This window comes from Plectropomus leopardus, chromosome 20 (assembly GCF_008729295.1).
Source record: "Plectropomus leopardus isolate mb chromosome 20, YSFRI_Pleo_2.0, whole genome shotgun sequence".
NCBI lineage: Eukaryota > Metazoa > Chordata > Actinopteri > Perciformes > Serranidae > Plectropomus > Plectropomus leopardus.
Genome location: NC_056482.1, coordinates 16754350 through 16963996, shown reverse-complemented (window position 1 = coordinate 16963996; position 209647 = coordinate 16754350). Strand labels below are relative to the sequence as shown.

Genomic DNA, 209647 nt, shown 5'->3' with positions numbered 1-209647 from the left:
AACTGCTGAGGCAGCAGTAGGCCAGCAGCTCCTGTGTTCAGCGCTGTTAAACTGCTGTTTCTCTCAATGGAGTCTGGCTGCGAAGAAAGCGAAAAAACAACTTAATTTTCTGTTGGAAATCACCGTCTGACATTAAGGTAAAGCATTGAAAATACTCTCAATATAGTGTACATTGACTGTTTTCTTTAGGTGGCTAAAATGCATTTTGTTGCTGGCCCCCATCCACAGCAGGAGTTTGCCACTTTCTATGTTGGACTCCAGCCTACCTCGCAAAACTGCAGGTGTGCCGACTGGCACCTGTTGTTTTTAATACATTATCAATGGATAAATAGGACATACAACTCCACTTCAAAAATTCTTAACTATCCCTTTAAGGGATGAGGAAGAAATGTATGCATACACAGAGAATTTGAGTTTAATGATTTCTTTACTGGCTTGTACACAAACGTACAAAAATAATACAGCACTCATCTCCACATGACGTCACGTCATCATCACAGTGTTACAAACGTTCAAAAAATAAAAGAATACAAACAAAATCAAACATGATGGAACATCTGCATCACTGTTTCCTCTTGCTTGAAATGAAGCAAGACCAGAAACACAACTTGGTCCAAAGAAGTCGGCACTTTTTTTCTCTTTTTAATTAAAAAAAAAAAAATCATCTCACTCATGTACACCAATCCGGCGGCTGGCTCCTTACATCATAAATGTTATGACCCTGGTAAGCCAAACAACCACACAACCGTGCAATTTTTTTAATCATGTTACAATGATCTTACCATCAAATGTATTATTCCCCTTTCAATAAAAACAGGAAGACAGCACTTCAGAAAAGAAAGTGCCCCAAGATATCATCATCATCATCAGCGTCGATATATATATCCATATGTATATATACATACACCCAATCACAGAGATACACGCATCTTTGTTAAAAAAAACATCATGTTTTTTCCACAAAGTAACACACACATTAGGACATCACCTGGAGCATATATTTATACAATAGTATTTTGCTGTGTTTGTTTTTTTCTATTCAGAAAAAAAAATAAAATGTTGACACATAAAAGCCAACTTTTCAACAACAGTCATCAGTGCAATATTCAAAAAAAAAAAAAAAGAAAAAAAAAGAGAAATAAAACATCAAGTTTAAGACAAGCGATGCATATTTAATTTGTGGCCTGATACCAATCTTGATGTACTGAATCTATCGCTTCTTGTAATTGTTCCAGGTTTTCAAATGGGAAGATCTTAAAAAACAGCAACACAGGGGCCCCTCATGAGAAGCACACAATCACACAAACACACTTTAAAAAAAAAGCACACTCTCTTTCTTTCAGCAGCTTCTCGTGAGGTGAACCTGTGACGCCTCTATACAACTGTTTGAGCAGTAGGCTTAAAAAGAAAAAAAAACAACATTAACAACAAAAAAAGAAACATACAAGCAGCATTGATACAAATGTTAGGGTGCCATGACTTTCAAAATGCAGCAGGCAAGTTTATGAAACCAATTTTTCCTTTTTTTTCTGTGACATCCTGAAATAGTCATGTGTTGTTAAAAGTCTTCATCGTCCAACAGTATTAGGGTCCTGCTCAGTAGTAGTAACTATTCCAAAGCCTTGGCTCCTGCAGTTACCCCGTACAAACACTGGGGGCGCACAAGGCTCCGCATTTTTGTGCAATAAAACTCCCTGCATTAAAAGTCATGCGATGCAATTCCTTTTGTTTTTGTATGACTGGAAACAAAGATGAAGACAGAGAGAGAAAAAGATTTATAGGGAAACAATGGCAGTGTGTGTGAGAGAGAACCACAGACTCCCTTGCAGAAAAACGATGCATTGCTTGACAGGTTTGGTTGTAGTGTAAAATAAACTGTCCCGACTGAGGATGCATTGCATCTTCTGAAGTCCATCTGTCTTGTTAGGCTACAAAATAAAACATACTGGCATGCAGGCGATCACAAAGTGTGAATCTCCTCTAAACAACGTGGCAGAGTGGTGAGAGACTTGAGAATACTTTATAGTCGAGGTAGCTGGCAAAAGGCAACCAAACAAAGTCCTTTTAATGGGAAAGGAGGGTGATGGGGGGAGGGGGGGGGTCCTCTTGAGGGCTTTAACAGAGGGGTTTCTGGGTAGATGAGGGGGGGAGTGGCAGGTCTACCTCCACACGGGACAGATTATACTACGAGTCTGAAGCAGCTTGAGTCACCCTACTTATATAGATTTTATTTTAAGAAGAACCACAACATATTCAAAATCTTCTCAATGTACCTTCATAAATAAAAAAAAACCCAGCCTGCTTTCACAGTGATGACTAGGATGTTAATAAAATACTGAAAGGAGATTATAAAGTGAATTCCAAATTTTTTTGATACAAAGCGAAAGCAGCGGTTTTTTTCTTAATAATAACACAATGACCATCGGCAAAGTGGTCTCAAACTGGCCTGAAAAAAGTTGGACGCCAGCATTGGCAAGATCTGCATGGAGAGCAGCTCTCTTTAAAAAACAAAAAGTAAAGCTATTGTGTACAGTACTTCACAACAATGATGGAGCCACTTGTTGCTACATAATGATTACACATCTGAAAGCGTGTTGGATAGCCATAATGCCGCTCTTTGAGTAAAAAAAAATCATAAAGAAAACAGACCTCTGGTAGCCAACAGAGGGCAACCCTTCTTCTCTTGTTCATGTGTCTTCCCTTTCAGATATTCCAGCATGCAGCCATCAAGTGCCGTATTTCATATAAAATAACTTAAAAGGGTTTTACAAGTGAACAATGAGGAGCACACTGTAGAAATCTGACATGTTGATCTTACTTAAAATAAACTTGAAAAGGTTAATATAACTATCTTCATTTGTGTTTATTTTTTCATATCTAATTGTTAAGGTTTACTTAATATTTTGTGGTGTGTACTTAATTTTGTGAAGTTGTAGCAACTTAAACATGGCAACTTCAATTACCTAGTTGTTTCTAAGTGTTAGCAGCTTCAGTGAACCAAGTTGGTCTGACTTAACTTGATCATCTCAAAGAGGATGATGAAATTAGGAGATCTGCCAATTCTGCTTTGTTACCATTTTTACGAATATACAAACATGACTAGTTTGCATCGAGCAGAATATAGAAGTTAAGCACAGAAAACTTGGTATACTGAAGTTGCTAAAACGTGCAAAAATCAATTTAATTAAGCTTATCATTTCAAGTCACAACTTAACAGAATAAGTAAGTTTAAATACATTTTGATTGAACTTAACAAATAGATATAAAATAAGCACAAAATAAGATGAATAGTTATATTTACTTACATTTTTCATGGCAATCGGTTTCCTAAATTCTTTAAATTAAAGTCAACATGTCAGGTTTTGCAGTGCAACAGCCCCCCTCCACAAAGAAACTATTCAACTGGGGATGGGAGGTCGTGGATAGAGAATAAAAAAACTGGGCCATCTGCACTCTGGAGTCCAAACACACACAGACACTGGCTTCTTTTATAGTGGAGATCTAGTATACACATTCAAGAGGAAAGCTTTAGTACCAACAAACTCACCGAGATGGCGTTGTTAAAGATTGAAGCGCTGTGTGTGAAGCTCGGGAGTGCAGAGAGGACCCCGTTTGGTTTACACTGAGGGAAGATTACTGTGCAGGTCTATTTTTTTCTGTTTTTCAAAAATTTAATTTGGCACAACTATGATAATGGCAGTTTTTTCGCTTTGACAAGAGCCTGGCTTTCCCGTGTGTTGCAGTTTTCCACTTGTTGTTTTCTGACTTTTTTTTTTTTTTTTTTTTTACCTGACAGCAGAGACAGATCACCGGGCGCCAGAGGAGTACTTGGCCTTGGTGATGAGGTATAGCACAATGTCTTGGTGGCCCCCGAAGGCGGCGATGTGTAAAGCGCTCCACCCTTCCCTGTTGGCCAGCCGGATATCTGCACCAAACTTCACCAGCAGTTTTACCAGCTCCAGGTTGCCGTCTATGACAGACTGGTGCAGCGCCGTCTGTCCTTCTGGCCCGAAGGAATTGACGTTGAACTCGCAGTTTGTCATGTTCTGCAGCAAAGAGTGCAGCTCCTTGGTGTTGCCCTTCTTCACCGCCTCCTGGAAAACCCTCTGCGGCGCGGAGCAAGTCGACACATCCGCCTGGCTCATGGTTGCAGCTCGCTGAGGGTGGGGAACCAGTAATCCTGCCTGGGCGCTAAAGCTGATAATAATCGTCTTCTCCCTGTTGAGCGTCTCTGGTCTGGTGACAATGCCACAGTTACACTGGATTATAACCAGTTATTAAGGCACTTTGAAGTACTAGAAGAGAAAAAAGATCACTGGATATATCCCAAAAAGGACAAGAGAGGAAATAACACACTTGGTGTGCAAAAAAATGTTAATATTTGAGAGATCCTAAAATCCCTAAAACATAAGGGGAAGCGATCCAGGAGTCTGTAGACGTGTAGTCCCCCCTCTGTAGCAGCAGCAGGTAGCCTATAGCAGGGGATGGAGACGAGACACCTCCGACTTCACTCGGGGAAATTGGAAGTATGACCACTATCTCCACAGGGCAGCCTCCGCAGGTTTTCCTTAAACCTGGTTCCTGGCTACACGTCCCTCGCTGCTCATGTGGCCAGGGTGTCTAAGAAAGACAAAAAGGACAAGAAAAGTCCGCATGAATCCCGACAGACTGCCCCACATTCCGGCACATCCAAGCGTGAGAGCGGAGACCTCCGTGCGCACACGTTTTACGCACGGACACGCTCGCTTGAATTTGCCACGGAATATGTGCGGAAATGAGATCCGCTGCAGATTTTGGGACTTACCTGTGACAGATGGACGGGTCCGTAGCGACGAAAAACGATACAAATCCACCGTGTGGCCCGGTCTGTGTCCTCCGCGCGGTCCGTGTGAGTTTCTGCCCTGCGCTGCGCTCTGAGGGAATATTTTACGCGTCCTTTATTTGCATGACAATGCCATCCCAAAGAATCAACTGTGGAGGAATGGGCGGAAACCCGGGGAGGTTATAGGCTGTCGGCTCGGTTAGGGGGAGGGATCAGGGGACCCTGTGAATCTGCAGGGAGGAGGCGTGGTCTTCCGAGGAGGGAGCCAAATGTTGCTGCAGAAAATATTAAACAAGCCGCCCGCAGCAATATGATGGGGAGCTCCATATATCCGATCTCCTGCAGCCGACCCCAGGAAGCGGACTGAAAGCCAGAGGCATGGTGCTGCCAGAGCTGTGAAGCGCTGAGAGAGCAGACATGATGCAAAGGATCATCCTCTGGATTAACAGCGACAGGAACTTGGAGGAAAAAGTCAATCAAGCTTCTCCACGTCTCCTGAAATCGATGCAAATTGCGACTATAAAGCATCGGAGAGGATTTAGTCATGAAAAGTAACTGAAAATGAAATAAAAATAACCATTTTATTTAAACATATTCAAACTATACCATATGCCACATGAGATTCCCACACTGCCACATTTCTTGTTCTTTAAAAAAACAAACAAAAAAAACATGATTTTTTTAAAAAAAAAAAATCTTTTATCTACCTCTGTATGTTATTTTACATCAAATGCATTTTTTAATGTTACATTATAGATTATACCATATAACTACTGTGTCTGATGGATTTGTTTTTGTGGTACCGTGAGCCTTGTTTTGAAAATAATAAAAATATGTTTTAAAAAAGATTCAAATACGACCTTATGCCTATGCACTGTTTAATTTTTGACTCTCATAACCGGTGAAAAGGGTGAAACACAGTCCTTCCTCTTCTTCGCTTGCTAAGACTGAGATAAGATTTCACGTCCTAAAAGAGAAGAAAAAGTAATCATTGGCTTGCGGACTGCACCTGGAGATGTCTTGTTTTACGTATTTGGACTGTATTAACGTCATTTTATGCTAAAGTGGGGCAGAAAAAGAAGCTGCCAATGACACAGAGGCGAGAGTGTAGTTTACATCTATATGCCACAACTTTCTCTGCAGCGTCAGCCTGAGACAAATGTCAGTCAAAATTTGAATGATTTGTGCAAAAGTATGAGATAAAAATGAGCACAAAGCTGACTCAAGCCTGTGCGTAAAAGCCACTTCCGACCCAGAGGATTTTGGCACGTAAAGTTACAATTAAGAGTATAATTCTCCAAATTGTTGAGGCTCAAGGAAGACATATAAATGTAGTTTTAGGTGGTTGTAAGAGGTGTGCGTCCCCCCTAGATTACCTCCGAACCAAATGGTAGAGACAGTAAATCCCAAACCATGTAAAAACACCCCTGAGGAGGAGATTATAGGAGGCTGCTTGAATCATAAACTGCGGATATATTCCAGTTGTTTTAGACTGCGGGACTTCGAATAACAAAAGCCCCTGCGCTACTTCCTTTTTGCAAGTGAAAAGAGGTGACGCTGTGCGCAGATTGACACGCCGCTCAGCCCCCACCACCACCGTGGGAACTGGGTGCCTGTGTGTGTATGTGAGTGTGTGTGTGTGTGTGTGTGACAGAGATAGAGTGAGAACGACACAGTGAAGGTGCTGATAGATATTGATAGACAGAAACAGACAGAGAGCGCATGTGAAAGCGACGGAGCTGGATAGATGAGAAGAGAGAGAGAGAACCGCACCAGGTTACATGCAGCTTCTCTCGGGTCGTTTGCTCCATTTGGCGGCCCCAAACTTCATCTCATATGCAACACTTTATAAACCGCTCTCCGCTCTGATGGTTTGGTGGTTTTCACACTGTCCTCGTTTTCCCACACTCTGAACTGTACATTTGGCGCACGTCTGTGGCCCAGTGCGAGCATGCATCTGTGCGTCAGCGTGGGAGAGACAGCAGCACAGATCCAACACAGAAAGGTCACAAACGGTTTTATTCTAAAGAAATCTGTAACTATGACTGAAAACATATCTGCAGGAATATTTCGAAAGGTTAATTATTTCCTATATACACATTTTGAGTGCATTATGGAGTATGTTCGTTAAAGTGATACTCAACTGACAGGCTGCGGGCTAAATCTGGCCCCTGATAGGGTGCTTGGTGGGTCCCCAACCATTTTCTAATTCACAATTAAAAAATGATTCAAACTGGGAATTGTTTTTGTACTTTAAGTCTATATATAAGGTGTCAAAGTGCACCAAACAGCATAAAAATAGAGCTAGTTTATTGAAAAGGTGCCAGTGGAGGATGCCTTGCAGCCTGGACAAAGGTCCTGGCTAACCCCCAAAGTCCTACAATCCTAGAATTGTCCTAAAATCCTTGAAATGTCCTAAAATCGTAGAAATGCCCTAACATTCTAGAACGTCCTAAACTCCTGGAAACATTTGTGATGTCCTAAAATCCTGATAAAATCCTAGAAATGTCCTAAAATCTTGTATGGTGTTACTGTGACTGGCCCCTGGCCCCCATTCATTTTTGCAAAAGTGGCCCCCAAGCAAAGCAAGTTAAGTGTCCCTGTTTTTTTGACTTTGACTTTCAGGTGTCCATTTAAGTCATGAATGGTGACACCTGAAACATGTAAACAGGTTATCCACAGCTCAAAGAACTGCACAAGCTTGTTTATTAAACCACAGATATAAATGTATGCTTCAAGTGACGTTACCACGACAACTAACTTGGAACTACTACAAAAACTTCAAAAAAGGATAAAAAATACAGTTCTGTCTCTTGAGCTTATGGGAGCTTCAGGGGGTCCCCAGAAAAGTGGGTTACTGTTTATTTTCACTATTTAATAACATTAATGAATACATTAAACCATTAAAAGTAATTAGCCCAATGTGAGTTAAAGTCATAACATTTATCGCCTCAAAAGTAGTTGACAACAGTAGACTTCTGGTCCAAATCATATCTTAACAAGTACATTTTTTTAAATAACAGGAAACCCTAAGGTGCATTATCGAGGTCACAAAGGCGAAAAATGATCCAGTTTTGTAAAGTATGTAAGTAGTTTCGGGATAGAAGGTGTTGAAAGGAAAAAGAGACTGATACGTTTGCCTTCATTTTTTAATGTTCAGTCATTTTATCTTATAAATATTTTTTTTTATGATCTGTCCTCCTTTTGTTTATGAATTGACTCCTGGCTGTCCGTCATTTTGGAAAAAGTGGGCCGTGGGCAAAGCAGTTGATATAAATAAGATTGACTTGGTGAGTGAACTGGTATAGTGTTGTAGCTATGTTTATGTTTAAGTCAACATACATGCCTGGTGTCCCGGTATACTATAGAAATTAATCAAACACCTGACACCCAATCAGAAACAAGTATTTCTGTTGTATAGATGTTCGTCATACTTTGACTTTAGGACTTAATGTTGGACAATACCCCAAACAGTTTGTGGGATGATTCATCTGTTTTGGACACTTTTGTGTTCATTCGCAGGTGACTGTGTGACTGCTTGTGCTGTTTGTTCCTCTGTGACAAGTGGCCCACAGCTGCAAATGCTCAAAAACAAAGACTGCGTCTCTGACTCATTCCTAGAAATGTGGTGAATACCTAACTCAGACCTTTTAATGTAAGCTACGGCAACAGATGTGTCTCTCTACACGTTCATGATATGCATTCACTTGCATGGGCATACCGGAGTTTGCAGCTTAAAAAGCTCACAGTGTATTAGTCACTTCTTCACATCTGATTTTGGTATTTTTAGGATCATTAAAACTTTTCATTGCGTTTGTTACATATACGTTTTTTTTCCTCGGGGTTACTGAATGGTGCAGAACATCTTCTGGAAAATCAGGAACATCTGTCCGCTATCAGAGCTTTTGGCTGCAGTGCGTCTGGACACTTGGAAAACATTTGCACAGACCGCAGGAGCCAAACGTTTCTGCGATTGGATGAGTTTCTCCCCCAAACTCTGTGGCATTTGCTCTCCTCTCTCTGCCCCCCCACCACCACTTCACTCCTGAGTCTCTCTGGGTAATGTGTGTCTGGGACGCAGCCAAACCCAGATACTATCATGAGGCTGTTGTGTTACTTCAAGCAGTGCTGACATACTTTAAACTATTATTTTATCATTTAAAAATCTGACAGCCTGCCATAAACAATAAAAAAGGGATACACATTTGGCTTGCTTTGGGGGCCACTTTTCCAAAAATGACAGGAAGCCAGGGGCCAGTAACAGCAGCGCCACACGTTTCTAAGACTTTAGGACATTTCTAAGATTTTAGCATGTCTCTTGGATTTTAGGTCATTTCTAGGATTTGTGCACATCCCTGGGATTTTAGGAAATTTCTAGGACTTTAGCATGTTTCTAGGATTTCAGAGCATTTTGGCCAGGACCCCTGTGTGGGCTGCAGGGGATCTTCCACTCTCTTTTATGTTGTCTCATGCTTTACAGCACCTTATGTTTAATTTTCTTCTTAAAAGCTTAAGCCATAATTTGCATTAATCGACCCTTTAATGAGGACAGTCAGGTTTTGTGGAGTCAGCTGAGGCCAATTATCCTCAAACTGGTCATACAAAGATAATACAAGTCTATTCTGGTCCTGTTTTGCAGCCATATCTCTGTTCTATTGCTGTATGTTGATAAACAAGGCGTGTTTTTGTTCTAGAGAGAACCCAGAGTCGTGCAGGGTTGCATGGATGTCTTGCGCCGGAGAGATCGGTGCGCTGTGCCGAGTTTTGGCGCCGAGAGCCGGGGCAACCGGGGCAGCCGGGGCCAGACAAGACGGGAGGAGCCTCTGTTGCGCACATGCACACCTCTTAAGAGAAGAGTCCAGGTCGGAAAAATCACGAATAGTTATATACAAGAAAGAAATGGTGTCGTATAAAAATGTCGTTTTTTTAATAATTACATTTTCGCGATGTTGCGTTTGTAAATTTATGCCAAAGGGCATGTTGCACGAGAGAGAGAGAGAGAGAGTGAGAGACGATGACGTGTTACCGGGAGGGAGGACCCTCTGAATCCAATTCATTCCGGGTACCACGTGTCCTCAGAGCGTGGGAAAGAGGCGAGCTTTTCTTCCCAGCAAAGAAAGAGCAAGGATCAAATAACACGGTGCTGCAGCAGAAAGCTCGCGCTCTGCGCACAGAGGCAGGGGCTGCGACCACCCGGACAAGGACGGGACAAGACTCACAGAAAGGGGCTTATTTCGGAGCTAGGGTGTCGACTTCATTAATGGCAATAAAATTATTTGAGGGTAGATTAATGTTACTGTAGTTATTATACAGTCTGCTTAAAAAAGCGCAAGGCAATGTGTCAATATTTTATATTCCTGGATTTGATAAGAAATTTCCAACAACAGGCATGTTGTTCAACCCCAATTTTAAGGAAAGAGATTTCTTCCTCCCTTATAATGTAGCCTAATGTCCCGCTGATAAGGATCAGGCCAGTCTCTCCTCTGTGGATGATCTCAACGGCCATCTCCTGCTGGCAAGATCACTCATGCACCCAGTTTGTCATTAACCCTTTTCCACAGCGTAAAGTCTAATACTGAGAGTGTTGGAAACCTGTTCCCCTTATCTTAATGCTCGAATGAATGAGGGATATATTAATTGAATGACATTTGCAAGGTTGTAGGATTTGTTTACACACATATTAAACAGGTGGTTTGGGGGTCTTCTGCCAAAACACTGAGCACCAAACATGACATTTTCTGCTTTCTGGTGATTTTTTTTTCATCAGAAAGTAAATGTTTTTACATTTGTAAAATTTGAAGTTCTCTGCAACTTTCATATTTTTATTGCTGGATTCAAATGCACATGTGTGAATTATCTATGTCTGTAATTAAATGGGTCCAGATATTTTTTTTATAATGACTGTAAGTGTGACTGTAATCAAAGTCAGGTGTTTGGTATTTTTTGGTATTCTGTGCCCTGTTAGAAAGTAGTAGGCTACAAAGGTTGGTGAAGTATCAAATATTACAAAGCTTTAAATTCACAATGTAATTATGCTAAAAGTCTTAAACTAAAACATCTAAAGCTTAGAAAAACAGAATACTCTGCTGGTTTGGTGTGTCTGCACCTTTGTTGGTTCTCAAGCAAAGAACCAGAAGCGATAAAAACCAACTTTTGAGTCGCCTCTCGTCACCAAAAAGTTGCTACAAAGGCTACAGCCAACCGTCAATGTATGTTACATGGCTGCATGAAAGGAAATATCCCTCCATACCAGGAAGTGGCGGTAGTCTGTATTAATCATTAAAAAAGAGAAACACGATGGATTCAAGATGCTACTTTGCCAGTCTGCGCATGAGCAACACAACCCACTGTTGACGGAACAAAGGATATTTATCATGTGCCTGCAGAAGCACAAAACAAACAAACCCATAAACAATTATGACAATTTTCTGCTTAAGAACTCAATGGCTAAAGAAATAGTCCTACCTAATATAAAAGTTTGTTTCAATCCCAATTTAATTGTTTCCATTTCCTTTTCTTCATTTACCGTCAGGCTCAGCTAGCTCTCACACCAATTCAATGTGCTGAATCTGCCGGGAAAAAAATAAAAAAAAGTCGTCCAGATCCGACTAGTGCCAACAGTGCGCACCACAAAAACTGGGGCTTCACACACTCATCGACAGCTGTCGTTCAGTGTCGGCCTGGTGTGTCAGGGCACTAAATCATGTCTCAGACAGTAATCCAGTGATGTTCTATGAATGAGACAGTTTCCTCCTGTAGCTTGACATTAGATTTACCTTCAACATGTGACCAGGCTGTGATGCTGCTCATCCAGCAGCACTCACAAAAATGGACAGTAAATTTCACATTCAATGCCACAGATACTCAATACTGTAACATTGTGCTTCAGAGACGACAATACTTCTAATGTCCTCACTGCATTATTAATGGTGTGACATTATTTAGTGAAACAAGAAGCCCAACACCTTCACACTGTAATGCGCCCAAGGTTATGCAACTGGTAAATGGTCTTAGATTACTTACATGTGACCTGCTGTGATGTTGAAAAATATCCACTTCTTCCAAATGAGTTTGGAAAGGAAGAACATTTGGTTAGATAACACCTCATTCCAGAGTAATTTCTGTTTCCACTGCTTGTAGTAATAAAGATCGGGCAGCGGCAAACTGACAGCTTGTGAACGCAGTTTTCCAAGTATTTCAGCTGTCACACATTAAACACTTTACGTCTGTAAACTCTATTCATAATATGATAATCAGGTTATAGAGTGCATGTTCTGGAGAAATGCTTTCACCTTAAATGTCCTGAGGAAATGTTATTTATTATCCAGAGTCACTACTAAATCATCCTGAGGTTCAAATCTTTGACTTTTGTGCAGCCGCTGTGACTCAAACACACTGAAAACACATTTACCTCAGTGATCCACGGTATGACCTGTCTCTGGCTTGTTCTATGCAAGTTGAGCGATCAATTAAATAAAGCGCACATGTGGCTGTGGTTAGGCTTTCTTAACATTTTACGAGTGTAAAAAGATTGTAACTTCTAATGTCTCAACAAAATGCATACTACGCACTTATCCAGAACATTTTTAATTGCAGAATTTTCCATCTTAGATCTCTGAAAGCACTTTGCTGCATTTTCTGGAATCACACAAATCCAATGTTAGGTTTTTGAACAAAGGAGAGTTAGAAGCAGGTTTCCCACAGTCATGAAAAAACCTGGATAAGGCATGGAACTTCACAATCACATTTTCCAGGACTGGAAAAAACAAGGAATAAGTAAAAATCATTAAAAATTTGGGAAAAGTCCTAGAATTACTAACTTTTGAAACCCAAGCAAATTGGCTTGATTACTTTCGTAAATGGGAAGAAAGCAAAGAGCAATTTGTGAGGAGGAATTAGCTAAAAAAGCAAAGAATTAGTAAAAAGTAAAAGCTTACCTGAAAATGAGTTAAGACAAAGTAAAGTAAAACCCCCCAAACCCCAAAAAATTACCTGAAAAATAATAATTCTGTAAAATAATCTTATATATATATATATATATATATATATATATATATATATATATATATATATATATATATAATTCTGATAGTTATAAATTTAGATACATAAGCATTTCCCCAGCTTTGATAAAAAAAATTCTAAATCTACAAATTTCCTGCAGTTTGTGGGACATTTCTTTGACATTCCTCTAAAAATAGGTTCAAATGCAGCACAAGAAAATCAATGTTGATCCAGGTTTCAAATGGTTAAAAATGTATTGAAAGTTTTATAAAAGTCATGGAATTTTTTTGTGTTTAATAAAATTGTTACAGTAATCTTGTATGGATACTGTACCATAACGGAAAATTTATTTTCTGAAGCTGTCAATGTAACAGCTCTATTGTGCGTCAACATTTTGTTTACCATCATGTACGTTCATTCATTTTCTCCCTTCATATGTGCCAACTAGCTGAAATTATGTCGGAATTTGATATGTTTGAAAATTGCGGGACAAGGAATAAATTATCATGGGATCTTAAAAACGAATGGAAACGGTTTGAATTTTAGTCCATGACAATCTGCGGGAACCCCGTAGAAGGTAGGAGAGAATATGAAGGGATTCGGGTGGTGTGTGTGTTGGGTTACTTGGTGACCCGTCTGCTCTTCAGCCTCGGGGCAGGAAACCCCCACACTGTTAGTGTTACACCTGACAGGCATCAGTGAAGCTTAGATGATCTCATCAATCTGTCCACTCTTAGCTCTTAACCATCTGTTCTGCAAATTCAGAAACATATTAAAAATACCTGAACACTGACAGAGACAACTGTGATTTCTCCGATTAACAAATGAAATGAGTTGCACTTTATTAACACATATTCAGCTTCAAGCTAAATAATTAAACATTGTACAAATGCAAACCCAGAGAATGAAAATATACAGTACCAGAGACTGATATCAACACCAAATAATGAAGTCCTGTCACCATTTGACTAACTTTTTTTTCTGTTGAATGGAGAAAAAAGTGGAAATAAACAGGTTTTTAACTTGAACTTATTATTGTGAAGTAAATGTGCTATCGAATAATGGCACCATCAGTGTTAAGATTCCTATAAGCCACTCTTTCATTATGCAATTTTGTCTGTCACACGATAAAATCTCCCAGGAAAATGAAGGCTCGATTTGGATAAAGTGCATTCACCATTGCAAAAACAAAACAGAAAGAGGACAGTGCTTTTGTTTCTGTGGTAGCTATTGGTAGCTGTCCCTGTTACCAAAGAGTGTCAGTGTAAGTTCCTTGCAGTAATTCCCAGTAGTGGAAACTGCGGACAGTGGAACAGCCAAACTATCTGTGGATATTGTGTCAGTTGCTTGGCTCAGAGGAAAACAGAAAGTGATCTAGGTGTCTTTGCGACAGCAGCGCCCACAATTGTACCACATGGAAACGCAGGAGGGAGGGCTGGGATGATTGTATAGACCAGCATGAATGTTAGTTTATCGTGGCTGTATTCAGGAAACCTTGGTTTCATTTTTGTACAGTGGGTATAAGCAGAGACGCGTCATCCATTTTTACATACAGTGACTGGTTTCCACTTAAACGTGGCACTTTATAGATTGATGATATAAATTCTTAGTGAAGAAATGAGGAATTGAGGAACAATTCAAATGATCTTAATAAGATCCAGCCTACAAATCACCATAAATGTGATATAACAGTGAAAACAATCAACAACAAAAACTGACCAAGTCAAAACATGATCATCGTGTGACCTGTCTTTGGGTCAGTGTGTTTTAAACTCTTATAAACAAAATGGATTTAAAACTGTCAAAACTATATGCACCTAAAAAGAACTTGTGATTTTACATCATCCTTTCTGGTATAACTTTCAAATTTTATTTCCAGATGGTGAACAGGACCTCTCAGCACAGTTGGTTGATTTAGGTTTAAAAACAATAAAAAATAAACATCATAGAGGGCCAGTGGGATTACCGTTTACTTAGCACCTAATTTTTATCTAAACGATTTGTTAATTGAAAATGAATTTCTTCTATCATCAATTAGAAAATATAAAAATAAAACTCATATATGAGCCAATTTAATTGGATTTTATGACAGCCGGGTTCTAAATGTTTCAAAAAATTTTACGATGTTTGAGGAACCATTAAACTAGCTCTACATCCGTCAGTTCTGCTGTGCTGCCGAAGCCGAATCAGTGTTCTCGTCTGTTATGTGTAAGACGTCCTGAAACATAGAGAGGACGCGGCCAAAGTGGGAGCCTTCCCAGAACACCTTGCCACATCTGGTGCAGACATAGAAGAGTGGTATCCTCGGCAGGAGGGCAGGGGGCACAGTGTGGAGCTGTACGGGTGCACCCCCGGGAAAGGTCAGGGTGTCGGGGTCCAGCCCTGAGAGGGGGGCCCACTGACACTGAACATACCTGGGGATTTCAGGGGTCACACTGGAGGTCAGAATGTCACCGAGCTTCTCCTCTTCCTGTTGCTGTGCGTGGTCAGTGATGTCCTGGTCCTGCAGGAATCCTACAAACAGAACACCAACATTTAATGAGTTTATTTTGGTATTCCGATATTTGTCGAAATCACAAAGTCTGCCACGATACGATTTTGATTCATTTCAATTTATGGGCCTGCCATCAATATAAAACAATATCATCTCATTTAAAACTATCTGTTACAGAAGAAGCTGCCACCCGTTTCTATTTTGTATTTGGCCATAAAAGATTAAAACATCACATAAATAATTATAAATAATTGTAACCGATTAATTGCAGTAAAGTTTACATTAAATTGACTCCACCAAACAACACATGGGATAAGTTAACCTTCAGCCCCCCCTAAAACTTCAGGGCTAACTGGCTTAAAGCTCTGAAGGCAAACTTTTCCGAAAAATAAAAAGGAAAAAAATGGCTCGCACACCGCAAGTTATCACTTATTTAATGCACCAAATGAAAAGCACAAACGCTCTTGATTAGACTTCATCAGACTGATGAAGACTAATGAAGAGCGTTTGGGGGGGGGGTGGGGGGGTGGGGTGGTGACACAAAGCAAGGGGCCACAGACCGAACTCATTGTCTCCTCATTGTCTTTCTCTGGCTTCTTGCCGTTTTCCGCCTGCTGCTGTTTGATGGTGACACAGAATTTCAAAATAAAGGTGCATCCTAAATATGATAATATGGATCTGTGTTTAGACTTTGCATCGATCAAACTGCATCGTAAATTATTGAATTGATATAACGATCCAGATCGAAGGATCATTACACCCCTTGTAGCCATAGCATGTTGTAAAATTCGCTAAAAGAAGCAAAGATGTGAGATGAAATGACATGTTGTGGTAAGGAGTCCACTAACCGTGAACCCTCTTGATTTTGTTTGGTTTGACTGACCTTTCTGTTGAAGCATCCTGACCATGTCATTTCTGGGCACTGCCACGTACTGATCACAGTTACAAGCCTGGACACAGATAAAAACAGTCATTATCAGCAGGGTTAAAAGATGTGTTTTTAAGAGCTTTTACTCATCACAAATGAAGAGGAGAAAAATACGAGGAAGAAGAAATATGTCACAAATATTGCAACTTAGTGAGATACAGATTAGTGGACGGGCGTAACTGACATTTTGGGCAAAAATGAATTATAGATACTGTATGTCAAATGAAATTTCTTGATGAACTCTTTCTACTGCCAAAAGGGTACTTGTGAATTAAACCTAATCTAGAGTTATTAATCACAGACCAAAAAGTTTACACTGCACACACTGAACTGTTTGTGGCCAAAAGGGATGCAAGTGTTCTTTCTCACATTTTTTTTTCCAATAAAAGGGAGAAGTTTTCATACTAAATATTAAAATCAATAAAGTCCACCCCCTGGTTCTCACCCCTTATTATGTTCCCAACTATACACAAACCAAGTGTATGACACAGGGGTAAAGAGCACAAGTTTAACAGGCAAGCCTGCGTCCGGAGCTATAGATACTGTAAAGGCTGAAGTGAAACAAACAAGTTATACAACGTGCTGTCTGACAAAGTGTGTGTAACGTTTCCAAATGGCTACACCCTGAAGGTTAAGTGAAAATCCTGCCGTCATAGAGCGGCAAAATTTGAGATAAAATCACTGAAATTGGGAAAACTGCGCACAGTTTTAGCTAATCTTTCCTCAAAGGCATTTATGGTGTTGCACTTGTACATGTACATACAAAAAGTGACACAATTAGTTTTGTAAAGTGAGCATGTCCAGTGCTGCTGGACAAGAAGTGAGTGACAAAACCCCGCCCACATGTGAGAGTACTGTCTGCAGTGGAGACACTTCACAGTCTAGGGTCTAGGTACCTTTTTGTAGGTGTTACTTTTGGTGCCACAGAGACTATACCAAAAACCTTTGATTAAATGCAGCTAAATGACTGAAACACAGGCGAAATGAGGCGATGCAACAGTACAGTTGGTTTGGTGTGTTTGGGTCTTTAGGGCATGAAAACCTTGACCCATTCACACCAATGGCAAACAGCCATTTTCCCTGAGTGGTTACTTTGGTGTTAAAGAGGCTAAGTGCTAAGGAAGATCATATCAGTGTGTGTGTGTGTGTGTGTGTGTGTGTGTGTGTGTGTGTGTAGACACAGCATTTACGCCTCAGTAACGTTCGCATGTCCATGCTGTCCCAGCTCTCATGGTAAAGGTCTCCCTGGTGGGACATTAGTGACCCCTTGTTTGCCGGCCCCTACCATGCACGCACACACACACACATGCATGCACACACACACACACACACACTCGTCTGTAAGCCGTCCTGACAACATGTCAGTGCTAAAAGCCTTGTCAACACACCTGAGCTCCACCCAGCAAACAGCATTCCACTTAGAGGTGGGCTGTAAATCAAACCTCGCTCACAGACCGCACAAGGCAAGATCCACTACTGGCTCACTTTTAAAGTTTTTCTCTCTTTATCCAGCAAAAGTTTAATGACTGAAAATCATGGGCACATCAATGTGTGTGAGCGTGTGCACATGCAGAGCTGTTTGCCTCTGCGGTAACTGAGGTCAGGACAGGAGAAAGTGGCTAGACAGTGGAGGTGTGGGAACAGCAGAGGTGTCATCTCCTGTCTTGTCTGTGGGAATGAAGCTCATCTCTCCCTCAGTACACTCTGTATTCTCCTCTTTGTATTCTGTCTTACACACACACACACACACACACACACACACACACACACACACACACACAGAATTTACCATACAGACAAAACACTTCACAATTCGCACAGGCACATAGACCACATGCATACAAGTGCTCGCAGCGCATACACATGGCTCACACATACGAGTGTGGCGGCAGCCAGGAAAACAGACCCAGCTATTTGCTCAGCTCAAAGTTTCCCAGAGTAGAGCAAGCCAGAACCTGCTCTGAACTCTCAAGGCTAAGCCACGGACAGGCAGGCACACACACACACCGTCTCACACACACGCAACCTGGATGGAAGTAATTCTATTGATAATTAATCAAAACACAAATGCATGGATCCCACTTAGATCTATTAGACAACTAAATAAAGCAAAGACACTATGAAGGAGGTGAGGTTATGTAAATTTAGAAAGTAACATCATGACAATGATGCATTTTCAACAATATATTTTTGAGTGATCAGTGCTTTATAGTGCATTAATGGTTCTCATGGACACAAAAAAATAGCTTGGTCAAAGCGCTATGGTCTTGCGGTACATTATATTTTAATCAACGCAGATTGTAGCTCTGTGCCGTCACTTAAGATTCGAGTCCAGGTTGAACCGGCTGATTTGTTTGACATCTCTGTTTTTGGCTTGCTGTAGTACATGAAGACTTGATTTTTCCACAGCACCACTTAATTGAAGCTCTTAGGCACGCAGTTGTCACAGAGAGCCTGAGAAGGTGCCTTCTCCGCAACCCCTGCATGTCTAGCGACACAGAAAGCATCAGACTGACAGTGTTGTCAAACCAATCACAGTTTGGCATGTTTGCACAGGCAAAATATCATGTTTGTGATCATCGAAAAGCACGACATGTGGCTTTAGTCTGTTTAGGTCAGATGGACTTTTTGAAGTTCTTAGAGAAAGGATGCATGTAACCGGTCCACACTGCCAGATTATTGATGGTGGTTTAAACATGTGTCTTTCAGGTGCATGTCTTATTTTACCACTACTTCCCATGGCATTGTTTTTTCCTCACAGTTTGACAGCATTTACAAGCAAATTATATTTCAAATCTGGCTTTAAAATCCTGCCCTGACCTTTAACCCCATCGAGCTTTTCTTTTCCTCTTTTTTGCTGTTTATTCTTGTGTTTACCACCTCTGTTCTTTAAGCTTAAGTGTCATGTGTTTTTTTCTCTTTTTTCTTCTCATTACTACTGGAATTTATTTATTTATTCATCATTATTATTATTATTATTATTATCACCTAATTTCCTAAATTGTATTCCATTAGTGTGAAATGACACATGTCTATGTGGATGCAGCAGAGAACATATAAAAAAAAAGGAAAAAACTGTGGGCAAGATTGTGAATGTGATTCACAATTCTTGCAAGTTAAGGCCACAGAAGGACGCTGAGCTCAAAAAGCCTCAGAAAATGAAATCAGCCAAAAAAAAAAAGTTTTTTTTTCTTATTTTTATTCAAACTTTTAGGCAGTTGCTACATTACTCCGTCTTTTGTTCTGTGTTTTTCAGGGAACCTCCTGCATTCTCACACTCCGTGTGGCCGCGCCAGAGAAAGAATGCTCCTTGCCGTGACAACAAAGGCTATCTAAAGTGTGATACTGTGTTTCAAAGGATGGGAGGTAGTGGAAAAAAAAAGAGAAAGGGGGACAACGGAGAGGAGGTAGGAAAGAGAGGGAGGGGGGTGGGAGATTTTTCCCTAACGTTCTCAAACACACACACACCGCACTGGCTCTGTATGCAACTCCCATGGGAAAATCCTAGACCAATCTCAAAAGGCGGTGCTTTTAGGGCCGATGTAGGTCACATGATCAGAGCAACCAATCGGGCACTAGTGATTTGATTCGAATTGTGGTAAGTCAGGTAAGGGGCAGCGTGGGAATGGGAAAGAAGAAGAGGCGACATGGGAGGAAGAACTACACCATCGTTTCCCTTTGAAAATGTTTTCTTTTCCTTCTTAATGTGAATTTGGAGGCCAAGTTAAGGTTAAAATTATATAATTCCACTGTTCAAGGTTGCTGTGGTCTAAAACATATACACAGCATGTAAGAAAAGGACATATTTTTTCTAGAAACTACATAGTATCCCGTCCAAGGAAACAAATAACACCAGAAATTCATTGTTTGCTCCCATCGTCCCATGTCTGGGACATTCTGCCATACTGGGTTCCCTGTCATTCTGCTGGGCAGATATAAAATGTTCTTGCCACTGTGAAATGATTAGTAGGATGGTACGCTGAACTGGAAAAAGCAGCCTCACACTTCTGTAAAAATGATGAGTAAGGAGAGGCAAAACATTGACCTTTTTCACGGCTTTCCCACAGAGTCCCGAGGTCACTCTAGGTGATTTGGAAACCTTCCAACAGCGATCGACAATCTCACACAAGCGTTTTTACTGACGGATGCAAACTGTGGAAAAGTGACCCGCTTTAATTTTGTTTGGCTGCGCAGAAGGAAGGAGAAAGTGTGGAAAAGAGTGGAAACATCTTGCTTCATTTAGCACTCTTCCCCTGAAAAAGCTGACATCATTTCAGTGTTAATCATTAAATCATCTCTGAGAGTGGAATAAAGCCTGACTACCAGTCATCAGTCTTCAACAGAATACCAGTGACCAAAGAGGTGAGAATGAGTCACAAAATCCTCTTTACTGATAATACAGTTACTGGTAGACATGAATATGTTGGTTTTAAAATAAGGAAATCTTGTGGTTCAGCAGCCACAACGTCCCACTACGGGTTTGAACCAGGACTAAAATGTTTTGCTCTATAGGCCTATAGACATTTTCTGGTCAGCTGGTTGGTTAATGCGCTCTTGTCAGACCAAATTCTCAGTGGTCAGAAAACTGCTGGTTTTACTTCAGGGCTCCTATAGCTGAAGGCAAGTGGGATTTAAGACTTTTTAAGACTCTTTTTTAAAACCACTCGCAATTAAATTTAAGACCAGTTTGCCAAAAAACTAAAATTGAAGAAAAACAAAAAACATTGATGTGCAGAATTTTACCTAAAAATGTAATGTAAAACAAAACATGACTTTATGGTGATGTTAACATGAGACACATTCGGTAAATTATCATTTTCAATTTACCAAAATTTTTTAGAATACAATTGTTTGCAGGAGAAATTTGCCATTTTCACAGCTATATGAATGGATATTAGTGAGGGAACTATGACATATTATGTATATAATATATAATAAAAAGGCTAAAGTTATTTGTCTTAAGATGTTTCTCATGCAAAATAAAGTCATATTTAAAGGTTATTTCTTTGTTTCCCTGGCACAAATTGGGAATAAATAAGAACAAAACAAAATAAACAACAACAAAACATTTGTATTGGCTATTAGCCAAATTGTTATTTTTAACATAGGTATAGGTACTGGCAATTTCAAAATCAGTTAATTCCTCATTAACACCAATTAAAAGAAAGAACCAAGCATCTCTACAGCAAGGTGTAAACTTTATTGTAACTCTTTTACCATATCATTTTTATTCTTGTTAGGCATTTGCATTTCTCCAGTTTTGTTCATCCTTTTAAAATAAATTCTTCCTGTATACTGTATCTAAACACCTGGGGTAGGGGTCATCTTTCTGCTGCAGCATGAGCGTGAGGGAAATACTGTGCTGACCTATTAAATGTACTTTCCCACAGTATCCTGAGGGTATCTGGCCAGTGTCTCAGCCCGACAGTCTGAGGTAATTACCAGCTCTGTTAACTAACCATTACCACCTGACAGCAACCTGAACTTGGACCACAGTGGAGCCTGTCAGGGCTTGACATCACACACACCTTCCTCTGACTCACTTCACTCACACACACACACACACACACACACACACACACACACACACACACACACACACACACACAAACATACACACTCGTGCATACTTCACAGGCATGCAGAAGATGTAAAAACTCATATGCAACTCTCTCACACGCACGCACACCCTTCCCTGACTCACGTTGCACCCACTCATTTCACCTGCAAGTCACACCGTTTCCTTACTGATTTTCCCAGGGATGCACCCAGTCGTGTTACATGGAATATAACTGTGAAAGCCACCTGTTCATTTTATTTTGTGCATACACACTGCATATGTCAACAATATGGACACTGGCACGCATATAGACTGAATTACAAATCCAGGGTTTGTTTTTAAATCACCCCAAACAGATGTGCTATGGTTTCTGTGTCGGGCTGCTTTATTATTTCAACACTGCTCCTTGTGCTCTACTTAGTCAATTCTCCGAGGGTTGAGGGGCTGCACCCCCGTCTGCCAACATCTATTTCTTATTGGCAATAAAGTCTGTGAATAAAATCCTTGAGCTGTAGTTTATGACTTTTCCTCTTTGAACAAGCAGGTTTACAGTTTAAATCTATTTTCACCTTTTATTCTAAAAATCAAGAAAGCTGTTTATGCTTTAACTCTTCCCACTTAAATTATTCACCCTAAATATATGAAATACAGCATCTGCTTGCTGACAATCATTGAATTGGTTGCCAAAGCTTTTTTCTTAGACATTATAGTGATGTAAAGTGATTTAGTTCATTAAGTTAAGTTTTGTATTTAACTGACTGCAAAAAAACCCAAAGTGTCATGATATTCTAGTTATGACAATATAAAGCAGGCTGTTACTTTATTTCCAAATGTGACTGTTTCAACAAGGTAATTTTTTAAATGGACCTGTTCAAATTCAAAATATACAGTTTATAAGCACAGCAGACTGTTTGAAGGCTTAACTGTTCGTTCTGCTGGGTCTAAAAGTTTGCATTCACTTGCAGCAGCTACTCCTCTCATCCATAGATCTGATCTGATCAGATCAGATGTGAAAGGATCAGCAGATCAATTATCCACAACGTGAGTCACAAACTGCTGCTGAGGAAACACAGAACTCAAAAGCCTCCCAATTTAGAGAGGGGACAGCATGATACAAAGGGACACACACACATTTACACACCAAAGCACCTGAGAAGCAGTGTGTAAGTAATTTGGGTTCTACAATGTAGATGGGAGAATAACAAACAAAGACAAGGCTATTTGTCAACTTTGTACAAAGCAGCTGTATTACTCTACAATGACGACAAGTCTGCCGCCTCACTTGCTAACGTTAACTTGCCCCCTAAATTAAGCAGTTGATTCGCCACAGATGAGCAGTGCAACAGCAAGGGTACTACCTCGTCCAACTGCCTACTCTTCACCACACAGCCTCAGCAGGCACATTGCCAGAAGCTTGTAAAAATGCCATCACTTCCTAGATAGCAAGATTTATATGCGTGGATATGTTTCGGAAGAGGGGTTTCAGGATCTCATGATATAAAATTACAAGTCGCAACACAATTTCAAAACGCATAGTGAAACTGTATGACAACCCAAACATAAACACTATACCGCAGGATAAGGTACCCGCTGTTACCACAGATTGATGGACATCGCTGGCCACACATGCTTATGAGACAGTCACAGCTACTGTATTTCAGAGTCATGGGAACTTGACAGTTACAGCATGTTCAGAGGAAGCTACACAGCTGTCCATATTGCACTCGGCACTGGCAGCATGCTGGATGAATTCTGCATCTCCTGTAAAGCAGTTGGAGCTGTCGCCATAAACACTGCTCTGAACTATGTGAATGCCATACACATGAAATAACTAGTAAAGTTAATGTACAACCCCAATTCCAAAAGAGTCGGGACATTGTGTAAATCATAAATGAAAACAGAATGCAATTACCCTTTTTTAACCTGAATACAGCACAAAGTAAGGTGCAAGGTAAAGTGCAAACTTGCACATCTGCGAAGGCGCCATGAATGCTGAATGGTACACAGGTTTTGGAGAAACATGTGCCATCCAGATGACATCTCTGTCAGAGATGTCCTTCTTTATATCAGCAAGACAATGAATTACATTCTGTACAAGTTACAACAGGGTGAGTTCATAGTTAAAGAGTGTGGGTACTAGACAGGTCTGCCTGTAGTCCAGACCTGTCTACCATTGAAAGTGTGCGTCACGTTATGAAGATCAAAATACGACAACAGAAAACCCAGACAGTTGAACAAGTGAAGTTGTGTATCAACTAAGAATGGAAAATCTTGATTTTTGGCAAAAATTAAGTTATGGTAGGTGAGATTAAATGTTAAATGTTTTATATTAATTGTTTCATTCTTACCATACGATTAATATTAAACACAGGGAGTTATAACCGGTCATTAGCAGCAACACAAGATGAGGCACAACCATGACTTCATGCAGAGAAACTTTTCTAATTTTATGCACTGCTAGTTTAATCCCGCTCCATCAGTCTGTTTAACTCTTACTCAATCCCTTTATGTTTCTTTCTCTTGTCAACTTTGTTTTTCACTTTCGACCGTTTCTCACCCTCCACTTGGCCTCAACATTTCTGCCTTTTCTCCCCTCCCTCAGTCCCTCTCTATTGGAGCTCACTAAAAGGGGTAATGAAGAAGATAATAGTCTAGAGTCTAGCAGATAACAGTCTAGCCGTCACAAAAAAGCACTAATACTTTCCCTTGGCTTGGCACAGTCAGTTCATTCTGTTTTTTAGCCACTCAACCTTCAACCTTAACCTCTATCTCTCCCTCTCTCCAACCGAACCTATGTCTTCTCTCTTGTTCTGTGTCTTGCTTGAAGCTCCGTCTACCCCCTTCCAGGGCTCCCTTCAATCTCCCTCTCTCCTTCTCACTAGTTGTCTCTCACCTCTAACCTCTTTCTTTCTCTACATCTCCAAGTACTCTTTTTTTCTCTCTCTTCAGACGCCACATAGCTGGGGCCAGTCTGAGCCAAACAGCTGAGGAAAACAACGCACTGAAAAGGTCCGCTGACAATGCTGCTCACTGGGCAGTGGGTTTTTGAAGAGGGATAAAAACAGCTCATCTCAAAAACATAAAAAGCTGGATTAAACTGCCGACCAGCCTCTATTGATGTGTTGCTTTTCTTGGATTATGGGTTAAAATTAAAACAGCCAGACTAAACACTCTGAGTCGGAGGGGCAATGCAATAGGTGGCACATGACATTCAACACTTGGCCTACTGTGCTTTTCAATTGTAGCAGCTAATTCCCATGTCAGTGTTGGGCTGGGTCATAAATGAAAAATGCTCTGTGCTTCAGACAGAGATAATCGGCCAAGGATGAAACAGTTAGTTTAATAATTGATTTGAAAATTAGTCTGGAAACTTTTTTTTTTTATTAAACATGCATTAAAGGAATCTGTAATAATTTTAGTTACCAATTAATCATTTTTTTTGTCATTTATTAAGCAAAAATGCCAAAGGTTTCCTAGATGCACGGTAGCTCCTCAGTTGTGTGGATCAGCTATTTTTCTTTGTTCAGAACATAAAATTTGGGTGTCAGTCAATACAGTTCTTAAGTTTGTTGAGGTAATGATTGCTTGATTATTCCAGATAGATTAATAATAACAATATTCGTTGGTAGCAGGCCTAACTACTTAAAACTTGCCAACAATCCTTGAAGTCTTTATGGATCCTAGATGTGTTGATTATACTATTAATGTACAAGCCAAAGAGAAACTCTTTGAAAAAGTTAAAAAAAATAAAATAAAATCACATCCGCTTATGTAGTAATGCAAATGTCTAAAAATCCATCCTCATAACATGACTTAGCTAAACAGTTCACTTCATTTGTCTAGACAGCAATACATCATTTTTTAAAAGCAACCAATTGTATAGACAATTTTTGAAGGCAGGAACTAAAGCTAAAAACATGCTGAAAAGTGCTGCTTTTGCTTAAGATACGGCACCCATATACACAGTGTAAAGCCTAACTTTATCCACAAGCTGAAGACTATCAACCCCAACGTATGAGCTACCAAGCTGTAAGCATTTTGCTGAAGTTGCCCTGCCTCATCTGTACAAATGTACACATGAGAAGATTGCTAGAGACCTGGAGGGGATGTCGTTTTATTCCACTACAACAGACCTACGGTTCAGTAATTTGAACACAATGAATAAAATTATTTGTGAACATGGAACTAATGTTGAACAACATTTGCAATTCATTTTCAAAACTCTACTGTTTCAACTGCAAAACTGTACAAATCCTAAATGCTTGTCTGTAGATACATACGTGAAAAAAAACAGTACTCTAAATTGTTCTCATAACCAGCTGATTATGTTTAGACTGAGAGAAAGCCCTGGCATCCCTAACTGCCTGTTTTCATTTGGACAACAAGATTGTTAAGGAGACAAATGGTGGGTTTTGTGGAGCTGTCATATGTGCTATGAAGACAACTGGTTCTCTCAACCATAACACATCCATGCAATAGTCAGTTAACATTTGATTTTTAAGCCAGACATGCTGCTTGACATGATTCCCCACCGTTTGCCCATGCATTGTGATGTTTCCACGCGCTCACACACTAAAACTAACTACATACGCTAATCTTCTTTTGCCCTCACTGCACCCATTCAACCTGATATTATTACGACACCCCGAGCTTTCCTTGACATGCGCTAACAGTTCTCAAACTGTCACTACACCCACACACATCAAACTGAAATTCCACCCACTCAAACTGAAGCCATCGACCTGAACTACACTTGCACACACACATGCTCAGACAGACAGCCCCGTCATGGGAGAGCCACCGGCAGATTCCTTTGCTCAACATTTATCGCTGCTGGCGCATATTTCACCTGCCAGCCCCCCTCGTCACCCCTTCTCTCACTTTCTTTTTTTTTCTCATCTCTTCCTGATGTAAAGGCACGCAGGGAATGTTATTGTAATGCAGAGTGAATCATCCAGGACTGTAAATATTGACGGTGGTGGCTGCCACTGCTGGTCTGGTCTGTTCTCTCAAGAGCTCTGTGAGGAAACAACTCTCTCACATAGCGTTTTGACAAAGAGTCAGCATCTGGGTTGGGTACCAAAAAATCATTTTACATTTTGGTCGGCTTTCTAATTGACTGACTGGCATGGGGCTGGTTCATTTTCTATATCTCTTATTTAAATGGCACTCAAGCAAGATCCCAAGCATATGGTATCTAATTTTCGTAATCTGAAGAGTAAGCGTGCAGACTAAATCTGGGCTCGGACGATAGGAGTTTTAACCCTTTGTAACCTGGATTGATATCAGCTTTCTTTTGCTGTGTTCAGACGCCTCTTATAAGTATTAAAATCTTTAAACTCTGAGAAAATGTGTTGGATTTCTTTAGAAAACATGGGGGAAAAAAGACAATGAGCAACTTGACACAAAATATCTGGAAAATAGCAAGAAATTAGTAGCTTCAGAAATTTACTTTTAAAAAGCAAGGGAAAATGTCCCAAAAAACTACAGTTACTATTACCATAATTACATATTTAAATTTATATAAAATAATTATTACTATTTTTAAGCACCTTTTTCCCAGGTCATTTTCTTGTTTTTTTGGTTAACTTTTCTTCATTCCTTTTTCCCACGGTCTTTTTATTGTTCTAATTTTACGTCATTTTCTTGTTGTTGTTTTTTGCCCTTTTAACATATTGGGTCATTTCTTCTCATATTGCTCATTGTCTTCTTCCCTGTTTTTATTTTTTGTTTTTGTTTTGTTTTTAAAGAAATCCAGTTAATTTGCAACCCTAATTTTCAAACCTGAACACATCTGTTAATGGAGTATACACAGAACTGCATCAGACTATATCCACCAGCCACTATGTCCTCTACCAGCCTGAGTTTAGATTAAACCAACTGTTGGAGAGTGACATATTTAAGTTACCAAATAAAGATCAAGGAGGCCAATCACATGCAAACCCAGAGGCCAGAGTCTACATTATGACTCATATTTTATCTCTGCTTTTGTTTATTGCTATTCCTTGTTTCTATTGCTGCTCTGCATGTTATGCTTAGTGTGTGTTGTTGCTTCATGCTGCTTGCATGACTATTTGTGCTATGAAGCTATATGTTATTGATTCATGTTGCATGCATGGCTGTGTTGTGCTAAAACACTATTTGTTGTTGCTGTGCTATTGTTTTGTACTGTTGCTCTGCTGTTTCTTGTTGCTTCGCATGGCTTGCTATCTGTCTTGGGAGTTCATGTTTGTTGTAGCTGTTGCTGTCTTTTTGGTATCATGCTATTGTCATGTGAATTTTGTCATTTAACAGGTTTCCAAACATCTTGCCAAAGTACTACAGTTGAAAATTAGCCTGCTGGCCAACACTGATACATTTACAGAAATGTAAATTAACGTTTATTCCTTCTAAGTAAAATAAATGAAATGTGATGCCAACCGAGACAGCTTCATTCGCTAAATCAGTGGTTCTCAACTGGTGGGTCGCCACCCAAAAGTAGGTGTTCTGTGCCAATGTGTTGTTTACATTTTCTGAAATAAAATCGAATATGTGGTAATTTATCTAATGTGTAGGCCTTGAAGTAATGACTAAGGGGAAATATGGACCCTGCGGCTGGACCAGTTTGGAACCACCGTGCTAAATGAAGACCATGAGCTGCGGCTTGGAGATATGTAAACTTTGAGGAGACCTTTTAGCTCACAGTATTTAGTTATTTAGAAACATAACCTTAACTTCCATTCTCACAGTTCTGAATTCTATTATCATGGTCATTACTAAGTAAAAAAATGCTCATCTGTTCGACATTGCTAATATGTCTTTCTTCAATATACTTAAGGCCATCAAGAGTTTAAAGTAAGCATGAAATTCCCATGTTCCAAATTCCCAAGTTAGTGAGGACGAGTGACGTAAAACTCTACAACTAACTCGCACCGCAAACCCACCATGTTAAGTTTGGCTCAGTACCTCAACTGATCAATAAATGGACTCAAAAAGAAAACACACGTTCGTGCAAACCAAGAAGCCGGCGTGTATCTCAGAAAGAAAGGATCGTAAGCTGCTTTAGGATGTGATTTTAGAGGGACGACAAATGACCAACTCGTCCACGAGACAATGGAGAGAGATGCTGAGTGAGATAGTAACATCATTACTGCTTCAAACCACTGCTGAGTTTGTGAACCTACAGACAGACACACCCACACACACATCTATGTCTGTCTCAGAGTCGTCACATAAATCACCAGGACTCACACACAACTCAGAGTGGACGGGCTATGGGAGGGTGAGATAAAGGCAAATAAAAGAGGAAAAGGGCTCGGGGTTAAGTGGCAATAATGATGCGGAATAAGACATCAGTGTGTGTGTGTGTGTGTTCAAACTCACATCAAAGTGTCTCTGGGAGCCTTGTTCATGTCAACAGGAGACACGGGAGAGGAACCCAGCATTAGAAACACAGAGAGGTGAAAAAAGAAAAAAAGGGGGGGGGGGGGAGGGGTTGTGGGGGCAAAAAGGAAGCAGAGTACATGATAGTGAACAAAGGCTGAAGGGAAAAAGAGGACTGAGGTTGGAGTAGGGTAAGGGAGGGTTAAGGAGAAGTGGGTCGGAGGTGAGAGGTTGGGGTACTGGGGCAGAGGAGGGGAGGGGAGGGGAAGGGGACTCGCGGTAAAGGGGTTCACCTCCAGCATGAATGCAATGAGGTAAACCCAAAAATAAAGGACGATGGAGAGAGTTCCTGTGTCATACACCCTCTTTAATTCCACCCTTCCTTCCCTCCCTCCCCTCCTCTGCCCTCTCTTCCCTCCCTCCGCCGCTGCTCCCTCTCTGCGACCGGCCCCAGCAAATTCCCTAGGGCCAGGGGCAGTCCCCTTTCAGTCTCCAGTGACACAGTAATTAGAAGTGTGGGAACTGAATCCGTCCCTCTTTCGGAGCCCCGCACTCCCACCCGCACCCCTCCCTCCATTGCTCCCTCCTTTCGCTGGCCCTCGCCCCCCCTTTATCAGGTCCCGGCTCCTACCCTTCCTCTTTACTTCCTTTGCCACCTCTCTTTCTGCACCTCACATCCCAGGAAGTTGCATTTACCCCCCGAAATAGATATATGTTGATATCCGAGGCTGATAGATAAAAAACAAAGTATCATGCATCATCCACATATACCATAATGGATGCCTTTAAACACTGCGCTGTGCAAACGTCTTCGGCCACCTTGAACTTTGTTATTTTATCAAGGTTACAATGATTACATGTATTTATTTCTCTTCACTAATACACAACCAGAAGATACAGGAAATATGTATACAATTTAAAAAACGCAAACATTTTAGAATAAAACAACTTTAACAGGTTAAAGTTGCAAGTACTTAGTGTGACCTTCCTTTCCGCTAAGCATGTCTTGAACTCTCTATATAGAAAATGAGATTTATAATAGTAGTCTTCTGGTATATTTACACCAGGTCGCATTCAAGACATGTCCAAAGCTTAATACTGAGTGTTTGAGCTACCTTTTGCTATGCGTGTTTGATGACACTAAATACTGATTTCAGTCTGAAGAAACTTGTCTGTTCTGACTTTATTGGTGTTTCATTAAATTGTACATGTTGTCAGTATTTTTTGTTAGTATCTTAATAAAGATACTCAAAATTAAATATAAATCTATCCTCACCACAACTTTGGTAAAACAACAAATCTATGGTGGCCTAAGACTTTTGCACAGTACAAAGTTGTTGTTTTTTTTAAAAAAATTGGGGATCCTAGGGATAATAAAGATACAAATTTCACATACAGCAGATTCAATTAAAAATCTAATGAGATCCGATATTGGCTTAATCCTCATGGGCCACCTGTGACGTTCATGGGAGCTACATATCACACACACTCACACACATCCACACTCAACCCGTACCCTTCATTCACCCCCCAAATCCACCCCACCTCACCCCCGCCTCCTCTACAGCCACAGAGTCCCCTATCTCTTCGAACAGAGCAACGCTGTCTCTCCCACTCTCTGTCAAGCCCACCACCACCACCCCAACCCCCCCATTCGCTATCTCCGCCGCGATAACCATGGGAACAGCAGCACTGTGGGAACGGGCCACCAGTTGACCAAAATAGACAGCAGGAAAATGGAGGGAAAGAAAGAAAGGGCTCCCTGCATCCAAGGAGGCCTGTGTGTGTGTGTGTGTGTGTGTGTGTGTGTGTGTGTGTGTAGGAGGTCCATGGGATCATCCAGACAGACAGGTACTCAGGCACTCCGGTCACCTCTGGTTTCCAACAAAGGGGACGCCTGGTGGCTTGAGTCGCTACCTTAATTCATTAATGGATATGCTGCTTTGGTTCGAGACGGTGGGACATACTGAAAGCGCTCCTTCTCACACACATACACACACTTTAAACTACGGTTACAAGATAGCAGCGTACCACGCAAAAAGGCTACACCCTTAACCACAAACACCCACACCCTAACAGCACACTAATACAACACCATCGCACACCCAGGCACACCCGCAGCCATGCACCTCTAAAAGCACACGTGCAAACACAAGCTTTCAGTTTAAAAGTTTACATAAGTAAGGAGTGAGATGACTGGAATGATCGGCATTTTAAAAGTGATGTAAGGACAACATTAATCCAATACCAGGCTGAAGCATTTGCAAGCTGAAATCAGTGGAAATAGCAGAAATCAAGCACTAAAATACTCTTTAATGATGATAAATCTCGACTGTGATATGTCTAAATATTATATTTGCTTTTAGCCTTGTCTTTTAATCATAGAGTGCATTTACATGCACACGAATAACTTGTTTATGATCAGGTTTTTAGTGTATCCTGTTAATGTGTTTGAGCATGTAAACACAATATTCCATTTATGAGAAACCCACAATTGCCAGCTTGAGTAAAATGAAAGAAACCAAGATATATATGAGTAAAATGAATAATCCAATTTCTCTGTTTCTCTTATTATTTTTTTCATCTAATTATATGTATTTAAAGTTTTGTGTGCACTAGAGCCTTACAGGGCTCTTGATCGTGGGAATAGATAGTAGGCAGGGTCCAATATTAACACCTGCTAGGCGCCAAATGTGGGCCAATTTTTTGTTTGGCGAGTTAATCTCAGAGGGTATCAGCCACACTGAGAGGTAAACGTTTGTACCAGACGTTACTGCTATCAATCACTACATTTACCTTATGCAATATTTTGCCCTTATTATTAACTAATGAAGATTAATTTTCCACTAATATTCCCATTTACATGCAGCCATAAATAGTCTCACTGATGTGATGATATATATCACTTTAGAATATAAAAAAATGGGAACAGCTGGTGCTTCCTTGCATTATGATCAGATTATTTAAATTTTCTACCGCAAATGTAGTGTGATGTTTACACATTTTCAAAAACCTCTTCGTCTTTACTAATGTTTAAAAGTAGGTTAATAAGGTCATTAAGGTAATAATGTTATATGTTGATACTAAAACTATCAGCGAAATATTCAATAACAATTAGGGCTGTCAGCGTTAATGCATGAATCCCAATGTTAATTTTTTAAAATCCTGTCACAGAAACACACACAGCAGATGGGATTTTTCAAACTGACTATCTCGAGCGCTACTAGTTACATGTTTCAGTTTCTCACGCAAGGTATCAGCTGATTTGCAAAACTATCACTTGCTACCCGACTGTAAAGGAGAGGGTAACTGTGGTAGGAAGTAATGGGTCTGTTAAGGAGACTCGCGTTGACAACAACCATTTAGCATCTGATTATGCTTGATTCCTTATAACAACACGAACTTCTGTAGATACTAGGACTAAAAAAAGTACCATCGCTGATCTATGAATCAAATCTGTTCATACTTATTGTTGGTTTGGTATGTTTATATTTGGTGCATGAGCGATGCTGCTGGTCTCCAGAGAGTACACACAAGAAGACATGCATGCAAACACATTTCTCAGACTTCATGGCTTTAGTTAAAATGCTGGGCTGCAGTTCCTATGAGAAACATCAGACACTGGTTTTCCTTGGCCTGAAAGAGGAGGAGGAGGAAATGAGGAAAAGACGCAAGTTGCGCATCATCATAACTATTTTTTTTTTACCTACTGCGGGTCTAATTTTCCATCCCATTTATATCCTGTGTGTCTCTCAGTAGCTTAGAAGTCCAAAAAGTCTTGGCTTCCACTGTTATTTGATCTCCTTTCCCTCTGTGGTATTTATCACTTATCTCTTCTCTGTAATCTCTCTGTGCTCTTTTCTCTTCTGATTTCTATCAATCTACTCTCGATCTATCCACATGGCCCCCTTTTGCTCTTCCAGGCCTTTCCCAGGCCAAACAGCCTGACCTCTCCAGCCTTCTACCTCTTTGCTCCCTGAGGGGGGGGGGTCTGCCTGTGACCATTCCCACCCCGAAAGGACTTTCACTTTAATCTGACTCTGAGTAACAGAGGAGAAAGAGAGAACAAAACAGAGAAAATTTGTGTGAATGTGTGTGTGTGTGTGTGTGTGTGTGTGTATGTGCCTGCCAAGCCTGCAGCTCCCAAAGCAAACAGACGTCTAACCTCCTGATAGCATCACATCACGCAAACTGCAGGCTTTGGGAAGAACCACGGCAAGACTTAGTTTTCAGGCTCAGCTGGCCTCACATTCCCACACATGCACGCACAAGCAGTGCAACATGACACGAACGCAGGTCAGACATTTAAAGAATGTGCACAGAGACCTGAGAAACACTCAGAACATAAACTGCGAAAAACACAGTTGCAAAGATGACGTACAGTTTTACACATCAGAGATAAGCAGCAATATATCACAGAAGCATCAGCTATGAAACACAACACACACACACACACACACACACACACACACACACACACACACACACACACACACACAAAGTACAGTGGTTGAGTTGAGTTTACAAACCACAGACTATGCGGGGGGTTACCATCTATTATCTCCGTCTCCATGAGGTTTAAATTTAATTGTTGACACAACTCGTTCTCGGAAACGGCGCACACACACACACACACACACACTAACACTAACACACAGCGTGCACTCACACAGGGGTGATGAAAAAAATAAACTTAGCCCACAATGGATAGGGTTATTGTTGTAAAGCTACACAGGTCAGAGGTTCCCAGCCATGCTATGTTTCTATTCCATCTGTTGCGTTGACTGCACATGACACTGAAGGTGTAAATCAGCTCTTGATCGACGCTGGAATAAAAACCTACAGGACCAGGGACCAGCATCTGAGCTGTTTTTTGAGCTGTATATGTCTTGCTAGTTCTGTCTCCTTAAAATTACATTGATACACATCTAATCTGAAACAGCAAATATGCCTAAAGGGAAACATAGTGACGAGCAAATTACGTTTCCTATCAACATAATTTTGCAAATTAATGCATCTGGCAGGTTGCAAATGTGTTGATACTAAATGTATCAGCAAAATATTCACTTATATTAATAATACTAATATTCAACACAACTATCACTGTCAGCGTTAATGCATGAATCCCAATGTTAATTTTTCAAAATTCTGTTAATTGCCGGGCGACATTTCTGTCTTTAAAAGGCTGTACAGGGCTGAGTTTCACAGCTACAGTGATGATATCACCTAAAACTAGAAGATCTCAGGAATCCAGTGAATCAATGTCATGCTAGCTTGTCAGAAAGAACTAAATAATTTTTTTTACCTGTAAGAAAAACTGTCTCTGAACATAATCCAGGCAGCGATTATGTGCCACAACAACATAATAAAGAAAGCAGCTTCGTAACATACAAATACAATTTCTAGGAGACGGGGTTAGACTTGCAAACGCTATAAGATTCTAGAGAAACTAGGAATAATTTAGCATCTACCTTTTTACTGCAGCAGAATTCTGTACAAGATCTTTTTTTTCCTAAATCTTAATAGTCCCAAAACTCTATAAACAGGAGACAGGAAGACACATACAACCACAGAATTTCAATACCCCTACTCTTGTGACTCTAAGCACACAGACAACAGACCACACACATTCATCAGGCAGAGAGGCAGCAATCATGAGCTGAAAGGTAGCTAAAATTATGCCGTTAATAACCTAACATTAGCAAAACACAGCGGGGAAGGATAACATGATTTGCCTCCTAGAATTCCTCCGTGCCATAGGGGGATGTTGTTATTGTAAGCACAAACCTGCAGAGGACGAGGTATCTTTTCTTCTCAAACATTGTCTTTGCAACTGTATAATGTCTACCAGAGCTTAAACTGGTGTCTTACACATGTGAAAATATGCCACCATGTATCTTCAGCAACAATAAACTTTTAGTTTGGCAGTTTGGTCATGCAGTTTAACTGAATCTACAAACTTTAAATCTGCTAGAATGACAACAACAGGGTAATAAGCAGTCTTGAATCAATCAGTAAACAGAAAACTGTCTCCATGTTCGCCTGTTAAGTTGTTTGCCTCCAGACAAAAACTGATGTAACCCTCATATTCTTGGCTTAAACCTACAATCAAGTTATTCTCTCTCCTGGAAGTCACAGCAATCAGCTCACAGTACAAAAACAACAACCTTCAAATAGAAGGTAAAAAAAAAATTGGGTTTCTGCCAAAAGGACTCATTTGTAATATCACATGTGAGCAAGCATTGCTGCCTCCGAAGCATGGATGCATGTGGAGGAGTTCCTGCTAAAGTGGGCCCTTGTGCCACAGGGTTGTGATAATAACGACCCCGAACCTCTCAGCTTTTTCTCACTGGCAGGTATTAGCACGGCTGACAAGAGTTCTTCATCATCCCGGTTGTGCGCAGCACAGGGCTGACTGAGTTTGGAGGGTTTGCTGTGTTGCACTGCGTGTTGAGTGTGGGAGAATGATCTATGATTCACTAAGCTGCAAAGACCGAAGATCACATTTCACTATCGCAAGGGAAACCATTATACCATGACCACAGACACAAAGACAGTCATACCAGCAGTATCTGGGAGAGGAAAACACGAATGCTGGGCCGAGTTCTCACAACATTTTTCTGAAGTTACCTACTTGATTTCCGTTTCATTGGTGGAAGCAAAAATTGTGGGTAACCTTTAAGTAGATACTTGCATGGGTGCACACGCTTTAGCGGTCTCATCAAATTACTCATCAAATTGTTCACGGATATTTCTTTCTTTTGATTACTTTCAAAAACATGGGCAAGAACAAGTCAACAAGACATGGTCCAAAAATAGCAAGAAATTAGTGAAAAGTTACAAGAAAATTACCTGAAAATAGCCCAAAAGATTTTCAAATCATTCCTTTTCACTCTACTATTTTTTTTTGCAGTTTGCACAACATTTCTCGCAAGTTGCTTATTATGTTTTTCCCCGTGTTTTTGGAACACAGAGCACAACCCCACCCCACAATTTTCTCGGGTTTCAGAGGTTTAATTTTCTAGTGAAAGTGAAAGATGTCTTAAAGCAGCTGATGCAACTGATGTTACTCCATGTGTATGTAGTATTTCACTGCTGGTAAGATGGACTTTTAATAAATCTAGGCTGTCTGTGTTGTACAAAGAGGGAAATACTTCTGAAATTGGTGCTACATGACCAGAGAAAACAGAGAAAAAGGAAGCTTTTGCTCAAGAGGTAGAAAACCTACAACTACCAGAATGCACTGCACTGTAACAGACCAATAAATGCTCCTGCTGGTGGGTGACGTAATGCAAACTCATACGTGTGAAACAACGGTGGCTGCGGGAAAGGAACGATCTCGTATTTCAGTTTAAGGGTAAGTTAAAACATGTTTCTGAAAACAACTGGGGTGAGAGGTATGCGACACGGTAACAGAATCTTAGTTAATATTTGACAGCACTGCTTGTTTTTTCCGTATGATCTCAGTTTTCACCGTGCAGGAAGCAGTTTCTATTTACAATTCAGCAATTCTTGTTCACGAACTCACTATTACAGCTAAACACTGCACTAAAATGAGAAAAATAGGCAGTGCAGTAACAAAATCTTAATTTATATTCAATTTATATTTAGTTCCTTAGTTGTACTGTTTAAGTTTTACTGTTTCGGGCAATACTAAAAGGCGGAAGTACAGCTTATAGTTCGAACAACAGCCCCAAGAGCCAGTGAAGCTCGACGGGAAGTGTTTCGCATCATTTTGCATCATCCAGCGGATATCTAGGCACTGGTTAGCTGGAGTGAGGTTTACCGCAGTTCATCTACACATACTGCCCACACTGTTTTGATGGTAAGCTGGTTGATAGTATCCCTTTATGTGTATCTTACTTTACTTATATACTTAAAACATGCACGCATTACTCAACAAAGTAAACAGTAATGTATTTTCAACAGCATCATGCCTGTTTTCTGCGTGGTGCTGCTGACAATTGCTGACCCAAGCTCTGTTATTAAACCGCAAAGAATTCTGCTTCCCTCTGGAGACTATTTAGATGCAGAGGGCAATCACTTACAGCAGCGCAGTCTGGCTGAGCGGCTACTGTACTCCGAAAAACATGAGAAACTTCCTCTTTCTCTGTGTATGTTTGAAAGGAAGGCATCAGTAAGTGGTTCCCTCTCCCTGAGCGGCAGGGGAAAGTAGACCCTCTCGAGTGCCTCTCGGCTTCCCCACCTCCCCCATGAGCCAATAACGCAGTCAGACAGACAGACACACACACATTCATGCTCCCCGCACATGCACACACACACGCACACACACACACACACACACACACTCAGACACACAGTGTGGTTTCTCCTCTGGAGGGGAACATAAACAGGGCTGTCTGTCTGCGAGCGGAGAGCTAGTTCTCATGACATCACCACCCAGCAGGAATGCTCTGCTCTGCCCCGTCAAAACCCCTCCACCGGCCAGCGACTCGCACACACACACACACAGAAACACATGTTGAATGATTTATGCACGTCCACATTTTCACAGGGAAGTGCACCACATACACAGCACGCACAAAAATGGCATTTTGAGCTATTTTCTCTCCTCTGGACTTTTTACTTTGCAACCGTTTTTAATTTGTCCCTGCATACAGACATCCTCTTTCTCTGCATATCATCTCTTATCTTTATCACCTCATTCTTCGCCTATAATTTCTCATCTTCTCTGTATAGGTTTTGCCCCTGCTGTTCACACTGTCAGACCACACACAGACCACAGAAACGGAGAGCAAGCATGAGAGATAAATGAGAAAGTATAACCATAAAAACAATAGGGTTGCCAAAAAAAAAGAAAAAAAATCTGTACTAATCAATACTAAAAATTAGTGTTGGGTACGATACTCATTTGCAGCATTGTGCATAACAACAGAGCCTTTTCATTGACACACAACTACACACAAATCACTGCTGCAGACCGGCAGGCACACAGCCGCTCCGCGACACTGTCAGATGTAAACACAGTTCGTTGGTATTAAACATTTATCATAAACGTTACTCTGGCTAGCAGCACATATTAACATTAGCAATTTTATTATTATTAGCCATTAGCCCACAGCCGCATTATCCGGCTGTTATGCTATCGTTAAGCTGGCGGCCAACAGCTAATAATAAAATGGCTAACAGTAATGTGTGAGCTAGGCAGCCAGCGTTAACAGAAAATATAATGCCAGGTCACCAGGAGCACAGAAAATAAACAGGCTTATGCATGCCATTGTTACTGTTTTTTTTTGCAGTGCCTCAGACAACCTAAAAATATTGTTGTCACTGATATCTTACAGTAAGCTTTCATTTTTGTTTTTTTTTGCACTACATGAGGCAAATTAAAAGTTTTGCTGCAACTGATATTGTTGTTTATGTTGTTTTTATCTTAATTAAATATATCTTTATGCCCCTTGTTTGTATCTATTTTTTTTCTCTGTGGTATCGTAAATAGTATTGAGTATTTTTCTGGGTATTGGACAACCTTAAAAAATAAAAATAAATACAGCAATGCAACAGAAAGCCAAACAGTCCAATTGAAGAGTTGGAATAAATTAAACAAGAGAGAATATATGTAGAGAAGAAAGCTATAACACCAATGAGAAACTGTGTGTGTGTGTGTGTGTGTGTGTGTGTGTGTCTGAGTGGGTGTGGGGGACATGGGAAATTACGCACTACTTCATTGTATTGGTGTTTGGAGGAAAAGCCCTATTGAAGCTCTCCCTCCTTCCTTCTCACCTCTCTTCCTCCCTCTCTGACTCTCTCCTCCCTTTTCCATCCCTCCATCACTTCCTGCCTCATCTTTCTCTTCCTTGCCACCCTCCCCTAATCTCCCCTTCCTATTTTCTCCCTCTTATTCCACCTTCTTGCCCCTATATCGCTCTCTCCATCTAAACATCTCAACCTGTCACTGTAATGTTTTCTCACAATTTCTCTCCCGTTCTCTTTTTCCTCTTCACGGTTTCTCTCAGGCTTTTGGGGAAAGCAGGGGCAGGAAGCAGCTTGGCTCTCAGACAATGGAACACATCAAAAAGCAGCACCAGCCTCACCAACTTCACACACACACACACACACACACACACACACACACACACACACACACACACACACACACACACACACACACACACACACACACAGAGAGCGAGACAAAGGGCAGGACATTCCAGCTGCCGGCTGCACCGGATTCCTCGCCTTGGCTAATCTGAAACGGAGGAGAGTGAGACTGGGAGTGGAGCGGAGCAGGGAGGCAGGGTGAGAACAGTGGGGTGAGGGAGAGCAGGGGAGATGGAGAGACACGGAGAGGGCCAAGGAGAGGGTGAGAAGGAGAAACAGATACAGGCAGAGAGAGAGAAATGTTGCGGGGGCAAAATAGGGGAAACTGGAAGAGGGGGGGATTAGAGAAGGTGAAGCATGGCTGAAAAGGTATTTGTGAAAAGAAAAATTTAGTGTTTTAACACTGTTACTGTAGAATTCAAGTGTGCATACAATTATGTCCTCATGTTGTCTAAGAAGCTGTATTTTAAGTGTAGTATGCAAAAAAAAAAAAACGATGACATGCATACGATCTACTCAGAGTTAAAACAGCACGACATGAAGAAAATATGTGATATACACAAAAGTTGTTGAATATTGCAATAACGATATTATTTGGAATGATAAAACAAATATTAAAGTGTGCTCAGTTCTGCCTGTCTGATGCCTTCAGTATTATAGTGTCAGAAATATCAGTGAATCGATATATATTGATTCCAAATATCTGCAAGTTTCAATACTTATTTTCTGCAGTATCAATACACCAGTACGAGCTGTGCTTTGTCCTCCTGAGAGACCCTCTCCTTGTCCACCTTGTCATTTAAACAGCAGACAGACAAACAAGTTAAGAGGTTGTCTGAACATTTGGACTGTTGCGACAAACATGGGCGGATAAACAGACAGACCCTAAGTTCCTCAGACTCTCTGTGTGAGCCTTTACTTTTTGTTTCAACATACAGACTGCACATCACAGGTGCTTGCATTGGCCTTTATTCCCATCTCTGGTTTATGATCAGCAACTAATTAACTAAATTATACCCTTAAGTGGAGCTCAGAAAGATATGTCAATGAAAACACCTGTGATCAGCTGTGCGTGCAGACAAAATAAACCATTACAGTGAAAGTGGGAAGCGGCAGAAAGCTGGCGTCAAATTATTACTGCTTGAATGTTTCCAAGATCTATAATTAACTGTCCTAAAAAAACAAACCACCTAACACACATATATCTGCCCCTCTGAGAGAAACCCTGTGGTGTCTGAGTAACTGTAAATTCACACGCAAGCATGCAAACAGATACACGCACACACATGCAGATACATATCATGCATGCACCCGCACACACAGGTGTCATTGCATTGCTATGCTATCCTGGGGCCAACTAGACTGTGGGAAAAAAAGAGCAGGCGTGATTTCTTAAAGACCAGATGCTCGGTGAGTGATGGCTCATCTTCTTCCTTATCTATTCGTTTGTGTGTGTGTGTGTGTGTGTGTGTGTGTGTGTGTGTATCTACTATTGTGTCTGCTCAGGCAGCCATGCCATGAGAATCAACTTAAAAGTGAGTCAGGGACACAAAGACACGTCTTGCAGGTTACAAGCTGCCCATTTTTCTTTGGGATTTTTACACCACTTCCAAAAAAAAAAACAAACCTCAGCCTACCTCTCACATTGTCAACGTTAAATTGTCACAGTGGACTGAGTATATGTTGCTGTCGACTGCAGCTCAATATATATATATATATATCTAGGCGCTTCTTCATCATTAAAATATATGTAATCTTCAGCATTTCACATTCTCAATAAATGCTTTTTTCAACACAATTATGGTCAGAATAAGGTCAGAATAAGGGGTGTGTGTGATTAGTCTTCTAGTTGATTAAAAGTTTCTATCCTTGCCAGTCTGCACCAGAAATAAGAGTAAGTTGAACTTATTACTTTGTTACCCAAAGGAAACACAAACATTTTCTTAAGATTTAATTGCAAAAAGAATATAACATTATTCGTTAAGTGTTGTTATGTTAGTGAGTTGTCGTCATGTTTTCTAGGATAATGTGCACTGTTTACAATGCATGGTGCAACACATTTCAGCAGCATTTAAGATTCGATTTGATTTCGAAAAAAAAAATGTGATTAACCACTTCAACTGGTTCATAACAGTTGTGATATTTTTGGAACAGTGTTTAAACTTATGCTCTATTTTGACAGTTTCCTTGGTGTTTTCTTTCTTTTAGACAAGCCAACTTTCAGACTACATTTAGTTTTTGCAAACATTGTTTTCAATAAATGTGTTAACTTTTTTTCAGTGAATGTTTTGTAGGATAATGTGCAATTTATTTTGCACGGTGCAAAGTGCCACACATTTCAGTGGCATTCAAAGTACAAAATTCAGTTACTGAAAAACTTATTGATGATTTTAAATTGCTATTATAATACACACAATATTTTTTTCTAACAATTTTGAACATTATTGATCAAATTGTGCTAAATGTTAATTGTTTTCTGAGTGTTTCCTTACTTTAAGAAAAAATGTCATGGAAATTAGAAGCTAGGAACATCCCTAATTTTTACCCAGACTTAAGGTTGCAATGGTATAAGTTTTTTACAGTACGATTACCATCTCACAATTTTTTTGTTAAACAAATGCTATATATGCTTTATATTAATCTTTTAAAATTGAAGTTTGTGTGAAAAGTCTGAAAAGTAGTTGATGGGGAGAGGAAATGTGCACACAGGTGAGATTCTCTTACCGGTTGCATATTGTTGTCAATATCATAAATATGGTTTCTGGTATGATAACCATTAATATTCATTCCCAGGTATATCTTGAAGCAGCATTACATAGCAACTCAAGCCAGGCCTATTATACATTTTTTTCCCGATTATTATACATCAACACGGTACATATAATAATAAACATGACTTATATTTACCCTTGCACTCAGTGTTAGTTTTTCCCCTTTCATTGACTTATTAATAATTAAAGTCTATTTCAGTGAAGCACACAGGATGACTTCCATATTTCTGATGAACAGTCACTCAATGAGTCAACGTCTCATTCCAGTAAAGAAGTCATCTCCACAGAAAACGTTACACCCCTGAGCAACAAAGTGAAAGCTTAATATTTGTGGTCATGTCTTACTTGCTCGCTCATTCATAAAACTCACACGCTGAGTGACACAACAATCACAATGGCCTTTCCAGATTTGGCTCCCCTACAGACAGACAGACAGACAGAAGCAGCGACTGCACGTCGCCCTCGAGACAAAAAACAGACAAAGGAGACGGACAAACAGGCTGCCCATCATAACTGCACCCACTGACTGTCCACATGTGTGTGTACGCCAGAAAAATGCATTGTTATGGTGACCTGTGTATATGTATGAGCAACACTTTCTCCCTGTATGTGTGTGTGTGTGTTCGCTTTTAGCACTTTCTCAAACTGTGTGTGTGCAACAGGAGACGCGAAGCCCTCGCCACACACAGTGGGAAATATTTGGGATGGTTTCCCTCGGAATGTCTTGGCGTGCCTATGGAATGCCCCCCTCCCCACTGCCTCCTCCCCTTTCTCCCTGTCGTTCCCCTCTCGTCTCCGGAGAGGGGAGGGAGAGTGGGAAAACGGCGGGCCGCACAAATTTGAACCCTGTTGTCACCATGCACAAAGACGGGACATGAATGTAGACACACACTTGGAGTTTGAACAGGTTTGTGAGAATGTGTGGTTGGGTTTGTGTGTGACCAAAGCGTGACTCTGTGTGTATTTGAGATTATCTACGAACGCCGTGTGCATGTGCGATATAGTCAAGTATGAATTACAGTTTGAGAATATAGAGTTTTCTGCATTAAACACATACATAAATCCTGATGCCGACTACTTCACTCACATGCACAAATATGCACACATGCACACGCAGCCAGTGAAGGGTAACTTTAAACGTGTCTCAACCTCTCACATTCCTCCTGTTTCTCAGCCCGCGGCCCTCTTTGTAGATCAAAGGACAGACAAGTCTTTCTATCGCCTCACCCTCCTCCACCCCTCCTTTTCCTTCAATGCCACCTTTCTCAGACACTCTCTCTTCCTCTCGCTCTTCCTTGCTCAACAAACACACACTTGCGCACACACACACACTGATAATTTCTCACTCAATCTCTCTGTAATTCGGAGTTATTTTTGTCTCTCTCCATAACTGACTGCTGTTTTCTCGTCTGCTTTCCATTTCTCCGTCTTGTCTTTTTTACCTCCCTGCCGTCACCTCTGTTCTCACTTCTCTCCCTCCCTCCCCTTTTCCTCTCCCTCACCCCACATCTCTCCCACCCCTCCCTCTCACAGTGTGGCGGTTCCTGTTGCTCTTGTTTTCACTTCCCCAGTAGTCTGGTGCGTGGGAACCAGCGTTTCTGCTGCAATAGTGTCTGCGATTGACTGAGTCTCTTCGCTCCTAGCTGTTGTGTGTGCGTGTGTAAAGGTGCTGAAGTGACTGTGTGTGTGTGTGTATGATGGTGTCTCTGCGTGTTTATCAGTTGGGGTTTTTGAGGGTGTATGATTATCACTGTGTATGTGTGAGTGTGTCTATCTCTCAGGATATCTCTGCTATCTCAACATGTCTATAAAAGGCCAGTGTGGGACATCTGATGGAACTGCACAGCCCAGCGGAAGTGTGTGTGTTTGTGTGTATGTGTGGAAAGTATAGAGGCAACAGGCATTAGTGTTAGGGATAGGATGTAGCTGAATAAGGAAACTGTAATGGACCAATAGCCAACTCCACCCTCCAACCCAACCCCTTGCTGGAATCCACAGATATGAAATTTAAGGACAACAGACAAAGTTAAATAAAGTGACACGTGTCAGCATCATGACACAGTAAAATGGATCTTTCTTGATATATTTTGGAGGTATTTTGGTCTGGTTTACAAACTCAATTTTTGAATAATCTATCAAAAATGTTCATCATTTCAAAAGAAACATATTATTTTTAAATCCAAAACAGTATATTTGTTCCAAAACAATCAATATCTAAACAAGATAAGTGATAAAGCTAAGTTCTTCTGAGCTAAAATAGTATGTTAGTCATGTGAAACCATTTTATTTGAACTAAAATGGTTTTACATGATATTGGCTTTTGGAGGAACCAAACAGAGTTGCTATCTATCATCTGAAAATGTTATAGACGTGGCTACAATCCAGAAACTGACATACAGAATATGGATAAAATAAAAACATATTTTGCGTAATTGGTTTAAAGCTTTCTCAATTTTCTAGTATAATATGGCACAGACAAGGGCTGGCACAACATCAGATTTCCCACTACACAATTGATGCTATCAGTTAAATAAATCTTTTACTTAGTTTATTATGTGTTTTTTCTCTTTTTTGGCAACTGAATTACACTACAATTTTCCATGACCGTGCATAGATCTCACCATAAACAGGCAAATCACTGTGTGTTACAAACTGTAACAAAAACCCAGTTGAGATGCATTTTACCAATCCTATTAAAACCTATATATATATATATAATATATATATATATATATATATATATATATATAATATATATATATATATATATATATATATATATATTATATATATATATATAAAAACACAACCTAAATCGAAATGCTACATTCTGTCCTAATTCTTTGCATGCTCAAACATATACACGGGACGCTCTAAAAACAGGTTATTCATATCCATGTGAATGCACTCATGATGATACGCCTATAGCAGATAAATCCAACCAACACCATAAACCGAAAATTAAACACTGATTGAATCATAAAAAATGCAGTGTTTCTTTTTTTTTTTATCACTTTAATGTCCATAAGTATAAAGACTGGGACACACTTACACATGGGGACTTTCTCCATTTCCCTGTCCCTTTTGGGGTCTCAACAGTGGACACAAATTCCTAAGCCTCTAAAATCTCTGTTGGGCCTATTGATACACAGAGACAAACATTAACCCTTTCCCTGCACAATCATCACACACACACACACACGGACACAAGACTGTGGTTAATCTCTTCTTCTGTTTTTGTGTTTTTTTTACCTCTCTTTCCTCATGACATTCATCAGCGGTGTATGAGCATCAGGGAGAAACACAGGGAGACAAAGGGAGAGAAACTAACCCATCCATTGATAATCAGAGAGCTTTACAATCAGATAACAAAGGGGTTAACTTCGCCTGGGTGGGCCATGGAGCGGCCCCCAGGGTGAAACTCTCCTTAAAACACACACACACACACACACACACACAGACACACACACACACACACACACACACACACACAAAATCAACTAAATTTATTATGGACTGCATACTGTATTTTTTTTTTTTTAAAGATGCTTGAGAACTGAGAATTTATGGTCAGAGTTCCCATACATTTTCATTGACAAATTTAAAAACTTTTCCATGACTTTTCAAAGACCTATATAAAAAAACCAAAACAAATCTTGTCTCACTTGCCAGGCCTTTTTCATACATATCAGATTCAAACACTACTGAAATTTAATCTCAGCTAGCCTGCAGACACAAAGGGTGCGGCTACAGAACACAGGGAGAAAATGAAAAAAACGTATGGTCTATTCACGAAAGATTTCACAGAACAATTTCATTATACACAACAAAAGTCAGTGCCTTTTCCAAAACTTTCAATGATTTTTTTCCTCACTTCATGACTTTGCAGGCCTGGAAAATGCGATCGTAAAATTCTTTTCCAGGTTTTTCATGACCATGTTATCACAGATTAACTGAAAAGGCAAAGGTAGGTGCTTTTCACTTAGCTGTCAATACCATGTTTTCTTTTTAAAACACATTTTAAATTATGGGAAAGGTAGTTATGACCTGGTTGAGGTTGTAGAAGATAACCCATATGTGCAGACAAAAGTTTTCTCTGGTTTGGTTACTGGTAGTGTGTAACACTAAAGTCACATTTGGCCTTTCTTTAAGTGGCATCAGGGGTGACCAATAAACCAGAATAGTAGGTGGATGACCATTTGGCCGCACTGTGTGTGTGTGTGTGTGTGTGTGTGAGTATTTGCGTCATCATCGTATCATCAAGACAGGAGGTAGCATCAAGGTGGTCCAGGTATTTTACAACTTTTGTCTGAGACAAATGCACCCAGTGGTGTATCTTGACACATTTGGGGCCTCCTACCAGGAGCAAGCAAGAACACCCAAGTTTAGAAACTGTCCTGCATAGATACCCCTCCCAATCACAACCACTACCACAGACAACACAAACACAGCCGTCAGAGCAAACTCAGGTTTCCCTAAACAGCCACCCATGGAGATATCTACAGGTCAGGTACCGTAAATCCGACAATGATTGGTAGAAACACATTGGCTTACAGACATCTTTTGTTTGTTTTGTCGAGGCCCCACAAACACAATGAAATAGGTATTAGAATAATGCAATGCACTGCACCTAAGAGTGTATCTGTATGCTGGAAAGAAGATACTAAAAGGCTTAACTTGACTCCATTCAGGTTTCTCACTGGTTAAATATGAGCAATACCTTGTTTAACACTTTCCACTGAATGATATTCCCCTCATTCTTTAATTTCACAGCCTCCCAGCTATCCCTCCTTTTTCCAACCACTCGTATAAGTCCAGGCTGTGGTGGCAGCAGGCAAAAACGGGTTTTCATCTTACAGTAGCATTTTAAAATAAAAATGATCTTCAAATGCACAAACATTTCAGCAACAAACAATCTCCATCCATCCTAGCACACCTGATTTTCAATTAAAAAAGAAAGAAAGAAATACACACCCTGTCTCTGTTTTGGCAAAGCTTCCCACACCTTCAACCTTTTTTTTAGAGCAATAGTAAGCCGTTGCTTTGGCTCGCCCAGGGCGATTGGCTCCCTGAGTGTTGTTGTTGCCCGCAGCATATCTTAACACTTTTTCGTGCTCAATCTATCATAGTTCACTCGCTTGCTGTATGTTTGGAAGAGGTGCTATCCATCTCCAGATGAAGCCATGGAAATGGGAAAGGAGTAATCACACAAGAAGGATGATATCACAAAAGGTTGTAGACCTTGCTATAATGCTTTGGCTTGACATGTTGCAACTCACATCACTCTGTAAGAAAGCTAACATGCATCATTGTTTTCAGAAGTCTGTTTATATCTATCCAAACTTAAACAGGACTGCAGTTTTTAAACTAGAACAGAGACAGCAGTGTTTTTAAAGGCCTCTGTTTTGGGGGTTTGGACACGACGGAGCAGTGTGGACGCTAGGCATAAATGTAATTAATGTGTTTAACAACAAAAACATATTTGTATGGATGTAGCCTCAGTGTCTCCAGGGTCTGTACGTGCCAATAATACCTCACAACCTAAACTGGCCTTCAAACTGAAGGTGCATCAGCTCAACTTCAAGCTCCTCTCTCAGTCTTTCAGTTAAGATGAGCCTAATTTGGCTGCTTGTATGTGAAATCTTATTGTTTTCTTTCACCACAATAATCCACTAAAACACATTTCTTGCATTTTCTCACAAGAGTTTTTTTAAGACCCTCTTCTTTATTTCCTCTTATATATTTAATTCTTCCCCTTTCTGTAAGTATTACAGAGAACACCACAGCCACCACAGTCTTTGTTGAATTCGGGAACTTGACCAGCTCATCTGTGTTATAAAACCAGAGAAATATTGCCTGTGTATTTATATTGCTGGTACTTCTCCCTGATTAAGGAACTCAAGCTTTTTCCTCTTTCCCATTGAGAACTACTGTGTATGAAAGCATCAGCTGGAAACAAAAAATACTGTCAGTGGTACGTAAACTGTTGGAAGTAGTCTGTAATTGTATGCATACACAGTTTTGTTTAAGACCTCTGCTAGTGAGCTTATGACTCTCTGTGCTCGCTGTTTCACCATGTTTATGTATTAATCACTAGTAGAGCGACACAAAACTCAGTCAATGCTGAAGTTTATACCGTTAATTTAAAAAATACATTCAGAGCCAGCGTAAATTTCCTTACCTGGCAGCGGCTGAATATATCACCACGAGTGAGCTGGACATTGAAGTGTCTGAGGACTTTAACAGCCTGGTCTCTGGCTTTTTCTGAACAGTCAAGGGACAGACAGCGACCCTCGCTGACCTGGGACCGCAACTATGAGTGGAGACATGAAACAACAAGTGTATACAAGCAAACAAGGAGCGAGCGAGCAAGCAAGCAAGCACACACACACACACACACACACACAAGTGCATGCAAACAAACACAAAAACTGAAACTCATAAGTTTACAGATTTGTTCATGGTTAGTTAGTACTTACACTTTGGAACGGCTGTCCACATGTGAGTATGACCCGGCCTTCAGCTTGTGCCAACTGACACAACAAATACACATCAGATCAAAAAAAGTCAGTAATGTTATTATTGGTCATGTACAATATTTAAAACTGTGATACTCCACTTAAGACCACTGTTAGATTGCTGGGTGGCCCACCGACTGTTTTCTAATTCACAATGAAAATAAACTGATTCACACAGAGAATTTTTAAAATATCTTGTATGTAAATAAGGTGCCAGAGTGCATAAGAGAGCATGAAAATAGAGACTGATTACAAAAAAAGGTCGCAGGGGAAGATCTCCCAAATCAGCAATAGCGGTCCAGGCTAAGCCCTGAATGTTCCTAAATAGTAGAAACTGCCCTGCGTACAGCAAATACCAAAAGGTTATAATATATACTCATCATTTTTATTATTGTTTGTTTACTTAAGCTACATTTGGTGACTTTTATTAAAAAAACAAGTGTCATATTTGCTGTCACTATATTGTGATAAAAGTATATGACGGATCATTTAGTTAGAAATTAGTTCTGCCAGCACTGTGTTCATAGACAAACAAAAATCTCTAAATTTGGAGAGAGGACAGAGAATGATGAATAAAACATTTTTTTAGTTATCTTTTCTAAAAGTAATTAATTGTAGCTTTAACTGGCCCCTGACCTCTTGTCATGCAAGAGTGGCTCCTGGGCAAAGCTGAGTAACCCTCTGTTTTAAATTTTAGACTCTTTTCTGTAGAGTTCTTCTTGTATGTGTTTACTGTGTGTATGTATATATGTGTCTTCAGTTAACTAACCTTTGCTGCTACTCTGTGATCATCAGTGTTCTCCAACATGACCACATCCACTCCTAAACAGCGCAGGTACCTCCCGAGTCCCTGCAGCATGTTGTCACACACCACCCGCAACTGCTGGGGGGGCAGAGGGGGGTTGTCTTCTGAGGGCTTCTCGCCACACAGGAGGCTTTTCTCAGATTCGGAGCGAGGGGGACTGACCCTTTGAGCCCCCTGACATTCCTAAAAGGACAGAGACAATAATGTGATACTTAACTGATCCCCACAGGGGGATTTTCTTTTCACTTGCATCGCAGTGCAGGGAGGTCATAGCACAGGGTGAGCCATACAACTGCACCCCTGGAGCTGATAGGAACTGCTGAAGTGTCTTGGTCAAACACACATTGTCATTCCTTGCAGGCTGGATGCTCAAACCCAGTTTTTTTCTGTATTTACTGTGTCACAATGAAGCTCTAAGAATTGTCTCAGGTATTAACACAGTAGTTACTAAAAGTAAAAATGGGTTGGATTTAAGTCATTGCAGTCTATGAAGTTAAGCAGAAATAACCCTGCTATTGTTTTGTTGACTAACTGTTTAAAACATGCGCACAAAAGTACTTTTACCCTTTGAAACATGAGCAAATTATCTTAATTTCTTCCAAAAACATGGTAGGAAGGACATGAGAAAATTAACAACAAATGACCTACAATTTAGTAACAAATTAGTAAAAAGCTACAAGAAAATGACCTGAAAATTAGCAAAATAGGACAGTAAAAACCAAAAATATAACCTAAAAAAAATTTCAGGTTGTTTTCTTGTCGCCCTTTAAAAGCTTTGTACCATTTGCTCAATGCCTTTTCCCATGTTTTTGTAGAGATTTGAACTTTTTTCGCTCAGGTTTCAAAGTTTTAAATACTCGTTGAAGGCATCTGAATGCAGCATAATAAAAACTGATATCCATCCTTGTTTCAGAAGGTTAACTTGCAGTTAAATAGCTTTTACTAAAAAGAACTATTTTGATACCAACACCCTCCTGAAGTTACCAGCTTATTTTTCCTCAAGTTCCTTGTTTATTTGTAACAGCGTCCCAGTGAAGTGCAGAGAAATGTTTGCAGACAAACAAATTGCACTCATTCAGAGTCAATGTGCATATGTTAAGGTCAGGGTTAAGAGCAGGTCGAGTAGTTAATGGACTCTGGCTTCCACAATCTCATTAATACAAATTTCCCTTCTTTATTCCAACTATCCTCAGTCCTCAGAGGAATCATTTATCTTCACATTTTAGACCTCAAGGCATTTGGTATTCATAAAAACCTTGTAAAAATTACTAAACACTATCAATAAGAGCAACTGCTGCAGAGACAGTAATTCACCTCTTTGCCAAGGGGCTGTTTGATTTGCTTGGCCTGGTTCTCCTTCTGCTTCTCGTCCCCACTCTTCTCTGACCGGCCTGACGAGACGCTGCGCAGGTCAGCTGGTAGCCCGAAGTGAGCTGGGTTGCTGGAGAGGACAGAGTACACATCCAGCAAACAGTAGGCATCTGCCACTAGATGAGTTTAACAAACATCAGAGAGAGAGAGAGGGGAGATAAATGTATTGCTTTGCAGTTCGTCAGGGGATAACAAAATAATCAGTGATATTCTATGGAGGAACGAACAGCAGCCATCTGTCTCTCTGTCACTGTCTGTGTGTGCATGCACAATACCTTACCTGCATATCTAATTTGGCTGATGCGCAGTGGCCGTTTCTCCCAGTTGGACATCTGCTCGGTCTTGTCTAGGGGCCTTCCAAGAACCTGTTGTGCCAGCAGACTGAAGCCTTTCTCTGCAGAGTCCTCTCCTACCAGCACCTCTTTAGGTCCGTTTTGAGTCCTGTGGACCTTTTGACGCTGGATCTGTAAAAAGCATGATAGACGTTACAGTGACAATTAAATGGTATGGTCCTTCTGTTGAATGTTGCACCCCCTAAGACCTGTTTCAATGGTTGCAATAAGCATCTTTATTAATTTCAAATCGCAATGCAATTTAAATAGTCCCTACGATTTAATGTCCTGCAACAACATCCTCAATCAACTGGACATTCCTTACTAATTTAAAAAACATCCTGCAACATGCAGCCGACTCCCACAGATGGTAAAGCAACCTCATCACTTACAGACCCATGTTGCCATTATAATTTATTAAAATAACTTAACACAAGTACTTAAATATGAAGGTGCTGAAAATGTCCATTTCTAAATGTGCAGCAAATCAATCTGAATTTAGTAAAACATTAGGGGTTTACAAAGGGAATGCCACGTACTTATGCTATGCTACAAACGCCAGCTGCGTGACAAAGTGCTGAGCATCTTTTCTGCACTCTATTCTTTTTTTTGAGCCTTGAGAGTTAATTCAATTCAATTCAAAAACACTTTATTCGTCCCCGAGGGACAATTGGTAAGGCACGCAGAGCAGGAAAAAAAAAAAAAAAAGTTCAACTTTGGGGAAAACACTGTACACATGCTACAGGTGGGCATCACCAGAGGACCAATGATAGGACATAATCATGATACTTAAGTCATGGTACAATGTTACTGCGAATTTGAACGTTTTGCCATATATGTAACATATATTGCAATATGTTGTATATTTATTTTATTTTCAACTGTAAATTATGTCCCCAAAGGAAACTTTATCAAAATTGAATGTGTGGTGTCCGTGTATTGCTAAAATATTGCCATCCAAATATCGCGATACTATACTATTCTCCTCCAATCACAGTGGATGGACAAAAACAAATAAACCCAACGTGAGACATCTCACACGTACAAATGTTGAACAGCAACACTGGAGGAAAAATGCCGATATACTGTACATATTAATGTTACCTCTCACTAACCCACACGGATCGGTTTGTCCACCTACTCTCTTTACGCGCCTCAGCCTTCCCTTCATCCAGAGCAAGTACTCTACCTTGTGGTGACATTTTTACTTCTGCAGATATTGTGTATCATAGCAACCAACAAATTGTCCCAGCTGAAAATGCATTTCCTGAGGAGCGTCTGGCGTTTTTATCTGGGAAAAAATGCTTCTGTGGACATGGGATGTTTTATTCCTACTAATTTAAGAAGCATGATGCTCTAATAGCATCTTTTCTATTGTCACCATAAAAGCAACTGCAGAAGTAAATTTAGAAGTAGTTTGTACGAAGTTATGTGAATGCCAGGATAATGTTACCTTTTGGTGTATATTAAGAAGATCAAGCATTCCCTCAATCTGGAGTGGCTCCTCTGAAAGCTGGTGCCAGGTGGCCAAGAGGCACTTGAGATCCCCTGACATACCATAACCTGAATGGAGAAATGTAACAGACCAATAGATTAACAGAAATGCCATTTCTGATTTAACCCGAAATTGATTTAACTGTTGTTGAATCTGTTTCTTACCCAGTTTAAGGATGTTTCTTTCAGAGAATAAGGCCCTGATGAAACTAATAGTGTCTGGGTGTTGACAAAAGCCATTAGCACAAAGGTCTAATAGGAAAACCTGGTCCGAAACTGCAAGCTGTATCAGGGCAACTCTCTGGGTTATGATACAGCCAAAAGTGGGTTGCCACTCCATGTCAACTCCTACTATAGCACCTTCCTAAGAGAGGATAAAACGATGACGATTCAAAACAAATTCACAAAACAAATTTGTACAACCCATTGCCTATTCATTAGATACAGGGATTTTTACCAAATGCTTATTTAGAGACACAAAATATTTTTTTTAATCAAGCATGTGTTTCTCTGTACCTTCAGCACAATGTTTCGACATCTCTGAAGAGCTTCCAGTGAGTCCACAAAATGAACCTTGTCTTTGGTGAGAGGCACCTGGTAGAACTTCTGACAGTGAGACTGAGACAGTATCCACTCCTCAGTTTGTGCTGAACCACATGCACCTATCTGTCTGAGCAGAGGCGACAAATGTGTGTATTTTTGCGGGTGTGCACATTAAAAGGAGAGAAAAAAGAAAAAGAAAAACATCATCAGTCAACGCAGAATAAGAGTGGACAGATAACATAAAGGGAAAGATAACAGAGTGACATGCAATGTGTAAGAAGGGACTTTAGTGAACAAAACTTTTGCTCTGGCTTGCACTTCAGGGATAAAAACTCAGAGGCTGCAACTATTCTCTCTTTATATACAACAAGGACAGCCTGTGGATAACTAAAGTTACACAATAGGACAAGTTTAACCATATTTTGGCCAACTCACTGTAAATGAGGGGGTAGACTCTGCTGTTTATCCCATACCCCGCAGGGTAGTCGATCCCTGGGGAGGTTGTATCTCAGTGACCACTGAGAGGCTTTCTGAAGACCACAGTACTTCACCAACATCTCCACCAACTGGATCTGCAGCTCAAGGTCATCTGCCACCACGTACTATACACACATACATAATACACGTATGCACTTAAAAAAATAACACATCTTAATATCTTGATGACACTAATACAGTATATACAGTACAATATTTTTCTATACACCTTAATATGCATACACACCTGTACATGGTCATTCCAGTTCTCCTCTGTCATGCTTTTCTGAAAGAAATTGCGAAATGCAAATATAATATACAGAATAAATATAATTAATTATTAAATAGTTTTGTCACTGGGTAATCTGTCTGCCTTTTCCATATTTGTTGTTGTAATTAAAAATACATTTGCAAACAAACCACCAAAATTGCCACTGTTCTCCCAAGCAGTCTTTCATCTTTAGTATACTGGCTAAGTATTAGGCTCCTTTTAGGCTGCAGGCAATTCAGATTTGTTCCTCAAATTATATTTTTAATACAGAATATGTGCACTAATATTTGCATGTGATCAGATTGGATTTATGAGTCCAGACATCACCAACCTATCTGCGTGTGTTGCTGTGGTGACAACGTAGGCATTGGTAACTACAAAGCTATGCTGTTCATCTTTTTGCCATCTAAAAAAAAATTATGCCTCCAAGTCATGATGCAGAAGCCTCCCCCCAAAAGTGCTCCACTCAGCACTTCTGTTGCTGTTTTTTTGGGTTTTTTTTTTTTGCTGTCAACACTTTCTAAAAATGCCAAAAAGCAGATTTTGGCTGGTAGTCTGAACAAGTCAGTTTCCACCACAGTACTTGCTCCAGGTTTGATGGTAAGAAAGACATTAAACTGCATTCTTTGACTCTTGTGATTGTGTCTGTAATATTACCGAAAAAGTCAGGCAAATAAATACTGAATTAAAATAACTTATTTTTCTATGGCAACTACAAATCTGAGCCAAAAAGTAATTCTTTAGAAAACCTCTAATGCTGCTATCTGCTCATGTTTTCAGGAACTGAATCTATTCTTTTCACTGTAAAAATCAATCGAGATTCCACTGAGATTATTTTTTTTAACCTTTTATTGGCTAAAAAAGCAGAATTATGACTTTTGATCAGTGATTTAAGTTGACCTGTGTAAATAAAATGGAAACATGAGATCCAAGCAGAAAATTTTAACAATTTGAATAAATACTTCTTAGACGCAAGAGGCTTACATGCTTCTGCTCCCTTTATTTTGTATTTATTGAAATTGCATTACCTAATAAAATAAATAACTCTAGTGTTGCTTTACTGTTTTAAAAACACTGCATTTATCACAGTATCAAAATTCAAACAAAGCTAATTCAATTTTTAAATGATTTTGTGCTTAAATAACTTGAGCAAAAACCCATGGGCTGTTAATATTTCATAGCAGAGGATATGAGCCAGCTAGACTTGTCTTAACCCTTAGAGATTGAAGAAATATTTCTGAGAAAGTCCTCCATTTCTTTTCATATGCATATCCCCACACCATAAGTCCCCACTCCCTTACATTTTGTAATAGCCAGAAAATTCCTCCAAAGGAATTAGAGGCTTTCAAATCACGCACTGCCTTTAAAGTTAAGAGTAAAACCTTGAAATTAAATTAAAAAGGCATACAGGTGTAGTGTAAAAAAACATGTTACTTAGCAAATTTTCTTTCAACTAAAGGCAGTGTTACTGACCAAAAACTAATGATAAAGAGGGTGTGAAAGGTATATTTTTAGGCACCAAACAAAAATAATCTCAATCTCAAAAGAATTACAGGGTTCCTACACTTTTCCCAAAGACAAAATCAAGACCTTTTCAAGTATTTTCAAGGTGCATTTTTAAGTTTTACCTTACAGCTGTGGTAAATAAACATCTTAAATAAAAGGTAATGACCAGCACATCTACATAAACACTATGCCACTTTGCACACAGTAGTATATTGTGTTTTTTATTCTGCCTAAATTGTTGTATTCGTTTTTTTTAGGAGCCCATGTTGAATGTTTATTGCTTGAGTTTATTTTGCAAATATGTTGAGTCACATCTCAGACAATTTTCTCTCACAATAAACAATTAAGTTTTCTGAATCTCCTCGATTACCCGGTATATATTTATGTTATGATATCTAAACTTACCTCCACAAATCTCTTGTACATGAGGAAACGTAAAGAGTCCAATCTCCTCTTGTGAAGAGCATTGGGACACAGTCCTGAGTCAAAAAGATGAGATGACAATTATTTCTACCTCAGGGTATTCACCCATACATAAACAACCACACATGTGCCAAGACACACACCTTGGTCGATGTTGAATTTCTCCATGAGTCTGAAGACATGTTTGGTGAGTATCTTGGGCTGGATCTGGCTCATGCACTGTTTGGTGAGAGAGAAGCGAGGGAACTGCCTGTGGAGACACACACATGCAGCCACAACCATCACACAGCAGCAGTCTACACACATACTCTACAGACTCTTCCCCAAGGATTTTTTTCCAGTAGCAGTGCACTGTAAATGTTCCCATAAAACTATGGTGAACTACTGATATGTCGCTACTATATTTACTTCAACAGTATATTACTGTTAAATTTGAACAGTATTCTACAGTAGAATGTAAGGTTTACGGTGTCCGTCCTTTGTGTTAAAATGAAAAATGCTGCATAATGCCGTAAAATCATAATGCAGCAAGCTGTTAATGCTAACTTTTGTTTTGGCTACAAAAAGCATCAAGATTTACTTTGTTTTACTGTATTGTATATGTAGCTCTTCGTAAATTTAAATTAATTGTCAAGCTAAATCCCATTAGATAAAATTTACTATAAAATGAGAGGACTTTTTAAAAATATGCCGACCACGTCTGTGGAAAGATGGGCAGCTTTAGGTACTACTGATTGATAATGTGTGTTATCATGCATTTGCCAATGGTGACCATGTATGTTATTGTGTAGATCTCCAGTGCAAATATGACACACTTCATGTGATCAAAATGTCAATCAAATCGTATAAATCTTTGAAAACTGTGGGGTTTTTTTTGGTTATTTTTCCTTCTTTCTCTTTCTTTTTATTATTATTTTTTTGAATATGTTTATTTTGTTTCTCAAAATATGGGTTTTAAATTATTATTGTTATTGTTATTTTACTTATTATTTTATTTCATTTTTTTTTTTTTTTTTTTTTTAGATTTTTTAGAAGTTTTTTATGCCTATATTTTGATAGGATAGCTTGACCATGAAAGGGGGAGAGAGAGGGGTTGACATGCAGCGGAAGGCTGCAGGTTGGAATCGAACCCGTGACCGCTGCGGCGAGGTCACAGCTTCTGCATATAGGGCGCCTGCTCCACCAGATGAGCTACTGGGCCTAATTTTATCGTATTGGTACAGCAATTTGTTACAGTGAGCTGCAACTCACTGCCGCTGCTGAACCCAAATAGGGGAAACACTGCTGTGGGTTTCGATATGTTCACACATGTTTAATACCTGCTTATCTCGTCCACACTGAAGCTGGAATGGCACCACGAGTCTAACAGTGTGACCAGTTGTTGTTCTAGATGGCTGTGGCCTGTGACGAAGGACTCTGCCAATGGCAACCTATTTTGCAAAATAAGTGGTATGCACATCTGTGGAAGAATTTTGGAAGCTGGTTAGAGATTTTAGTGAGGCCACTTTGAAAAGTTCAGATCTACTACATCTTGAGTAAAATACTGCTGAAAATGTTTTGTCTTACCTCCTCCATATTAAGTTCTTTCTGTAACTTCAGCTTTATGCTGAGCACTGCTGCCTGTGAAAACACGGAGGTGTAATTCAATGTCAAAATCTTTTGTGCAAAATCTTTCTGGCATAAAAAGTAATGTTAACATTGAATGAGGAACTCGCCTCTTTGTAGCAGTGAAGAGCCTGCAACCTCACAATGTAGAGTTGGAGTGTGGCTGGATCCACGGAGCTCAGTTGGTAGATGTTTATGAGACCGTCTACGAAGCTGGGCTGGGTATCTGTTAGTAGGCTCAGAGCCCGCCGCTGAAGCGCTGTTGCTTGCTGCTCTGAGAGTGAGCTCAGGGTCACCTGATGGAGTGACACAAATGATGAAATAAAAGACATTATTTTATTTTGTTCTATACTGAGACTGAAAAAAAAAGAAGAATAGAAAAACAGAAGAGCCCAGAACACGAAGCAGTAATTGCTGCTGATAGTCACTCACTAGGGCGCAGAGTCGCTCACCTGGTAGAGCAGGTGCCCCAAGTACAAAAGCTATGTCGTTACCACAGCAGCCGCGCATTTTCTTCCAACCCACAGCCCTTTGCTGCATGTCATCCCCTCTCTTTGCCCCTCGCACGCTATACCTGTCCTATCACAATAAAGGCAAAAAAGCCCATAAAATAATCTTTTAAAAAACAGAAAAAAAAGTAACTCACAAGACAATATTGGGAATAATATTGTTGGAACTAACCTTGCTGTTGTAAAGGAAGTCAGGGCTCCTACAGCTAAATGCTAGTTAGATTTAAGACTTTATCAAACTTTTTAAAGCCGATCTGAATGAAATCTAAGTCCAATTTTTATAATAACAAAACAGGAAAAAAACAAACAAACATACAAAGACATCAATGGCCTGGGCTTAGGGACAATTTTGCACACATTTATGGTAACATAAAACATGATTTTTTTTTCAAGTGAAAAAGTTAGATAGATGATCTACTTTAAATGTTGAACAAAAATAATAAATTATGTCAGTCAAATCAGATATGGCCGTTAAATACAAATATATGACAATTCATTTTGTTTTTTCATGTGAAGTTTTACAGTGTAAACAGGGCTCAGCAGGATGTTAAGTGTGACAATGGCAATCATGTGATGTAGTAAACAAGCTAACCGCACTAACAACAGATCGCAAATGCACAAGTTTTCTGCTGACGCTAGATATCAAACAAAAGCCTGAGACTGCATCATTTTATGTTGCTGTGAGCCGTAAATTCACCACTTCAAAGCAGAAGAGAGAAGATCATTTATCTCACAGCCTTACAGTGCAGAGTCTCTCTTCCTCTGTCAAGAGCACTCACTCCGCAGCAAAATCTGGGGACCAAATTGTCTGACTACCAAGAAGCCAGTCAGATAACTGGGACTAGATAGGGCCATTTTCATTATTGTATTGGCCACTGTAGTTCTCAGTCCCTCTGCAAGGAGAGCACGGGAAAATACAGATTTTTTTTAAAAGTGAAACTGCTTTATTCATTGTTTTACCAGTTTAAATCACCAAGTACAGTATTTTAAGAAAAGAAGAGACCTCTGCATTTAATTCAGCTCATGGTAACAACCTCCTAAACAATGAACATGGAGGAAATTCTAACCGGGAGAAGTTTCAGCTGGTTGCAATCTTCAATTGCCACCGCTAAATCCCCCTAAATCTTACAAAATGACCTTTAAAGCTAATTATTGAATATGCACACAAAAATGGATATGCTCCTTTAGGCATTTATTTAAAAAGATACAATCAGGTGGCACCAGAGGAAAATTTCCCTAAACATGACGCACATCTGGATTTGTGCTAATTTGCTAAGCAGGTTGGACCTTTACTATAAAAGTGCTTTAGTGTCCACAAGTGAAACTGATAGGACTGCAACAAGTACATTTCTTTAGTTTGATAAGACAGTTTGATAAATCTCGTCTACCTGAGGATGTTCCTTTATCCATGTCTGGAATTCCATGAGGATGTGTTGACTGAGGGTGTGGCTCCGACCCTTCTGTTTGCCTGGACAACCCTCCAGGATTGTTAGTAAAGCCTCCAGAGGTTCAGACAGCTTTGAAAATCCCTGGAGGGCAGCCAAACGTAGCTGTGGGGGGAGAAAAGGGGGAGGATGGTGTGAGTTAAAACAAAAATGGTAGAGGTGAAGGTAAATGTATAAAACATTGCATCTTAAATGTCTTTTTTTAAATCTTGTTTTCAGGTGGATTCATTCTAATCTGAATCTCTAATCCTATGTGCATAGGGTTCAGATTTCAGAAGCTAGAAGTAAATGTTTTTTTGTGTATGAAAACTGAAGATCTGTTCTTTATCTATATATATATTCACTGTTTTTATATTCAAAACAACATTTTCTGGAGGTCACAACAGTCTACTATCTATCTGTATCCGTCACTGTTTTATCTACAGACTAAGCAGCTGTAGGCTTTTGGTTGTATAAAAGTTTTTAGATTGAGTGTTAGATTTAGATTGAGTGTTACAATTTACAGTTACTCTGATTTGACAAAAAGAAATTATCGGTAATCGGTATCTTATCAGCCATGAAAAGCTGGAAATTATTGGTTATCGGTATTGGTTCAAATAATCATTATCGTGCATCACTAATTACTAGTAAATGAGTCAAAATTGGGCAAATGAGGCAAGTTAATTTTTAGAATGGCTGAAACACAGTCACCGGTGAAGACAAACAGCTCACTTCCCTGCACCAATAGGACACAGAGGCTTGCGACACATTTTAGGTCTCTGACTCTGGCATTAGAAACTTCCTACACAAGAAAATAATATCTGTGTGAGAATGGTTTGCGCTGTGTCTTAATTTGCAAAACAGATGTCATCCACTCAATATCCTCCTCACACAGATCTCAAGTTCATTCAGTGCAACGCAAATTCCTTCCTTCCTACTGACAGACACTCTGGTTTCCTCATTAACTAACACACACACACACACACACACACACACACACACACACACACACACACTGGTGAGCTTCATTTAAACATGCCAGTGTTGAAGCTCGCTCTCTCTCTCTCTCTCAGTTCCTTCCTGTGCAAGTGCTTCTTGCAGACACACAAAGACTCCATCTCTCTACCTATGTAAACACACACACTCAATATTGCATGTGTGGAACTGACACATGCTGTGAAAGTGACGCTCACCGTCTGCAGATCTTTCCAGTTCCATAGTTCGAAGAGTTGGTCTCTCAGCACGGCAGGGTCAAGACCTGGGGGGATCACACACACGCATAGATGAGGTGGGGTTTCACTCTGACCTTTGACCTCTATCAACCTGCCAAGGAATCAAACCTATCAGCCTTTATAGATATGTTTTTTTTTACCATGAGACACCTGGCGGCTTTCTATTCAGGTCTTTGGGCCCTTAAAAAGTTTTGATTTGGGAAAATTTAACTCTTTCAAGATACAAATAAATATAATTCTCAAGGCCATAATTCATTAAAACTCATTTAATTTTAATACTGAGGTGTCTGATGACATGCTTTCTTTTGTCTTACTAGAATTACCCGATTGGACAATTGTTGTTTATCAACTCTAAAGAACAATTTGGCCTCGCTATAAAGGCCATTACTTTGCAATGCAAATATAGGTTTGCAATGCTTTTTTTGCACCAATTTCACTGAATTACCTAACAACACAATGTGCATATTTGTAGTTTATTTAAAGCGGGAAAATAGATTCCAGAGGACATGTGCATACTTTAAACCACATTTATAGAGGTAGTAGCACATTGCAATAGATATTTCCTACCTGACAGAATGGGGCTACTCTAGTTTAAATAAATAGTTCTGACTTTTTAAAGTGGGGTTAAATGGGACACTTATCCAAAATTAGTGTATTACATACAGTAGATGTCAGTCAGCATGCTCCAAGTTTGGAGAGGCAAGTTGGAGTTTGACACAGAAGCTAAGAAATATACTGCTGGAGGGGGCCAACAGCAAAACGTAGCAACCTTAAAAAGGTCCCGCCTAAAAAAATCAATATCAGTTCAAGTGTACGCTACATAGAGAGCATTTTCACAGCTTTACCTTTCCTCCGGAAAGCTCATTTTAACAACTTCAGTTACAAATCTATGCTATCTACAAAGCCACCAAACTCTAGATCTAACTTTAGATCAGTTAGTTTGTTTGTGTTAACGTGACTTTGGTGAATCTGAAATAACACTTCTAAATGCCAAAGTCAAACAATATTACAAACTAGCTAACTGACTGAGGCAGCTGTAGTCCAGCAGCTCCTGTGTTCAGTGAATTTAAATCATTTCTTTTCTCAATGAAGTTTGGCTTTGAAGACAGTGATATGATGGTTTCATTTTTCCATTGGAAATTACTGTCTGACATTAAGGTAAAGAAGAGAAAGCACCGTCAACAAAGCGTACACTTAAATGGATGTTGATTTTTTTTTAGGTGACTAAAATATATTTTGCTACTCACCCCTTCCAAGTAGTAGATGGCTTAGTTTCTGTGTTGGACTCCAGCCAGCTTCTTCAAACTGGGGATGTGTCGACTAACATCCATTTGTATTAAACTGTCTATGGACAAGTACAACCCCACTTCAAAATTTTGGAGCTATCCCTTTTAACATGTTTTGATAGATCGTCCTACCTGATAGAATGGCTCTACTCAAGCAGTCCATTCTGACAGATCTATCTTTACTGATAAACACCAGACGTTTAAAAAAAAGGTAAAGTCTGTCTTGAAATACCTTGTTTTGCGTCCAACCTAAATCTTAGTTTATAGGTAATGTGATATACTGGAAATATTGTCAGTTAAAACAGGCATAGCAGAGCAGCCATAACATCGGATTAACAGCTGAGACTGGTTGGACAGTCGAGGAACCAGACATTAGCTCTGCATTCCATCTGAATCTGCAGCCAAAATACTCTAGAGGAGACTCTCGGGGAACATTTTTTGGAAGGTCATGGTGAGTAAAAGAGCCTAGAAACAGGAGATGTAAGCATGCACGTACGTTTTGAGTCTATCTGCCAGTGCATGTGTTACACTTAGACGTCCAAAACTGCTCTGTCGCTCATGCTGCTTTAGCATACCTGCCCCCCTGCCTCCTTCCCAGGGCTAGTTTTCCTGTTCTCCTATCCCTCCCTGCAGCAGCCTCTCTCGATTTTGTCTCGGATTTCCCCAGGAAAGGGCTATGTGGTGGTCATGGTGTAAAAAATACAACCTTCCTGATGCATAGCCTGGGAAAGCAGACCATAAGGCCTCTCCCCCTCACTGTGTTGGCCTCTTTCTTCACTTGCATCTCTCCTGGTCTGACATTTCTGTCCCCTTTACATTTCTCTGGTCTTTGTCATTATAAAACAGAACCAAACAAAAAACAGAATCATTTTCCACAGTTTCTTTGTTCTAAGTTTTTACAAAATACCAGTCACGTCATGCTTTTTGCATCTTTTGGTCCATTCAGATTAAATCATCACTTTTCAAAATATACAATATATGATTTTTGTAAATGCATTTTGTACCTTCCAAACGATCTTTTTGTTCTATTTTCACTTGATATGAAAATCTATTTCCAGTTACTTGGAAGTTTCTTGAGAGGTTGTTATCCATCTTAATGACTATAATATCTGCTTTTTCCTCTGTAAAAGATACTAAAATGTTACGTTAGCAAATCTTTTTGAAATGGGTGCTACATAAGCAAATAAAACAGAGAAAAATTACGATTTCGCTCAAGAGGTAGAAAACGTACAATTGCCAAAATGCACTTCAATATACCAGACCAATAAATGATGCTGCAAACAGCAGCCGACTGGTAACAAATTATCTCATAAGTAAGCTAAAACATGTTTCCTAAAACATATGAGGCGATAAATAGGCAACACAGTGCCAGAACCATGTGCTGCGTTCAAATACAACTCATGAGCTCGTAGTTCCGACACGGGAAGGTGTGAACACAACATTCAACTAGTTAAAGTCATGAGAGCACTGCTGCTGTTACAGTGAAACAAGGCACTATGTTTCTGAAAACATTTTAGGAGAGAAATCTATATCTAGGCACTGGTTAGATGGCTAGAAGTTTACCACAGTTCATCACACACACTACCCAAATAATTATGATAAAAAGGTGGTTGAAAATCAGCAAAGCATCCCTTGGATTGATCATCAATTAATCGTGATCATCTCTAGGCTACAGAAAAGTAGACTGAATATGTCATGAATGGGCTTAGAAGAGCAAAAACACTGAATGGTCCACTAAAAGGTTCCTTAATTTAAAACATTTTAGCATGCTTCTTTTGCTGTTATCCACCCCACTCCAGCCCATTCATCCCACTGACGAACACACATACGTGCACGGGGACACACACAGACACTAACAGCACAGCCCACTTCACTTCAGTCTCACTGCTGGTGTAAGGAGAGGTGAGCAGAGGAGAGGAATGTGGAGTATGTAGCTTCTTCAGAGTCTTGGCTACCGGATCAACGACAGGGCTGGAGGCTCCCCATTCATTGCAACATAATGACTTCCATCACCACACACAAATACACAGACACACATACAGTACATGCACTCATTCACCTTCGGAAGGGTGATTTTTCCCTTTATTTTTTTGACACAAGATAATTTGAAACATGAGAAAACACTGTGTTTACACTAAGTGGATTTTAAAGTAATAAGACACCATCTAACCTCCCACTCTCACAAAACAATAAAGTCACACTTAAATTTCAGTAAAATTAGAACAAGATTAAATCTACAGGCAGGTCTAACTGCCTGTTGCCAGGCAGCTGCCAAAACAAAGGAAACACAAAGATCAAGTGTCTAAATGGAGTATTTGGTGACACTACAGCCACCAGAACAGCTTCAGTGTGACTTGGCAGAGGTTGTGCAAGTGGCTCAAATCCACTGGAAGGATGCCACAACATTCTTCTACAAGTACTGCTCCCCTTTTGTATTTTGTTGTGGGAGCTGGAAAAACGTTTCAACAGGTGCTATGACAGAATCTCGAAAATGAGGAGAGTGCAAGCACTTGCAGATTTTGATGCTTGTTCAGTGAGTGTTTGCATGTTAAATACCTCTTCAGGATTTACAACAACTTGGATTCTGTCCAAATGTGGACTGACATCTACAGACTCCACAAGGAAAAAACAGACTGATGATTCCAATGTCACTGGATGCCCCATGAATTCAAACTATTGCTGCTATGAAGCATGTGTAAACACAGCTACAAATCAGAAATGAGTCAATGTTACTAACTACCAGGGCTGGGCGATATGGCCTATAAATAATATTGATTTTTTATTTTTATTTTTTTAAGAATCTCCTCTTTACTACCTTAGAAGACTTAAATATTAGACTATTAAATAAAATACTATTATGAAACATTTAAATAAAGAACTGTTGTGTAAAGTTAAATACACTACTGTTACAATGAAGTTAATAGGGAGCATTGCTATAATTAAGTTAAATAAAGAACTGTTGTGATAAAGTTGAATAAACTACTGTTATAATGAAACACCTAAAAGTGAACCCTCTGGTGCTTTTACTCTGAAGCTCTGACTCCTTTTGGTCCAGAGGTGTTAATGTTTTTGCTATGAAATTAAAGCTTCCTGTCAGCAGTTAAAGTTTGCAGTTACTGAAGAGTTACACCAGTTCTCCTGTTGAAATATAAATAATATTTATCAGTCACGTTTGGGGCTCCAGGGTTTCAAAATTTCAATAAATGGTCGTGGATTTGGAGCCCATACAAACGCTTCACCTGCTCACTCACTTACAACCAGGAGAGGGTGGTCTGAATGGGCGAGAGATTGTGTGTGACACACCCTTTTTTCTGCTGACGGCTTAAGAAAACAAAAACAAATTTATACTCAATGTTTGCCATATAGTCATTTTATAAATCCCACGTGGAACAAAAAATTGAGAGGAACTGAAGGGAAAAAAAGCAACCAACATCACGTACTTCGGATTAGCCCAAATATTTATTGTAACATAAAACATGATTCTTTGGTGGCATTAATGCAAGAAGCATTGTTTTGTTTTTTTGTTTTTTTTTTTTGGTTACCCATTATTATAAGATTCTGCCATGCAAAGTCAGGGAGAAAAACAATTAATAAAATCCCACATCTTTTCAATACTACTAGTTTCGAAGTATTGATTTAAAACCTTTTAACACCAATTAGGGCCTTGCTTTTAGATTTATGAATTCAATGCCTTTAAACACGTTTAAGAATCTTCGGTAACCCTGATGTGTAAATTAACTTTGTAGTCTGTATATCCATCATCACTCTACATTTTACCCTCGTGTGTAGCTTTTACACTAAATATAAAAAAAACAAACTGTGTGTTGTAAAACTGTGATACATACCCACTGCCCCTGGAGTAGTATGGATCATTTCAGTGCTGCTGTCAGTCTGTTGAGGAAGGCACATAAACAGCACAGTGTTATAAATAAGACCACCACAATTACGCAGACATATACATACAACATGAAAGAAAATATGATTTTATTTGCTATAGCCACCATTCAGTGTGTCACCTTGTACATCATGTCCTAAAATAACACTTTACCCCTCCACTTTTTAAAAATGGTATGTACCTCTATTTTTTATTAAATGTGTATTTTTGTACAGTATATTGATCTTTTATTTATTATATGTTATTCTATTTCAGCTTGTACTTACCCTTATAATTATAATGCTTGAATCTAAACTTGAATTTCCCCTCTGAGGATCAATAAAGGATTATCTTATCTTATCTTATCCTATATATAACATGCGGTAAGGCAACTGCATTTAGCCAGTAGGCCAGGATACAATACCAAATGTAAAACTTGTCTCTTCTCTACTGCATCTGCAGTGTCTTGAAAAAAAAACTGAAGCAAAACTCACACCAAACAAAAAGTGATAAAATGGCACACATAAAGCAGTTAAAAACACAGATATCAAGGGAAACTGTGCAGCAACTGATGACAATGAACTAGTTTTGCTGCAGAGATGCAGAGCGAAAGAGAGGGAGACCTGTGGGAACAGCAGCCTGAGAAAGGGCAAGCTGCCAGCTGGCCATGAGACTTGATTTCAGGCTAAGGATGTTTTTTTAGGCCTGAAGTCTGGTTGTTTTTCTGTCTCAATGTGCAGGCTTTAGAGGCCGGCTTTAGCATGCACCACTATCCGGGCAACAGCACTTTTTCAGGGGTTGGAAGAGAAGTAAACGCCTGTCGCCAGCTTTTTTGTTATCTTCTATCCCCACCTAGTGGCAATAAACACACCCCACCTCCTCAGTGCTTGATTTGACACTTACCGTTAGCAAACATTAGCTTGTCTGGCAGACTATTCAAGCACAGTTTCTAATCACATCCGTGTGCGCGATAATTTCATAATTCATGTAATGTTGTGTAATTAATGTTTATGATATAAGAGCTAAAATGTTCGTGGTTTGCCGGTGACGTTACAGGTTAGCTGGCGACTCACTTTAAGCTAGCTCAACCCTTAATGCTAGGTTGTCACTTTGCTCCCCAGTTCACAGAAGACTCGACTTTACAGTGTGTTGACAATCGAAATATATTTATTAGGTTCGTGTAACGTTACTTTATCGACGCGAGGAGACTCACCATGCACTATTTTCTTCCAGTTGATACCAGCAGGCACACAACAGTAACGTTACCTAGCTAGTTAAGTTTGTGTCGCTCACTGGACCTGTTTGTTGTGTGCTAAGTTTGTCCTGAGGAGCACGTTGCAGGCAGCCCTTGTCCTAACACTGTACACAAATCCATGTGTTCGCCGAGATTTTATCTCAGATTTATGGACCGTGACTCTGTAAATTGTGTCATACCGCGAAATGTAAACAAAAATATTGACTGGCAGATATCTGACTATGGAGTTTATCGGAGGACTATACACACAAAGTAGGTAGGGCTGCCTGCACTGCTAAACTTGGGGGGAAAATAACACACTCATCAGCTCTTGATCTACTGTTTGGTGTTCTGTGGAGGCTGTCATGTAGGCTCAAAGTGCACTACTGCCACCCTCTGCTGTGTTTTTCCTGCATGTTTAGTGATTTTTTTCCCCCACATAATACGAATAGAATATAGACAATAGGGGGTTTATAAGTATTCGACTGTTGTATTAATACTATCACTTCAGTGAAGGATTCTTCAATCACTTATATCAGAGAAAAAGTGTGATTTGCTGGGTTTTCCCCTCGTTTATGTAGATAAGCAGGTTCGTCTTGCTTCATAATTAAGTCTCGTGTTTCCCTACATGCAGCGAAGTAAACCATAACTAGACACAAAACTAACTTTTTCATGATGGTTTATTTGAAAACAACGATTCTTTGATTTCAGACATTTATGGGCTTCTCATTTTTGGTCCCCTTTTGCTTTTGGGGTTTGATGGATTAACTCCCTGAAATGCAAATAAGGAACAGAGGGCAGAGACAAGGGGGGGCATATGCACATATAACAAATATAACATGTCTGCATTATTATTACACAACTGTTCAATCTTTGGCATGTTTTTATTCAAGAACTTTCTTTTAACATGTTCTTCAATAGTGCAGAAAACAGCAGCAAATTAGTGCAAACAATAGTATTGTCATTTACCAGAGAGAGAGAACTGTAGCAGCAGCAGTAATGCAGAGCTGCACGTTTTTTTTTAACTTACTTTTTTTTTAATTTTACACATACAAACATACATACATACACACATAAATTTAACAAACACCAAGGAGATGTATATTATATAAAATTCCACTTGCTAGAGATCCTTACAACTGAAAGTCTTTTCTTTTCCTTACAGAGTACGTGTACTTTACAAAATAAAACAACTGCACATATTACAGATACTTTTCGTGTAAGAAAAACAATACAACGTACGATTACTTTACAAGTGTGAAAAACAAAGCTCTTATGAGAGAAAATGAATAAGTAAATAAAAATAATAATAAAAAGGAAAAATGCGAAAAAAAAAATTATTTATGTATTCTAATTTGATTTATTTTATTTTAGTTCATTGAATTTATTACTTAAAACATGACTGGACTGATACATTTACACTGTAGCCTATTCAAATTATATATGAAATTAAGGGGGGGGAGAAAAAAAAAGCTGCACGGTTTCATTCTGATAGAAAACAAATCATTTATTTTCCAAAATGCGGAACAGTATGCATTCGAAACGGGAAACGTGTACTTGTTCTTAAATATGGGACGATATGGGACGGCAACGCTAGTTTACAATGACGGTCCCTGTGATAGGCTGTTTCTCATGTCTCTTGCAGAGCCCTTTACTATTCTAGAGCGTGCCGCCGGCGCCTAGCAACGGTTACTACGCTACGGGCAGAGTTTTTTCCCCCAGAATCTATTGCTCTGACGTCACGTTCAAGAATGCGTTTTATGACGTAAGATTCTAAAATGTGCCTTTAATGACATTAAAGGCACATTTTAGAATCATGCGTTTTATGACGTACGATTCTAAAATGTGCCTTTAACGACATCGAAACAAGCACTCTTGATTTTAGATCAGCAATCATAGGAGTCAGACTCACAACACTGGTGGTTTGCTAGCATCCACAGTTAGATACGTTTCAGGGAGTCACATTAAAATCAAAATCAAAACTTGTAAAAGCTAAAATGAGAAGGAAAGCAACACCGAAAAAACGCTCTCTCAAGGGCGCGATTGAAAATGATAACGGCAGCATGGAGGTTGAAAAAAATACAGACATGAAACCAATCAAACAAATATTAAAACCAGATGAAAAAACTCAGACTGGAAAAGGCCTTGGAAAAGCAGCAGCCAGGCGTATGGGCCAGTTGCTGAAACGGGTCTTCAAAAAACAGGAAGAGTCCAAAATAAAGGGTAATGTCTCTCTGCCAAAAACTCCCATACGCTTTTTCAAGCATCAAATTAATACAATGGCTGAGAAGACACCCCAGACAAATAAAAAGACTCCCACAGGTAACATCTCCCAGCTCATCCTCGATGTGGTTTCCCAGTGGAAACACCAAAGAGGTATTTCCATGGCAGAGCTCAAGCAGATGCTGGCTGCTCGAGGCTATGATGTTCCAAAGAACAACAAGCGGGTGGCCATGGCAACTCAAAGGTTGATAAACAGTGATACACTTACACTGACAACCAGGAGTGCCACATACAAACTCAACCCAAAAAAACTGACCAATACAAAGCGAGTTAGGTTAGACAAAGTGCCTTCCCCAAAATCAAAAGGAGACCTGCAGCTGAGCAAAACAGCCAGCAAATCTTCTAAAGTAGCAGAAAAGCCACAGAGACCAGCCAGGGTTCATAAACCAAAAGGTAGAATTAGCCAGGTAGCTAAATCACAAAAACAGACAGACAAAACTTGTAAGCCGGCCAAGAGAGGTAAACAAGCAACTAAATCCCAGAAATTAACAGCCAAGACTAATAAACCGGCCATTAAATCACAAAAACAAATAGTTAAGGCTTGTAAACCCGTGGCCAAATCACGAAAACCAGCAGATAAGACAAGTAAAACCATAGCCAAATCGCAAAAGCCAAGACGAAAGACCCCTAAAACTAGCAAAAAAACACATAAGCCAAGGCGTAAGACCCCCAAAACGAGCAGAAAACCACATAAGCCTGCAGGAAAGAAACGCAAACCTGCAAAGATCCAAGCAGCACGGTTTCGAAGGGCACAGAGGAAGCATCGGAAGACCCAGAGGCGTCAGCCAAAGCAAAACAAACATCGATATAAATATTCACAGAAAAGACAGCGACCAAGACGTAGGCAAAGATCAAAAACATGGCAACGCCCTGTTGCCAGGAGAAGGGTTTACTACTATTAGTAGACGGGCAGTAATTAAGCCTAATGTTTGCTCGTTCCGATAGTCGTGATGCTTTGGAATCTGCCTTTTCTGAGTGTGTGAACCCCAGATGAATTTAGGCAATCCCCACACATTCGGCATTGCATTTTCCTCCAATCACTGCAACTTTATCAGAACTTGGAAACATTTCAGCTTTCAGACAGAGAGGGGGATCGATGTTTAAAGGTAGATGTTATAAATTCATGTTGAAGGAAAAAAAATGTAAGTGTGTGCTTTTTTTTCCTTTAACATGAATTCAGTAGAGTTCAAGTCCTGCCTCCCATCCAGGTGACCTAGATGGGGCAAGACTTAAGCTCTCTGGACCACCTTAGCTGTCAGTAATGCAACTTTACAGGTGAGGGTGTGATTTTATTTTTAGTTCTTTAGTTTTGTCTACTTAGGTCGTTGAGGTTTTCCCCGGGTGCTCCGGTTCGCCTGCTTTCTTGAAACCATGCAGCAAAAGCTAATTGGTTTCATGCTAAACAAAAAAAAAACCAATAATATTTGGGTTGTTGGGGTTGTCTGCATGATATTCATGATGAAGGAAAGAAACGTCTGGGGTGTTTGTTTTCCTTCATCATGAATGCAATGGAGAGTTCAAGTCCTGCATCCCATCCAGGTGACCTAGATGGGACAGGACTTGGGCTCTCCAGGACCACCTTAATGGTCAGTCATGCAACTTTACAGGTGAGGGTTTGATTTTACAGTCTTGAGCCGTTGTGAGTTTGTGTTGTCGACTTACGTCGTTGAGGTTTTCCCCGGGTGCTCCGGTTCGCCTGCTTTCTTGAAACCATGCAGCAAAATCTAATTGGTTTCATGTTAAACAAACAAATATACATGTTTGTGTTATTGGGGTTGTCAGTGTAATATTCATGTTGAAGGAAAGAAATGTCTGGGGTGTCTGTTTTCCTTCATCATGAATGCAATGGAGAGTTCAAGTCCTGCTTCCCAGCCAGGTGACCTAGATGGGTCAGGACTTAAGCTCTCCAGGACCACCTTTGTGGTCAGCACTGCAATCTCACAGGTTAGTGTTTAATTTTATGGTTGGTTGGTAGGTTGGGTTGTGGGGATTTCGTTAGGTTCTCCTGCTGCCCCGCGTTCTTCAAACGATGTAGCAAAAGCTAATATATTTTGTGTTGAACAATTAATAAGAAAATTTAAATAAAATGAGAATAATAATAATACTAATCAGCAGTTTAAAAAATATGGTTAAAATAGCAATGGCAACAGTAACGAATAAATGGTTGGTCACTGTGCTATATATTTATGTGGGCCAGTAAGCAAGTACATCAGTAGAAGCTACTGGGTATCTTATAAACACAAATAATAAATAACAATAACAAAACACATAAAATGCCAAAACTTGTTTTATTTTTGATCTAACATGACATCACATATTCTGTGGTTGCTTAGATAAAAATCACTTCTTTATGTCCACTTTATGTGATGCTGGTTCATACTGCATCTCTGAGTTGAGTTTAGATGAGCGGTGATGTTTCCTGATCTTAGCTTGCCCTCAGGAGCTCTCCCTCTGCAAAAAATACATGAAATGTTTTATCACATGTAGGTGGAGGGTTGGTGTGTTTTTCCAGTGTGATTTATATCGATTTTATATAGCACCTTTAAAAAACAGAGCCTACAAAGTGCTTTGACAAACAAGGCAAAGCAGATGCTAAAAGGGTTTCTTGCCGAGGCATCATAACATGAAGAGCCAAACAATAATGCTGATCAAAGGCCGGACAAAATTTTAAGTAGAATTAAACAAGAGAAAGAATCGCAATACAAAAATAACAATAACAATGCATACTAACAAGGGTAAATGCAATTAATAGAATAAAAGCAGTAAACATGGAATTAATATTGCTAATAACAGAATTTAACATGATCAAGACAGAGTGAAAGAATAAATTAAAAGATGAAAGATAATCAAAATAGATTAATTGAAATTGACATCACATTCAAGCAAGTCTATAAAAACAGGTTCTAAGGGGTGATTTAAAAGAGGTCAATGATTCTGCCAGCCTTATGTCCTTGGGCAGGTCGTTCCAAAGCTGAGGGACCCTGACGGCAAAAGCACGGTCAACTTTAGTTTTAAGCCTCCACTTTGGAATGGCCAGAAGGGCCCCCACCTGTGGACCTAAGGCGAACTGGCTCATATGAGGTCAACATTTCTGTTATGTAGCTTGGGGCCAGACCCAAATGAGCTTTGAAAGTGTGTATAAAACTGTTTCAAAAACCTCTTTAAGAAAGGCTACATGTGGTTGATTTCATGTGGAAATTATTTCAGATTTAAAGTATGAATGAAACTGGTTTTAAATTGCAAACAGTTACTAAAAATGTCCCTACTGGCATGTAAACCTTGCTTTTAACAAACTTTATCATCTTACCTTCATTCATCATCCCACAATACTCTTCACACTCGGCTTTGCTGTAGAACTTGTTGGCATTGCCCTGGCAGTAGCCATGTTTGTAGGGCATGCAAAGACCAACACTGGAGTCAAAGGCCCAGATGGGTGGCTGGCCTGTGCAGGGTTGGGCCACCATGGGCAGACGGCACACAGCTGGGTAGGGAGAACAGATTATGATATTTTCCTGTATTTCGAAGAGAGTTATTTCTTATTTTTCACAGCTTACAACCAAGAAAAAAAAATGAATAACTAAACAAAATATTGCACTGACATAGTAAACTACCAATGGGCAAACACAGTGAGGCTGGACATATAGTGCAACCAACCCGTATAGAGACATTACATTTCATATTTCAGTCCTCACCCTCAGTGCGGCATCTCTGCAGACACTCTCTCTCATTTTCAAAATTGTTCTGGTTGCCCAAACACCCTCCATATTTGAAGAGCTCACAGCTCATTGAGGAGGAGTTGTAGTAGTAACGCTGGTGCATCCCAAAACATGGTCCTGTTTCTGGTGCTGCTTTACAAGCCTCTGTGGAGAGAACACACATCCATTTTAATGAATGTGCTATGATGTCTAAACGTCTAAACGTGTTTGACTAAAGCTGATCACCTACCAGTTCCATTGAAAAGAGGTGTATCATCACCAGAACCCTCAACATCTGCAGGAGCCAAAGAAGGCACCACGCTTCTCCTCAGCCGCTGTATCACAGACTCCATTAGAGATACAAGGACATCTGAACCCCAAATATTCCACTTAAATGTCGTATTAATCTGTTTCATAATCAGTAATAACTATACAAACTATACAAATACTATGGAAATTCACAGGTGTCCCCTTTACATACCCACTTAATGATAGTAGTCCTGTGCAGTTTCCCTAAAAACCACAAATATATCTGCATACACAGGTGTCAGCATTTTCCAGAACAGAAGCGCTTGCCATCCAGTCATCAAAAAATGCAATTCAAAAGTTTTTGATACCAAATCACAGTTTTTTGTATAGTGTTCCTCAAAGTCATGGTTAGATTTTGGAGGTATTTCAGAATTTTTATTGCAATTGTCAAGGGTCAAAAATAATAATAAATAAATTAATAAATACTTAAGTTAAGCACCAAAACTGTGCAACAGACAGTATTGAGTGAAAAAAATTCTGTGACAACTTATGAGACATAATTGCGCATTAACCCCATCATAATGTTCTCTAAACTTTTAAAGTTTGAATAGGCTTCCAACCAAAACACAAGGTTTGTTACTTACACAAAAATGAAATAAAGTGAAATTGTACTGCATTTGTTGAAAAGTGTTTAAATGAAAATAATCCACATGTACATGATAAAACAGCTGAAGTCATATTAATTAATTAAATATATTTTTGATTACCTGAGGTTCAGGCTGAGCTGACGGCTCTACCACAACTTCTCCAGGAACACAGTCGCCTGCAAAGATTTTAAATAAAATCATATAATTTGGACACCCATGCACTTTAAAGCAAAACGGCGTGCGCTTTGAATAATGTATATTGTGCTCATGTTTTATGTTTGCATGCTGCAAAAATAGTTTGATCTTGCAGGACAAAAAGCGTTCCATTACTGTTTCTCTTTATGTCATTGCTCATTTTAATGTTGTTTAAATATTTCATATTCAGAGGTCTGTGCAGTGATGTGTGATAATCTGTGTTTTACCTTTGTTCTGCTTAATGGTAATAGTGTCATCACTCATCCCCTGTTGTCTGACCAGTGTTTTGAAGTCGTCCAGCACAGTGTCTCTCACAGTCATAGTTCGGCCTAAATTGACACAACGAATCAGATGTAAACAAAACACTAACATATGGGTTTCCTGGGCTCATTAACAAATAATCTATGTCCAATACCGAATAAACTGAATTGAATAGTTGAGATGTTACAAATTATACAGGCAACTGAAAAAGCAAAAATATACATGGTTTGATTTATGAAAAGTTCAGTGATTTAAGTTTCAAGGGGATGGCATCAAGTGGTGAGAACTGCAGAATGCAACTTGATAAAACTTCTCCTGGTTATATTTTCTGCAGTGTTCATTCAGGAAGTACAGGAAGTACGTCGCTCTCCTCCCAGAGGGGCAGCGAACTACAGTGGCTGATCCAGAAACTCAAATGGCCCTATTTAGAGCCAGCATGGTTTGTCCATACTGAGCTACTGCAGAAACATAGCAGTGCAACATGGCAATGTTCAAAGACGAGGACCTTCTCACTAAATAGATATAAATGGCTCATTCCAAGGCAACGTTAAGACGGCAATTAATATTTACAGATGATTTTTCAATAAAGAAAATATATTATACAATATGTTACAGTTCATTTCTGCCAATACATCCCACTTAAACCTACACACTGGACCTTTAAAGAGATTTATGGAGAGTGTCTACTCACTGTAAAGCTTAACTGAGGTGCTCTTATCCCCCGATGATTTCTCTTTGCTCATTATCATTATTGCATACTCATTGTAGTTTGTGTGAACCACGTAAGCGTCCACATCCACCCCCCACTCTGTTGAAAGGACATTTAAAGACAATAATACCCGTAAAAAAAACTTCATTGACAACATGAACTGAAAAGAGCTGTGTCACTGCAGGATTAACCAGAGGGAGACGTACTGGCAACATGATAGAGGAATCTTCCTGGTGTGGTGGTCAACTCATAGTCCCCAGACATCTCCTTACATGTTCCTTGCCTGCACAGACAGAAAAAAATACATTTTTAAAATATAATCTATAATGAATTTATCATATTAGAAAGTATATTTTGTTTTAATAATCTGACCTATCTAGTGTAGTAAAAAGTACAATATTAATCACTTGAAATGTAGAAGAGAAGCAGTATAAAGCAGCATAAAATGGAAATACTCAGGTAAAGTAAAAGTGCCTCAACACTGTACTTCAGTACTGTACTTAGTTACTTTGAACCATTGGATTTTGCACTGAACTGTTGTCAGACTAAAACAAGAGCAAAATTGTTTAGAGAGAGTCCAAAATATTTGTCCATTAGTGTGTTGTTGAGTGTGTGTGTTAATATGCATTGCATGCACTTCTTACACACCTGAGTACTCTTCGAGTCGTCTTGAGTTTGCCATCAGTGCCGCTCTGCAGTACCAGTTTCCCAATGGCTGCATCTCCCTTGTTACGCTGCATATAGGGACATGTACTTGCCACAGCAACATCATGCCATGTTCCCAAAAACTGTGAGGAAGAGATATCTTAACATATTTACATTTCACTGTCTTTTAATACACAAACTGTTGGTTTAGATCAAAACTACAAAAATAATTATTTTTAACATTCTAACACACATCATTAATAAAACACATTTAGAAACATAAAAAGAATAAAAGTTGTTACAAAATGAATTCATTGGAGAAAATAAATTGTTTTGTAGAGCTGAGACCAGTAATGCATATTGCTCATTACAGGCTTCCAGGCTTCACTTGCATGCATGCTGCAGGATTAAATAATTATATCCCCATTCAAGTTCGCGGAGTGCTAAACCCAAAGTTTGCTGCTCCTCTGTGCTCGGCCACCATAAGTCTCTAGTGCGTTGTTCTATGGGAAGTGTGGGAGTAGTGCCAATCAGTTTGGTAATTTTATATGAGGCAAATGATTAGTTTTGGCTTCATACGCCTCTGTCCAATGCTGTATCCAGTTCTCTTAATACATTCATGCACTGAATTGCCCTCTGCAACAGCCAATATGTCTGTTTTATTTATGTAATGTATTGTCAGATGTTGATGTCTAAAACATATCGAGGATTATAGCCTTATAAAAATTGTGAAATTTTGAGAAAAAAGTTGTAATATTACAAGGAAAAAAAACGAAGTAGTAATATTAAAAGATTAAACTCATAAATTTACAAGAAAAGAAATTCTAGTATTACAAGATTAAATTTGTGATTTTATGAAACATTAAGTGACAGATTAAGACCAGAGAGTTGGGTAATAGGGTATAAAAAGCTACACTGGACAAATAAATGATCAGAAGTGATGGATTAATGGTCAAAATTATGAGATAAAATGTTGAAAATAAAAGATATGAAATGGAAATTATGGACAGGGGATCTTACCATATTACCCAAGAGTAAAAATATAACATGCAAGTCTGCAGAACTCACCCGGGCCAGGTCAAAGTTCTCCTGTGTGGGGTAGAGAGGCTCTGGGGGTGCAGGGACCCCCTGAAGGGTCAGGGACCAACCCAAGACCAACAGGGAAACCAGAATCACTGCTTGCTGCATCCTATCAGCCTATGTGTCCACTCTTCTCTGAGAGAACTGATGTCTGAGACACTGAATCCCAGGAACGGGGCACCTCCTTACTGTCTCACCCCTGCTCAGCTCTTCAAATAAGGACAGGGCATTGACCTGTGTTTTGTGTGCACTGCATGCACTCACTCAATAAACACACAAGTAAAAAACAAATAAGTTAAAGAGCAAAGTTCTGTTTCTCTGTCTCTCACTTTAGGCTCTGACTTGCCATGGCAGCTGACCACTTGAACATTGGACTTCAGAGTTAGGCAACATCAGCAAATCAATACATGCCATGATCAGAGAGACATGAGTAAGATGATATTTCATCCTGTATAATGTTGCCTAAATGTCAGGCTTATGGGCGGATTTTGATACAATCGGCCTCTGGGAACAGATAGTGTATTAAAAAAAGGCCCTACGGCCTTTACTACATTGACAACTGTGGAACAGGTTGTAAAATATCCTGCAAAAATGCATGCACAACAGTATGATATCATACGAATTAGCGCCTTGCATTATCTCCTTAATGTAAAGTTACACAATTAACACATAGTTTGGGTTTATGCAAATAAAGCTACTATGATCCAATTTAGGAAAGAAACATGGCAAGGTCGTACCTTAAAATGCGTAAGATTTCACACAGTTCTGAACACGCGTCTATGGGATTTTTGTGACCCATCCACCACCTCAACCTGCCTCCTTACAAGGCTGCCTGGGGCTGCTTCCTCATTTACTCAATAACAGCCTTTCAGAATATTGTTTGTATGAATTTAGGTGCATTATTATTATTACCTTTTTGAAGAAAAAACAGATTGTGAGAACAGTCTGACAAAAGAGCAAGACACAGATTTTGTTGTTTTACCCCATTTTTTGCAGTTATTTTCAGTGTTCCCACAGTCATAAAAAAGCCTGGAAAAGTCATGGAATTAATAAAAATAAGTGAAACTTTTGGAAGTCTTTTTTTTTTGGACGTGTGTTGTAACATCGCTCCTCCTATGAGTCTCTAAAACGTTAGTTTCAAGCAGATAAACAATGAATCACTTTATTTGCAAAGTGTCTAAATTACAAATTTTGACATATCAAGCATTTTATGCATATGAAAATGTCACACAATGATGATATTGTAAAACATGGTATTTATACAATATAAGCTGTATTAATAGAGCATCAGAATGTACATAACAGTGTTGTTTTATTTATTTTGCATATACAATGATTCCACATGTGCTGTTATCCTATTTCAGCAAATATTTATTAAAGTTGTAAATTAATAATGAAAATGTGTTCTGAGTTTGTCACACCACAGAGAGATGCAATTAACCACCCAGCAACATCCGAATGACTAAAAATAGCACAAATTCATTTTGTTAAAAAAAAAATTGATACTTGTATGTCAACAGTTGCATGCTTTAGAGTGTTTACTAGGATGCAAAATAAAAATACCTTGTGCAGTTCTCTTTCAAAATTTTTTCTGCTCTCTGCCCATTGTACACCATCTGATAAAGGCAAAAAATACAGAAATAAAATTGAAAAAAGGCAATGACATAGAATATGAGTGGACCACCGTTTCCATGGGCTACAATTTCTTTATTCTATTAAATAATAGAATTATATTATATATTAGAATTAGAATTATATTAAAGATATAATTGAGAGAATTATAAACATAGTTTTTTGAGCATTTTCCCTGGTTTTTATGTGTGGATAATTTCTAATAATCACCTGGCTAATAGGCGAATAATTGCTAATAATGTTTTTTTACCCCAGTGTTTTGAAAGAAATCAAACAACTTTTCTCAGGTTTCAGAGGTTTAAATGCTAATAAAATGATGAATGCAATACAAGAAAAGTGATCCAGGTGTGAAAGGCTTATATAAGTTACTTGTCCTTACCTGGTCAAACATGACGAGCATCCTCGTCTTGTGTAGGAGCCACACGTAGTGCCGCATTTCTTTTCCTCCTCTTCGTATCATGGCTCTAAATGACAGACATACAAGGTGCCCACAGCCGGTGACTCATTCATACAAACACAGATTTGTGGTTTCAGTATGCAAACATCATTTTAGCACATCAAGGTGTGAGGCACCTACCTGAGGCTGAGTTGTGACTGGCTGTGTCACCTGCTCACCTGGAACACACTCACCTGGGGACACAGTAAGACAACATTTGTCACCTTGTGTCAAAAGAAGCCAGAGAAATAAAACGTTTCACACTGTTAGGATTTAGGGTTTTAGGGAAGACAAGGTATCACCAGCAGTTCTCACAGCTGGCTCCATCAATATGACATCAGAAAGAAGTTGGACTATTACATCTCAAAAATGTTATTTTTTGGTTGAACTAAAAATTGGGTGCAATATTTCAAATGTCTAATGACATTAAAATGTTGATGTTTTGCAGACTTTGGCTTTTTTTCTCCGTTTCCTACAATTGGCTTCATCCATCATTTATGGTTTATATGACTTCAAACATGTTGTCAGTATTCTGTCAAATTGACTTTGGCATTAGATGTCCTGATATTGAATTTTGGTCACCCCATGTCGCAAACTAAATTCAACAAACTATAAAAGTCTGACAACACTGATGGCCGTCTTGGCTTCATGAGTGTGTGTCACCTTTATTCTGATTCATGATGATGGCGCCATCACTCAATCGATGTTTTCGGACCAGCGCTTTGAAGTCATCCAGCACAGCAGCACTCACACTCGTAGTCCGACCTAAAGAGGACGTTATTACCACAAAGGCTGATTCTTGTATTCAATGAAAAACACATTTGTTAATTTAACGTTTAAATAGATTCAATTGTCACTCACTGTAAAGCCTGGCTGTGGTGGTTTTATTTCCTGATGGTTTCTCGATGCTCAGCTGCAGCATCATTGCGTACTCATCATAGCTGAGGTGAACCACAAAGGAATCAACGTCCGCTTCGAACCCTGCTGGCGGGAAAGTTTTCACAGTGCATTGCCTGACAGATTTAACACCACTGAAACCTTCTTTATGTGGTGTAAAGGTATGGACAGAATACTAACTTCACTTTTAGAAAACTGTTTATTCTGTGTGCCTTTAAGTTTTTATAATTCAAAGAAACTGTTGTTGAGTAAATTGTAATAATATTCTAATCTAAAACAGAATTGTTGATTTTTAAAGTTTTGCAGTGTTGAGTGTCAAGTTTCTCAAAAAAGCTGCAAGCAGCATTACCGCAGGCCAAGCACTTGGCCTGTTCCGAATGGGCATGTTTTGAGTGGGCACTGCTCAAGTTAAATAAAGGATGAGGAGAGGAAGGAAGCTGGGGAAATGCACTTTTTTGTCTCTTTATTAAATAAAATTAAACAATGTTAAAGGACAGAGTCTAGTGCAACATGTACAATTCTCTCATATGATGGGAACATTTAAACAAACTCGGTCTGGCTTTCAATACGACTAAGTAAATTAAAGTTACTGGCACTGATAAATACATCCATTTTTCTACTACTTTCAATTGGAACTTAAAAAGCATTTTTAAGCATTTTCCCCTACTAACACAGCAAGGTTAGAAGGTATAATTCTGGATACTGTGACTCAATTTAAATGTGTTGATGTGGACATTTTGCATTATCATTATTATTTTCATTAGTAGTTGTAGTATTAATTTTTTTAAGTGTGACAAAGTCCCTGGATTTGCCAAAAACACACATTCCCCATCTGGTTAGTTCTGTTTACCAACAGTTTCTGTAAGTGAATTTTACTACACCGTGATAATATTTTGTGGCCACAACTAATTATTAATTTAATTGTTAAATAAATCTATAAATTTACAGACAGTACAGTGCAAAAAAGGCCCAAGGTGACCTGTTTGGTCCAACCAGCAGTCCAAACCCAAATATACTAATTTTATCATCACATAAGATGAAGAAAACTACCAGGGAATGTTAGTTGTTTTCAGCTCCATATAATACAAACAATATATCACAATGTAAGATAATGTGGCCAATGTATCACAGTCGAAAACTAAACTTCCTGTTTCAGTTTTAGGAACCAAAAGTTATATATCTGTGTCGGAATAAAACATCATCCTAAAAACTGGAGGCACATACTTGTAACATGGTGGAAGAATCGTCCTGGGGTGGTTGTCAAAGCATAACTGGTGGACGCCTGCTTACATGAGCCATTCCTACATGCACACACACACACACACACACACACACACACACACAGCACAGATTATAATGGAACATATTTTAAAGTACGAGAATGCTTGTAAGTCTTACCTGAAACTAGCAGCCGTCATTGTGAAGTTGCTCTCAGAGGCAACATGTTGCAGCTCCAGAGCAACAATAACAGGGTTTCCCCTCTTGCGTTGCATATAGTGAGGACAAGTAGAAACCACTGCTACTTCATACCACCTTCCCATGAACTGCAAAGGACATAAACATTTTGCATGTGACAGAAACATGGAGGGGGAAAGAGAAACAAAATTATCTATAAATTAAATAATAAAATCTGTATTTTAGCCTACTCACACGGCCCAGATCAAAGTTCTCCTGTGTGAGGATAAGAGGGTCTGGGAGCACTGGGACAGCATGCAGGATCCAGGCCGACCCCGTGAACAACAGACACACCAGGATTCCTGCTCTCTGCATCCTGTCAGCTCCTCTCAGTCAAACTGACTCACTGTCCGTTTGGGGTTTTCTAAATTCCCTCCCACAACACTCCAAGAAACACAAAGAGCGAAGTTCTGATTGTCTCTTTATCTCGTCTTTGCGTGTGTTTCCGTGAGTGTGTGCAATTCACATAATCAGCAATGAATCACTGGACTTCAGAATTTGAAGCTAAAAACAAAGAATAAGTCAATACATGCAAGAATTTACCAGCTAATGATGGTGCTTTTTCCCCACAGACATTTTGTCACCATAGGAAAAGCTAAGGGGTAAAAAAAATACGGAAATTAGTATGACTTTAGCAGCTTTCAGCTTCATGGTATGAGGCATGTTTGCTCGCTGTCATTCTCACAGGAACACAAAGCACTGAGCCATCATTAGCATCATTAGTAACACCTGTGCTTTTCCTGCTATGACAAGTCAAAATGTCTGCTATGAGAAAGGCTCATTATTAGTGCAGAGGGAGGCTACCTGCAGATGAGCATGTGGCTCTTCACCCCCTCTCCAGTGATTCCCTGTACGTTTTTTAAAAATGTATATGGAAATGGGTGAAAAAAAAACAACCTCCCCAAAGCAATAAAACATTGCTCATTACAAAGGCGCTAAAATAGTTAGTAAGAGAAGTGAAGACTCCAGTGAAAACTAAAAATGGCTTGTTTTTCATTTTTGAATTTTGAAATGAAAATCAAATAAAAGGGAAATTCAATGACCAAAAATTACAATGACTGAAAAAAATATAGGATGTAGGCCTAAATTGATTCCTACACTCTTCAATTGTAAAAATGTCTAGCCGCTGAATAAAAATATATTAACATTTTGTGAAACACAAACAAGCTGATATGACCAGCTAAACAACATCAGGGCTGTTAGTTATTTAGACTCAGTAGCCTGTGTTACTTTTATTGTAAGGTTCAGTTATCCTTTGCAGCTCAAGACAATTTTTTTTCTTTTTTCAGCCAGAAATGGCTCTTGTAGTATAGGGTATCAACCCCAAGGCGCGTCAAAGTCAAAATTTTCCGAATTCTACATATATGGCTTTAACCCGGTTATCACCTATCACACGTGCATTAAAGGCTGTATGATATCAGGTAACACAACTACTTTCAGCATTAGCTTGCACTAATGGCACATAACAGATCTGTGAAACATGTTGATGTGTAGTATCTGCCCCCTGGTGTTCATATGTGAACTGCATCAACCAGCAGATGCACAAATTGCAGATTAAACACGCACTGAAACAGCGTTAGATGGTAACTAGTTACAGTAATTAAATTACAAAATAAATGTTATGGTAATTGGCTGTAGTTACTGAGAACAAATATGTAATTAAATTACAGTTACTAATCAAAATATTGGTGATTACAAAGGGTTTATATATATAAAAAAATCTGTTCAAAGTTTATATGTTGAATAAAAACATTCATTCTGTTGTTTTGCATCTTTTCAACATGTAAGATAACTTCTTTTGGCATATTTTTAGAAAACATAGGTCAGCAAAGCTGTTGAGACAAATTTGAATGCAACATTTATGCACTTATGTTTTTCAGTCTTTTCAGCTTTATTGCCCTGTTTAAAACATTTGTTATAAAAATAATCAAATGTAATAAGTTAAAAATACTTTTACAAAGTTATTTAAAAAAGTTACATAACTTATTGCATTTTTAACAGGGTGGCCTATAATCTGTAACCTATAACATTTTTAATGTATCCTTCCCAACGCTGCACTCACAAACATGCATTTGCACTCAGCCTGAAGGTAAATATTGTTTATTTGACTCTGTCAGCACTGTAAAACAGCACAATCGATTACAATCAGGCGGTTAACACTCAAAACTCAGAATGTAATTCAGTTAAACTGTCCGATCCCAGTGAAAAAAAAAAACAAAAAACAACAAAGTTTGGTTATTAGGAAAAAAAGAAAGAAATTATTTCCAGAGCCAGGGGGTTAATAATGATTTATTTTTCTATGTCAGCGCAGCAAAACTATAGAAATAATGAGAAACACCACATAAAAGAGGATGCTGCTTAAATTTCATCTGTAATATTTGCTTTTTGTTATCCTTATAGCCTGAATGATGATGTTTGCTGAGAAGGAATTCTTTGAAATCCCTACAAAAATTGAACTGGCGAACGCAGAGCTGGAGCAAGACATCAAGAGTTGCACGCCACCATCATCTCAGGCACATCAGGGAACCTACAGGGCGTAACAAAATCTCATTTCATTTTTTAAGATTTGTTGCACTGGAGTCACTCACACACCTGATTGTACAAATAACTCCTCTGGTTTTTGTATTTAAAAGATAAAAAAATACTCACCTAACCAGATCTTGATGGTGGGCAGTTTTCTGTTGGCCAGAAAACATCAGGGTCATTTAACGCTCACCATTATCTGTATGTGTGTGTATACTATATATGTGTATGTATGTGTGTGTTCCCCCTACTTTACCTGCTGCAGGTGGAGTCAGAATCGACTCTCTGGGGAATCCCTGGTGCATGGCAAAGGTTTTAAACTTCTGAATTACATCAGCACTGACTGCTGTAGAACGACCTGCAAACAGGGACAGACACACACACACGTACAGACAGCGTTGACTCTACAGCTCACATGTTAAGGGTGTAATGTAATAGTGTGTGTGTATATGTGTATGTCTCACCGTAAAGTGCCACCTGTGTGTACTCTCTGTGAAAAACCTTGTGTTTGAGCACCACAGCATATTCAGTGTAATTTGTGTCCACCACTGTGATGTCTTTCACCATGTTGTGGCCTGACAGAAAAAACAGCACAAGAGTAAGGGACTAATACCTCCTGTCATTCAGTAATAAACGTTAACTTTACCAGAGAAATATGAGAATGAATTAAAATTTATCACAGCATGGTGGTTGTTAATAATAATGATAATAATAATAATAATAATAATAATAAGAATAATAATAATAATAATAATAAAATAACAATAACAATAATAATAATAATAATAATAATAATAATAATAAATAATAATAATAATAATAATTATTATTATTATTATTTATTATTTATTATTATTATTATATATACGAAGAAGAACCCATTTGGGATAAGTTAAAAAAGAATGCACTTTGTCTGAATTACAATATGTAAGATAAATACATTTTTATATTACATAATACATTATATGCACTGCAGAATAACAACAGTAAAAAAAAAAGAAGTAATATAACAAATATGTGTACATGCAATGTAGAAAAAAAATCAGATGTGTGTTTTAAATAGATTACAAATTTACCACACAAATACAGGACGTAAAATTGTGTTTTACATTTCTTCAGTGTTAGATGTAACACACATTAAAAATATTCAACAATTGTAATAAATATAATTTGTCACAAAATCTTTATTTCAAGGAAAATCTCAAGGTGCTTAACTTTTTTATAAAGATAGACATTACGTCAAACACTGATTAAAAACTTAAAATGCATACAAAGTGCATACAACTGCATTATATAAACAAACAAAAATCCACACTCTAAAAACATACTTGGTTAATTTTGTTGTGGAAAAAAAGGGCAGGCCAAAAACAGAAATATTTCTGCTTTGCTTTTATTTTTGTTTTTGCACTCTTCATCATAAATTGTTTTGTATTTTATGTAGTTATTTTGTCAGTCTTTTGTGTTCTCTTTGCATCTCTTTGTGGTCTATATATGTCTCTTTGGGGTAATTTTGTATCTTTTTTTGATTTTTTTGCTCTTTTTGTAGATATTTTTCGTGTCTTTCCATCTGCTTGGTCTTTCTGTGTCTCTTTGAGGTCATTTTTTTGTTGATTTTTGCCCCATGTTGTCTTTATTTTGTCTCACTTTGCATCTCTTTGTGGTCTTTTTGTGTTTCTTTGGGGCCATTTTATGTCTATTTTAGGTATTTTCCCCCATTATTTGTGTCTCTTTGCTATACTTTTGGCCACTCTTTTGGCCATTCTGTAATCCATTCATGACTATGGTTGTCTGCTCGTACTGTTGCAGATGCAGAATTCAATGTTTTTGTTCTACTGTTGCAAACACTTATACAGCTGCAGTCAAATATGTAAACTGTAATATAAATAAAGTCCCAGAGCTCTCTAAACATCCTGCTTCCGCTTTCTTGGGAAGGTCATAAATCAGATTATAAGTAAGCAGAGACTTACGTGTGCTGAAGTAGGTGAACTGTCCAGGAACGTTGGTCTTCTCATAGTGGTACACTTTCATCTGACAACGTAACGGTCTGAAGCACACAGAAAAACCAAAATGATCTTTATCTTTTCTAAACTTCACTCCATAAATCCCCCTATTTCCCCTTTTACATACACTTTAGCATATTTTTGTGCACACACAGACTCACGTGGCATCCCACATGGTGAGGTTGACGTTGCCGTTTGGCAGAGCTGTGACCAAGCCCATGGAGGCCTTCAGTTTGTCTCTGAAGGGGGCAAAATGTGGAGAGTCGTAGGCCAGGCCCACCCGGTACCATTTTCCAGCAAACTGAACACAAAATACACAAACATATTAACTATCTTGAGTAACTGAAGGTTTATGTTACTTAACCACTCAGCTACACCTGTGATTATATTTGTCTAATTGTCAACAACTAGACAAAAAAATGAACAATGTCAGCTTCTCTCTGTGGCTGTCAGCCCAGCGGCTCCTACTGATGACATAAATCTTTAGCAGGTCACATTTTTTAGCTATACAGTAAGTGCTATGAGGTTCAAGAGTTAGCAGCGCTTGGATACTATTTTAGTGACAACCACAGTTTCCATAGATATTTGTGCTTTTCCACCATTCAACATTTACAATTCAGGTGGCAGCAACTGCAAAGATGTCATGTAGACGCTCTTTGGTGGCTTGAAGTGGCCGCTGATAGCTGATAACACTTGATGACTTGGTTTACATACTTGAAAAGGAAAGAGACGAAGTACAAATTTAATTATTTATTATGTATTTAATCGCTCCCCTTCTCCATAAATCACTGATTTATAATTAACCAGCTTTGTTATTGATCTAAACCTATAATCTAATTAATTTTTTCTAAACTTGTCTAAATATTTATTACCTTTTATCTTTGCCATATAAAAAAATATAAAGTCATATTCATAGTCCTATCAAAGATATAAATTCATCATTTACATAATTATATCATTAAAAAAAATACCAATTAATTACTTAATAAGTATGATATTTATCCTTTAACGTGCATTGCAACTTTTTTTTTTAGTCATTAAGCCACCATTTGCAACCAAACATGGAAAAAAGTTATTTATGGAACATATGCCACTTTGTGGCTGTTTCTTTAAGCATACATGCAGTTTTAGTGCCTATATTTTTAGCTCCAGTGGAAAAACTGTGTTGAAGTTAACTGTATTTGTACTGCGTTGCAAACACTGCCGTTAACCACAGCATTTCTTCATATCTGTATACAAAATGTGCAAAACACTGACTGGATGGAGCGAGTGTGAATGTTGAATTTAGGTGGGATACACTGTCTTTACTCTGCTTTATGCAAGTGACAGTGATTTTTACCTGCTACTGCATTTTCATTTGAGCTGCTTTAGAAAAGAGAAAATTGTAGGAAGGTTTCTGGGTATTTTAGATTAACCACAAGTAACTGACCTGATGAATATGAAACAATCCCACCAAAGAAATCTTTAAAATACTTCTGGGATAAATAAAAAAAATCTGAAACAGGAAACATATAAAGAAGACATTTCTCATGATGTGCTTACACTGGGAAATGTCAGTGACCTCTCTCAACCTCTCGTGTGTGAGGAAACCAGGAAAATGAGGATCCAGAAATTTATTAATCATAAAACTTTGTCCTGACACACGCACACACTGTCTTACTCATAGTCACACACATATCGACATGTTCTCACTTTCTCAGAAAAAACACACTCATTCATGCTATTCTTCTCTTATGCAAACAAACACACACACAGAGGACACAGTGTCCCTACACAAATGGACTAATTCGATGAGAGCGGACCTTTTCAACCCAACAAATCAAACACATCGATGCTAACAGACAAACACTGTACAACAGTGTTGTGGATGTGCGTGCCATCTTACCCTCTGCAGGTTGAAATCTCTCTGCGGCTTCACGTCTGCGTGCACCATCATCCCGCACAACATCACCATGACAACGGCGACCCCAGTGGTCCTCATGGCTGCGTGGAGTAAAGGAAGCGGCCGGCTGGATGGAGCTGAAAGGTTGTGATAGAGAGAAAGGGTATCTGACCCGAGCATAAAGTGAACTGTAGACAGTTCAGGCAGGTACAGAGTGGCAAAGCCTGTGGCAATGTTTGCTTTTCTCCTGATCCACCCACCTGGCTGTCAGCCAATCATCACTGGGGATAAGGGGAACAGTGGCCAAGTGTTGAGGGTGTGTGGCTTCAAAAACAGCCCTGAGTAGTTTCGCTTCCCATAGGTGCAGTAGTCTGTCATGCTTTTGGTCTCTTTAACATCAGCTGAAGTTCATGTGCTGCACTCACAAGCTCAGACACACTGGTTTCACAAGACTTTGTCTCACAAGAAAAAGAGGGTTTGACAGACCTGTAAGTTCTGCATCTAAGATCTAACACTGGTGGTTATTATTCAAAGAGACTCATAGTGGAAGATGTCTTGAAATCATTTACTTAAGTAAAAGGAGCAAAACCACACAATAAAAATACACATTTAAAAAGGGAAGCTTCTGCATCCAGAAGTTTACTTTTAACAAAATTGATGAAGTATTAGCAGAGGTGTCAGCTAGATTCGGACTCAGGGCACTAATATGATGACTTTACACTTGACATGACAAATTCAAATTAGATATACTATCAGATATGCCTGCGCGAACCCGTCAAGTTGCACTTAGAGTTTACATCCATGTCTGTGAAAACATGGATGCTTCGTGCACATCTTCCCCCCGGCAGCACAGAAGATCTTAACGATCAGCTCAGTTTCAAGGTGGGCACCCAAGGTTGTTGAATTATCGCCAAAAACATGTTGATCTTTGACTGCCAGAAATGAATCAGTTCATTCTTGAGTCTAAATGGACGTTTGTGTCATAGAAGAAATTCCCAGAAATTTCCCAGCAAGTGAACACTTAGTGTGAAGAACATTATTGGGTGCCAGCTGGAAAATATGATACCAAAAGTAATTTATTTTAGGGAAACTACAGAGGTAAACAAAAAAACAAACTACAGACAAACTTGTTTCAACAAATAAATTGAAAGTATTGAAAGTATTCATGACATTTGTAAATTTAACATAATATTGATCTCTTGTTAAAATTACATTAAAATGGTTGAAAAACACATTATGACCTGTTTAGGACTTGAAACTCAAAGTTTGGGACTTGAGATTTGAATTGGAAAGACTTGTGACTTGCAAACAATGACTTGGTCCCACCTTTTAGTATTAACAACAAAATGCACTTTGAGAATCAAAAGTTATTCATGATGCAAAATGACTCCTCTCAGTGCTATATTACATTATTGGATCACTATTATTGACGCATTAATATTTAAATAGTACTTTAATCATTATTGGGGTGGAACTCTAATCATATTTTATAGTAGAAGTAGTTTGTATGTAAAATAATAAAGTATCCAGTAACTGTTGCTGTTAAATATTAGTAGTGGAGTAATATAAATACAATATATTGAGTAAAAGTACAAACAGTGGTGGAAAAAGAACTCAAGAATCCCACTCTGTCATACTCTGCTACTAATAAAAGGACTATTTAAATCATTCCTTTTTTTAACCTAAAATAAACCTGAGGTTTATTTTTATTCTATTTATCTATCTTCTTTTTATTCTTTAGACTTTTAATCAGCTTTTTTGTTTTGTTTTGTTCGCTTTTTTTAAAAAAAAAATGTACTTTTGTCTTATTAATGCCATTTTTTTAAGTCTTGCAAAACTTTGTTATTTGTGTTATCCTTTAAATTGCATCCGTCTTATTTAAATTTTGCTACGTGAAGCACTTTGGGCTGCATGTACGTAAAGGTGCTATATAAAAAAAGTTGAGTTGAGCTGCACAGTGTAAAAAATCTTATTTTATAAAGTGCCTGAAGTTACTGAATATTAGAAAGTACAGTATTTTTTTGTAAATGTAGAAAGGGGCATAAGAATAACATACTCAAGTAAAGTAAAAGTATCTCTAATTTGTACTTAATAACAGTACTAAATGGACTTAGTTACATTCCACCGCTGAGTATGAAGTGACAGAAATCAGAAATACTTTTGCACTGAAGTGCAGTACTTTTCCATAGCTGTCAGGAAGAATACTTGATAAACACTTGGCTTGATTTGAAGTTCAATAACTGAATTATAAAACAGGACAAGTTTGCACAACTGCAGTATGAAATGTTACTCATAATTACCGCTCATGTCATGACAAGAAACACTAGTCATACCTTTCTGTAAAAGAGGTTCCCAGGTTCATTCTGAAACTCCTCTTCAGGCTTCACTTTCACATTCCTCCAGCTCACTGTTTGTGTCCTGATGGGTTCACTTTATTTTCTTGAAAAAGCAAAAAAAAAGACACAGTTAAAGCAAAACAATTAAAGGTAATGTAGAAGCTTTTTAAGGTCTAATTTGTGTTTTTGAGGTTGACTCGAGCAGTCTGACAGTGCTTAAATTAGGACTGAGGCTGTAATGGATGTTGTGGTCCGGCAGTGAGAGGAGTAAATGTACAGAACATACGATCGATGTTGAAAGTTTGGAGGGAGGTGTGTTTGCAGGAGACAGGAAATCACTGTTAAAGTTCAATTCCTGGTTCCTTCTGTAAATTATCTTGTAAAGAAAAAATACATCCTGCAAGTATGTTTGAGTGAATAAACATAATGTCTTGATTGGAGGAACCAAAAAGGGCTTTGGTTTTTGAGATACGCGTACCTGAGGTAGATCTGAACACAGCCGTGTTTCCTCATAACTTTAACCCTTTTAAAGCTGAGCAAACTGGCTTGATTCTTTTCAAAACATGGGAGGAAGGTAATGAGCAACTTTATAAGAAGAAGAATTTGTTGCTAATCAGAAATTGGCAACAAATTAGTAAAAAGAAAATTACCTAAAAATTAGCACAAAAAGGGTGTAGAAAACACTAACAAATAAGGAAATTAACTGAAAAAGTGTTAAAAAAAAAACAACAAAAAAACAACAACAACATATATTCTAACATCTTTTAAATATTTTTAGAAATTTTTTGGGGGTTCAATTATTGGGGAACAAACATTAATTTCCAGGCTGTTTTCTTACATAACATTTTTCCCCTCTGTAAATATTCATTTTGTATTTTAATTACATGTAACTAGTAACTCCCCAACCCGACAATGTACAGTAGTAAGTCAAATACATGTACTGTACGTGAAATTAGTGTGTTAGAAAGAATACTTTTTAGACTGCTTAAGATGCATCCTTTTTGTCTAATGCCACTTATAAGACTGTATGGACCCAATTAGATTTGTATGCATTCAACTATTTAAAAACTAAAACAAATGCATTTTTTTGTAAATTTTACTGGGAGGTTATCTAACAGGAAATCACCCGATTATGACCCAAAGTGAACTGCTTGACCCAGTGTTTGGCACACAGCGTTTTGAAGGGTAAATGGCCGTGCTGTTAGTGTCGAAACAGTTGAGATAGCACTGGTATGTTTTAGGTTTTTAACAAAAAATCTGCCTAAACACAGCCGGCATCGATCAAATTCTCAAATCTACTCGATCACAGCAAAGAGTTACAACAATCAGAGCCTAAGTGAACAATTTAAATAGTTTTTATTAATAATGATTTTCCATTTGTAGCACTGCTTTTATCTCATTTTCTTGAAATGCATGATGTATACAGCTAGCCTTCAGTGGACAAGAGGACATCAGTGTGTCACACACACAGCACACCTCACAGACCTCCCCCTACACACTCCGCACAAGCCGAGAACTGCTGCCTGTGCGATGAGACAACAAAATAAAACAATAAAAACTTTCACACACACACACATACACACACATAGGCAGACGTGTACAAACTTGTTTCCTTCTCCGACAATGCTCGATGTTCCTGAGGACCACGACAGGGAAAACAAACAAAAAGTGCAAAAAGCAGCGTGAGAAAATGTTGACCAGAGGCATGAGGGACAGCGAGACCAGAGACGCACAAATCAGCCACGGTTCCTGAATCACACTATGGTCTGTCTGGTGTTTAACGATCTCCACATTACAAACTCAACTCAGATCTCAGAAGTGACATGTTCTTTTTTACAGTGTGTTTATGGTCACTAACTCTGAGTCTGTTGATTGATCTCAGTCTAAGCTTTGGAAAACTGGTGGGGACAGTTTGATGCCACCGAGGCTTTTTAACAAGATTGGTCACATCAATCAACAAGGACTGAACGAATTTATAGCTGAAGTGTATTGGGGCTGCTATAAATCCCTTTAATTGGTCAAATAATGTGAAAATATGCAGAGGACATGGCAAATGGTAATTTGTCTCTTAAATGAAAAAAAAAAGCTGGAAGAAAAAGGGTTAAACAGGTGAAATGAAACATTTAAATCGGTTTTAAATTTGGTTTACATACATCATGTAAATTTCATTTTCACCAATATATTTCTACAGTAGTCTAAAGGAGCAGTGTGGAGGATTTAGTGACATTTTCCAGTTGGAATCACTTCTGTAGTCATTGTTCAGGAGGATTTTACCGGGAGCTGAAACATCAACAGAGGCATCTTCCTCTCCAAAACAAACAGACCAGGTGATTAAAATACTACATTACGCAGTTTCATGTTAAAAATCTGTGTTTTCCAGTGCTGTTCGGCTCGTCACAGATGGCCTGCTTACCCAGCACCTGTTAATGTGTGCTCACTTTTTTCTCTAATAACTTAAGACCCAAATTTCCAGAATGTTTTTAGCATGAGCTGAAATATCCACAGAGGTCTCTTCCTCAGATCCAGTGATTAAAACCAGTACAACACTGAATAAATCAGTTTAATGTTAAGGAGGGCAGAAGGGCCGCTAACTAAGGTGGGTGATGCGAAGTACAACTGACCCTATCAAGAGCCAGTGTTTGGTTTGTCCATTCTGGGCTACCGTAGAAACATGACGGTTCAACATGTTGGCCCCCATGGCCCAGGACCTGCTCCTCATATAAACGGCTCATTCTGAGGTAACAGCAACACCCAGTTCTTATTTTCAGGTGATTATACATTAAAGAAAATATACTTAATATATTATCATCCATTTCCGCCTAAATCCTACACACCGGACCTTTTAATTGTAGTCATTGGTCCTGTGCTGCAATGATAAAATGATGGCATGGAAAGCTCAATTTCCCATTTCTGGGAAAGGATACAGCGCCCCCGTCTGGTCAAACAAGTGCCTCAAAACTTCAGTTCACCTGCAGGCCTTCAGCTGACTTATCTGGTTTGCTATCAGCTTTTTTAAAATAATATTTACGAGTTTAAAATGGCAAATGGGGTCCTGGTTTACACAAATCAAATCCAGAAAAGGTTCCTCCCTGGCTAGTTCCTAGTGCCTTTTATAAAAAGGTAGAAAAAAACAAAACAACTGCTATTCGATTGTCTTACACTCATGCATGAATCCCATTTTTCCTTTTCACACCCAAATCAACGATGATTTCACACAAAGAAAACAGAAGTAAACACATACAGCAATCAAAGTATAAACAATCGAAGTATAATTAACAGTTTCTTCAGAAAGTAATAATAATTTAAACATAAAAAAAAAGTGGAAAATGGAAACATATTCAGAGTGTTCTGCTGTGGGACTGTTTGGACGGGGTCGACAACCCCTCAGCCACAAAGCATCATAACAGCCAAAACTGTGTTCCCTTAGATACGTAAATCACACGTTACAACATCATCATTGGTCACTCATTTGCTTTTTCAGACATTCATGAGAACATTTCACTCATCATTAAAGAATAAATACAAGTGAGAGAGACTCTTTGAACCACAGAGGAAATGGGGATAAATCTAAATTTCGGTCAAACGGCTTTGTTGGTATTTTTCACCCAAACAGGAAACGAGAGGTGAGAGCAACTTTGACGATTTCTGTCAGCAGACTGCAACCGCCAAGGTCAACTGTGCCAGTCAGTGCAAAGAACGAACTAAAAAAAGCTGTTCAAAGTTATCGAGAATCAGTCTGCAGGGGAGTAAAGCAATAAAGCAATAAAGTAATAAAGCAATAAAACTCATGACAAACAATAAGTCCTCTACATTACAGCCAGTTACACAACCACAGCTGGTGAGCCTGGCTGGACTGTAGGTGGCCTGGGATGTCTTCAGTTGCAAAGATATTAAATAAAGACACAAGGTAATGGCAGACTACACACAACACACATCGGGAAAAGATATTTGAGAACAGTTTTGAGCGTGTAGTTGGAGCTTTATGTCAAACACTAAAACTCCAATTAGAAAACGTATTTGACTATTGGTTATACCATCGTCTGGACATGTGCAGCTAGATGAAGCAGACATGGCAGAGAATGGAGGCTCGGTACTTGATGGTGATCAAACATGGGTGCCAGGTCAGGGAGGGAGAAGAAAGAGGTCAGAGATGGATGAGTGGAAAGGATCGGGGTGGTTGGCAGACAGATGATGAAGGCGTGAAGTAAAGGTGCTGAGCTAATGGAAACTTGGGTGATTAATATCTATAAGAACAACCCAAGGAACAAACAAGTAACAAATAGCTAGAAGATAAATTGTTACAGTTTGAACTACGACCAGAGGAGACTCAAAGGAAGACAAGACGCTGTGACAGCAGCCTCGCACAGAATAGACCCCCAGATATTATTCATAAGGGTGGACAGATGGTGCCTCTGAAAAACTTGGGGTGGCTGTTAAAATATGCAGGTGTAAAAAAACTACATCAATATGAGAGTTAAGGAGTCGCATACTGATATACTTTGGTTTCTTATTTTACAGTTACAAATAACAAATTATCCAATTTGCATAGAGTAATACAGAAACAGTTAAGATTTTGAGTTCCACAATGATCCTGTTTTAATGTGCTATGTATCTATAAATGTTAAGGGCTTCATTTACTCTTTTGCCATAACCCCTTTTTGCCGTGCCAAGTCAAACCATGCAGCGCCAATTTGTCCCTTCACCTGGGGCGCCTGGTAGCTCATCTGGTAGAGCGGCACCCCATGTACAGAAGGTTCAACACCAACCCCCGCGGCCCTTTGCTGAATGTCGTCCCCTCTCTCTCCCCCTTTAACGCTTACATTGTCCTAGCCATATAAAGGCAAAAGCCAAAAAAAGAGTCAAGATGAGCCGAGCCACAAAGTGGGGCCACAAGCGTGCCTGACAGCCTCCAAGCAGGTAGTGGAGACTTCTTACCATCTCTTACAGGACAAAGGCGCCACCTGCTGGACTACCACGGATTCTTAGAGGATGATTTTCAGAATAAGAGGAGGAGATCCAGCAATGTACACCAGCTTTGCAAGGCTGCTATGACAGGGAACTTGACGACAGACAGATGAGACAGACACTATGATGTGGGCCAGGGCCTGTGAATCTGGGAGGTGAACTCACAGTAAGGCACAGTGCTCTGCTTGCGTGTTTGATGATGCTCATTCATGCTGCTACAACCTCTGATGACAGCTACTGCAAGCGACAGACAAAACACTGATGACAAAGCACATTTGCTCTTCTTCTACCGTTGCATTTCGACGCACCCCCTTCGTCACAATGTCCCCACTCCTGCCTTTGAATCTTTGGATCTTTCGGCTCTACTGAGTCTGGCAGAACATCCCTCTTTAGCACCAGAGTATTGTTGAAAAGTCGATTTGGTGCCTCTCTATATTCAGTCAGGTCCTCTTCATATGTTTGAAAAGGATAGACAGACGCCGTATGACAGTCTACCTTTTGGGACAAAACCCACACAACACAGCCACACAAACATCCTGCATGTCAGCTCATGCTTAAGGAAATAGCCCCGTGGATTTAGCCCAGGGTTGAATCAGTCGGATCACTTGACGTTGTGTTCCAGCAGCTGATATAAAATGCATACTGCAGCTTCATTTCCAAGAGTAACTGAAGATTTGGATACACGTAAAGCAAAAACAACCTGCACTATGACAAAAAGAGCTTTTACAAAAACATAAATTACGAAAAATTTCCATATTTCATTAAATATGTAAACAAGCACTACAACTTAAATATATTTGGTGTGACATATTTAAATACAAAGCTTTGTTTTATATCAGCTCTCGTGTGGTGCGGCTGATTATTGCACTGCAAACGCTGGAGCCCTATTGCACTTTAGTAGATCTTTCAGCTTCAACCACTGGTCTAACCGAACTTATCCAAGGCTTTCCAAGATCACTCGCATCCATCTGTTGTTCCCTTTTTAAAAAAAAACCCTTGGTGTCCTTTCCTCATTTTCATCTAAAGCTCAGGAGAGCAAGGTGGGAAATGAGGTCAAGGAGACCAAAGAGGAGAAAAGGAAAGCTGTCACACAGGTTTGTCGCTGCTGGTTAACTGTGCAGGTAAAGTCGATGGTAGAGCCTCAAGAATTTACCGAAACAATCAACGAAACAATGATCCGAGTGACAGTTTAGGTCGGCGTAGGTCCCTCCGTTGTGCACACTCTCATGTTCCTCCTCGGCATCCTTAAAGTCTGTGGTTATGTGAAGTTTCAAGTTTTTGCATTCTGGACGCCAGGCAGCCTGAACTCTGCAGCCCTCACAACTATGTCCCCCAAACACATGTGGTTTGATGGACCAGAATGGACAGGTGTGGCTGTTTTGACGTCTGCTTGAGCAGGGAATGTGAAGGGTGAATACAAGTTACCGAATAAACCTGGGTATTAGGTTTGTGCCTCTCTCTGTGCTGAGGTAGCGAGAGCATTTACCGGGGATGGATGGAGTGGTGCTATGTGTTTGTGTATCTGTTTTTGGGGGATTTTAAAGTGGTTTTGGAGATACAATGGTGTGTGTTGGCATGAGTATTGGTGCGCGGAGTGTGTATGGCTATTATTTTATATGCATTTTACACGGGGATAAGGTCCTGCATTCTGCTGCTGCCCTGGTCACACAATATCGTCCTCTTCTTTTTCCCTGTCTGTGTGTGTGTCTGTGTACATGTGTAGATGTAGTGGTCGACCTGCTCATCACAATTTGTGTTTCCCTGACAGTATGGAACGGTAAAGCTCCTCGTCCAGCGGCACATAACACCCTCTTCTGGAATCCAGGAAGTACAGTCTGTCTGACACCGTGGTGGGGTCGAAGCTGTCCCGACGCAAATCCGTCTTCTGAAACTTAAACGTTCCTATGAAAGAGACAGAGAGATTATTTAAGTGTTTTATTTTATCCATAAAGCAGGCATTAAGATGTGTTGGGGGAGTAAGAAAGGGCAAGAACAGAAAGAAACAGAAAATTTACAAGAAATTATCATTTGTGTATTATTGACATGATATCAGTACTTCATTTTTAAATATCACGGTCATCATTACACCGAATTCTAGAGAGCAATACTTAACAAACATAGTATAATTTATATGTCTTCCCTTGCAAAGCAGTATATTTTAACCAATTCTGTGGAGCTGAAATAATTTGTCAATTAATTGTGAAGTTGATTTGCAGAAAATTAATTGCAACTATTTTACAAACAAAAAGACAAACACTTTTGGTTTCAGCCTCTTAAAATTTGAGATTTGCTGCTTTTCTCTGTCAATTGTGTTATTATAGGATAGCAATACAAATATCTAAGTTTTTTTTAGAGCAATGGCCTGATAAAACTGATCACAATGCCCCCTGGGTGCTTTCCTTTGGATATATTGCAGGCACATCTAACTGGTTGGAGACTCTGGGCTAGACCCACAATATGTCAGAGAGATGATCTCATCTGATTTGGGAAGGCTTCAAGAACCGTTGCTGGGAAGAGGGACATCTGGACTACATTGCTTAACCCCAGATTAGTGGCAAAAAAAAGGATAGATGGACATTGTACTTTGACTCTTCACTGGAACAACTGAACGATGATGATTTGATTAAACTTCCCAAGTAATAGCTGGCATAATTGCCTCGTATTCAGTCTTAATAAAAAAAAAAAACAAAATCCCAAAAAAACTCAGCTCACTCAGATCGCCTAAAGAACTTTTTTTTCAAAATTAAAATTGTTTGCCTTCTGAAAATCTTTCTGGTTTTGGACTGATTCTTCTACAGTGGAAAGAACATTTACCTGTCTTGTTGACCTCTGGAAGGAAGCGGAGAAATACGGGTCTAGCATACGGAGGCAGAACCTTCTCCATGTCCTTTACAAACTTCTCCAGGTCAGTGGAGTGGCTTGGATCAGCGATGGCTGCCATTCCAGCCTTTCCCTCTGCTCCTGTGAACACGGAAATGGGCATTTCAGACACTTGGTCCTGTGGACTGCTGAAGTTTAAGGTCAGACAGATGCTTGTGTTTGTGTTTCTCCACCTCAATATTAAGAGGATGTGCATTTGTCTCACATTTGTCTCCCCATTAAAAACATTAAGTTGCAGAAGACTTTTAAGTTGAAAAGAACAAAAACAATTTTACCATAAATCATTGCAGAAATGGCACCAATTGGGGCATAAAAATCCACAAGAATGCAGAAAATAAATGTTAAATGCAAAAAAATTCTGACAGAAGACCCCCAAAACCCACTGCTTCATACAGTTTGTGTTCTCCCCAAAGTTGGAATTAAACCTAAGCCCTTGGTTGTACTGCAGGCATCATATTTGAAAAACCAACATCACGGAACCAGCAGTACTTCAGGAAAAGGTTATTATTTAGACTAAATAGTGTATAAATTAATAGTTTATATCTCTTTTCTTTTAAGTTTCGGCCTGAGGAAGATCTTGCAGATCAAAGCCAATATTACCCCATTATTATTATTTTTTTCTATTGGAGTAATGCTATATTTCATTTCAATACCACAGAACCAGCAATATTTTGTGAAAAGGTAACTGTTTCAATGTACTCCCATTTTTTTTCTATACAATCCTACATGACTGTCCTATAACATTGCATAAGAGAGGAGGGCAACTGTATGTGATGCTGCTTTTGTCAGCAGGACACGAGTAAAGCCATAAAATATTGTGCTCAGGTAAAAAATCCTTACCTTTTTATTCTCTTTTATTCAGGTAATGTGGCTGCATAAAAAACATCTTTGGCCGCTGAGTCCTCATTGATGTGCAGAAATCGAAAAGTTGGAGTAGGTGCATGACGTTGAAGCAGTTTGACGCGCTGCACAACACTCTGATGCGTGCTCCAACATTTTAAACAATAGGTGTGCTTCAAACTTTAGGTCGAGCCTTTAGCGTTATTACTGATGTGGCAGTTTTTTTATTTTGTTGTCTGCTGTGATTTTTCAGACTTGTGTATTTTTTGTTATTCATCATGTCAAACTAGATTTGGGGATTATTAAAGCTATCTAATAATATCTAATCTAATTCCATCAACTGCAAAGTGGCATCTGTGATTTGTCTTTGCAGAACTTCAACTGCAGCTCAGCTTTATATGTAATGACACTTAAAAATGGTAAAATTCATTTCCTGTCACAGTAAGTCCAGAGTATGGCAAGACACTGCAGCTGTGATAACTATTGTATTAAAAACAGCGTGACTCTTGTGAAATATCTTGTCCAGCATTCCCCTCATCTCTATATACACTGCAGTGACCTATTTTAAAGACGCACACAGGCTTGTGCACGCTCTTGCACAGCACCAAACTGAGATGACAAATTTCTTTGGACACATATTGAGGACAATTTAACATCTCAGCCAGGTATGTTGACAGATTTTTTACCTGGTACTTCAACTCCGTAGACAACTACATCCTTCATGTCTAGCAGCCTGCTGAGAGTTCCCTCCACCTCTGTCGTTGAGACGTTCTCTCCTTTCCAGCGGAAAGTGTCTCCCGTGCGGTCCTTGAAGTACATGTGGCCGCACTCATCCATGATCAACACATCACCTGGTGAGAAGAGAGTGAAAGATTGTATTTATTTAGTCAGTCAGGAAGGAATACAGTGGAAAAACTCAACATGTGTTTGTGTGACTCTAACCAGAGAGATAGGCACTGTCTCCCTTCTTGAATACATTATGAGCAATCTTCTTGCTCGTTGCTGATTGGTTGACGTAGCCATCAAACCTCCGGAGAGGATCGTTCTGAATGATCCTGCCGACTAGCTGCCCAGGTTCACCTAGAGAGAGAGAGAGAGAGAGAGCAGAAGAATATATGAATGTAAAACAGGCAATTATTAAAGCAAATGAAATCACTACTTTTACAAACAAAGTGGAGTGTTCGAGCTACACACTTGAAAGTACACTTCGTGTTCAAGTGCGTACATCCAATGATCGGATCTAGTTTGCATTGTGATCTGATCAGCCAGACCAAAATGCCAAGGCTTGCCTGTCTTGTTTAGACCCAAGTGAGGTGTGGACTGCATGTGGGGACAATCTAGACAATTTATCCAACATAGGACATCATTCTGCCACGCAGAACTTTCAAGCAAGAGCAAAGGGAAGACTGAAGTACAGGTGAGACCCACTGTGTCATAATTATGCCATGCAATTTATCACAATATGCAATATTTTATATATACAGTTTGTGTTGTTTTTTTGACTGTTATTTTGCTCAGTTTCCCTATTTCTAGTCTTGTGTCTTGTTTTTTACTATTTATATTGTTGTTTTTGCTCTATGTATCTTGTACGTTCCTTGCTTTGATATCCCTTTGCTGCTGTAACAATGCAAATTTCCCCACTGTGGGACTAATAAAGAATTATCTTATCAAATTTTATCTAATCTTTCTTAATTTTAATCTTAATAATGATTATGTTTCTTCAGTTGCATATATTAGACATATTAGTCAAAATTTCTGAACATGCACCAGTCTTAGGTACTAGCTGGCTAATGTTTTTTATTTCCAGTGACTTGAAAGATAAACGTGCGAAAGTCCATACTGCCGAAAGTACATACTATGTGTCCAGCTTATTTCACTGATAATCAAACATATGTGCTCAGCTGTGTGTGCTCTTGACATATTTTTCTGTTTTACATCACCAGTTTGTATGTAAGTTAACGCCTTCTAAGTGTAAAGTTAATGTTGAACATGAGTAAAGCGTGAACGCACCAGGTTTACAGGGAATACAGACGCCATCAGGTCCCCTAATGAGCTCCATGGTCTCCTCATCAACCCTCACTAGTCTGATGGGGTAGATGAACGGTAGAATCTGACTGTTGAAGCCACACGCTCCGACCTAGAGCACAGACAAAACAAATATTAACAACCACAAAGCTTTTGGCTTGTTCAGAGCATCATCACCACTTCGTTCCACATTTCCACCTTGTTATCGAAGTTGCCGAGGCTGCAGTTGCACTCTGTGGCTCCGTAGAACTCTGCGATCTGTGGGATGTTGAAGCGATTCATGAACTCCTCCCATATGGACTGGCGGAGGCCGTTCCCCAATGCCATGCGCACCCGATGTTGTTTCTCCGTGTCCCGAATTGGCTGGTTCAGCAGGTATCTGCAGATCTCACCGATGTACTGCACAATCTGGAGGAAAGGTACAGTATGGGTGTGAGAAAAAAATAGTTTTAAAGAGATTAACTAGGGAATAACATTAAATTTTGAGATTATTTTATAGATTAAGTTAAAGGAAACACTTTTTTGAGAAACACTGTGAGACTGTAGTGTCAGAGGCAGGGACTTGTAATGTGCATTATTCTTACTGTGCAGTTGTATTTGGCACAGTCGTCCCAGAAACGCGAGGCAGAAAACTTCTTTCTGATGACTACAGTCATGCCATGTATTATACACTGGCCCACTCCCACAATGTTACCTGTGGGCAAAGAAAGAAGAGTTGTTATGGTCACAGAATGCTAGGGGTGGAAGGTTGACTATTTCATGCTACATTTCTGTAAGTTAATAAGAACTTAAACGGAGCACTGTCTCATTACATTTTGTCTTGCCTGTCTGAGCTGGTGGTGATGTTTTCTAGCATAATCAATCACTAATTAGATGTTATGGTTAGTGTTAACAAAACTGATATGAATCAAAGTGTTAATGATAATCTTTAAAAAAAAACAATGCTTTTTGTATAAAAAATATTTAGAAATATAAAAATATTGTAATTTAAATCCTTCAACATTATACAACTGTAGCACTGACAAAAACACAATAACCCAATAATTATACACAAACATGATAGCACAAAATGTATGTAAGTGTGCATCAATTCTGTTTTTACCAAAGAATAAATAAAGAGAAAATATCGTTGTGGGTATCAAGGCAATATTAAATATCAACACACAGTTTTAGTTTTACCTGCAGAGTGGTAGAGAGGAAGGCAATCATACAAAGTATCATCTGGTGTCATCCTAAAACCATAATATACCAAAGCTGCCATGCGGTAGTACCTGAAAAACAGGGTGGATTGAGGCAAGAGAAACACAAGTCAAAACAAAACCCAACAACTTTTATGCATTTGTTTTCCTTTCTCTACTGACAGTATTTAAACTACACATGAAAGCGACATGCATCATCTGAGAGCAGCTGCAGTTCCTGCGTGTGTGTTTCCATAGCTGCATGGCTCCTTCCTACCTGCTGTGCACAACAATCGCAGCTTTAGGCATCCCAGTGGTTCCTGATGTGTAGATGTAGAACAGGCGATCTGAAACAGAGAGCAGAGTGAGCGTTAGATCACAAACACGTCAACAGCTAAATGTGTTATAACTGGTTCTGGCGTCTAAAGCGTGTGAATAAATGCTCTGTCAGGTCTTTTTGAAATAAATGTTGCAGAATGCAGACTTCTGATCCGCTGTGCAGCAGCGTGAGTGCTCAGCTTTGATTATTAATTGCAGGCCTATTTACAGCTTTGATAGCAAGCTCACTGACTAAGTTACAGCACTGGAGGAAAGAGGCAGAATAAAGCAGAGTTCCTTTTTTAAGATTGTGTAAAATAGACAATTTCTCAAAGTCGGACTAACACAGCTATATAATTCGATCGAAAGTTGAGCTTCTCCATCATGTATACACCTCCTTTGGATCTGAACTGGCCTTGGCGTTCTGCGTAAGCTTCTAGACATGGGTGCTTTTTTGGTGATTAGGAATAGGGAATGCTTGTTACTTCTGGGGGGGGGGGGTGGTGCATAAAGGGTCAAGCATTTAAAAAATTAAGTACTAAGGAGGGACTTGTGTTTTTAATGTTGGCTTAGGTGAGGAACATTTGAATTTAAATGGTGCTATTTTGTATTTATTTTAAATAAAAAAGTCACACCACAGCCACCCCCCTCCTCTGGTGAATAAAGTACAGGCCCACAACACTGGCGCATAAGCCAAGCAATGCATTGCTGTGCACAGGGCTGTAGCAAAACATGTTTCAGCCACCTTAAAGAAAAAAATCAATATCTGCTGAATGTGCATTATATTTGAATATTTGCTCCGCTTTACCTTACCTAACAGCTGATCGAGGGAAAGGTAGGCAAACAACTCTGTCGTTTTGTCGAGTACAATGGCTGTTTTTCTCAATAGAGTCTTGTGTTTTTGATATAACGGCTTCAAATTCCTGTCCGTAGGGGCTGTCTTACGACAAAGTAAAGTGGTGAAAATATTCTAAATATAGCGTGGTTAGACAGCAAGATCCTGTTCAGACCTTAAATACTGCATCCTTGTGTATGCAAATTAGATCCAACTGCGGAGGTCTCAAACATCACAATGGACCTCCTGTTTTTTGAGTTGGCTTTCCAGCTCACAACTCATTTATCTGTAAAAAAAATCTAGTGCTGAACAGAAGAAATAACCCTTTGAGTTCTGATATACAGCTAAAGAACTGGATTATAGCGGCTTCCCTAACTCAAACGAATCCACCGAGTTTTTTTTTGTCATAAGCAAATCAGCTGTGTGGGTGCCAGGTTTTGCCAAGAGTAAACATGAACAAAGGTCACGTGTTTTATTCGTGCAGCAGACTGTGTGGCGCTCAGCAATTATATTTAGTGTTCAAGGGCAACAGTGAGTGAGCAGGTAGGACTCAGTTCTTTGTTCTGAGTGAGAGCTCATTAATTAGATTTGTGGATGGAGTGAAAAATTTAAAAAGCTAAAGAATGAAGTCAATCAGAAGAAAACAATAAAAATTCATTTATTTTACATGCAGTATATATAATTCCATATATGTTAAATCTTCTATCATTCTTCCTTATCTGAGCTGAGACTCTAAGGAGCGTGTTGTAGAGAAAATGTGTGATATAAATAACATTCACATGACTTCATTATTAATATTGTGGATTCAGTTCGTTCTCCCCTTGACCCATGTACTGTTTACGGGTTGCCTTAGAAACAAGCAACCCATGTAATCTCTGGCGATGAGTCATCAATAATCACCCTCAACTATAATAGTAAAAATCGTGTCTGACAGTCATTTCTGTCTTTTAGCTTATTAGAATCATAGGATAAATTTAGTTTTTACTTCATAAAAATATAGTGAATTAAAGTGTCTGTCTAGTCTCTGTAATTATTTACAGTAAAAAAAATTATTAAAAAGCATCTAAAAAAAGCACAAATCAAAGTAATGGACATTGAAACTGTGTAATACCTACAGCATGACGAAGCAAAAAATATTTTTTTCTTGACAATTCAGTTCTGTGTAAAAGGCCCTTGCATTCCTAGTCCCTATTTTTTGTTTGTTTAAACACTGACTCTAAAACTTTCTTTTTTCATTTAAGTTTCAGAACAAGTTCAATTTACTGAGTTTTTCTTTTTTTTCCTCTGCATCTGTCAAAAGCTTCCAGATAGTTGTTTGACTAAGAAACAGTGAAGAAAATGTGGTGTAACCTACGGGACATAAACATCTGCAGCAGGGCAGGAGCAAACATTGGGCAGGCAAGTGTATAAAAAGGAAATAAATAAAAGTAGGTCCTTCTTGAAACCTTCCATGACAAGGAGAAGGTAAAGTTAGCCTATCTGAAAATGCACAACAACAACGATGATGCTTAAAGAAGAGTGCAATTTATTATCAGCACAGTTCAATGCCGTACTCGGGTAGCTGTGGTGCCAAATGCAAGACTCGGGCAGAGAGTGGCCATAGCCCAGGGACGTACTTCCAGTGGGGAGAAGCAAGGGAGCAAATGTGTCTTTCCATTTTGTCTTGAGTTGCAAATTTTTGCAACATACAGAACAATAAAATGCATCTGACTCAGTCTGCAAGGTTTCTGTGCGTAACATTTTTTTCATCAGACAGCAGATTTAAAAGAACAAAAACAAAAAAGCATTCAGAAAATAAGACGTGGTGTGCAAAGGCCTTAAGTGTTCGAGTTATCAGTATGATTAAACAATGTATTATTAATCATTTAACAATGATTTATTTCACTGTAAGTCATTGCTTTATAAGTTTAACTAATCACTTCTCAACAGGTTGTTATTGACATACCATCAGTAAATACAAACGAATTAGTTTTTGAAAATGCTGGTTCTTTGGTTAGAGTAAGTGCTGAAATTTTGACAGAAATGTTTTATTACTGATGACCAGGACATCTGTTGATGGTAGCTTAATTATTACACCACAAAAAATGTCACCTAAATTGACCCCCAAAAGCATCTGTCGATAAAGACAAACTATGCAGGATTTTCCTAAAAAACATCACTCATCATCATCACTTCTAACCCACTCTAAGTGTGTGACGGTGTATTTCTCTGCAGAGACTCTGCCTGTATATTCGTATTTTCTGCGTTCCAGATGTTTAATGGGCCTGTCGATTTCTAGTAACCAGGTGCCTGACCATTAGCAGCAGGGATCCAGAAGTCCCAGCATCGACGTCAACATCAAGCGTGTTTACAAACACTCACCAACAATCCTGCATGGTATACTTTTGAATTGACTATTAACATTGTTGGGAAACTTAAATCTGGTTTGCCTCACTGTGTTCTCACCTGTGAAGCAGCGTTGCGGCCGGCTTGGCAGGTAAGACGGGGCGCCCTCCAGCAGGGGCTCTAGGCACTCGGTTCCCTGCGGGACACGTTTGGGGTCCCAGTCTCCGGAGCAAAACATCTGCACTGCCTTCCCCATTGAACTGTGGACCTCAGACACCGCTACAAGAGAAACACATTAAAATCAGATTAATTTTACTGACCTAAATTAGAAAAAGCACTTCACACGGTACAATATTTAATCACCACAAAACTGGAGTAATTTGCATTATCGTAGACAGAGAGAAGAGAAAGTACGTTAAAAAAACTTGATGGTTTAGGTGGAAGATGAAGAAATAAAACCCCAATTCCAGAGATGTTGGGACGCTGTGTAAAACAGAAATAAAATCAGAATTCATTTGCAAAACCTTTTCAACTTACATTGGGGAAAATAGGTATTCAACATTCACATTTTTTTTCATCATACATTTTTCTACACAGCTATTCCCATTAAACTGAATAAAACAACACTGAATAAGAAATTGTGACATTTCAACCTATAAAAACTATATGCAATAAAGTCTGTTGACACAGGAAAAAAGTATTGAACATGCTACTAAAATTTATTACACACTTCGAGAAGCCTTTGTTTGCAATGTCAGCTTCAACATGCCTCCCATGTGAAGAATCTGATCTCTCAGTGTTCAGATGAGACTTTAGCCGACTTCCACACAGACGGTCTTTAAATCTTATAGATTTTGAGGGTTGTGCTTGTGAATCTTGAGATAGAAATTATACTTATACTTATACTATACTATACTCCTCAGTTACCAAACACAACAGTAAATGTTGCTAAATGTAAAGGTGATGTTATGCAGTACTAAACATGTATCTGTCCCAACTTTTTTGGGATGTGTTGTAGGCATCAAATTCAGAATGGGTGTATATTTATAAAAAACAATAAAGTTTATCAGTTTGAACATTAAATATCTTGTGTTTGAACTGTATTGAACTGAATGTGTGCTGAAAAGGATTTGCAAATCATTGTATACCCTTTTTTTATTTACATTTTACATAGTATTCCAACTATTTTGCAATCACATCTTAAGAGAGGAAGTGTGGTGTGACAAAACGGCAAGTTATGCTACTGTGAGCAAAGCAGATGGGAAAACAACTACTTAAAACTCATATTTTCACTTTCAAAAAAAAGGGCCGTATCTTAACTGAAATGCATCTTGTCAGCTGTCTCAGTACCAATGCTACTGGCTCGGCTTTCTGCAGCAAAGAGGCTGCGTTTCCAATTACTTAAAGGCATAAAGCACAAGTCCAGGATCTAAACACTGTTCCATCAATCCTGTGATGAGCAGCTCAAACTCATTCACTCTTTATAGCTGTTGAGATCAGGGCTTTTTAGATTGGGCAGGGACCCAGCAGAGGGTCATCATGAGGAGATTGAAATAGATTTTGATTTATGTTCGATCGTTCAACTAAGCTGTGGCAATTTTATATCTGCTCCCAAGACTAAGTAATTTAAGGCATGTTTAATAATGCACTGCATGTAAGTGGACTAGATATTAGAGCAGGGAATTAGTTTTGTTTGGACACTCAAAAACACATGTGACCATGTAATTGCTAATTTGTTTATCAATTTAAGATCAAAACTGAGTAGGTGGAAAACAAAGAGATATTTAATTATTTAACATGCTGTAATTATCATCTATTAAACCATTGAGATTAATTAACAATAACGATAATTTAGAAAAACATCTGACTCAACAGGGATGTTTGTTGTTTTAGTTTTTTTGTTTTATTTTGTCATTTTTCACTTCTCTCTAACCGACTAAGCCCTCGGATGCTGCAGGTTGACGGAAACATATCCCTCTTCATTACTTCTTCCCTTCTTTCCGTTCATCAGCCATTTAAAGCTCCATTGACTGATATCCACGAGACACCTCCTCGAAAACCCATCTATCTTTTATGACCTGCTTCTCTCCACACCACTCACCTCTCTCAGTGCAGCGGAAACATAACAGCATTTATCAGCAGAATTCAGTGGTGTATAGATTGTAAAGCCCTCCGAGACAAGCCGAGATTTTTGGCTGTAAACTTGACAATGCTATGACTCTAACAAACAAAACCTTCCACATATGCTTCTCTAATCTCTACGGTTAATATTATAAAAAATCGTCAGCTAGATGGCTGCAATAGCAAGAGAAGAAACCCACAAATGCATTGCAAAAGATATTGCCAGTATGCTGATGTCTCTGTAGCTAACTAGCTTACATTGTTATTGCTGATTTTTGCAGGACGGTCCTACGTTCTGACACATTTACATGTCGCATTTGACATGTTCTGATCTAAACTCAAATATCGCTATCAGGGCCAATCAAGGATTTTTTTGACTTATCAGAATCTGCAATATTGATCTTATAGAGCTCAATGCAAGGGCTAATAAGAAAAAAAATGATAGAGGAACAGCTTGGATGCAGGTACATCCCTAGTCGCATTAATTCCTTTTGATGACGCCTGAATTGTAAGTAAAGTCCAACAGCAATAATGCTGTACTCGTTTCCACTCCTTTAATATCAGTGCAGACTCTACTGGGTTGGTAAGCAGTGGTTTTTTTAATTTGATGACTTGTTTGATTGAATTTTGAGCACCCAGGCTTTTCTATTTCCATTTGATAAATGGCAAATGTCACTGAGATGGTAAAACCATTATTGTCATAGTTGCCTCCGTTAATGTTAGCGCTATCAACGTCTACTGATGATGCATTAGGGTCCCGAAGAGTTGTCCCATTTCATAGAGGGAGATTTCAACCACTATCCATCGTAACTCAGCTCCAAGGGCCAAAAGGGCATTCAAAAAAGAGGGGTAGGGGTAAAAATAAGACATGAAATTGGCCTTAATCTACACTTCCCCCTCCCTCCAGCCTCCCTGCTCCTACCGTCAGTCAGCTCCGAGCCAAACACCACAGCTTTGGCATTGGAGATGGTGACACAGTGGACCAAGGCCTCTAGTCTCAGATTGAAGTTGATTAGAGCGGCCTCCACTCCGATCTTGGCCATGCCCAGCCAGAGGCCAACATACTGGGACCTGTTCTCCATGAAGAGGGCCACCACGTCACCCTCCTGAAGAGAGAAACAACAAAAGGAGGGGCTCGTCAAACTGATTATGATCAACAGATTGACTGAGTGTCCGTAAAAGGGTCATGTCATGCCTCCTCCTGCATGTAAACAACAGCTGAGAGTTTTAAAAAGCAAGAGAAATCAGGAGAAAGATGTCTTCTCTCTGGAATATTGGTTTTGTAGGACCCACCCTGAAGCCCCGCTCCAGCAGCAGGTTGGCCACTCTGTTGGAGTACTCATCCAACTGTCGGAAGGTCCACCTCTCCCCGGTCCCCTCAAAGATGAGCGCTGTCTTGTCCCCGTAGCGGCGCACTGTCTCAGCAAAGATCTTGGGAATGGTGTTCTTCTCTTTCAGGTGGCGTCTGACATTCATCTTCACCCGCAATAGCACACCTGCCGCACTGAAGGAAGAGAAAATATTATTAAAAGGACGCTCTATTGCAAATGATGACTCACTCTCTTTGCACAGTGAATTTTAGCTTCTGTTTGTCACCAGGTGTAGAACAAAGTGATATGAAAACAGCTTTGGTTGTAGCAGCATTGCACAAATGTTATACTCAAAGGAGTGAACATAAGTAAGCTTTTGTACACATGCGCGCGCACACGCACACGCACACACGCACACACACACACACACACACACACACACACACACACACACACTTATACACATGCATACATAAACATACTTCCACCTCATTGTTTTTGCTTAAATGACGTTGTTTATTTTAAGTTTGCTCATCGACCTTTTGTTTGCTTGTTTGTTTTCACATGACTTATTGCATTTGTTTATTATGCTGAGATTCCTTAAAAGCCCTGAGGCGTTTCTTAAATCTCACCTACACAACTTCTTCCTTTCTTCTTCTTCTATGAGTCTTCTTCTTTATTTGTTTTTCTGTTGTTTTTTATTGTGCAAATAAATCTTGAACCTTAAACCTGTGAAATTTTAACTATTTATTTTTTTAGTGATTATTGAAGCCTGATGACTTTTATCTGTCTTTTATCTCGATCTGTCTATTGTCAGTGTGGTTTGTTAAATGTGTGCCAAGAAGGACGACATAAATCTACCTACAGGTACAAAAAAAGTGAATCTACCTTAGTTAAATGAACTCTTCCTGGTATAATTTCAAAAGACAATTTGCCTTTTGAGTTAAAGGTCAATCCACCTCACATAAAGGGTTGTTGATATTGCAAGTTTTAGCTCATTAACTCCAAATTGCCAACCGTCATTACTGCTTGCCATTTACCAAGGAACGCAACTTTTTTGACTGGTGCCCTAGCTGTTCTTGAGTTAAACGTTTTGGGGTTTTTTTGCAGCGGAGTAATGGAAACAGTCAATATTTGCAAATGTTTAATATGCAACTATGACGCCACTTTTACAAAAACATAAAGCTAACTGAATGTTCATCGCTACAGTTGCAGCACTTTTCTCTATGACTCTCTGATGTTCATTTTTTTATATTATAGTGGCAGGTATGGAATACAGTCCTTATCTTCACAGTGACTGCACAAATGGTGAGATATCAAATTAAAATTAGGATAGTCTTTGGGTAATATGAATGAATGAATGAATATGCATAGCTTGTAGATGAGAAGCCAAAATCTGCAAGAGCACAAATTGTCGTTCATAGTAATCTAATATTTGAAGCACTGAAAGCTCACCTACAGCTATAGTCGACCAACTAAGGTCATCTCTTACCTATATTGTGCAAAACGTAACTACAATCAGCAGAAAACATAATGACCGAGATGGCTGGGTGAGTCCCTGGGGGCAAAGTTTGTCTAAATGGAAGGATCTTAACCGATAATTCACATTTATGGTGCAAAGACACAGATAGCAGCCATTTTACTGAGTCTTGTATGATTACAGAAACATCATAAAAATCTACTAAGCCCAATCAAATCACGGCTAAATTGTTAAAGATATTTTATCATTAGACAGGATATCAGCTTCACGTTGGTCCAGACGACTATAATTTACTGTTGCACAGCTCTTTTCGTCATTTCATAAATACATTTGGCTGCAATAAAACAGTTTGGAGCTCATTCTGCTGCTACAGACGAGCTATTTAAACTATAATTAATTTATATCTCCCAGGATACTTATTTTTAATATTGTTAGCAAAGCGACTTTAAGAAAGATCCATAATAAATCTGATATTAAACTCTACCTGTTTCTTTATATGTTTTCATGAGTGGCCTTTTATATTGGCAACAAACTGCACGGCACCATCAAGAAAAAAAACTCTAATTACAACCAAATCCAGTCAACGCAGATTCTTTTACGCTTACTTAACCACCCAGTGACAATCACAGCCACTTGCAGGGACAGAAATGTGAATACTGGAGGTTTTAGTCTACAAAGGCATTGAAATGTGAATCTTAGTGCTTCTTGCAGTATAATATGCAGTATATATACTCCTTGTACATCACAAAATAGGAATTTATGAGTCACTATGGAAAGGGCATACTCTGACACGGTCACATATAGTAAATTTTTAACCTTCAGCCATTATCTGCACATGGACAAATAACTACAACGTTATCAGAACTGCACATAAAGTGAGCCGTGCATATGAGCAGGTGCACATGACTGGTTTGCTGAAGCACAGGAAGTAACAGGTTTAAAGGAGAAGAAAAAATAGTTTCAGCATGCTATTATTATATGGAAATTCAGCAGGGTGCCTTTCAATATATGCTTAGAAACAGATTTATATCTCTTCAACCAATAAGAGAGCAAAAGCCATTGTTTTGGACACAATGGGTCACAGAAACACGCTAATCACTACTGGTTTGGTCACTTTGGCTTGTGTCTCATGGAGAGGTCATAAAAGCTTTTACAGTTTCCTGTTTTACCATTAGTGCTGCTATTGAGGAAAAAAGGAAGTTAATCACAAACTAACTACTATGGTAACCCCCTGACTGTAAATATTGGCTTCAGGTAAGACAGTTAAAGGTCTGCTCCTCCCCCACCCCCTCTATAGTCTTGTCAAAAACGTGTCAGTCTACCTGCCATGTATAGTTTTGAAACGTGCAAAACAGGATTATGCAGCCGGTTGCGAACACTGGTTGTTAAACTATAGGTCTGTGGGGGAAGAACCCCGGGCCAGGTTGAGCTGTTCAACGCTACCCTCACGCAAACATGTCGGGCCACATTTTTGCAGGATCTAAGGTGCGAAAACTCTTTACTTGCACTTCCTTCACTGGAAGAAATTGTTATCATGGTAACTTGGGTTGGAGAGTAACAAAAAACAAGTAAGGGCGCTACATGTTTAAAATAAAAAATATGAGTAATTGTCGTCCATCACATTTTACATTTTGTATTCAAAAAACAGTTATTGTCTTAAAACATACTTGAAAAGATTACTTGAAGGGATTACTTTATTTGTTTTATTTGCATAAAAAATGTATCCTTACTGAGTGTGATGAGAGTGAGCAAAATTAGTTTAATTGTATTATTTTTAATAAGAGTGTTGTAAATGACTGTGAGTGACGCAGAGCTGCTGTTTAGGGCAGCATTTTTGGCAATCACCTTGTTTCTATTAATTCCTGGCTCTCTTTGAAAGCTTCTCAGTGGATGAGGAACGGCTGATTCATGAATTTGAGTTATTTGTAAAGTACCTCCTTATTTCACTACAAAAATCTAATTTAGGTAGGGAGGGAGATTGTCATGGAGCCGGAAGTTTCTGCTAAATGACCGTCACTATAACAACCCACTCGCTGTTGGCCATTGTAGGCTACTGTAAAGATAGAGGGTATCAACTTTCCAAGGGAAATACGTCAAAAAGTGTTGAAACTCCAGCAGCATTTGTAGTATTTAGAATAAATTTATTGCAACGGTTTTCAGCTTTAGGTTGATCCTGATGAAGGTCTCGACTGAAACGTATTGATTGGTCTTGCAGTGAAGTTGTATTAAATACTACAAGGGTTGCTAAAGTTAAGACGCCTTTTCATATTGTACGTTACATAATTTCTAGTTACTATCGCAATATAAAACAAGCGTTTCTGTTTAAAAAGTACAAATGTAGAAAGATAGCACGTAGTCTCCCATCTTTAAAGCGGTTATGTCTCCAGTCTAGTCTCAAGTGCACAGTTGATAGGTTCGTAGTTCACCAGACGTAAAAGATGTGCATATTTAACGAATCCAGTGTGGACAGAGCATACATTCCCCATAAACAGACTTTTTAAAAAGTGTGTGCAGTGCACCTGACATACTGGAAGAGGAAATGCACTGGCACTGTTGTGTCTTTTTTGCATGAAAATATAAAACCCAGACAAATTAGCTCAGCCAGTTAATTCGGAAATATTCTAAAAGTAATCCAAATTTTAGGACTCTCATAAAATACATTATGATTTTCATTAAAGGAAAGCAAACCGATGTATTAATGCAATGAACTGCATGACGGCCAACTAAATGACTCAAATTTTAAAATTATTCATTCTGATTGTGTGAAACTTGAGCTGATGCAAGCTTTTAATAATTTACTCAGACACCATTATGATGTATCTCTGTGAGTCAATATCACTGTTTCATCACATATCATTCTGTCAAGAGGTGATAAATGATAATTAGGATTTATACCCCTGTCCAATCTACAGTTATGTCTTTGTCAGCGGTCTGAACAAAGACTTGCAACATTTCTGGTGTACCTATTCTGACTTTTCAATAACATGCAGCACAATTTTTACATCTACTATTTAACAGAACCGACAGCTTGCTGTACAGTTGTATTACTGTTTGTATAAGGTCTTGTTTGGATCGACAGTAACGACCTTTAGGCACTTTGATTACTGAGATGCATTTAAGCGTTTGGACAGTGACATGTTTGCTATTGATTTGACTGTTTATCCAGCGTATTTTAGTTGCTCTTCCATATTTATAGTAACTCATTTAATACTAAAAAAGAGGCATGATTTCCCTAATTATATTTTAACAGTTGTGAGACAATGATAGGGCTTTATTCTAACACTGTTCACCCAATATGGATGTTAACGCTGTCAAATTAAAGCTACACATCAGTACGTTTTACCCTGATAGTCATTGTTTCGCTTCAGGTCCGATGTTCTGGAGTGTTGAGCCAAAACAATACAAAGTTTATCACTGTCAAAATACTTACAGACTTCACTTTATTTTAGCTGTGGCTGTGTTTTAGAGCAGAAAAGACCTGACTGGCTGACTAGCTGAAAAAAAAAAGCAAATGAAAAAAGAAGAAGAAATAAATCTATGACTTTTCAAGGTTCCATTTATACTGGAACCATGCCAACAATGTGCACAGCATTCCCGTACTTACTGTAAGTCTCTGCCAACTGTTTTGGCGAAAATCTGCAGGAACGTCCATCCTCCACTCCCAAGGTAGAAGATCAGGATGGCCGGGAGAACCTGGTACCACGGCAAACCCACCAGCAGCCTCAACACGAACAGCAGGGCCGTGCAACACGCTAGACGCATCATCCTGAAAGAATGCACACACACACATTAATACACACTGCAGACCACAGCGACTCATCAGAAAACATTTCAGACCAAACATCAGTTCAGTGGGAGAAAGGTTACATGTGGTTAACGTATGCAAAGAAAACGGATGTTGAACATCTTCACGGTGGTACTCGAGCCAACCACTTCAGAATGTAATCTACTATGAGTTTGTTTACACATCTTGTGCCCATTTTCACCCACTGACTCAGCTCTGGATCACTGCAAGCTTGTATGTGTGCGTACTGTATGTCAAGAACGTAGGTTTTGTGTCAATATTGAGGCAGACACATATGAAACTGAGGGATGTGGACGTCCTCTGTGAGAAAATTTGGGCATCAAATACTTAAATTCTGATATTCTGGTGATTTTTTATTTTATGGCCAAAGTTTCAAACCTTTCCATGACTTTTTAAGAAACCACATTTTTTTCTTGCCTCAATTGCCTGGAGTTTTTCCAGACATATCTGATTCAAACTCGATTCAAGCATAATTTTGGATAGTGGGCATACATGACGGGAAAAAGAAACAATCTTATATTACAGTTTAACGGTAAGCTAAAATATGTTTCTGCAAACATTTTAGACAGAAATATGCAACGGAGTGAAAGGTTTACATTTGATCAGCGCTGCTTAGTGTTACCGTTTGATGTCCGTTTTTTCAGCTTCTGTTTTCACCATGTAGGAAGCAGTACGTGGCCCACTTCCTGTTCACAGACTCTTGTTACTACAGCCAAACAGGGTGCTAAAATATGTTTCTAAAAACATTTTTGAAAAGAAATAGTCAGTGAAGTAACATAATTCTGATATATTTTCTATCACCACCTTTTAGTTTTACTGTTTGATCAGATTTCCATCCGAGTTTAAGAGACAGCAAGAGGGACATGTTTGTCTCTTGATCTACTTGTCTACTCTTTGTGTCAGCGGTGGCGGCACGGGTGGCGAGCAATGCGAAAATGCGGAAGCACAGCCTGCAATTCGAGCAACAGCCATGAGAGCCGGTGTAACTACCCCAGAGAACGTGTTTTGCATTAATTTACGTCATCCAGCGAAGTTTCGCCTTGTGGGAGGAGGGATAACTAGTCACTGAGAGATGATGGGAAATTTGCCACAATTTATTTATACATACAAAGCTAGATACAAAGCTGGTTGAAAATCGGTGAAGTATCCCTTTAATTTTAGTTTAGAAAGTAAAAGTCCTCTGCTACTTTCATGTTTTTTTTGTGGGGGGGCAAATGCACATGTTCTAAATACTGAAGGGGGACCTGTCTCCTGTATCGCCCCTAAAATCTACAACAGCTGTATGTTGTCATATTGTGTAAAATCTTTCAGTGGTCAAAAACATGAAAAAATACACAAACATTTTGAGTACATATTCTCACATGGGCAGAATTGTCAAAATGCATAGAAACCAGTGTTTTTTTTTTTTTCTTCTTGCAGCTGAATGAAATCAGCAGCTACAGAGACCTTGGGGAAATCCTAACTCAAAGCAAATTGTGTTTAAGTGACAGCTGAGTGCAGCAGAGGACAGCACGTGCTGACAATGGTGTTCAGTGGCACCTGATAGCTCGAAAGATGATCCTAAAGCAGTAAACGATAGCTTTACATGACTTCTTATTATCTATTCATAAGCCTGGGTAGAAAAACACTGCAGGACTGTTAGTTCAAAACAACTGTGCATTTGCTGGCTATTTTCCTACAGCCAAGATGCTGACTGGATGTTTATTACTCAGTCTCCCTGCATGTGTCTGTAATGGTTCTGATGGCAGTGTCATAGCAATCCGATCAGTCTGCTGCTATTTACAACATTGCCCGACGCTCTGTGCTGCCAGACTGTTACTCTGAATGGCTACAATGACGGGGGGAAAAAAGAAAAAAGCATCATCATTCGCTTCTGCTACATCCGGATATTTAAAAAGCGCGTAGCATCATATTGCGGTAGTGGATGGGGAAATGATAGCGAGGCTCAACCCACCGTTCGTTAGACTACGCCTCGATAGTCATGCCATGTGCGCTTTCACACAGGGGCCTTCGCTCGATTGGACATTATTCATCACGCTAACATGATGTAGGTTATCATGGTAACAGGCGCTGCCTGTGGAGCAGGATGCGCAGCGTATTGCGCGCATCGGCTTAACCGAGAAGGCGGATGAACAGTGTGACAGCAGCCTCTTTTAGGATGAAGAGCTGAATATGCAGTTCACACGAATCACCTTTTATGGGTCATATTAAAGAGTCGAGACACCCTCTTTCGAGGTACGTCAGTGGGTCGAGTGCGCGCAAGGTTGACAGAGGACAATAGAGTCACAGCCGGGCTCTTTCGCCAATAATACCCAGAGCCATCCGTGGAGTTGAGCACCGCGGGGGCGCACGGTCAGCTCGGGCTGTGGCTGGGATGATTTTTTTTTCCGCTTACATACCTCGTTCACACCGTCACAGCATGTAGGTGCGCAGAAATCCCAGACGTGAAACTCGCTGTGTGCGATTCCGCTTTGATCGGCTTACAGGCTATCCTGGTCGTCCTCTCCGCTCCTCACCGCCGCTCGCCTGGCTTGACAGAGGCTCACAGAAACGCACGCAGAGACAGACACACGCACCGGGATCCCCTCCTCTGTTGGTAATGCCACAATGAGCTGCTGCTCGGGTCGCTCTGGGAGTCAAATCCGCTTGAGTGCGCGTGTCGACTTTGACCCCACGATCATCATCCGTTCATTGTCACAACCATAAATATCATTTCTTGGTTCATTGTAGCCGATAAGCTCGCTAGCAAGCGTAATTCAAATGACCTTATAATTTTCTTAGCTTCGCCCGCCCACCGCCGTCAGCGTCCAGTCCATCAGTGGAGCCGGAATAAGCCCTGACGGACGCGCGCCCGAGCCAATCAAAGACAGCGACTCTTTGCACATCCCATCCGGTAGGGGCGGGGTTTGCGGCACTGGCGAAGAGGAAATGCGGTGCGGCCCTGCCTGCTCGCACACAGAAAGCCAGGCCAACGCGCATAGCGGATTCCACCCGGTAGTGACAAGATCCTGATGCGGAACCGTCTGGCGTAAAATGAGCCCTGCCTCTGCAAGAAGAGTCCGCCTCGCTACGTTCATTCATCACCCCCGATGTGCCCTAAATGTGCATTTGTCAACTGAAGGGACCCGTAGAGGAGCGAGGAAGGACAGGGTGCCAAACAATAGCCGAGACCCAACATGATCTACAATAAAAACTGTCCATTAGCTGTCAGGACGCGGGTTTTCACTACAACCAAACGCTACACAGCTGATTGCTTCACCTGAATAGTCCTAGAGTCTGTTCAGTCCACAACCTGCTGGGTTTGCGGCCAATATACGCGAAAATACTGTAGATGTATAGGTTACAAATAGGGGTGGATTTTCAGACAATAGACCCCTGGGCACAGGCAGGCAAAAGTCCCCCCACCTCTCCTACACTGGAGCAGGACACAGACTTTGTAGCTGTCAAGCCTCTTTTTGTGTAGTTTTGTATCTCTTTGAGGTCTTACTGCAACTTTTTTGGAGGATTTTGTGGCTTTTTGACGTACTTTATGTTTTTTTGCCGTTTGATGTCTCTTTGTGGTTGTTTTGCCCCTATTTGTAGTTTTTTTGTGTGTTCCTTTGCATTTCTTTGTGGTCACTTTAAGTCTCTCGCTGGCTAGTATGTGTTAAATTCATAGATGTAGCCTATAAAGAGAACTGGATATGGCGTTGAATGCGGGCCCCGTTCATTTCTATGAGAGTTGCTCAGTGGCATATGAGGCCAAAATGGTCCAACTGCTGCATATAAAATTATCCGGATGATCAGCACTACTTACGATATATGTATTGTTGCTGAAGGGAAATTTGTCTTGGACTCAGATGCTGTGTCAAAATAAAACAAACCACTATGAACAAGAAAGCACTAGCTGTGCTCAGTCACATCAGTGAATTGCACATAATCTAGATTGTACATACAAAATATTACACATACATTGCACATAACACATGCTGCACACACCCCACTGTTAAAACATCATGGAGCTTACGCACTGTGCAGCTCATACATCAAGAACACTCGAAAGCAGAGCGCCAGCGAGTGCAGCCCAGCAGCTAACTGCTACTGGCCTAACAGCAAACTGTTTAGCCCTTCACTAACTTGGGGTAAAATAATTTAATTGTCTAGCTCTTTTGAACTTCGGAAACATTTCTTTGTAGGTTGTAGTTTTGCTCCTTTTTGTAGCTACTTTGTGTCTCTTTGGAGTTCTGTTGCATCTCTTTTTGGTCATTTAGAGTCTCTTCCCGGCTGGTATACATTAATTTGAGTGACATTTTGCAGGTGACACTTTGGGGCCCCTGTGCCTGGTGGACTTGTTCAGTGATCCCTCCATGGATACAACAAGACATGTTAGGTCTTGTTTTCTTAACCATTAGCAGTTTTCTATCTTGCTGATTACAGCAACTTTAAGCCAAGAAGACTTGCCTAGCCTGCAGTGCCACAAAAGAATAACTTCAGCCTACTTTTGAATGACACAAGGAGCCTGACATTTCACACAGTGTTCATTACAGCAGTGTGACATGTCATGAAACACATTGCATCATCAGGGATGATTGCAAAGGACTTACTATACTTAAGTGCTGCGGTTCATTGCTGAAAGTTAACAGAGGTCATTTCGCCCTGTGGTCTAGAAAGTCCAAATTAATGGGGACACACTTATTTCTAAACTATTGCAAAATATTTTAGATGTTCCCCATTTTGAAATACGTCACTGCATCTGCAATAGTACCAAAGACCTATCAGATAAACATCAAAGTTTTACATTGATCAACATTTATCATCTGGTGGCAATGGGTAAATGAACATATCGTACACTGACCCTCATTGTGTGAGATGGCAAATGAATGATGGGCGATTCAAAGATCAGGATAAGAGAATAGGATGATCTTTGACCTACATATGACAGATAAAGATAACAGTCACCCATCAACAGACTGAAAGAGACACACACACACACACACACACACACACACACACACACACACACACACAGAGTCAAACAGAGCTGTGACGCTCCTCTGCTACTATCAGTCCAAGAGGGCCCATTATCAGCAGTTCTCAGACAGATAAGGGCACACCCAGTGTATTATTCTGCTAGTCTGCGTTTTCTGTCCAGGACATAAACTGAACATTTCGGGTAAGTGGAGCAACATTGGGAATTGTTTTTCTAAATACAGGAAACAGGTACCCTACCCTTTCTTTTTAGTTAAACTCGTACTTGGTATCATGAAGACAGACAGGAAACTGTACATGAATGTGACAGTTGCCTAATATCCTTCGTCCCTCCACTAAAATTTTTTTTCAAAAAGTGGGTGGTGATCACTATGACTGTAAGGGAGTGTTGGCAAATGCATTATATTTTGGGTTAAATTCAGCAAACGGCTGTTATTTAAGTGGAGTCTATTGAAGTAAACTAAATATATCCATTTAAATATTCTATTTAAATACTTTGACTTATGCTACTAATGCTTGTCTCACAAAATGGCCATTTGTATATAAATCAGTCATGCCATGTTACCTTAAAATCATGAAGAAAACTTTTTCTCATTTGCCTCTACAGAAAACGGCAAATATACAAATTTATTGATTGATTGGACTGTAACCGCAGCAAAACTTTATCAAAACATCTTAACTGTCACACAGTTCAGTACAAGCCTCATTTATCCAGTCATCTTATCAGTACTTTCCAGACACATGCATTTTTCCCAAAACCTTACTATTAAACTGAAAGTGAAACTTATCTATACTTTCTTAAAAGTCAGACTCCAATATAATGTTTTTTAAGCAAATATATATGCCTTCTAGAGCATACAACTGGATAAATGAGACTTGGATTAGACTGCACAAGTTGTGCGACAGAGGTTTTGATAAAGTTTTGCTGTTGTTAAATGTGGTCCCGAATCAATCTATAAATCAATATGTTTTCTGTTCTCTGTGGAGGTGTGCCAAATAAAGTTTCAATGGTTTAGATTTGATAGTGGACTTAAAAGTGACAATGCAAATTGGAACACACTGTCTGTGGTGGTTGGAGTGCCTTATTTATTGCATTTTTTTGTCAGCGTACAAGGCACATTATGATAGGAGCTAGTGCATTATACTTTACACTTTAAGTTAAAACTCCAGCATTCCCTTTTTTTTTCCTGTAAATTAAGTCAGAAATGTAATTTACATTCATGCAGCCATTGCGCATAACTTCATCTAAACGTAAATTTACACAAGCTTCAATGTCCGAACAAAACAAAGCTTTAAGTTAGCAATTTAGGGTAGATGGCCTGTTAAATGCCGTGCCTGCCTGCAGGGCCCGCGTGATTCTCCTCCTATCATGCTCAGTCCTACTTTTGAAATCTCTATCTGTATAGAGGTGAAAACAAAATCACCAAAAAAACTGTCAAACCTCTGCTCCGTCTGAAGTAGGCGGTGGAGGTAAACCCATTTCCTCCAGTCAAATCTTAGTCCAAATCCGTCCTCCTATCTAAAAGTTCTTTGGTCTTTACTCTTTAAGCCCCTCTCCCCTTCAGCTGAGGAACCACTCTCACCACTTTAATTTCATTTTTTTCCTTCAGTCATCCAGTTCCAGACCAAAGTGGCTGTAGAGATCTCGTGTGGTGGTCCCCCTCACAGCAGCTGCAAGACATAGCAAAGTAGGGGTTAGGCCCCTTCAGCAGATTACAGGGTCAACTCCCTCTGGTCTACTTTTCAAACAATCCTCAAAACACTGAACAGACCGAGATTACAGAACCACACAAACGACTCACTTTAAACATAGGGTCTGCATTTGGTGAAAAGACAGAATACAGTAGCTTTACATGTTTTTTAAAAATAAAACAGACCTCTTGTCTCAGCTCACCTTTATTTTAGTTGCACAATTTCTTATATCCTTTTAAAATATATGTCAAATAAGTCCCACAAACTCGATCTCTGCCTATTTTATATAATGAAGAACCAAGCCGTGCTGAGCTGTTCTGGGCTGAGCCTGATACACAGAGCAGTTGGCTTGTAGTGTGTTTTCCTATATTTAGTACGAGGCTGTAAAGCTGTGGCATTTGTCGCTACCACATGCAAATGTGCTGCACTGACAGGATCTTACCACGGCTGAAAATAATAAAGAAATCTTAGATTAACCAAGAAATAATCTGTAGTCTATAAATCTACTATAAAACAAATAATGTCACAGACTGTCAAAATGTATTGTTACTAGCACAGATGCCTTTTTTTAAAAAAAATGATGCACAAATTCTTATTTGTATTCACGCATATATTGTGTTGGACATTGCAGAATGATACACACATTTTTAAACTTTTAAATCTTTCCATACTAGCTTTATACATTGCAATGTAGCATAATACACGTTTTCAGATTTCTAAAACTTTGCATACTAATTTCATACACTGCAATGTAGAATAATTCACATATTTTTATGTTTTTGCTTTACATGCTTATTTATGTATTTTATATTTTTTCATATTTTACATACTAGTATGAAACATTGTAGCAAAAAGCACTTTTTTTTTTTTTTTTTTTTTTTACACGTACTTTTCATTTTCATACTTCTTATTTCTACTTTCTTGTAATTCTCTATGCCCTGGGTCCTCATAGTTATTGCACAAATTTTTTTCCTCCAAAAGTTTAAAAACTTTATTTTACAGTAGAAAACATTAATGACTGGCTAAATGTTACCCACAGATTCATGGGTAACCGTGCAACCAGTGAGCTACCTGACTGTAAATCACCCTTATCCATAATGATGAAGTGAACTAGTTTAAGTACATTTAAAAAATATTGACCTAACTGCTAATACTCGCCATAGTGTATGGACATTTTATAAGCCACAATGGATCATTTTAATGTTTCAGGCAAGAGACCGACACACTGTCCAATTCACAATCCACCAGCGAGAGTGCAGAGGATGAGGCCAATGCATCTAGAAATGCTCCAACTGCTGCTGACTTGGCAGCCACAGGCAAGCACAATTAAGAGAAGACCAAAAATATTCAGAGATTATCTCAAGTGCAATTTTATGTAACAGCGGGTCCCTGCTTCAGCTTTCTTTAAGCTAAGGGCTTATGTATGCTCCCCCCGAGGATCAATAAAGTATTTCTGAACATGATTTACTTTATTTGACCAGCTGTCAAAGACACAAAATATTAAAAAAAAGAAGTGATGCGGAGTGTTCCTCTTACCAGCCTCAAAAACAGTAACCGATAGCTCAACCCTTAAGTGGTGCAACTGTTTTTTTACCCTATGCAAATTACATTTGTTCGGTAGGGGTGTGTACATGGTGTGCAGTTGGAATAAGGAGATTTGAAGGCCTGGGGCTTTGGAGAGAGGTTCGTTGATGTTTTGTCAATCATCTTTGTACCTGCGGGCCAACGCTCAAAGGGGTCGTTGTGTTACAGTTCAAGGTTTCGATGAGATTCCTCTTAAAACTGTACCTGTTTGGTCTGTTTTCCCTCACTGACAATTCAGTTAAGAAAGTACAGTCAAACGAAAGGATCTGATACAAAGACAGACAGGAATAACTTTCAATAAAAACTAAGAATTAAAAAATTAATACTTTAACTATATATACACACAATATATTTCTTTTCAACACGGTAAACTGTAAACTGTTTTTCAGAGCAATGTTTCATTAGGAAAACTCTGTGATTATATAAGTAGCTCTTTACTTATGAAAATGTCAACATTTATAAGACTATATGCAGAGGGTGAGGCTAATGCATCTAGAAATCAATATTTATAAGACAATATGGGCAAAGAAAAGACATTTCTTGAGATACTTTACAGTGGCCTTAATCCTGAGTAAGAGACAGATATGGTACAAGACAAAGGGACAGTTGTCTTTAGAGGGTACTGCAGGGCATCTCCTCTTGTCCCCTCTCTCTCTCTTCAACCCACCCCTCTCCTCCCTCAGCATACAACAGCAACTCAGTGTTTAAGTGTAGACTCTTTGTGAAAGTGTGTGTGTGTGTTTGAGAGAAAGAGAGAGAGAGAGAGCAGGAAGGGGGGATGATACCATGTGTTTGTATTTGACAGCATGTGTGAGTGTATGCATGTGCCTGCCCAACAGACAGAGATTGCAACTGTGTGTGTGTGTAAGTGAAGTGAAAGACTGCCATTGTGTCAGAGGGGAAATGCCACCTCCATTCACTAAGAGGTCATTATCATCCTGACTCTCCACTGTACTGTACTGACAGAGGATTTAAAGAGATAGCAGGCTTTTCACTAAATATTTAAAATAGAAAATTGCCCACTTTTCTAAACAGACGACCACAAAAGTAGAAAATAAGTGACATTAGAGAATTCGAGGAATGTGTACAGTAACAATCTCGGTTGTTCCTGTGTACATATTTCGCAATGATCGGTAAGTAAATCAGGGGATGTCCAGACTTTATTTGACCCTAAACACACACACTCAAGCATGTGGATGTAAAAGTAGGTAAAAAGTCACGTTTGTTATGACACATGTTAAGCACAGACCACAATGTGATTTGGCTGTGATTCACCAAAACCTTCCCAACAGTGTGAAAGGTGTGTACTTCTCCAGGCTTGCTCATACAGTTGCGGAACATGCACGCAATTATGTGTCAAAGACACAAACTTACACAACTCATTGCAGCATGTTTTCAGCCAGATGAACAAAGTATTTTACAGTGTCACAAAAATTATGACAGAAGTTGTAGGGACAAGCAAATGGCAGCAAGACTTTCTGATCTTTCTGAAAGAGGGCAGTCATAGGTCTATGGCCTGCAAATGTACTAGTGCTACTATCCAATCAGTGAATAAAGTTAGATGGACTGCCCCCTCTTCTTTGAATATTTTACAGAAGGACCCAAAATTGTCTGAGCTGGGGAATTTAAGTCAGTGTTAAAGGATCAAGAAAATAACACTCATGGTCAATGTGATGCTACTCAACTGAATTGTCACTACTGTAACTGTTGTAGAAAACTGTAGTGATGCAGAAAAGTATATATACATACATATGCATATATGTATGTATATATTATATATATATATATATATATATATATATATATATATATATATATATATATATATATATATATATATATATATATATATATAATATATATATATATATATATATACTTTAACCAATGACATTTTTGTTAAGTGTTAATCAGATGGGATAGACGTTTATAGGAGGGCCACTGTAATCTAAATGCAAACATAATCAGTGTGGTGGCTTTTGATTGTGGCGTGACAGGGAAATGGAGATGTTGCTCTGCTGCCCTCTAGTGGGCTGACTGTACAACTTCACTTTTCCTACTAAACGATAATTACAAAGCCCAATCAGATAATAACTAATTTGAATGCTCTTGATGTTTAAATATAGTGGATGTAAATGTTAGCACACATATAGATGGGGATGGCTTCACTTCAGTTCACTACCATTCGGTTTCTCTGCAGGCATCATATTAAGCTAAAATATTTTAGACATCAAAATACCATCAGCAGTGTTGTGAGGGTGACTTTTGAAATTTGTATTATGGTACAGATTACAAGTTACCCTGTTTCAATTAATATGCAATATCACTATTTAAATTCCTTCAGCAAAGTAATGAATAAAAAAGACTGAGTTTTGATTACTTTTTTAACAAATGTTCAAAACTGGGCAATAAAGCTGAAAAATGTCCAGAAATAGAGCATGCCAAAAGAAGGCACTCCAGCACGGCGAAAAGATGTAAAGCAACAAAAATGAATGTTGAATTGTACATATAAACCTTTTACTGAAATAAAATGCTCAGAAGTAACCTCTTTGTAATCAATATTTTGATTAGCAACTGCAATTTAATGACATATTCCTTCTCAGTAACTGTTTACAATAACATTTATTTTGTGATTTAAATATATGAAACTAATTATATGTAACTAGTTACTCCCTAACACACTGACAATAAGGTACTAGACGGTGACAACAACTGTGTATGAAAAGTGGTAAATCTGATGATCTTTGATTAAGCTGCAGTTGGTAGCTTTTATGAAAATAACTGTCATATTTGTTGAAACGGTCAGTATATTCTGAAAGAAGTACATGAGACAGATAGAAAAAAATAATGTTCCTCCTCCTCTTCATCCTGCTTCTGATGGCCTTTGCTTGAATCTACAGCGCACAGAAAACAACCAATCAGAGCCGAGGAGTCGAACTAGGCAACGCTGAACAGACAAGAATCAAGATTCTGTTACTGCATTGCCTATTTCTTGTTTAGAAATTTAGAAATATTTTAGTGTTTTGTTTGACTGTAAAATAAGAAAGTTGGTGATCTGGATATAGTTAACCAGAGTACCTTTCTCATGTTACAGTTAAAAAAGTACACCAGAAAATGTTTTTGAAAATTATAACAACAATACAATAACAGAATCTTGATTCATATTTGATCAGCGCTGCCTAGATTGACAATTTGACTGCAGAACAGGAACAGTGATTGACAGCGGCGGTAGAGACTCCTCGGCTCCAATTGGTTGTTTTCATTTACCTGCAGCAATGCCATTACATGTGCTACAAAGCAATAACATAGGCAGATATTTTATTTATTTGTTTGTTTTTTTACAGCTAATCTGTCAAATGTTGTGCCGTGTGAGGCAGTTTGAGCAAATATGATTTTTTTTCTCAATAAAAATGACCAACTGTAGCTTCAAGGGTGTCTACTTTCTTATGGTACTTTAAGTAATTTTAAAAGTTGTGATCACACCTTTGTGCAGTTTGGTTTCTTTGGTCCAAATCACACCAGAAAAAGACATACTGTTGCTTGTCTCATCTAATCTGCTCTGGGTTCACACTCTCTTATCATAAGGGAGCTGAGAGGTGTAAAACATGAGTAACACTGACAGACAGACAACTCATTCAGCTGACAGTTTTGGTTCACTGTTATCTCTCAACACTCATTATTTTGGAGTGGAGAGCCTACGAATAAATATTAGAAAAAAAACCCGCACAAGTATATTCTACAATCATGCACTTAAATGCTACTAAAAACTAGTGAAGTGAAATGTTTATACGAGCATTTCTCTTACCAATACGACCCAGGAGTGACTGTCCAATGTCTTTGATGTCATTGTATTCATGCAGCATGTCAATATGACGCTCCAGCTCCTCTACTCTGCATCCTCTGGAGAAACACACACATAAGAAGTCTCACATAAAAAAGCCAATATGTGCAGATGCTCATGGACAGGCACACACACAAAATACAAACATCTTTAAAAAAAACTGATTAAACTATGTGCAGGCAAGAGGAGCACACATGGACACAGACAGCCATCATACAGGGTTTTTTCAGCTTAAGGTAAATTAGACTTAGGACTTTTAAAAACCTTCTTAATGCCACTCAGAATTATCCAATTTTCTAATAAGCAAGATTAAAGGACAATTTTATCTTGCCCAAATGTTTATTGTATTTAGTCCACTGAAAAAGTTATATTATCTACGAAATGTTGGAAAAACAACAAAGACAAAGAACAAGTTTAAGTATAAATGCGAAATATCTGGCCTTTCTGGCCTGTTTTCTGGACGATTTTGTGTTTCTTTAATCTGCATGTAAAATTGCACCGTTGATGAGTTTGAGAGCAGGAATTTAAATTAATATTATTATTAAAAAAAACATATATATATTACCAATTATTTTAAGATTTTTTACAATTCAAAATCTGAAAAAAACATTAATAAAATCCCTCTTCCCATGGCAGAGCCATTATTTTTTCCCTTTAGATGAATAAATTCAATGCCTTTGAAGACTTTCTAAGGATCTGTAGGAACTCTGATTATAGGTATTTCAGGGTATTACTTGAGGGGATCGACACCACTGAGTCATTAACCCCCAACACTAAACTGTATCATCAACACTAAATGAATAAATCTTAACCTATACAGTTCAAGTTGGACCTCAGAAATACAGAACGACACACACACACAAACACAGACACACACACACACACACAGCTGTACTCACTCAGCCTCCAGCTGTGCTATCTCTGCGTCCAGCTGCTCTCTTCTTCTCTCCAGCTCTGCCACCTCCTCTGCAGGGCTAACTTTAGCACTCTCACTTACTTGAAGCTGTCGGATGCGAAACAGACAATCATCCTGTGATACATATGTGGCACTTTATGTGTGTGTTACAGACAGAGAGGAGGTTCACTTACAGGTGATTTGAAGTTGGAGTGTACTCGCTTAAACTTTGAATATGGAGTTCTAGGGAGACAGAGACAAGGGTGTTTCACTTGATGAGAACATGCATAAAGAATATTTCTTTCTCCCAGGCTCATTTTGTGTGTTTGTGAACCATCACTCGCTTTCGATTGTTTTTTTTTTGTGTTCTCTATGTTATTATGTTGATGTCCAATGATCACACTCATCTAATTTCGTTAATTTATTTTAATTTAAATTTATTCTTCTATTCTGTTCTGATCCTGCTTCATTTAATTATTATTAATATTCTGTTTTTATTATTTTAGTTATATTTACTTTTATTGGTATGGGTTTTTACTTTGAGTTTTGTTTTTAAATTGCTTCCATCTCTATTTGTCATTGCTTTGTGTGTTTCTCCAACATGTTTTTTTTTTTTTTTTGCCTCAGGCCTTTTGTGAAATACTACTTTAATTTTTGTCTGGCCTTTAGTCAAAGCACTTTGTAAACCCTGTTTTTAAAGGGGCTTAATAATATATACAGTTTATTATTATTATTATAGTGTATTCCTATATATGTTTTATTCTACACGTGGTCTTCTATCTGTTTTATTCTATGTAAAGCACACATTTATTTGGACTGCAATGTGCAATATAAATATAATCGCCATTGCCAAGGAGTTTTTCATATTTAGTTTTTAGTCACAAACTGTGAAATCCATTTCCATTTGACAAAGTCTGCAAAAAGCTAGTATATTTTACAAATGAATTAAAAGTGCAATTTTGAAGAGAGATTAACTGGGATACACAGAAGAACCTCATGTGAGTGAAAATACAGATTTTGGAAATCACAAAAATAGCTGATTTTCTGGTCAATAAAGAAGAGGATAAACCTTGACTTCTTGTCGGCGATCATCGGCCAGCGAACAGAAAAGGCATTGGTTTAAGCACAATGTCACATAAAACCCAGTCAAATAGACATGTGTGCAACATTTAATGATGGCCTTTCTGTAAATAAGCAATGGCGACACAACAATGTAAACGTTACAGTCCAGCACATACCGTCTCAGTAAGGTCGTGGGGCAATATCACAGCGACACAGAAGGACAATGGAACAAGGCAATGATAAACACGTTTTTGCAATTACAACTAGCTTAGCAGTATTGCCTGAAATTATTTGACATTATTTATTTGGTGCTAGCCGCTAGCTAGCATTAGTGCTAACTGTTAACAAGCTACCTTTTCAGCGCTGCTTTCTTGACATCGTTCCCTTCCGGCGTCGAAACTGCACACGTATTTACACTACTGTGGGTCTCAGCCGACTGCTCTATGCTCATACTGCCTTGAATTTTATGAAAATGCGAGTGTTATGGTCGATTTAATGCTGTAAAAACGGCAAATCAACACAGACATAAAAAGGAAGTTTGCAATTCGCGGCTGACGGTTAGTAGACGCATACTAACACCTGATTGGCTCTTGGAACAGAGAGGCGGGACTTGGATAATTTGGTTACCCTGGTAACAGCTGAGCCTCGTGACCAGTGCACTAGAATAAAGGGCTCTGCTCGTGACTATTTTCATTGTGACCATTGTATGAAAAAATGTTTTATTTTATTGTATTTTTCTTTTTATTCTTAATATACTGTCTATAATAGTGACACGATTTTAGGAGCCTATTTTCAAACTATTAAAGACTATCACCATAAACAACCTAGATTTGCATTTTTTTTTTTTTTTTTGTAGCCTGAAATAGGTACTCAGCACTCATTATTAACTAAAATTTAGATGAACTACTAAGAGTTCAATATGTCTGCAAAGTAAGTAGGGACTGTTTGTTATTTATAAGAGGGGAGAGCATGGTGCAAAACGGGGGAGGCACTACAAATATTTTTTAAGCACTGTGGAGGGAGTCATGTTTTTGATTTGGAGAGGAACATTCAACCTTAAATTGTCACTCTCACAATCCCGAAACCCACAAGTGTGTATGAAAAGCTTTTTTTTTGCCAAGATGGCACCGTTTATCATAACCAAAAACTGTGTGAAAAGAAATTATTGTCAGATTTAAACATTTTCACCATTTATAAGCAATAAATGCATCCATCAAGAAATTTAATCAAATGTTTTAAAATAGTGATATTTAATCAATTCATTTTATTCTATTTCTTGTTTAAAATGTCACCATCAAGAGACACTATCCCTTTGCCTTGAGTCATCCACGTAAATGACAAGTAAGAGAGCCCAACACACCAGTGTCGTTAACACTGACAGGTCCCTCTGTAGACTATATTATTTTGTTATTCGTGAGCTCAAGGGATAAGTCAAAAATGACCATCAAGATAAAAAATATATATGCACTGATAACAAGATTTACAATATAGGTTATGCATCCTGAGCAAGGGTCATGGTCCTATTAGATTATTCCAGTTTGGACATGTAGGCATGGATGGATTACTGAACTGGCTCAGGGGCTCAAAGTGTCAGAAGCTACCTGGCCTTCACATGCAAAATTTTGCTCAAATCAACATGTACTGAAGAGACAGGAACATACACAAAATGACCAGAAAGAGATGCAAAGGAACAGCAAGGAAACACAAAATAACAACAAAAACTGGCAAACCAACCACAAAAGAGGCACAAAATGGCCTAAAAAACAGGCACAAAATAAGAAAAAATGGTCACAAAATGACAAAAAAAGACTCAAAATTACATCAAAGAGACACAAATGACTGCAAACAGACAAAAAACCCTGGTGATGCACAAAATGACTTAAAAAAAGACAAATGACTACAAAGGGACAGGACACAACAAAAAAGATACTAAATTACCTCAAAGAGACACGAAATGACTTAAAGAGAACCAAATAACTACAAAAAGATGAAAAACAACCACAATGAGGCACAAAATGTCATTAAAGAGTCACACAAAACACCCAAAAAAAGACACAAAATGACTTTAAAGAAACAGAAAAAAAAAATCACAAGGACACGTCAAATCATAAAAAGGTGCATAACACCTACAAAGCCAACACAACATAAACACCACAAAGGCTGTGTGTCTTATAACTTATAACTGGATGTAAGGATATTCACTTTAAAGCCCAACTTATGGACACTGAGAGGGTTTGTCTGCTTAGAAATTACATTTAGTTTGGCTCATTAACCACCAGTGCCAATGTTTGGCTGCATGTGCCAATAAAACCACTAGCCCACCAGATGGCATAAAAGTACCACTTTAAGTTTTGTTCTGCCTTTATCACATTTCTCAGCTGACTCCCTCTCACAACATAATGATTCTCTCCCTCTCCCTTTCTCTGTCTCTCTGTCTGAAACACCCACTCACTTGTTGACTGAGAAAAATATTGCATAATCTGACAGTGATGTTGTGGCATATATTCATGTGCTAATCTAAACCGAGGCCCCTCTGAACTGCCCGTCAACCAAGGTGCCTCTCAGACTGATTCAAAGCCACCAGCCGCTTTAAATCTAAATCGGTGCGGTGGATTAAAAAAGCAAAAGGTCACGTTCAATCCACAAACACAGACGCACACTTTTCCACCATATATTGGAGCCAGTAGAGTTCACTGGGCAAAGGAAGTGAATGCAGCAAAAGATTTAGCTCTCAAAACACACACTGAGAGAGAGAGAGAGAGAGACAGAGAGAAAGAGAGAGAGAGTTCATAGAGAAAAAAAGAGAGTGAGACAAAGTGTGTATTCAGGGGGGGAGGTGGTGTTGAGGACATAAAATTGAGTCCATTCTGCGTTATGTCCTCAGGATTCATTGCTTATTTATTAGTTGTTATACAGAGACAGAGAGGGTCCGGAATGAAAAATTCAGACAGGAGGCACGGCCTTTTCTCCTTTTAGAAATCACAAGATTACACACACTGGGCGGTAATGGCTCCTGCACGCACTCGTGTGTGTGAGAGATCTGTGGAGGATGGCTATCTCTCCACAGCTCTGACAAAGCAATAAGCATTTTCTGAATGGCTGCTATACATCTTTTGTTAATTATGGACACAAAGTTATAATGTTTCATTTGTGAGTGCAGCGATGACAGGGACATTTTTGTCACGGCAAAGAGAACAGCTGCTGTTGTTGTTAATGGGAGTAAGTGTCTGTTTGTGATGCTGGTTGTACTGTTGTCTATAGTCGGAGGAAAGTGCTTCTTCCTAATGTGCGACCAACCTCTCAAAGCTCTGACTGCCAGTGTTTATTTTTGGCAGTCTGGGTGATGTCCATATTGGTGGTGAGGGGTCTCAGGAATGCCAAAATAAAGGACTAAAGTATTGGCAAGCAATGTTCTGCATATGTTTTGTAATAAAACACAGTGTAATTACAGAAATTAGAAGCAGTCTTTGTTTTATATGCAAAACACTGCTTTATGTTCTATACAAATGTAATTTTAAGTCAAGTGTGCAGGTGCATGGATATGTTATCTGATATGTCTGACTTGTCATAGTATAAAAAGCACAGCCATTATGATATAAATGTTGGCCAGCATGCATTACCAAGACCCTGAAACTGATGCAGCTAAAACAAATTCAGCCATCATTAGTGTTATTTACACTTGTGCTTTTCCCAATGTGACATGGCATAGTTTAGCTCTCAGCCTCTATTGATTTCTCATTTGTATTTTGATTTTATGTTATCTTAAATTTAGCTAGCATTTTTTTTAGCATTGATGTCGACCAGTTGAGTGTAATTTTTTGTCCTTAAAATGGTGCTAAGTTGATCTTGAGTTAAGTTTTTCTTTTGGTGTCCTTGTTTCCAAGATGTTGAATAAACTGTCTTTTTAAAGAAACAGTGTGTAAGATTTAGCGTTATTTAGCAGCATCTAGCTATGAGGTTTACAGCTTGCAATCAGCTAAAACTTCTCTCAGTTAGAATTCCTTCAGTGGACATTGTTCAGGAGGTTTTTACCAAGAGCTGAATCATCTGCAGAGGTCACTTCCTTTCTAAAACAAACCGACCCAGTGATTAAAACCGATAAAAACACTGAATAAAGCAGTTTCACATCACAATAAACATGTCTCCCATGCTGTTCAGCACATCGGTGACAGGCCACAAGCCCAGCACCTGCTAATGTGTGCTCACCAATTTTCTCTTATAACTCAATATCCAGATCTTCAGGAGGTTTTTTCTGTAAGCCAAATCATCAGCAGAGGTCTCGTCCTCTCTAAAATAAACAGACCTGGTGATGAAAACTTGCAAAAACACTAAATAGATCACTTTCACCTTTTCAGGTGATTAAGAAAAGATACTTTTTATAATATATTCCATTTCTGCCAATGTATCCCTGTAAATCCTACACTGGACCTTTAAAGCTAAACCCATTTGAATTTGTGTGGACTTGTGACATGCCCATAAGCCAATTTCAAGTCCTACTGTGGTAACTGTATTTTTGTGTTGTTGTGCACAGAATGCACACAGAAACAAAAATAAGTAGGTAAACAACCACATTTTCCCAGCTAATGTGGACAAGTTGTTTTTGAAAATCAGACTCAAACTCTGAAATACCTGTTTATATTTCTCTGTTGACAATCAAAAGAAAGTTTCATATAAGGCTTAAAGAAGCAGAATTTTGAAAACAGTGCACATGAGGAGAGAGGTGGAAGAGGAGGTGATGAGAAGAGTAAGCATGAGGAAACGTAGGGGAAACGGTAATGAGAGGAGGGAATGGGACAAGAGGTCGAAACAGCAGAACAATAAGAGGAAAGGAGGACAAGGGGTAGGAAGTACTGGTTTGTAATGTTAGGTGGAGAGCCTCATATCTATCATGTTCATAATTCATGGAAGCCCAGCCGCTCCTCTGTGCTGCATCTAAATTCCACTGCTGGGGAATTATGGCCAGGGACCATACGCGTGCGTGCGTGCGTGCACACACACACACACACACACACACACACACACACACACACATACACTTGTACATGTAGTACAAGAAAGTAAGGGAGGGGGAAAAGATAGCAGAGGAACAAGAAGAGAAGACAGAGAGAGAGAGTGCACAGGGGATGCAGCGGATAGACAGGGCGAGAGAGTGAGCACACTGCTGCAGGATGAGGGGTAGATGAGATGAGGGGGATGATTCAAAGCATGTCATAAAACATCGATACACCTCTAAAGGCCGTGCTACGAGCTCTGCTTACACTGGAGGCGATTATGCCTCTAAATTATTCACAAAGCCTCCACAAGCGCTTATTCACACAAATACTGGGCAAACTTTTATGCAAACAAAGGTGGAAATATGTCATACAAAGAGAAGCACCCCAAAAACCTACACACCCAAACTGTTAGCTACTAGTGTATACCATACAAATACAAATTAGCAAGGGTGCAGTTTTAAAATCAACATTGAGGGGGACACATATGAAACCAGGATTTTGGCCAACAAGCTCTTATACCAACTCGTCAAAAAGCTACCGCTGCTTTGTCATACATATCTAAATATGACAAGTTAAGTACAGCTCCTGGATCAGATTTGAACATTCAGGCATGGCTTGTCAATTTACACTTGTGATGTGAAATGTGTTTTTTCAAAGTAGTTTCTCAGGAAATGGCAAAGTAAAAAAAAGTTTTGTTTTTACGATTATTTTCAAAGGGTTCTGCAACAAGGGCATATGATTAGTTTTAGAACCACCGTGGTTTGGTTCAAAATTCATATTGGAAATACAGAGCAGGTTCTTTTTTCTTTTTCTTTGCCCTGTACAGACTTTCTTTATATTACAGTAGTTGCTGCCGGCGGCGTCAGCTAAGAAGGCAGCACAGAACTGTTTGCCATGTTATGAAACGCCACCAGACAGCATGATACGCGAATCGGCAGCGTCAGTTGAGAACATGGCCGGACAGAATGTGCTCCTTTTTTTTTTTTTTATGCCTACCTACGTATGTGCCTTTTTGGCTGAAGCCTAACCATCTTTGCCTTTTTGTACCCAATGCTAGGCATGTGCTGCATGACATCCCAGTTGATTCCCATGTGCTTTTGTTGCATAAACATAACCACATGCACTGTAATCCCACCATGTGCTTCTATTGACATTGTGGCGTTGGTTGCGGCTTCCTATAATGTCAACAGCAGATGGAGAAGGAGACCTAGAGCGTATTACGTAGACGTGGAAGTCCACTAACAAAGCATTTGGGATGAGACAGTGTTGATATAATACCACATCAAATGGTGTGTCTGTGCGTCTATGTCCATTGCTGACACTGACAAAGCATCAGGATTTGACAAGTTGGGAATGTGAATGGGGTGGTTTGGATGTCCTCCGCCAGAAAATTTTGAGCATTAAACACTTTAATTTCTGCATTCTGGTGAGTTTTTATTTATAAAATTATGCCTTTTCTGCACCAATTTAAGGTATAAATGTTTTTAATTTTGCCACAATAAAAGTCATTTACTTTCATGTTTTTACTGAGGGGGGACATATTGAGAGGAACGTGTCCCTTGAGTCTCCTTCAAAATCTACACCTATTCAGTTTTGGCTGAAGGTAAACTTGGAAGGAAATAGTGGTATTTATATTTAGCTATTCAGCCTCGCATCCAGAGCCTGAGTGAAGGACTCTTTGATAGAAAGCAGACTGATCGTTTGGCTTTTAGTTATGAGGCCGACTCCTGCTGAGCTGGACAGTGTCGGCCGTGATGGAAGGATACCGCCACAATCCTCCAGCTTCACTTTCACAACAACATCTCAATCAAAACACTATTGATTCCCACATCAGGTGTTTGTAACAAAATGTTACAGATGCCTTTACTTTTGACTGAACCCATCAGCACTCAGGCTGCATACATGAGTAGATATGTGTTTATAGAGATTAGGCTAACATTTGCCTATGAGGCAAACTGCAGTATGCTAAACATGTTCTATCAGACAAATAGTGCGTGTATTATTGTATGTAAATTACGATTAATATAAAGAGAATAAATAAATACATTTCCGGCCATTTCATCTTACTTGTGGAATGCTAGTGCGACAGTAATTCCCTGTTACAGTCTGTTCAATTCATGTAGAAATAAATGCGAGTTTGAATGCATGCACATCAAAGAGAATCCATCATAATCTGAGAGGTTTTTCATGTCTGAAGCAGTGCTGTTGTATTAATGCCTTCACAAAATGGCTATTCATGTCTCTGCCAGGGAGGCCTCGGTTTGATATCAGCTCCTCTACGCCTCCATCTGTCTGTGTATTTTGTGGTATGTGCTATTTTTCATTCATTAGCTCTGACTCATCCCGCTTATAACTACCTCTGTTTCCTCTCTGAAATAGTTTTCAGTTATTTTACTATTGTATGATTAGTCTACTTGCCTCTCTGACTCACTCAGTTTATTGTCAGAATAAAGCCTCCTATTTCCGTCTTTTAGCCTCCCTGCACGGATGACTTTTCATTGTGGCTATCATCTCCTCACCTCTGACTGTCAGGTTGGTTTATCATCACTTAAGCGTCCCATTCTTGTTTCTTAGCCTTCTCATTCAGACATGTTTGCTGTCATGACTCTCACCTCTTTGCCTCGGGGCTGACTGGATATGTGTGCAAACAAACTTTATGGCTGTCACTGTGGTTAGAAGTTTGTCAGGCTTCGTTGTTTTATCTGTTACAGTATGTCTGATGTTTGATCATTAACATAAAAGAGGAACATTTTAGCAGGTTGACTAATTTCTCTCTCAGGCATATTTACACCTAAGCTTTCAAAGAAAAACTTTTGGCTGAAGCTGAGCAATAACTATTTTTTTTCTATTACACTTTTCCCAATAAAATTAGCATGGGTCCGTTTTTTTTAAATGCCGCAAAACCTGAAAAAAATTTGTGATAGAGTGCTTACCCCTTGTCAGTAGACCAAGGCCATGTACACGGTCATGCCTTTCTGTGTAGATTTTTTTCTTCTGGTGTGTCACACTCGATGTCACAGACAGCCTGGACTCTGGTAAACAGGTCAGTAAATAGTAGAAAGAAGCATGGAGGTCAGTGAAAATGTTATGATGATTATTTCTTTTTTATTTCTCTAACTTATTCAGTCTCTTACTTGGTTCCGACAACATTTTGTTCGAGCGCTGCTTGGATGGATACAAACAGTATTTTGTGGCCACTTGTCATTGCATCGCTCTGGCAAAGGGGCTAAAATACAGGTGTCCACCCAGCTGTCGTCCAGGATGTTAATGGATTTTTTTTTTGTCCAGTGAGAAAGGGGCTTAAGATTTGCAGTAGTGGATCTTGCTTTAAGGTGCCACCAGAAGGGGACACTGAAATTAATATAATAAAAAATAAAAAAAGAGCATTTGTAAGGGACAGTCATAAGGAAAATGGTGAAGTGGAGTGTATTTAGAGAGCATTAGAATATGATAATATGGAAAGGCAAAAGCCACCCACGGTGCAGCAGAAATGTACACATTTACAAATTTGCACATACCATATCCTCTTATTGTTTTATATATGTATTTCTCAGTATGTATTTCTTATTTGTATTATCTTTTTGTATTATTGTGTGTTTTTTGGGGGGGGTGGGGTGGGGGGCTTGCCTCAGGTTTCAAATGTGCTAGGTCCAGCACTGATGACTTGAGATGATGGGTAGATGCTGGCTTTTTGGCTTAAACAAGAGAGAGAGAAAAAGAAAAGAATTAGACTGCTGTTTTCAATCTAAGGTGGGACATTTTTCTTTAAAGAAATATAAAAAAGCTGCTTTGATCAGTAAACCTAGTGGTCTAAATCCCACTGTCTAGACAAACTGTATGCCTCTGCTGTCTGTAGTGCGGTGCTCAAGCATATGTTCCAGCATGCTGATATTTACCCTGCATTTAGCAGTTTACTAAATAAGATAATCCAGGATGATGCACCATGCTTGTGGTCGAATCCACTGTTCTGCATTTGTCAGCTGGCAGAAATATGGTCCTGTGGAGCACATCATCATTACAGTAAATGTTCATTGATAAACCTTAATATCAAGAGGTTCTTCATATAAAAACACACAATAAAAAACACTGTTGTAAAGGTCCAGCGTGTAGTATTTAGGGGCACCTCTCAGCAGAAAAAATATATAATGTTCACAACTATGTCTTCATCAGTTTAAAATCACCTGAAAATAAGAATCATTGTGCTGTTATTTTCTATTGACCAATTTTTATTTCTACATGGAGCAGGTCCTCTTCCACAGAGTCCACCATGTTTTTTCTACTGTAGCCCAGAAGAGACAAATCAAACACTGGCTCTAGATAAAGCCATTCGTGGTTTCGTGTTGGCCACTATAGTTCTCCTGCACACACACAAAGGGAGAAGTTTTTCACCAATAGATACCACTAAATTGCTTACAAGACCTTTAAACGTGTAGATTAATTGAAATAAATTAGTGACTTCTTAGACTCGTCATTCACAAACATTTGAGAGCAGTTGATCCGCAAGAAAATGTTTACTCAAGATTTAGTTTTGGAGAATTTAACAGCAACAGCAAAACAGATCAGAAGGATTTTCACACCATTTTATTAGCAACAATGTGTCTGTTAGTTATATATTAGAAACAAGGACAGAAACATTTCTGCTGTACTGGACTGAGTCTGAAAAAACAGCTGGATCATAAAATAAAGCAAGTAATTTAAATACTGTAGGGAAAAAGCAACACTGCATTTGAATATACACTTGTAATAATAATCATAATAATAATAAAGTTCTCTCATAATTCTTTATGGCACTAAATTTCCTGTGCAACTGTCACATCTGTTTAAAAAGTAAGGAAAGCATAGCATTGAGAACTGTGTATGTAAGTGTGTGTTTCTGTGTGTGTAATGTCAATGTGTGTTTTAGTGTATTTGCAGGAAAGCACATGTCACAAGAGGAAAAACTTAAAACAAAATCACTCACTGTTTCATCCTTTGGGAATATAAATGAGCATGATTGCTGATAAAATCAACAAAGAGACAGAGAGAGAGAGAGAGGTACAACAGCATTTACCATCTATTTTGAGAGGGAGGGGAGGTCCAAGAGGGACAATCTAATTCGCTTCAAGCCCCTCACACAACCACAAGCATCTCTTCTTGAAATCAAGCAGTAAATCATTTCATTCATTAAACGTGTGTCCTGTGTCCATAAAGCTCCTCCAGTCAGAAAATCAGCCCTCCAGCCAGGCGGCTCAGCCAAGCGCAGAAAATAAAAACAATCCCAAGAAGGAACTCTCTGAGTCCCTCAGAGGAAGAGCAAATATTCCTCAGTCCAACGAGTCGAGAGAAGATAGAGACTGGAGTGTATGCTATGGCCTGTTAAATATTTATAGATGTGCCTTTAAAGGTGAATTAATCTTTAGCCCATGAATCCATATATCAACAAATCAGAGACAACACGAGGAATGCAGTGAAGAGTCCATGAAATCAAACTTTGGTGAAAATGAATATCACACTTTAAAGTTAAATGCTGCCGTAAAAATGTTTTACTCCTTTGACCATCACCTACAACTCGAGTGTAGCATTAATCAGTAAAATAAAGATTTACAAAATAGAGTTACATCATCTGGTTGGGTTATGAATTTAAAGGTAAAGTGAATACAATCACTTTACAATAAATGTTTAAAATGTTATTGCAACCCATTGCTGGGTTTTGGTTTTACATAGGGGTGACAGACTGTGTTTATGGAATCAGAATCCTGGTATAACAACTGATCGAGTTATACACACACACGCACACATGCATGCAAGCACAGTCACACAAATGCACATAAATGCAAGAACCCGTCCCCCTTTGGCACCTAGTCCGCCCTGCCTGCAAGAACACAGAGGTCTGCTGAAGTATACTGTATATACACTTTGTGTTGTCAGTAGATGCTCAGAGAAACCAGCCTCCCGTCAAAACTGGAGACCTCTATGAAAGGAAATCAAGCGCGCATTTCCATCTTCTGTGAGCCCTTTATGTCTTAAAATATTATGGCCTAAGTTAAGTCTATCTGAAATGTCAGCACATGGCAGCTAAAACATAACATCCCCCGTCCTCCACTGGTGGTGAGTGATATTTTATAATCTCTATAATCTGTGGATGGAGGCAGACAGATCATCCTGTCATAGGAGAGGGAAACACTGGACTTCTCCTAATCATATTTTGTTTGTAGCAGCTATGGCAGAGAGAAAATCCCTGACGATTATGTCATTTCGACATGGCGGGAGTCTGTGTGTCTTTCAGGCCATGGGCAGAAGAGTCCAGAGGAAGCAGGGCAACACAAACTTTATCAAATTGTGAAACAAATTCCATTCTGTTTGTTAAAAAAGAGCTTTTCAAAATAAAACAAACCAAGAAGTTCGTGTTATTGATGATTTAACATCTTTAAAATACTTTAAACTCTACAGTGGCCCAAGTTTAAGGTCCTGGACCTGAGCATAGTACCTTTGAGAATCCTGTCCTGAGTGCCATCTGAGTCCTCCATTCTGCACGAGGTGACCAGTAGAACAAGACTAGATCAGAATGCACTAGACTGGACTAAACTGGTCAAGATGATAAAAACACAGTCTGACTCGAGGCCATCCCAATTCATTCAAGCACAAACTCACAACCTCGCTCAGCTAAACATCAGTGCTGATGCTACAGCTGCGTTGGAACATGTCCCTCATGGTGACTGAGCGGGCAAGGTTTGGTTTACGGTAATTTGAAATGTTCACAGGCACGGGCAGGTCCAGATCCTGCTGCTGGACGCTGCGGTAGCTGATTCGGTCACCTCCGTTCCTCAACCCATCTGGTTGATGGTGGATCTGCGGCTGAGGAGGAGGAGGAGGCTGGAGGTAGAAAGGCAACTCATAGTGTGTACAGGATGGACAGAAGGTCTGTGAGCGCGTCAGTTTCCTGGCCATGGGAGGGGTGGAGAAAAGGGCGGGGCCATTGGGAATGGAGGAAGCGGCGGCCGTCGCCGCCACAATGTTGTGATTGGAGTGGACCGGTGGGAGACGGGATGTAACGGCAAAGTCTGGCTCCTCCTCCTCCGACTCGGACTCTTCCTTCTTGCAGCAATAATACTGGTGGCGATGGAGGAATCAGGATGGGATATGGAGAAAGATGATGGGGACCACAGATGAAAAATAACGGGAGGGAAAATATTTGGGCAAAAGGTACCAAATGATGTAAAATGTAAGAGAGACAAGGGAAAGAATAGTGCAGTTGAAAAGGGGCACAACAGAAAGTTAACATTAAGAGAACGCAATAGGAGAACTGAAATATCTGGCCATGCTGTTAGCAGTAACACAGCAAAATAAATGCTTTGGCGAATTAGTATACATGCACAATCCAGACAATAAAGGGGGACACAGAAGCTATGCAATGTACCACTGTGGAAGAGCCGGCAACAAAAAAAAAATCTAGAAAAAAAATCAGTCTCAGTTTAAGTGTATGCTATCTTTATAATATTTTCGCTACTTTTCCTTACCGTCAGAGTATGACTTCAAAAAAATGCGGCTGTTCCATCACTCTCTTAAAAGCCAGACTCTATTTAGAAAAACAGTGATTCAAGGTTGCTGAACACAAGAGCTGCTGGTCTACCACTGCCTTTAACAATTATTTTTTTGTGTTACTTTGCCACTTAAAAGGGTTAATTCAGATTCACCAATGTCACACAATGACAAAAGTAACTGACTGAACAAAGCGGGAACAGACAACAGCTCTTATGTTCAGAAAGCTAAAGTTAGTGCATTAGTCAATGGAGTCTGGTGGCTTTGTTGAGAGTATAGATGGGAAACTGAAGCCATTAACAGCTTCCCAGTTGGTATTGGCTGTCTGGTGGAAAGGAAAAGTGATGAAAAATACTGTCAATACAGTGTACACTTAAACTAATATTGATGACCCCTGTCCTCAGCAGTACATTACATAGCTTCCATGTCAGACTCAGCCTGCTTCTCAAGCAAACTGGAGGTGTGCCGACTGGCATCTACTTTTTGTAATGCTCTGACTATGGATTAGTAACCCATACAACCCCACTTAAAAAAAAAAAGGATCCCTTTAATGTCTTTAATCTAAACATTTATCAACAATGTAACACTATCACAGTTCACTCAACACTATTAAGAGAGAGGATTTGTTTCATAACCAACCCCGTCTCAGTGAAGCTGCACCTGTGCAACAGTATGACGTCAAAAAGGTTTCATCTCTGATTATTTTTTTCCCCGTGCCAAATCCTTAACAATTACAGTTCAAACAGACTTGTAAACGGAAAATTTGTGGCTGCTATTTCTGGCCCACAAAATGTAGCTTTCAAATTCATTCCTGGCAACCCGCCAACTAATATGAAGCCATAATTTGTGGATCACTTTTGATTTTGCTGTGAATATATAAAGAACCCCAAGAACCGTAATCAGCTCTGAGTGGAAAGGATCATATAATTTCCACTCCAGCAATGTTAGCTTAGTTTCCATTTGAACTGCTCTTATAGGTGTTTTACAATCTGCCTCACATTCACACATTTACACACACTCACACATGGATGGCAGCAAGCTACCATACGAGGCCGCAGCTTCACCACTGGGTGTAATTTGGAGTTCAGTGTCTTGGTCAAGGACACTTTGAGACACGGTTAGGAGGAGTCTGATACAAACCACCAACTCTGCGATTAATGCTCTACCTGCTGAGCTGCAGGCTAAATGTCTCTGGCCCCTGTTCAAAGCTTTTTGATTCCTATGAGTAGGAAATTTGTTTTGCCATGGCCTTACAGTATTAAGCCACATTTTTGACATTTTATATTAGTGTTCACATAGATTAGCTCCGTCTTGACTGTCATCATATTTTTTAATTTATTCTTCTTCATTTTTTTTTTTACAATAAAACCAAATGACTAAATATTTCAGTTGTGAACAGAGCAGAATACTTCCCCCCTACCAGCTACCAAGCTGCAGACCATTTTTAAAGATTCTTTAAGAGAAGGAAAAAAAGAAAAAAACTACACAGGTTGTATTTTAGCAATGAATTACCATATTTGTAGCCATGATTGTGCCACCAAAACTGGGTATTTTAAGCCAAAACACAATCTTTTTAAAAAACCCCATACCTACATTTTAACCATGTTAAAATAAAGAAACATGATGTTTCAACTAGATTTTTTAAAATCACGTTAATCACTGGATGACATTTCTGTATTTAAGAGGCTGTACTGAGGAAAAGGAATCCTGTAGAGTCATGGATTGGGGGCTGGACGAGGCCAAAATAATGCTCAAAAGTTAGGTTCAACTTTGGTGACAGAAAAACGGCATGGTCATTTTATTGGGTTCCCTTGACCTCTGACGTCAAGATATCCGAATGAAAATGGGTTCTGTGGGTACCCACGAGTCTCCCCCTTACAGACAGATCCCCTCTGTGATAGTCCAATGCAGTGTTTTGCTGTCATTTGATTCCTAACCAAGACAGTCTGGTAAGAATTGCTTTACCTTGTTAATATGGACTTCATAACTGCTTTTAATGGATAACAATGGATTTAAAATGTGATTAAAAATGCAATTAATCATGATAAACTATCAAAATTCTGTGACTAATCACTATTTTAAAAATTAAATCCGCAGACAGCCCTAGTTTCAACATATCTGCTCAGAAGAAATTTACAATGCCAACATCCATTCTTGTTCATGCATAACTTCTCTAACATATTCCTCCAAAAATCATGGCCACCTTTACCCCATCAATATGACTGTCTGTCTCTGTGTTTTGTTGCAACTCTGAATACAGTGGCAGAGTGAACATTTTCTATTCGGATAACAAAGAGTTGTGCAGCCCTGGCAGACAAAGACAAAAAACACAGCCACACTCATAAATTAAAATTTTGGGTTGAAAGAACTCAAGGACATGCTGTACTTGGAGCTCTGCAGACGTTTGGTGGAAATACAGTGAATGCAACAGTGTCTGAAAGTAGCTGTGGCCTCACCTGCAGCCTACAGTAGCACAGTACTGCGATGATAAGGAGTAATATTACTGTAGCTAGAATTCCACCAGTGATGACCACTGTCCCGGCTGTCATTCGAATGGCTCTCCATCAACACCCTGCAGAGTGCGAGAGGAGGGAAGGATAGGAAAGAGAGTGGAAAAGAGAAAAGGGGGGTAGGGAGTGAGTGAGAGGATAAATGGAGGAGAAAGCACACAATTCATCAGCACAGTGGCTTCATTAAGTAGATTATAACTGTGTGTCATCTCTGTGGTGCTTATTGAATTATCCAGCAGTTAGGAGACATGTAATAGAATCATCCTACAAACGCTGCACATGATATAGACGAGATCTCAGGCTGGGACACGTAGAAAAAAGAAGTTTGTAAGAGAGAGAGAGAGAGCGAGGGGAATCAGCATTCAGCAGCCGAGCTGAAATGGCAGGAGAGTGCGGAGATAAATGGATGGTGGGAGTGAGGAGAGCTGAAGTGACTGAGCAGGTGATAGAAACAAAGACAGACGGAGCACACTGACATGGAGCAAGAGGGAGAAAGAGGTCAAGATGAGCTGAGTAATAGGGATAGAGAGGGATTTGATGAATGGATATGAAATGGAGAGACAAAAATGATGGAGGAGATAAGGAGGGTGGTGTGAGAGATGGATGGGGAGAGGTGAAACATAAACAGAGGGCGGATGGAAATGAAGAGGAGTGGATGAAAGAAAGAGGAGATAAAGGGGTGATGACAAAGGAAAATGGGGTTACAGGGTGACTGAAAAGATGGTAAAGGTGTAAGAAGACAAGGACTGAGAAAAGAGATTTCACTGAGCTGTGAATGCCAAGCACACAGTTGACTGGAAACAGATATTTTCATGCATGCATCCAGGACTTACAAAAGCCTAATCTTAGACTTTTGTTCATGCCCAATGTCTTAAAAACTAATTCAAAAACCCACAAGGAAATAGAATAAGTGTAGAAAGGACATTCCTATTCAAATCAACGTAGCAAGATGATCAGAGCGCCAGTTATTGTTATGTGTAGAATAGCCATGATGTGCACCAGGAAGGACTCCTAAAACCCAGAAATGAGTTAGTAAAACAGCAATTTCTAAATGCTATAAAAAACTAGGAGAGACAGAATGCTTGCAGTAGTTATAACACTTTAAACAAACATCTCAATTTGGTCTTTGGATTAATGTCAACCTTGTAACATATTATAACAAGACAAACAAAACACTTTATGTTACATAAAAATTCGTACAACACAAAACAAAAACAAAGAAACATATACTTCAAAGATGTCTGTGTGGAGGCTAAGGGGTCGAAAGTGTTGTCAATACCACTTAATAAAGAAAAGCAATTAAACTTCAACCCCAGCTAATGCAGATAGTCACTGATATATGGTTCATTATATGCCTCTGTTTTGGAAATAAGAGCTGAAGTGCATAAAAGAGAAGAATGTATACCAACACATTGACTGCACATCTTTTGGACAGATGTATAAGACAGATGTTTTGCAGAGAAATGAGTCAGTGGTTATGCATTTGCACTCTGAGAGGGTTTTCAAAGTCACAATGAAACAGCATTCTGAGAGTATTGCTCCCTTAATCAGATGCATCGCTTGATGAAACAGGGATCATTTTAAAAGTCTAGACTAAGGGAATATCAGATCAAGGAGAGTAAAAAACAATCTCAGATAAAGATTTTTTTTTTTTTAAATTTGGTCTGATTCAACAATGAGCTGCAGATTAGAAATAGAATAATGGAAGACACTGCGCACAGTGGACAGAGAGAAAGATCAAGACCTTTATTGCATCAATCAGCAGGAACATTCGACTGGACGGCTGTTAGTGACCTGTGAACTCTGACCTTAAATATAAGGTCACAGAAAAGACAAATGAAGCTAAATGGAGAGACATGAGCTTTACGTTCATATTCAGCAAGCTCTGCAGAATCACAGATAACAGGAAATGTAGATCTGTGCTATGTGCTAATGGCGCTACATTGAAATACATTTTCAATCTCTCAACTCATCAAATAAAGCCACCTGGTCAGTGGCCCTACATTTTAAACTGTGATGTTTAGGTAGGCACTCTAGTGTCTCTTTTGAATGTGTCAGTTTCTGCTTGCTACATGCCAAAGAGTCTTTTCAAGATGAACTTCCATGTTCACAGGAAACATACAGTAGGTTACAACACTGAAAATAATTGGTTAGCTTTCCAACAAGATCATGATTTAGGTTACAATGAGATGACTTTTGGTTTTACTCAGGGCACAAACAGCAGTCCTTTAAAGCTGAATAACTGCACAGGTTTTGAAATGCACAAGTAATTTTTGAGTTGGACAAATGCTGCTTCGTTAGGGGCTGTTTGACGTGCACTGTACACATGGGGAGGCGGGATGAAGGGGGTGGGAAGAAGAACAATCATTGCCTGATCAGCTGCGCCTGACTGGCCATTAGAGGTAGATGAATTTATGAATAGAACCTGAAATTGTGGTCTGCTGCGTCTGGCTCTTGCACAACTGAAGCAGAGCCACAAGTTGATTTCCCAAGGTCTGTGCTTTTTTTCTCATTCAGTCAATCTTACAGTGTAGCCCATACCCAGCTAGTTTGTTGGTGCAGCTAACTTGCTAATTTGTGAGCATGTGAGTGTACAAGAGAGAGACATAGAGAGAGAAATGAAGAAGAGAGAATTAGAGAGTAGAGAGAAAGAAGGAATCAAAAGTTGGACTTAACCCATTTTTGCAGAAATGGAACCACCTCCTCCCTTTGCAGTATGCTCTTTATACTACATCATTTGCTCTAAGCATCTATATTGCTGCCAAAAGGTTTACATTAGAGTTCTGATGGGGCCCAATAAATCTGACCTGACTCTACATGAACCAGAATAGTATCTGTCCCAGCCTCACCCAACCTACAGCAGCAGTTTTGGGCCAAGGTCCAGTTAAACACTTAACCATTGGTTAATCTATGAAGAAATAGAATAATTAGCATTAACTGTACCCAAAATCAAACTCTCTTAACTTGGCAGGCAAAGAATCAAAGCTCTAGTTTTGACATTGGAGTTACTGAAAGCTCAGTGTGTCTCGTATATATGTTAAAGGGTGCCTTCATATTAGACACTAAAGGGGCATGACAAGGAATCTTTGTTTGACAATCTATATTGCTTGTGATTGCATCTTTTCTTTTTGTTACTTATTCATATTCAAGAAAATGCATGTTTTATCTTTATGTAATTTATTCCAGTTAATTTAGCTGTTGTTTAGTGTGACTCACAAAACCCAAACCATGATCGTCATGCAATCATGAGACTTGAGTATTTTATAGATTTCGCAGATTCAGGTAGTCGATGTTACACGCAGATAGAAATGACTGGAGTGAATGCCCCAGAATGTCTTTAGAACATTTGCAGCAGTACAGTATGATTGACTCGAGACTGAAGTGACCTCATTCTCAGCTTATTAGATCAATGCTCCCCTTTAATTACCGCTTTTCAGTCTCTACAGCAGATGGATTACAGGAAGAGGCACTGAGGTTTCAAATATTCATTTTACTCTTGGAGGTAACGTACATTAATCTCAAACATTGCAATGGCATTCAAACTGTCAAAAGTATTTCCTTCTGTCTAACTTCCCCTCACTGCAATGTTTCTATTACATAACTGAGGAGTTTGATCCGTGCAGCAGCCGGCGTGTGTCCATCAACAATATATTGAACCTTCACCGGCTCACACGGACTATAATCTGCTAACAGCAACTCCACCCTAAATCCTGTATGGTGGATTTGCATTGCTGGCTGCACTGTCCTTTTCTCTCACCTTTTTCAACACTAAAGTGCTGCACTGTGCAGGACAGAGATGGAGCTCAGGGCGGCAGTAGAAGCAGGGTTTCAGTATGGTTACTTTTATTGCTGCAACAATTGTACTTGTGAGCTCAGAATTTGCTCAGTATTAATGTCTTTTTTATAATCAACGGAGCATTGCTTGAAAATACACATCCACAACAGGGCAGCAACGAAAGATTAATTTCATTGCCAATTAGTCTGTTGGTTTTTTCTTGATTTATCGGCTACTTCTTTGTCAGAAAATGGTGAAAATGTTGACTGGTGTTTCCCAAAGCCCAAGATGCTGTCGTCCACAACCCAAAGAAACTCACTTTACTGTTGTATAGGAGAAAATAAATCAGATAATATTCACATTTAAGAACCTGGAAATAAAGAATTTAGATTTTTTTTCTTTAAAGAATTTACTCAAACCAATAAATCAAAAAAATGGTTGTCAGCTAACTGATCAATTGATTTATCATTGCAGCTCTAATTCACAATCTCCCACAATGTTACATTTGCAGTAACAAACAGCAGAAAATGGGTTCCCCAATGTTCTGGTTGCATTTCAAGTACGGTATTAGACTTCAAATGACCTCCATTATTATTGCAAGTTTTAATGAATCAGTGACAATCATTATAAATAATATAATAGTGATATAAAAGTTTTTAAAAATGCTGAGGTTGAGTGTTGACATGGATTGTGTTGCTTATTTAATCAGGCAGAAATTAAATAATTCAACAAAAAGTAAAAAGACCAAAAAAAAAAAAAAAAAACATAGCAAAAGCTTGAGTTTGCAACAGGAAGCAAAGATTTGATGCAATTTGATGAGGCAGTAAATTATGCATTTCTAAAATAACTTGTGTTGCATTCACATGGAATCAGGCAGGCAGTGAACGGCACACAGACAGGAAAAACAAACAGTCTGAATGACAGGACAGTAAATATACATGATGATATGTTGTGATGCTGATGTGGAATTGTCGAATTATTTTATGTAATTATTCTACTACTGTTTGGTAATGGCCAAGATCACCTTGCTTTTGCCTTGTGCGAAGGAGGTTTGTAACATCTGGTTGTAAATTCTGTTGTAGAGGATGGCGGAAGTTTAAATATTTTAACTTTGAATGGCAATGATGTCTACTGTTACCATTGCCAGTATTCTCTGCTGGCTCACCTAAATTTACCATCCTTCTCTCACCCACTACATGAAATCCAGTCGCCATTTATTGTCTGCCTTATTCCATGTGAACGCAGCATTAATCTTTAAAAGTTTTCTCCTCGTGTTCCATAACTTAACATTGTTCGTCTTTCAGTGTCCTTTTGCCCTCTTACCTTGCAACTGTCCTGTGTTAGTATCTACGCACATGTTTCACCAGACATTGTTTTTAAAAATAGATAAAGCTAAAAAAAGTTGTCACTCAGTTCCTGGGTTGAGTAACAGTCTTGTAAATCTGAGGAAAACCCTGCAGACACTTGACAGATGTGGGCACAGACCTTTTTTCCCTTCATTACATCCACAATCTGGAAGTGTCATAGGACCACACCATCACACTGCATTGTGGATAATTGCCTGAAACCAAAAATAGGACAGCAGGCTTGTTGCTAAGCTATGACTCAATGGTGCAAGCCATTATCAGCTGCAAGCACGCAGCAGTATAGGCTGGTGTTGTCAATATATGTAACTCAACTGTGACGTGGACGCACCCTAAAATAGACATAGTGAGAAAAGAAGCAGGACTGCCAAAGTCTTTTGGTAAATGTAAACGATCAGTCATGCTATTTCCTGCTTACCCAGAACGCAATTTACATCGAGTTTGCCCTTGCATCCTGGAGTAAACAATGCTCTCCATCAACATCCATCAGCCCACTCCAAATACTTCACTGTAGTGCATACTATTCACCAAGTGACTGACAGCGTTGACCTTCTCACCCGCGAACACCTCTGAACCAAGTTGAATTCCTCTGTGGGTAACTTGACTAAACCATATTAGCTTTCATTGGGATATGTCTCTCCAGAGATGCTCAATAAAGTTAGAATAGATCAGACTGTCTCTGCAGGAGCTATCTGTCCTGTCTGCAAACAAAACACAGCTTCTCTCCCCGCAGGCTGGAATACAGCTGGACTCTAATCCAATCTGCAGGCCACACAGTCCGCCAACCAAATCAATATGATGGAACAACAAGAACAGAGCGTTTTGGTCTTATAGGCTTCAAGGTGAGTTCAAGAGAGAAATGTGGCGATTCTGGGACATTTTTTTTGTGTGAAGGCCGAGACACACCAAATTGTCATTACAGAGCTAGTCACCTGTATCTCGTCTGAAAAGTTGCCCTTCAACACACTGCAATGACTGCTGCTCATGGCCAGCTAGCACATACGTTTTCTGTCTGCATGAGAGAGAGTGTCTCTATAGCAGCAGGCAGCAGTAGTCTGTATTTGTCTTTCTAAAAGGAAAACTGGAGGGCCAACAAGATAGATTAGGGTTGGTGGTTAGTGGAGTGGGGTAGATTTCTGGTTTTGCTGGTCTGATCTGGTGTGAAAGCTTAAACTGGTTTAATTTATGCAAACTGGCTGAACCGTCATTTGTCATTATGTCACATCACATTCTGGCAGAAGCCTGCCACAGCACTAAATCCGACTCAAATTGGATTAGTAATAAAGAATATGACAGCGTGATTATTATAAGCCTAATATCATGTTTTTAAACTGACTAATGGAGCAACCAGTGCCCAACAGGTCATGTGAATTTTACTGCTGAGCAGAGGCCACCGGTGTCTGCATCATGCATGATGCGGACAACATGTGCATGTTTGCTTAGTTTTTGGGCTAATGAGAAGAGATAACAGAGTTAGTCTATTAAAAAGACTTAAACTGCAGTAATATGGTAGCATTTGGATTTGAAGCTAACAAAAGAAGTGTCCTTACAGTGCTGCTGTGAGCTGAACTTTTTCAGATGCTGTATTTCTATTTACTCCTTTCACTGGCTTTGGAAGAGCCACAAACCTACTTTTTTAAACAACATAAAGCAAAACACAGTTTCAGCTGGCTGGAGGATGAACGCAGAGAAGCTGAACATTTCTGCTAACATAAAAGATAAACTGCCAATCAGAGATAACTTATCTCTTTTGGTTTGATCTTACCAAAGCAGCTTTTGTCAGCTTCCAACCTCCGAAGGCATCTGTTTTAAAGACCCACTGTCTGCCACCTGCACAGCACCAAACAGCTGACAGACAAAAATTAGTGACTATCTGGTGAATAGAGTGGCGCATTTAGCAGCTAAAAAGCCAGATTTTTCCCTCAGGAGACAGTAGAGCGCAAAACAAGAGATAGAAGGAGAGTGAATATTGAACTTGCATTCACCAGATGGCCAAACACATGACTCTAAATGACTGCTAATGTAGTGTCCACTGGATGCATATATTGGGATAATATGTAAATTAGATTTTTACAGCTTATTTTACTGCCCCCAAGTGGCCTCAAATATATTTCTGCTTTACAAACATAACAAAATACTAACAATTTGGATGAAAAATACTCTCAGCAAAAGCATAGGTTTTGTTTTCTCAGCATTTGAGGGGACATGTGTTAAACAGGGGTTCTGGTTGTCCTCACACAAGAAATTCAGTACCAAACATCTTTTTGCTTTGATGAATGTTTATGCACCCCTTTGTACACAAAAAGAATACAAATCTATTTCAAAACAGACAAACAAACTCTCCCCTACGCATGATCAACTGATCCACTACGCATAGATGTGCAACATATCTTTTGCCTGATTAAGGTCTAGTTACCAAAATGTCTCAGTAAATGAAGTTCTTTTACAAGTGAGACAGTGTGCAGGAGTTTGCAAATTATTTGTGCCATTCCAGTTTCAGTTATGGTGGAAATTGTTACTTCTTGCTTCAACTGTGCATAGTTGCTTCATCTTCTCTCTGTTTTATGGTAGATTGCAACCATTGTTTTTGAGGCTGTATTCTGCCACTGGAGGCATTATGGGTCTCCTTTTAGCAGTGCACAGAAGTAAAGTCCTCTGCTACTTTAATTTTATTATTGATTGGATTACTACACTGCGGGCATGATAATTTTTCGTGTAATGTTTTCAAGTGATACATACAAAACGAGCATGTAGCGTAATGCATTTGTTGATACAGATATAAAATGTCAGTTTTCTTACTAACCTGTTAACCTGTACATTGCATGAGCAGTATTACCTGTGGCGGTACTGAGCTGTTTCCCTCAAAAATTGGTGCCTCTCCTTCACCTCTAACCCTTTTCTAATTAGTGCATGCACAGTCATAGCGTGCACAAAACACAAACATACATAAATACATAATGCAGGGATACAACACAAAAACAGCAACACAGCAGTATAATATTAACTATGTATATGATGCACGTGTGTTATTATCGTAAAAGAAAAAAAAAGTCAAAATCTTGACAAGCTTACTAACGTTAAAGCACACAATGAATGACAGAAAAAAAGTCAATACTCGTGTACACACACACGCACGCACGCACACACACACACGTGCGCGCACACACACACACAGACTATCTTAGCCTAGCCATCCTCCAGCGCACACATACACACACACACACAACACACACACACACACACACACACACACACACACACACACACACACACATGTACATGCAGCATTAGTTACTGTGCAGGGAAGGCAGGCAGTGTGTATCTCCAGGGGCTCACTTAATCAGAACAGTGTGTGAGGGATGTGTTGCAGCAAGACGGCGAACATTGTTAATTATTTAACCACACACACACACACACACACACACACACACACACACACACACACACACACACACACTTACACAGCGCAAACACGCAACTCAAGCTTCATTGTGAAATAGTACAGGAGAAAGGCAAACTTGTCAGCTCAGCTCATTTTGCTGGTATCCGTCCACAAGAATGACAAGAGGTTCTGGGTGCAGGGAAGAGCAGCAGTGGGCACACACACACACACACACACACACACACACACACAAACACAAACACAAACACACACAAACACTCACATGCAATAATTTTAGTACTAGCTAACATGCTCCGACAGTGGGCTTTGGAATAAATTGCCACGCTTTGATGAAACATGGCAGGGATCACAGCAGAGGTCTTGCTAGGAATAATGGCTGTTGACAGGCTTTCAGTTGAATGGGGGAGAAGTACACAGTAGGTGGTGGATTCGAGTCATACACAAGAGACAATAACATGCCCTGGGAACAATGGGATGAGTCCTATTACAGCTGTAGCTGTCAAAGAGTGATTTTACACATATATTTTCAGCAATATCCAAAGACGCGGCACATAAAGACATGCAGTGTTCTCTAAGGAAATGACACAAGTCCTAAAAAATATGTATATTATGTTGATGACGTCCTTCGGAGTGCTCAAGTTTCTATGCCAGGTGTTCAAGTTCACAGACTTTGATAACAGAGCTCTAATTTGACAATATAAAGACAAACACAATGAACCGGTCTTCGTGACTAAATCTTTTTGATTACAGCTTTTTGTCCTTGATTAGTCTTTGTCTATCCTCTAATAACTGTGCAATCAAAGAGTATTCAATTTGCCAGAATAATTACTAACTCACACAACTAACACAATTTCCACCTACAGTGTGTTTTATCTTCACAGACAGAATTCAAATGTATTCAGACTTCCATTATGCAACATTCATCACATTTACCATCACTTACATATTGATGTGTGATGCACCATCATGGAGATAATGAGGCGCCACTGTGATCCACTCTGCAGCTACACTTCATTACTGCTCCTTTGGAACACAGCTCGTCCTGCTGTGATGTGCTGGTGATACAGCTGTATGGCTTTAAGGGAGAAGTTTAACTATTTGGGCTTATTCATTTTCTTGCTGTGAGTTAGATGATATTACTGATACCACTCTTTACTGATACGTTTAATAGTTAAATGTGGATCTACAGCCTGAGGGTGGTTAACTTAGCTTGGCATGGCTTAGCACAGTGGCTTGAAGTGTGGGGAATCACCTAGCTTGGCTTTCTAAGTTCACAAATACATATAATATGTTTTCTGGCATGTCTGTGACATTGAGCATGACATGCCAGAAATGAACAAACAATCAAACAAAAACCCCCAAAAGACACTTATGTGCTACGGGCAATAATAAAGCAGTCTGTCGCCTATTTGTATTTTTTTTCCCCACACTTAATAAACCTGAAAAAATGCGCTAATTTTGGTGGAAAAGGGGTTACATTGATTGTAGTGACTCCTTTCAATGCTCTTAGTTATGTTTAACTATAAATCTGAATAAAACAAGTGAGTTATATAAAAATTCACCCCCTGTACGATTATTATGAGGGGGAGTTAGTTATGATCAAAACCCCAAACCCATTTTTTTTCTTGTAGCAGGCTGTAAACATGTTTATATGTGCATTACAGTTGGCCATTTTAACATGAGGGTCTTTGGGGCTTGACTTGCTTTTGGAGCCAGTCTCAAGTTGCCATTTGAGAAACTGCAGTTTTTGACACTTGGCTTCAGTTTTCAGCCCTGGAGGTTTCTGCTTGACTAGCATCAATCTTTATGCCGAACTGTGCAAATAGTCTCCTTCTTGACTGGTATCAACCTTCTTATCCAAGTCCCTGAAAGGCTGTGAATGAGCTTTTTCCCAAAATGTTGAACTCTCTCTTTAAGTCTTATCGTATTGAAATGATTCCTGTTGGATCAAATACGTACTCAAAATGAGCAGGGGGGTTCCACTGGCAGACTCTTTGATTCTACGAAGTAAATATTTAATCCTAAAAAAAAGAAATTGCAATTGATGTAAAAATTCTATTTCAATTAATTTGCTCAAAAGGTAATTCTGAGGATGAAAGATGCATAAAATGTCAATGTTTCAATTTAGAATACAAATGATACTGAAGCCAATGTGCAAATGTTCCCCAAGAGGGAGAAAATGAGTTCATTAAACATTAACATGAAGAAGTTAAGGAATTAAAACGAGCTTTAGCCGTGATGCGATGGTGCAACATTGATTTGACTAGATATTTATTTATTTATTTTGCCATAAGCCTCAATGCAAGCAGTCATATAGACCCCCAAAAATCTTCACAAACCCTCTCATATAGACTGACGTACACATTTCTTAATACGCTTACGAATTCTCCCTTAAGCCCTGTCATAATATTATCCTATCTAGGCAGCACTGACCCTGACTGCAGCATCACTCGATTCTTCCTCTCCGGCTTCTGGCTCACCCTGTTCCAGCGTAAAATTTCACCAGGCGTACAAAAATTTCTTTTGCCACCGTTTCTTTGTGTCCCTGCACTCGACTCCTACCTCATCTGTCTACTGAAAGGCACCAACAAGCTTAGCTCAACCCCAACTCTGACCTTGAATCAGGTACCTGGGAAATAATACAGGCTGACAGAGATAGAGAAAGAGTTTGTGCATGAAAATAGAGAGACTAGGTCTCTCATGAAGTGATAATTGGAAACCAGGAATAGTTTTTATCCCTCTCATGTGTCCTGGTATTGCTGGGCAAACGTTTCTGTAATTAGTGCCCCTCTGTGGATGATATATCATAAAAATGGCTCCTGGCTAGTATGAATATAGCACCATGAGGACATTTGGAAAAAAAACTTAACGGTGACCTGGGGGTCTCTTCATTTAATTACACAGCTCACTAAATGTCTCTCATCCATCTGAACGACCTTGCTTAGTTGCTCTTCCAGTTCAAATTGCATGCTGATGTAATGTAACTTTAAACGTGCTGTGCATGCACTGGAAAAGGAGCATGCCCTTCCTTGTCCACGACATACTGTATTTTTAGACAACGTATTTTGCTTTTAGCTCTTCCTATGGAGTGACTGTTCATTTTTGGGAATATTAAAGAATGGCATGGCGCTATGATGTTATGAATGTGTAAAATGAATAAAGGAGCACCATTACTGACACTATTTCTCAAAAACACCATGATGGGTTTCATCTCAGTATTTGCGTAAAACATCAACAGCAGTGGCCCCCAAAAGATTTTTCATAGGGGCAGAAACTGTATCCAGAACACCCCTGGCCTCCTCTCGGGGGTCCCTCTGCACACAAAACAGGTAACAGGAAATAATCATGTAACCAAAACAAATTGTGTTCCCACTACAATATTCCAATGAATAAAAAGTCTGCAAGTCAGTTCTCTCAAAGCCTCAGTCTTATTTAATCTGCCCTTGTCTCCATCTTAGCCATAAATCTCTTCTGATTTATTTACTTTAAAATGCAAAATCGATCTAGAATATACAATAACTGTCACTTGTATTTACTTGAGTCTGTGGCAGAAGCAGTCAGCTCTAATATTTTTTAGAGAAATGTAACATAAATGGATTGTTTCTCATTTAAGTGTTGTATTCAGTTCCTGGAGAAAATCAGGATGCTTTTTTGGAGTCACATCAGTGCTCAGATAAAAGTGCTCATCTGATCCGTGTAAAATAGGTGATAAAAGCATTTGTGCGCCCTGTGTTTGGTATGTGTGTGTGTGTGTGTGTGTGTGTGTGTGTGTGTGTGTGTCTGCAATGGAGACAAAATTCTCATTTCACTGCACTTTTAAGAAGGGTGCCGCTTTGGTATGAGTTGCAAACAATGCCTCTTTTACTTTGAATTGTCTAATTTTGAACAGTAGATAAAAATCTTTTAAAATTACGTCTTCTATCTGTCAATCTGGGTGTACTTTTTTTCTTCCAAAAATGTCTTTTTAACTAAATGGTTGATGAAAATGAACTTTTGCTTTCAAAATAATTGCATATAATCACATTTTGTCCGTCTGCCTCCGCATTTCCTGCTCCTCCCCTCTGCCATGCCATGCTCTACCCTCTGCTGTGCAAATAATACCACTAGTCTGTGTGTGACAGGCTATAATCTTGGCACCAGCAGGAGCAGAATTTGGCTCAGAGATATTACAGTTTCTTTGAACTTCACAGTTGATTGATTGAAGAGTAGTTCTCAGCCCTGAAACTGAGTGATGCAAGCTGTAAAAAGGTGTCCTCGGCACGCAGCTCTTGTCATGGAAATATGTGGACTTACAGGAGAGTTTAGAGCTGTAAGAAGGCAGTTACTGCATCGACCTTAATCTTAACTTTTGGCCTGACATAATAAGAAAATGTCATCACTTTAAATAATAATCCTGTTTTACAGGCATAGATTAATTCTACACAGTTAGAAGGGACTTGTTATGCTTTTCCTTATTTTTTCTCATATCACGTTCTCATCCCAAGTTGTCAAATATTGCCACTTTGCAGTGGATATACATATTACACTCAAGGTGTCCTTTTGCATCTGCTTGAAGTTGCAGGGTGCCACTGCTGTGAGATCAACAACATCACATGTTAGGATTGTGCTGCACATGGCAACAAATGCTGGAATGTCATTAAAAAGTGCATGTTGGCATGGATGGTTAGGATTAGGCAGAAGAGGTACATGGTAAGGTGTAGTAAAAACACATCACATGGGAAGCGTACACCGGACTCCCGCATGAAAGTCTGTTCCATCTGGCTGCATTCTCAACTGGTGCTGTCTGTCCACGTGTCATGCTGACACAGTGCATGAGAACAGCCTGAACGCTGACCAATCAGAGCAGACTGGACTTGTCAGGAGGGGGACTTAAAGAGGTGTTTTAACGGAGTGTTTCAGACAGATGGTGAATGAAGGCGTTCCAGCACAGACAGTATGAGGAAGTCAATACACAAATATGAACCTGAAAATCTGCACAATAGGTCCCCTTTAAAGGAGCCAAATAAGCATCCGGATACATAAGTAACCCTCAAAAAAATGCTGCAACAGGTGTTGCAGTCAGTGGTATTTTAGGTCTGTCTAATGTATATAGTGTCACTGACTGCCTCTGCTGCTGATTCAACATGCTTAATCAGCCACTGATGACAAGTGCCAGCAGTGTTGGACACACCACAAAAACTACAGCCAGTGGTCTGCTACAGAGGCTCAACGATGGCCCCGCGCCACCAGATGGATGAATGTCAGCTTGGTGCATCAAGGCCATTAGATGCACATGGTAATCAAGCAACAATTACAACCAACACATTGAATAAAAACACTTGAGAATATGGCTACAATGTGTGCAGATGTCTGTTTAACTGAGGCATATACATATCTGTTTGTCTGTGTGAGTACATTAATGTAACTTATAGGTGACCAGAAAGGGCCATATTTGATGCTCTTGAGCAAACTATGTATTACAACATCTCACACACACCACGAGCAGCTTCACTCTAATTGCATGAATAGTTATCGTTTTTGCTTAGCGCTACATAAATATAATGGACAAGAGCAGAGCTACAACTCGACAGCGCCTCCAGTCTCAGGGCCCCACTGAAATAAACTGCTGTTTACGACACAATATCAGTCTGCCGAGAGATATTTATCCAAACCCTCTGTGCTGTTTGATTTCATATTGAATAATAACAATAACAATAATGAAAACCAATTGTCAGCGCGTTTCGCTCAGCCTTGGGCAATGCATAATCTCTCCATGTTTGCATGTGTGTTGTGTGCACAAAGGTGTGTCTATTCTATTCTGACTCGGAGGAGGATTATAACAGAAGCTGCTGCCTGCTGCTGGTTCACTCCTTGTTTATAAGTTCAGTGTCACTCATGTCTGCTCCTGAAAATTTGAAGTGACAGAGGAGACAGTCTGTTGTGACACTCGGAGCTCCACCAGGACCTCCCGGTGTGAAAACAGTAACCATGCAGATACCAGGATGATAGTGCGCTAAATCTCAGACAGGTTATTGAACCCCCCCCCCATTAATTTACACCATAAGACACCATTAAATTACATTTGCTCCTGACACTTGACAATGAGATCATTCCAATTTTAGTTTTTTTCCTCACTTTTCTGTTTCTCCCTAAGCAACAGCATACATCATTCTATCCCTGGGTTAGGGACTGGTTCGCTTATTTACAGTAGTCTGGGTTGACTGGGGTCTTGAAACATCACCGTGTGCCTCAGCCAATGACATATATCCTATGACATCATGTGCAAGGCATAAAGTCATAGTAACAAGTACAAGTACGTGTTTGTAGATGTATCAGGCTTATTACTCTGTACACACAGCAAAGTGGGCTATGACTAGAACTACCATCTTGTGGATGTATGCCTTCACCAACCAGTCGAGCTGCAGGTAACATCCACGTCTGTCCAGACTCATATGTAGCCATGACAGTAAACAATGGTTCAAATATGTGTGTTGCTGCAAAGAAGCTTCATACAGTTTCAAGATTACTGCCACCAAATCAGTATCCAATCAAATGTTTCCCCTTCTGTTCCTGAGTTATGAATCTTGAATAATGGCCAGAAAAGTGTTGACCTTTTACCTTTGACCACCAAAATAAAGTCAGTTCATTGTTGACTCCAGGTGGACGTTTGAGCAAATTTTGAGGAACTTCCCTTAGGGCATTCTGGAGAATGCCATAAGGGAAGGGAAGATGGACACAAGGTCATAGTGACCTTGACTTTTAACCACCAATATAAAATTGCTCAAAAGTGCAAAAGTGGATGTTTGTGGCAAATTTGAGGAAATTCCCTCAAAGTGTAAAAATTAATTGTGTTCACAAGAATGTGAAAAACAGATAGACAACAAGGAGACATAGGCCTAAAGCCTCTGGCCTGTGACATCGCAGAGACATAAAAAGTAGCTCTGAATTAAAATCTGTAGAAAGTTAAATTAATTACATAATTGCACTTGGTATGCAAATACGTCATGGATGCCAGAATGATATATTGTGATGACATCTGGACGTGTTTGGCTTCACAGCAAACTAGATCAAGTTGAGTTCAAATTCTAATAATTTACATAAATAACTGCAGTAAATCTCATTAGCTGCGTGATTTTGAACCTTTCCATATTTCAGTAGACACCCACTCTATGAATGTGACAGGGCTGTTGTGGCTGAATATGGTTATTTGAATATCCAGTAGTTGTGTGTCTGCATACTGAGGTGTCAACATGCACAAAGACACATTTCTGCTTTCCTTCAGAGTATTTATACTGTAATTCATATTCAAAACAGGACTCAACACCGCTTGGTTTTTCCAAGTTTGGAGCCAGTCATCTCAGAAAAGACGACATTCTTGGCACCCTGCTAGTCACGTCACTGACTTTTTGTCATCTGTCTCTTGCTTTTACTCTCCACTGCTTCACTGTGCCCCTTTTCTGTCTGTTTAGCCTCTCCTTGCATCTACTTCTCTGTCTTTGTCTCTGTCTCTGTTCTCCACCACTCGTACTCTCTGTCTGTCCAGCTGATGTGCTCTGCCTTCTGGAGCACGGGCAGTCCTCTCTTTTAAACATCACTTCGAACAGCATGTGCCACTCACAAGCTGAGACAGCGCCTCTGACTCGAAGATTGATAGATCCTGCCGTGCGTCACTTTGCATATTTGTCTGTCAAGAAAACATGGTATTTGCTAAAAGTCAGAGGAGTCTCAGGAGAGTTGACCACTATTACGTATCTGATGTGCTGATGAAATCATCACACAGCTGTACAGCAAAATGCACTGTGGGACATTATACCTGACAGATGCACATAACGTGCGCGCACGCACACACACGCGCGCACACACACACACACACACACACACACACACACACACACACACAAATATCATGAGTAATATGACTTAAAGTAGAAATAAAGTCCTCACCAAAAACAACCACATTTGTTATTTGTTTAAATTACTAAAACGTTTACTTTTACTTGACAAAGATCTTTAGTGGCTATGCAACTTATAACTCTTATGTCATAAGAAATAAAGGCAGTACTAATGTTATATTGTTTGACACTGGAGACCACTGCATACAGTTTCCTACTGGTATTAATGTTGGGTTCCTTAATTAAGTGTATTTTGTGCCTAAATCTAAAATGCCCTTATGTTCGAGTTGAGGACACAAAACTCAAATGCGTTGGTATCAGTACTTTTGGTGTTTGGTGGAAATGTTGCAGACTGTAGCAAGGATTTAACACAAATGATCTTTTTTGCTCACCATGCAGCGAATGGTTAACTTGACACACCAAATGGTTTGTTACACAGAACCACCCGAGAAGCCACCATTGGAAAGCGTTTGAGGAAGGGCAGGTACTTTCAATAAATACTTGGAAGGTGACAATATTTCCACTGAGAAATCTAGTAATATCACAGGATTCCTGCTGCCGTGCAAGGTGAGCAACTGTAGTGTAGTGTGGAAATCAGTTTACACAAACTTGTGTTAGATGTGAAATCCTGCACAATGAAAGTCATGTTTTTATTGATAAAAAACTACATCATGCTGAAATGGATTTTGCTTGTTATGCAGAGCCTCACAATTTATGCGAATGTGTGTGTGACATAAGAAAATAAGAGAGAAAAGGACACACTAAAACATCAATTGCATGATGCTTCCAGTGTTGTACTTGATAGACAGGTGAGAGTCTTTGCACAGCCCAGTTGGCAGAAGAAAATGCTGGCAGTGTACGCCTCTGCAAACCAGGAGCTCCTTACATTTGTAAGAATCATATAACCAATTTTAAAGTGATATATGAGCTGCCTTTGTCATTGGGAGATGTAGGGGATGGTGTGACACATGCCAAGCTGTAGACCCCGGTTTGAGACCAACAAATAATCAAAAAATGGCTGTATATTAACGAGTCATTGCAAAATTTCAAGTGGCTTTTCAGCCCCCAAACGTGGGTGATTTTAGCAAATCGTTACTGTTTTTCCAGCAAGGTTTGTTGTCCCTTTACACTAAAACATGATCTTTTCCTAGCCATGACCAAGTGTACCTGAACATAACAATGTTAAACACAGCATTGTTGAAACAAAGCTTTACCATATCTGCAACATAACATGCAAATGCTAATATTCATGTTTTGCAGAAACTTATGATGGCAACATTTTTTAAGGTGACTGGGAGATGGAGAGGATGGTGGATGGCATGACACCTAGGCGAGATGGCTGCTTAAGTGAGGACCACTGTTTGAGACTAAAGAACAATAAAACCATTTGTTTTTTATGGGGATCATCGCTGTGTTTCCAGAGGCTCTTCAGATGCTTAACATGGCTGTTTTTTAGCAACCGGTTGCAGTTTTTCCTACTGAGATAGTGGCACAAAAGGTGGTTATTTATTACTGAGACATTGGTGCCTTTCCAGCAGGGATTGTGCTCTAAAACCATGTACTTTAAGCTCAAACATCATCTTTTCCTAAACACAACCAAGCATTTTTGTGCCTAAACCTAACCACACATTTACCACATTGAAATATAAAGTTTCAATATATCCTCTACATGCAGTAATAACTTGCAAATGTAACATGTCCGTGGTCTGCATAAACGCACAAAGCCAACATTTTTCCTAGTGATTGATTTGTGTGCCTTTCAAGGTGTAATGGTGCATGCAAGAGTAACAATGGACATGCATTTAAACATGACAGAGGCAGGGAAGATTATAGAGAAGGCCAATGTGAAAGAAACAACAGGAGGGGGAGTGATTAGTGGGAGTAAACATGGAGAGAAAAGGTAGGGGGCTGGAGAAGATGCAGGAAGAAAAACAGAGGAAATGTAGAAGTAAGTGGAGAATAAATGAGGAAGAAAAAGCATCTGAGGGCACCTCTGTGAAGATGAGAGGAGAGACGTACCCAATGAAATGTACAGATGGTTGGAGGAAATGTTTTAAAAGCTCAAAGCTGATGATTGCTTGGGTTTTAGTGCTAATGGTCAGTGCTCAAGAGGCAGTATGTGTAAAAGTATGAAAGGGTCTTCAGTTACTATGGTGACAGGGCTATTACAGACTGACATTTTACCATTGCCTTTTCTGCCCTTTGAGTGGGTGGTTTACACTTAAAAGTTCTAGCCGTATTGTACTTGAACCAACTTTTCCTCGCTGTATGCTAATCTCTAAGCTGACAAAAACGGAGCTCAGTGCAGTCAGGCAGAATTGCAGAGATGCATAATAAGATACAACACATCAGAAAGAGAGAAATTTATCAATGAGAATCTCATGTGCATTTCTGTTGTGATCAACTCTTATGGCAGAGTAAGTCATGACCTTGCTGAGCTTGCTTGTTCTTAAAATTCTTTTCGCTTCATCACTTTCCAAAAGGACCATGTCAACGTTTGCAGCTTTTTAGTCTCAGATTTAACATTATACAGCTGAATTTGGCTGTTCCTATAATAAGCATGTAGGCTTTGGACCATAAAGTTTGTAATGAGAGGGCCCCTCGGCTTCTTTGAAATGCACTGCATATTGTAGGTTATACTTACAGACAAAATGCAAATTGTAAACTGAGCAGTGTGCCGTCTGCCTTTATATTTAGTGTGAAATATATGCAGCATGTTGCAGGTCAGTTGTGCAAGGCTGAAAGGAAAATTCTCCATTGTCGACACATAGGTCTTATTTTTCCAGCTTTAGCCATCAGTCTTACCAGTTATTTTAACACTTCAGTCATTTTCACCAAATCCAATACTGAGATCTGGGAACACAACCAATCTCCCCAAAAATCTGTCTTCCAGAGACTTTGTTTCTTGCATTCTGGTTACTTTTTAGGCATGAAAATAACAAAATAACAGTACACGGCAATATTTTTATTACATGCTTTTAATTTTAATTTTAATTCCCAGAATAGACAGTAGCCATTTCCTCAAAGCTTTCTGTAAAAACAGGAATTCTTCTTATTAAGAAGACCTGAAATTTGCTTGAGTATTTTTTCTCGTAGTACTCTCAATTACCCGACCCCGGATAAGCGGAAGAAAATGGATGGATGGATGGATACTCTCAATTTCTCTGTTTGTCTCTCACTAACTTATGAGGATGAGGCACGAGCAGCTTTCTTCTGCATGAAATTGGGCTTGGCTATATATTACTTTAATTTTGATATTGTGATACACAATTGTGATTGTGAGACTTAGATTTGGGTTATCTTAATTCGGAAGTGTTGTCTGTTCCTGATTTTTAAAGCTACATGTATTTCCTCAGCTTACTGGTCCATCTGTTCTGTTATTTGCCTTTACCCACTTAGTCATAATATCAACATTTTTGATGATTATTCAAAAACTCTACTATGTACATATATCATGGAAGCACCAATAGTCAACCTACAATATTGTCAATATATCAATATAGAGGTATGTGGTGAAAAATATCTTCATATTTTATTTTCTTCATATCGTCAGCTTTAAAGTTACATGCATGCCATGAAACAACATTTGCTGTAGCTGTATTGTTGTCCGAGCGGACACACTTGTTGTAGGGCTTATAAATGCTGTAAAGCACCAGAAGCAGGTTGTGATAACAAAAAGGAAAAAAAGTGTGAAAATTTGTGAAAAATTGTGAGAAATACAGGAGAATTGTGACACCAGGAGAACACCGGTGAAAAACAAGAGCCTCCAAGAAAAATCAGAGGGTTGGCAAGAATAACAAGAACAGCTCCATAACAGAAATTCCCAATTACTCAGATATTTGGAAGCTCAGAGAGGTAAAACTTAATATAATTGCCCAGACTGTCCATTGTAAACACATTCCTCTTTGCAGAGCTAACTCCAGGAGCGACTCTGCCTTTGCCCTGATTGTGAGCGTACAGTTTTTTCAGTGCAATGATTGACTGTCACTGACATCTTCACTTTCCCTTCAAACTAATTCATATTAAATGAACTGTGGTATATTTACAGCCTGTCATATGTTCTGCTGCTTGGCCTAACGGAGTGCTCCTGGGATGATGTTTCTCTGCAGGTTGATGCGAAAGTTAGAATCGCCCAGGTTCCCTTGTCAAAAGGCCCATGGAAGATTTCCATTGGATTTTGGATCATTGTAGAAAATTACCTCTGTTGCAAACAAGTTAATAATACTTATTTGTTCAGTAAGATAATCTTCACAAATGAAAACCACTTTTATGATTTTTTTAAAGCACAAATGTGACTGCCAGAAGTAAAAAACTAACGTTAGGCTACAAACAAACTACACTATGGTTGTATGACTTAACATCCCTATACTAGGACGAGGCTGTAGAGCCATGTTCAGTTTTGTAGTCTTTTTAACAACAATTGCCTTTTTAAAGAAAAATAAAAGCATAACTAAGGTATCGACTGACGTAACATATGTCTTAAAACAAAACATGAAACTCTAAAGCTTGCGTTAGCCACAGACCTTATTTCACGCATCTAACCAAAAACCCATTCAAAAACCCACTGAGTCTGAGACAAGGGAACCGGGAGTGCTGAAACGCTAACTCATTTATGGGTTTTAGGACTCATTTCTGGAGCACTCTGTTGTGAAGTGTGTCTAGTGATGTCATCTTCTCTCCAGATCTTAGCAATTAAGTTGCTGAGTAAGATTACCAGTTAGAAAATGAGGGCCACAGCTATGGAAATGGTCCCCATCTTGGAAAGAAAAACCCTGTCATCATATTAACACTAAATTAATCGGCACTATTTATAACATGTGTGCACGAAAAATCCACAAACACACACCATAATGAAGCTGACATAGATGAGGCATAAGAAGGGAAGGCTTACCCTCTTCCTGTTCTGCTTCCCTGCCTCCCTCACCTCCCGTCTACTCTTTGCAATGAGCTTCAGTTTTTCACAATCACTCATTGGGATGAGGGCAGCCGACCAACGGCTTGTGCACGCATGTGCTCACGCCTGCAAATGCGTGTGCTCGTAATGTTGGTGTCTAAGTGGGAACCCATCTGTGCGCGAGCGTGATGTGTGAGCATGTCAGGGTGTTGCTGCGGGCAGGGGGGGAGTGGAGCGTGGTGCCGAGGGGGAGGGGAGCAGGAGAGAGACGGGTGGAGGAAGAGAGGAAGGGATGGTGACTGCTTAACATGATCATTGAGCAGCCATGTTCCCTTTTCTCAGTCTCAATCCATCCACTCCACTTCGCCCCTCGCCTCTTTATCTCGACCACAGCGGATCTATCATGACTCCCCCTCCCAGCTGTGCATTTTAAAGGTAATTAAGCTGATATGTGAGTACACTTTAAATGCCCGGAAAAAAAGTGCTACCTCTATAATTGCATTCACTCTTGACTATTCTGCCAGTGTTTAACCCTCCCCTCCTCCTCCTCCCCTTCCCTCTTTCCCTATTTTATATGCATTCTTCTCTCTACACCTTTCTTCATCTTTTTCATCACCCATCTGTCTTTGAAATTTGCTTTCTTCCATCCTACTCATCTGCTTGTCCTTCAACTCCCTCTCTTTCCTCCTCCTCCTGGTCTCCCTCCTGCTGTAATGACTGAGAGGCTGGTAGAGCAGCAGCAGCAAGCAAGCAGACAAGAAACACACAGTCACTCATAGTAGTCATGCTCCGGGGGGACTTGAGTGTGTGTGTGCATGTGTGTGTGCATGCAGGACTATGACTGATCTCCCAGGGGGCCAAGGTTGTTCCAAGGGTCACTGACCAAGTCGCCATGGGAACACAAGCCCTGCCTTGCCTTTCATTGTTATAGGCCCTCTTAAAGCACAGTATGTGTTGGAGTTTATTTCCTTTGCAGTCCACAACATGGATTTAGTCCCACTTCCCAATATCAGCATTAAATCATACTGTCTTAAACTGCATGATATGATGTGATATATGATATGGAGAGTTTAAAGCAGTTGCTGTGATGCTAAAGCTGCAGCATATGGGCATGAAATAGAAAAATAACAGCACTGACATCAACATAATTCATTGTCCGACTCCCAGGTATCAATCTGAGTAAGTGTGCAACCTTTAGCCCTCTTTGCCCTCGGGAAATTAAAGGAAAAACCCACATTAAGCATCTCAGTAAGCTGATGGAGCACCACGAGCCTCCAGAGCCTCTCTGTAACGGTTACTGGAGGGATGAACGCCAATCTGCCAAAACACATTCCCTCATTTGGTGTTTTGATGATGTGGTGAACTGCAGTGAGATATGGTGACGGTTAAGATGATCATTTTCATGCATCCCAGCACCCTACATACACTGTGTGGAATTATCTGCACTGTTTTTCTCTATTCTTTTATCAGGTTTTTTATTGAGCTGGTCACACATCTGTATGTGCTGGCAATGATCTGGGGATCCGGTAAGATTTGATTTCAAACATTTCAGAGAGATAGGCCAAGGTAGACAGAAAGTGGGACCCTCAAGGGGAGGCCAAGGGGATCCATAACCCCCCAAATACAACCCCCCTCTCCAAAAAAAAAAAAAGAATTTGAGGCTGACATTACTGTCTGTTGAGGCTGTGGCGCACTAATTTCTTAGCTGGTGTGAAGGTAGTGGTATCTTGTGAAACTAGAAACTGGACCCCCGGGCACACTGTGTGAACAGCACGTGACCTCACTGAACCGCAGCGACTCGTATGCTTGCAGTGCTCACACTGGTAGTGTTGTTGCTGCAGCAATTTTGCAGAGCTGCCTGTTGCTATAACTACTGTATGTCCACAATTAAAAGATACTCCACTCCTTTATGGAGCTGTGTGAGACACTGTATCGCCAACAACACAGTCATGCAAATATTTCACAATAAAAAGCCTTGTGTCAGCGACTGAAGGGATTGCATCGCCACAAACGTTGTCAAAGGGGTTACATATTGAAAGGAAAAGAGGAAATGTTGAGTAAAACAAATATATTTGTATTTTTTCATGACTGTGACACATGTAGACATGGAAACTGTAGTGAAAGGTCAGTATGACCACCAAAACATCATTTTCACTGTCTGTTTTTGCTAAAAATCAAGCGCATCATGCAGTAAAATTTGTTACGACTCAGAATTGAAAAAATACAACAGGTTCCACGGCACACACGAGCTGCTTATGCAGGAATATCACTGCTGTCTCCCATAAACTTGAGAAGCCTTTTCCCAACAAATTCCTTACATTCCATATACTCCTTCAAATTAAATCTGTACATTTGTCTTTTTAAGGAAAAGGACATTAATCCTATTCGAAGAACAATGACTCGCCTAACATGTGTAGATACATAACACATAAAAACAAGATTATTGTGGAACTCAAATATTAACTGTACAAGTACTGACCAGTTATCAATGAGCCTATATAACTCAACTCCTTAAATTCAGTCTGGTGCTGGACTTTGGACTGAAACTCCACAATGGAGAACTCGAACAGGTTGCATTTCAATTTTCAAAGTTGTTATTTTCCAACTGGGCAGTATTAAATAGTATTATTAGTAAAAGACATCTCAGTAGATCTTCCCCAAGAAGGCTATTATGGTCCATCCCTCCATTATAAGACCAAAACACCACATCATAACTATTCCCAATCGCTCTCAAGACACATGAACTACAGAGGGTCAGGAGTTATTATCACATGGCTTGTGCAAATTATTTTTTGCAATTTCCTGTTCCCCTGCCCCTGTGCCATATTTAGAGACAGCAAATATTTTCTGCCAACAAATCTAAACACTGTAAAAGTGGCAATTTAATCTTCCCGGGTTGACATTTTAGCTGGTTACTTATTACTCTATCCACCACAGTGTTTCCAAAACACCCAGTAGGTGGTGGGATGCACACTCTGTGTTCTCTTGCTTGAAACATTTCTGTCATTTTAACTGCATTCAGTAGAATGTTTTTTGTGTTGCACGGCCTTGAGATGCATTTCCACCCTGCCTAAAAATATCTGGAGCAAACAGTTTGGATGTGACCATGGCTAACAGTTGGTGACAGTAGCTGTGGCTCACAAGCCATGCTGTTTTGTCAGCATGTGGCAAGCTGGGCCAGCCAGCCAGTCTGTCATACAAAGCACTGAACCTCTCCCTTGCCTTTAGTCTCTCTCTCTCAGGCTGTATGTGTGTGATCCACTACTGTATCATGGTTTCATTTAAACCTCCAGAAACTCTTTCTGCAACGTGTACACTGCTCTGACAGTATGGATTATGAATTATAAGTGTTCTGGGGTGAAAATAATAAGAAAAGACTCCCATTGTAATATAACAGCAGCGTGGTTCTGTCCGTGGTGCTGAAATGAGATGCAGCACTCTGCTTCTCAGTACAACCATCTACCTAACCATCTATCTGTCCCTTTCTCTGTCTGGGCAATCATGGTTATTCTCTATCAAGCACAACTTTTAAATTGCATGCATGACTTAACAAGCAGATCTTAATTTCACTGCCAAACCCATGTAAGCATCCAAGATAATAATGAGTGAGTAGAGACAAGGCATTATAAAGTGAGGACTCTTACCTTCAGAGATAAGAGAAATTCACCGGGTCACATCTAGGGAATTGGTGGCTCCTCGGAGCTCAGGTCCCGACCTCTGCTTTTTGTAGTTTGTGTCGACCTCAGTCACTGAATAATTAGAGCAAAAGCAAAAATAATAATTAAAAAAAGCCCCAAATGTCGGCAAAGTAATCAGCAAAAAGTGCCTTCTATGGAAGTAGACCTCGACTTGAGTCCAGATAACCCCCGCTGGGCCTGATCCACATGAGTTGTTAATTAAAAACAGATAAAATTGAAGATGCGTCCTTTGCAAAATGTTCTTTGACTACTTTTCCAAACGCATTTGTTGTGTCATTTGCATGAAAAAAAATCAGTCCAATTCCAGAATCGCAAAAAAAAAAAAACACTCACACAAAAAACCCACTCCACAGACAAGAAAAATGCTCCAATAACGATAATATCTCTGGAAAGATGCGCCAGCGACACTCACAGTTTCATCCACCGCTTGTCTGGAGTTGTTTGAACAGTAGCTTTACCAACGCTGCCCGCAAAATAAAACACTCCTACGCAAACATCATCATCAGCCTCAGCAGCATGTGTGTTGGAGGAGGAGACGGGATGATAGAAAATCTCGACATCTCCATCTCAACAACCAGTTTCCCACCGTCCGAGGAGGTCGAGGTCAGATTTTTTTGTTGTAGCACTGCTCCGGGTTCCGCTGCCAAACGACGCGCTTTTTCTCTAGCTCTCCTTCCCTTTCTATTCTTTCTATCAATATGTTTATCTCCTCCCTCCCTCCAGCGTGCTTCTCTCTTTGCGCCCCATGTTTGGCGAAAAGCGAGCCGGACAGTCGCTCTAGGCTACAAAGTGTCTGTAGCTGGCTGCTTCCACAGAATAAAGGCTACTGTTTTTATCTGATGCACGGTCGCCGGATTTCCGTATCTTCACTGATTTCTGCAAAGCGACGTCCGGGCGCTGCGCGGAGACGAGAGAAATGCGCTTTGAATTCAGAGGTGGCTCTCAGTGCCTGCAGACCCAGTGAGTGAATGCAGCCTGGAGTGTGCAGCCTGAGAGATGGCGCTTTAGTCACAGGCTTAGAATGGCTGTGGGTGCTACAAGCGAAAAGAGACAAGAGAGGAGGGGACCTGGATGAGGTCCCCTTTTTGGACTTCCAAGCAGAAGTCTGTGAGCTGTGTGTGTTTGGTGGGACTTGAAAGAATACTTCAAACGGTCATTCATTTATGTATTTTGTGACTTCAGTGAACCCAAACTAATCCTTTAAAAGCCAAAGTCAAACAATAACACAAACAAATTAACTGATGGAGGCAGCGATAGACCACCAGCTCCCATGTTCAGTGAGGTAAAATTACTCTTTTAGTCATATGGCTAGATTAATGAGTTATTGATTATACTGCATGAGTTGTGTCAGAGCAAACGGATGTTTTGATATAGTTATATATCGGACCCTTTTGACTTATATTCATCAAGTATTTTCTCCAGTTTTGGATTCTTCATTCTCTGTAGTCATGCCAGAAATACAAAGTAAAAATGAATTCAGCGTAACATCCACATGACTAATTAATATACAAATGGTCATTTGAGGGGTTAACTATTGGTTGAAAGGCATGCAACGGTGCTGGATTTGTAGCAGCAGGATAAAGCATTACATCTAAAAACCAATTTCTAAAGCGTTCTAATACAGACTTAAACACATGCACTGCACAATTAGCTCTGTTAAACAAAAAGTCATCACAAGTCCTGAGAAATAACAGAAAAGGTGCAACAGGGATGAAGGTGTCACACAGCTTGCTGATTAAATCAGAGAGTTCACTGTGTCCTCCTATTACATTGGAAACCAGCTGGTGCAGCATTTAGAGAGGGTTCATTAAGCTTCCCATGACATTAAAGTCGCAGCAGTTAATCATCCAGGCTATATGCAGATTTGATAGCCAATCCATGAAGATAATAATGAATGACACCTGTCCAGAGGTGGACTATAACTTCATTTACTCAAGTTCTGCATTTAAGTGCAAATTCAAGTTGTTTATACTTAACTTGAGCATTTCCTTTGAATGTTACTATATACTCCACTACTCCTCAGAGGTAAATGCTTTTTTTTTTATCCCCTTCCTGTGAATGGGAAACTACAGTATGTTTCTGCAGATGTGTTGATTTTCAATATCTGTGATAAACTGAAGGACAAAATTTTCCTTTATGTGTGAGAAAAAAATCACTCCTCAGCTAAATAAACTCTAAAGAGCCTAAACAGTAAGGGATGTACTCCAAAATGTAAGGAAAATAAAACGATGAGGAAGACAATCTTTAAAAGCCTTTATTATAGTGACTAAATATTAAAAGTACCAAAACGTTTTGACCACTGTGAGTTTTTATATTTTTTTTAAAAAAAAATTAAAGCAACCCATCTCCTTTTTGTCTTTGTCTGAGATCAGTTGGAAAATGCATCATTACAATACTGAAATTAATTTACTGACATCATGAAAAGCTGACTTTTTAGAGATTGATTTTTCTCGAAGGACAGTGACTTGCAAAAACTAAACTCTAAGAACTGAAGGCTGAAGTGCTACTCACAGAAAGAGACACAGATGATGAACTGACAAAGACCTTCATCTCCTTTCTCTAATAGCCCTTTGATGCTCCACTCTTTCTGATTTAACCACCCTGTCCTTCAATATGCGTCTTTCTGCTCAGAACTTTACATTTAAGCAGTACATGCTCTACAATTTCGCAGCAGATAGACCTACATATTTCACATTTATCTGACCCTGCCTTTTTCATGACATACAATTTATCATTAAATCCTGTGTGCCTTAATCTTTATCTAGAGAGAACCACTTCTTCCTTCCTACATTTGCATTTAAATCTTCTCACTCTTTACAGATTTTTAAACTATTTAGTACTCTCTACCTTTGGTGTCTTTGTTCCAGATCTCCTGCCAGATTGAGGGTATTCCCTGTTAAAGTATTAATTTTGCTTCCGTCTTCCCAAAACTAATCTCTAAAATATCATTATCACCTTTCTTTAATGCACTTTTTTGCCAGTTTAACAAAGAACAAAAGATCTGGTCTTATGTGTAGGCAGTGACTGATTGGGAAGTGAAAACAGGTGAGCAGGAGGTGAGGCGACAGCAGAATAAGTGAGGAACTGCAGGGAAAAACACACAAAGGCAGGAAGTTAAACCAGATAGGATACACAGGTGATTATGACAAAAATGAATCCGGAAACATAACTGAATTAATGCAACAAAGAAATACTAATTTGTGTGTTAAGTAAACCAGCTTTTACAGAATGATTGTACTTGATTACAGAAGGGAGCTTGCATCTTTTTTTTTTTTTTTTTATCTTATGAGGTGCGTTGCCTTACACACACACACACACAGAAAGAGAGAGAGGATAGAAGCAGAATTCACCTCAACATGACAAATCCAACCATCTCATTCTCTCCTAATATAAATATTTTAACAACACACACTCTCAAAGTGCACTAATCTCCGTGTCTGTGAGTTTGAATAATGAATGCAATAAAAACTCACACTGCTACTCTTAACGTTGCCTCACACTGCCCCCTCGTCTGGTATGAATGGGAGAGGCGAGTCGTAGTAAGGGTGGATTGGGTCATTAGTTAGAGGAGACGGTGATGAGTGAAAAGTCAGAGAGGAGAAAAGAGAGAGGGATAGAGAGAGATGGAGAAAGAAATAAAGTAATGGAACAGTTCATGATCAGAGGCTGATGAAATGGGAATACAGTGGCACAATGAGAGGTACATGGAGCACATGAGAGGGGGTTATAAGAAGGAAATAGTCACATCCATAGATGAATTCGTAATATGTCCTGAAGCACAGAGAGAGTATAAGGACAAAAGACAAGGGGGGAGATACAGAGACAGAAAATGATCCATTCAGGGACAGTTGTGTCTGTTGTCCCCATGGAATTTAATGAACTTTTTGTTCCAGACAGAGAGGCCGTTTGTTTTTGTCACCTTGTCTAAACCTTGGGCAGAGGACAGGTGCAGTGGTGAAATACGTATTCAGACTCTTTCCTTCAGTAAATGTACATTTCAGGAAAAATGACCTCCTTTTATGTTGATTTGTTTTTGGTCAATGACTTCTGAATCTGAGTTTTGGTTTAGAAGGGCCTGGGATAGAAGGCAGAGCATTATGTTTGGTAACTGAGCAGTAAGATAACATGTATTTTGGATTGAACACTGCAACAATGTTGTAATGGTGTCTTGTAAACCCATGAGGGTTGGGTACATGTTTGTGTGCATGACACAGAATAAAGAATTAAAAATTAGAAATGAATATGTACAAATCCCAGACTGTGAAAATACTCTGCTACAAGTAACAGTCCTGAATCAAAGACCTCAAAGAAGTATTTCACTGATATTAAAAGGGTCCTCTTATAAAACTAGGCCATCGACGCAGCACAGAGATGCAAATACTTTTAAAATTGGTGCTACATGACCAGAGAAAGAAAGAGACAAAGGTCGCTTTTGCTCAAGAGGGAGAAAACCTACGACTGGTCGTGATGTGGACTGGTCCTTCTGAAACAGTGGCAGCTGGCATGATTTCTTTTAACAGTAAAACAGTAAGCTAAAACATGTTTCTAAAAAAATATCTGAGGCAAGAAATATGCAACCCCGTAACAGAATCATGGTTTATATTTGTTCAGTGCTGCTTAGTTTTACAGGCACAGTAACCTTTTAAATAAAAGTATGTTAGTATTATCAGCAAAAAGTAATAACAAGTACAAACCGGATCATAAATACATTTGTATAATATTCTTAATTACCATAATTAGGAACACAGTTGATTCCTCATGAAATTATGTTATTGCAACTAGTTTTTTCACATTATCTTAAAGAAATTTTAAAGTGATAAGCTATTACAAAATAACTTAGGTCTTTAAAATGACTGTGAACTAAATCAGCACTGTATATCCCTGATGCAGTTTTCAAAAGCAAGACAGTACGTACAATCTAATGCAATCATATCCCAAAAACAATGCACACCAAACCTAACAGAAACATAAAACTATGTTCACAAGCTACAGCTCACTGGTCACAGATTTTCCTACATCTTTTGGCATCTGCGTGTGTGTATCTGTGTGACCACAAATGACTTTCTCCCAAACTGAAAGCAAGCAAAGCATGATGGGAAACTTTGGGGGGCAATATCGGGATTGTTCTAGGCAGGATAATGTCAGATAGACCCCCAGGCTTTTTGCATACACATACACATACACATATACACACACACACATACACATATATACACACACACACACACACACACACACACACACACACACGATTACACAATGGGACCATCATTCTCTCCCTAAATCTGTTCTTCACCACCCATCCCCCATTCTATCCCCCTCGTTCTCTGTCGTTCCCTGCGGATCACAGCCGACTTTACGGCGTTTATGTTTGCTGACACATCAGTAGCGGTGGCAGATGGATAAGTGAGCATGTAAAAGAAATGAGAAGGCACAAAGGGGGTGAGAGACGGTGATCAGCAGTAACAGAGAGCAGTGAGAGACTGACTGGTAAGAAGTGCGATGGTGTATAAGATGGAAATAAACAGACAGACATAGAGAGATTATTGAGGCTCACATGAAGGCCAGAGACACACACATCTCCGTTTTTGCCTCAGGGACTATCCGTCTTTATTACATTAACCAACACAATACCAGTCTGTGCCTTTCTGTTCTGCTCTCTCTGTTTTCTGCTCAGATCCAAACCTTTCCCTTTATGGAAAATGGATTCAATAGTTTGACGTCATGAACAAATTTTAATCCAACACACATTCAGCCTACAGCACATTTCATGAGGAGCTTTCCCTGTAATTCACTGGAACCTGACATGAATTGAATCATCCCTACGTGACATGAAGAGAGATGTGACAAACTCATTTACCAATGAGGTTGCATCTCCTGTAAACTGTCCGTCCTCCGCTATCCATATTACTTTAAAGAGTATTAACAAGCAGTGCTTCACTGCCCTCTCTGGCTGAAAGACTGTTTATCTTGGAAGGGTTTGGGTGTGGTCACAAGTTTGCTTCATTGCCGCCTGCGACCACACCCGAGTGATGTCTCATGACTCTGGAGTACATCACTGCAGAAAGATAAAGTGTAATTAAAAAAACCACACTTTTTAAAAAAAAAAAAGTTGTTAACTCGTAAGCCTCCTATATACCGACCTCAGACAGGAACCTACTGGCTGTTTCCACAAAACGTTCTCACTCCAAACTCATCACATGGTGACACTCAGTCAATAGCTTCTGTGTAGGAGTGTGACGTGAAAAGCCATCTTCTGCGTCCAAATGCAACGCGCAGGGACATGTCAGATGATAATGCAGCTGGACGAAACCAGCCACGTATACCTGAAATGCTGAACAGCATCAGATAATAACATTGCTGGAAACCATGTAATATTAATGCATGCAAGTGTGCCTATAGGGCAAGTAGGAGGGGACGCGGATGGGTCCCACGAACAACCAACTTTTGTACAGGAGCCTGGAATTTGCATCCCGATGTGGGTGTGTGTTTTTTCTTTACCTTACCATGTGCCTCTTTATCCTAAACCTAACCTGACTTTGGTGCATCATCCCACCATGATGTCATTCCACCATGCGCATTTGTTCATGTGACCATAGTGGCATCCTGGGGTGTAAACAGCTGATGGCCAAGGATACTTAAAATGACACAGAAGGTCACTGACTGAGTTCGGAAGGTTGGTTTCCATGACTCAAATCCCTATCCTATCTTCTTAAAACTAAGTTTTAGTGATTCTAATTATTTATGCTCATAAAAGGCTTGTTCTTTCAGTAGGTTTTTATTCCAACGAAAGACTCCACCAGCTAATAGCACTCCTTAGAAGAGAGGGGAAAATTGATGAAATCACTTGCAAAAGGCCTTTTTAACTGCAGACATCTGGACTCGTCACAGCAGGAAAAGCACAGGTGTTACTAATGACAACAATCTGTTCTACTCAAGTGACACAGAAAGGGCAAAGTCACACACGAGCAAATGCAGGTGAATGACCATTGCCACATGAGGCCATATTTTTAATGGTGCTGAATATGACACACATGCATAGAAGTTTTCTGGCTAATAAATGCATGTCGGCTTGCTTTCAAATATATACTGCAAAATATGATGTCATTGGTACATTTTCTGTTTTTTACATTATAATATCTGTCTCCTGACTCACTGTCAGCCAGGCAGCATCTCTTATGTGCGGCAGTTTGTATTCTTTTTGGCCAATAATGTACCATAAGTGCTTATTGCTGATTAAACACAGCAACAGTTGATGCTTCCTCCATCTTGTCTCACTTGAAAAACTTCAGCCACTTACAGTCAAGCAGGATCAACCACACATCCATATATGCCATTGGTTAAAGCTGCAACTATGCCAGTATGTTTACCAAAGTTGAACCCAAGAATGCAAACTCAACAATAAAAATACAAACTGACTCATATGCTGCCTGGCTAACAGTGAGTTTGTAATAAGGAACATGAGAAAGCTGAAAAAAAAATCCTCATTGATCTTCTTTTTTACACCTTTGCTTTCCTGTTTGGACATGTCAAAATCTCCTCTGTGAAAAAGGCCTATTACAACCTGAAGGCTGTTGGATCTCTATAACATATTAATGGCCATCACCTGAGCTATACATCATCTGCATAGACTTTTTATATGATGCTTTATCCTGCTTTGTTGACTTTATGTAAAAGACTCTGTGACATTGTACAAATACACTGTATTGGATATACTCTATATGGATAAAAAACTAAAAGTACCATTGGAGGATCCCTTGCATCCCCCGATAGATGTCCTCGCTAAGCCACCATATCCAAAAAATTCCTAGAAAAGTCCTTAAATCCTAGAAATGTTGTAAAATCCTAAAATGCCCGTAAATCGTACAGACATGTATGGGGCTGCTGCGATTGGCCTCTGACCTCCTGTCATCTCACAAAGTTGAGTTGAGTATCCCTGCTATAACCCTTAGTATTTGTTTACAGTCTCTCAGCCATTTTGAAATATAGCTGTATGTGCTTTTATATTACTTTACAAAAACATATTTGTACCTTTTTGAGCTTTACTTAGGTTAGATCTTCTCCAGTTCTTTCTACACTTGTGTGTCCTGCTGTAATTCCTGATGTTGTGTAACATCAAGCTCCCTGTTTGCAACCTTTTTTATGCTGTATTGATTCTCAAATGTGTTTGGCAGAGGGGGGCAGGCCAAAGAACAAAGAGAAGTTTCATTATTCTTTAACTCAATTAATATCCATTTGTCCACTGTAGCTCACCTGTTTATCATCACATCCAAACACACAGACAGGCATACACTTTTCCACAAGGGCTTCACTAACCTTTTAAACCAACCTGAATGTGTCCCTCACTTGCGTTTGAAACCCATAATTGACAGTTTGATTAGGTCTTCTGTAGCCTGAGGCGGTGGCTTAAGGAAAGGGTCTAATGCATTAATGCCTTGTTTACACGTCTAAATCTGCTTTGAATCAAATACCCAACAGGCCAGGTGAGAGCTATAGTGTGTGGGATCATTTTTGTCAGGAAATGTAAAAGAAAATGTATGATACATGCTCATTAAAGCCCAAAAAAAAGAAGACAAAGATGGAGCAGACAATAAAGTTTAGTTAGTCTTAAGCAGATTGTCGTTGATAATGTCCATGGTTGAATTTGGATCAATTAGGGGCTGGCAGATGTGCAGAATCATGGTTGACCCCAGGGCTTAAAGGATACAATCCAATTTTCCTCAACAAATGTAATACCATTAGGGTGGATAAAAACAGACAACTCACAAGGGAGGAGTCTTAAAAAGCAGGGAGGAGAATGAGACAGAGCGACGGAGCAGTTGCTCAGAGAGACAATACCCACAAGGGCTTGGAAAACTGAAGACTGGAAAGTTGGTGAAACTCAAAAGAAACTTTTCAGAAAATGAGGGCCTGAGAGGATAGAAAACACGGGAAGAAAGGAATAAACACCCTCACCTGACCACTGCAGGGAGTCTATTGTGGCCAGAAAACAGCAGAGCTGACAAGGCAAACAAAAGCAGTGAGTGTTTGAGTTTGGAGAGTTAGAGTGAAAACAGAACTAAAGCACTGATACAACAGCTCTGGAGTAAAACTTTTGGGATTGAACTTTACATTCACTCTGGCTGAAGAGACTGAGGAAGCCTGAGAGACGAAACAGGGGTCAAAAGAATTTTTAAAAAAATCCTCAGAAAATTTGCCACTACATCAATGCTTGGCTATGAGAATCTTCAATAAGAACCTTCGGCTTCAGGACGTCACCATCATGTACTTCACCGCCCTGGCTGCTCTAATGGTCATATTGGTGGCTTCATATCAGGCGCCCACTAATGCAGTCGAAGTGTCCACCCTTGTGACAAACTCCTCCAGCCCTCTCCCGCCTCTCCCCATGCCCTTTCGTGTGCCCCTCGACCCACGCGGGGATCTCCAGCTGGCCTGGAACATCAGCTACGCCGACAAGGAGGTCTACATGGAGCTGAGGGTCGCAAAGCTCAAACATGGCGTGATTTTGGGGATGTCTGACCGTGGCGAGCTGACCAATGCTGACCTGGTGGTGTTGTGGGACTCTGGAGCTAATAGCTACTTCGGGGTAAGCAGCATTTGCAAAATTCTTGAATTTAAAAGAATTTGGGGAGAATATATAAAAAATCAGACAACACTTAAAACAAGTCTGCAGGTTTCTCAACAAAAGGTGTAAAATCAAATCATATTTCTGTCTTTCTCACTCTCTCTTTCCATTTTCTCTCTATGATCACTTGTTATATTTATAAATGCACAGGGATTACATGAAAATCCTTAAGGAGTGCAGGTTCCCCCCTCGTCTCTCTGTGGTCCCCGGGGTGTGAGATTGGTGTTTTTGCATGAGGAGCCGGCGGACAGCTTGCTTCACGATCAGATAGTCACAAAGGAGGTTATTGGTCCCCGCTAACTGGAAATCACTCAAACTGCACTAATAGCTGGAATTCATCTGGGAATCATTAGCAGATATTAGCATATCAAAATTGAATCCTTTGCTGATTAGGATGCGCAAAATGCCTCATTTTCATTTTGCCACGCACAAGCCTTCTCAATAAATCATTTTTCCCCCCTGAAATTTCTTGAATTTAACAACTGATGTCAAAAAAATGTCAATTTACCTTCCTTTTCATTAGCATTTTGTCCATAGGGTTTATATAGGAATATTAATGAGAATCTCTAGGCAGGGTGAATACTGATTACAGCCCCCCCCCCCCAAAAAATCTGTATTTGTGTCATGTTATCTTAAGAACTGTTTCAGTGCAGAATAAAAAGCAATTTTTCAGAATTTCAGAGGTTCAGTAAAGTCTAGGGAGAGCCTCCTAAATGCAACTTGTTCTTCTTTAATGACTGCTAAAATATTACATATCACTTTAGCATCATTCTCTTTTCTCCTTTAATGGTGAAGAACAATCACTCACAGAGAACAGACATTGTGCGCAGTGTTAATATTGTTTCTGTCATCACTGCTTAGAAATAAGGACATTTTAAACTATTCAACACATGAAATTCACATTCTTTAAGTTATTACTTGTTTTTGATAGACATATTTTCCTTGGAACCATTTGTCACCATGGTAATTGATAATGGTGTGGTACAAAATATATTACTTTGAATGCTGCTAAATAGAATCCCAAAAATCTTGGTTTTTCATCGGGGCGGTACTTTACATCCTGCATCACACAGAGTGCTATGTGCCTGATGCAGACTCTCGTCTGCTTGCATGTGGGTTGTCTCATCACTTTTTGGATAAGCTCTCAAACTGTGATACTGTCTAAAAAGTTGTTTATTAAACTAATCTTTGCCTTAAACTCAAGATCAAGCCAACATGAGACCTCACAATTAACTGTTACTTCAGTCAGAGATAGTTTTTGTTATCAGTGAGCTACAAAGATACAATTAGATTAGAAGATACAGTTAGATCCTTAAACTACTGGCATGGCTGCCAATGCAATTAAACTTCTATCCAGATTTTCAAATGACCTTTACCTGACTGCTGATAAATTCTCAAATCATCAATCAATCAATCAGTCATCATAATAATATACTGGAAAATATGTACAACTAAATAATGCAAGAATATATTAACATTTAGATGGACTAAAATATGTCCAACAGCAAAAATCTACTCAGATGAAAGTAGATTTTTGTAAGGTCTGTATTCTTATATCAGAAGAGTGTTTTGCATCAATAATGCCCAGATGGGCTTAAAAGGCAGACTCTCAGTTTCCATGTTCATAGGTGTGAGACCAATTACTCAAATTATAGGAAAACATGAATAGAATAGAATATTATGCATGGCTCCATACTTGTGAATTATTCAGTCTAGTCTGCATAATTTCCCAAGTTGTAGATATAAAGCTAGCCCACACTTTCCACATTTTATTTTCATTGAACCAAAAATAATTCAGGATTTCAGTTCAGTATTCTTACAAAGGTGCACACAGGTTACCATATAAAGTATGAACATGCACATGATCTGAGGTGATCACAGAGCGTGCTCTGCTTCATTCTGCAAAACTTTGCCCATCTGGATGAAATACCAAATTCTAAAGTGAGTCCTGATTGCTATCTATGGGGTAAAAATAGTCCTGTTTTAATACAGAGACTGGGTAGTTGACTCCAATTGTAAAGTTTTATTGATTTGTCCAGCAGAGATAAAACACAAAAAAAGAAATCTCTTCTGTGAATCTCTACTGTAATTCGATCTGAGCCAGAGGGAGCATGCAGGACTCTTGAGGCCACTCTGTCTATTGAGTGGTGCAAAGCAGAGTTTCAGGAAGGATGGTGACACATACTTGCATCCAAGTCCATTAGCAATCTGTCCCATGATGCCAACACATTTATTCCTTTACACATATGCTGCTATTACTTGCTATTTTCTTGTTAAATTGTTCTCCTCCCTTCTATCTGTCTTCCTTCCATCTGTGTCTCTTCCCCCAAGGAGGGCAAAACTACCATCAGAAGAAAGGTCACTGCTGAGCTACAGTCTCTCTCTCTTTCTGACGCACACACACGCACGCACACATGCACACACACACGCACACACACCCCCTCTCACAAAGTCAGGCACATTTTAGATATGCTCTATTTCGGAGACTCCTAAAATCCCTTTTTAAGTCAATGTATTCAAATCAGGCCATGAAGATTTGAATTTTAAGATTGTGTCTTAACATACCGGAGATATGAAGACAGAGGATTTTTTACTTTTCTCTCTTTCTTTGCTTGGTTCTTTGGTTACACGACCTGTGCACAAGGGAAATATACTGACAATCTTAGATAGGGATATGTATATCAATGGCTTGCCAAGGTCATTACTTTCATAATGTCATCCATATACAGATCACATGCTAATACTGGGAGTAAATGGGAAACAGCAATGGAGTCACATTGAGAAGGATCTCTTCAAGGCCATGTTATGGACTAGAAGGTTCGTTATGCAGAACCATTAGATAAGCCGTCATTGCAAAAATGTGTGGAAAAGGGTATAGGCACTTTCAAAAAACACCTTGGCAGGTGATTGGATAATTTTTCTTCAATCACAGGCCAGTCTTGAGAAGAGAAATAACTTATTTTCCTTCATGAAAAGCCTTCAGTGCCATACTTTCTCCTGTTTGGTTCTATTATAACTTGCAGAATTACCTTTTTAAAAGCAGCCATTGTTATTATGAATAAACAACTGCCTCTGTGTTTCGTCTCACACACCTAACTATGCCGAGATGCCTCACTAAACCAAATGTATACCAAACTGCCCTCTCTACCTTTAACCTAAAAAGAAGTACAACCAAAACACCTACTTTATACATAACACAATTTCAGAGAGCTTCTGAATTTATTTATATTTTATATGACACAGCCTCACGGGTATCAGTGGAGGTCATGGCGAGTGTATTTTATACACACACATGTAACACATATAAAACATAATGTATACTGCCCACATTTTTTTTTTTTTAGATTTATATATACTTATTTTCAAAATGGCTGGCTTCAAAATCTTTTTGCAGTTTGTGTAGAACAGTTATATAAGAGGGACAGAGAGGGAGACTGAAATACAGAGATGTTAGGTGCTATTCTGGACAGATATGAATGTGAGAAACATAACAGAAGCAGATAGACTGAGCTGTTGCAAAGCCTCCTGGCAGAAAAGTGGAATCTTGTACACCGGGTTGGGAAGGTTTTACAACACAAACTGCCGCAGTTTCACTGATTTCTTTCTATCAGCTGTATCATAGTACACTATGAAATAAGTCACTCAAAGTGTGGAAATTTGTGTTGTTTGAAACAATAGCAACATTATTTTTTTTCTTTTGTGTCTAAATAAACTTTCTCTTTCAAATGTTTTTCACCAAATTTCAGTGAGTAGTTATTTTTTTCTGCAGTACAATTCGAAGAATTTGTAGCTGCACTTTATATTAAATATAGGTCTACTCACCAACCTGGTTTTTATCAAGAAAAGTGTTTAAAAATTAAGAAAAGTGGCTCAAATACCACAAATGGATTATGGGCATACTGGCCACCGGCCCAGGGGCCCCTCTGTCCTTCATCTACAAAATGTCACTCAAATTAACACAGACCAACCAGGAAGAGATTCAAAAATGACCAAAAAGAAATTAACTCAGATAAGAAAGAGATCCATTGTCTAATCTATTTGAAATATAACATGAATGTACTTTTAAATGTTTTGCTGTGTCTGTTTGGTTTTTCTTATATTCGCAGGTTTATTGTCAAAGTTATAGTATGTGTCTTTTCCCTCAGGATGCATGGAGTGACAGCGAGGGTCATGTTTCATTAGACAGCCAACAGGACTACGAGTTGCTAGAAGCCAAACACAAACCAGACGGATTCTACCTGCTCTTCAAAAGACCGTTCAGTACCTGTGACCCCAGAGATTACCTTATAGAGGTGTGTGACATCTTTTTTTCAACCGTGTGTGTTTTATAGAAGTTTGCAGAAATTCTAACGATGTCCCCAAAGAACAAATGGCAACAAATTTTTCGAACTACTCAAGGAGGGCATGTACCTACAGTAGACCTTCATATAGCTGTGACTTACTCTGCTATCGTCACGGTCGTTCATCTTTCATGAGCATGAACATAGCATTGTATTACTGAATAATCCTATATTTTATTTAGCTCTGTATATTTTTTAACCTTACTGGCTTCCATATATCACTGCTACTGCAGCACTCTGCTGTCAGGAGTCTCCCATTGTGCCACTGTTAAGCACTCTGATCTGCACTAACCTGAATGAAAAGCACTACATAAATGTTGACTTATTTAACATGAGGATTTTCTTCTTTTTAGACATGTCAGTCCTTCATTTTTGCAGAGTGTATGTAAAGGGAGAGCACACTTGTTGCTCTATATGTCACATTTAGCCTCAAGCCAAAATCATGTCTGTCAATCCTGAACTGACTGAACCTGGCAGTTAACAGGTGGCGAGGAGATAGCATGTGAGGATGGCGGGAAAGATGATAGGCTACATGTGTGGGAGGGTGTGTGTTTGCAATCTTGTGAAATTTGCATGCATATTTTTAAAAAAGCAATGAGAGATTTAGGTGTGGACATAAAATCCTCAGATAGATGAGCAGCACAATTTCCACTGAAACATTCATTACAGTGATTATGGTTTCCATGGTGCTGAATCAGACCTCGAAGTTGCAGACATAAAACCAGTGGTCATCACCATGACAACATAATGAAAAGTTCTCTGTTTGCTTTAGCAGGCATTTCAGACAAATAATAATCCTGAGAGACCATTAATTTGAAAAACACTTCTCTGCTGTTCAAGCTCTGCTATCAAACATGAGTTTTTCTGATTTTATTTGGTCAGGAGGGAACCGTGCACATCATCTATGGATTATTGAATGAACCACTTGCCTCACTTGAGCAGCTGAACCTGTCCCGGATCCACACAGGGTTACAGAGAGTGCTGATGCTGCGCCCTGACACACCGTCACCAGCCCTGCCTCCAGACGTGCGAACACTGGATGTCCTGGCTCCAAATGTCATCATACCAAATCAAGAGACCACCTACTGGTGCTTCATCCATAAACTGCCTGAAAACATGCCCAAGAACCACATTGTTATGGTATAAATCCCTCTAAAATGGAAATATTTTAAAGGTCCAATGTGTAGGATTTAGGGGGATATATTGGCAGAAGTCTTTAAGTCCTAAAACTCAGAAATGAGTTAGCATTTAAGCACTCCCAGTTCCCTCACCTTGAAGTCAATGGTTTGTTTTTTTTTAATGGGATTTTGGTTAGAAGCCTGTAATAAGGTCTGTGGTTAACACCAGCTTAAGAGACTTTCAGATTTTGTTCTATGACATAAAATACATTAGTAAATACCCTGTTTTCTTTAGTGTATAATCACCTGGAAAAACTAATAATTATGCTTTCATTACTTTAGAATGAGCTGTTTATATCTACATAATGAGCAGGTCCTCATCCACAGAGTCCCTCATGTTGCACCACCATGTTTCTACAGTAGCCCAGAATGGACAAACTAAACACTGGCTGTAGATGGTGTTGCGTATTCACGCTGACCATCATAGTTAGCAGTGTGTCTGCAAAGAGCAGACTCAGAAAAATGCTGATTTGCAATGTAGCCTGCTTTATGAAGTGTTTTTACTGGCTTAAATCATTGGGTCCGTTTGTTTTGGAAAGGAAGAGACCTCTGTGGATAGTTCGGCTCCCAGTAAAAAATCCTGAACATCTGGATCTTAAGTTATCAGAAAAAAATGGTGAGCACACATTAGCTGGTGCTTGTCACGGACAGGTTGAAGAGAGTAGGAGAAACACAGATTTGTAACACAAAACTGCTTTAAAAAGGTTTTTTTTTGTTTTGTTTGTTTTTAATTGGTTTTAATCACTTGGTCTATTTGTTTTGCAGAGAAAGAGACCTCTGCAGATACTTTGGCTCCAGAAAAAAAACCTCGTCAACAATATAAATACTGAAGGAATTCTGACCGGTAGAAGTTTAGATAGAAGTTTGTCGATAAGAAGATGTCAATAAATCCTCCCAAATCTTACACACAGCTTCTTAAACATGGAGTTTTACATACCGTAGAGTTAGGTGTTTTGGATGGAGATCGTGCACAGGCAGCTTGTTAGGTTTGCTCCCTGTTTAACAGCTGGGCCTGACAAAAGAGGAGAGGCATTGTTATGGTTAGAGAGGAGAAGAACAACATTACCTCATTTTCTTGTTGTTTTCTCTTGGAAATAAATCAAATATATAATGTGATGAAATGTGAACAGATCTAGTCTAAAAATGTAGATTATTCTAAGAAATGGAAGCTCTTGCACGATATATCTAATTCATTTTAGAGATGTTTTTATTGACATATCTGTCAGAGATAGTGGTATTGCCAAAGCTTTTAGCAATGAAAACACATAAGATTCTCACTTTTTTCCTCTGGTTTCTTTTTTTCACCTCTCTCTCTCTCTGTTCCTGTCAGTATGAGTCAGTGGTAACTCCAGGTAACGAGGCCATCGTGCATCACATGGAAGTGTTTGAATGTTCTCCGGATGTCCGCGACGTTCCAGAGTACAGCGGCTCCTGTGATGACAAGATGAAGCCGGGCAAGCTCAACTTCTGCCGCCATGTGCTCGCTGCATGGGCTATGGGTGCAGAGGTATGATGGGAAACAGAAACCCACACGCATCCTCTTACTTCTATCCTTATGGGGACCTTCAAATAAATATATTTAATTCCTAGGCTGTTCCCTAAAAGCAGAAAGTGCTATAAACACACATAATATACAGTTTTAAACTTTCATTCTGCAAATAAACTAAGTTCTGACCCTAAAACTGCCCTTTAAAATGATCAACCCACACACACACCATCAGATAAAGCAGAATAAACATATATTGAGAAGTTTTTAAATAACTTAGCAGATGTCTTATTGAAATATGGTTAGAATAAAGCTTGATTTTGGCCCTGTCCTTGTACCTATTATAAGAGATAAACAATAACTCCCATGGGAGTAATATTCAAGCCGAGAACTGCGAGCAGAAAACCTTGTAAAGTTGATCCCACACGCAGCACAAGTCTATTAAGAGCTCAGAGACAGTCTGTATGTGGGAAGCACACTCAGGCAAATCTTAGATAAACTCGTCTACATGGACACTCAAAACAAACACGAATGAAAGCCACAAATCGATGTAGATTGGTAGCTCGGAAAGAGGTACGAGGTAGAAAAAGCTACATCGTGGCTGATGTTCTCAAATGACTGACAGCAGGGCGATAGCTACAACTGAGGACAATGGGGTTATGTCCATGCTGGTTTTACTGTAAAATATAGAGAAAATTTGTATTCTACAATGTGGACAATAGAAATGGTTGCTATTTTCAAGCTGATTTCTGTGTTTTTATACTGAGTAATATATAGTTGAAGTGGAACTACTTAACATTTTATTAGATTAATAAAGGATAAAATGACAACATATCCTCAAACAACACTTTGTATGATATCTTACAAAAATGCACACACAATGGTTTGAATTATATATAAGAAATTAGAGCCGCACATAAAGTGTTGTCACATATTTAATGTTAAGTTATGTACTTAACGTAAAGCCATGTAGATTAGGTTTAGAAAAGTAAAGTTATGTTTAGGGAAAGTGACATGGTGTCGACATACTGTAAAATAATTCAAAGTTAACTTTGTTTCACACAGGACACAAACACTGGTGTCCTGGTGAAAAGTCCTGTGTTTGTTTGACCCGTACACCACCATGACTTGCCTTATTAGGACTTTCACTCCTTATTCTACTTCCTTCTTTAATCCTGTCAGTGCATTGGTCCTGTGATTGCAGCCTACTCAGTTAATGGGTTATAAAGGAATAACTGGCTCATCACTACTAGGTTATATATAAACTGTGGTTTATCACTTTTTATAGGTATACAATGATGCATGAGAACAGCCTTAATAATTACATGTAATGTGAAAAAATGTTTTTGCCTCTTAACTTATTTTAGACATTCCAGCCCTTAACTGATGCTTATTTAGGGGTTTAAGAGACAGAGGTTTCCACCAGTAGTTGCTGGAGATAATGAACATTTATGTTTTTGGGCATTATAACCAACTCTTTGCTAACATTGTTGGTGATATGTCAGTGTTGAGCTCTTGGTCTGCTGCTCCCAAGTGGCCAAAAGCACTGCCCTTACAAAGTACGTATAGTAGCATGGAGTATGCAATTGGGACATAATACTCCTTCATAAGATTGCGCCTTGAACTTTGAGTGGCCCTTTCATATATCTGTCACAGTCGATAGCATGAAATTTGAAGTGAAAAAGAAAAAGTATGCAATATGGAACACAGCAGGTCTTACAACAAAATGCCATTCACAAGTTCGCCAGAGACAAAGGTCAACCCAGAGAGCTCTGCTATTTTTACTTTGCAACTTTTATAGCTTTAACTTTCAAGTTATAACTGTATACACTTCAGATTGTTTTTGATTGGTTGATAGTTGTTGCAGCATCTTTCAGCTGTCCTGAGCTGTCATCTTTGTGCAACTCGGTTGATGTGACATATTTACTAAGATTGTGGGTCAGAATAGCCTGAAAAGTATGCAAGCTTGGAAACGCAAACAGATGCACTAGAACATCCTGGTATTTTTGGAATACTGCATTTGACATCCTCTGTATCTGGATATACTAAATCTTCCTGGAATGAGAATTTCTAAGATCCTGGCTACGGCCCTGACAGTCAGCTCGTCAGCCAGATAAAAGGTGACAAAAAGAAACCTAACTGATCAGTCCATTCATCAAACTCTTTTTGCAACAAATGGAAACCACTGCAACCACTGGAGTTCTTTTTTCTTTGATTTGTTTTGGGGCAACAAATACATACATGTTTCTTTTTGAGGCCCCAACTGAAACATTGCGTGCAGGAGACACGCACCTGTTTCCTCTGCCAGCTCTTCAGTCAGTCATCTATCAGGCAGTAAATCACCCCGCTTATGTAGCACGGCTACCAACCAGCCGGCTGACCGAGCAGGCAAGCAAGCAGCCTGCTGGTCACATAAAGCAAAGAGGACAGGGAACGGTGAGCCTGTCACCATATTTCTCTGCTCTGTTCCCCACTGTATCACAGCCAGCCTGGCCTCTCTCTGATTGGATTATCTGCCAGCCAAACAAAAACAAGCAGGATGCCTTCTGTGAGCTGTGAGCTGTGAAGACAAGATTAGGTGGGAAATATTCAGGCCTCTTTCATCACCTCTTAATAGTGTTGTTTCATTCTCCCCGGCACCGCATCAGAAGGGAAACGTGGCCTTGTGAAAACACAAAACAAGAGAGGAAAAGTTAAATAGAGAGGGTGAAGTTTGATAGAAACAATAATGTACGACACTGTCGGAATGCAAAGAGAGAGTACAGCTCCGGAGAAAAAGAGAAGGCAAGTCTCTGAGGATTTTACTGTTACAACTTTAAAGTAAGATTAAATAAAACAATTCTCTCTTCCATTATGAACTGAATGTATCAGCAGAAGTGGCTTAAGGTGAAGACACTGAGGATGAATCATGATTAAATCAAGATTCTTTGATAAAAGTGTGGAGATTTGACGCCCATGGGACTCAAAAATTAATTTTTGCCACGATAAGCAGAACACTTCAGAATCCGAGGAGTGAAAGAGAAAGGAAATATACCTCACAAGTTCAACCAGCATCTCAGAGGACACATCCATTTGAGAATACAACCTTTCTCTGTGTAGAAACAATCAATAAACATCGTTTGAGCCAGCTCGTAGGTCCTCAACAGAGACCTCAAAGACGTTTGAAGATTCTCAACAAGGAACATGATGTAAATCTGTGTTAATTATAAGTTTCTTGTATCATAACCAGTTTTTATCTCCTTTTTTGCCTTACAATCTGTTCCTGGTACAATTTTAGATTCTGTGGGTGGTTGGGAGCTTGTGAGTAGGCTTGCCTTTATTTTTAGTAGCCATCATCAAACATGGTAGAGAACCACACTAGTTGAGTTAGAGAGTCAATCTATTATCTGTGCAGTGTGGGCAAGAACACCGATTCAGGTTTGAGTTAGATTAGTGGTTCCCAACTGGTGGGTCGTGGTCCAAAAGAGTGTCACTGGTCCATGCCGAGTGGACTGCAAGTGACTCGTGTGAAAAAAAATAAGCTACAATATCTGAGAGAAAAAGAAAATCACCCCCTAAAAAATGTAAACAAAGGCACAAACCACCAATATTTTTTTTCCTACTGTGAAAAAGAAATTCTGGTTATTTTTTTTCCTACAGAGGTCCAAGTTAAGCCCCCAATGTCTTCAAATTATAAAACGCCCCTGATATTAACTGATTGTACTTTATTCCTGAAATATGTTTTACTAAATTTAATTTTAGCCTATGAGTTATTTACATTTTGTCAAATCAAATTGAATGTGGGATCATTTCTCTTACATGCAGATTTTGATCTAATGACTGAGGAGAAATCTGGACCCAGTGGCTGGACAACTTTGGAACTACTGTCCGTGATTTTTTAGACATACTGCTGTAGATGGCATGAGGCATCCTCATATGAAAGTTTGAGAAACACACCTGTTGACCTCAAGAGACCGGACGTATGTGTTTCAACACTTAATTGGCATATTTGCACAACAATATAGTACATCTTGTTGACTTCTTTTTGTCATCCTCTAACGTCAGCCTTGAAGGGAATGTGCAAGGATGCTCAAAGATGTTTCTCAGCTCCGTCCTCAAAATTTGAGACACTTCAATGTGTTTCTCCGTCGGGGACCTAAGCACATTAAAGTCCCAGCGTGTGATAATAGTTTGGTTCCTTTCACTAAAACACTGTCAACCTCCACCGCTGGCTTTGTTTAGAGAAATCTTCCTCACTCTAAAATGTATTGCTTGTGTGTCTCATACAGAACAACGAATCACAAGTTATTGTATATTTGTAAAATACAGATGCACTTATATTTTGACTTATGCACAAAAGAAACAGACATCTTTTAACTCAACAGCTCTAAATCATCTGTGCGTTTTGTGAAGAGGAGTCTTTGCTATGACTTCAAAGCAGCTGTGCATAAAAGAGAGGATAATGCTTTGTGTGTGTGTTTGTTTGTGTGTGTGTGTTTGCTTGCAGGCTTTTTACTATCCTCCCGATGCAGGGCTGCCTATGGGTGGACCCGGTTCTTCAAGGTTTCTTCGTCTAGAGGTCCACTACCACAACCCTCTCCTTCTAGCTGGTACATACGCTACACATGTAAACACCATAAGCCAGGGATACTCAACTTGCTTTGCTTGAGGGCAAATTTTGCAAAATGACAGGAGGCCAGGGGCCAGTTGCAGCAGGCCCATACATGTTTCTAGAATTTTAGGACATTTCTAGGATTTAAGGACATTTCTAGGATTTTAGGATGTTTCTGGGACATTTCTAAGATCTAAGCATGTTTTTTGGATTTTAGGACATTTGTAGGATTTTATGACATCAGGGGCTTAGCTAAGGCCTCTGACGGAGGGTGTGGGGGATCCTCCACTGGCGCTTTTTTTTTATAAACAAGCTCTATTTTGATGCTGTTTTATGTACTCTGGCACCTTATATATACTAAAAGTACGAAATCAGATATCAGTGTGAATAACTTTATTTTTATTGTGAATTAGAAAGTGGTTGGGGGGTGGTATCTGGAAGCCTATTGAGAGCCAGATTTGGCCTGTGTGCCGTAAGTTGAATATCACTGCCACAGACCGTACAGAAATCATGGACATAACCACCACGATGTCATACATCGCACTGGGGACTCCCTGTTTTGAAGCATTGAGTTCAGCATTTTGGTCATCGCCAGCTCAGACTTTTCAGCTCTTTGACTGTTTGATTTAAGTTTGATTTTTGTGGACAAAGGACTGCTACACATATTTGAATCCAAGCACATAGAATCAGTATAATTTCTTTCTCACACACATGCATGCATTCACGCACACACGCATGCACGAAAGCACACAGACGCACACACAGAAAGATTCTCTGTATCTCTCCTCATGAGTGCTCAGCTTATTTTTAAGAGATTCACTCAAAATTTTCCAGATACACCTCTTGACTTCACGTGTACGAGTCTGACCTTACAATACCCACATATTCTAATTAACTACAGTTATATACATCATCTTATCTCTTCCTTCAAACTTGCCTGCAGTTCAACAGAGAGAGCAGAGCCTTTGCATCAACCTTACACTGATAATCAAGCCTGAATAATTACAACACTGGTACATTTGAAGCCTTTATTAGAGGGATGGGAATGTAAAATCATTCATGTTGGTATTCTAATATGATGTCCTATGGTAAATAGATGGTTTGGTAATTTTTTTGATATTCCTCATGCAGGCCGTCAAGACACATCAGGGATACGGTTGCATTACACCCCGAATCTGAGGCGGTACGATGCAGGCATCATGGAGCTGGGCCTTGTTTATACTCCTATCATGGCTATCCCACCAAAACAACATACCTTCTACCTCAGTGGATACTGCACCGCCAAGTGTACCAAGACTGTATGTATACCACTAAAAACATCAAGTACTGCATTACTAATAGTTTAAATGTACAAATATAAAGAATGAACCACATATTTCTTCAAATTTCGGTTGGAGCTTGACCTTAAAAAGCCTGTTTCTCTGTCTACCTAGGCTTTGCCTCTGGGAGGAATCTATATATTTGCATCCCAGCTGCACACCCACCTGGCGGGCCGTGGGGTGAGGACGGTTTTGGTGAGGGAAGGCAGAGAGCTGGAGGTGGTACAGGAGGACCAGCACTTTAGCACACACTACCAGGTGAGCAACAGCAGGGCTCAGTTTACCCACAGGAACACAGCACAGGGATCTACCCTTGCGCATTGTATCTTATATTGCATTAGATTGGATAAAGTGGCTTTTAACTTCATATCATACTGAGCCATGTGCCACTGGGACAAAGATTATTCACCAAAAGAACCCCAAAAACTGAGAGATGAAAGCTGAAGCTAGCTGTTTCTTCTGACTGCTTCCACTGACATTTTAAAAATAAAAAGCTGCCATTTCAGTGCAATAAAGGCCAGAAAAGTGGGGCTGAAAAACCAATTTAATAAAGTCATTCTATATTTCTTTTTCACCAACAAATACCATAAAAAGACCTAAACCAGCCTATTGATTGATATTAAGCACATGAATTTAAAAAACAACACACAAATGTACAATTTCATTCTTTAAAAAGCTCAGTAATGCCAAAAACAACAGGGCACTGTGGTTTTTAAGCAAACAATTATTAAACAAGAGTAACAGCATTTGTTGGGGCATATTTCCAGTGGTAGATTAATACACATGGTGCTTTACTGAGTAGCTCAAAACAAATGACAGCGCCATATGTTAATTGTGAAGTGAAGGACCATGAGAGAAACTCACCCCCAGGGCCAAACTAAACACTCAGGTACAAGTCAAACTTTTTTTCCTATGGTTTCTGGCATATTATGTAGTTCTTATCACGCTGATGTATGCTAATTAATTTTTAATTTACTAGTTTATTATTAGCGGCTTTGACGTCATGATTGACAGTTGTGTGCCTGCAATCAATAGCGCTGCTCGCAATTGGTCAGACAGTGAAAACTTAATAACGTGGAGAACGCTACTGCACAGACTCTGGCTCCAAATAATGTCATCAGCACAAGATGGCGGCAGCCATATCTGGGATCTTTTGGCTGTATTTTTTGTACAGTGGGAGGAAATGGAGTTGCGTCGTCCATCTTTATATGCATTCTACGTGTGATACTGTACCGATTCTCAAAAACTCTCTCTGTCTTCAGCCATTTGACTCTTCCACTCCCACGTAACAACATATCACTAAACACAAACACACACGTGTGAAACAGGCAAAGTCAAAAAGGCTGCACAGCTAGCATTAAAGTTTTGCAAAAATTCAGTTTTAAAATATGGCAATATATCGTTGTGCTTACACTATAGAGCAATATATTTTAAACATTACCCCTATGATGTGATACATATCATTTCACCAGATTCTTGCTTATTCACAGCCCTATTGACACTTGCATGTTACCTTTTTAAAAAGCATTGGTAATCTAACAATAGAACTTATCTGTAAAACTAACTCTTAGAGCTCTTTAAGTGAGCTTTTGTTCAGTTTTCTGACCTGCCATTATTCTAATGAAAGTTACAACACTTCAATCATCAGTCACAGTTATATCAGTCATGGTTTGAATTTAGTCCTCATAAAGTATAGCACACTATAATCTCCATTAAGCCTACACAGGTCAGAAGAATAAAAATACCTTCCTACATAACCATCAACTCAACATCAAAACTGACAAACAACAGCATTAACATTGTTGAGAGACAACATCTGTTGTGTTTTTTTAATGCACAATATCCCGGGGCAGGTACACACACACACGCGCACACACACACACACACACACACACACACACACACACGCACACGCACACACACACACGCAGGTCAGAGAAGGACATCTGCTAAGCTGCCTGATAAAATCTCCAGCTGCTGTTGTTGTCAGACTAATTTGAGTGTACCTGTGTGGCAGTGTTGTTTCAAACCCTACAGCCTCATTATAAGCATATGAAGACTTTATCAAACGGTTCTCAGAAAAGCTAATAGACCTTTTCAAACATACACAACACAGCTAATAACGATGAAAGCTGCCTTCAAGGAAATCATCAAAAGCAACCAGTGTTTTATCTTGCTGTGTTTGAAATAAATTTGCTGTGCACAAAGTATCTGACTATGTCCAAATCTAAGATGTTAGAGAGGAAAATGCATTGTAAAAGTAAGTCCAGCGGTAACAAAGAATCCTATTATTAGTTTTGAAAAACTTGAAAAAGCAGCAAGTTCTATTTGATCCACTAATCACATCGCAGAGCAGAAATCCCAAAAATGAATGGTGGGTGGATTCTCCCTTAAAACAGACAGTTCACCCCCAAATTAAAAAAAAAAAACATTTTGTATTTTACTTGTTGTACTATTTATCAGTCTAGATTGTTTTGGTGTGAGTGTTGGAAATAACTTTAAACAAGGCTTAACAGCAACATTTCAGTGGAATTTCACCACAAACATTTTCATTATAGTCTACTGTATATTTTAGATGTGTTTTGTATCAAACTTTACAAAAAACCCACCGGCAACTGGTGTTTTGGGGTGTGATTTCAGAGCGATACAGACACACCACTGCACAAGTAGTCACTAAATGCTCACAACAGTGCAGGTCACATGCATAGGCTGCAACAACTATTAATCCATCTTTAGAGGAAAAATGTTTGCTGTTTTTTTTTTTAGGGTAAACTGTCCATTTAGTGTGCTATGTTTTTTTTTTGTTATTTACAGACGATCCGAGTTCTAAGGAAAATGGCAAATGTTTTACCCGTAAGTATAAAGTTAATCACTACGTTTGCATTTGACAAAAGCAGTGACTATTATATGTTTTAGTTTTCCACTGTGCAATTTTCACATTCAGACATTACTGGGAATCTTACTATTCTGCATGCTCAGCCAGCCTTTTCTGAATGGTCGTGCTCCAGATGTGTTTTTCCTCCCGCTTTGCATTTAAAGTATTGAATTAAAATACCTCTCTGCTGTATAAGGTGCTTAAATGGAGGGGAAATAAGGGATGGGCTGTAAAATTTGTGCTGTCATAGAAAGTTCTCGGGAGACAGACAAGACAAAACTGCAGCAGCTGAGCTTCACATAGCAAAAAAAAAAGTGGCCACTGGCTCTCTTAAATATCTAATCTTCTGTCAGAAAATTATCTTCAGGGCTCTTTGTTGAACATTAAATATGGTGAACTGCTGTGTGTGTCTTGATCCTGCAGGGTGACGTCCTTATTACAAAGTGTACTTATAACACAGAGGACAGGAGTAAGCCTACAGTGGTGAGCAGCACACTCATATTCTATTTTCATATTGCTAAAGTTCACCTTGAGCACTGTCAACAGAGTTATCTTGAGTATTGCCTTTTCCAATCTCTCCTCCTTCTATTTTTCTCCATCATATTTCCTACACTCTTGTAATGCTTCCACCTCTCCTCTCTAATACCTACATCTGCTCTTTGTACTCTATATCTACATCCTTTTTCATCTCCATCCAAATCCCTTTGTCTCCTCAGGGAGGTTTTGGCATCATGGAGGAAATGTGTGTTAACTACGTTCACTACTACCCTCGAACAATGCTAGAGCTCTGCAAGAGCCACGTCGACGCAGAATACCTGCAGAAATACTTTAACTTCATTAACAGGTAGCACACGCACAAAGCATCTCTCTCTCTCTCTCTCCCTGAAATCATTTGATTGTTCCCCTTGTCCTTCATCCTTTCTTTTCCATTTTGCATCTTCCTCTCCATCTTCTGTGACTAAGCAATTTTTGGTTGGCCCCTTCCCTCTCTGTCCTTCGCTGCAGGGAATCGTCGTTGTGTGATTACTTCTTTTAATCTAAAAAACCAGACACTTTGTCCTTTAAAGTGAAACTGTGTTCTCCCAATTGTGAACGCTTTTTTCTTTCAATCTCTCCCTCCTTTCTCAATCTCACTCTGCCTCCCTCCTTTATCGACTTTCCTTCAAACCCCAAACCCCCCCCCCCCCCCCCCCCCCCCCCCCCCCCCCCCCCCCCCCCCCCCCCCCCCCTCCCGTCATCCTGCCCTCCCTCCAGGTTCCACGGAAATGACCAGTGTGTGTGTGGGGAGGTCAGTGTGACGGAGCAGTATTCGCAACTACAGTGGGACGCATTTACTGGAGAAGTGCTGGACTCCCTTTATAACACAGCCCCAATCTCCATGCATTGCAACCAGTCGACTGCACGGCTCTTTCCTGTACGTCCCCAATCACTCTCACACACACACACACACAACAATCAACTTCCAAGCCACCAATTAAATCAGTTCAAAGGCAGACACAGTTGGACAGAATAGTCAGATCAGCTGAACGGACCGCTTGTTAATTTGAAATATAAACACACACAGACACACTCTCACACACAGGATGTTTAGATCAGAGTATATGAATCAATTATAGTTTAAAATTGGGCACAGGCCTTGATCAACATTTTTTTTTTTGCCAGAAAAAAAGAGCTTTCTCCTTGATGTCTAACATCAGTTGAGCAAGTGCAAACCAGGACAAATCCAGAGAAAAAAGATTTCAGTGTTGAAAACATCAGGAGCACAACCAGAGGGGTACGAGGTAACACAAAGTGAGCTGATCTAGGTCTTAAAACCAGCACGTAATTTAAAACATCAGAAATCATGAAAGGAAGCATACTGCTTGATGTCATACACAGATGGTGTCAAGAGTATTCTTTTTTTCTACAGGCGTAATAACAAAGTTAAGGTCAAAAAAGTGAGAAGGTCAAATTAAGAAAACGTAGATGGAAATGAAACTAAATATCATCAAATGGTTAAAGCATGGGGCATCATTGACCACCCCAGCCAGGAAAACACTATTCTTTCCTCCTTTTTTCATCTGCTCAAATAAACATAGAATGAGCACAGGGTTAACCATAAGACCAAGAAAAAAGGTTTCAGAATGATTTAAGTTTTTAGGATGTCAGAAACAAGTGCCAGAAGGAAGTACCATTGTCCACTACAAGGACATTGGTTAAAATGTGTATTTTGAAAAGCTTTAAATTAACATTCAGTTTTAAAACCTTAATATAAAGTAGGTAAGACTCTCATAAATAGAAGAAACCCCAACTTCATAAGGAACACAAACAATGTATTTCAAAAAATCTGATCTCTTACCTTCAACTCTTCAACTGCCACAAAACACGATTTTTCAATTCCTTGATTTTTGGAAAAGATAAAAAGATGTTTTCTGTTGGTCACACAAAAGAAAAGTCTCAGTGTTATGTCACCCATAAAGGACTTATGTGAATTGCCAGGTCTCAGGTGGCACACAGGCACACCAGCTCAAACAGTTTCACCCTCTTTGCAATCACTTCAGTGCCCAGTCACCCGCTGCTGAGACTACCAAACAAAACACACCTGTTTTCACTTTACACTAATCAGCAACGACATCACAGGCACAAGGAAAACTTACACATCAAGTAGCAAAAACTGAAATTAATAATTTCCCAAAGCATTCTTTATATTTGGGGAACTGGACCTTGTGAAAAGGGAAGGAAGCATCTTTTAAAGCTGTCATGAAAAAAAACCCCACAAAGAAACAGCCTCGAGTGTATTTTTTGAAGACAGGTTCATTATACTGTACAGTACAGTTACCTTAGAAAACCTGTGGTCTAAATATCAAACTTACAACCCATTTTGGGACATCTTACAATGTTTATAACCAAATAACCCATCGAATACCAACAACATGGTTTATCTGTTTCTCCAGGGAGAGTGGGACAAACAGCCTGTACCGCTGGTTACCTCCATCCTGGAAAAACCTCGCTACCCCTGTGAGGGAGGAGCACCCCCCACCAGCCGACCCCTTAAGCCCCCAGTGTGAGCGAAGAAGCATCATGGCACACTGAAGAGAGGGCACCTACCCTGGGAAAAGTTAAAGAAGCTGCAGTGACTTTGCAGAATGTACTCTGGTTTTATTTATGTGTTTAGGGACAGATGACGTCCTCTATTGGGTTTTCTGACACCCGCTGTATTTATATGCTTATATTCACTGTCTGTGTTGTTATCAGTACAAACAAATTAATGATAATCCTATTTATGTCATGCTGATTGTCATGTCATGCTTGAAACCTACGCAAATGATCTTGAATTCTTTTAAATATAACATGGAAAGAAGGCGAGAGGCAACAAGAGGTGGTCTGAAAATTTGCAAGAAAGTAAGTAGAAAGTTACAGGAAAATTACCTGAAATTAAGTTAAATAAATAAATAAATAAATGATTAAAAAAATTGTTAAAAGAAGTTAAATATCCAAAACATATATATATTTCTTATTTTGATCATTTCTGATAATTTCTTGTCAGCTTTCAATAATCTTTTGCAATTTTTGGGGTATATTTTGTCAAGTTTCTCATTATATTTTGTGTATTTTTGTAGTGTTTTTTAAAAGGAACAAACAAATTTTCTCATAATTCTGACAGTTTTAATAGTTGTGAAAGGCACCTGAACGCAACAAAGAAAACCTCATTTTAATCCAGGTCTTAAAGGGTGCAAACTGTTGGACATGGACATGAAAATTGAGATGGCATATAAAAAAAAAAGAAGCACGACTAAAAAATGGTGCTGGCAACAAAAGTAAATTAATAGGATTTTACTACTCATTTGCATAAACATTAATAAATAACATGAATTTAATTTTAAATCAGCACTTTTAAAGTAACGTTCACTCTTTTCCTACATTCCTCTGTGTCACCATGTATTATTTCTGTGTGTTAAATAATAAATGTCACAAAAATGTTGGCGGTTAAACGAAATTTATTAATGCACAAAATGCTTTGGACAGAGTCCAGTTTAACGCAAGTATACAATTTTACTGGTCATTTTTGTTATTTGAACTGGTCAGAAAATTTTCTTAAGACATTTGTGCATTTAAGGATCATCTCAGCTTTTTGATCAAGACTTTTGCAATTTTCACATCACACAATGCAAGGAAGAGAAACTAAATTAGAAAAGAAAACCTGTGGACACGTTGTGGTCGAGGAACAGTGGTGATAGTGCTTTATCAGTCTGTTTCACATTTCCCATATAAATCTTGTTATTAACCTTAGCCACTACTGCAAACGACCATTTCAATGATTAATGGCTTTCTGGGCTGAATCAATGAATCATTCCACATTAGTAAACATTTGTGCTGAACATGCAGCAACACACATCTGAGAGGCAGGTAGTGTCCATACATACAAATGCCTTATTCTACCTCAACTCTTCTTTTGGCGGTTTACACAGTGCGTGTGTGTGTGATGAACTTTGTTTTTTGTTTGGCTTTAACTGTGTTGGTGTAAGTGAATGTAAACATGGATGGAAAATTAAATTAATAAGCAAGTTCTGGAGGTGTGAAGACAACAGTTACTCTTTGTAGTTAGCTTTTAATTTTAACGCACAAAAAATTAACAGAACGTCTTTAAGTACAGCTGCATTTAAGACATGAGTCAGCTGTCAATGTGCTGAACTGGCGATGTCTCTTTTTTGGTGTTTAACCCTTTGAACTCTGAGCAAATTGGCTTGATTTAAAATATATATATACATATATATATATTGGAAGAGGGTAATGAGCAATGAAAGAAGAAATGACCCAACAAACAGCAAGAAATTCGTAAAAAAAAAAATACAAGAAAATTACTTGAAAATTAGTTAAAAAAAATAAAAAAATAAACATACATTAAAAAAAAACAACAAAAAGACAGTTAAAAAATAATGATTAAAAATATACTTACAATAATTATTATTTGTTTTTCCCCTAGCATTTTCCTTTTTTCCCTATATATTTACCCTAGCTTTTAAAAAATCATTTACTAAATCTATTCATTTCTTGCAGTTTGTAGAACATTTCTTACGAAGTTGCTCATTGCCTTTTTTCCCATGTTTCTGAAAGAAAATGCACCAGTTTGCAGTTTCAGTTCAAAAGTTTAAATACTTGTTACTTGTCCGAAACCAGCACAAAAAAAAGACATACTGACAAACAAACCATGAGCTACCTTGCTAGCATACTTGTTAGCAGTTTTAGTTTTTATGTGTATAAAAAACACACACACAGACATAAAAAGGCACCATAGATTCTCAGTGCGTAGACTGAATTGTGATTTTAAGACTTCTCTAAAGAAACCTATAGGGACTTGGTTACTTGATTAAGCATGATTTACATTTTTATTTCACAAATGCTACAAAACAGTCCTGCCATACTCACTACTCTGCTGTACAAAGCTCATATTTTGAATGAAAAGCTTTTATTAGTTTTATTGTGCTGTTGTGCTCAGCGCCTCCTGCAAATAAAAGTTCTCCATCATGCCCCCTGCTGGGAGGGTTTTAGTGTGAAGAAGATGCACAAATTGAGTTTGATTTAACAGAAAAACATCATGAAATGAGGGCTCTTCAGAATGCCTGACTTGGTAGATAAGTCTTATTAAGTAACAATGCATGTGTTAAAAAAACAAAACTAAGAGAATTGAGTTTGCAAACAGCAGTGACAGCAGTTTAACACTGCAGAGCACAGCGACGGGGGGACGGATCGGGAAACAAGGGGGTTCTATCTGTAACAGCTGCTTTCTGATAACTCTTGTCTTTTTCTGTCATTTTTCTCCAGCAGTGTTTTGTCCCTGGCTGGTATATTGTGCCTCAGGGTGTTTTTTTCTTTCCCTCTCCCTCTGACTGATAAACACTCTGCCTGGCTAAGATTTAGATACCACATAGGCAAGAGAAACCCTGTTTTTAGTCGTTATTATCAGAACAAACATCAGTCACTTTAATCTGACTCAAACCGCCAGAAGCACTAGTGTTTAGTTTGAGATACTTTTATTTCCCGATACAGGACTGAATGGCCTTATAGGGTGAATCTTAAAATATTATAGCATTACATTCTAATTTAATACAGTGTACAGGACTAGGGCCATCCTGAATACAACTTTTGGGCCTTCGGAGCTTTAGTGGTAGACAACAGCAAGGGGAGGTCACAGACTGTATAAATAATGGATGTAGCTACTGTGACGTATCCTATTGGTTTGTGGACTGCTGTTTTGAAGCCTTGAGTTCTGCATTTCGGCCATCACCATATTGGTTTTAAAGAGCCAGAAGTGACCATATTTGGACGACAGGGTGAAGCCATGGAGGAGCAAGGGTGGATCTGACTCACAGACTGTAGCAACGCCTAATATATATATATATATATATATATATATATATATATATATATATATATATATATATATAATATATATATATGTATATGTGTGTGTGTGTGTGTGTGTGTGTGTGTATATATATATATATATATATATATATATATATATATATATATGTATATGTATGTATATTTTAATTTGTATATATATAAATTAAAAATAGACTATTAACCTAATTAATGCATATACAAATAGTCAAATATTAAGTTCCAGCAGCCCTAATAAAGATGAAATTAGAATTAATTGCTTGACTCTATTATCAGCCTAAGACATGCAGTAGTTTTTATCTTGAGCATTTGTACACAAAGGCTCTGCCCACTAATTGAGAATTTAGGATATTTACTTCTCACACACATGCATCTGTAATTGTTGTTAGCCCTTATCATCATAATTTGCTGTCTGTGCTTTATATAACACATTGCCATCATACCTATAAACATGGTTATTATATTAACCCTAATGTTTACTGCTGTTATAGCTGCTAGCTCTTCAAAAAGATTAGACTTCCTGAGTTATCAAGTGTTAAGGCTTCGACATCCTAAATTAGCTTTATCTGACTGCTGATTGTTTAAAAAAGAGCAACGGTTGTTAAGTTTAATTTCTATTTCTAAAACTAAAGACTGATCATGTGCTGTTATTTGAGTTCTTTAAAACTAATCGAGGAAAAGCGCAGGCTTATTCAAAGATAGCTGGAACACAAATGTGTCTTTTTTTCCAGTTTACCCAGGTGTACTGGTAACTCTAATTTGATTACTGCAGATAATAAGATACCTCTTGAATTTGTCTTCATAATTACACTATTCACATGAGAGCATTCACAGGAGCACAGTGTTTAACTCAGAGCTCCACAACAAATCATTCATACCAGATTAAAATCAGCTCTTTTATGTCTCGATATAGATTTTGGGCCATCTACAAAAGTTACATCTCATCCCTCACAGTTCCATCAAATCACAGATATAATCTTTATAAAATTGTCAGTTTCAAGATGCATAGTTTTTTACAAGGAGATTAAGACTAGAACAGCTGCATCTGCATGTAAAACAATTTACAACTGCACCTCATACAGCCTGATTCTCCAGCCAGAGCGTGTGTTTTCTTCAGTTTTCATGTGTGGTCCTTCTCAAGCATAAATGCCCTTGACGCGTTTATTCTCAGGGTCAAATGGAGATTTGAGGTGGGCCTTGGCCTTGAATGCCACTCCCATCCTCTCCAGGGTGAACTCGCCGCTCTTTATGAAATCGGCGCTCACCTGATAAAGAAAGGAAGGAAGAGATCAGAGCATGAACGGGAGGGAGAGAGGGAATTAACTTTTTGGGAGATGAGGAGAGGATGGAGATTAAAACAGAGGGTGAAAATGAGATGGCCAATTAATCTACACTCTTTGTGAAAGTAGTGTTCCCAGCTGGCGGAGTGCTCCAGAACGGACAATTTCACGGCGTTGGTATCTGACAGAGGAGAGCGGTGCAGGGGTTATAAAACGCTCAAAGCAATCCTTTCACTCATGAGTCAATGTCAGCTCCCTCGTAACCCAGAGAGCTAATTTTCACTGACTGACTCCCCTTTTCTCTCCCTGCAGCGCTCACACTGATCTGTCACTCTCTTGCTCTTTTATTCACACGCGTACACAGAGCTCGCTCTTATCACCACTTAGTTTTTTACTACTTTCATGTTGAAGTAGAGGGGACAAAGTGATCAAAGGCTCCATCCAACCAAGAACCTTATTTAGGGACAAAGTTGCCTCTACTGCAGCTTAAAACATCTGCAGCCAAGTGGTTTGTAAGTTAATATGTTGTAATTTTAGTTGTATTGAATTTTTCTCTGTAAATTTAGAGTACATCTAATACGTCTAGTCGTCTTTACATTTCCTGCATTGCGCTACCTGCTCGCTAAAGTGCTAGCCTCAGTGGTGTCTACATGCCGACAGTAGAGGTTACCTCGCAGCAGCGCTTGCATTACTTGGAGGAAGAGTTTGGGCCTTTTGAATTGGGGTTTGCAAGAAGTACTTATCCATATTCAGCATGTCAAATAGAGTAGATGGTGGTTGGTATGTCTCCAGGTTAAAGAAGCACAAAAGAGTACTACCACGGAAGCAAAGCAACAAAATGTATTTTAGCCACCTTAAAAAAAAAAGCACCACCTAAAAAAATTGTATTTATAGTGTGCTATAGTGTTTTCACCACTTTACCTTGCAGTCCGAAAGTCTTTTCCGATGGGGAAGCAGTTAAAAGCCTCAATTCCCAATCTATGCTCTCATCAATGACTCCGTTGACAAAAACAGTGATTTTAGCTTGCTGAACACAGGAGCTGCTGGTCTAACGCTGCTGTAATCAGTTAGTTTGTTTGTGTTATTGTGTGAATTTGGAGAATCTGAACTGACCCTTTTAAACGCCAAAGTCACACTTAAACACAAACAAACCAACTGTTCAAGGCAGCGGTAGAATAGCAGCTCCAGTGTTTAGAGGTGTTTAATTAATGTTTCCCTCTATAGAGCCTGGCTTTTAAGAGAGAGATACAGTGGCTTCAGTTTCCAGTCAGAAATCACTATCTGACAATAAGGCAAACCAGTGAAAATACCCTCAATATAGAGAACATTTAAACTGATATTTTTTTGCTGACTATGGATACCTTATAATACAACACTGCTAAAAAAAATAAATCAAAACTAGCACTTTAACAACTTGAATGCCAAGCATATCATGTACACAACCTTGTTTCAATTCAATAACAGCCCCTACTGCAGACGTTTAGGTCAAACACACTGTAATTCAGAGTTAGAACTGGGATTTTCACTAACCTCCAAAAATGTACAAAATGCTGGTAATGCTGTCACCTGGAGTCCTGCTTTAGACAGCTGAACAATTTACACATATTTATTCATAAATTTAGTGTAACATTGTGTTTTTTGACCTTATCCCAATCTTCTGTTGACAACGAAGCATTTAAGCACTTTTTGTCATGGTTCATTGTGCTGTAACTTTGAATTGTATCTGGATGGATGTTGCTTCTTTTTATTGCAAAACAAATCTACCGGCAGGTACAAATAAAGTAACCTGAACCTGACTTAAACATTGAATTGAAAGACACAATGACATAAAAAAAGAAAATATTTTTCAAGTTCTATGTTCATCAGTTATTGCTTATAAATGCCAAATACTTTCATATCAAAATGCCCCTCTTTTCTCTTCCTGTAAAGTATCACAATCATTTTGATGACTCATGTTGAACTTCATAATTTAAAGCTGCACTTGGATCAGTAACTCGTTCCTAAGAAGAAGTGCGTGTTTGCAAACGCTATATTTCCAAAGAAAGTCAGAGGTGTCATTTATTCAGTCCACCATATCCTCTTTCTCTTGAACTTGCAACACAGGTGTTGGTGGAGGGCAGCAGTCAGCCACGTTCACTGTTGAGCAATCCAATCAAATAGGGACCTGATTTAAATCCCTCTTGTACTTATACCCTGACCACATAACCCACTTCACTAGGGAATATGTTTTATTAGAGAAGTTAAAGAAGCTACAGCTGATGTTTCACTGTAACTTCAATGACTTTGCTCAGTTTACCATCTTGGCCATCTTCATGGTGGTGTAGTATGTACAAGCACAACAGAATAAGAACTTTTTTTTTTTAAAAAAAAGGAAACACTGAATACATTCACTTGTCAAACCACTGAAGCATGTGCAGTGCTCGGTCTGACAGCAAATGAAATTGGGGGATACATTTTAATGGTGTACCCATTTTCTTCGTTACCACTTTGTCACAGTGCAGTGAGACGGTGAATTGAAAAAGAAACACAAGAAAGAAAAGAAAGAAATGGAGAGTGATCAAGCGTACAGAGGAGTGCCAACACTTTTAGGAGCGGTGACACTTCTTACACACACAGACACACAGACAAACACACGTTTACTTCTGCAGAAGTCAGTGATGTGATTGTAGGAGATAAGCTCTGTAATACTAAGTGACAGGAGACTAGACACTAGACCTGTGTGTGTGTGTTTGTATGCGTGTGTGTGTCTCTGCATTTGAGTAAGTGCATTTCCACACTGAAGTGCTCAACAAAGCCAATGGTCAATCGGCTTTGCTTTGTTATGCTGGTCACGACTCGGGGATGGATATTAACCAAATGAGCACACACAAATACAAATACAAGGACACATGCTATCACACACACACACAGTTACATGTGTCAACTGAGCGCACACTCATAGATATGGATCTCAATACTCTGACAAAACACAGAAGGATTATTCTGCATTTTAAAAAATGCTCATTGCCTTTGAGTACACCACTTCAACCAGTAACTTTTTGTGTCCCTCTTGCTGCTCCCATCCTTCTGTTTGATGCTTCATCTGTTATTCTGTGTGTGTCTGTGTGATTATCAAGAGAGAAACACACACAAAAAACTGTATGCGGGCCAAAAAAACGTATAATTCAGTGTAAAGTGGGACCTGACCGATAGCCTTAGGCTATGATTAATATTACCTAAAGCTCACATCCTTGTACGCAAAAACACAGCAACACAAATAAAATACTTTTTTTTGTGGTTGAGTGTATGCATTCATTCTAAGTATATGGTGTACCCAAGCCAATGAGAGCTGATATGAGACAATATGACAAAAGCCCAGAAAACAAAGCTGATCATATGAAACATGGATACAGTGTGTACATGTATGTGTGAGTGTGCGTGTTTAAGGCCCTTACCACTCCTCCATCAGGATTGCGGATATATCCATAACCAATAGTTTTGTCGATAAAGAAGCCATAGTCAGAACGCCGTATATGACCCACAGGGATGCCATTACGGAAAATGGCCTCCAGACCGAACATCGGTACTTTCCTGGTAGAGACGGACGGGGGGCATGGAGAGAGGGAAAGAGAGAGGGGGAGAGTTTAATTACATTCAAACTAACACCACACATGGCCAGCTTCTTTCACAAAATCTACTCATTTAATCCAAGTTGGACTTCTTTTCTTTAAAAGCGAGAGCAGATTTAATGAAATCTGTTCATATACTAAAGTCTGTTGGCTACAAACTCATTAGAGTCCAACACAGCGGACGGACTCCCTTCTGCACACACCAGATCCAGCTTTTTCACACAGACGCAAACACAACTTCCCACTAATCATAACTGTCAGGACCAAACAGAATATGCCCACTTTGATAACATCTCTTTCCCTTACAGAAAGCAGTCATCTCATCATATCCAATTGTTTGCTTACATCTTCAGCATGTAAACTCCTCAGGGTCAGAGAAAAGCATACATTTTTAGTTTGACCATCATGCAGTTTTGTGTGTATCAAACATACAGTGATAGATGTTCCTCAACTCATTTGAGGATAAAATCTTTCATCTGAAATTTACACTTTAATACTAACCAAACCACCAGTTGATGTAATTGCATCTTAGAATATAATTTAAGTGAAATATTTTGAATGTTTTATGTGTTTTCAGACAAAAATCTAACAGAACAAGACAGAAATGTTTTAAAAGTTTCACTTTAGTCCTGTATTTACTAAAAGAAATACAGCAAGGCAAATGTCTCAAAAGCAAATGAGGAAGTATGAAGGAGGAAATTTAATAATATTTCATTAAACTGTTTCTCTATCTGGTTACACAGTAAACGCACTGTATTTTTTCATCATCAGTATTACATTCACTCACTGCACGTTTGGTAAAGGCATTAATATTAAAACAACTACGAGAAACTTTCATTTTGTGTTGATTTAGCAGCCCCTGTAGACAAAAGCGGCTATGCTTCCATGAATACCACCATCTTTTGTTGTGAAGATCATAATCTGGTTTGCACATGCATTTGTTTTGGAAGCGACTTCAAGAAAGACGATACTAAATTTTAATACATTTTCATCACTGTAGGGTACTGGAGAAATACAGTTTACTGAGCTTTGAGAATTTCAGACTATTTTCAAATTTGTGCTTGGTGTATAGAATTATAAGTGGATTGCCCCCTCCTCTGTTATGGGACTTTGTTTATACTTGCTTAATAAGTTTAATTAGATCCTCAGGAATCCTCTATAAGACACTGTACCACACCATTTTGCTGCTCTTCATTTTGTGCAAATCAGCCAGACATCATTGAAATACCCTGACTGATGATATGAGGAGCAGCTGACCTTAAATTAGTAATAAATAGAAACACATTGTCTTCATGACTTGCTCTTATTGTTGACAAGTCTACACTTGTGATGTACCATTGTCTGAAGCTTTTATAGATGTGAAATTGCTAAAATCTACCATCTGGTACGGTGCACCAAATGGTGACATTTGTGTTTTAAAGCATGTGTGCATGCAAAAAAATTGCATCCTCTGAAAGTTACTATAGTGTTTAAATTTTCTGTTGCAGGACACATTTCATTAATTCTTTTCTGACTTGCATATAACTGCAGGCTTTACTGACTCATCAATGGTGAAGCAGACGATGCGCCTCCTCAGCCCCTCCTCCTTCTGTTTCTCCAGCCTATCACGGCCCTGGAACGGAATCGAGCTCTTCAGTTTGCAAGTGAAGCCGAGCCCCGACTCCAAGGGGGTGTCATCTGGGCGAAGGTCAGCGTGCCAATGTCTGTAGCCTGATAACAACACAACAAGGGCAGAGAGAGCATTTTTTTAATGAAAAATTTCAATTTTCAAGGTAGTTTGTGCACTTAATTTTGTTTACTAGCTAAATGTATGCTAATCTCTACCTGAGCTGGATTTGCATGTTGAGGTATGACCTCTAATTAAAAGTAACCTTTCTCTATGCTGAGTGAGTCGATGGCTCTGTAGCCTGAGTTGATGATGCCGTGTTTTGCACCAGCAGCCATGACAGCCTGGTAGACTGGAAGGCAAGAATCTTTGGGAATGTGCAACTCCCAGCCGAGCTCTCCGACAAATGACAGACGCATCGCTCGCACCTGGAAGAGAGAGAGAAGGCTTTGAGAGATGGAGAGAGGCATGTAGAGGACCAAGCTGCCATGCCTCTGCACAAACACATAAACTTCACCTTTCAGGTCCAGATCTACTTGTCATGCATTTTAATACAAACAGCAGCTTCCTTGTGCTGCTGTTGATGAGGGGAAACAAAAAACCAAGAAAAACCACCGAAAAGAATTGGAATAGAATAGATGCAAAGATAAGATAATGAGCAATAAGAGGGAGACAGGGCAACTTTAATCTCCTTTTGGAGATGAATGTCCAAACTGCTTTAAGTCCCAGACTGAGATAGTTGAGGGTTAAAGGCTGAGAGTAGGAAAAGAGGGGACAGAGAAAATAACAGTGCAGGGAGGTAGGTAGAAAGGCAGAAAGAGGTGAAAAGTGTAATATGACAAACTAAAAACGTAGGTGTATTGAAAGAAGGAAAACATACACCACGAATCAAAAGAAAGAGTTAAGTATTTATCAACCCTATTCTCATAATTTTGTCCATTACAAAACTGGGCATGATAACATTTTACTCAGCACTTCCATTGTAGAGATTTTGAAAAATGCAGAAATAAGGGTGTTGAATGGGGCACAGCTTTAAAAAAAAAAAAAAAACTAATTTAATAGATATCATCTCAAAAACATGTCTTTTAAATGGCATGTAAACACAGACAGTCTGGAAATCCCTGTAGCTGCTGTTGTGAAGGGCTCTGCAGCTGTGAAACAATCACCTGCAACTATAATCTGTCTTTCCTACAGTAGCAACTGATGAAAACTGCACAGTGTGTATTTTGACATTTTTTTCCATCATACAGACAAACAGACAAAAACTCTCTGCGCTGTCTCATATATCTTTAGGATACACAAAAGTTCGATACAAGGCAGGCTACACTCTAATCTAAAGAACATGGTAACATTGTAACAGCAGCTACAGGGATTTCCATGGGACTCCTTACATTTGAGATTTCACCAAACTTAAAAAAGTTTTTCACTGAAAGCTGGTCTTTTCACAAAACTGGGAAAAGCTTTTGAAAATGGTGATACATGACCAGAAAAAAAAAACAGAGAAAAAGAGCTGTGACATTTGGCTTTCCTTAAGAGATAGAAAACCTACAACTACCTAAATGCACTATTCTACACTGTATCTATAAATGCTCCTGCTAGTGGGAGACATATTGCGTGTTACCCATCTGAAAACAGCATGGCGGCGAGCTAGTAATAAGCAATATTGTACTACAGCAAAACAGCAAGCAAAAATATGTTTCTGACAATAACTGGGGAAGAAAAAGGCAACACAGTAACAGAATCTTGGTATATGTGCTGCTTAGTTTGAATGCTGGATCTGCTTTTTAGGCCCCATCTTCACAATACAAGAAAACAGTATGCCGCCAACTCCCTGCCAAGTTTTCAATACAAATATTGGGAAGTACAATCTAACCCTAAAGGTAGAAGCGTATTGTGTCCACAACAGAAAAAAAAAAAATCTGTATCTTGTTATAACAAGTAAAGTTTCTTGCTATAACATGAAACTATCTTGTTATAACGAGAACATTTTCTTTATGTTATAACATTCTTACATTAAACTTGATAAGTTTTTTTTGATAAGTTAAACAGATTTTTTTTTTTTTTTTTTGTCATTGGAGCAATGTCCTTCCGTAGATGAGCGGGGATACCTGGATGCTGGTAAGATGGAGGAAAGTTTATCATGGTTAATTTACATATACAACCCTCATGATACAAAGCTGGTTGAAAATCTGTTTTTTTTTTAACAGAATTTACAGAAAAGGGTTTCAGAAGATTTCTATTGAATTTTCCTGTGACTGTCAAGACATTACAATCACAATAGAAACACTGTGAATAACACCCAGGTTGACAAACACCAAACAGATTAGGATGCAAAATTATATAAGTGAAAGAAGAGGGAAAGCTAAATCTAAAAAAAAAAGGGAAAAAAAGGGAAAGGAGGCGAGTGAGAAAATGTGGAGGGGAGTGAAAAAAAAGAGGAGAGAAAACTCTCTCCAACAGTTTCCCCAGTGGGTGCTGTGACAGCCAGGCCATCTGGCCAGCCAGGGATCACCCTGGGCCCCATATGTACGCCATGAAACTCTGGGGAGGACAGTACATGTAGGCCCACACTTGTACACAACACACACTCCTCCGGATACACAGGCGCCAAAACTTAAACACACAGAAACACACACATGCATCATGCACACTGTCACTTAAACATTTACCAGGCGAACATTAAAGGCGGACACACAGAGCAAAGTTACAAGTACAAAAATGCATATAAACATGAAGTCATATGACCTAACACGCATGCCAGGACACTCGCTTCTACTGGCGAGTGGGAGAGAGAGAGAGCGAGAGAGTCTAATGAGCTATGAGGGGAGCAGAGGGCAGAGAGAGAGAGCTCTGTCCTCGCAGCAGTGCAGCCATTAAAATGTCACCCAGACGAGGCCAGCAAACCAGCTGGAACACAGCACAAGCAACGTGCACACACACATGCACAAACACTTCTACCGAGCTGTGAGAAGATGCTGACTGCAATCACCGGAGCGTTGCATAATTCATGCAAGAGCAACTAAGACAGAGCGAGCGCTTGTGGACATATGTGTCGCTGCGTGAGCCGGTACAACAGTCTCTTTTTGATCCGAGGCCAGGAACAGCGCAGAGGTCAAACTGAGCGGCCGAGGCTCCGTAACCTTACAGCATTATCGTTGGAAAACAGAATGACAAATACAGCTAGAATAGATGTTTTCCCCAGCGCTTGTAAACGACACCACATTAACTTCATCCTGAGATGTTAGATGTTAGACCTCAGGCACAGGAGTAGAAAGAGATAGAAGGTGGAAAGAGAAATACAAAAGATGTGGACTTGATATCTAAGTAAGTCACAAGGACGCCTTGTTGAGACATGCCATCTGTCTCTTATAC

General features: G+C 39.3%; 11 protein-coding genes across 15 annotated transcripts in view; 2 read left to right on the top strand and 9 right to left on the bottom strand.

Moving 5' to 3' along the window:
• Positions 1–408: 408 nt before the first annotated feature.
• nrarpa (NOTCH regulated ankyrin repeat protein a) lies at positions 409–5453 on the bottom strand. Its single transcript, XM_042509638.1, has 2 exons — positions 4805–5453; positions 409–4620 (listed from the first exon to the last, which is right to left on the bottom strand). Exon 2 carries the CDS (start codon positions 4143–4145, stop codon positions 3807–3809), a length of 339 nt encoding a protein of 112 aa, XP_042365572.1. The 5' UTR covers positions 4146–4620; positions 4805–5453; the 3' UTR covers positions 409–3806.
• An 8190-nt stretch (positions 5454–13643) lies between these two features.
• exd3 (exonuclease 3'-5' domain containing 3) lies at positions 13644–67158 on the bottom strand. The gene is made up of 21 exons (XM_042509396.1): positions 66887–67158; positions 65645–65690; positions 60475–60539; positions 59246–59407; positions 57459–57644; positions 57310–57363; positions 57063–57202; positions 55887–55993; positions 55726–55799; positions 53791–53829; positions 53502–53668; positions 53040–53193; positions 52689–52887; positions 52483–52592; positions 50978–51161; positions 50641–50813; positions 49291–49509; positions 48483–48536; positions 48185–48316; positions 16204–16270; positions 13644–15340 (listed from the first exon to the last, which is right to left on the bottom strand). The coding sequence occupies exons 1-21, from the start codon at positions 66887–66889 to the stop codon at positions 14985–14987; spliced, it is 2691 nt and encodes an 896-aa protein (XP_042365330.1). The 5' UTR covers positions 66890–67158; the 3' UTR covers positions 13644–14984.
• Positions 67159–68904: 1746 nt separating this feature from the next.
• On the top strand, positions 68905–70092 carry LOC121960091 (histone H1B-like). Its single transcript, XM_042509690.1, has 2 exons — positions 68905–69583; positions 69725–70092. Exons 1-2 carry the CDS (start codon positions 68905–68907, stop codon positions 70090–70092), a joined length of 1047 nt encoding a protein of 348 aa, XP_042365624.1.
• Positions 70093–71459: 1367 nt separating this feature from the next.
• On the bottom strand, positions 71460–76875 carry LOC121960212 (protein AMBP-like). The gene is made up of 10 exons (XM_042509831.1): positions 76660–76875; positions 75595–75734; positions 75153–75229; positions 74929–75045; positions 74204–74305; positions 73902–73957; positions 73136–73220; positions 72883–73050; positions 72498–72671; positions 71460–71641 (listed from the first exon to the last, which is right to left on the bottom strand). The coding sequence occupies exons 1-10, from the start codon at positions 76777–76779 to the stop codon at positions 71616–71618; spliced, it is 1065 nt and encodes a 354-aa protein (XP_042365765.1). The 5' UTR covers positions 76780–76875; the 3' UTR covers positions 71460–71615.
• A 282-nt stretch (positions 76876–77157) lies between these two features.
• On the bottom strand, positions 77158–81746 carry LOC121960214 (protein AMBP-like). 3 transcript variants are annotated; one of them, XR_006106949.1, is made up of 9 exons: positions 81287–81746; positions 81035–81180; positions 80861–80937; positions 79601–79720; positions 79403–79504; positions 78881–78933; positions 78683–78767; positions 78235–78287; positions 77158–78133 (listed from the first exon to the last, which is right to left on the bottom strand). XR_006106949.1 is itself a non-coding variant. In XM_042509833.1 (9 exons), the coding sequence occupies exons 2-8, from the start codon at positions 81404–81406 to the stop codon at positions 78687–78689; spliced, it is 699 nt and encodes a 232-aa protein (XP_042365767.1). In that variant the 5' UTR covers positions 81407–81475; positions 81635–81746; the 3' UTR covers positions 77158–78287; positions 78683–78686. The 3 variants fall into 3 exon arrangements, 2 of the variants coding, with proteins under 2 accessions (XP_042365767.1, XP_042365766.1); XM_042509833.1 differs by having other exon boundaries at positions 77158–78287; positions 81287–81475; positions 81635–81746; XM_042509832.1 differs by having other exon boundaries at positions 77158–78287.
• A 1429-nt stretch (positions 81747–83175) lies between these two features.
• ptgdsa (prostaglandin D2 synthase a) lies at positions 83176–87718 on the bottom strand. The gene is made up of 7 exons (XM_042509436.1): positions 87500–87718; positions 85776–85915; positions 85582–85658; positions 84079–84189; positions 83871–83972; positions 83741–83769; positions 83176–83618 (listed from the first exon to the last, which is right to left on the bottom strand). The coding sequence occupies exons 1-6, from the start codon at positions 87674–87676 to the stop codon at positions 83741–83743; spliced, it is 636 nt and encodes a 211-aa protein (XP_042365370.1). The 5' UTR covers positions 87677–87718; the 3' UTR covers positions 83176–83618.
• Positions 87719–91169: 3451 nt separating this feature from the next.
• slc27a4 (solute carrier family 27 member 4) lies at positions 91170–116724 on the bottom strand. Its single transcript, XM_042508841.1, has 14 exons — positions 116314–116724; positions 113714–113875; positions 108613–108823; positions 108242–108425; positions 105319–105477; positions 101998–102067; positions 101722–101813; positions 101127–101236; positions 100741–100950; positions 100528–100654; positions 99460–99597; positions 99204–99368; positions 97612–97758; positions 91170–96699 (listed from the first exon to the last, which is right to left on the bottom strand). The coding sequence occupies exons 2-14, from the start codon at positions 113872–113874 to the stop codon at positions 96542–96544; spliced, it is 1932 nt and encodes a 643-aa protein (XP_042364775.1). The 5' UTR covers position 113875; positions 116314–116724; the 3' UTR covers positions 91170–96541.
• Positions 116725–119950: 3226 nt separating this feature from the next.
• swi5 (SWI5 homologous recombination repair protein) lies at positions 119951–128507 on the bottom strand. The gene is made up of 5 exons (XM_042509890.1): positions 128310–128507; positions 127089–127137; positions 126899–127002; positions 125964–126058; positions 119951–120553 (listed from the first exon to the last, which is right to left on the bottom strand). Exons 1-5 carry the CDS (start codon positions 128405–128407, stop codon positions 120489–120491), a joined length of 411 nt encoding a protein of 136 aa, XP_042365824.1. The 5' UTR covers positions 128408–128507; the 3' UTR covers positions 119951–120488.
• Positions 128508–137662: 9155 nt separating this feature from the next.
• fam163ba (family with sequence similarity 163 member B, genome duplicate a) lies at positions 137663–168963 on the bottom strand. 3 transcript variants are annotated; one of them, XM_042509476.1, is made up of 4 exons: positions 168396–168963; positions 167930–168034; positions 142925–143040; positions 137663–140039 (listed from the first exon to the last, which is right to left on the bottom strand). In XM_042509476.1, the coding sequence occupies exons 3-4, from the start codon at positions 143015–143017 to the stop codon at positions 139593–139595; spliced, it is 540 nt and encodes a 179-aa protein (XP_042365410.1). In that variant the 5' UTR covers positions 143018–143040; positions 167930–168034; positions 168396–168963; the 3' UTR covers positions 137663–139592. The 3 variants fall into 3 exon arrangements, with proteins under 3 accessions (XP_042365410.1, XP_042365411.1, XP_042365409.1); XM_042509477.1 differs by lacking the exon at positions 168396–168963 and adding an exon at positions 168129–168290; XM_042509475.1 differs by lacking the exon at positions 168396–168963 and having other exon boundaries at positions 167930–168290.
• Positions 168964–177186: 8223 nt separating this feature from the next.
• On the top strand, positions 177187–196444 carry dbh (dopamine beta-hydroxylase (dopamine beta-monooxygenase)). Its single transcript, XM_042509957.1, has 12 exons — positions 177187–177569; positions 181754–181900; positions 182831–183088; positions 184457–184633; positions 189099–189201; positions 190335–190501; positions 190637–190780; positions 193337–193375; positions 193821–193880; positions 194114–194241; positions 194652–194811; positions 196331–196444. The coding sequence occupies exons 1-12, from the start codon at positions 177201–177203 to the stop codon at positions 196442–196444; spliced, it is 1866 nt and encodes a 621-aa protein (XP_042365891.1). The 5' UTR covers positions 177187–177200.
• A 3532-nt stretch (positions 196445–199976) lies between these two features.
• Positions 199977–209647, bottom strand: part of sardh (sarcosine dehydrogenase) — a 49439-nt gene continuing 39768 nt past the window's right edge. The window contains exons 19-22 of the mRNA XM_042508865.1: positions 206541–206703; positions 206211–206379; positions 204496–204631; positions 199977–201046 (exon numbers count right to left, since the gene is read on the bottom strand). Coding sequence (XP_042364799.1) covers positions 200918–201046; positions 204496–204631; positions 206211–206379; positions 206541–206703 — 597 coding nt within the window. The 3' untranslated portion in view covers positions 199977–200917. The remainder of the gene's footprint in view (positions 201047–204495; positions 204632–206210; positions 206380–206540; positions 206704–209647) is intronic.

What these genes read in the sequence shown, in the direction of transcription:
- nrarpa (XM_042509638.1), bottom strand. Translation starts at nt 4,145, where the DNA reads ATGAGCCAGGCGGATGTGTCGACTTGCTCCGCGCCGCAGAGGGTTTTC.
- exd3 (XM_042509396.1), bottom strand. An exon ending in AGTGTGGACGAGATAAGCAG is followed by an intron (nt 55,994 to 57,062) that starts GTATTAAACATG and finishes GTGTCTCCACAG; the next exon opens with GCAGTTCCCTCGCTTCTCTC. An exon ending in CAGGATGCTTCAACAGAAAG is followed by an intron (nt 15,341 to 16,203) that starts GTCAGTCAAACC and finishes TTCTGTTTGTAG; the next exon opens with GATTCCTGCAGGACCAGGAC.
- LOC121960091 (XM_042509690.1), top strand. Translation starts at nt 68,905, where the DNA reads ATGAGAAGGAAAGCAACACCGAAAAAACGCTCTCTCAAGGGCGCGATT. An exon ending in CAGGGTTCATAAACCAAAAG is followed by an intron (nt 69,584 to 69,724) that starts GTAGAATTAGCC and finishes AAAAACAAATAG; the next exon opens with TTAAGGCTTGTAAACCCGTG.
- LOC121960212 (XM_042509831.1), bottom strand. Translation starts at nt 76,779, where the DNA reads ATGCAGCAAGCAGTGATTCTGGTTTCCCTGTTGGTCTTGGGTTGGTCC. An exon ending in TACCATTAAGCAGAACAAAG is followed by an intron (nt 73,958 to 74,203) that starts GTAAAACACAGA and finishes AAATCTTTGCAG; the next exon opens with GCGACTGTGTTCCTGGAGAA. An exon ending in TTGTGGGATGATGAATGAAG is followed by an intron (nt 71,642 to 72,497) that starts GTAAGATGATAA and finishes TATTTTTTGCAG; the next exon opens with AGGGAGAGCTCCTGAGGGCA.
- LOC121960214 (XM_042509832.1), bottom strand. Translation starts at nt 81,406, where the DNA reads ATGCAGAGAGCAGGAATCCTGGTGTGTCTGTTGTTCACGGGGTCGGCC. An exon ending in CACCACAGCCAGGCTTTACA is followed by an intron (nt 79,505 to 79,600) that starts GTGAGTGACAAT and finishes CGTCCTCTTTAG; the next exon opens with GTCGGACTACGAGTGTGAGT. An exon ending in CATCATGAATCAGAATAAAG is followed by an intron (nt 78,934 to 79,402) that starts GTGACACACACT and finishes CTGTGTCCCCAG; the next exon opens with GTGAGTGTGTTCCAGGTGAG.
- ptgdsa (XM_042509436.1), bottom strand. Translation starts at nt 87,676, where the DNA reads ATGCTCGGGTCAGATACCCTTTCTCTCTATCACAACCTTTCAGCTCCA. An exon ending in GAGATTTCAACCTGCAGAGG is followed by an intron (nt 85,916 to 87,499) that starts GTAAGATGGCAC and finishes TTTTGTGTTCAG; the next exon opens with TTTGCTGGAAAATGGTACCG. An exon ending in CACACAGGTGGCACTTTACG is followed by an intron (nt 83,973 to 84,078) that starts GTGAGACATACA and finishes CCCTGTTTGCAG; the next exon opens with GTCGTTCTACAGCAGTCAGT.
- slc27a4 (XM_042508841.1), bottom strand. Translation starts at nt 113,874, where the DNA reads ATGATGCGTCTAGCGTGTTGCACGGCCCTGCTGTTCGTGTTGAGGCTG. An exon ending in TCCTCTCTACCACTCTGCAG is followed by an intron (nt 101,237 to 101,721) that starts GTAAAACTAAAA and finishes CTTTGCCCACAG; the next exon opens with GTAACATTGTGGGAGTGGGC. An exon ending in AGACAGTGCCTATCTCTCTG is followed by an intron (nt 99,369 to 99,459) that starts GTTAGAGTCACA and finishes TCTTCTCACCAG; the next exon opens with GTGATGTGTTGATCATGGAT.
- swi5 (XM_042509890.1), bottom strand. Translation starts at nt 128,407, where the DNA reads ATGAGCATAGAGCAGTCGGCTGAGACCCACAGTAGTGTAAATACGTGT. An exon ending in ACTCCAACTTCAAATCACCT is followed by an intron (nt 127,003 to 127,088) that starts GTAAGTGAACCT and finishes CGCATCCGACAG; the next exon opens with CTTCAAGTAAGTGAGAGTGC. An exon ending in GTCACTCCTGGGTCGTATTG is followed by an intron (nt 120,554 to 125,963) that starts GTAAGAGAAATG and finishes TATGTCTTGCAG; the next exon opens with CTGCTGTGAGGGGGACCACC.
- fam163ba (XM_042509476.1), bottom strand. Translation starts at nt 143,017, where the DNA reads ATGACAGCCGGGACAGTGGTCATCACTGGTGGAATTCTAGCTACAGTA. An exon ending in TGTGCTACTGTAGGCTGCAG is followed by an intron (nt 140,040 to 142,924) that starts GTGAGGCCACAG and finishes CATCGCCACCAG; the next exon opens with TATTATTGCTGCAAGAAGGA.
- dbh (XM_042509957.1), top strand. Translation starts at nt 177,201, where the DNA reads ATGAGAATCTTCAATAAGAACCTTCGGCTTCAGGACGTCACCATCATG. An exon ending in GAGCTAATAGCTACTTCGGG is followed by an intron (nt 177,570 to 181,753) that starts GTAAGCAGCATT and finishes CTTTTCCCTCAG; the next exon opens with GATGCATGGAGTGACAGCGA. An exon ending in CCGCCAAGTGTACCAAGACT is followed by an intron (nt 190,502 to 190,636) that starts GTATGTATACCA and finishes CTGTCTACCTAG; the next exon opens with GCTTTGCCTCTGGGAGGAAT.